General features: G+C 46.4%; 2 protein-coding genes across 6 annotated transcripts; one reads left to right on the top strand and one right to left on the bottom strand.

The window, feature by feature from the left end:
• The first annotated feature begins 75,986 nt into the window (after window positions 1-75,986).
• LOC134949898 (uncharacterized) lies at window positions 75,987-170,981 on the top strand. Its single transcript, XM_063938592.1, has 22 exons — window positions 75,987-76,179; window positions 77,000-77,088; window positions 78,268-78,460; window positions 78,673-78,792; window positions 81,589-81,624; window positions 81,746-81,781; window positions 82,449-82,475; window positions 82,656-82,744; window positions 87,067-87,229; window positions 89,354-89,493; window positions 148,387-148,457; window positions 148,966-149,021; window positions 152,293-152,381; window positions 155,024-155,234; window positions 155,421-155,540; window positions 159,431-159,466; window positions 162,653-162,688; window positions 162,807-162,845; window positions 163,379-163,405; window positions 163,591-163,679; window positions 168,494-168,656; window positions 170,723-170,981. The coding sequence occupies exons 1-22, from the start codon at window positions 76,147-76,149 to the stop codon at window positions 170,867-170,869; spliced, it is 2,010 nt and encodes a 669-aa protein (XP_063794662.1). The 5' UTR covers window positions 75,987-76,146; the 3' UTR covers window positions 170,870-170,981.
• Window positions 170,982-211,525: 40,544 nt separating this feature from the next.
• Window positions 211,526-287,971, bottom strand: LOC134949379 (uncharacterized). 5 transcript variants are annotated; one of them, XM_063937918.1, is made up of 13 exons: window positions 245,431-245,517; window positions 244,865-245,008; window positions 227,549-229,682; window positions 226,649-226,799; window positions 226,361-226,546; window positions 226,129-226,266; window positions 224,866-225,060; window positions 224,288-224,510; window positions 223,355-223,563; window positions 221,277-221,340; window positions 220,895-221,091; window positions 214,820-214,878; window positions 211,526-213,017 (listed from the first exon to the last, which is right to left on the bottom strand). In XM_063937918.1, exons 3-13 carry the CDS (start codon window positions 229,093-229,095, stop codon window positions 212,804-212,806), a joined length of 3,183 nt encoding a protein of 1,060 aa, XP_063793988.1. In that variant the 5' UTR covers window positions 229,096-229,682; window positions 244,865-245,008; window positions 245,431-245,517; the 3' UTR covers window positions 211,526-212,803. The 5 variants fall into 5 exon arrangements, with proteins under 5 accessions (XP_063793988.1, XP_063793989.1, XP_063793991.1 ...); XM_063937919.1 differs by having other exon boundaries at window positions 244,897-245,008; XM_063937921.1 differs by lacking the exons at window positions 244,865-245,008; window positions 245,431-245,517 and adding an exon at window positions 287,897-287,971.
• Window positions 287,972-288,358: the final 387 nt, after the last annotated feature.

Genomic DNA, 288,358 nt, shown 5'->3' with positions numbered 1-288,358 from the left:
GGATAAGCGTGTGAGCGCCTTGTCCACCTTAGGGGGTGTTTCCCAGCGCGCCCTAACCTCTGGCGGGAAAGGGTATAATGCCAATAACTTTTTTGAAATTATCAACTTTTTATCAGGAGCAACCCACGCTTCATCACACACGTCATTTAATTCTTCTGATTCAGGAAAAACTGTTTGTAGTTTTTTCACACCATACATAATACCCTGTTTTACGGTATCTGTAGTATCAGCTAAATGTAACGTCTCCTTCATTGCCAAAATCATATAACGTGTGGCCCTACTGGAAAATACGTTTGAATTTCTACCGTCGTCACTGGAATCAGTGCCCGTGTCTGGGTCTGTGTCGACCGACTGAGGCAAAGGGCGTTTTACAGCCCCTGACGGTGTTTGAGGCGCCTGGACAGGCATTAATTGATTGTCCGGCCGCCTCATGTCCTCAACTGACTGTTTAAGGGAAGATAAACCATCACGTAATTCCACAAATAAAGGCATCCATTCTGGTGTCGACCCCCTGGGGGGTGACATCTGCATATTTGGCAATTGCTCCGCCTCCACACCAATATCGTCCTCATACATGTCGACACCACGTACCGACACACACCGCAAACTCACAGGGAATGCTCTAATGAAGACAGGACCCACTAGCCCTTTTGGGGAGACAGAGGGAGAGTCTGCCAGCACACACCACAAAGCGCTATATATACAAGGGATATCCTTATATTAAGTGCTCCCTTATAGCTGCTTTAATATATATATATATATATAGCCATTAATGTGCCCCCCCTCTCTGTTTTACCCTGTTTCTGTAGTGCAGTGCAGGGGAGAGACCTGGGAGCCGTTCTGACCAGCGGAGCTGTGACAGAAAATGGCGCCGTGTGCTGAGGAGATAGGCCCCGCCCCTTTTTCGGCGGGTTCTTCTCCCGCTATTTTTCCAGTCAGGCAGGGGTTAAATATCTCCATATAGCCCCTATGGGCTATATGTGAGGTATTTTTAGCCTTGTATAAGGTTTATATTTGCCTCTCAGAGCGCCCCCCCCCAGCGCTCTGCACCCTCAGTGACTGCCCAGTGAAGTGTGCTGAGAGGAAAATGGCGCACAGCTGCAGTGCTGTGCGCTACCTTATGAAGACTGAGGAGTCTTCAGCCGCCGGTTTCCGGACCTCTTCACGCTTCAGCATCTGCAAGGGGGTCGGCGGCGCGGCTCCGGGACCGGACTCCACGGCTGGGCCTGTGTTCGATCCCTCTGGAGCTAATGGTGTCCAGTAGCCAAGCAGCAAATCCACTCTGCATGCAGGTGAGTTTACTACTTTCCCCCTAAGTCCCACGTTGCAGTGATCCTGTTGCCAGCAGGACTCACTGTAAAGAAAAAAACCTAAACTAAACTTTCTCTAAGCAGCTCTTTAGGAGAGCCACCTAGATTGCACCCTTCTCGTTCGGGCACAAAATCTAACTGGAGTCTGGAGGAGGGTCATAGGGGGAGGAGCCAGTGCACACCACCTGACCTAGTAAAGCTTTACTTTTTTGTGCCCTGTCTCCTGCGGAGCCGCTATTCCCCATGGTCCTTTCAGGAACCCCAGCATCCACTTAGGACGATAGAGAAATATTATTAATATTATATTATATTATATAATATTATATTTATTTTCCACAAGAATATACAAGTAAATTGTTTAAAAATCATACAATGTGATTTCCTAATTTTTTTTTCCAGATTCTGTCTCTCACAGTTGAAGTGTACCTATGATGGAAATTACAGACCTCTCTCATCTTTTTAAGTGGGTCAACTTGCACAATCGGTGGCTGTCCAAATACTTTTTTGCCCCACTGTATCTGAGCGTTGGACCTCAGTATACCATGTGTGCGACTACTTGCTTTCTCTTAAGGGACATAGGGGGTAATTCCAAGTTGATCGCAGCAGGAATTTTGTTAGCAGTTGGGCAAAACCATGTGCACTGCAGGGGAGGCAGATATAACATATGCAGAAAGAGTTAGATTTGGGTGGGTTATTTTGTTTCTGTGCAGGGTAAATACTGGCTGCTTTATTTTTACACTGCAAATTAGATTGCAGATTGAACACACCACACCCAAATCTAACTCTCTCTGCACATGTTAAATCTGCCTCCCCTGCAGTGCACATGGTTTTGCCCAACTGCTAACAAAATTCCTGCTGCGATCAACTTGGAATTACCTCCATAGTGCTGCGACGTTTAGTGCACTATTTTCGTATGTGGTAATAAGATGCACTTTGCGTCCGCAGAATATATAATACCGCCGGTATTTTAAATGTTTATTTAAAATAATGGACTTTCACAGTTCCAACTTAGCAAAGTGTCTTTGTAGTGTTTATTCAAAGTAACCAGTGTCTCTGTACTAACCACACTGTCTATGGACAGGGGTTAATCTGTGGCAAATATCTGTATTAGGCCTCCAGGCTGCCTGTGCATAGGCCTGGAAGCCCACGCCAACTCTCCGATAAGCACCCCACTGCCTAGCTCTGCAGCGTGTCTCACGACTGCCTTGTGTGACCACCCGACTGTCCAGTTCATTACTCCGCTCCACCAGTGGCGTCACGCGGGGGGTGCGGCCCGCACCCTGGTGTCACCTTTCAATGGGGTGACACCAAATAGAGCCGCTCTCACGTCCGCACCCCCTCCTCCTATAGCGGGCCGCAGTCACGCCCGTCGCCTGCTATGTTTAACTACTAAACAAACATACACCCCTGCGCCGCGGACAGCGTGCTTCGGGTGCGCTGCCACCGCCGCCGGGGTTGTTGTCACTGGGGTCCGTCCGGCACTGCATTGCGTCTCGGTCACACTGTCTTGTAGCCGCCGCTGCGGAGCTATGGACGGAGAGCAGACAAGCGAGATGATGACATCATCATCTCGCGAGTCTCTCCCTCTCTCTCTGCACTGCAGTGGCTGTGGCTTCAGGCTGGGAGGCTGGGAGGAGTGGGCGGGAACTCTGCGGGTCAAACTGAGACTCAAAAAGCAGCAGGGGAAGGAAGGCCTGTCTGTTCGTCTGGAGCTAAGTAAGTTGATGTAACTGTAAGCTCCTGAGTCCTGTGCAGTCTATGTGACTGCTGTACATTAATACTGATAATCTGATATACTAAATGCAGTTCAATAAATGTTTATTTGAATATTAAAAGGTAAATTAGATTAGATTTTATAAGTGTGTATTGCATGGCATGAAAAATTCTGGGGGCCAAGACGCCATGGCGACCAGGTATTGGTGCCTGGCGACCTGGGCCGGGAACACTATGAGGAGGTGGCTGGGAACATGGTGAGGAGGGGGCCGGGCATGCGGTCAGGCAGGGTAGTGTCTAGTTACCCTTCGTGGAGAGGACCTTTCCCATAACCCCCTGGGTCCATGTCACAATCTATTTGGAATAGTAACCTGCGGCGAGCGAGACACCGAGCCTGAAGCGTGGCGAGCAAAGCGGAGCGAGACACTGAGCCTGAAGCGTGGCGAGCGGAGCGAGACACTGAGCCTGAAGCGTGGCGAGCGGAGCAAGACACCGAGCCTGAAGCGTGGCGAGTGAAGCGAGGCCGTGAGGGTCCAATGCAGAACAGAGAAAACATTTAGGTGCTGTAAGGGCGGAAATTATCTCCTGCCCTCTCGTGCTGTCACTTCCTAGTCCTGATCACGAAGGGAACATAGACACAACCGGTCAGGCAGGGGCTGGGCAGCTATGGATAATAGCGCTGAGTGATAACCCTTCAAATGAGGCGCCGATCTCCAGCCATTCTAAGCTTGTGGACCGGCAGCTAATCAGGAGCGTTGCCGGACTGCGAGCTCCTATTGGTTCGCAAATAGGCACCACATTAAAAATGGCTCCTGGCCGCCCACCGCTCAGCCTGGTTATCCCCATCCCGATAGCCTAATGGATTGCAGCTTCGCGTTCCTGTTGCTTGGTCTCCCGCAGCTTGCCCGTCTGTGAGCTCCACGGTGAGGGACCCGCATAACAATAAGTCTTCAGCCAGTGGTGAGTACAGTACTGTAACTGTTCAATTTTTTAAGTGTATCTGGCTTTTACAAGTTTTTTTTGTTCATGTGGATCTGGCTTTTTAAGTATTTTTTTGTTAATGTGGATCTACCTTTTGCAATGTATTTTATGTGGATTTGGCTTTTTCAGTGTTTTTCATTTTTAATGTGGATCTGGCTTTTTACGTATTTGCAGTACTGCAGGCTTCGTTGCCCTCCTTGTAATATGGATACAAGATGCAGCACGGATGGTGTAATGGTTAGCATTACTGCCTAACAGCACAGAGGTCGTGTGTTCAATTCCCAACATGGCCCTAACTGTGTGGAGTTTGTATATTCTCCCTGTACTTGCATGGGTTATCATCAGGTTCTCCTGTTTCCTCCCACAATCCAAAAATATACTGGTAGGTTAATTGGCTTCCAACAAAAAATAAACCCTAGTGTGTGAATGTGTGTTCATGTATATGTGGTAGGGAATATAGGGGGTTATTCCGACCCGATCGCGCGCTGCACTTCCTCGCAGTGGTGCGATCTAGTCGGAGCTGCGCATGCGCGGTGTTGCCGGCGCCGGGCAATGACGCCGGGAACGAGGAAAGCGGTTGCAGTGGCGACCGCAAGAAGATTGACAGGAGGAAGGTGTGTCGGGGCATCAACTGACCGTTTTCTGGGAGTGGTCCAGCGAACGCAGGCGTGTCCAGGCGTTTTGAGGGCGGATGTCTGACGTCAAATCCAGGACCTGCATCGCTGGATCCGTCGCACAGGGTAAGTAGGTATAGGGCTACTCTTGTTTTGCTTGAAACTTTTAATGCATACCAGGGCTGTACAAGTGATCGCAGCCCTGCTATGCTAAAATACACTCCCCCATAGGTGGCGTCTAGTTGATCGCACGAGCAGCAAAAAGTTGCCCACGTGCTATCATCTCGGAATGACCACCATAGAGTGTAAGCTCCACTGGGGCAGGGACTGATGTGAATGGCCAAATATTCTCTGTACAGCGCTGTGGAACATGTGTATGTGTATTCGGCTAAATGGCGACATTTCAGGACCATGGCGGGGTGACACCATGAGTTACCATACCGGGTGACACCATCCCTAGTGACGCCTCTGCGCTCCACATACACTCCTGCTCGCAGAAATGGCTCCTGCTAAACAACCCACATGACCACTTCTTTTTTCCACAATGCTCTACTTGCTTCTCAGTCTCCATCCAATCAAATCTTGCCACCTCACTGCTAGAACATGTGACCGGACTCTGGTCCACTCTGTTAACTCTCTCTGTGCCAGTAAAATGTCTTTAAGGTTAGCAAACACTGTTTTTCACCATTAAAGGAGCAGACATATTTCTCTTACGTCCTAGAGGATGCTGGGGACTCCGTAAGGACCATGGGGTATAGACGGGCTCCGCAGGAGATATGGGCACCTAAAAGAACTTTCTAGTATGGTGTGCACTGGCTCCTCCCTCTATGCCCCTCCTCCAGACCTCAGTTAGATCTTGTGCCCAGAGGAGACTGGGTGCATTACAGGGAGCTCTCCTGAGTTTTCTGTAAAAAGAATTTTGTTAGGTTTTTTATTTTCAGGGAGCTCTGCTGGCAACAGACTCCCTGCATCGTGGGATTGAGGGGAGAGAAGCAGACCCACATTTCCAAAGAGTTAAGGGCTCTGCTTTTTAGGCTACTGGACACCATTAGCTCCGGAGGGAGTCGGAACACAGGTCTCACCCTGGGGTTCGTCCAGGAGCCGCGCCGCCATCCTCCTCACAGATGCCGGAAAAAAGAAGCCGGGTGAGTATGACAGATCATAAGAAGACGTCAGGCGGCAGAAGACTTCAGATCTTCATGAGGTAAGCGCGCAGCAGGTAGCTGCGCGCCATTGCTCCCACATTTACACACATGGCACTGATGGATGCAGGGCGTGGGGGGGGGGGGGGCGCCCTGGGCAGTAAAAAAACCTCGTTTTTTTGGCAAGAAGCATGTAGTTAGGCTGCGGGGCAGTAAACTACGAATCCCCGCCATTTTTTTCAAAATCTCAAGCGGGACCGAAGCCCGCCGCGCGAGGGGGCGGAGCTTGATCCCTCAGCACTAACCAGAGCCATTTTCTCCACAGAGGCTGCAGAGAACGCTGGCTCCCCGGACTCTCCCCTGCTGAGCATCAGAGGGCTGAAAATAAGAGAGGGGGGCACATATTTAAGTCGCAGTGAGTGGGGAAATCTGTATACATTTATATGTAAAAGCGCTATCTGGGTTTTTTTCCCTGGGTCAGTTGGCGCTGGTGTGTGCTGGCATACTCTCTCTCTGTCTCTCCAAAGGGCCTTCTTTAGGGAATTGTCCCCTTATAGTTATATCCCAGTGTGTGTGGGGTGTCGGTACGTGTGTCGGCATGTCTGAATCGGAAGGCTTATCCAAAGAGGAGGTGGAACAGATGAGTGGTGTGTCTCAGTCGGCGGTGCCGACTCAGGATTGGATGGATATGTGGCATATGTTAAATGCTAGTGTAGCTTCACTGCATAAAAGATTGGACAAAGCAGAGTCCAGAGCGTCGGCAGGTAATCAATCTACAGATTGTACCGACTCACAGGACCCGTTGGGGTCTCAGAAACGTCCCTTCTCACAAATAAGGGACACAGATACCGACACGGACTCTGATTCCAGTGTCGACTATGATGAAGCAAGGTTGCACCCCAGGGTGACAAAAAGTATTCAGTGCATGTTTATTGCAATTAAAGATGTGTTACATATCACTGATGAGCCCTCGATGCCCGACACGAGGATACACATGTTTAAGGGAAAGAAACAGGTTATAAACTTTCCTCCTTCCCATGAAATTAATGAGTTATGTGAAAAAGTTTGGGAAACTCCAGATAAGAAACTGCAGATTCCCAAAAGGGTTCTTATTAGAGATGAGCGGGTTCGGTTCCTCGGAATCCGAACCCCCCCCGAACTTCAGCCTTTTTACACGGGTCCGAGGCAGACTCGGATCTTCCCGCCTTGCTCGGTTAATCCGAGCGCGCCCGAACGTCATCATCCCGCTGTCGGATTCTCGCGAGGCTCGTATTCTATCGCGAGACTCGGATTCTATATAAGGAGCCGCGCGTCGCCGCCATTTTCACACGTGCATTGAGATTGATAGGGAGAGGACGTGGCTGGCGTCCTCTCCGTTAGAATAGATAGAGACACTTGAGTTGATTTACTACTAACTTAGTAATTTTGGGGAGCATTAGGAGTACTCAGAGTGCAGAGTTTTGCTGATAGTTACTAGTGACCACCACCAGTTTTATTTATTATTTAATATAATCCGTTCTCTGCCTGAAAAAAAACGATACACAGTCACATACCATATCTGTGCTCAGCCTCAGTGTGCTGCATGATAATATCATCTATGTATATCTGACTGTGCTGAGTGCTCACTGCTCACACAGCTGAATTGTGGGGGAGACTGGGGTGCAGTTATAGCAGGAGTACAGTGCACACTTTTGCTGCCAGTGTGACTGACCAGTGACCACCAGTATATTGTCTGCCTGAAAAAGTTAAACACTCCTGTGGTGTTTTTTTTTTTTTTATTCTATAAACACATTCTGCTGACAGTGTCCAGCCAGCAGGTCCGTCATTCATTATATTATATAAATATTTACCTGCAGTAGTGTTATATTTTTTTTGTTCATCTCTATCATCTTTATCATCTCTATATTAGCAGACGCAGTACGGTAGTCCACGGCTGTGGCTACCTCTGTGTCGTCAGTGCTCGTCCATAATTGTATACCTACCTGTGGTGGGGGTTTTTTTTCTATCTTCTTCATACTAGTAGTTTAGGAGTCTGCTGACAGTGTCCAGCAGGTCCGTCATTATATTATATATACCTGCAGTAGTGATATATATATATTTTTTATATCATTATCATCTCTATACTAGCAGACGCAGTACGGTAGTCCACGGCTGTAGCTACCTCTGTGTCGTCAGTGCTCGTCCATAATTGTATACCTACCTGTGGTGGGGTTTTTTTTCCTATCTTCTTCATACTAGTAGTTTAGGAGTCTACTGACAGTGTCCAGCAGGTCCGTCATTATATTATATATACCTGCAGTAGTGATATATATATTTTTTTTATATCATTATCATCTCTATACTAGCAGACGCAGTACGGTAGTCCACGGCTGTAGCTACCTCTGTGTCGTCAGTGCTCGTCCATAATTGTATACCTACCTGTGGTGGGGTTTTTTTTTCTATCTTCTTCATACTAGTAGTTTAGGAGTCTGCTGACAGTGTCCAGCAGGTCCGTCATTATATTATATATACCTGCAGTAGTGATATATATATATTTTTTATATCATTATCATCTCTATACTAGCAGACGCAGTACGGTAGTCCACGGCTGTAGCTACCTCTGTGTCGTCAGTGCTTGTCCATAATTGTATACCTACCTGTGGTGGGGTTTTTTTTTTCTATCTTCTTCATACTAGTAGTTTAGGAGTCTGCTGACAGTGTCCAGCAGGTCCGTCATTATATTATATATACCTGCAGTAGTGATATATATATATATATTTTTTATATCATTATCATCTCTATACTAGCAGATGCAGTACGGTAGTCCACGGCTGTAGCTACCTCTGTGTCGTCAGTCACTCGTCATCCATAAGTATACTAGTATCCATCCATCTCCATTGTTTACCTGAGGTGCCTTTTAGTTGTGCCTATTAAAATATGGAGAACAAAAATGTTGAGGTTCCAAAAATAGGGAAAGATCAAGATCCACTTCCACCTCGTGCTGAAGCTGCTGCCACTAGTCATGGCCGAGACAATGAAATTCCATCAACGTCGTCTGCCAAGGCCGATGCCCAATGTCATAGTACAGAGCATGTAAAATCCAAAACACAAAATATCAGTAAAAAAAGGACTCAAAAATCTAAAATAAAATCGTCGGAGGAGAAGCGTAAACTTGCCAATATGCCATTTACCACACGGAGTGGCAAGGAACGGCTGAGGCCCTGGCCTATGTTCATGGCTAGTGGTTCAGCTTTACATGAGGATGGAAGCACTCAGCCTCTCGCTAGAAAAATGAAAAGACTTAAGCTGGCAAAAGCACAGCAAAGAACTGTGCGTTCTTCGAAATCACAAATCCACAAGGAGAGTCCAATTGTGTCGGTTGCGATGCCTGACCTTCCCAACACTGGACGTGAAGAGCATGCGCCTTCCACCATTTGCACGCCCCCTGCAAGTGCTGGAAGGAGCACCCGCAGTCCAGTTCCTGATAGTCAGATTGAAGATGTCAGTGTTTAAGTACACCAGGATGAGGAGGATATGGGTGTTGCTGGCGCTGGGGAGGAAATTGACAAGGAGGATTCTGATGGTGAGGTGGTTTGTTTAAGTCAGGCACCCGAGGAGACACCTGTTGTCCGTGGGAGGAATATGGCCCTTGACATGCCTGGTGAAAATACCAAAAAAATCAGCTCTTCGGTGTGGAAGTATTTCAACAGAAATGCGGACAACAGGTGTCAAGCCGTGTGTTGCCTTTGTCAAGCTGTAATAAGTAGGGGTAAGGACGTTAACCACCTCGGAACATCCTCCCTTATACGTCACCTGCAGCGCATTCATCATAAGTCAGTGACAAGTTCAAAAACTTTGGGCGACAGCGGAAGCAGTCCACTGACCAGTAAATCCCTTCCTCTTGTAACCAAGCTCACGCAAACCACCCCACCAACTCCCTCAGTGTCAATTTCCTCCTTCCCCAGGAATGCCAATAGTCCTGCAGGCCATGTCACTGGCAATTCTGATGAGTCCTCTCCTGCCTGGGATTCCTCCGATGCATCCTTGAGTGTAACGCCTACTGCTGCTGGCGCTGCTGTTGTTGCTGCTGGGAGTCGATTGGTCATCCCAGAGGGGAAGTCGTAAGACCACTTTTACTACTTCCACCAAGCAATTGACTGTCCAACAGTCCTTTGCGAGGAAGATGAAATATCACAGCAGTCATCCTGCTGCAAAGCGGATAACTGAGGCCTTGGCATCCTGGGCGGTGAGAAACGTGGTTCCGGTATCCATCATTACTGCAGAGCCAACTATAGACTTGTTTGAGGTACTGTGTCCCCGGTACCAAATACCATCTAGGTTCCATTTCTCTAGGCAGGCGATCCCGAAAATGTACACAGACCTCCAGAGCCGGCCATAGGCATAGGCAAACTAGGCAATTGCCTAGGGCATTTGATATGCCTAGGGGCATCAGCAGCTTCTGCTGATTAAAATGATATGCGGCATGCCTATATTCTGTGTGTAGCATTTCATATGCAGATACAGCCAGTCTCACACAGTATATAGGCATGCTGCATATCATTTTAATTAGCAGAAGCTGCTTATGCATCCTAGCTACATAGCAATGCAAATAAGATGCATTTTCATTAAAAAAATGTGCCCGACGTTAGCATTGAGGCAAGATTTATGAGGACACATCTGTATCCAGGCAGAGGCAGAGGTCACAGTGTTAGTGACAGTGTGAGTGCTGTATGCATGTGAGTGGGTTGGTTGTGCAGTAGTGTTCGGAATATATGTAAGGAGCATTTTGTGTGTCATGTAAAAATGCATTAATAATGTGCAACATATGTGTAAGGGGCACTATGTGTGTCATTATGTGTATAAAGGCATTAATAATGTGCGGCATATGTGTAACAGGGTACTACTGTATGTTTGTCATTATGTGTATAGGGGCACTAATAATGTGCAGCAAATGTGTAGGGGGCAGTATGTGTGTCATGTTTATAAGGACATTAATAACGTGTCTCATATGTGTAAGGGGCATTACTGTATGGCATTATGTGTATAAGGTGCTCTACTACGTGGTATTGCGTATAGAAAGGGCACTACTGTGTCGTCTAATGTGAATAAAGAGCAATAGGTTGTGGTGTAATGTGAATAAGGAGCAATTCAGTGTGATGTAATGTGAATAAGGGGCTCTACTGTGAGGAGTAATGTTTATAAGGTAAAGTGATACTACTGTGGGATGTAATATGAATTATGGACACTATCGCATGATCAAATGTGAATAAAGTTGCAGCACTGTGTGGCGTAATTGGAATTGGGGTTACTATTGTGTGGTCATGCCCCTTGCCAGCAAAACCACACCCCTTTTTGGGCTGTGCGCCAAATGTGCGAACTGTTCCTATTTAAAGTATAGGGGGTACAAACACCAAAATAAGGACTGCTATGGATGAGGGGTGGTGGTGCTGGGAAAGAGGTGAAAGGTCAGAGGCGGAACCAGCGGTGGTGCTAGCGGTGGTGCTAGGGGGCACCAGCCAAAATCTTGCCTAGGGCATCATATTGGTTAGGGCCGGCTCTGCAGACCTCAGAAAAAGACTCACCAGTGTCCTAAAAAATGCAGTTGTACCCAATGTCCACTTAACCACGGACATGTGGACAAGTGGAGCAGGGCAGGGTCAGGACTATATGACTGTGACAGCCCACTGGGTAGATGTATGGACTCCCGCCGCAAGAACAGCAGCGGCGGCACCAGTAGCAGCATCTCGCAAACGCCAACTCTTTCCTAGGCAGGCTACGCTTTGTATCACCGGTTTCCAGAATACGCACACAGCTGAAAACCTCTTACGGCAACTGAGGAAGATCATCGCAGAATGGCTTACCCCAATTGGACTCTCCTGTGGATTTGTGGCATCGGACAACGCCAGCAATATTGTGTGTGCATTAAATCTGGGCAAATTCCAGCACGTCCCATGTTTTGCACATACCTTGAATTTGGTGGTGCAGAATTATTTAAAAAACGACAGGGGCGTGCAAGAGATGCTGTCGGTGGCCAGAAGAATTGCGGGACACTTTCGGCGTACAGGCACCACATACAGAAGACTGGAGCAACACCAAAAACGCCTGAACCTGCCCTGCCATCATCTGAAGCAAGAAGTGGTAACGAGGTGGAATTCAACCCTCTATATGCTTCAGAGGTTGGAGGAGCAGCAAAAGGCCATTCAAGCCTATACAACTGACCACGATATAGGAGGTGGAATGCACCTGTCTCCAGCGCAGTGGAGAATGATTTCAACGTTGTGCAAGGTTCTGCAACCTTTTGAACTTGCCACACGTGAAGTCAGTTCAGACACTGCCAGCCTGAGTCAGGTCATTCCCCTCATCAGGCTTTTGCAGAAGCTGGAGACATTGAAGGAGGAGCTAACACTGAGCGATTCCGCTAGGCATGTGGGACTTGTGGATGGAGCCCTTAATTCGCTTAACAAGGATTCACGGGTGGTCAATCTGTTGAAATCAGAGCACTACATTTTGGCCACCGTGCTTGATCCTAGATTTAAAACCTACGTTGTATCTCTCTTTCCGGCAGACACAAGTCTGCAGGGGTTCAAAGAACTGCTGGTGAGAAAATTGTCAAGTCAAGCGGAACGCGACCTGTCAACATCTCCTCCTTCACATTCTCCCGCAACTGGGGGTGCGAGGAAAAGGCTCAGAATTCCGAGCCCACCCGCTGGCGGTGATGCAGGGCAGTCTGGAGCGACTGCTGATGCTGACATCTGGTCCGGACTGAAGGACCTGCCAACGATTACGGACAGGTCGTCTACTGTCACTGCATATGATTCTCTCACCATTGAAAGAATGGTGGAGGATTATATGAGTGACCGCATCCAAGTAGGCACGTCAGACAGGACGTACGTATACTGGCAGGAAAAAGAGGCAATTTGGAGGCCCTTGCACAAACTGGCTTTATTCTACCTAAGTTGCCCTCCCACAAGTGTGTACTCCGAAAGAGTGTTTAGTGCCGCCGCTCACCTTGTCAGCAATCGTCGTACGAGGTTACTTCCAGAAAATGTGGAGAAGATGATGTTCATTAAAATGAATTATAATCAATTCCTCCATGGAGACATTCACCAGCAGCAATTGCCTCCACAAAGTACACAGAGAGCTGTGATGGTGGATTCCAGTGGGGACGAATTGATAATCTGTGAGGAGGGGGATGTACACGGTGATGAATCGGAGGATGATGATGAGGTGGACATCTTGCCTCTGTAGAGCCAGTTTGTGCAAGGAGAGATTAATTGCTTCTTTTTTGGTGGGGGTCCAAACCAACCCGTCATTTCAGTCACAGTCGTGTGGCAGACCCTGTCCTGTCACTGAAATGATGGGTTGGTTAAAGTGTGCATGTCCTGTTTATACAACATAAGGGTGGGTGGGAGGGCCCAAGAACAATTCCATCTTGCACCTCTTTTTTCTTTCATTTTTCTTTGCGTCATGTGCTGTTTGGGGAGTGTTTTTTGGAAGGGCCATCCTGCGTGACACTGCAGTGCCACTCCTAGATGGGCCAGGTGTTTGTGTCGGCCACTAGGGTCGCTTATCTTAGTCACACAGCTACCTCATTGCGCCTCTTTTTTTTCTTCTTTGCGTCATGTGCTGTTTGGGGAGTATTTTTTGGAAGGGCCATCCTGCGTGACACTGCAGTACCACTCCTAGATGGGCCAGGTGTTTGTGTCGGCCACTAGGGTCACTTATCTTAGTCACACAGCTACCTCATTGCGCCTCTTTTTTTTCTTCTTTGCGTCATGTGCTGTTTGGGGAGTATTTTTTGGAAGGGCCATCCGGCCTGACACTGCAGTGCCACTCCTAGATGGGCCAGGTGTTTGTGTCGGCCACTAGGGTCGCTTAGCTTACTCACACAGCTACCTCATTGCGCCTCTTTTTTTCTTTGCGTCATGTGCTGTTTGGGGAGTGTTTTTTGGAAGGGCCATCCTGCGTGACACTGCAGTGCCACTCCTAGATGGGCCAGGTGTTTGTGTCGGCCACTTGGGTCGCTGAGCTTAGTCACACAGCTACCTCATTGCGCCTCTTTTTTTCTTTGCGTCATGTGCTGTTTGGGGAGTGTTTTTTGGAAGGGCCATCCTGCGTGACACTGCAGTGCCACTCCTAGATGGGCCAGGTGTTTGTGTCGGCCACTTGGGTCGCTGAGCTTAGTCATCCAGCGACCTCGGTGCAAATTTTAGGACTAAAAATAATATTGTGAGGTGTGAGGTGTTCAGAATAGACTGAAAATGAGTGGAAATTATGGTTATTGAGGTTAATAATACTTTGGGATCAAAATGACCCCCAAATTCTATGATTTAAGCTGTTTTTAGGGTTTTTTGAAAAAAACACCCGAATCCAAAACACACCCGAATCCGACAAAAAAAATTCGGTGAGGTTTTGCCAAAACGCGTTCGAACCCAAAACACGGCTACGGAACCGAACACAAAACCAAAACACAAAACCCGAAAAATTTCCGGTGCACATCTCTAGTTCTTATGGCGTACCCTTTCCCTACACAGGACAGGGTACTTTGGGAATCCTCTCCCACAGTGGACAAAGCCTTAACACGCCTTTCCAAGAAGGTGGCGCTACCGTCCCCTGACACAGCGGCCCTCAAGGATCCTGCGGACCGCAGGCAAGAGACTACACTAAAGTCTATCTACACTCATACTGGTACTTTGCTTAGACCGGCAATTGCGTCGGCATGGGTATGTAGTGCAGTAGCAGCTTGGACAGATACCCTGTCAGCTGACCTTGATACCCTAGATAGGGATACCATTTTGTTAACATTAGCTCATATTAAGGACGCAGTCTTATATATGAGGGACGCTCAAAGAGACTTTGGTTTACTGGGTTTAAGAGCCAATGCTATGGCTATTTCGGCAAGAAGAGCCTTGTGGATCCGCCAATGGACGGGGGATGCAGACTCAAAAAGGCATATGGAGGTTTTACCTTACAAAGGTGATGTATTGTTTGGGGACGGCCTCACGGACCTGATCTCTACAGCTACCGCGGGTAAGTCGACCTTTTTACCTTTTGTTCCCCAACAGCAAAAGAAACCCCCACAATATCAGATGCAGTCCTTTCGGTCGCATAGATCCAGAAGAGGTCGGGGCTCCTCTTTCCTCGCCAGAGGTAAGGGTAGAGGCAAGAGGACACCTGCTGCGGCTGGTTCCCAAGAGCAGAAGTCCTCCCCGGCTTCCGCTAAGTCCACCGCATGACGCTGGGGCTCTCCTGCGGGAGTCCGCTCAGGTGGGGGCACGCCTGCGACTATTCAGCCAAGTCTGGGTTCAGTCAGACGTGGACCCTTGGGTAATAGAAATAGTCTCCCAGGGCTACAAGCTGGAATTCGAAGAGGTGCCCCCACGCCGATTTTTCAAGTCGGCCTTACCAGCTTCTACTCCAGAGCGGGGAGTAGTGCTAGCTGCAATTCAAACGCTGTGTCAACAGCGAGTGATTATCAAGGTTCCCCTGAGCCAACAGGGAAATGGGTATTATTCAACCCTATTTGTGGTCCCGAAGCCGGATGGTTCGGTCAGGCCCATTTTAAACCTAAAATCCCTAAACCTGTACCTGAAAAGATTCAAATTCAAGATGGAATCGCTCTGAGCGGTGATAGCCTGCCTGGAAGGGGGGGGATTTTATGGTGTCACTGGACATAAAGGATGCTTACCTTCATGTCCCCATATATCCCTCTCATCAGGAGTACCTGAGATTCGCCGTACAGGATTGTCATTACAATTTCAGACGTTGCCGTTTGGGCTGTCCACGGCCCCGAGGATTTTCACCAAGATAATGGTGGAAATGATGGTGATCCTGCGCAAGCGAGGAGTCACAATTATCCCATACTTGGACGATCTCCTGATAAAAGCGAGATCAAGAGAGCAATTACTGGAGAACGTGTCACTCTCTCAGAGAGTGCTTCAGCAACATGGGTGGATTCTCAATCTACCAAAGTCACAGTTGGTTCCGACAACTCGACTAGCCTTCCTTGGCATGATACTGGACACGGAACAAAAGAAAGTTTTCCTCCCGTTGAAAAAAGTCCAGGACCTCCAGAACATGGTCCGAGAACTACTGAAGCCGAAAAAAGTGTCAGCTCATCAATGCACTCGGGTTCTGGGGGAAATGGTGGCAACTTACGAGGCCATTCCCTGCGGCAGGTTCCATGCAAGGACGTTTCAATGGGATCTTCTGGACAAATGGTCCGGGGCCGATCTACAATTACATAAAAAAAATAACACTGTCCCCCAGGGCCAGGGTGTCTCCTTTATGGTGGCTGCAAAGTGCTCACCTTCTAGAGGGTCGCAGGTTCGGCATTCAGGACTGGATCCTGGTAACCACGGACGCGAGCCTCCGAGGTTGGGGAGCAGTCACCCAAGGAAGAGATTTTCAGGGACTATGGTCAGACCAGGAGTCCTGTCTACACATCAACGTGTTGGAGCTAAGGGCCATATACAACGGCCTTCGACAAGCGGAGATTCTTCTTCGCAACCTACCGGTTCTGATTCAATCAGACAATGTCACAGCAGTAGCTCATGTGAACCGCCAAGGCGGGACGAGAAGCAGAGTCGCGATGGCGGAAGCCACCAGGATTCTTCGCTGGGCGGAAAATCACGTAAGCGCTCTGTCAGCTGTCTTCATTCCGGGAGTAGACAACTGGGAAGCAGACTTCCTCAGAAGACACGATCTCCATCCAGGAGAGTGGGGACTTCATCAAGAAGTCTTTGCAGAGATAACGGATCTCTGAGGAGTTCCTCAAATAGACATCATGGCGTCACGCCTCAATAAGAAGCTTCTGAGGTATTGTGCCAGGTCCCGGGACCCTCAGGCAATAGCAGTAGACGCTCTGGTAACACCATGGGTATTCCAGTTGGTCTACGTGTTTCCTCCTCTTCCTCTCACCACAAAAGTGTTGAGGATCATAAATCGAAAAAGAGTACAAACAGTACTCATTGTTCCAGACTGGTCTCGAAGGGCCTGGTACTCAGATCTTCAGGAGATGCTCACGGAAGATCCCTGGCCTCTTCCTCTAAGGGAAGACCTGTTACAGCAGGGGCCCTGCATGTTTCAAGACTTACCGCGGTTACGTTTGACGGCATGGCGGTTGAACGCCGGATCCTGGCGGAGAAGGGTATTCCCGGAGGAGGTCATACCTACTCTAATAAAGGCTAGGAAGGAGGTGACGGCAAAACATTATCACCGTATCTGGCGGAAATATGTCTCTTGGTGTGAAACCAAGAATGCTCCTACGGAAGATTTCCATCTGGGTCGTTTTCTCCACTTCCTACAGACAGGAGTGGATATGGGCCTAAAGTTAGGCTCTGTTAAAGTACAGATTTCGGCCTTGTCAATATTCTTTCAGAAGAAATTGGCTTCTCTTCCAGAAGTCCAGACTTTGTAAAAGGAGTACTACACATCCAGCCTCCTTTTGTGCCCCCAGTGGCACCATGGGACCTGAACGTGGTGTTGCAGTTCCTTAAATCTCACTGGTTTGAACCCCTTAAAACGGTGGAGTTGAAATTTCTCACCTGGAAGGTGGTCATGTTGTTGGCCTTGGCATCTGCGAGGCGTGTGTCAGAATTGGCGGCCTTGTCTTACAAGAGCCCTTACTTGATTTTTCACGTAGATAGAGCGGAATTGAGGACTCGTCCTCAATTTTTACCTAAGGTGGTGTCTTCATTTCATATGAACCAACCTATTGTGGTGCCTGTGGCTACGAGTGACTTGGAGGATTCCATGTCCCTGGATGTAGTCAGGGCCTTAAAAATTTATGTAGCCAGGATGGCTAGAATTAGGAAAACAGATGCATTGTTTGTCCTGTATGCTGCCAACATGATTGGCGCGCCTGCTTCGAAGCAGACTATTGCTCGCTGGATCTGTAACACGATTCAGCAGGCTTATGTTACGGCTGGATTGCCGTTACCGCATTCAGTAAAGGCTCATTCCACTAGGAAGGTGGGCTCTTCTTGGGCAGCTGCCCGGGGCGTCTCGGCATTACAGCTTTGCCGAGCAGCAACTTGGTCGGGGTCAAACACTTTTGAAAAATTCTACAAGTTTGATACCCTGGCTGATGAGGACCTAGCATCTGCTCAGTCGGTGCTGCAGAGTCATCCACTGAAAGCTGACCACCGCAGACCACAACTGGCGGTGGTCAGAGGGACATCAAAACCGCAGCAACAAAGGACAGCTTAGTACCGCCGCATCCCCCGCAGACCATGGGCTCCGCCGCCGCCGACGGTCCCTTCCGCACCTCCGCTGCACATATCAGGTAATGTTCCTCTGCTTCCCTATGTCCCTGCTGTCACTCTCTCAGTCCCTGCTGTCACTCTCTCAGTCCCTGCTGTCACTCTCTCTCTCTGTCCCTGCTGTCACTCTCTGTCACTACTGTCACTCTCTCTCCCTGTCCCTGAAATGTGGATCATACCGTGTGCTATAATGTAAATTTTGTCTCATACCGTGTGCTATAATGTGAATTTCGTCTCATACCGTTTGCTGTAATGTGAATTTCGGCTCATACCATTTGCTATAATGTGAATTTGGGCTCATACCGTGTGCTGTAATGTGAATTTCGGCTCATACCGTGTGCTGTAATGTGAATTTCGGCTCATACCGTGTGCTGTAATGTGAATTTCGGCTCATACCATGTGCTGTAATGTGAATTTCGGCTCATACCGTGTGCTGTAATGTGAATTTCGGCTGATACCGTGTGCTGTAATGTGAATTTCGGCTCATACCGTATGCTGTAATGTGAATTTCGGCTGATACCGTGTGCTGTAATGTGAATTTCGGCTCATACCGTGTGCTGTAATGTGAATTTCGTCTCATACTGTGTGCTGTAATGTGAATTTCGTCTCATATCGTTTGCTGTAATGTGAATTTCATCTCATACTGTGTGCTGTAATGTGAATTTCGGCTCATACCGTGTGCTGTAATGTGAATTTCGGCTCATACTGTGTGGTATAAGGTGAAAGGGGCACCAGTATAGTTTAAGGGGTCCTACTACACTGAAGGACACGCCCCCATTTGAGTGCCCATGCCCCCTTTTCTGGAGGCGCGCGCATAACCAGTGCCTCACCAGCCAATGTCCTCACCGCACGTCACTGCCATATACACATTACCCCACAGTGCCAGATACAAATTGCCCCACAGCGCCCCCCCCCCCTGCTGCTCACAGCTGCCTCTGTTGCTACTATGTGAGGGGAGGAGAGCGCAGCACGTGCCTCTCCTACCTCTCAATGCTCAGTGAGTGAAGTGAGTCCAGTCTCGGGCGGCCGGTATCTCAAATGAGGCGCTGTTCATTAGGCAATCAGAACTCTCGGACCGGCAGCCAATCAGGAGCCGCGGCTGCCGGTCCACGAGCTCTGATTGGCTAACAAACCGGTGCCTCATTTGAGATTCACCCCGCCGCCGGAGACAGGACATCACTGAGCATTGAGGGGCCTGAGAGGCGCTGTGCTCTCCGCTGCAGGTATGGTGTATGGCCCGGCGGTACTGTGTACCAGCTGGCAATTTCTTACCGGTACGCAGTGCCGCCCCATACAGCCATATTTGCAGCACCAGTATTAAAGATATTTGCCCAGGTCACGAATATTCAGGGTTTTTTGTCCATGTGTAGTCTTTTATGTCCAGATCGTTAGTCAATACTGCCAGAGCATATTCACATACACTTCACTTTTAGCTGCATAGACAGAAACTTGCATTAGAACAAGCCTGCATTAGGTGAAACGGTCCGTCTGGTGTAGGTATTGGGCAGCGCGCAGCCCATACCTTACTTGTGGTATCCTGGTCACGTAAGCGGCCATTTGGGCAGAATAATTAATTATAAATATTTTTTTATTCAAAGCTTGCTTCACCATTCCTTATGTGCTGTTAAATAATTATTTTTCAATAACAGACTATGGGGTAAATTTACTAGAATGTGAGTTCTGTTTAAGATGGGATGTTGCCCATAGCAACCAATCAGACTCCACTTCTCATTTATCTAGCACCTTCTAGAAGATAATACCTGGAATCTGATTGGTTGTTATGCACTAGCGCACGCAGGGGGGAGGGGGGGGGGGGGTCCGAGTACCTAGAACCCCCCCCCCCCTGATGCTGATCCATCGCAGTATGTGACTGATTTTTTAAATATAGCTACCAGATGCTGTATATAGCGCTCCCAGACCAAGTCCCGCGGTTCTGCCTCCCAGCGTGTCCCACAGTGATCAGGCAGCCCGCTGCGTCTCCCACACACACAGCGACTAGACTGCAACAGCAGGCCAGTGTGGAGAGGCGCCGTCCTGGCTATGCTGCGCCGGCCAAGATCTGCACCACACACAGAGTCCGATTCTGCACTGCAGCTCCGGCCAGGGGGATGAGCTGCCCCTGTGGTGAGCAGCGCCTGGTCAGCTCACCAGTCTCCCGTTTACCTTTCCTCACCTCTCCCCATCCGCGGCACCCCGACCCCCCTTCCCCCGCACAGACTTCTCCCTCCTGTACTTGGTGCTCCCTCAACTGCTCCTACCGACCCCCCCCCCCCTCTGCGGCACCTCTGACCCCCCCCTTCCCCCGCACAGGCTTCTCTCTCTCCAATCCTTGGTGCTTCCTCCACTGCCCCTACCCACCCCCCCTCTGCGGCACCTCCCCGTCCCCCCACCCTTTCCCCGCACAGGCTTCCCTCTCCAGTCCTTTGTGCTCCCTCCACTGCTCCTAACCCCCCCCCCCCCCTCCTCCAGTCCTTTGTGCTTCCTCTACAGACATGGAGGAAGGGGAGGTGGTCTCAGAGGTGGGGGAGGGTACTCTGTCACAGGGAATAGAGGCTTTCATAGAGGCTGTCAGAGAAGTGCTGCATATCCCTGATAAAGTGATGGAGGAGAGTAAGGAATCTTATTTTAATATAAAAAAGAAATCCTCAACCACTTTTCCTGTGTCAAAGGAACTAAATACCCTGTTTGAAGAACCGTGGGTTAATCCTGATAGGAAATTTCAAATCCCTAAAAGGTTGCTATCATCTTTTCCTTCTGAGGATAGGAAAAAATGAGAAAATCCACCGATAGTGGATGCATCAGTATCCAGTCTGTCACGAAAAATTGTATTGCCTGTCCTGGGTGCAGCCTCCCTGAAAGACGCGGCTCATCATAAAATTGAGACCACACTCAAATCCTTATATACAGCTGCTGGGGTAGCCCAGAATCCTACTATAGCATGTGGGTGAATTACAAGAGCCATTGCCACATGGTCGGGTAACCTATTTGAGGGGTTAGATACCTTACCATAAAGGGGAGATTATTTTACTCCTGCAACATATACAGGACTCTGCAAACTTTATGGTGGAAGCCATAAAAGAAATAGGCTTGCTTAATGCACGCATCACTGCTATGGCAGTGTCAGCACGCAGGGGCTATGCCAGTGGACTGCTGACGCGGACTCCAGTAAAGGCATGGAAGGCCTACCCTTCACAGGAGAGGCCTTATTTGGAAATGAACTAGACAAATGGATCTCCAAAGCTACTGCGCGCAAGTCCACATATCTTCCTTCTGCAGCTCCCCCAGCAAGGAAGGCTTACTCAGGTTCCAATTTACAGTCCTTTTTGGATGGCCAAGTTTAGGGGCAAACCCAGAGGTTCTTCTACAGCCACCAAAGATGCTAGAGGTAGACCAAGCAAACCAGCAACTGCCGGTTCACATGAACAGAGCTCAAGCTTTGCTTCCTCAAAACCTTCAGCATGACGGTGGACCTTGATGCCTGGAAGACATGCAGGTGGGAGCCAGACTAAAATTCTTCAGTCACATCTGGACAAGTCTGTGCCAGGATCCCTGGGTCATAGATCTTATTTCCCAGGGCTACAGACTGGAGTTCCAGGAGCTCTCATCTCACAGATTCTTCAAATCAGGCTTACCAGTTTCACAAGAGGCAAGTATAACTTTACAGGACGCAATTAAAAAACTGGTACAGACTCAGGTCATTGTTCCAGTTCCACCTCATCTGCGAACAAGGGGTATTATTCCAACTTGTTTGTAGTACTGAAACCGGACAGTTCGGTAAGACCGTTTCTGAACCTCAAGTCGTTGAACACGTACTTACGAGTGTTCAAATTCAAGATGGAGTCTCTGAAAGCGGTGATCTCAGGTCTGGAGGAGGGGGAATTCTTAGTGTCTCTGGATATCAAGGATGCGTACCTTCACATTCCGATCTGGCCGCCTCATCAGGCTTATCTATGGTGTGCACTGCAGGACTGTCACTACCAGTTCCAAGCCCTACCATTTTGGTCTCTTCATGGCACCGAGGGTGTTCACCAAATTGATGGCAGAGATGATGTTTTTAATTCCGTACCTGGACGATCTTCTGATAAAGGCACCGTCCAGGGAGCGGTTGTTGGACAGCATTGGCCTCTCAACCAGACTACTCCTGGCTCACAGGTGGATTCTGAACCTACCAAAATCTCACCTAAATCCAACACAGAGGCTTCCTTTCCTGGGAATGATACTGGACACAGAGTCTCAGAAAGTGTTCCTTCCCTTGGAAAAGGCAATGGTAATCCAGTCGAGGGTTAGGGCTGTCCTGAAGCCGACCAGGATCTTGGTGCATCTCTGCATACACCTTCTGGGGAAAATGGTGGCTTCTTATGAAGCAATTCAGTATGGAAGGTTTCATGCGAGGCCTTTCCAGCTGGATCTGTTGGGCAAATGGTCCGGATCGCATCTTCACGTGCACCAGAAGATTTGTCTGTCACCAAAAGCCAGGGTCTCCCTTCTGTGGTGGCTGCAGACTTCTCACCTAGTCGAGGGTCGGAGGTTCGGGATTCAGAATTGGATTCTGCTAACCACGGATGCAAGCCTCAGAGGTTAGGGCGTAGTCACCCAGGGGGTACAGTTTTTAGGGAAGATGGTCAAGTCAGGAAATCATCCTTCCAATAAACATCCTGGAACTCAGGTCTATATACAACGCCCTTCTGCAGGCCTCATCTCTGCTTCAGAATCAGGCCATTCAAGTCCAGTCGGACAATGTGATGGCGGTAATGTACATAAACCGACAGGGCAGAACAAAAAGCAGAGCCGCGATGTCAGAGGTGTCAAAAATTCTCCTCTGAGAGGAAAAACAGTCGGCGGTCTTCATTCTGGGAGTAGACAAGTGGGATGCAGACTTCCTCAGCAGACACAACCTCCACCCGGGGGAGTGGGGCCTTCACCCGGAGGTATTCTGGTGGTTGACATGTCGGTGGGGATATCCACAGATCAACATGATGGCCTCTCGACTCAACAAGAAGCTCAAGCAGTATTGTTCCCGGTCGAGAGACCCACAAGCAGTGGCGGTAGACGCTCTGACAACTCCACTTCCTCTGATCCCAAGAATTCTAAAAATTATAAAAAGGAAACAGGTTCAAGCAATCCCCATTGCTCTAGAATGGCCATGAAGGGCCTGGTACGCGGATCTTCTCGAGATGTTGCTCGAAGGTCCATGGCCTCTGCCTCTTCGCGAGGATATTCTGCAACAGGGCCCACTCATCTAAGTCTTGATGACTTACCATGGCTATGTTTAACAGCAAGGAAGTTGAGCGGCTGATTCTAGCCAGAAGAGGGATTCCTGAAACGGTCATCCCGACTATGATCCAAGCCAGAAAGGGGGTAACGTCTAAACATTACCACAGTTTATGGAAGAAATATGTCTCTTGGTGTGAGAGCAGACAATATTCTGCGGCAGAATTTCACCTGGGACGTTTCCTGCTTTTTCTGCAGTCGGGAGTGGATGTGGGCCTACATCTAGGCTCCATTAAAGTTCAGATTTCGGCCTTGTCTATTTTCTTCCAGAAACAATTGGCTTCTCTCCCTGAGGTCCAGACGTTCTTGAAAGGTGTTCTGCACATCCAACCTCCTTTCGTGCCTCCCATGGCACCTTGGGATCTCAATTTGATGTTACAGTTCCTCCAATCGGACTGGTTTGAACCATTACAGGAAGTAGACATAAAGTACCTTACGTGGAAGACCGTCACACTGTTGGCCTTGGCTTTGTGTCGGAGCTGTCTTACAAGAGCCCTTACAGAGCTGAACTCAGAACTCGTCAGCAATTTCTTCCTAAGGTGGTGTCCGCGTTTCACATCAACCAACCTATTGTGGTTCCCGTTGTTACGGACACCTCTGCTACTTCAAAGACTTTAGATGTTGTGAGGGCTTTGTAGGTGTATGTAAGTGTAGCATAATATTAGGACGAACCTATAAATATGTAAATATAATATGGAGTTATAAATTAATAAATGGTACATGTATAAAAAGGTGTATCTAGTATCACTTTGCACTTATCACTGGTTTATCACTTCCTTATGCCTTCTCCAGGTTAATACATCTGCCCCCAAGAAACAGTGCAGGAAGAATGCAGCACCAGGTGGGCGCCCAGTATTCCCTACAGACTACGAGAAAAAGATTTACCGATAGGTAATTAAAATTCTAATTTCTCTTACGTCCTAGGGGATATTGGAAATCTAATTTAGTACGATGGGGAAGTACCAAAGCTCCCAAACCGGGTGGGAGAGTGCTGAGGTTCCTGCAGAACTGACTGACCAAACTGAAGGTCCTCAGAGGCCAAAGTATCGAATTTGTAAAACTTAGGAAACGTGTTCAAACCTGACCAAGTAGCTGCTCGGTGGAGCTGTAAAGCCGAGACACCCCGGGCAGCCGCCCATGAGGAACCTACAGCCCTAGTAGAGTGGGCCTGTACAGATTTTGGAACCGGCAAGCCTGCCGTGGAATAAGCATGCTGGATAGTGAGCCTAATCCAGCGTGCAATTGACTGCTTTGAAGCAGGATACCCAATCTAATTGGGATCATAGAGAATGAACGAGTCTGATTTCCTGTGACGAGCTGTTCTTATGTAACCCTCCCTACCTCCTGACCAGGTTACTAATTCTATTAATGTGCCTCCACCCAAGCTAATTTTCTATAACAGGCTGCCTGGGTAGCCTGAGTTCTATCTGTACTTAAGATGTGGGTTTGGCTATCTATGCAAATGTACAAATAAATATATATCTATCTAACAACAGTATATTACCAGTATATACCTGTTCTTCTTTCTTTCAGCCTCTCCAATCAATCTCCAATACATAAATCGGTAAGTATTATAGTTTTAATGTTAAATGTATTATACTAGTAACCAGGGTCGTTTCGTGGGGCAGGCGAGCAGTGCAACCGCACTGGGCGCCCGCCGCGGCACTAACTGTGGCTCCCTGCTTCCCCCTCCTATTTCTCCCCGAGTAACCCGCTCGGGGGGCGGAGTTTCACGGAATGACGCGGTTGCGTCGTTACATCACGACGCAACCCCGTCACTCCGCGAAAATCCCCCCCCACCCCACCCCGAGCGGAGTACAGAGGGGGATCCAAGTTAGGAAGAGGGAAAGGCCGGCGCGAGGAGCGACTGGTGAGGCGGGCCGAAGAGCGGTATTCACTTCTGTAAGTATTCTCTCTCTCTCTCAATGTGTAAAATGGGGACACCTGCCGTAATTTGTGAAATGGGGACTCTTGCCTGCCATAGTGTGGGAATTTAATGTATCAAGGGCATTGCGGTATGTGGCATAATATGGTGCAGGGGGCATTACTGTGTAGGGCTTAATATGGCAGAATTTTTTTTTCCTGTGGTGGTCGTGATCTGTTGGAGCAGGGTCAAAAACTGGATTGTGAGGTAGTCTTTTCAGACGAGGCCATGCCCATTTAAATGAGGCTACACCCATTTAGATGAGGCCACGCCCCCTTGCCAGGTGCACGTGCAAGTTTTTTTTTTCTTTCATCTAGGTGTGTGTGGGGGGGGGCACATTTTTTTTTTTTATGTCATGGGGGGCGCATTTTTAAGTCTCTTACTGGGAGCCAAATTGGCTAGAAACAGCCCTGCTAGTAACATATTAATAACTACGTCTGTGCATACCTCTTAAAGTTCATTTCCTAGCTACCCCACATTCCTATACAATAAAATTTGCATGCAATATATAAAAAAACATTTGGTGTAAACTTCACTTGTCTGAGTGACCCGGGTACTCTGGAATTAATAAAAATGAGTTGCGCAAGTTGGGGCCCATAAGATGATAAACCACAGTAGTCTTTTATATTCCAGATACATGAAGGTGTGAAGTGTCCTTTACTGAGTCTAATGCCACTTTAGAAAATCCTGCTTATATGTGTACCCTGTAATCCTGTATCCTGGTTACTTGTGTGGTCCAAAATAAATTACACTTCTCTGCTCTGAGAAAGATATTACTTCTACTTTGTATTCAGTAAGCTGCATGTAGCGAACTACAAAGACACAGTGTAACTTCTCTAGTGGCTTTACTCAAATAACTTCGGATCTCTTAACATCCAGATAGTTAACTTAACAATTTTCCCTTTAATATAGGTTAATTTCTTGCCTTGAATATTCTTCCCTCGATAACTTATTGTATCAGTGTCTCTTCCCTGAATAACTCTACATGCAGTCTCTGAGGGATTATAATAACTAGAAACTTTACACTATAATGTTCACAGTCTTATTCCACTGTATAGGCAATTTCATCTCCTTTGTGTATATATATATGTATATAATCAGAATCTCCATTTCCGTGATGAGCATCCACTAATATATATATATAGATAATGCAGACGGATCGGCACTCACCTAATTGTGTTAATATGCTCCGGTGCCCTCTGGAAATTCATTACAAGCAACAGTTCTATCCCATACAGCGGCACTCGGAGTCTGACTCAAAAGGTGCAATAAATAATCAATATTTATTGCACCTTTTGAATCAGACTCCGAGTGCCGCTGTATGGGATAGAACTGTTGCTTATTTATATATATATATATATATATATATATATTCCTTCTGTTTGTCTATTAGATGCTCATGTAATGTGGTCAATAAAGTACAGTATAATGTCACAGAATGCTAGATAAATAAGGTAGGTTCGCCCTTATTTACAAGTACGGTGTTGAACAGTTAATCCTTTCCCTCTTAGTGGATAGCGTCTCTCAAAAATGCCACAATACAGTACTTAATATACTTGCAGTATTATTGGCATATCTTATTCTGCCGGGCGGCTAACCCTTTCTGGACCCTATGGGGGTTTATGAATTAATCCAGTCTATCAATATAATAAATGTGAGGGTAACAGTAATCTTTCCTACTTTCACTGTCAGGTTAAATTTGTGGTGCTATTCCCTGGACTTTATATTCCTTTTTGGTGCAGTTCATTAAATGACACCAAGTTGTAATCTCTTGTCTCTGTCCCACTTGCTTATTAATGCTGTGTTTACATGGACAGCTAACGTATATGTTCTTATGCTGTGTAGTGGGTGGTGCCATTCACTTACACAACCATCGATCAACTCCCCCGACTCCTCCTTCAGCCTGTTCACTAGATGGCACTTGCCGCCACCTACGTCACTGATCAGCTTGACCTGTTGATTGGGCGATGTCTGAGCTGCCTGCCCTCTGCGTCGCTCACTGCTGCTCTATTCTGACAGCCGCCCGCTGACCTCAGAGCCTCCGCTCTCCCTAGGGGCCCCTCGCTCTGCCATTTCCACCCAGCGGCGGCTCCACTTCAGCCTTAAGGTACCGATCAATCCTGAGTAGCACTGCCGGGACCCAGGCGCCGCTGTATGTTTACAGCTCACAGCTCTTTAGCGGCGCTGGTGTGCCCTGCGGTTGCACTTCAGGTGATGCTCAGCCTGGGTAGCGCTATTTGGACCCTGCCGCCGCTGTATGTTTACAGCTTACAGCTCTTTAAGCGGTGCTGGGGTACCAAATGCGCACACTAGCTGAGGGAACTCCAGTCTGATCTCCGCCGGTGAGAGCGTCCTTTTATACTCTCCCACCAGCTCCCGGCGCGTGAACCCTCTCCTTTGCACGTGGCTCCCTGCTCTACCGGCACGGGGACACCACTCTGCGCACGGCCCTCTTATTACCGGCTCGCGGGTCCTCTCCTATGCACACGGCCCTCTTATTACCGGCTCGCGGGTCCCCTGTTACAGCAGCAGCAGCAGCACAGATAATACCTCTCCGTACTCCCCCTGCCCATTTCAGTGTCATAGGAAGTGCCTCAGGCAAACCACCATGCTCCTCCCCATCCCAGTTATGTTTAAAATCCACAACCATATTTCTCTCGCTATATTCATTTATAATTATACATATCACCTACACTACTATACATGCTATTTCATTATTATATATACATAAATAGATGTATTTCATTCTTATATACACAGTACTAGATACACCTTTTTATACATGTACCATTTATTAATTTATAACTCCATATTATATTTACATATTTATAGGTTCGTCCTAATATTATGCTACACTTACATACACCTACAAAGCCCTCACAACATCTAAAGTCTTTGAAGTAGCAGAGGTGTCCGTAACAACGGGAACCACAATAGGTTGGTTGATGTGAAACGCGGACACCACCTTAGGAAGAAATTGCTGACGAGTTCTGAGTTCAGCTCTGTAAGGGCTCTTGTAAGACAGCTCCGACACAAAGCCAAGGCCAACAGTGTGACGGTCTTCCACGTAAGGTACTTTATGTCTACTTCCTGTAATGGTTCAAACCAGTCCGATTGGAGGAACTGTGCAAAGTGTACTAGATACACCTTTTTATACATGTACCATTTATTAATTTATAACTCCATATTATATTTACATATTTCTTGGGGGCAGATGTATTAACCTGGAGAAGGCATAAGGAAGTGATAAACCAGTGATAAGTGCAAAGTGATAAACACACCAGCCAATCAGCTCCAATATGTAAATTAGCAGTTATGAGCTGATTGGCTGGTGCATTTATCACCTTGTACGTATCACTGCTTTATCACTTCCTTATGCCTTCTCCAGATTAATACAATGCCCCTTGGTTAAGTATGGTTGTTTGGTTCAGGTGTTGCTGCTACTATTTACAAGTTTGGTTAGCATGGCTTTCCTCTTGTTATGGTTGTGCTGGTTCAAAATCTCACCACTTTCCTTGTTTATATCCTTCTCTCAAAGTATGTCCGTCTCCTCGGGCACAGTTTCCTAGTCTGAGTCTGTTAGGAGTACCTATTTTACACGGGTCCGAGGCAGCCTCGGATCTTCCCGCCTTGCTCAGTTAACCTGAACGAGGCCGAACGTCATCATCCCGCTGTCGGAATCTCGCAAGATTCATATTCTATATAAAGAGCCGCGCGTCGCCGCCATTTTCACTCGTGCATTGGAGATTGAACGGAGAGGACGTGGCTGCGTTCTCTCCCTGAAAAGCTCCGTAATCTGTGCTCAGTGTGCTGCAAATATCTGTGCTCAGTGTGCTGCAAATATCTGTGCTCAGTGTGCTGCAAGTGCAAATATCTGTGCTCAGTGTGCTGAAAATATCTACGTTCTCTGCCTGAAAACGCTCCATATCTGTGCTCAGTGTGCTGCAAATATCTGTGCTCAGTGTGCTGCAAGTGCAAATATCTGTGCTCAGTGTGCTGAAAATATCTACGTTCTCTGCCTGAAAACGCTCCATATCTGTGCTCAGTGTGCATTTTGTGGGGACTGAGGACCACCAGTTTATAATTATAGTAGTACAGTACAGTAGGCCATTGCTGTATCTTGCAGCTCCGTGTCACTGCAAGTATCCATTCCATATCTGTGCAGCATTTTTGTGAGCAGTATATATAGTAGTACAGTGCAGCATTTTGGTGACCCAACAGTATATAGTTGTGTACAGTAGGCCATTGTTGTAACTTGCAGCTCTGTGTCACTGCAAGTATCCATTCCATATCTGTGCAGCATTTTTGTGAGCAGTATATATAGTAGTACAGTGCAGCATTTTGGTGACCCAACAGTATATAGTTGTGTACAGTAGGCCATTGTTGTAACTTGCAGCTCTGTGTCACTGCAAGTATCCATTCCATATCTGTGCTGCATTTTTGTGAGCAGTATATATAGTATTACAGTGCAGCATTTTGGTGACCTACAGTATATAGTTGTACCATACTTGGTTCCGGTATGAATGGTCGACCATGTTATGGTCGACAGTCATTAGGTCGACCACTATTGGTCGACATTGACATGGTTGACATGGACACATGAAAATGGTCGACACATGAAAGGTCGACATATGAAAAGGTCGACATGAGTTTTTTAACTTTTTTGGGTGTCGTTTTTTGCGTAAAGTGACTGGGAACCCCAATTAGTGCACCGCGTCCCCTCGCATGGCTTGCTTCGCTCGCCATGCTTCGGGCATGGTGCCTTCGCTTCGCTACCGCTTCGCTCGGCACACTTTACCGTTCCAATCGTAGTCCATGTGGATCGTAAAGTATGGAAAAGTTCCCCAAAAGAAAAAGTTAAAAAACTCATGTCGACCTTTTCATGTGTCGACCTTTCATGTGTCGACCATTTTCATGTGTCGACCATGTGTCCATGTCGACCATGTCAATGTCAACCAATAGTGGTCGACCTAATGACTGTCGACCATAACATGGTCGACCATGTGAACGGATACCACCATACTTACCTACATTATATTTCTCATCTCCGGGAGAAGCCCGGAGAGGAGACGCTGCAGGTGTCTTCGGGGGGCGGGGACGGACTGTGACATCACTAAGCTCCGCCCCCGCATCAGGAAATGCCGCGATTCGCGGGTCCGCGGGAAGGGGGCAGGGCTAAAATGATGCAATTTGCGTAATTTTAACCCCTTCTCCACCCGATGGACCCGCGAATGCGGGAGGTTATCTCTCCATCCTGCTGGCATCACTAAGATGCGAGCAGGATGCGGGAGACCTGCCCACTCTTCCGGGGGTGCAGGGGGCTACCCCAAAAAATGGGAGCCTCCCGCAGCTTCCGGGAGAGTAGGTAAGTATGAGTTGTACAGTAGGCCATTGCTGTATCTTGCAGCTCTGTGTCACTGCAAGTATCCATTCCATATCTGTGCTGCATTTTTGTGAGCAGTATATATAGTATTACAGTGCAGCATTTTGGTGACAACAGTATACATATATAGTACAGTACAGTAGGCCATTGCTATTGATATATAACTGGCATATAATTCCACACATTAAAAAATGGAGAACAAAAATGTGGAGGGTAAAATAGGGAAAGATCAAGATGCACTTCCACCTCGTGCTGAAGCTGCTGCCACTAGTCATGGCCGAGATGATGAAATGCCATCAACGTCGTCTGCCAAGGCCGATGCCCAATGTCATAGTAGAGAGCATGTAAGATCCAAAAAAACTTAAGTTCAGTAAAATGACCCAAAAATCTAAATTTCTCATACGTCCTAGAGGATGCTGGGAACTCCAAAAGGACCATGGGGTATAGACAGGATCCGCAGGAAACATGGGCACACTAGAAGACTTTGAATGGGTGTGAACTGGCTCCTCCCTCTATGCCCCTCCTCCAGACTCCAGTTAGACTTTGTGCCCAGGAGTGAATGGACACACACTAGGGGAGCTCTCCTGAGTTTCTCTGAAAAGACTTTGTTAGGTTTTTTATTTTCAGGCAGACCAGCTGGCTACAGGCTCCCTGCATCGTGGCAGTGAGGGGAGAGAAGCAGGACCTACTTCTTCTGAGTTCAAGGGCTCTGCTTCTTAGGCTACTGGACACCATTAGCTCCAGAGGGTCTGATCACTTGGTTCGCCTAGCTGCTTGTTCCCGGAACCGCGCTGTCACCCCCCTCACAGAGCCAGAAGAAAGAAGCCGGGTGAGTATAAGAAGAACAGAAGACTTCAGTGACGGCAGAAGACTTTAGAGTCTCTGAGGTACCGCGCTGCGCGCCATTGCTCCCGCACACAAGCGGCACTACACGGGTGCAGGGCGGGGGGGGGGCGCCCTGGGCAGCAATTATACCTCATATAATGTCCTGGCAAAGAATTATACAGTGCATAGGCACTGTATACAGACCCCCGCCAGTAAAAAACTGTGAAAAATTAGCGGGGCTGAAGCGCGCCGAGCAGGTTGGTTAATGAGTTGTAAAAAAGTTTCTGTGTTTTCTCTGTCAGGATTCTACCCATTATAGCAATGTAGTACACGTGTGTCGACATGTGTGTGGGCTCTGCCACAAACAGCTATGGGATCCCTCTGTCGGCATTGCCGACTCCTGCTGGTACTTGACTCAGTAGATGAAGTGTCAGCATGTCGGTGTTTGTAAGCTTTTCCAAAGTGAACACTGTATGGGACAACACAGTTGTATGTGGGTGACCCTGTCGGCACCAACTCTATTACTGGGTGTAAATTGACAAAAACCTATACCTGTAAATATATATATATATATATATATATATATATATATATATATATATATATATATATATATATATATATATATAAATAAAACAGAAAAATAAAAACCGCGCAATGGGAAATAGAGTCTTTTACTTTCAATATAAGTCCGAAATGTATGTTGCCGCAATCCTCCTCAGGAGCTACCGTACTCCTCAAATCATGTAAAAAAGAAAAATTTGATGCGGAATTGGGTGTTGGGATACATTGTAGTTGGGCCATTGGCTCCTTTGTGTCTTTTTACACCCACTCCAGCTCATGGTGACAAGATCTGTTTTCTTTTATTGTTTTGTTTTCTTTTATTTATTTATTTCTTCATCTATCCTCCTATATATAGAGCTCTCTACAGATTTAATATTTGTTTTTAAATATTTGCTATCTCATGTTCCTTATATATGTATTTGTTTGTTATGATATTGTTTAAAGATAGGTGTTGGTATAGGCTAATACCTAAAGGCGCTTTATGTGATTAAATATGCACTGATATAAAGCTATCGGGGTGATTTTTTAAAATTATATAAACGAAAATAGTAATAGATTTTTATGAAATTTTAGTACTTGATTATTTATTAACTATGGTAACTTTAAAATGTTTTTTATATACCATTGGGGTATTTAATTAGAGATCATAGAGGGGTTTATTAGGATTAATTGGCTATTTAAGATAATACTATGTATATGCTGCTCTCGATGTCGTTGTCTCAGTGCGTTTTTAAATTAATAAATCTTGTATGTATTTCATAGTATGTATTAATATTTGATGATGTGATATGTGTAATAACTTTATTAGAGCAATGTGGGTTTTAAATTGCTAGCGTTAAATTGAACATTGAGTCCTGTGTGGCTTTGGTATAAATAAGCTGAGATGGTAATGCCAACCACACCCCCTGACGAAGTCCCGTGACGAAACGCGTTGGGCGTGGCCAGCAGGACGTAGTACGTGATACCCATCAACCGGAGCACCGGAGTGTGAGGTCAGCGTTGTGGAGTCCGTGGAGCTGGATGTTACAGTGACTGTGGAACCAGAGGAGCGGCGACGTTTACCAGTGTCAGCAGTCCGGATGCTACACTGGTTTTCTTCATTGCACCGGTTACCCTATATTGAAATGTATGTGAGTTGAGAATTGTCAGTAAAGTACCTGTGAATAATTACTCACGACTGCGCCCTCCATTCTTTTTCTTTTTATATATATATATATATATATATATATATATGGTACGGATGCATTGAGCTGTAGTTTTAGCACAGACGTGGTAGTATTTGTGGGGGAGTGATATTAACATTATGTGTATATATATGTTACTACTCCCTGTTGTCGACGAATACTATGTTTTATGTCGACCATAATGTTTCCTGGTTAGACCAACAACAATGGCATTCAGTACATGTTCATACACATTCAGAACACATTAATGTAACTAGGGACCATGCTGTTCCTGACAAAATACATATACGTATGATGTATATATAGAATATGTGTGTATATGTGTATTTAAATTAGTGATGTGCACCGGACATTTTTTGGGTTTTGTGTTTTGGTTTTGGATTCAGTTCCGCGGCCGTGTTTTGGATTTGGACGCGTTTTGGCAAAACCTCCCTGAAAATTTTTTATCGGATTCGGGTGTGTTTTGGATGCAAAAACAGCTTAAATCATAGAATTTGGGGGTCATTTTGATCCCATGGTATTATTAACCTCAATAACCATAATTTCCACTCATTTTCAGTCTATTCTGAACACCTCACAATATTATTTTTAGTCCTAAAATTTGCACCGAGGTCGCTGGATGACTAAGCTAAGCGACCCAAGTGGCCGACACAAACACCTGGCCCATCTAGGAGTGGCACTGCAGTGTCAGACAGGATGGCACTTCAAAAAAATAGTCCCCAAACAGCACATGATGCAAAGAAAAAAAAGAGGCACAATGAGGTAGCTGTGTGACTAAGCTAAGCGACCCAAGTGGCCGACACAAACACCTGACCCATCTAGGAATGGCACTGCAGTGTCAGGCAGGATGGCACTTCAAAAAAAAATAGTCCCCAAACAGCACATGATGCAAAGAAAAATGAAAGAAAAAAGAGGTGCAAGATGGAATTGTCCTTGGGCCCTCCCACCCACCCTTTGTTGTATAAACAGGACATGCACACTTTAACAAACCCATCATTTCAGCGACAGGGTCTGCCACACGACTGTGAGTGAAATGACTGGGTGGTTTGGGCCCCCACCAAAAAAGAAGCAATCAATCTCTCCTTGCACAAACTGGCTCTACAGAGGCAAGATGTCCACCTCGTCCTCATCGTCCGATTCCTCGCCCCTTTCACTGTGTACATCTTCCTCCTCACAGATTATTAATTCGTCCCCACTGGAATCCACCATCTCTAAGGCCCTGTATACTTTTTCGAGGCAATTGCAGGTGAATGTCTCCACGGAGGAATTGATTATAATTCATTCTGATGAACATCATCTTCTCCACATTTTCTGGAAGTAACCTCGTACGCCGATTGCTGACAAGGTGAGCGGCTGCACTAAACACTCTTTCGGAGTACACACTGGAGGGTGGGCAACTTAGGTAAAATAAAGCCAGTTTCTGCAAGGGCCTCCAAATTGCCTCTTTTTCCTGCCAGTATACGTACGGACTGTCTGACGTGCCTACTTGGATGCGGTCACTCATATAATCCTGCACCATTCTTTCAATGGTGAGAGAATCATATGCAGTGACAGTAGACGACATGTCAGTAATCGTTGGCAGGTCCTTCAGTCCGGACCAGATGTCAGCACTCCCTCCAGACTGCCCTGCATCACCGCCAGCGGGTGGGCTCGGAATTCTTAGCCTTTTCCTCGCACCCCCAGTTGCGGGAGAATGTGAAGGAGGAGCTGTTGACGGGTCACGTTCCGCTTGACTTGACAATTTTCTCACCAGCAGGTCTTTGAACCTCTGCAGACTTGTGTCTGCCGGAAAGAGAGATGCAACGTAGGTTTTAAATCTAGGATCGAGCACGGTGGCCAAAATGTAGTGCTCTGATTTCAACAGATTCACTACCCGTGAATCCTGGTTAAGCGAATTAAGGGCTCCATCCCAAGTCCCACATGCCTAGCGGAATCGCTCTGTTTTAGCTCCTCCTTCAATGTCTCCAGCTTCTTCTGCAAAAGCCTGATGAGGGGAATGACCTGACTTAGGCTGGCAGTGTCTGAACTGACTTCACGTGTGGCAAGTTCAAAGGGTTGCAGAACCTTGCACAACGTTGAAATCATTCTCCACTGCGCTTGAGTCATGTGCTTTCCCCCTCCTTTGCCTATATCGTGGGCAGATGTATAGGCTTGAATGGCCTTTTGCTGCTCCTCCATCCTCTGAAGCATATAGAGAGTTGAATTCCACCTCGTTACCACCTCTTGCTTCAGATGATGGCAGGGCAGGTTCAGGACTGTTTGCTGGTGCTCCAGTCTTCGGCACGCGGTGGCTGAATGCCGAAAGTGGCCCGCAATTCTTCGGGCCACCGACAGCATCTCTTGCACGCCCCTGTCATTTTTTAAATAATTCTGCACCACCAAATTCAATGTATGTGCAAAACATGGGACGTGCTGGAATTTGCCCAGATGTAAAGCATGCACAATATTGCTGGCGTTGTCCGATGTCACAAATCCCCAGGAGAGTCCATTTGGGGTAAGCCATTCTGGGATGATGTTCCTCAGTTTCCGTAAGAGGTTGTCAGCTGTGTGCCTCTTCTGGAAAGCGGTGATACAAAGCGTAGCCTGCCTAGGAACGAGTTGGCGTTTGCGAGATGCTGCTACTGGTGCCGCCGCTGCTGTTCTTGCTGCGGGAGGCAATACATCTACCCAGTGGGCTGTCACAGTCCTATAGTCCTGAGTCTGCCCTGCTCCACTTGTCCACATGTCCGTGGTTAAGTGGACATTGGGTACAACTGCTTTTTTTAGGACACTGGTGACTCTTTTTCTGAGGTCTGTGTACATTTTCGGTATCGCCTGCCTAGAGAAATGGAACCTAGATGGTATTTGGTACCGGGGACACAGTACCTCAATCAAGTCTGTAGTTGCCTGTGAATTAATGGTGGATAACGGAAACACATTTCTCACCGCCCAGGCTGCCAAGGCCTGAGTTATACGCTTTGCAGCAGGATGACTGCTGTGATATTTCATATTCCTCGCAAAGGACTGTTAGACAGTCAATTGCTTACTGGAAGTAGTACAAGTGGTCTTCCGACTTCACCTCTGGGATGACAATCGACTCCCAGCAGCAACAACAGCAGCGCCAGCAGCAGTAGGCGTTACACTCAAGGATGCATCGGAGGAATCCCAGGCAGGAGAGGACTCGTCAGACTTGACAGTGACATGGCCTGCAGGACTATTGGCTTTCCTGTGTAAGGAGGAAATTGACACTGAGGGAGTTGGTGGTGTGGTTTGCAGGAGCTTGGTTACAAGAAGAAGGGATTTAGTGGTCAGTGGACTGCTTCCGCTGTCATCCAAAGTTTTTAAACTTGTCACTGACTTATGATGAATGCGCTGCAGGTGACGTATAAGGGAGGATGTTCCGAGGTGGTTAACGTCCTTACCCCTACTTATTACAGCTTGACAAAGGCAACACACGGCTTGACACCTGTTGTCCGCATTTGTGTTAAAATAATTCCACACCGAAGAGGTGATTTTTTTTTTGTAATTTGACCAGGCATGTCATTGGCCATATTCGTCCCACGGACAACAGGTGTCTCCCCGGGTGCCTGACTTAAACAAACCACCTCACCATCAGAATCCTCCTTTTCAATTTCCTCCTCAGCGCCAGCAACACCCATATCCTCATCCTGGTGTACTTCAACAGTGACATCTTCAATTTGACTATCAGGAACTGGACTGCGGGTGCTCCTTCCAGCACTTGCAGGGGGCGTGCAAATGGTGGAAGGCGCCACCTCTTCCCGTCCAGTGTTGGGAAGGTCAGGCATCGCAGCCGACACAATTGGACTCTCCTTGGGGATTTGTGATTTAGAAGAACGCACAGTTCTTTGCTGTGCTTTTGCCAGCTTAAGTCTTTTCATTTTTCTAGCGAGAGGATGAGTGCTTCCATCCTCATGCTTTTAATTTTGATTTTTGGGTCATTTTACTGAACTTTTGTGTTTTGGATTTTACATGCTCTCTACTATGACATTGGGCATCGGCCTTGGCAGACGACGTTGATGGCATTTCATCGTCTCGGCCATGACTAGTGGCAGCAGCTTCAGCACGAGGTGGAAGTGGATCTTGATCTTTCCCTATTTTACCTTCCACATTTTTGTTCTCCATTTTTTAATGTGTGGAATTATATGCCAGTATCAATAGCAATGGCCTACTACTATATATACTGCGCACAACTGAAATGCACCACAGGTATGGATGGATAGTATACTTGACGACACAGAGGTAGGTAGAGCAGTGGCCTACTGTACCGTACTGCTATATATTATATACTGGTGGTCAGCAAACTGTGCAAAACTGAAATGCGCCACAGGTATGGATGGATAGTATACTTGACGACACAGAGGTAGGTAGAGCAGTGGCCTACTGTACCGTACTGCTATATATTATATACTGGTGGTCAGCAAACTGTGCAAAACTGAAATGCACCACAGGTATGGATGGATAGTATACTTGACGACACAGAGGTAGGTAGAGCAGTGGCCTTCTGTACCGTATTCCTATATGTTATATACTGGTGGTCAGCAAAATTATGCACTGTACTCCTACTATATACTACAATGCAGCACAGATATGGAGCGTTTTTCAGGCAGAGAACGTATAATACTGGTGGTCACTGGTCAGCAAAACTCTGCACTGTACTCTTCCTATATAATACTGCTGGTCCCCAGTCCCCACAATAAAGCAGTGTGAGCACAGATATATGCAGCACACTGAGCACAGATATGGAGCGTTTTTCAGGCAGACAACGTATACTGGTGGTCACTGGTCAGTAAAACTCTGCACTGTACGCCTCCTATGTACTACTGCTGGTCCCCAGTCCCCACAATAAAGCAGTGTGAGCACAGATATACAGTATGCAGCACACTGAGCACAGATATGGAGCGTTTTTCAGGCAGACAACGTATACTGGTGGTCACTGGTCAGCAAAACTCTGCACTATACTCCTCCTACATAATACTGCTGGGTCCCCAGTCCCCACAATAAAGCAGTGTGAGCACAGATATATGCAGCACACTGAGCACAGATATGGAGCGTTTTTCAGGCAGACAACGTATAATACTGGTGGTCACTGGTCAGCAAAACTCTGCACTGTACTCCTCCTATAATACTGCTGGCCCCCAGAATAAAGATATTTGCACTGCAGCCCCCTGAAACAAAGTGAGAGGACGCCATCCACGTCCTCTCACTATCATTTCCAATGCACGAGTGAAAAATGGCGGCGACATGCGGCTCCTTATATAGAATCCGAATCTCGCGAGAATCAGACAGCGGGATGATGACGTTCGGGCGCGCTCGGGTTAACCGAGCCTTATGGGAGAATCCGAGTATGCCTCGGACCCGTGTAAAATGGGTGAAGTTCGGGGGGGTTCGGATTCCGAGGAACCGAACCCGCTCATCACTAATTTAAATATGTATATTCATATTACGATTTCTAATGAATGCTGAAGTAAAGTTATTCCTTCTCATGTGCTGGTCGCTCTGTTGATAAAGCTCTAGGTCAGCCGTGACGAGATGGTCTTAAATCTTCTCGAGGAGTACGAGTGTTTATTCTTTTCTCGCCGTGGATAGAATACAGTGAAAGTCAACCCCTGGTCTGCACGGGGCCCTGTCACAAAGGATCGTATACAGGAAGCTAAGTGATATTTTAATTATGTGTTTTGATGATAATTGCATTACATACGCATGGGAGAGTGCTTGTATTCACAAATGGTCGGTTACCTTTTTATCCGATATAATTACCCCGGGGAGAGATGGAATATTCCTTAAGTTGGGTCTTATCTAGAACATTGCAGCATGCTGCCGTGAGACTACAAGAGGTATGCACTGACTCCGAGAAATACTGGAGTGTCTTCCCTATGAAGGTGTAACCTGGTTTGGGAATGGCTTTGTTAAGTTGATCTCGGCAGATACCACTGGTAAGTCTACTGTCTTGAGCTATGTTCCCTCACAACGGTTGGTGACGTATTTTTTGTGGGATGCAGTCATTTTGACCGGTTGGATACCGTTTTGTTTTCCCCTTCTTTGCAAGTAGAGGAAGGTGAAAAGGTAAGAGGTCTGCAGCCTTTTCAAGTTCGCAAAAGCAGATATCGTCCTCTGTTTCTACCACATCCACCGCAGGTCGCTGGGTCTATCTTGCTGGAGCCCACACCGGTGGGAACTCGTCTAATATTCTACAGTCAGTCCTGGAATGGACTTGACACATTGACTTAAGAATAAAGTCAAAAGGGGGACATACTCGAGTTTTCCAGATGTTTCCTCTCACTGATTTTTAAAATAGATCTTACCGATTCTCCTCTGGACGGGGAAGTAGTATGCGACGCCATACAAGGGTTGGTTCAGGATCAGGACATTGTCCTGCTGTCCCTGTCACAAAAAAAAGGAAAAATCTGTTATTCAAGCTTTTTCGTGCTTCTGAGCCGGACAGCTCGGTCAGAACAATCCCAAAAAGATTTCTACTTAAGAAGTTGAACTACAAGATGGAATCTCTCAGGGCAGGGATCTCCAGCCTGTAAAAGAAGAAAGAGGTTTTAAATGCGGTTTCATACGCATTAAGCTTACCTGGGTTTGCTATTCAGGATTGTCATTGTCATTTCACCAGAGTGATGGCACTATGATGTTTTTTCTTCAATAGTAAGAGCCATTATTATTCTGTAATGGGACGCTCTCCTGACTACGGCGAGGTCAAGAAACAAGGGGTGCAAATCGTTGTTTCTCTCTGACAGTTCTTCAACACAGGAAATCACTGTTGATCCCAACGACGCAGATGTAGGAGTTGGGAATAAGATTAGATACTGACCTGTTGAGAATTTGTTTTTTTCCTGTGGAAAGAGATTTGAGGATCCCGAGTCGGATCAGATTTGCAACAGTGTAAACCCATCAATGCGTTCCGTTGATGAAGAAGATAGTTGTGGCCTACAAGGCCATTCGGTGAGCAGGTCAAAAACCAGAGTGGTTTGCGGGACCAGTTGGACATGTGGTCCGGGTCTCACCTGCACATGCACCGGAAAATAATCCTATTTTCCAGGACCAGGATATCTCTCCTGTGGTGGCTTCACAGTTCTCACCTCCTAGAGGGACGAAGGTTCGGAATCCAGGATGAGATCCTGGTGTCCATGGACAGAGGCGTAACTAGGGTAGGGCGAGTGGGGCACATGCCCTGGCTGCCTTGGCAGTCCCAGGAGAGGGGGGCACCGCCGGCGGCAAGGGCATCATGCCCCACTCGCCCCCATCACGCCGAAATGTGAGGGGAGGAGAGCGCAGCGCCTCTCCCTCCCCTCACCGCCGCTGCCAGCAGCGCTGCGTGTGTCCGGTCTCCGGCGTTAGCCAATCAGAGCTCGCGGACCGGCTCCTGATTGGCTGCCGGTCCGCGAGCTCTGATTGGCTGGCGAACCGGCGCCACACAGCCGCCGGAGACCTGGAGCGGTGAGGGGAAGGAGAGGCGCTGCGCTGTGCTCTCCTCCCCTCACATAGACACAACAGGTGGTGAGTGACCGGCGGGGGGGGGGGGGGGGACTCGGGGGAGCACAGTGGGGCATGTATCTGGCACAGTGGGGCATGTATCTGGCACAGTGGGGCATGTAACTGGCGGAAAGGCATGTAAATGCTCTATTAGCGGTCTTCGTTCCGGGTATAGTCAACGGAGAAATAGACTTCCTCAGCAGACATGATCTCCATCCAGGAGTGGGGGTCTTCATCAAGAAGTTTTCACAGAAGTGACAAGTCTTTGGGGAATTCCTCAATTAGACATGATGGCGTCTCGCCTCAGCAAGAAACTTCAAGGATATTGTTCCAGGTCAAGGGACACTCAAGCAATAGCAGGCGACGCCCTTGTGACACCGTGGGTGTTTCAGTTGGTCTATGTGTTCCCTCCACTTTCACTCTTTCCGAAGGTGATAAACATAAGAAGAACAAAGGTTCAGGCGATCCTCATTGTTCCGGTCTAGCCAAGGAGAGCTTGGTATCCAGATCTTCAAGACTTACTCTTGAAAGATTCCTGGCCTCTTCCTCTACGAGAGGTCTTGTTACAGCAAGGACCGGGCGTGTATCAAGACTTGCCACGGCTGCGTTTGACAGCATGGAGGTTGAACGCCATATCCTAGCCTGAAAGGGTATTTCCGGTGAAGTCATTCCCACATTGCTTCAGGCTAGAAAGGGAGTAATGGCAAAGCTTTACGGAAGTATGTGTCTTGGTGTGAATCCAAGTAGGCTCCTACGGAAGAATTTCAGCTGGGTCGTTTTCTCCATTTTTTGCAAGCAGGTGGGGATGCAGGCCTAAAGTTAGGCTCCATTAAAGTGCAGATTTCGGCCTTATCAATTTTCTTTCAAAAGGAATTGACCATCCTTCAAGAAGTTCGGACCTTCGTGAAGGGCGTGCTGCACATCCAACCTCCATTTGTGCTCCCAGTGGCACCATGGGTCCTTAACGTGGTGTTGCAGTTTCTTATATCGCACTAGTTGGAACCTTTACGAAAGGTTGAGTTAAAAATTCTCACTTGGAAAGTGGTCATGCTATTGGCCCTGGCGTCCGCAAGGCGGGGGTCAGAATTAGCGGCTTTGTCTCACAAGAGCCCCTATTTAATCTTCCAGGTGGATAGAGCGGAATTGAGAATTCGGCAACAATTTCTGCCAAAAGTGGTTTCTGCATTTCACAGGAACCAGCCTATTGTGGTACCTGTGCCTACTGAAGCCTTGGCTGATTCGAAGTCTCTCGATGTATTCAGAGTTTTGATTATTTATGTCGCCAGAACGGCTCAGATTGGGGAAACAGAGGCTCTGTTTGTCCTGTATGCTCCCAACTAAATTGGGGCCCCTGCTTCTAAGCAGATGGTTACACGCTGGTTCTGGGATACGATTCGGCATGCTCATTCTACGGCTGGATTGCCGTTGCCGAAGTCGGTGAAGGCCCATTCTACCAGGAAGGTGGGCTCTTCTTGGGCGGAGACCCGAGGAGTCTCGGCGGTTCAACTTTGCCGAGCTGCTACTTGGTCGGGGTTGAACACGTTTGCTAAGTTCTACATGTTTGATACCCTGGCTGATGAGGACCTCATTGTTTGCTCAATCGGTGCTGCAGAGTCGTCCGCACTCTCCCGCCCGGTCTGGAGCTTTGGTATAGACCTCATGGTCCTTTTGGAAATCCTAGCATCCTCTAGGACGTATGAGAAAATAGGATTTTAATACCTACCGGTAAAACCTTTTCTCTTAGTCCGTAGAGGATGCTGGGCGCCCGTCCCAGTGCGTACTGGATCTGCAGCTATTGGTTGTGGTTACACTCATGTGGTGTTTCTTTTCAGTCATGTCTGTTGCTGACGTTATTCATGCCATGGCATGCGGTATGTTATTATTGGCCGTGTTTACACACAGGTTGTGTTACATTTTTGGTCAGCATATTGCTGTATATTTTTCATGCCGTCAGCTGGTGTTCTATTGAATGCCACGTTCTGCGGCATGTTCAAGGTGTGAGCCGGTATGACACTCACCATGTTTAAACAATAAATTCTTTCCTCGAAATGTCCGTCTCCCTGGGCACAGTTCTCTAACTGGAGTCTGGAGGAGGGGCATAGAGGGAGGAGCCAGTTCACATCCATTCAAAGTCTTATAGTGTGCCCATGTCTCCTGCGGATCCCGTCTATACCCCATGGTCCTTTTGGAGTTCCCAGCATCCTGTACGGACTAAGAGAAAAGGATTTACCGGTAGGTATTAAAATCCTATTTAAAAGCGTCTGAGGAGAAGCGTAAACTTGCCAATATGCCATTTACGACACGGAGTGGCAAGGAACGGCTGAGGCCCTGGCCTATGTTCATGGCTAGTGGTGCAGCTTCACATGACGATGGAAGCACTCATCCTCCCGCTAGAAAACTGAAAAGAGTTAAGATGGCAAAAGCACAGCAAAGAACTATGCGTTCTTCTAAATCACAAATCCCCAAGGAGAGTCCAATTGTGTCGGTTGCGATGCCTGACCTTCCTAACACTGGACGGGAAGAGGTGGCGCCTTCCACCATTTGCACGCCCCCTGCAAGTGCTGGAAAGAGCACCCGCAGTCCAGTTCCTGATAGTCAAATTGAACATGTCACTGTTGAAGTACACCAGGGGGTAAATTTACTAAGGTGGGAGATTTTTAGAACTGGTGATGTTGCCCATAGCAACCAATCAGACTATATCTATTATCTGCTAGAAGCAGCTAGATAAATGGTAAGTAGAATCTGATTGGTTGCCATGGGCAATATCACCAGTTCTAAAAATCTCCCACTTTAGTAAATTTACCCCCAGGATGAGGATATGGGTGTTGCTGGCGCTGAGGAGGAAATTGACAAGGAGGATTCTGATGGTGAGGTGGTTTGTTTAAGTCAGGCAGCCAGGGAGACACCTGTCGTCCGTGGGATGAATATGGCCATTGACATAAACAAACCAAAGTAAGACAGCGCTAACTGAGATGGATTGTAAAAAATACAGTACTATTTATTAAAATAACATTGATTAACTAAACAATTTTATAAAAACTATTAAAATCTGATTTCACTGCACTCTTATGTTATAGTCACCATACATATGATTATTGATCATTTGTAGTTTTGTCCAATGTCCCCGTGAGGTCCGCACATTTATTGTCCCGTATCCTGGGGTTGTGGCACAATCCCTGGGCCGATAATTACGCTGGAGGAATGTCTTATCCCAATTTTTAGGCAAGAGAATGGGAAATGTCCTCACCAGTGTTGCGTGTTGATTTTTCTGTTCGGTCCTTATTAATGGATGGGGTGCAAAGTTGCGCTGTTCGGCGGAGTCCTCAGAGATCCGGGCAGTATTGGATGATCAAGTGTAGGTGACACAGGTCACCTACACTTGATCATCCAATACTGCAACACGCAACACTGGTGAGGACATTTCCCATTCTCTTGCCTAAAAATTGGGATAAGACATTCCTCCAGCGTAATTATCGGCCCAGGGATTGTGCCACAACCCCAGGATACGGGACAATAAATGTGCGGACCTCACGGGGACATTGGACAAAACTACAAATGATCAATAATCATATGTATGGTGACTATAACATAAGAGTGCAGTGAAATCAGATTTTAATAGTTTTTATAAAATTGTTTAGTTAATCAATGTTATTTTAATAAATAGTACTGTATTTTTTACAATCCATCTCAGTTAGCGCTGTCTTACTTTGGTTTGTTTCTGTTTTGTATGATATTGTGGGCGTGACTAGCCCACTCAGACAGCTGCTTATTATACATTGTTTGGAAACACAGCTTGAGCGCCCCTTCCAATTTGATTGGTTACATATTTCTTGCATGGCCATTGACATGCCTGGTCAAATTACAAAAAAAAATCACCTCTTCGGTGTGGAATTTTTTTAACACAAATGCGGACAACAGGTGTCAAGCCGTGTGTTGCCTTTGTCAAGCTGTAAAAAGTAGGGGTAAGGACGTTAACCACCTAGGAACATCCTCCCTTATACGTCACCTGGAGCGCATTCATCAGAAGTCATTGACAAGTTCAAAAACTTTGGGTGACAGCGGAAGCAGTCCACTGACAACTAAATCCCTTCCTCTTGTACCCAAGCTCCTGCAAACCACACCACCAACTCCCTCAGTGTCAGTTTCCGCCTTAGACAGGAACGCCAATAGTCCTGCAGGCCATGTCACTGGCAAGTCTGACGAATCCTCTCCTAACTGGGATTCCTCCAATGGATCCTTGAGTGTAACGCCTGCTGCTGCTGGCGCTGCTGTTGTTGCTGCTGGAAGTCGATCGTCATCCCAGAGGGGAAGTCGGAAGACCCCTTTACTACTTCCAGTAAGCAATTGCCTGTCCAACAGTCCTTTGCGAGGAAGATGAAATATCACAGCAGTCATCCTGTTGCAAAGCGGATAACTCAGGTCTTGGCAGCTGTGGTGGTGTTAAACGTGTGTCCGGTATCCACTGTTGATTCACAGGGAATTAGAGAATTGCTTGAGGTACTGTGTCCCCGGTACCAAATACCAACTAGGTTCCACTTCTCTAGGCAGGCGATACCGAGAATGTACACAGACGTCAAAAAAAGAGTCACCAGTGTCCTAAAAAATGCAGTTGTACCCAATGTCCACTTAACCATGGACATGTGGACAAGTGGAGCAGGGCAGACTGAGGACTATATGACTGTGACAGCTCACTGGGTAGATGGCAAGAACAGCAGCGGCTGCACCAGTAGCAGCATCTCGCAAACGCCAACTCGTTCCTAGGCAGGCTACGCTTTGTATCACCGCTTTCCATAAGAGGCACACAGCTGACAACCTCTTACGGAAACTGAGTAACATCATCGCAGAATGGCTTACCCCAATTGGACTCTCCTGGGAATTTGTGACATCGGACAATGCCACCAATATTGTGCGTGCATTACATGTGGGCAAATTCCAGCACGTCCCATGTTTTGCACATACATTGAATTTGGTGGTGCAGATTTTTTTTTTAAAACGACAGGGGCGTGCAAGAGATGCTGTCGGTGGCCCGAAGAATTGCGTGCCACTTTCGGCATTCAGCCACCGCGTGCCGAAGACTGGAGCACCAGCAAACACTCTTGAACCTGCCCTGCCATCATCTGAAGCAAGAGGTGGTAACGAGGTGGAATTCAACCCTCTATATGCTTCAGAGGATGGAGGAGCAGCAAAAGGCCATTCAAGCCTATACATCTGCCTACGATATAGGCAAAGGAGGGGGAATGCACCTGACTCAAGCGCAGTGGAGAATGATTTCAACGTTGTGCAAGGTTCTGAAACCCTTTGAACTTGCCACACGTGAAGTCAGTTCAGACACTGCCAGCCTGAGTCAGGTCATTCCCCTCATCAGGCTTTTGCAGAAGCAGCTTGAGAGATTGAAGGAGGAGCTAAAATGTAGCGATTCCGCTAGGAATGTGGGACTTGTGGATGGAGCCCTTAATTCGCTTAACCAGGATTCACTGGTGGTCAATCTGTTGAAATCAGAGCACTACATTTTGGCCACCGTGCTCGATCCTAGGTTTAAAGCTTACGTTGTATCTCTCTTTCCGGCAGACACAAGTCTGCAGGGGTTCAAAGACCTGCTGGTGAGACACTTGTCAAGTCAAGCGGAACGTGACCCATCAACAGCTCCTCCTTCACATTCTCCCGCAACTGGGGCTGCGAGGAAAAGGCTAAGAATTCCGAGCCCACCCGCTGGCGGTGATGCAGTGCAGTCTGGAGCGAGTGATGACATCATGTCCGGACTGAAGGACCTGCCAGCGATTACGGACATGCCGTCTACTGTCACTGCATATGATTCTGTCACCATTGAAAGAATGGTGGAGGATTATATGAGTGACCGCATCCAAGTAGGCACGTCAGACAGTCCGTACGTATACTGGCAGGAAAAAGAGGTGATAGTGTATGAGCTTCCTTTAAATGGCAAATATATATTGATTCAAGCTTTTTCACATTTAACAAAGATATTTACTGTTAATCACAAAATGAGTTGATATGTCCTTAAGAAAAATGTGCAGAGCTGGTCAGAATATTGTATTTGCTGAATAATCTTGTTTTAAGGCATGACTTGTACAAGACAAATGCAACATTAAATGTATTGGAAATGTATCCAAGACGGACAAAGCAACACCAGATATATCCAAGGCTAATTGAGAAGAATAAAGAAAGAAATCTTTTGAGTTTATGTCCGAAAGACTGATAAACGAAATAATAACCATTTTCAAGGCTGTCCTAGTTACCACTTCTAACATTGTATGACAATCGATGTATTCAAGACATACATGGTGTATTCTGATTGGCTAAAATGTATTGGCAAGCATAAACCCTTTGTGTTCAAGCTATAAATAATAAAGCCATGACGGCCCTCAAGCGGGTCACTTATGATTTGCTTCGATTACGCATAAATTTGTGTCATCTTATCATTCATTGACCTCCAACCGGTTGCTAAAGGAGAACAGCATTCTGACTGATGACTGAAGAGAGTTCATAATCCGACCTGAATAGATTTATTACCATATCATTTTGGGGATCTCGTCCGGGATATTCCAGCATCTCCTCCACTGGCAATAAATCCTCTGATCTTTCAGGAACCGCTGATAACAAAAAAAACCGGTAAGTGAGATTTATTGTGTAGATTTCTACCTGCTTACTTGAACTCAGCGCTTCCTGTGTAAATCAAGGGGAAGTCCAGTCGAGAAGGTCAGAGAATATCTTAAAGAGCCCAGCGTCAGTCAGAAGAAATTTTTTTTTAAGGTACCATACATGTATGTTATATTGTTGAATTATGTTATATAGTTGAATTATGTTATATTGTTGGATTGTGGGTAAATAATTTCAGATAATTTGTCACAAGTGCACAGGGGTAATTAATGAAGTATGCAGAAAACCTTAAATTGTGCAAATACTGATGTGTGTTTGTTGAGAAAATAGAGCCGTTTTATAAAAGTGGCGCATGGCCAAGATATGTTCTAATGCTGATAACCAGTTTGAATTGATAAATAACCAAAGAGGTATATGCAAATCTTGTACCTGTGTTGTTGTGTTAAGAAAATACGAAGGGTCTGTAGCACCAAGATTGCTGGCAATTACAAGCACTGAAGTCTCATTTGGTTATGTGGAAAATGATGATGAATTTTATTGTACAAAAGGGTGTCATTTTAAAAAGAGAATTGTTGGAACATTACATTAAGAATGATTGATTTAACATCATAACCTATTGGCCTAGGAACCACATAATTCCAGGTCTAAGACCCATGTGCCGTGCAGTCTCAAACAGCTGCCGTGCACGCAGATAACCGATATAGGATTTACTGTCATCTTTGTTTTTGTATCCTTGCACTGTTATATGTACTCTGTCAATATGCTTTTGAAAAGGTGGGGGGGAGTCGGGTTGTCTGCTGAATAATGAAACTAGATTCTCCTACACACACTGATAGGTATTTCTCACATCCAAGCATTCCCGGTGTTAGCTGTTACTTTCTGAAGAGAAACAAGCATTAAACTACAACAGGGATACTGATACAAGCAGGAGTCCATATAGGCAGGGGGATAGACCCTTGGAGTAACTTAACAATAATATTAGGGACGCATCTCAGTGATCCAGAAGAAATAATCTATTATGCAGGTCTCACTTGGGGAGCAGTCTCCACCAACACAGGCAACACTACAACCCCAGTCATTTGTCCACAGACGGATTGAAGAAGCTCTTTTAGAGATTCTTTAACAGGAGATTTTAATTGCCTCATAAGGAGTTATTAAAATACCACATCAGGATGGGTTCAAACCCGTGGATATTGTTAATAACAGGGAGGGTAATGAATCTCTGAAAGGAATTTCAAAGGAGCAGGCTTCCCGTCAGGGGGGGGACACTTGACCTAGATAGAGATTCTTTAAAAGGAGATTTTAAGTCCCTCAAAAGGAGTTATTAAAATACCACATCAGGAGGGGTTCCGCGCACGTTCACCCAGGCATGGGAGCGCGGTCTGTAAAGATGTCAGGGCCCGACAAACCCGTGGATATTGTTAATAACAGGGAGGGTAATAAATTTCTGAAAGGAATCATAATAGTAGAGATCAAGCATCCATCTGGATCACTGAAGCACAAGAAAGAGAAAAATGAAACAATAAGAAAAGCCAAAGAAAAGAATGCCATACCGAAGGTAACAGTTCACGTTGTCCAGGAACAAAGCAAGTGGAAAATCAGAAACCCAACGCAAGGGGCCACAGGAAGGAACTCAAAAGAAGGAACCAAGCAAGATGAAAGAAAGTGTTATTTCTGCAAGAAAAAAGGACATTTCAAGAAGAATTGCAGAAAATACAAGAAATGGTGTGAAAACCAGCAAGAAAAAACCTAAAGCATAACTGAGACCTAGTCCAGCAACAGCACCTCCACACTATACCCCACCCCTATACCCAGACATGCATGCACACCAAGGTACCCCTAGTATGAACAGAATGCAATTACCTACAAGCTCACTAAAAGTGAAATTAAAAAGATACGAGCAAGGAAAAGAGTGACGAATAATCAGCCCTATCTTAGAAGGATCTGTGGTTGAAAATCCGAATGATTTACCTGAGCTATGTGTACAGAGTATGCCCCAGTGTCCTGATACTTCATCACAAGAAACCCCAACAAGGTTAAAGCAAAGAAATTTTCTACCTAATGCTTCCCTCATGTTTAAACGAGTGGTAGACACCTGCAATCAAGCTGAGTCCAGTAAACAATTGTCCACAATCAGGGACTATAGGCAGCAGGGTACAATTCAGGCAGAGAGGAGAAACAAGGGATCAAGACACAGCCTCTACAGCTTTTAATGCCCAGGTGCATAATGTACAGAATAAACTGACATATTTTCCAGAAAGATTGTGTCCGGTATGTCAGTTTTGCGTTCCAGAAGGATATGAACATTGCCCAAATTGTGGAAACTGGATTTCACACCATGAAGCACCATGCCAAGATATCTATGCGACTAGAAATACTGAAAGACGGTCATCATTGCCTGTTTCTCTGTATCCAGCACAAGTACAGAAAATACGCAACCCAGATAATGCAGCCAGGACGAACGAACCATACATCGTACAGAGCCAACACCACAAACCATGGTATGGCAATGACCTCGCAAATATAGTTGCAGAGTCCCCAGATCCTAGATAAAACCCAATAGCAGTTTATGCCTATATGGAAAGAATTCAAACCATATGGACACTGGCATGGGTCGACTACCACCAGTTGTGTGAGGCTATACTAGGACCAGCAACTGCCCAAACAGTAAGCACCATGTTAAAAGCAGATGCAGTAGATGATTGCCCAGCCATAACGGACGTTCCGACAGAGAAAAATAGAACAACGTTTGAAAGTGGAAAGATGTACATGACAAGACTTAAGAGATGGTGTCATGCACAGACACTCAGGGCACCAGCAGCCCCAGACTTGAAACAGGAAAAGACTGAGTCCATCAGAACTTACTATGATAAAGTCACTATACGACACACAAGATGATAGAATATGAAGGTGTGCAACTCCTGTGTCGACAACAGTGTACTCAGTCACCACTGGCAGTTCAATAAAAGTGACTTTACCCACAGGAGACCCAAGGGTTTCAAGAGCTGTTTTTATGCACAACCAGATTCCTCTACGTTTACTTACAGATCAAGCCATTGCAACGACTGGATTGGGAGATTAAGCCCTACCCTTGCAAGAAAGCAAAGATGTAACCTGAAATACAAGCTGCTATACAAGACCAACTCTCACAGGAAAAGTAAGACAAAGAGGAACAACAACTCCCAGCATAAACATCATTATGTTAAACACCAGCCTGGGTGGACTTGGACTAAGAAAATGACATGCCAGCAGCAGTGAGAAAGAATATGCAAGTTAAGAAGGACAAAGAAAGACATCTGACAAGTGGTCAGTACTACCTGGCAAGATTACAGAGATAATGCCATGATTTAAAGCAACAGAAGCTCCGGGGTTTAAAGCAAATAATAAGGAACAAGACAGAAAAAAGTTCCAGAAAACAAATGAATGATGCTTCTTCTGCCAATATGAAGTACAAGCTTCTTCAGGTACTCCCCAGTGAACAGAATGTCTCCAGAAGAAACAGCAGAAGGTATGATTACAGTCACCTTGCCCACTGGAGAGGTGCGTTTGTGCCTGGTGAGTGCTGGAGCCGGCACACGCAGAGGACAGCAGAGGGAGATACCACAAGAACTGGTGATATCAGAAATTCTTAAAGGGACAGGAGATGAGAGAAATGCAGTCACCAATACCAGCCCAATTCTTGACCTTGGAGTACATGTCCAGTGACTTTGCTGAAGCACAATGTACTAAAGCTTATCTAAGGAGAATACAGTACACACCAGCAGAAGTTTAACTTTCCAGCAACTTATCAAAGGAAAGAACAAAAAAAAAAAAAAAAAAAAAAGCCATTTAGAAGCAAGTTAAAACAGAAGTTCAGTATTGGCTCATTCCCGCAGTACCAGTTGTAGAAGAAAGGAAGCAATACTACTGGACCAGAATAGCCCTGTGGAGGGGCTATATCACCAAGTGATATATCCACAAAACACACAGCTAAATACAGGATGTGAATGAACTGCTGATTGCCACCACTACTAAAAGAAGCACCAAGAAGGGGCAGTGTCCTTAGTGAAGTTTCTGGAAGAACAAGACTGCAGAGCCTCAGAAGGAGAAATTGCAGCTAGTCAAGCAAGAGTTAATCTTCCTAGGACACTCAAGGTACCAGACATCTAACAAAAGTGAAAAGGAAAAGATTCAGACTGCAAGCTAAGATGCCAACTAGTGTCAAGCAAGTCAGATGATCATTCCTGGGCCTAGTAGGACACTACAGAACACGGATACCTCTAGCACCAGTCTACATGCAAGCATTGTATGACAACACTGAAAGGGAGGAGGGTCCGCATCCTACATACAGCAACAGATGAATTAAGCTATTGAATAGTTGGAAACAGCAGTTGCCTCATCTCAAGCCCTAGAACTACCTGACTATTAAAGAAGGAGGCCATACATAGAAGTCCTTATGCAAAATCATGGACTGAGGTGAAGACCAGTGGCCTACAACTTAAGCAAACTTGACAGCGGTAATCAAAGAGCACCTACCGGCATCAGAGCAGTGATAGCAGCAACAGCCCTAGAAGTGTATAAGAGCACAGACACAGTGATGAATCAGAAGTCCTAGAAGAGGACAAGAGCACAGGCATAGTGCTGAATCATGAACTTATCATCCAGGGTCCACATGCAGGTACAGAGAAGCTTTAACAAGCAAGAACCAAACACCTGTCAGTGGCAAGGCTGACCATGTATGAAGTAGCACTGCCAAAATGCGACAAGTAACCATCAGAAGATGTATTATCCTCAACGCAGCAACCCTTTTCCAACATTAATCAATAAAGGTGTTGAATCTCAAGATTCAAAAGGAGGGACAATTACCCCAAGGCAGGAGCCACTAGTCTATCAGATTTCTCAGAGGCAATGGCATTAATCCTGCAGAAATGGAGACCACACTTTACAGACACCCAGTTAGTTCAATATGTCGATGATATGCTTATTGCTGCACAGACAGAAGAGAAGTGCAAAAAGGAAACAGTATCACTACTCATCTTTTTGGCAGAAGAAGATTGCAGAGTGTCAAAAGACAAGCTTCAGCTAGTACAGAAAAAAGTTGTCTTCTTAGGACACTGCATATCTCAAGGAACAAGGCATCTTACTGATGAAAGAACAAAGGCAATAACTCAAGCAAAAACCCCAAGAACATTAAATGAAATCAGAGCTTTTCTGGGCCTTATTGGTTATTGCAGAGAATGGATTCCCTCGGCCTCATTACTGATGCAGCCCCTATATGAATTAATAAAAAAGGAGGCGTCAGCAGAAAACAGGGACACCATTGAAGAAGCAGTAAGACAACTAAAGCAAGCCATAATCACAGCCCCAGCATTGGGATTGCCTGATTACAAAAAAGCCTTTTAACCTATTCTGCCATGAAAACAGAGGGCATTCTTTAGGGGTGCTCACCCAGAAATACGGACCAAAACAAAGACCAGTGGCATACTATTCAGCCCAGCTGGATCCGATTATCTGAGGAGCACCATCCTGTGTCCGAGCAGTGGCAGCAGCAGCAATAATGAAGGAAAAGGTGACAGACATCATTGTGTTTGATCATCCACTGTGTATACAAGTACCGCATGCTGTAACAGAAAAGCATCTTTCTGCAGCCAGACTTACCAAATATGAAGTGATTGCCTAGCCCTCATGGAATTAGAGACTTTACCTCTCCCTAATGTCCAAGATACACCATTGGACAATCCAGACATGAACCTGTTCGTCGATGGATCAAGATATTATGATAATGGATCCCCAAAGACAGGATATGCAGTAACAACTGAAACTGAAGTCATAGACTCTGGAGCATTGCTACCAAGCATGTCAGCACAAGAAGCAGAACTCATAGCAATGACCAAAGCCTGCATACATGCTGAAAACATGACAGCTAACATCTAGTCCCAGGATTACGCTGTTATATGGAAAAGTAGGGACTTCAAAAGTGCAAACGGAAAACCCATCAAACATGCCAGTTTGATTATGGAACTCTTTAGAGCATTGGAACTACCTAAAAGAATTGGAATAATCAAGGTACAAGCACATACTAAGAGCCAAACCATGGAAGCTAAAGGAAATGCATTTGCAGATGCAGAAGCCAAGAGAATTGCCTTACAATCAAAAGAACCTGAGCAAGTCTTTGTAGCTCAAGATGTGAAGCAAATGCCCAGTGAACAGGAGCTGATCAAAATTCAACAACAAGCATCACAAGGAGAAAAAAGAAAAATGGACACGACTGGGGGCAGAAGAAGATGAACATGGACTTTGGAAGTCAAGAGAATTGAAGTACTGTCTACCAGCAGCTCTATTTCCACCTATGTTACAAGTAGCTCATGGACAAGTACACCATTCAAAGGAAGCCATGGTGAATAGAGTACAAGAGCATTGGATAGCTCCAGGCTTCAATAAAGCGGCAACAAACTTTGTAGCAGGATGCTGGATCTGTGGAATCAGCAATCCAGGAAAAAGAACCCAGACACCTCTAGGAACTATACCCAAAGCCTCTTACCCATTTGAAAGACTACAAATTGACTATATACAGTGGCGACGAAGCAGTCCATATGAATATGTACTAGTAGCAACGGACATGTTTAGTCACTGGGCCGAAGCCTGGCCAGTAAGCAAAGCCACAGCAAAAACCACTGCAAAGAAACTGATAGCAGAAGTAGTATGTAGATTTGGGATACCTGAGGTTATAGAATCAGATAGAGGTACACATTTCACGGGAGAAGTCATGCAGCATATAATGAAAGATTTGGGGGTACAGCAGGCCTTCCATGTGCCTTACCAGCCCCAGGCGAGTGGGAGGGGGGACATCTGAACTTTGACCTTAAGCTAAAACTACAGAAAATGACAGAAACCAAAAGAACTTGTCCAGAATGCCTACCTATAGTCTTGTTTAATATTAGGACCACACCCATGAAACCTAGTAAACTGACTCCATATGAAATATTGTTTGGGTCAGCTCTAAGAACAGGTTGTTATTATCCACAACAATTACAACATAATCATGATGATTTTTACAGGTTATGTACAGGAGGTCTGTAAAACATTGACTAACCTCCATTGCCGAGTGTTTTCTTCCATTCCAGACCCAGAAGGATCAGCTACGCATAAGCTAAATCCAGGAGATTGGGTCTATTTAAAGAGACATGTGAGAAAGACCTTTAAACCAAGATATGATGGTCCATATCAAGTGCTGCTAACCATGTCTACCTTAAATTAAGGTGAAAGGTCGTGATATTTGATTACGTGCATCCCACTTGAAGAAGTTGACAGTGACTCTCCAGCCAGAAGAATGAAGTTGCTTATCCTTTGATTATTGTTAGGGGTAATCCCCAAGGTTTGGACTGTAAGTCCAGGGGACTGGTTTACTGAAAGAAAATAGTTCAGGCCTAGATAGTGTAGGTAGATATTAGGGAGAAAAAGTGGAATCAAAAAGAGGGGAAATGATAGTGTATGAGCTTCCTTTAAATGGCAAATATATATTGATTCAAGCTTTTTCACATTTAACAAAGATATTTACTGTTAATCACAAAATGAGTTGATATGTCCTTAAGAAAAATGTGCAGAGCTGGTCAGAATATTGTATTTGCTGAATAATCTTGTTTTAAGGCATGACTTGTACAAGACAAATGCAACATTAAATGTATTGGAAATGTATCCAAGACGGACAAAGCAACACCAGATATATCCAAGGCTAATTGAGAAGAATAAAGAAAGAAATCTTTTGAGTTTATGTCCGAAAGACTGATAAACGAAATAATAACCATTTTCAAGGCTGTCCTAGTTGCCACTTCTAACATTGTATGACAATCGATGTATTCAAGACATACATGGTGTATTCTGATTGGCTAAAATGTATTGGCAAGCATAAACCCTTTGTGTTCAAGCTATAAATAATAAAGCCATGACGGCCCTCAAGCGGGTCACTTATGATTTGCTTCGATTACGCATAAATTTGTGTCATCTTATCATTCATTGACCTCCAACCGGTTGCTAAAGGAGAACAGCATTCTGACTGATGACTGAAGAGAGTTCATAATCCGACCTGAATAGATTTATTACCATATCAGAGGCAATTTGGAGGCCCTTGCAGAAACTGGCTTTATTTTACCTAAGTTGCCCCCCCTCCAGTGTGTACTCCGAAAGAGTGTTTAGTGCAGCCGGTCACCTTGTCAGCAATCGGCGTACGAGGTTACTTCCAGAAAATGTGGAGAAGATGATGTTCATCAGAATGAATTATAATCAATTCCTCCGTGGAGACATTCACCAGCAATTGCCTCCAGAAAGTACACAGGGACCTGAGATGGTGGATTCCAGTGGGGACGAATTAATACCCTGTGAGGAGGGGGATGTACACAGTGAAAGGGGTGATGAATCGGACGATGAGGAGGAGGTGGACATCTTGCCTCTGTAGAGCCAGTTTGTGCAAGGAGAGATTGATTGCTTCTTTTTTGGTGGGGGCCCAAACCAACCAGTCATTTCAGCCACAGTCGTGTGGCCGACCCTGTGGCTGAAATGATGGGTTTGTTAAAGTGTGCATGTCCTGTTTATACAACATAAGGTTGGGTGGAAGGGCCCAAGGACAATTCCATCTTGCACCTCTTTTCTTTTTTTATCTCTGCATCATGTGATGTTTGGGGCTAATTTTTTTAAGTGCCATCCTGTCTGACACTGCAGTGCCACTCCTAGATGGGCCAGGTGTTTGTGCCGTCCACTTGGGTCGCTTAGCTTAGTCATCCAGCGACCTCGGTGCAAATTTTAGGTTAATAATACTATGGGATCAAAATTACCCTCAAATTCTATGATTTAAGCTGTTTTTGAGGGTTTTTAAAAAAAAAAAAACACCCGAATCCAAAACACAGCCGAATCCGACAAAAAATTTTCAGGGAGGTTTTGCAAAAAACGCGTCCGAATCCAAAACATGGGCGTGGAACCGAATCCAAAACACAAAACCCGAAAAATTTCCGGTGCACATCTCTAGTTAGGAGGGGCATAGAGGGAGGAGCCAGCACACCTAATCAAACTTCTATAGTGCAAATGGCTCCTAGTGGATCCATCCATACCTCATTGTACTAAATTAGATTCCCAGTATCACCTACGAACTACGAGAAAAGGATTTACTGGTAGGTAATTAAAATCCTATTATTTGTATAGCACCACAAGGGATCCGCAGCGCCCAGTTACAGAGTATATAAAGAAATAAGCAAAACAAGAAAACAGTGACATACAGTTCAATATAATATAAGACAAGTACAGGGTATATAAACATAGTTGCATCAGCAGACAACGCTGAAATAAGTATTAGGGTGGCAGAAAACCAAGGAATTTGGTGCCGTCGAAGGGAGTGGTATCCAGTAAAATGGTCGACAATGTTGAGGTCGACCACTATTGGTCGACATTGACATGGTCGACATGGACTAATGGTCGATGCATGAAAATGGTCAACACATGAAATGTCGACATGAAAAGGTCGACGTGGGTTTTTCACATTGTTTTTTTTGGGGGGAACTTTTTCATACTCTCCGATCCATGTTGACTACGATTGGGAACGGTAACCTTGCCCGAAGCATGGCGAGCAAACGCGGTACACTAATTGGGGTTCCTCGTCACTTTATGCAGAAAACGACACAAAAAAGTTTTTAAAAATTTTTTCGTCATTTTCGTGTGTTGACCTTTAACGTGTCGACCATTTTCATGTGTCGACCATTGTCAATGTCGACACGTGTTTTCACACTGTCGACCATGTCAATGTCGACCAATAGTGGTCCACCTAATGAGTGTCGACCTTAACATTGTCGACCATTCATACCGAAACCGAAGGGAGTATGGAGTAGAAGATGATTTAAGTAAGAGAAGGAAAGACACATGAGGGAAGAGGGCCTTGCTCGTGAGAGCTTACATTCTAAAGGGGAGGGTCAGACAGGGGTGACACAGATGGGGTAGACAGCGTGAATAGAGGTTTAGGATGAGATTAGGATGGGTTTGGTAAAGAAGTGCGTTTTTAGAGCCCGTTTGGAGTTTTGTAGAGAGGTTGAGAGTCTCTGAGGGGGAAAGGTAGAGAATTCCAGAGAAAGGGAGCAGCATGTGAAAAATCTTGGAGGTAGGAGTGGGAGGAAGTAATCAGTAGGCGGGAGAGTCGGCGTGCATTAGCAGAGCGAAGAGGGCAGGTGGGAGTGTAAAGGGCCCTACACACATGCCGATTTGTGTTAAAGATATGAACGATCTCGTTCATAAATGAACGAGAACTCGTTCATATCTTTCAGTGTGGAGGCTCCAGCGATGAACGATGCGCGGCCCCGCGCTCGTTCATCGCTGGTCCTCCGTCGGCTGTACATGCAGGCCAATATGGACGATCTCGTCCATATCTGCCTGCACTTCAATGCAGCCGGGTGACGGGGGGAGTGAAGAAACTTAACTCCCCCCGTCACTGCCCCCCTGCCGCCGGGTCGCCCGTCGGCCGTATCCGCCGTCGGCCAGCTCGGCGGCGGATCGGCCAATGTGTAGGGCCTATAAGGGGAGATAAGGTCAGAGATGTAACTGGGAGAGGAGTGAGTGAGGGCTTTGTAAGTGTGAGAAGGGAGGTGGATGTAGTATGTTTCGTGAGAAAGATGAGCCAGGCTGCAGCACTGAGGATAGATTGGGGTGGAGAGAGGCATTGTTCAGGGAGGCCAGTTAGGAGAAGATTACAGTAGTCCAGTCTGGAGATGACCAGTTAGTGGATGAAGGTCTTAGTAGCATCCTGGGTGAGAAAGGGTCTGATCCAGGAAATATTTTTGAGATAGAAATGGCAGGTTTGTGAGAGGTGCTGTAGAGGAGGGAATAGTCCAGGATTACTCTAAGACAGCGCACTTGGTGGCTGAGAAGATAGTAGTGTCATCAATAGATAATGGAATTGTGGGAGGTGAGGTTGTGCGGGAGGATAGGAAGATGATTGTTGCTGTTGCAGATAAAGCTGATCTATTGTTACCTGCCGGTGATAGTTCATGTAAGCAGTGTGGGGCTAATTCAGATCTGATCGCAGCTGTGCATGCACCGGCGCATGGCAGACAGCCGACGGCCCTGCAATCGCCTCTGCCTGATTGACAGGCAGAGGCGGTCGCTGAGTGGGATGGGACGGGCCGGCGGCATTTGGCCGCCGTTTAGGGGGCGCGGTCCGGGCAACGCAGGCATGCCCGGACCGTTGGGGGGGGGGGGGGGAGGCGCAGCCGCTGTGACCCGGGCAGCGACGAGTAACTCCCTGCCAGCGCGCAGGAGCTGCACTGGCTGGGAGCTGCACTGGCTGGGAGCTACTCCTACAGTACAAAAGCATTGCTGCTGTGCGATGCTTTTGTACTTGTATGACGGGGCAGGGACTGACATGCTGGGCGGACTAGCCCTGTGCTGGGCGTCCCCCCGCATGTCAGGGAAGCTGATCATAGATGTGCTAAATTTAGCACATCTACGTTCATATACCTCCCAACTGACCCGATTTTCGCGGGACAGTCCCGTTTTTTGGGGACTGTCCCGCTGTCCCACCCGCGGGCAGCAGTGTCCCGCGGTGGGGGGGGGGGGGGGGGCAGTTGGGAGTCTCTGTGTCTCGCTGCCCTGCTTTGCAGAGCAGCGGTGAATAGACGCTGTGCGCATGCGCACAGCATCTATTCACTGGATTCAGAGGGAGAGGGGGCATGCCAGAGGCTCACAGAGCGCTGGGCATGCCCCCTCAGTGATGAAAACGGGGGCGTGGCTCGCGAGCGTGGGTCCTCCCACGAAGCCACACCCCCTTTTCTTAGGCCACACCCTTTTTCGGGAGCGCACGCGGCTTCGCCGCGCGTGTGTCCCTCTTTAGGGAACTATAAAGTTGGGAGGTATGCGTTCAGGTCTGAATAAGCCCCTATGTCGGCAAGGATTGAGACCAATGCAGACTGGAGCTGACAGTTTGGAATTTGATATTGTCATAGAGGTGGAGATGGTACCTTATGGTACAGTGCTGTCATTCATCAGTCCTGCACAACACAGTCCTGGGCATGTATATTACAGGGGATTTTCCTGCCTCTCCCCGCTGATAAGCCTGGTTAATAGTAACTGACTTTACAACCCTGTCCCATACAACACACCTACCCAGCTATAATTACTTTGCGGTCAAAGGGAACAGGAGTGTATCACCCGCTCAATCTCTTCCAGCCATCAGGTCTGTTAGGAATTCACATTAGTAGTAACATGAGGATGACGTGGATCCTGCAAAGTTTCCCTACCAGAGGGTGGGGAATGGACCTTTCACATTGACATTCTTTGTATATTCTTGTTCTTTCAGCATTTGTGAGTGTCCTATTTACAGTGTTAGCTCCACTTAGGAACACGACTAATGGGACTATTTATCACCTGCGAAAATCATGCGGAAACGGCAGTCTCTGTATAAATTACCGACCTCTACTATTTACCAACAGCTCAACAAAACAGCTACTGTAGCAGTGTCTGGCTTTTAGCTAAGTAACGCAGGATACCGCAGTCCTTATTAATAGATGTTTTTTTTAAATGTGGGGGCTCCAGTCTTCTCCAGTGGCTGCAGCGCTGTCCAAAGACTCTGTCGCCTGTACATGCAGCTCAATTTCAACAATGTTGTTAAAACTAGAACTATGGCCCTCATTCCGAGTTATTCACTCGCTAGCTGCTTTTAGCAGCATTGCAAACGCTAGGCCGCCGCCCTCTGGGAGTGTATCTTAGCATAGCAGAATAGCGAACGAAAGATTAGCAGAATTGCTACTAAATAATTCCTTGCAGTTTCTGAGTAGCTCCAGACCTACTCCTAGATTGCGATCACCTCAGTCCGTTTAGTTCCTGGTTTGACGTCACAAACACGCCCTGCGTTCGGCCAGCCACTCCCCCGTTTCTCCAGACACTCCTGCATTTTTCCCTGACACGCCTGCATTTTTCCCTGACACGCCTGCATTTTTCCCTGACACACCTGCGTTTTTTAGCACACTCCCGGAAAACGCTCAGTTACCTCCCAGAAACGCCCCTTTCCTGTCAATCATTTACCGATCAGCAGTGCGACTGAAAAGCGCCGCAAAGACAACAGCAAAACTGCTAAGTTTTTAGTTAAATGACTAAGCGTACCATGCGCATGCGCATTTAGCAACAAATCACAGCATAGCGAAAATCGGCAACGAGCGATCAACTCGGAATGACCACCCATATCGTGCAGTGTGAACGCTACCAACGATGAACAACATGTTAAATTAGACTGAAACCCAACAATTTGGTAGTGTCAAACGATTCATGTATCGCATTTGGTCGTTTGTAAAATCGCTCAGTGTGTACGCACAATGGGCCTTATTAGGTAGCATACGCCACTTAGGCGTGATCGTATTCCACCTTTCTCCAGGGCAGTGCGAGCTCGCTCTGCGCGTGCGTGGCCTAGGAGATGCAATTGCATCTCAGTGATGTGAACACCTCTTCCTGATTGACAAGCAGAGGAGGTCGGGGTGGCGACGCAGCGTTACGGGGGTGGTGCAGTTAAGACTTGCCCTGTGCTCGCAGCTCATTAAATTGCTTGGGAAACGGACTTGGGGACTACCCTTCCTGATGAAGCATGGGACACTATTCGATTAAATATCTCAAAATGTTTGATTAGCGTCTCCATCAAGGAAACCTCCTACAAAATCTACACGCGCTGGTATGTAGTGCCGGACCGCCTAAATCAAATTTATCCAAACTCCTCAAATCTTTGTTGGCTCCAACGCAGCCAAATAGGCTTCTTTTTACATATATGGTGGAAATGTCCCAAAATCGCTCCCTTTTGGTCCTTGGTCCGAACTCTCATTGATTCCGTTATACCTGATTCCCCCCCCCCCCTCTCCCTTCACACCAGAGACGCTTCTCTTATGTGCCCCAGCCTGTCAGTTATCTAAGCCTGAAAATAAGCTGGCTATGCATATAGCCTGCGCAGCTAAACTCCAAATTGCCAAATCATGGAAACAAATCACCCCTCCCACCCGCTTTGAACTTTTGAACCGAATTTGGTTTGTGGCAAAGATGGAATTTCTGTTTTCTTTGATGAACAACACAGTGGACAAATTTCACAGTATTTGGACACCTTGGTATACTACTTATGATGTTGCTCTCCCAGGTCTACAATAAAACACCTCTCCCCCTAACCCCCCCCCCCCCCTTTTCCCTTTTTCTTCTTTTCTTTTTTTTTTCTTCTTTACTTCTCTCTTCCTCGACTCGCTCTAATACCCCTTTTCCACTAGCTCAAAAGACACGGGTAAATGCACGGGGGCGCGCATTTACCCGTGTTTTTTTGCTAGGGGAAACGGCTCCCTCTGCAAAAACACGGATCAAGTGATCCGGGAATCCTACCCGAGTAGCTTACCGGGTTGAACACGAGTTCAACCCGGTAAGCTGTGCAGTGTAAACGGAAGCCGTGTGCTCCCGTTCACAGTGTATGGAAGGGCGGCGCTGGGAGATCATGTGATCTCCCAGCGCCGCCCCTGCCGCATCACCAGCAGCGTCACCAACCCGACAGTAAGCCGGGTTGGTGAGTGCAGTGGGAAAGGGGGCTCTGATGCGGGTCGCAGCCGAGTAGCACCAGTGTCAGGCTCCCGACTGCGACACGCATCACTAGTGGATAAGGGATATTAGCTTGCTTCTGTTCCTTCCTCTTCCTCTCTGATCTTGTCTATTTTTCCCATATCTCGGTCACGCACCCTTTTTCTCTTTCGAATATATATAATTCAATATAACTTCTCCCGGATGTTCCGCTGGTTGGCCTTCTGGGATGAACTACATTCGTTGTTATTGTTTGTTTCTAAAAGATTAATCCATACACTTTCTTTTTTTTCTTCTGAATCTTAGTATAGAAAATGTTGTTGTTTTTCAGTATATTTAGACATTGTATATTCAGGGCATTCAGTCAAGTACATTCAGATGTTGTTGATTTATAACTGTTGTGCCTGCGTTCAGACTATACCAAATACTTACATGTATCTTTTATTATATTTTCAATAAAATTAGTAAATGGAAGACTTGCCCCGTGCTGGGCTAATTTAGCAAAACTGCAACTAAAGCGGAATAGGGTTCTATATCGTTTGTCCGGGAGTTCCAGGGAAATTGTGGGCGATAACGTATCGTTTGCATATTGTTTATTGTTTTCCCAGCTTAATTAAAATCCAGTTGATTCCTAATAGATTTTGACAATGGTTGCTGTGGGTTGATTGGCAATTTGCATGTAGCACAAAGCTGGAATTTGGCAATTTGCTGTTCTTGCCCTACATGCAGAGTTTATCCTCTAACCCAGTGCTTCCCAAACTTGCTCCTCACAGAATCACAAGTGAAATAATTAAAATGTGTCAGTAAGTAATGAATATACCTGCATACCTCCCAACATGACCCTCTCCAGGAGGAACAGAATGCTCTGCTCCTGGACTTCCCTCTTAATGTATGATTGCCATCACCTGTGCTGAACTAGTTGTTTGATAAGAAAGGTGTTTCATCACAGGTGATGGCAATTATACATTAAGAGGGAAGTCCAGGAGCAGAGCATTCTGTCCCTCCTGGAGAGGGTCATGTTGGGAGGTATGCACCTGTGCACCTGCTGGGTATCTTGGAAAACATGAACTGTTTAAAAAGTTTGATTTTCTGTACAAATGTTTTAAATCACACTTAGGAGGAACCAGACCTAGGGCACACCTCCCAACATGACCCAATCCAGGAGGGACAGAATGCTCTGCTCCTGGACTTCCCTCTTAATTTATGCTTGCCATCACCTGTGCTGAAACACCTTTCTTAGCCATTAACCTGCTGAACACAGGTGCCAGCAATCCTAAATTAAGAGAAAAGTCCAGAAGCAGAGCATTGTGTCCCTCCTGGAGAGGGACATGTTGGGAGGTATGCCTAGGGTAGGATAGGAGTTAGGAGTACGACTCACTATTATGTCTTGCTAGGAGTTCGTATCATGAAGGCTGACCATACTAGCCCTTTAAACTGGGACGCTCATGAATTACACAGGTTCTGTGGCTGGATGACTTCAAGCCTGCATGTCTCCTGGTTTTAATCAGCCACAGAACCTGTATAATTCATGAGTGTCCCAGTTTAAAGGGCTAGTATGGTCAGCCTATTTTATGGAAGTCTATGTATTAAGGACGGGCCGGCTCCAGGCCTACTAGCACCCTGAGCGAGAAGATTTAAGAGCCCCCCCCACCACCCCTATGCGCGCGCTCCTGGAAAAGTGGGTGTGGCCTCCTGGAAAAGTGGGCGTGGCCTCATAACTTCATATAATCAAACTATAAATATATTTTCACACCCCCTCTACGCACACAGTTAGCAGCCATACACATAACAGCCACAGTAGTGTTCCTTACACACAATGGGGTAAATTTACTAAGATTCGTATTTTCCCGTTTCAGGTCAAAGTTCAATCACGAATGACATCGACAGTGTAAAATTGCAACTTTTTGAATTGATTACGTCTAATTTACTAAGCTGCCGTATTTAGCCTTTTCGGGTTTTCCGATGTCGATGCCATTCGTTTTTTTTTTCTGTTTTTTACGGCAGTGATTAGCAAAACACTGCCGACTTTTTTACAATGAATCTCGGCCGGATCTGTGTGATCCGTGCTGGGGTTCATTTTTTTTTTTTTTTTTTAATTAAACACTGTAAAATCCAAAAAAAAAATTGCGTGGGGTCCCCTCTCCTAAGCATAACCAGCCTCGGGCTCTTTGAGCCGATCCTGGTTGCAAAAATATGGGTAAAAAATTGACAGGGGTTCCCCCATATTTAAGCAACCAGCATCGGGCTCTGCGCCTGGTCCTGGTTCCAAAAAAACGGGGGACAAAAAGAGTAGGGGTCCCCCGTATTTTTAAAACCAGCACCGGGCTCCACTAGCTGGACAGATAATGCCACAGCCGGGGGTCACTTTTATATAGTGCCCTGCGGCCGTGGCATCAAAAATCCAACTAGTCACCCCTGGCCGGGGTACCCTGGGGGAGTGGGGACCCCTTCAATCAAGGGGTCCCCCCCCCAGCCACCCAAGGGCCAGGGGTGAAGCCCGAGGCTGTCCCCCCCCATCCAATGGGCTGCGGATGGGGGGGCTGATAGCCTTTTGTGATAATGAAAAGATATTGTTTTTAGTAGCAGTACTACAAGGCCCAGCAAGCCTCCCCCGCATGCTGGTACTTGGAGAACCACAAGTACCAGCATGCGGCGGAAAAACTGGCCCGCTGGTACCTGTAGTACTACTACTAAAAAAATACCCAAAAAAAGACAAGACACACACACCGTGAAAGTAAAGATTTATTACATACATGCACACAAACATACATACATACTTACCTTATGTTCACACGAGGGTCTGTCCTCTTCTCCAGTAGAATCCAAGGGGTACCTGTTGAATAAATTCTACTCACCAGATCCCGGGTCCCAGGGTCCTCGGGGCAACCATTTGTAATCCAGGTACTTGAATAAAATAACAAAACGGAAAGCCGAGCCACGAACTGAAAGGGGCCCCATGTTTTCACATGGGACTCCTTTCCCCGAATGCCAGAAACCCACTCTGACTGATGTCTAAGTGGGTTTCTTCAGCCAATCAGGGAGCGCTACGTTGTAGCACCCTCCTGATCGGCTGTGTGCTCCTGTACTGTCTGACAGGCGGCACACGGCAGTGTTACAATGTAGCGCCTATGCGCTCCATTGTAACCAATGGTGGGAACTTTCTGCCCTGCGGTTGACCTAAAGTGACGTCACCGCTGAACAGAAAGTTCCCACCATTGGTTACAATGGAGCGCATAGGCGCTACATTGTAACACTGCCGTGTGACGCCTGTCAGACAGTACAGGAGCACACAGCCGATCAGGAGGGTGCTACAACGTAGCGCTCCCTGATTGGCTGAAGAAACCCACTTAGACAGAAGTCAGAGTGGGTTTCTGGCATTCGGGGAAAGGAGTCCCATGTGAAAACATGGGGCCCCTTTCAGTTCGTGGCTCGGCTTTCCGTTTTGTTATTTTATTCAAGTACCTGGATTACAAATGGTTGCCCCGAGGACCCTGGGACCCGGGATCTGGTGAGTAGAATTTATTCAACAGGTACCCCTTGGATTCTACTGGAGAAGAGGACAGACCCTCGTGTGAACATAAGGTAAGTATGTATGTATGTTTGTGTGCATGTATGTAATAAATCTTTACTTTCACGGTGTGTGTGTCTTGTCTTTTTTTGGGTATTTTTTTAGTAGTAGTACTACAGGTACCAGCGGGCCCGTTTTTCCGCCGCATGCTGGTACTTGTGGTTCTCCAAGTACCAGCATGCGGGGGAGGCTTGCTGGGCCTTGTAGTACTGCTACTAAAAACAATATCTTTTCATTATCACAAAAGGCTATCAGCCCCCCCATCCGCAGCCCATTGGATGGGGGGGGGACAGCCTCGGGCTTCACCCCTGGCCCTTGGGTGGCTGGGGGGGGGGACCCCTTGATTGAAGGGGTCCCCACTCCCCCAGGGTACCCCGGACAGGGGTGACTAGTTAGATATTTGATGCCACCGCCGCAGGGCACTATATAAAAGTGACCCTCGGCTGTGGCATTATCTGTCCAGCTAGTGGAGCCCGGTGCTGGTTTTAAAAATACGGGGGACCCCTACTCTTTTTGTCCCCCGTATTTTTGGAACCAGGACCAGGCGCAGAGCCCGATGCTGGTTGCTTAAATATGGGGGAACCCCTGTCAATTTTTCCCCCATATTTCTGCAACCAGGATCGGCTCAAAGAGCCCGAGGCTGGTTATGCTTAGGAGGGGGGACCCCACGCAATTTTTTTTAATAAAATAACCACTTTCCCACCCCTTCCCACTGATATACATGCACGGATCCCTGCATGCCTATACAATCACGGATTAAAAAAGCAGGTCTGGTTTTTTTTTAGCACTTTTTTACGAGTTGTAATTTTTCACGGCAGTGTTTGTTTGTTTTTTGCTTTGCACTTCTTAGTAAATTACCGAGATTCATACTTAAACAGCCGCGTTTTGACCGATGGTGTATTCATTTGTATTTTTTTTGTTGGACTTCCATAAAATTACGAATGCCCTCATCACTGCCGTGATTATTGCTTAGTAAATTACCGAGATGACACTTTGATGAAAAAACGGCATCTCTGTCAAAATCGGGACCTTAGTAAATTTACCCCAATGTCTCCAGTATAGTGCCAGCTACACATGACATGCCCTGCAGCAGTGCCAGCTACACATGACATGCCCCCCAGCAGTGCCAGCTACACATGACAGTGTTCACTTTTTAGGACAGGGTGCAGATCACAGGGGGGGCACATTTTTAAGTTAGGATGGCAAAATGATGTACATACTGTAATGCTTGGTGCTCCCCTACCTACATGCCAAAGCATGGACAGTGCGCGCCAAAGGCGCGCAGCAAAAATTTAGGGGCATTGCTTCGTGGAGAAGGGGCGTGGCCACATAATAGTGGCAATTCACATTACACCACACAGTAGTGCAGCTAATACACATTGCACCAGGTAGAACCTCCTATACACACTGCGACAGGCAGAGCACGTTAGACACTTTGCGCCAGGCAGAGCACTGAGACACATTGCCTAGCCACAGATGCCTAGCGGGAACACTACATGATATGCTCCCCAGCCATGCCAGCTACACGACATGCCCCCCAGCAGTGCCAGATGTGAGAGGTGCGGCTGCGTGTGGTGGTGCCTGCTGCCGTGCAGGTGTAAATTCGGTACTCACCAGGCGCCGCTCTCTCTCACCTTCAGGTACCGGAACCTTCAACGGACCTGGCAATCTTCAATCGGATCCGGACACGGCGATTCCCTCTCGGAGCTGACCGACGACCGAGCTGAGGAGAGAGTAGTTTACCTTAAAGGGGGTATCGACCCTTCTTCCACTGGAACAGGGGATACCCCAGGGGTGACCGCGACCTTCACCGGTTGGTCGCACGTAGTGTGATGAAAAGGATTCTCACGTCCGTGAGCAATCCCGACTCCGGCGCTCGGGGACAGACAAGGGACAAACGTACACGGATGCTACTCACCGTCACAAGTCTTGCACTCCGATCTTCTCCACTTACAGGTCCCTGTAAGGAGGCAAAGAGAAACAGCCGTGCAGGGCCAAGAACTACCCTAGTGTGCGTCCGCTACACTAGCTACATAAACAGAGCCCTCAAACTAGCTCGTGTGGGTGGTGCAACACAACTATGCACAACTTAAACAAACAGACACTTTGCCCTGCACGGTAACAACATACATCACAATATCGGAATACAAGATCACACGGTGCTGTCCCTTCAAATCCCTCCCGCTGGAAAGGGGGTGGGCGCCGCACGGCCTACCCACCTCCTGTACCTTCCCTTATGTGGGCCCCAGGCCTGCCTACCTAAATACCTCGGGGTGGCCTGGGCCTAGCGCCCAGTGCCACCTGTACTCACCTCAGGGGTCTTATTCACTGGGCCTAGCGCCCCTAGCTGCACACAGGCCGGAGGCCTGATTTCACCCACGGGCCTAGCGCCCGCCTAACCTGTCACACGCGGGGTGACCTGGGCCTAGTACCCAGCGTCACCTTTAGATATCCCTAGCTGGCCAAAATACCCTAGGGCCTAATGCCCCCTACTGTCCCCTCAGGCCTATTGCCTGTATTTGCCCTCGGGCCTAATGCCCGCCTAACTGGCGCTGGAGGGGTAGCTTGGGCCTAATACCCAAACTACCCAAATGATGGCCCCCAAATCTTAGCCGGGCCACGGGCCGGGGGAAACCCCGACTGCGCAGGGCCCGACTAAAGGTACCCACGGTCCGGGAGGGCCCGACTACTTGCCCACAGGCCGGGAGGGCCTGACTGTGCCCACGGGCCTAATGCCCGAACACCCGGTGGTCTAGGGAGGAGCGGGTACAGGGGCACCTGAAAAGGGCCTACCTGACCCGCTGGGAGAGGCACCAGGGGGGGCTTCGCCAGCCCTTTGCTTCCCACCCCTGGTGACCCCTCCGGCGTTCTTCTTTAATCTTCGGCCGCTGGCCCGTCCTGGCCAGCGGCGCCGCCGTCGCCTCGCCGCGTCCAGCCGCCGCTGGACATCTTCCTGCCGCCGGACGTCTTCAGGCCTCTTCCGCGGCCACCCGAGCTCCGACCGCGACGTCTTCTTCCTCGCGCCGCCGGGATCTTCTGCGCTCCGGCGCGCCGACGACCGTCTCCGCTGCTCCCGCCCGTCTTCTTCTCTCTTTGCGCTCTTCCGCGCGCGCGGTGTCTTCGGCTCCCGCCCGGCGTCTGACGTCAGACGCCGGGGGCGGGGCCTATGACGCGGCGAGCGCCGATTGGCTCGCCGCGTCCCTCTCTGATTGGCTGCCGCTCCGGGAGCCACGATTGGCTCCCGGAGGGCGCCAATGTTTAAATCTACCCGCAGCCTCCGGTCCGGTGCAGGGAAAAGGGTAATCCCTGCACCGGACACCCGCCGCCGCCACGCACTGACAGGCGCTGGGGGCAGACAAGCTGCCCCAGCGCTGTCCACAGTCAGCACCGCTGATGTGCCTACAGGGCACATCTCTACACCAGATACATAAATGGTCACAGTGCCAGATATGTCCCCATAGTGCCAGATACATAAACGCCCCCACAGTGCAGATATGCCCCCACAGTGCCATATACATAAATGCCCCCACAGTGCAGATATGCCCCCACAGTGCCAGATACAGTAATGCCCCCACAGTGCTAGATACATAAATGCCCCCACAGTGCAGATATGCCCCCACAGTGCCAGATACATTAATGCATCCACAGTGCAGATATGCCCCCACAGTGCCAGATACATAAACGCCCCCACAGTGCCAGATACATAAATGCCCCCACAGTTCCAGATACATAAATGCCCCCACAGTGCCAGATACATATATGCTCCCACAGTGCCAGATACATAAATGCCCCCACAGTGCCAGATACATAAATGCCCCCACAGTGCCAGATACAGTAATGCCCCCACAGTGCAGATATGCCCCCACAGTGCCAGATACATAAATGCCCCCACAGTGCAGATATGCCCCCACAGTGCCAGATACATAAACGCCCCCACAGTTCCAGATACATAAATGCCCCCACAGTGCCAATATGCCCCCACAGTGCCAGATACATAAAATGCCCCTACAGTGCAGATATGCCCCCCCAGTTCCAGATACATAAATGCCCCCACAGTTCCAGATATATAAATGCCCCCACAGTGCCAATATGCCCCCCACAGTGCCAGATACATAAAATGCCCCCACAGTACAGATATGCCCCCACAGTGCCAGATACATAAATGCCCCCACAGTGCAGATATGCCCCCACAGTGCCAGATACATAAACGCCCCCACAGTGCAGATATGCCCCACAGTGCCAGATACATAAATGCCCCCACAGTGCCAGATATGCCCCACAGTGCCAGATACATAAATGCCCCCACAGTGCCAGATACATAAATGCCCCCACAGTGCCAGATACATAAATGCCCCCACAGTGCAGATATGCCCCCACAGTGCCAGATACATTAATGCCCCCACAGTGCAGATATGCCCCCACAGTGCCAGACACATAAACACCCCCACAGTTCCAGATACATAAATGCCCCCAAAGTGCCAGATACATTAATGCCCCCACAGTGCAGATATGCCCCCACAGTGCCAGATACATAAAATGCCCCCACAGTGCAGATATGCCCCCACAGTTCCAGATACATAAATGCCCCCACAGTTCCAGATACATAAATTCCCCCACAGTGCCAGATACATAAAATGCCCCCACAGTGCAGATATGCCCCCACAGTGCAGATATGCCTCCCCAGTGCCAGATACATTAATGCCCCCACAGTGCAGATATGCCCCCACAGTGCCAGATACATTAATGCCCTCACAGTGCAGATATACCCCCACAGTGCCAGATACATAAATGCCCCCACAATGCCAGATACATAAATGCCCCCACAGTGCCTGATACATAAATGCCCCCACAGTGCCAGATATATAAATGCCCCCACAGTGCCAGATATGCCCCCACAGTGCCAGATACATAAACGCCCCCACAGTGAAAGCTATACCCCCACAGTGCAGACATGCCCCCACATTTCCAGATACATAATTGCCCCCACAGTGCCCCCACACAGAGCCCGATCCATATACTGCTTCACGATACCTGCAGTGATGGCGGGAGGGGGAGTGCCGCTGAGGACGCGGGCGGCTCTTCTAAAACTCTTGTGTGCGCGGCTGCCCGGTGCCGGCGTCTAACGTCAGACGTCGGCGCCGCACAGCCGCATACACAACAGTTTAAGTTTAGGCCAAGGAGCACTGCAGGCTGGCTCCAGGCACAAAGCTGGCGGCGCCCATTAAGGGTGGCGCCCTGCGCGGCCGCTCTAGTCGAACGTGCCTGGAGCCGGCTCTGTATTAAGGCATAGGTCTGCAAACTCGGTCCTCATTACCCCACACAGTGCATGTTTTGCAGGTAACCCAGCAGGTGCACAGGTGTATTAATTACTCACAGACACGTTTTAAAAGGTCCACAGGTGGAGTTAATTATTTCACTTGTGATTCTGTGAGGAGACCTGCAAAACATGCACTGTGTGGGGTAATGAGGACTGAGTTTGCAGACCTATGTATTAAGGCAAGTATAGAGGAAAAAGGGCATCTCACACCTTGGGTGGAAGGTGCACACCCATGGTAATAAGATGAATCCGTATCACTGTCATAAGCACTACCCCTCCCATCTTCTCTGCTCTTAGAGATCTGCCACCTGTTGGATGCCAAAGTTCAGCTCTGCCTCTGTTTTATGACATGGTTGTGTTGTTTGCAGCAATAATACATGGCACCTCTCTGCTCCAGAATTAGATCATGGGTCAGATGTACTAAGCTTTGGAGAAAGATAAAGTATCAACCAACCAGCTCCTAAGTCATTTTTTTCAAACACATCATGCAACACGGCAGTTAGGAGCTGATTGGCTGGTACTTTATCTCTCTCCACTTTATCACTCTCCAAGGCATAGTACATCTGCCCTATATCATACTTACCTACTCTCCCGGAAGCTGCGGGAGGCTCCTGTTTTTTTGGGTAGCCCCCCCGCACCCCCGGAAGAGTGGGCAGGTCTCCCGCATCCTGCTCGCACCTTAGTGATGCGAGCAGGATGGAGAGATAATCTCCCGTTTTCGCGGGTCCGTCGGGTGGGGAAGGGGTTAAAATGACGCAAATTGCGTCATTTGAGCCCCGCCCCCTTCCCGCAGACCCTCAAATCGCTGCATTTGCCGATGTGGGGGCGGGGCTTGGTGATGTCACCATCCGCCCCCCGCCCCCCGAAGACTACTGCAGCGTCTCCTCTCCGGGCTTCTCCCGGAGAGGAAAAACACATTGTAGGCAAGTATGCCCTATATCTTGCTTTCATTTTGAAGCAGAGTTGGACAGAAATCATCTGCATTTCCTACCACACTGCATGCACTTGCAGGATAATAAATATGTATATTTGCCCGTTTGCAGGGTTGTACGCATATTGCAATGCGTCCTGCCCCTAACATCCGTATACTTGGCTGGCTGCTCATCAGATAATCAGTTCAGAGGTTAAAAGGATGATGCCAAGAAAAAAACAAAAAAAATATGTTTTGGGTGAATTATAGGTCTGATTCAGAGATGTACACTAATGTGCGAGAATATGCTAATGCTGCCGTCTGTTGTCAAAGTCGAAAAATATTGCAGTACACACATCACGTACAAACAACACACAGATGGCCTCCGCGCGTGTACTTGTTCTGCTGTGCGTGCACATATTCGCAATTTGCGTATGGTCGCTCCCGCGGTTGTGCGCATCAGTGCGTGGTATGGGTATTTACAGTAGTGTTTGTGAACGCATGGAGAACTATCAAAACACATTACATATTTTATCCAAATAGTGCACAATGTACACATAGTCCCCCTGCACCACACCAGAAATTAACATCAGTTTAAATGGTAACAGAACAAAGGGATTCACCTTTACAGGATAGGAGGGGACAGAACAAGGTTACAAGGTGGTGTTTGGTATCCAGCTGTAGGGTATTTTAAGGAAAACATTCCGGTGTTGGTTTGAGGAAGATTGCATGTTCCTGCGGATAGTAAGGTGCAGGAGCAGAATATAGATATAAACTGTATTTACTGTACATTATGTATGCGGCGGGAATACAGAGGAGACCACCCACAAGAGCAGTGAAAATAGACATCGCCCACCTATTCAAACAGATCTATGACCTCTCCTGTACTGTAAATGACCATCCCTGTGTCCAATGGACAAAGAGATTACAGTATCCATTGTGTTATGTTTTGGATGAAGTGAATAAAGAGAGCCTGCAGCAGGCTTGGTCAGACAGAAGGCTCACAACGTTATCTATCAGATGGCGGAGGACTGGACCGGGTAGCGCAAGCGAATCCACTCACGTATGTAACATTGACTGTAGCCATTTACTCTGTTATATTGTAGTTTATTATTTGTATTGTAAACCCCCTTTCAGCAATAATCCACTGTGGTGTCGGAACCCAGCGGTAAAAATCACAATTGGTGTTGTGTCCTCATTGCCCTGCTAAGGTTTAAAGTGTAATATCATTGCATTGCATTACTGCTAAGGTTTAAAGTGTAATAGCATCACACTGCATTGCTGCATAAGGTTTAAAGTGTAATAGCATCACACTGCATTGCTGCATAAGGTTTAAAGTGTAATATCATTGCATTGCATTACTGTGAAGGTTTAAAGTGTATTTAAGGTGTGTTTAAGGTATAGCTTTCATTCCTCTAAGATAATCAACATTATCACTGTAAATGTACTGAGACGCCTGCAGGTCTGAGCAAATGTGTACAGTCATATGCGCAGTGGCGGTTGTAGATCCTTTATAATTCTATGGTCGCTCAGAGTTGAATTGAGACGCTGACACCATGTTTTGTGCATACTGGATCGCAAGTGCAGACTGAGACACACCTCGGAAACGGCTGTGACATGCCTACATCATTGCCTCCACCTAACTGTCCCTTACTGTCAATCACTTTGCACATAAATCCTCACTGCAAGCGACATAGCTGATGTACCATATCGTGTACACAGTGTGACTTAGACGCACACGGAATTTGCCAATAACTGACCAAGGACCTCATTCAGCTTGGGTCGCTATTGAGACAGAAAGGACAGTATTCAAATGAAATATCCCGCCCAATCTCTTTTCTAACGTGATCCCCGTTATCGTGCATATTGCGCCTATAGTAATCCGTTTTAGCTGAGTAAAGGGTTGGGCACCTCGCTACCCGTGGGTAGCAAGCTGAAATGATGATACCACGCCCCTTCTGCAGAAACAGAACGGGTGTGGAAGGGGGCGGAAAGAATTAAATACCACCCAAAGTGCGATTTTCTCAGTCCTGCTACTGCTAAAAATCGCATGTGAAGAGCCGCCCAGAAAGGAAAAAGACGCCCACCGATGCAATCGAAAATGTGCATATGCATCAACACAATTGCGATCCAGTTGCAGAAATCGAGTACCATCGACGGTTGCGGTGGAGCCAGGGCTACTCATCATAATAAGAATGCTGTCCCGCCGGCACCATGTTTTTAATGTTTTTAGTCACTATCCATTGCACCTGATGTCAGATACATGCCTCGAAAACGGCCATGACACGACTGCGTTTTCCCAACCACTCCCCACAAACGCCATGTAACCTGCTACAGATGGACTCTTTTTGGCAATCGCTATGCGATTGCACCTTGCTGTACCTGCGATTGCATTGTGGCTCTGACGCATGTGGAATGCGTACACAGCACATGCGTCTGAAAATCGCCTGATTTGCAGTTTTGCAAAATTGCAACTGAAGCTGAATAAGGCACCAACTACGTAAATATCTGCACTGCATTCACCTCCGAAACAGCCCCAATGCCAGAAAAGGAAGAAAATCTCACAAACCTGCGCTTCTCTGATCCCCTCGACACAGCAGACTCCTTGCCTGTGGCGTTGTCAGAGCTTCTCAGTCATCTGAATGGGACATTAAAAGGGGAGGAGCATTGACAACAGCACTAAGTCTGGCTCAAGCAGGAGAGGGTATCTCTCATTTATTCTATCACTACATTTCCTACTAGAGTCCGCAGTCTGTATTTCCGCTAGTTTGTGACAAAAACTGCGTGCTGTACCTGCTCTATATATATTCTGACTTTCATGTATGCCTGGCCTATAATATATACTATATATGTCCTGTGGACAAAGGTTCTGCACATTAATGACTACATCCTTGTGTAAAGGACAAAGGTTGCCATACCCATATTACAGATGTGTATAAAAGGAAATTGCTGTGTGTACAGAGCACTTCTACCAGTGGACCTGACCAGAGACAGCAGACATGGCATTCGTTCCAGCTGTGGGCTATCAGCCAATTTACAACCCGGTAAGTGCACGCTTCCCCTTTCTGTCCATGAGACGTGCACTCCACCATGCTACCCTGCTTTCCTCTTACCCACTTATCATAGGTAAACCATATTTATCAGCGGAGATATCTCAGTTCCTACTGAGACTACTATTTATAATCTAAGTTTGAGCGTGTGACAGTTTAGACAGTCCCCATACTTCTAATCTCAGTAACTGATATCCCCTGGTAATATCTGGAAAATTCAGGAATGTTCATATTGACATTTCTGCAAACTAAAATAATTTTTCTGAGGAAATTTTTATGGAATATATTAAACCGGACTTTGCCGTTAAGCTGGGTGCAAACCATTTGACCCAGCGATGCGATTAAATAATACATGACATCCGCTGTTCACACTAAACTATCTGTTGTACGAAGTTCGCAATGTATCATTTATACTGCATGTAACAACACTGCGTCGACCGTGGAATCATCCCATTAGACGTACAGTAGATCCGATGGTTCAATTTAATGAACAACAGACGGGAATGACGGATCGGTGGTCCACCGTATATGATGTGTAAGATACATTGTCTCGATCCACATCAGAACGATATATCCTACGATATATCTTATAGTGTGTAGCCTCAGTGTTCTGTTACCAATCATGAAATGTGGTCTGTAGTATTTTATCCATTATATACTTGTGTGTTTTTGTTTGTATGTGTATATATATATATATATATATATATATATATATATACACACATACTGTGTGTGTGCGCGTGTGTGTATATATATATATATATATATATATATATATATATATACAGATTTTGTTTATTGTGCACAACGAAAAGAGTAGTAAATATACAGTATATGATCTTATAGGGAAATGTCTCTCACAGCTACAGAAGACTTCACTGATTTACCTCACCTCACTATGGGGGAGATGTTCTAAGCTTTGGAGAGGGATAAAGTACCAGCCAATTAGCTCCTGTCATGACAGGCATGGATTGGTTGGCAGTTTATCTCTCTCTACTTTATCACTCTCCATGGCTTAGTACATCTGCCCCTACGAGAGTAACCCTCACCGGCCACCCTGCCCTTCAGTGTACTCAGCACTTACGTTTAGCCATTACCTGCTTAGCTTTCTCCATAGCAGGGACTATGGCAATCAGTGTCTTATAGGCCCTACACACTTGGCGATATTCTGAAAGATATGAACGATCTCGTTCATAAATGAACGAGAACTCGTTCATATCTTTCAGTGTGGAGACTTAAGCGATGAACGATGCGCGTCCCCGCGCTCGTTCATCGCTGGTCTCCCGTCGGCTGTGCATGCAGGCCAATATGGACGATCTCATCCATATTTGCCTGCACTTCAATGCAGCCGGGTGACGGGGGGAGTGAAGAAACTTCACTCCCCCCGTCACTGCCCCCCCGCCGCCGGGTTGCTCGTCGGCCGTATCGGCCGTCGGGCACCTCGGCGGCGCATCGCCGAGTGTGTAGGGCGTCAGATATTACCTGCTTCAGAGGTAGCCAATCAGCACTGACGATGATGGGCACAGGTCCTGTGTCCTATATGCAGGTGCCAGGGTTCTGAAATGTATAGTGATTGGTGAGGTGAAAAGAGAAGTGATTCCACTGAAGGACGGTTCTTGAAGGGAAGGTAGTTGGTAAAATTGACTAATATTGCTGGCTATGCAGAGATCCGTTTCCACTTGTACACACTGGGCTGATGCACAGTTACACCCAAGATGGCTGCAATTGCAATCCAACTGCATGGCAGTAAAGGTGACCCCACTGACCCTGTTTATTAGTCTAAGGAAGAAAGCTATCGTCATTATGAGCATGCATTTCCACCTGCACCATACATACCTGGTGATGGGAGGCAGATGGATCTCTCTGCATAGCCTGCAATTTCACCTACGCGCCCACATTCAACTGAACCTATGCGGTAGCGCCACATTACCACTTAGTTATGCCCTGTCAGCTGCAAGTGGAGGTGCCACTGAGATGTGTACGACACTGGATCACCCGTAGTTGGATGCACTCGATCAGCGAGAATTGGACTTGCGCACGATTCTGCATCAGCGCCATAATCTTTGCATGATTATTAGTGGTTGTTGATCTTGCACTTACTATATAATTTCAAACTCGGTTCCAACTTTTCCAAAAGACACGTTTACCACTGTTGTTACTGATAAAGTTTTTTGTTTTTTTTATTATTGTTGTTGGTTTTTTTTTGGTGGGTGGGGAGTCTTGTGACCAAGATACGCCCCCTGCTTTTTTATACATTGACCCTTTACTTGGCACATTTGCCATCTGTGTGACTCTCTAGTCATTTTGCTTGATGTTCTTCTGTGCCCCCTTTATTAACCCTTTCTTGCCCATCCATCTCCCTGCAGTCTATCCCTCACAGAAGCCCCATCCATGGAGGCCTACGCCCCGGTATGTCAATTTACATCCAGGGCTCAATCCCGAAAAACGTTAACAGGTAACCAGGATCCAGGTTAAAAAAGTGCTGAAAATTACTGAAAGTGCTGCGAACACCAGTGATATATCTGATAACACTTTGATGCTTTCATTGTGTTCAATCTGTTTATTCAAAAACTGTTCTCTTCAAGGAATCTATATATTTGCTGTGTTTACTGTGAGAGAGGTGAGATCAGTCACCTGCGACTGGGAAATGCAGGCATCTGCGAGTTCCCAGCGAGTCTGTCCAATGTTTTAAAGGGGCAATCATTTAAAAGGCCAGGTTAGTTTTGCATCTCAAATGATTGCCCCTTTAAAACATCGGACAGATTCACCAGGAACTCACCGATGCTTCCAAGCCGCGGGCTATGGCATTTACCCCACAGACTTTAATCATTTCTTCTGATTATTATTATTATTATTAAATAATATCTAGTCTGTGTACATTATACTGCAAATACAATCAATTTGTATTGTAACATTAGTTTAAAAGGAGTAAGGGTTTGACACTGTAAACACTTATGAAATGCACTTCATAGATGTTGGTTTAAAGATACATCCCACAAGTGGATAGGTTAGAAACAATTTTAATATATGTATAGAAGGTAGCAGATACTTGGATTATTTGCAAATCATTATTGTCAACTGGGAGCTGTGAGTTTAAAAAAAATAATTCAAAATTATCTTTGGAAAGGTTTCCTTGTACCTACAAATGGACAGGAATTAAGGGGAAGGAATTTCAGCAGAAAGGGATGTAAATGGGAACACATTTCAGGGTAAGGGAAAAGGCAGTAGAGCATAGGTGTTTCTATAATGAGTGCAGTGTGTGCCATGCAAACAGGCCCCTGGGTCCGGGGGGCCCACACTGCACCCATAGAGAATACTTACCTCCTCCGGTGTCCCGCGGCAACAGTGCAGGCACAAATCACTTGGAAATTGGCTGCCGTGGTAATTTCCGAGTGATTTGCACATGCGTACTGCTGGAGATGACACGGGCGCCATGTTTCCGGAGACCTGCACATGCGCAGTAGCATCTACTAGCTGCCAGAGAGGAGAGGGCCCGCAACGGAAGCTGCACGCTTGTCCCCTTCTCTCTGAAAACGCCCCTGCGCTACAGTTTAGCAGTAGTAAGGAGACAGACCTAAAATTATCATTATTGTGTTGCTTCCCTTATTATTTATTGCTTTTATCTATCTGATAGATTCCATGTAAACTTTTCCTGTGGAGCAGACACTGCCTTCCACTTTAATCCCCGGTTTGGTGAAAAGGCGGTCGTGTTTAATACTTCACAGTCGGGGTCTTGGGGAAGTGAGGAGAGAAAGAAAGACGGGTTCCCCTTTCATAAAGGAAATCACTTTGAGTTGGTCTTCCTGGTCAATCTTTCAGGTTTCCAGGTAAGCAAACGAATATTACCCACCACCATCACCACCACCACCACCACCACCACCGTCAAACATACACACTGAACAGAGATATATGCCCTAACCATCCCCTTTTTTTCTTACATTCCCTGACCTCAAGTATGAAAGATTCCAGAGTTGGTCACTAAACTCCCTGGATAGACTCCTCTGCTTGGTAACAATGACTGCCCTTTCTCTCCATCCAGGTAAGCGTGAATGGCTCTGCATTCTATGAGTATCGCCATAGGATTCCTGTACAACGGGTGGATTCTCTGCTTGTGGATGGAGACGTGTCCCTCCACTCCGTGACCATTGTTGGAGGAGGGGTGAGTGAAGTGCTGCTATATAGGTTTAAAATGAAAGAACATTTTAATGTCCGTGGTGAGGAGCACTTCGAATTAGAAGGAAATAGCTGCTAAATAATGAAAGCAAAGTGAGCAAAAGAGAAACATGCTCAGTGGATATATGAAAAAGGATTGTCTCATGCCTGAGTTACATATACAGGGGGGAGAGAAATATACTAGTGTCTGAGAGTGTGAACTGGAAGGAGCATGCTGGCTAGTGTGGTAGGAGATTACATGAATGACTGAATGAATGAATGAATGAATGAATGAAGATAGAAAGAAGGGAATTATGCTGCTGCCTGAGGGAGGAGATGGAAGTATGGAGAACATGTTGGTGACTGTGGGAGAAAATAGACAGAAGAGGAGCATGCTAGTGACTGTGGGAGGAGAAAGATGGAAGGAGAACATGATGATGACTGTGGGAGGAAATAGATGTAGGAGGAAAATGGTGGTGACTGGAAGGAGATAGGTGGAAGGGGAACATGCTGGTGACTGTGGGAGGAGATAGATGGAAGGGGACCATGATGGTGACTGTGGGAGGAGAGAGATGGAAGGGGAACACATGCTGGTGAATGGGAGGAGACAACTGGAAGGGGAACATGCTGGTGACTGTGGAAGCAGATAGATGGAAAGGGAACTTGCTGGTGACTGTGGGAAGAGATAGATGGAAGGGGAACATGCTGGTGACTGTGGGAGGAGATAGATGGAAGGGGAACATGCTGGTGACTGTGGAGGAGATAGATGGAAGGGGAACATGCTTGTGACTGTGGGAGAAGATAGATGGAAGGGGAACATGCTGGTGACTGTGGGATGAGACAGATGGAAGGGGAACATGCTGGTGACGGTGGGAGGAGACAGATGGAAGGGGAACATGCTGGTGGTTGTGGGAGGAGATAGATGGAAGGGAACACATGCTGGTGACTGGGAGGAGACAACTGGAATGGGAACATGCTGGTGACTGTGGGAACAGATAGATGGAAAGGGAACTTGCAGGTGACTGCATGTGGAGATAGATGGAAGGAGAACACGATTATGACTGGGAGGAAATAAATGGAGGAGGTAAATGATGGTGACTGGAAGGAGATAGGTGGAAGTGGAACATGCTGGTGACTTTGGGAGGAGATAGATGGAAGGGGAACATGCTGGTGACTGTGGGAGGAGATAGATGGAAGGGGAATATGCTGGTTACTGTGGGAGGAGATAGATGGAAGGGGAACACATGCTGGTGACTGGGAGGAGACAACTGGAAGGGGAACATGCTGGTGACTGTGGGAGCAGATAGATGGAAGGAGAACACGATTATGACTGTGGGAGGAAATAGATGGAGGAGGTAAATGATGGTGACTGGAAGGAGATAGGTGGCAGCAGAATATGCTAGTGACTGTGGGAGGAGATAGATGGAAGGGGAACATGCTGGTGACTGTGGGAAGAGACAGATGGAAGAGGAACATGCTGGTGACTGTGGAGGAGATAGATGGGAGGGGAACATGCTGGTGACTGAGGGAGGAGATAGATGGAAAGGGAACATGCTGATGACTGTGGGAAGAGATAGATGGAAGGGGAACATGCTGGTGCCTGTGGGAAGAGATAGATGGAAGGGAAACATGCTGGTGACTGTGGGATGAGACAGATGGAAGGGGAACATGCTGGTGACTGTGGGAGGAGACAGATGGAAGGGGAACATGCTGGTGGTTGTGGGAGGAGATAGATGGAAGGGAACACATGCTGGTGACTGGGGGGAGACAACTGGAATGGGAACATGCTGGTGACTGTGGGAGCAGATAGATGGAAAGGGAACTTGCAGGTGACTGTGGGTGGAGATAGATGGAAGAGGAACATGCTGGTGACTGCATGTGGAGATAGATGGAAGGAGAACACGATTATGACTGGGAGGAAATAAATGGAGGAGGTAAATGATGGTGACTGGAAGGAGATAGCTGGAAGTGGAACATGCTGGTGACTTTGGGAGGAGATAGATGGAAGGGGGACATGCTGGTGACTGTGGGAGGAGATAGATGGAAGGGGAATATGCTGTTTACTGTGGGAGGAGATAGATGGAAGGGGAACACATGCTGGTGACTGGGAGGAGACAACTGGAAGGGGAACATGCTGGTGACTATGGGAGCAGATAGATGGAAGGAGAACACGATTATGACTGTGGGAGGAAATAGATGGAGGAGGTAAATTATGGTGACTGGAAGGAGATAGGTGGCAGCGGAATATGCTAGTGACTGTGGGAGGAGATAGATGGAAGGGGAACATGCTGGTGACTGTGGGAAGAGACAGATGGAAGAGGCACATGCTGGTGACTGTGGGAGGAGACAGATGGAAGGGGAACATGCTGGTGGTTGTGGGAGGAGATAGATGGAAGGGGAACACGCTGGTGACTGTGGGAGGAGATATACAGAAGAGGAATATGATGTTGACTGAAGGAGGAGATAGAAGAGAAATGTGATGGTGACTGAGGAAAGAGAGACTAGAAAAAGAAACATGCTAATGAATGGGTATGAAGATAAGTGGGGGATGTACATGCAGTTGATTGAAGAAATATATAGATTGCCTGTGATGGAGGATGGAAAAGGATTATGCGTGGAGAAGGATTATGTTGAGCAATGAGCGGAGATAGGTAGGAAGAATTAGTAACTTGCCTCTGAATGCAGATAGTGATAAGTGGGAGAAAACAGGAAAGTACTGGTGCAAAATAAAATGTACAGAATGTCATGAGTTTGAAGTACAACAAGCCGAACTTCTGTCTGACCATGCTAATTTTAATTGCAGGCCCCGATGACCGCCCCTTCCTTCCCTTCTGGAGGGGTAAGTGACATATGAGAGGGATACTAGGGGAGACAGACAGACCTCATATTGGGATATCATTGCTGTGTATTTGGTGTCACTGAACCCAGTGAAATTGTGATTCATCTCTCTTTCTTTCTAGGCACCAATGCCAGGCTACCCATCCATGAACCTACCGGTGAGTACACTTACCCTGTTCTTATATGCATGTAATAAATATGGTCCCTTGGCTCATTTTACAGTTAGTAGGAAAACTCTGTCTTTGGTGTCTGATCTGTTGTAGGACAAATGCACTATTCTCCCATCAGGATACAGACACGTATAAAATGCAGATCACGGCTTTACTAAGCAGTGGCCATGTGGGGGAGAAAGCCCCTCTGTGGCATATCTGCCAGGGCTGATAACATTCTATGGGCCGGATTCAATTCATATTACACCCGCTATCTTCCATCTAAAGTGACAGGAAATACAGGGGCGATATTCAAATGTGCCACGCTCATCGCGCTCATTCCAGTCTGGTTTAGGCGCGTCAAGTAATGTGCGCGATCATGAAGAGACCTGTTTGGGCGCCCAAACAGGTCTCTTTACACGCATTTTAGCTTGCTACCTCCGGGGATAGCTATCTGAAATTAAGTTGTCGCGCCCGTCGTCAGTAACATTAGAATACTGCCAGCAGGCACGATAGGGGGTGGGAGGGAGGAACATTTGAATCCTGCCCTATGTTACACCTACATGTGTGGACGAAACAGGAGTCCGAGGTCCGCATTATGCACATATGAAAGTTATTAGTGTATGTTTGGGTGTGTATGCTGCATTTAGTAATATATTTTTCCCTATACTGACAGGTAATGGGAGGACCCGTCTATAACCCGGTCAGTAGACAAAGGTCATGTGACTGTCTCACACTGTCCTGTTTCTGTGTGTCTCTGTCCTGTGTCTCTGTGTACATGTGCAGCACCATGACTGTCTCTCAGTGCATGTGTATCTGTGTCTCTGTACAAGTTTGTGTCTCGGCCTCCTGACACTCTACCTTCCCACATTGCCTCCCACAGCCAGTTCCTTACTTTGGAAACATACCTGGTGGGGTGTCACCTAAGAGAACATTTGTGGTGAGAGGGTTTATACCACAGGGGGGAAAGAGGTAAGTGAGCCTCCAGATGTTTTATGTAACCTCTTACGGGTCTTACAGAACCCTATTATCTCTGATATATTCAATACAACCCTCCAGTACTCCTTAATAATAACTAGTTTTTCATCTCCTACGCATTATGAACTAACTATTTCACATGACAGCACAAAATTATCCAGCTCTATCATCTCACGCACCGTGACAGATTAATACCCAGCTCTATCATCCCCTGCACAAAGGCAGATTATTACCCAGATCTATCATCCCCTGCACAATGGCAGATTATTACCCAGCTCTATCATCTCACGCACCGTGACAGATTATTACCCATATCTATCATCCCCTGCACAAAGGCAGATTATTACCCAGCTCTATCATCCCCTGCACAATGGCAGATTATTACCCAGATCTATCATCCCCTGCACAAAGGCAGATTATTACCCAGCTCTATCATCCCCTGCACAATGGCAGATTATTACCCAGCTCTATCATCCCCTGCACAATGGCAGATTATTACCCAGCTCTATCACCCCCTGCACAATGGCAGATTATTTCCCAGCTCTATCACCCCCTGCACAATGGCAGATTATTACCCAGCTCTATCATCTCACGCACCGTGACAGATTATTACCCATATCTATCATCCCCTGCACAAAGGCAGATTATTACCCAGCTCTATCATCCCCATGCACAATGGCAGATTATTACGGATCTATCATCCCCTGCACAAAGGCAGATTATTACCCAGCTCTATCATCCCCTGCACAATGGCAGATTATTACCCAGCTCTATCACCCCCTGCACAATGGCAGATTATTACCCAGATCTATCACCCCCTGCACAATGGCAGATTATTACCCAGATCTATCATCGCCTGCACAATTGCAGATTATTACCCAGCTCTATCATCCCCTGCACAATGGCAGATTATTACCCAGTTCTATCATCTCACGCACCGTGACAGATTATTACCCAGCTCTATCACCCCCTGCACAATGGCAGATTATTACCCAGCTCTATCATCCCCTGCACAATGGCAGATTATTACCCAGCTCTATCATCTCACGCACTGTGACAGATTATTACCCATATCTATCATCCCCTGCACAAAGGCAGATTATTACCCAGCTCTATCATCCCCTGCACAATGGCAGATTATTACAGATCTATCACCCCCTGCACAATGGCAGATTATTACCCAGCTCTATCATCCCCTGCACAATGGCAGATTATTACCCAGCTCTATCATCCCCTGCACAAAGGCAGATTATTACCCAGATCTATCATCCCCTGCACAATGGCAGATTATTACCCAGCTCTATCATCTCACGCACCGTGACAGATTATTACCCATATCTATCATCCCCTGCACAAAGGCAGATTATTACCCAGCTCTATCATCCCCTGCACAATGGCAGATTATTACCCAGATCTATCATCCCCTGCACAAAGGCAGATTATTACCCAGCTCTATCATCCCCTGCACAATGGCAGATTATTACCCAGCTCTATCATCCCCTGCACAATGGCAGATTATTACCCAGCTCTATCACCCCCTGCACAATGGCAGATTATTTCCCAGCTCTATCACCCCCTGCACAATGGCAGATTATTACCCAGCTCTATCATCTCACGCACCGTGACAGATTATTACCCATATCTATCATCCCCTGCACAAAGGCAGATTATTACCCAGCTCTATCATCCCCATGCACAATGGCAGATTATTACGGATCTATCATCCCCTGCACAAAGGCAGATTATTACCCAGCTCTATCATCCCCTGCACAATGGCAGATTATTACCCAGCTCTATCACCCCCTGCACAATGGCAGATTATTACCCAGATCTATCACCCCCTGCACAATGGCAGATTATTACCCAGATCTATCATCGCCTGCACAATTGCAGATTATTACCCAGCTCTATCATCCCCTGCACAATGGCAGATTATTACCCAGCTCTATCATCTCACGCACCGTGACAGATTATTACCCAGCTCTATCACCCCCTGCACAATGGCAGATTATTACCCAGCTCTATCATCCCCTGCACAATGGCAGATTATTACCCAGCTCTATCATCTCACGCACTGTGACAGATTATTACCCATATCTATCATCCCCTGCACAAAGGCAGATTATTACCCAGCTCTATCATCCCCTGCACAATGGCAGATTATTACGGATCTATCACCCCCTGCACAATGGCAGATTATTACCCAGCTCTATCCCCTGCACAATGGCAGATTATTACCCAGCTCTATCATCCCCTGCACAAAGGCAGATTATTACCCAGCTCTATCACCCCCTGCACAATGGCAGATTATTACGGATCTATCATCCCCTGCACAAAGGCAGATTATTACCCATATCTATCATCCCCTGCACAAAGGCAGATTATTACCCAGCTCTATCATCCCCTGCACAATGGCAGATTATTACGGATCTATCACCCCCTGCACAATGGCAGATTATTACCCAGCTCTATCATCCTCTGCACAATGGCAGATTATTACCTAGCTCTATCATCTCACGCACAGTGACAGATTATTACCCATATCTATCATCCCCTGCACAAAGGCAGATTATTACCCAGCTCTATCACCCCCTGCACAATGGCAGATTATTACGGATCTATCATCCCCTGCACAAAGGCAGATTATTACCCAGCTCTATCATCCCCTGCACAATGGCAGATTATTACCCAGCTCTATCATCCCCTGCACAATGGCAGATTATTACCCAGCTCTATCACCCCCTGCACAATGGCAGATTATTACCCGGCTCTATCATCCCCTGCACAATGACAGATTATTACCCAGCTCTATCATCCCCTGCACAATGGCAGATTATTACCCAGCTCTATCATCCCCATGCACAAAGGCAGATTATTACCCAGCTCTATCATCCCCATGCACAAAGGCAGATTATTACCCAGATCTATCATCCCCTGCACAATGGCAGATTATTACCCAGCTCTATCACCCCCTGCACAATGGCAGATTATTACCCAGCTCTATCACCCCCTGCACAATGGCAGATTATTACCCAGCTCTATCATCCCCTGCACAATGGCAGATTATTATCCAGCTCTATCATCCCCCATACATTGCACATTATATAGTCGCTTCTATAATCCCCTGGACAATGGTACATTACCAGTCGCCTCTATAATCCCCTGGATAATGGCATCTCTCATGCACAGTGATATATTTTTTAAGTAACTGCACCATCTCCTGCACAATGGCTTGTTATTAACATGCTCTATTGTCTTCTTCACACTTGTACACTATTAACCACTCCACCATTCAAGCACATTGCTGACTAGCTCTATCGTCCACATTACTGACCGGCTCTATCGTCATCTGCATAACAGCGCATTTTAATTATGAGAATTTAAATACTAGGATTCAAGGCTTTTTATGCACTATGGCACCTCATTGTAACCAGCTCTATCATTTCATACACAGTGGCATGTTATGAATATACGTGACACTAGCATCCCCCGTACAATGGCACATTACTAACCGGCTCTATCATCTCCTGCGCAATCATCCACTATCTTCTGAAATGTAGCACATTACTAACCAGCTCTATCCTCTCCTGCACAATCATCCTTTATTTTCCACAGTATGGCCCATTTATTAACCAGCTTTATCGTCTCCTGCACAATCATCCTTTATTTTCCACAGTATGGCCCATTTATTAACCAGCTCTATCATCTCTTAGATGATCATATATTATTGTGAGCACTGTGGCTAGGGAGGCCAATCCCCAGCCATTTTTTCAATCCTGGGTATCGGGATTGAAAAATGATCAATCCCGGGATTGGGTTGAAGATTTTAAAATAAAAATCTTCAGTCCCCACCCCCTTTCTGGACCCGCCCAGCCCACAGAACTACTCTCCATCCTCTGGGGGTGCGGGCAGGTTCACTTGCTGCAGGCGGTGGACGGCGAGATGCGATCCTGGCAGTGCGGGCGGCTGGCATCAGACTGCGCAGTGTGACCTCTGACTTCACGGCATGCTGCACAGTGCGCACAGCTGGGGGCAGAGGGAGCCGGCAGGAGGGAGCTGGGCAGTGTCTGAGCCTCCTGAGGATGCTCAACGCTGCCTGGCATTGAAAAAATGAGGGGGCTTCCTAATCCCGAAATCCCCGGGATTGAATCCTGGACAATTTTAGGCCTAAATCCCGGGATCCCGACGATCCCGATCCAGGGATTGGCCACCCTAACTGTGGCACATTATTAGCTACTTCTGTCCTTTCCTACATTAAATCCCACCATTAAGTGACAATTATTGCTATGCAGTAATAATCTGCTATCACTTTCCAGGTTCCACATTAATTTTAACACCTCATCGGGTGACACAGCTCTACATTTCAATGTCCGTATAAATGAGAACGTGGTGGTGAGGAACAGCAAGCTCGGGGGTGCCTGGGGTTCTGAGGAGAGACAAACATCATTCAACCCGTTCGTGCAAGGGCAGTACTTCGATGTAAGTTTAAGTGTAACGTGATTTCAAAGACATTGACCAAGTTCAGACATTATGGGTGGAATTCAAATGTTTGGAAAGTCAGTTGGGTGTCTGTTTTTTCCTGTCTATTAGATAGGAAAAAACAGACACCCAACTGACTTTTCAAACATTTGAATCTCCCACTATGATTGGGGCTGCATACAATAGTGGTCCATGCAGTATGCCACAAGGTATTCAAATATGGGTGCGGTTTATTTAGTTGTGGATGTGGTTTTAACGAAATATATATACCAGTCCCGCATCTCTTCTCCCTAGAGCCGGCCCTAGGCATAGGCAAACTAGGCAATTGCCTAGGGCATCTGGTATGCCTAGGGGCACAAGCAGCTTCTGCTGATTAAAATGATATGCGGCATGCCTATATTATGTGTGTAGCATTTCGTATGCAGATACAGTCACAGTAACACACCGTATATAGGCATGCAGCATATCATTTTGATCAGCAGAAGCTGCTTGTGCATCCTAGCCACATAGCAATACAAATAAGATGCATTTTCATAAAAAATAGGCACCCAACGTTAGCAGAGCTGCCAGTTGACTCACGCCAGGAACTACATTTGTCATTATGTGTATAAGGGCATTAATAATGTGCGGCATATGTGTAAGGGAAATTATGTGTATAAGGGCATTAATAAGGGTTGGCATAATGTGTAAGGCGCATTATGTTTATAAGAACATTAATAATGTGTGTCATATGTGTAAGGGGCATTACTGTGTGGTCTCATGTGTATAAATGCATTACCAATGTGTGGCATTATGTGTATAAGATGTAAGGTGCTCTACTGTCTGGTGTAACGTATAGAAAGGGCACTACTGTGTGGTCTAATGTGAATAAAGAGCAATATGGTGTGGTGTAATGTGAATAAGGAGCAATATGGTGTGGTGTAATGTGAATAAGGAGCAATTCAGTATGATGTTATGTGAATGAGGGGCACTACTGGGAGGAGTAACGTATATAAGGTAAAGTGGTACTACTGTGTGATGTAGTATGAATAAGGAACACTATCGTATGATAAATTGTGAATAAAGTTGCACTACTGTGAAGCATAAGTTGAATTGGGGCTACTATTGTGTGGCCATGCCCCTTGCCAGCAAAAACACATACCTTTTTGGGCTGTACACCGAATGTGCACACTGTTCTTATTTAAATTACAGGGGGTAGGAAAAAAATAAAAGGACTGCTATGGGTGGGGGGTGATGGTGCTGGGAAAGGGGTGCAGGGTCAGAGGCGGGAACTAGCGGTGGTGCTAGGGGGCACCAGCCAAAATGTTGCCTAGGGCATCATATTGGTTAGGACCGGCTCTGCTTCTCCCCTCATTATACCAGCTTTCTATCATTTTTTTTAAATACTTTGGCACAATGGAAGGCTGGTGTAAGGGGAGCAGAAAGTTTGCATACGTTTTTTCCCCCAGAGTAATTTCTCTTGTTACATTGGTTCAGTTTCTATTTCAGAATCCACAACCACTTTTAAGTTAACTCCATCCCGTATAGAGCCCAGGAGTTGGGATAGTACCTACAATACTAGGACTAGCTCCTGTGTGCTCTTTGCTCCTGGCTATGTAGTGTCTAACTTAGTTCTGCATCTTCTATAAGTGGTGGATTTCCCACTAGGCACATGAGGCACATGCCTAGGGGTGCAACTTGCTCGGGGGTAGGAGGCAGGGGGAGGCACAGCAGACCTGAGAGTCCTACTAGGCTGATAAGGCCAGGTGATTTATTTTGTCATTGTGGGACAATAAGCAGCAAATTGTGGTGCAGGAGATGGTGGAGGGCGGATAGGGGTTCTTTGGCTGTCTGGGGGCATCGACACCAGCCTGGACATGAAGGGGGCAGTCACGGTATGCCCCTCTCTTCTACACGACTTGGAGAGAAGTCCTAGGCATGTACAGTACAAAGGTCATGGCCAACTGATTGTAGCGGAGACTGAACCTTGCTGATTAGCTAGACACATAGAAGTACTGAGGTCTCCAGCCTCTTAATGAGAGGCAGCAGTAATATTAATTTGCTTTGTAATGTCCATGAGCAGCTGCTCATTACACATGTACTTGCAGCAACTCTCTAGGTGATTTTGATTTTCTCTCCTTCCAGGTCTCCGTCCGCAGCGGCAATGGCCGTTTCAAGATCTTTGTGAATGGACAACCGTTTTGTGAATATGTTCATCGGTTCCAGAATTTGCCGTTTATTAATACCCTGGAGGTTGCAGGAGATGTGGTGCTGTCACTGGTACAGTTCTAAGCAACCTCCAATACACTCCTACATGAAGAGTAAGGCCAAGGGAAGTCTGGCTGGTGATCTAGCCTAGGATACTCTGAACGGGCAGACTCACAGGCCTCGGAGTCTGGAGCTCTGCTCTTGTGTTAATCACCAATAAAATCTTTTTGTTTTACAAATGAGGATATTGTTCTTTATGTATATGAAACTTTGGACCACAAAACATCTACCCCCATCTCCGGTCTGACTGTTATAGCAATATTATATTCTACAAGATAAAAATGGTCAAGGTTTCTGGAAACATATCACATCATAGAGGAAATTGTCCCACGTGATGATGATTGATTATTATTATTATTATTATTATTATTATTAATAAACAAAAAATGTATAGTATTCTATAGAAGTGTGCACAATACGTTGGTGGGTATAACAGTAAAAAAAATCTTCTGTTGGAGCTAAACATAAAAATCCGGACAAATTGGCAAACAAAAACAAAAAAATGATAATAGACAATGCTACAGTACTAAGGTCCTTAATCATTTTGTAACAATAGAATTTCACACAAACACCAGACACCTTTCTTCATGTACTAAGCAGTGAAAAAAGTGGAGAAGTGAGCCAGTGGAGAAGTTGCCCAAGGCAACCAATCAGCATTGATGTAACATTTCTAATTTGCCTACTTTAAAGTATGCAGAGCGGCTGATTGGTTGCCATGGGCAACTTCTCCATTGGTTCTCTTCTCCACTTTTATCACTGCTTAGTACATGTCCCCCATAAAGTAGAGCATTGTAACAGTACATGGGTATATTTTTCTCAATTGAAAAAACACTTACAACTTAACTATACAGTAGTCATTTTGTGTAGTCAGACAATCATTGTGGCCTTATTAGCTCCCAGACTAACACAATTTTATTAACTCCACTTTGGTGACTTGCTTACTGCACTTTGGCCCTCATTCCGAGTTGTTCGCTCGCAAGCGGATTTTAGCAGATTTGCTCATGCTAAGCCGCCGCCTACTGGGAGTGAATCTTAGCATCTTAAAATTGCGAACGATGTATTCGCAATATTGCGATTACACACCTCGTAGCAGTTTCTGAGTAGCTTCAGACTTACTCGGCATCTGCGATCAGTTCAGTGCTTGTCGTTCCTGGTTTGACGTCACAAACACACCCAGCGTTCGCCCAGACACTCCTCCGTTTCTCCGGCCACTCCTGCGTTTTTTCCGGAAACGGTAGCGTTTTTTCCCACACGCCCATAAAACGGCCTGTTTCCGCCCAGTAACACCCATTTCCTGCCAATCACATTACGATCGCCAGAACGATGAAAATGCCGTGAGTAAAATTCCTAACTGCATAGCAAATTTACTTGGCGCAGTCGCAGTGCGGACATTGCGCATGCGCATTAAGCGGAAAATCGCTGCGATGCGAAGATTTTTACCGAGCGAACAACTCGGAATGAGGGCCTTTCTCCATCTCATCCAGTTCTTTCTGTCCCTTTAGTTAAATTTTCAGCCCCCAGATCTCTTTTCTTGACGATCTTTATATTCACCCCCCAGATTTCTTATCTTCCCAATCGTCATACTCACCCCCCATATCTCTTATTTTGCCGATCTTTATATTCACTCCCAGATCTCTTTTCTTCCCAATCTATATAGTCATCCCCAACTCTATTTTCTTCCCGATCTCTATATTCACCCCCCAGATCTCTTTTCTTTCCAATCTCTATATTCACCCCCCAGATCTCTTTTCTTTCCAATCTCTATATTCACCCCCCATATCTCTTATCTTGCCGATCTCTATATTCACCCCAGATCTCTTTTCTTCCCAACCTATATATTCACCCCCCAGGTCTATTTTCTTCCCAATCTCTATATTCACCCCCCATATCTCTTATCTTGCCGATCTCTATATTCACCCCCCCAGATCTCTTTTCTTCCCAATCTCTATATTCACCCCCCAGGTCTATTTTCTTCCCAATCTCTATATTCACCCCTCCATATCTCTTATCTTGCCGATCTCTATATTCACCCCAGATCTCTTTTCTTCCCAACCTATATATTCACCCTCAGATCTATTTTCTTCCCGATCTCTATATTCAATCCCCAGATCTCTTTTCTTCCTGATCTCTATTTTCACCCTAGATCTCTTTTCTTCCCTATCTCTTTATTCTCCCCCAGATCTCTGCCTGATCTGAATATTCACCACAGATCTCTTTTCGTCCCTATCTCTATATTCACCCCCAAAAAACTTTTATCTTCCAGATCTCTATATTCACCCATGGCTCTCGTTTAATCCTGATCACTATATTTAACCCCCAGATCTCTTTTCCTTCTGAGCCCTATATTCATCTTTTCTTCCAGCTCTCTATTTTAACCCCCTGGCTCTCTTTCTTCCCAATCTCTAAATTCACCCCAGATTTCTTTCTTTACGATCTCTATACTCACCCCCAGATCTCTTTTCGTCCCGATCTCTGTATTCACACCCAGATCTCTTATCTTCCCAATCTCTATATTCATCTCCAGAACTCTTATCTTCCCGATCTTTATATTCACCCGCAGATCTCATCTTCCTAATCTCTATATTCATGCCAATGATCTCTTTTCTTCCCAATCTCTATATTCACCCCAGATCTTTTTTCTTCCCAATCTCTATATTCATCTCCAGAACTCTTATCTTCCCGATCTTTATATTCACCCCAGATCTCTTTTCTTCCCAGTCTGTATATTCACCCCCAGATCTCTTTTCGTCCCGTTCTGTATATTCACCCGCAGATCTCATCTTCCTAATCTCTATATTCACGCCAATGATCTCTTTTCTTCCCAATCTCTATATTCACCCCAGATCTCTTTTCATCCCGTTCTGTATATTCACCCCAGATATCTTTTCTTCCCAGTCTGTATATTCACCCCCAGATCTCTTTTCGTCCGGTTCTGTATATTCACCCCAGATCTCTTATCTTCCCGATCTCTATATTCATCCCTAGATCTCTTCTGTTCCCGATCTCTATATTCGCCCCCAGATCTCTTCTTGATCTGAATATTCACCCCAGATCTCTTTTCATCCCTGCTTTTTTTTTTTTCTGCTCTGGATCTCTATTTTCTCCCCCCATTCTTCTTTTCGCCCTATAATTTCTTTCAGTACTTTGCTGTTAAAGGGACTACCTTTTATGGCTATTTTTCCCGTATCATTTTTATTTTTCATCACTCTAATAACTATGTTTTAATAACATAATCTTACCAAATCTGTAACATTTTTCTTTATTGCATTTAAATTGGCATTTAACCAGATAAAAAGTAGAGCTCAGTAATGTAAATCGAGAGCACTGAATTGATGGATTGCACCAACGATGGCTTTGAAAGGATCTTTTTCACCAATGCAAACCCCAAAGTTTGATAATTTTTTCCTTCTAACAAACAACCACAGTGCAGAAAAATAACTATAGGAGAGCAATCATTAACAGCAAAGTACCGCAATCATTAACCGCAAAGTATTGATTTACAGTTAAACAGCTCAGGATGGGTGTAGCAGGGTAACACAATGGATTAACTGTCTAAAGCAACAGAGATCATTATCTGCGTTAAAAACTAAGACCAATAACATGTTGTCCCTTTAACAGCAAAGTGCCTTTTTTTTCTGTCCAGCTCTCTTTTCTCTTTCCGTTCACTTTTTGCCTCCATCTCTCTCTTCTTCTCAGGGTCTCTCATTTCAACCCCAGATTTCATTTTTATCCCCCCCCGATTGCAACTTTGTTGCCCCAACTCTCTTTCCTCGTCCAGGGTGGGATATATCAAGCATCGCATTTTTAATGGCAGTACATCCCGCCACTCACTGCAAGCATAGCAGCGCTTATTAATGCATGAGGATTTGCAATTATTTGTGAAAAGGATGTCTCTCCTGATAACAGCTGTTCTTTGTGATGTGAGGACTTCCAGGTTTTTGACCCGGGAGTCCTACTGCGCATGCGCAGCTGCCGGCCATTGCACGCACAAGCCGTGTGGGATACTGGGAGGAAGCCCATAGTCTTTTGTAAGGCAACACTATCTATAGATGGTGTTGCCTATCTGGCACAAGCTCTGAAAGTTTTGCTTTCTGGAGTTATGTATATATGGGAAATGCGGGCAAACCTCCGAAATCGTAGCATTGTCTGCATTTTGCCATTAGTACATCCTGCCTCTAGTTTTTTTTTTCTCCCAGATCTCTTGTGTCATCCTCTACTTTTTTTTTTATTTTATTGATACAGCCCTCTCTCTATTCCCATCTGTAAGGAATGGGGATTGAGATTACTCGCTGGAGATTCAATACAAATACTGTATATATTTTAAAAAATCCGTTGAGTAACAGCTCTGGCATATACAGTATATCTCTGTAAACCATACATTGCCTGATGAACACACTCACCTCTCTAGCTCCCCACTCTCCTCTCCCCCCCCTCCCCATTGTCAAAGTCGAAAAATATTGCAGTCTACACATCACGTACAAACTACACACAGATGGCCTCCGTGCGTGTACTTGTTCTGTGCGTGCGCATATTTGCAATTTGCGTATGGTCGCTCCCGCGGTCCTGCGCATTAGCGCGTGGTATGAGTATTTAGGGTAGAGTTTGTGAACGCATGGAAAAGCCATCAAAACACATTACATATTTAATCCAAATAGTGCACAATGTACACAGTCTCCCTGCACCACATCAGCAAGTTACAACAGTTTAAATGGTATCAGAACAAAGGGATTCACCTTTACAGGATAGGAGGGGACAGAACAAGGTTATAAGGTGGTGTTTGGTATCCAGCTGTAGGGTATTTTAAGGGTAATATTCCAGTGTTGGTTTGCTGAAGATCGCACGTTCCTGCGAATAGTTATGTGCAGGAACAGAATATAGATATAAACTGTATTTACTGTACATTAGGTATGCGGCGGGAACCCAGAGGAGACCACCCACAAGTGCATCTTGAACAGACATCGCCCGCCTATTCAAACCAACCTATGACCTCTCCTGTACTGTAAATGACAATCCCTGTGTCCAATGGACAAAGAGATTACAGTATCCACTGTGTTAAGTTTTGGAAGATTGTATAAAAAGAGCCAGCTGCAGGCCTGGTCACACAAGACTCTCAAAGTTATCTATCTAGATGACCGAGGACCAGACTGGGTAGCGCGGCGAAATCCAAACAAGTATGTGCCATTTACTGTAGCCATTATTCTTTTGTATTGTATTGCTTTGTTATTGTAAACCCCCTTTCAGTAATAATATGTTGTGGTGTCGGAACCCGGCAGTTTAATTACAATCTGGTGTCGTGTCTTCCTTTCCCTGCTAAGGTTTAAAGTGTATTACTATCGCATGCATAGCTGTTAAGGGTTCACGGTGTATCTTTGGGTGTGTACACGCTGCGTGTACTTTGTACAGCCAGCGCAGCGTTTATACGCAAAGTCCGTACACGGTACGGGACTCTGTACGCTAATGGTGTAATAAGTACGTAGGTTGTGGAGTAAGTATAGCGGCCGCAGCGGCTTCATTTAAAGTGTATGAAATGTCTTTTTAAAGTGTTGTGTCAAAGTCGAAAAATATCCTGATGCATATGCCTTGTACTAACCCCTCATGCACATGTCCGCTGCGCGTGCACACGCTCTGCCGTGCGTGCACATATCCGCAATTTGCGTAAGATCGCTCCGGAGATCACGCGCGTGGTATGCGCATTTACGGTAGAGTTTGTGAGCGTCTAGCGTGTGACTCGATCGTAGCATATTTAACCCATATAGTGTGTTTTATAGCTAATATTCCCCTAGACAATGTCAGCAAGTATGTTTAGTTTAAACGGTTCCTGGACAGAGATATTCCTCTTTGCATGATAGGAAGGGTCAGACAAAGGTTGAAAGGTGGTGTCTAGTATCCAGCTGTAGGATATTTTAAGGGTAACATTTCGGTGTTGGTTAGGAAAGGATCGCTCGCTCCTGCGTATAGTTTTGTGCAAAAGTAGTTTATGAACATATATTGTATTTGCTGTAAATTACACATGCGGCGGGAATCCTGAGGATACCTCCCACCAGAGCAGTTGGAGAAAGACACAGCCCACCTGTTCAAATCCACCTATGACCTTTGCTATAATGTGGAGACACATTTCTGTGTCCAATGAACAATGAGATTATAGGGACCATTGTATCGTGAATGTATGTTGTGTATATAAAGACCACCATTGCCTGGCCAGACACTCACTCTCTCTGAAGGCTTTCTCTCTGAATGCTGAGGGCTGGATCCAGGACGCGCTTGCGAATCATCCCCACGTATGTATATTTCTCTGTAGCCATTTTGTTATCCATTTTGTTTGCCATTTGTTCTCATTGTGTTCTCATTCTGTTCGCTCTTGTTTGCGATTGTTCGCTTTTGTTCATGTATATTCTGTTATTCTGTTTAGATTTCCCTGTTAGTTTGTAGTGTATAACTTGTATTGTGTTTTCCTTTTTCTCTAAACCATCAACGGCGGTGTTAGAGCTGCTGTGGTTTTTAAATCCAAACCAGGTCTTGTGTTTTCACTGTTTATTGCTAAGGGCTTTTCTTAGCGACTCAATTGCTCAAACACCATACACATTGTTTAAAAGGTTCTAATAGTGACAACATTACAGTACTTGGTTATTAAGGTTTAGAGTATAAGTATATTCTCACTGTGTTTTATTAGCAAGGTTTAAAGGTTGTCCACTGTGTGTGCGCCCGCTGTGTGTAATCCGTACACTCAGCGCAGCGTGTGTACGCCAAGTGCGTACCACGTGCAGGACTCTGTACGCAAATAGCGTACAAAGTGCGTAGCACGTGCACGTGGTCTAGCGGCCATAACGGCTCCACGGTATTAGTATATAGCTTCATGTTTAAAGGTAATATTTGACATTATCAGTTGCTTTTAGTCCTGTATGTAAATCAGCGTTTACACCATAAAATACACTTTACACTCAAATATCAACAGGCCCCAGGTACAGCTCCTGGTCAGCTGACTCCCCTCTCCTGAACACTCCTGGCTACCTTGAAGTCAGCTGCACAGCACGCACAATAGCTGTCACACTGTATATATTACCTGGCTGACATTCATAGGCGTTTCTATAATGGGTGTGGTGCACATGGACCCCTGGGTTCAGGGGAGACCACACTGCACACCCTGCACCCTCACTTAGCTACTTACCTCTCTGGAGTCCCATGTCACTGCTGCTGATGCTGGAGAAATCACTGGCGTGGTGGCCATTTTCCTGGTGATTCACCCATGCGCAGTGAAGATTTGTCTAAGGGAAAATGAGGGCACCATTTTTCCAGAGACCTGCACAAGCTCAGAGGCTATGGTGCCGCAGACAGGAGGGGGCCCACTGAGAGTAGTCTCCACATGGGTCCCCTCCTCTCTTAAGCTGCCCCTGCTTACATTGGAACAGCACAGCCAGGCAGGAGTACACTTCGTAAACATTACATAACATTACTGTATATACAGCGTAGCCATAATTAAACTTCCCCTATTCATAACCGTCTGTAGCTTGATCTAACACCCAGAATGTTCCCAAGTTTGGTAGGAGACTAATTAGGACATGGGAAGCAGGAATCTGTGCAAAAAGTTACCAATACGGCGCAGTACAATGTGATAACAATGAGAAAATGGATAGACAAATGAAGAAGACTAACCTGTAATCATAGGCATGCGCACAGGCACCCCCTAATGTCCGGCACCCTACTCACCAGTAACAGATTTACCCCGCTATACAGGTCCAAGGGGGCACCGCGACATGCCCGAATCTAAGGAGCTGGCACTACAGTGCTCAAACTGAAAATAAACTACAGCTCCCAGCAACCCTTGCTTCCGGAAGCTGTAATTTATTTTCAGTTTGACACCCTACTGCGGTGCGCAGGGGCAGATTGGGCCTCTCCAAATGTCCCCGACCCTCAGTGGCCTTCCGGCCAGGGAATCCTGCCCGCCCCGCCACACCTGCACCGCATAGCCAACATTGCGCCGCCGGGCAAAGGTTCGTGGTGCTCGGTGGCATAACTTTACTGCAGCAGGGAAGCTCCCACTTTGTTAGGGCTGCTACTAGCAGTGCGACCGCTTCCTGATTCTCAGCCTGCTGCCTGGCCTCACCGTCCACCAGATCCTGGCTCCCAGAAGGTGAGGGCAGCTGGCAGGACACAGATATATAGAAGGGGGAGGCGGGGACAACACACATAGATACATAGAGGGGAGGGGGGGGGGGCACAGAGAGACATAGAAAGAAGGGGGGGGGGTTTGACACAGAATGAGTAGAGGGGGATGATGAAAGGCGCAGGCGGAACATGATGGTTTGGCAGAGAGACACAGTCGTGAGATGATTATATGGCTGAGAGCTGACACGGTGGGGGAGATGATGATGTAGCTAAGAGATGACACAGGGAGATGGCATGGCTGAGAGGCAACGCAGGGAAGAGATGGTGGTGTGGCTGAGAGGCAACGCAGGGAAGAGATGGTGGTGTGGCTGAGAGGCAATGCAGGAAAGAGATGGTGGTGTGGCTGAGAGGCAACGCAAGGAAGAGATGGTGGTGTGGCTGAGAGGCAACGCAGGGAAGAGATGGTGGTGTGGCTGAGAGGCAACGCAGGGAAGAGATGGTGGTGTGGCTGAGAGGCAACGCAGGGAAGAGATGCTGGTGTGGCTGAGAGGCAACGCAGGGAAGAGATGGTGGTGTGGCTGAGAGGCAACGCAGGGAAGAGATGGTGGTGTGGCTGAGAGACGCAAGAGGGAGGCTCATACTATGTGGCGTAATGTGAATTTCGTCTCATACTGTGTGGCATAATGTGAGTAAGGCGCACTACTGTCAGTAGCTGGTGAGCATGGGGACATGTATGACAAATGCTGGTGTCCTGCAGAGGAGGGTCTGATGGCATGGAAGGAATCCAATGTAGCTCTGATGGCACATGTGTACATTTTTAATTTTACTTCTGTTATATTAAAACTCAAATGTTCGGCCCCCTAAATCTCCCGTATTTTCAGAGTGGCCCACTCAAAATCAGGGTGTAGGTGCTGGGGGTGCAAGTGGTGTGTGTGTGTGTGTGTGTGTGTGTGTGTGTGTGTGTGTGTGTGTGTGTGTGTGTGTGTGTGTGTGTGTGTGTGTGTGTGTGGAGGGTGGGGGGGGAATGCATATGCACCTAGGCCCACTTGGGTCAGGGATAGGTTGGGGAAGTGTAAGCAGTGGTAGGGTGCTGCGGTTATGGTTATGCCGTAGCGGACAGTCAGTACTGGCTGGTGGTTGCATTACTATTTTCATTTTATTTCTCTGGGGTGTATTATATCTACTTTATCATTAGGAACTAAGGAGAAACTAGATTAAGCCATGTGATTTTACTGAGAGAATGTAAAATAGTGCTAGACACGCCTAAAAGGTGGTGCTAGACATGCCCCCTCTGTCGGTGCACCCCTAATAAAAGTAGCTGCGCACGCCTATGCCTGTAATGAACAATTTACCTTTATTGTGTTACACTATTGTAAAGCAGCAATAAAACATCTGTCCGTCCATTTTCATGCTGTCTTATACATACGTACGTACGTACGTACATAGGGGGTCATTCCGAGTTGTTCGCTCGCTAGCAGATTTTAGCAGCATTGCACACGCTAGGCCTCCGCCCTCTGGGAGTGTATCTTAGCTTAGCAGAATTGCGAACGAAAGAGTAGCAGAATTTGCGAATAGAAAATTCTTAGCAGTTTCTGAGTAGCTTGAGACTTACTCCTACACTGCGATCAGCTCAGCCCGTTTCGTTCCTGGTTTGACGTCACAAACACACCCTGCGTTCGGCCAGCCACTCCCCCGTTTCTCCAGACACTCCCGCGTTTTATCCTGGCACGCCTGCGTTTTTCCGCACACTCCCTGAAAACGGTCAGTTTCCGCCCAGAAACACCCACTTCCTGTCAATCACACTCCGATCACTTCAATGATGAAAATTCTTCGTTCGGACGTGAGTAAATCTACTACATTTTGTGCTAAAATACTTAGCGCATGCGCACTGCGTACCATGCGCATGCACATTTTTGCCTTAATCGCTCCGTTGCGAAAATCGGCAACGAGCGAACAACTCGGAATGACCCCCATAACTACATACATACATCATTAAAATTAATCTTTTGGTGAGGAAAACGTATGTTTTCACTTTGCCTTATACTGTATACTAATGTAGTTACCTCTGACAATCATAACACAATCCCATTGGTAGAGCCTATTTAACAAGGATCGAGGCAGTACCCCCTGTTATGGTAATGATTATGTTGCCAGAACCGAAGCATTACAAAAATGCATAATTTTTGGACTAAGCATTATTTTTAAATGGGGGGCGGCGGCCTTGACCATTTTACAAAATGGAGGCATCACCCCCATTTTGTATGTGGGCCGAGCCCAGGATTTGCTTTGTCAGAGACTTCCAGGACCCAGCTTACCAGTTCTGATGGCCAGTCTGAGTAAGCTTCAGTTTACGCAGGCTCACCAAGGACTGCTACTATTGCAACCGATGGTTGCGATAGTGATCCGAAGCTGCATCTTCAGACATGGCACTTGGATTGTAGGTGCATGCAGATCATACTTACCTACCTTCTGGCAGCTCTCTCCGGGAGAGAGCTGCCAGGACGGCTCAGTGGAGGGGCTGGGCAATGTCGAGAGGAGGGGGCGGGGAGGAGGTGGAACGGGGCGGGGACGAGGAGGGGAGGAGGTGGAACGAGGGCGGGGTTATAGATTTACACATTTAAACCACGCCCCCCAATCTGTAATGCCGCGATAACCGGCATTTTACAGCAGGGGGCGTGACTATGATGACGCGATTCAACAAGAATCGCGTCATCTACTGTCCGGACCGCCCACTTTACTCTCAAAGTGGGTGGCCGGGCAGGGGGAACTTGAAAAACTGGGAGACTTGCCTGCTCTTCCGTGGGGCCGGGAGGGTCACCCGATTTTCGGGAGCCTCCCGGCCATTCCGGGAGAGTAGGCAAGTATGATGCAGATGGCGTCTATTTCCTATAGACACCTGCTGCTGCATTTCTATTATAGTTGTACTGTATTCCACAGCACTTCCCTGCGGATGTGCAATGCCATATAAATTGGAATCAGGCCCTTTTTCTTTTTCTTTTTTTTTTAAAGAAGTGATACACAGTTCTACTGTAGCCCCTATGCAATGTGTCGCTTCCTCAGCGTGCTCCACTGTATTCATATCGCCCACTGTTGTTCTCGAGACAGCGAATAAGCCGCAGCATCTGTCAGGCAGCAGAATATCTGAAAATAAACATCCAAGCATAAAACATTTTTCTCTTTTAATGCTTTAGTTCTGGCAATGCCATCTGAGGAAAGTGTTAGCAGAATGAGGGTGCCGACTCACTGCTTGATAAATATTCTAGACCAGTGTTGTTGAACTACGCATCCCAGCATGCCCTGCATCAGTTTTAGCAAGGCCAAATAGCAAAACTGTAGCAGGGCATGCTGGGATGTGTAGTTCAACAACAGCTGGCGTGTCAAGGTTAACCATCACTGTTCTAGACCAATTGGTTTATCACCAGCAGTAACCTCATTAGTACCTAGGGCCTGATTCATGTTTGTAAGTAAAGCAAAAAAGCAAACAGCTGGGCAAAACCATGTTGCACTTCAGGTGGAGCTGATGTAACATGTGCAGAGAGATTTACATTTGGGTGGGTTATATTTTTTCTGTGCTGGATGAATACTGGCTGCTTTTGCATGTAGCCCTCAAATGTTAGACAGCTTATTTTTACATTCAATTTAGATTTCAGTTTGAACACATCCCACCGAAATCTAATCTCTCTGCACATATTACATCTGCCCCACCTGCAATGCGACATGGGGGTATATCCAATTAGCCGCAATTACGCAATACGCAATTGCCTGTAAAGTTATCACACCTATCACCTGAAAAAACTGCTTATTGCAGGTACGCACGCTCCCGGTTTTTGACCTATCCTATTTGAAAACCGGGTGACCTGCGATGTGTTGACCAGCAAAAATTGCAGGTAAAAATGGGGAAATCAGCCTGTACCCCAAAAAATGGCAAAGTGACATAGGATAACAATATAGAAGTATATTAGAGGTCACAATAAAAATATTTTGCGGACTTAAAGGGTGGGAAACTGCTTGGAAAGAATGACATCGCCGGGAGGCTGAGGAGGATTCTAACATGCTTCAGAGCGGTAAGAGGGCTATTAGCGCAGCGCAATGCCGATCAGTGCAGCGTAACATCTTAGTACATCCCACCCAAAATGTGTTAAATGTCTGCAATATGTATTTTTTTTAAACACTTAGAAATGATAAAAAGCAAGCTTTTTGTGTAAAATAAATGCTCTCATTAAATTTGGGGTACATGAAAATGTGTTTAAGTATATATTTGGGTCAGATAAAGCAGGGATGCAGAACCTTTGGCCCTCCAGCTGTTATTGAACTACACATACCAGCATGCCCTGCTACAGTTTTGCTATTTGGCCATGCTAAAACTGTTGCAGGGCATGGTGGGATGTGTAGTTCAACAGCAGCTGGAGGGCAGCGGGTTCCCTTCCCCTGAGTTAGAGGCACGTTTAAAAAAACCTTGAATAAACGACCAAATTACTCCCACCTGCAAACCTAAAAACATTTGTCCCACTCATAAAGCACCCCATATACCCATACCTCCCAACTTTTTGTCATAGTTAGCTTCGCGTGACCCGAGAAAGGGGCATGACCTCATGTCGAGTGGGTGTGGCCTCCCCTGGATGGGCGTGGCCTCGCAACACTGACCTATGGTGCTCCCCTCCCAGCAGTGAATACATGCCATGCGCGTGTGCACAGCAGTGGGTGATGAAAGCCTCCCCAATTGCCCCACCCCCCACCTGCAGAACACTGCTGCCTGCGGGAGGGATAGCGGGACAGTGTCTAAATAGCGGGACTGTCCCGCTGGATTCGGGACAGTTGGGAGATATGTATACCTGTCCCATACCTTGTACCCCAATTTCCATCACTGCACTTTTTCACCCTAAAAGTGACATAGAAACATAGAATGTGACGGCAGATAAGAACCACTTGGCCCATCTAGTCTGCCCCTTTTTTTTTTTTTTTTTTTACATTATTCTTTTCTCTAACCTTGTTTGATCCTTATTTCTTTGTAAGGATATCCTTATGTCTATCCCATGCATGTTTATATTGCTCCACTGTCTTAGGCTCTACCACCTCTGATGGGAGGCTATTCCACTTGTCCACTACCCTTTCTGTGAAGTAATTTTTCCTCAAATCCCCCCCAGTCTCAGTGCATGTCCTCGTGTTCTATTGCTTCTCTTCATTTGGAGAATGTTTCCCTCCTGGACTTTGTTAAAACTAGAGATGAGCGCCTGAAATTTTTCGGGTTTTGTGTTTTGGTTTTGGGTTCGGTTCCGCGGCCGTGTTTTGGGTTCGACCGCGTTTTGGCAAAACCTCACCGAATTTTTTTTGTCGGATTCTGGTGTGTTTTGGATTCGGGTGTTTTTTTAAAAAAACACTAAAAAACAGCTTAAATCATAGAATTTGGGGGTCATTTTGATCCCATATTATTATTAACCTCAAATACCATAATTTACACTCATTTTCAGTCTATTCTGAATACCTCACACCTCACAATATTATTTTTAGTCCTAAAATTTGCACCAAGGTCGCTGGATGACTAAGCTAAGCGACACTAGTGGCCGACACAAACACCTGGCCCATCTAGGAGTGGCACTGCAGTGTCACGCAGGATGTCCCTTCCAAAAAACCCTCCCCAATCAGCACATGACGCAAAGAAAAAAAGAGGCGCAATGAGGTAGCTGACTGTGTGAGTAAGATTAGCGACCCTAGTGGCCGACACAAACACCGGGCCCATTTAGGAGTGGCACTGCAGTGTCACGCAGGATGTCCCTTCCAAAAAACCCTCCCCAATCAGCACATGACGCAAAGAAAAAAAGAGGCGCAATGTGGTAGCTGACTGTGTGAGTAAGATTAGCGACCCTAGTGGCCGACACAAACACCGGGCCCATTTAGGAGTGGCACTGCAGTGTCACGCAGGATGTCCCTTCCAAAAAACCCTCCCCAATCAGCACATGACGCAAAGAAAAAAAGAGGCGCAATGAGGTAGCTGACTGTGTGAGTAAGATTAGCGACCCTAGTGGCCGACACAAACACCGGGCCCATTTAGGAGTGGCACTGCAGTGTCACGCAGGATGTCCCTTCCAAAAAACCCTCCCCAATCAGCACATGACGCAAAGAAAAAAAGAGGCGCAATGAGGTAGCTGACTGTGTGAGTAAGATTAGCGACCCTAGTGGCCGACACAAACACCGGGCCCATTTAGGAGTGGCACTGCAGTGTCACGCAGGATGTCCCTTCCAAAAAACCCTCCCCAATCAGCACATGACGCAAAGAAAAAAAGAGGCGCAATGAGGTAGCTGACTGTGTGAGTAAGATTAGCGACCCTAGTGGCCGACACAAACACCGGGCCCATTTAGGAGTGGCACTGCAGTGTCACGCAGGATGTCCCTTCCAAAAAACCCTCCCCAAACAGCACATGACGCAAAGAAAAAGAAAAGAAAAAAGAGGTGCAAGATGGAAATCCCACCCACCCTTATGTTGTATAAACAAAACAGGACATGCACACTTTAACCAACCCATCATTTCAGTGACAGGGTCTGCCACACGACTGTGACTGATATGACGGGTTGGTTTGGACCCCCCCCAAAAAAGAAGCAATTAATCTCTCCTTGCACAAACTGGCTCTACAGAGGCAAGATGTCCACCTCATCATCACCCTCCGATATATCACCGTGTACATCCCCCTCCTCACAGATTATCAATTCGTCCCCACTGGAATCCACCATCTCAGCTCCCTGTGTACTTTGTGGAGGCAATTGCTGCTGGTCAATGTCTCCGCGGAGGAATTGATTATAATTCATTTTAATGAACATCATCTTCTCCACATTTTCTGGATGTAACCTCGTACGCCGATTGCTGACAAGGTGAGCGGCGGCACTAAACACTCTTTCGGAGTACACACTTGTGGGAGGGCAACTTAGGTAGAATAAAGCCAGTTTGTGCAATGGCCTCCAAATTGCCTCTTTTTCCTGCCAGTATAAGTATGGACTGTGTGACGTGCCTACTTGGATGCGGTCACTCATATAATCCTCCACCATTCTTTCAATGGTGAGAGAACCATATGCAGTGACAGTAGACGACATGTCCGTAATCGTTGTCAGGTCCTTCAGTCCGGACCAGATGTCAGCATCAGCAGTCGCTCCAGACTGCCCTGCATCACCGCCAGCGGGTGGGCTCGGAATTCTGAGCCTTTTCCTCGCACCCCCAGTTGCGGGAGAATGTGAAGGAGGAGATGTTGACAGGTCGCGTTCCGCTTGACTTGACAATTTTCTCACCAGCAGGTCTTTCAACCCCAGCAGACTTGTGTCTGCCGGAAAGAGAGATCCAAGGTAGGCTTTAAATCTAGGATCGAGCACGGTGGCCAAAATGTAGTGCTCTGATTTCAACAGATTGACCACCCGTGAATCCTTGTTAAGCGAATTAAGGGCTCCATCCACAAGTCCCACATGCCTAGCGGAATCGCTCCGTGTTAGCTCCTCCTTCAATGTCTCCAGCTTCTTCTGCAAAAGCCTGATGAGGGGAATGACCTGACTCAGGCTGGCAGTGTCTGAACTGACTTCACGTGTGGCAAGTTCAAAGGGCATCAGAACCTTGCACAACGTTGAAATCATTCTCCACTGCGCTTGAGACAGGTGCATTCCACCTCCTATATCGTGCTCAATTGTATAGGCTTGAATGGCCTTTTGCTGCTCCTCCAACCTCTGAAGCATATAGAGGGTTGAATTCCACCTCGTTACCACTTCTTGCTTCAGATGATGGCAGGGCAGGTTCAGTAGTTTTTGGTGGTGCTCCAGTCTTCTGTACGTGGTGCCTGTACGCCGAAAGTGTCCCGCAATTTTTCTGGCCACCGACAGCATCTCTTGCACGCCCCTGTCGTTTTTTAAATAATTCTGCACCACCAAATTCAAGGTATGTGCAAAACATGGGACGTGCTGGAATTTGCCCATATTTAATGCACACACAATATTGCTGGCGTTGTCCGATGCCACAAATCCACAGGAGAGTCCAATTGGGGTAAGTCATTCCGCGATGATCTTCCTCAGTTGCCGTAAGAGGTTTTCAGCTGTGTGCGTATTCTGGAAACCGGTGATACAAAGCGTAGCCTGCCTAGGAAAGAGTTGGCGTTTGCGAGATGCTGCTACTGGTGCCGCCGCTGCTGTTCTTGCGGCGGGAGTCCATACATCTACCCAGTGGGCTGTCACAGTCATATAGTCCTGACCCTGCCCTGCTCCACTTGTCCACATGTCCGTGGTTAAGTGGACATTGGGTACAACTGCATTTTTTAGGACACTGGTGAGTCTTTTTCTGACGTCCGTGTACATTCTCGGTATCGCCTGCCTAGAGAAGTGGAACCTAGATGGTATTTGGTAACGGGGGCACACTGCCTCAATAAATTGTCTAGTTCCCTGTGAACTAACGGCGGATACCGGACGCACGTCTAACACCAACATAGTTGTCAAGGCCTCAGTTATCCGCTTTGCAGCAGGATGACTGCTGTGATATTTCATCTTCCTCACAAAGGACTGTTGAACAGTCAATTGCTTACTGGAAGTAGTACAAGTGGGCTTACGACTTCCCCTCTGGGATGACCATCGACTCCCAGCAGCAACAACAGCAGCGCCAGCAGCAGTAGGCGTTACACGCAAGGATGCATCGGAGGAATCCCAGGCAGGAGAGGACTCGTCAGAATTGCCAGTGACATTGCCTGCAGGACTATTGGCATTCCTGGGGAAGGAGGAAATTGACACTGAGGGAGTTGGTGGGGTGGTTTGCGTGAGCTTGGTTACAAGAGGAAGGGATTTACTGGTCAGTGGACTGCTTCCGCTGTCACCCAAAGTTTTTGAACTTGTCACTGACTTATTATGAATGCGCTGCAGGTGACGTATAAGGGAGGATGTTCCGAGGTGGTTAACGTCCTTACCCCTACTTATTACAGCTTGACAAAGGGAACACACGGCTTGACACCTGTTGTCCGCATTTCTGTTGAAATAGTTCCACACCGAAGAGCTGATTTTTTTGGTATTTTCACCAGGCATGTCAACGGCCATATTCCTCCCACGGACAACAGGTGTCTCCCCGGGTGCCTGACTTAAGCAAACCACCTCACCATCAGAATCCTCCTGGTCAATTTCCTCCCCAGTGCCAGCAACACCCATATCCTCCTCATCCTGGTGTACTTCAACACTGACATCTTCAATCTGACTATCAGGAACTGGACTGCGGGTGCTCCTTCCAGCACTTGCAGGGGGCGTGCAAATGGTGGAAGGCGCATGCTCTTCACGTCCAGTGTTGGGAAGGTCAGGCATCGCAACCGACACAATTGGACTCTCCTTGTGGATTTGGGATTTCGAAGAACACACAGTTCTTTGCGGTGCTACTGCTTTTGCCAGCTTGAGTCTTTTCATTTTTCTAGCGAGAGGCTGAGTGCCTCCATCCTCATGTGAAGCTGAACCACTAGCCATGAACATAGGCCAGGGCCTCAGCCGTTCCTTGCCACTCCGTGTGGTAAATGGCATATTGGCAAGTTTACGCTTCTCCTCCGACAATTTTATTTTAGGTTTTGGAGTCCTTTTTTTACTGATATTTGGTGTTTTGGATTTGACATGCTCTGTACTATGACATTGGGCATCGGCCTTGGCAGACGACGTTGCTGGCATTTCATCGTCTCGGCCATGACTAGTGGCAGCAGCTTCAGCACGAGGTAGAAGTGGATCTTGATCTTTCCCTAATTTTGGAACCTCAACATTTTTGTTCTCCATATTTTAATAGGCACAACTAAAAGGCACCTCAGGTAAACAATGGAGATGGATGGATACTAGTATACAATTATGGACGGACTGCCGAGTGCAGACACAGAGGTAGCTACAGCCGTGAACTACCGTACTGTGTCTGCTGCTAATATAGACTGGTTGATAAAGAGATGTCGTAGTATGTATGTATGAAGAAGAAAGAAAAAAAAACCACGGTTAGGTGGTATACAATTATGGACGGACTGCCGAGTGCCGACACAGAGGTAGCCACAGCCATGAACTACCGTACTGTACTGTGTCTGCTGCTAATATAGACTGGTTGATAAAGAGATGTCGTAGTATGTATGTATGAAGAAGAAAGAAAAAAAAACCACGGGTAGGTGGTATACAATTATGGACGGACTGCCGAGTGCCAACACAGAGGTAGCCACAGCCGTGAACTACCGTACTGTACTGTGTCTGCTGCTAATATAGACTGGTTGATAAAGAGATGTAGTAGTATGTATGTATAAAGAAGAAAGAAAAAAAAACCATGGGTAGGTGGTATACAATTATGGACGGACTGCCGAGTGCCGACACAGAGGTAGCCACAGCCGTGAACTACCGTACTGTACTGTGTCTGCTGCTAATATAGACTGGTTGATAAAGAGATGTCGTAGTATGTATGTATGAAGAAGAAAGAAAAAAAAACAACGGTTAGGTGGTATACAATTATGGACGGACTGCCGAGTGCCGACACAGAGGTAGCCACAGCCGTGAACTACCGTACTGTACTGTGTCTGCTGCTAATATAGACTGGTTGATAAAGAGATGTCGTAGTATGTATGTATGAAGAAGAAAGAAAAAAAAACCACGGTTAGGTGGTATACAATTATGGACGGACTGCCGAGTGCCGACACAGAGGTAGCCACAGCCGTGAACTACCGTACTGTACTGTGTCTGCTGCTAATATAGACTGGTTGATAAAGAGATGTCGTAGTATGTATGTATAAAGAAGAAAGAAAAAAAAACCACGGTTAGGTGGTATACAATTATGGACGGACTGCCGAGTGCCGACACAGAGGTAGCCACAGCCGTGAACTACCGTACTGTACTGTGTCTGCTGCTAATATAGACTGGTTGATAAAGAGATGTCGTAGTATGTATGTATGAAGAAGAAAGAAAAAAAAACCACGGTTAGGTGGTATACAATTATGGACGGACTGCCGAGTGCCGACACAGAGGTAGCCACAGCCGTGAACTACCGTACTGTACTGTGTCTGCTGCTAATATAGACTGGTTGATAAAGAGATGTCGTAGTATGTATGTATAAAGAAGAAAGAAAAAAAACCACGGTTAGGTGGTATACAATTATGGACGGACTGCCGAGTGCCGACACAGAGGTAGCCACAGCCGTGAACTACCGTACTGTACTGTGTCTGCTGCTAATATAGACTGGTTGATAAAGAGATGTAGTAGTATGTATGTATAAAGAAGAAAGAAAAAAAAACCACGGGTAGGTGGTATACAATTATGGATGGACTGCCGAGTGCCGACACAGAGGTAGCTACAGCCGTGAACTACCGTACTGTGTCTGCTGCGACTGGATGATAAATAATGATATAAAAAATATATATATATCACTACTGCAGCCGGACAGGTATATATATTATATAATGACGGACCTGCTGGACACTGTCTGTCAGCAGAATGAGTTTTTTATAGAATAAAAAAAAAAACACCACACAAGTGAAGTCACACGACGAGTGTTTAACTTTTTCAGGCAATCACAATATAGTATACTACTAACTATACTGGTGGTCAGTGTGGTCAGGTCACTGGTCAGTCACACTGGCAGTGGCACTCCTGCAGCAAAAGTGTGCACTGTTTAATTTTAATATAATATGTACTCCTGGCTCCTGCTATAACCTATAACTGGCACTGCAGTGCTCCCCAGTCTCCCCCACAATTATAAGCTGTGTGAGCTGAGCACAGTCAGATATATAATATATACATAGATGATGCAGCACACTGGGCTGAGCAGTGCACACAGATATGGTATGTGACTGTCTTGTACTCCTGGCTCCTGCTATAACCTATAACTGGCACTGCAGTGCTCCCCAGTCTCCCCCACAATTATAAGCTGTGTGAGCTGAGCACAGTCAGATATATAATATATACATAGATGATGCAGGCATGCAGCACACTGGGCTGAGCAGTGCACACAGATATGGTATGTGACTGAGTCACTGTGTGTACCGTTTTTTTCAGGCAGAGAACGGATATATTAAATAAAACAACTGCACTGCTGGTGGTCACTGTGGTCAGTCACTAAACTCTGCACTCTCTTCTACAGTATCAGCCTCAGGTCAATCTCTCTCTCTCTCTCCTAATCTAAATGGAGAGGACGCCAGCCACGTCCTCTCCCTATCAATCTCAATGCACGTGTGAAAATGGCGGCGACGCGCGGCTCCTTATATAGAATCCGAGTCTCGCGAGAATCCGACAGCGTCATGATGACGTTCGGGCGCGCTCGGGTTAACCGAGCAAGGCGGGAAGATCCGAGTCGCTCGGACCCGTGAAGAAAAACATGAAGTTCGTGCGGGTTCGGATTCAGAGAAACCGAACCCGCTCATCTCTAGTTAAAACCCTTGATATATTTGAAAGTTTCTATTATGTCTCTCCTTTCCCTTCTCTGCTCCAAACTATACATATTGAGATTTCTTAGTCTTTCTGGGTATGTTTTGTGATGTAGGCCATGCACCATTTTAGTTGCCCTTCTTTGTACAATCTCTAATGTATTAATATCCTTTTGAAGATATGGCCTCCAGAATTGAGCACAGTATTCTAGATGAGGCCGTACCAATGACTTATACAGTGGCATTATTACTTCTTTCTGTCTGCTCAGTGGCGTAACTAGAAATTTTTCTCCCCCAAGCCAAAAAATCCTTCGGCGCCCCCCCCCCCCATACACCCCGTAATTGGCACTAGCAAAGGTAGAAAAATGCGCGCGCCTGCGGCGCGCGCTGGCAAAAAGGGGTGTGGCTTTGTCTAAATGGGCGTGGCTTTGCGTGGAGGGCGTGGCATTGCAGGAAAAGACTACCTTATACCCCAGTTTTGCAACCTGCACGCCCAGACGTTGGCCACCACAGGAAAGAAAAATAATCCTGATTCATGCCCCTTACATTATTTGTCATTTTTCCTCCTTATAGTAATGCCCAGTATACATTATTCCACATACTGCAATGGCCCTTAGACATTATTCCACACACAATCAGTGATCGCGCTGAGCCCAAAAAAAAGTGAGTCCCAGGGACCCTTCACTTTTAAAAATTGGGGTCCTACCGGTCTTTTTCTGGGTCCCATCGGAATGAAGGTTCTTATTAATTTTAATCTTGTTTGGACACTACAAAAGTGTTGCAACATGGGGGGGATGGGGTGACAATGCTGCTGGGCTGTGTAGCATGCAGGACACCCTGTACCAGAGCTGTAACTAGACATTTTGGTGCCCTTAGGCAGAAAGTGAATTGGTGTTAGACCACGTAGACCATAAAGAACAGGTAGTGCGCGCCGTAGGCGCGCCGCAAAATTTTAGGGGCGTGGCTTCATAGGGAAGGGGCGTGACCACATAATAGTGTCAATTCACATTACACCACACAGTAGTGGCGCTTATACACAATGCACCAGGTAGAACCTCCTATGCACACTGATCCAGGTAGATCACGTCATACACTTTGCTCCAGGTACAGCACGTCATACACTTTGCACCAGGTACAGCACGTCATACACTTTGCACCAGGTACAGCACGTCATACACTTTGCACCAGGTACAGCACGTCATACACTTTGCACCAGGTACAGCACGTCATACACTTTGCACCAGGTACAGCACGTCATACACTTTGCACCAGGTAGAGCACGTTATCATACACATTGCATCAGGTAGAGCATGTTATCATACACATTGCCGCTAGGTAGAGCAAGTTATCATACACATTGCGTCAGGTAGAACACGTTATTATACACAATGTGCCTGGTAGAGCACGTTATTATACACAATGCGCCTGGTAGAACACGTTATTATACACAATGCGCCTGGTAGAGCACGTTATAATACACATTGCACTAGGTAGAACACGTTATTATACACAATGCGCCTGGTAGAGCACGTTATTATACACATTGCACTAGGTAGAGCACGTTATCATACACATTGCGCCTGGTAGAGCACGTTATTATACACATTGCACTAGGTAGAACACGTTATTATACACAATGCGCCTGGTAGAGCACGTTATTATACACATTGCACTAGGTAGAGCACGTTATCATACACATTGCGCCTGGTAGAGCACGTTATCATACACATTGCCGCTAGGTAGAGCAAGTTATCATACACATTGCGTCAGGTAGAACACGTTATTATACACAATGCGCCTGGTAGAGCACGTTATTATACACAATGCGCCTGGTTGAACACGTTATTATACACAATGCGCCTGGTAGAGCACGTTATAATACACATTGCACTAGGTAGAACACGTTATTATACACAATGCGCCTGGTAGAGCACGTTATTATACACATTGCACCAGGTAGAGCACGTTATCATACACATTGCGCCAGGTAGAACACGTTATTATACACAATGCGCCTGGTAGAGCACGTTATTATACACATTGCACTAGGTAGAACACGTTATTATACACAATGCGCCTGGTAGAGCACGTTATTATACACATTGCACCAGGTAGAGCACGTTATCATACACATTGCGCCAGGTAGAACACGTTATTATACACAATGCGCCTGGTAGAGCACGTTATTATACACATTGCACCAGGTAGAGCACGTTATTATACACAATGCGCCTGGTAGAGCAAGTTATCATACACATTGCCGCTAGGTAGAGCAAGTTATCATACACATTGCGTCAGGTAGAACACGTTATTATACAAAATGCGCCTGGTAGAGCACGTTATTATACACAATGCGCCTGGTTGAACACGTTATTATACACAATGCGCCTGGTAGAGCACGTTATAATACACATTGCACTAGGTAGAACACGTTATTATACACAATGCGCCTGGTAGAGCACGTTATTATACACATTGCACCAGGTAGAGCACGTTATCATACACATTGCGCCAGGTAGAACACGTTATCATACACATTGCGCCAGGTAGAACACGTTATCATACACATTGCGCCAGGTAGAACACGTTATCATACACATTGCGCCAGGTAGAGCACGTTATCATACACATTGCGCCAGGTAGAACACGTTATTATACACATTGCGCCAGGTAGAACACGTTATTATACACAATGCGCCTGGTAGAGCACGTTATTATACACAATGCGCCTGGTAGAGCACTGAGGCACATTGCAGTAACCACTCACTTATCACTTCCAGTTGCACGAAGGGGCCGTTTGACACAAGTGGCTCCGCCCCCAGCAGCAACTCACTGACACTCACCATTTTTTCTGACAGCACAGTGCAGTGAGTGCACTGGCACAAGTAGCCAGCCTGCGCCTGTAGTAGCCGCAGCCTGGAGGAGCTCTATGTGAAATCGCAAGCAGAGGCTGTTCTCTGGCAAGAAGGAGCTCGTCCAATCGCTTCCCCTGACGGGCTGGCCACTGCTAAATATACCGATAATCAGTTCCAACTGTGTCAAAGTAGTGGAGCCCCAGGTGCAATGGGAAAGTCAGTGTCACTGCACAGTTGTACTGATTACTGGTATATTTAGCAGTGGCCAGCCCGTCAGGGGAAGCGATCGGAGGAGCTCCTTCTTGCCAGCCTCTACTTGCGATTTCACAGATAGCTCCTTCATGCTGCGGCGCCGGCTGGCTACTTGTGCCAGTGCACTCACTGCACTGTGCTGTCAGAAAAATGGTGTCAGTGAGGCCCTGACACTCTGAGCGGCCTCACATTGCACACACGGAGCTTGCAGCCCCCGGACATCCCGCATCTGCACCAGCTACTCCAGGTGAAGCGGGGCGATGCAGCACTGTCTACTGCTTACCTACAGCGGGAGCTGTGCAGCCCGGCCGGCTCCTGCTGGAAGGTAGTTGTCGGGTCTCGGTGGGGCGTTGAGCGGGTCCCGGGTAGGGGGGTGGCGGCGGGCAGATCCGGAGCTGTACTCCCAGTCGCAGAGGAGGGTGCTGGCGGCAGAGCGGCAGTGGAGCCGGATGAGCGGGGCCAGTCTGTCAGCCCTGCAGCACAGATTCATGTGCTGGCGGGGAGCAGGATTCAAAGCGGAAGATGCTGCAGGCTGTGATTGGATGGAGACTACAGGAGGTGATTGGCCGAGGAAACAGCCAGTCACCTCCTGCATTCCGCTGACAGGCTTAACACATGCAAACACATATTCAGATGAGCGCGTCCTGTGGGACCCGCTCATCTTCTAAATGTGAGTCCCGGGCGGCTGTTTCTGGGTAAAATACGCGCCATAGCGCGTTTTTGCGATCACTGACAATAATGCACATGACACAATATGCACACACCGTAATGCCCCCTACACATTATGCCACACACCGTAATGCCCCCGACACATTATGCCACACACCGTAATGCCTGTGACACATTATGACAGGAATCGCAATGCCCGTTATACATTATGCTACACACTGCAATGCCCCTGATACATTATAGCACATACAATGTCTGTGACACATTATGACACACACCACAATGATCCTGAGACATTATACCACATACCACAATGCCCGTGACATAGTATACAACACACCGTAATGCCAGATACATTATGACACACACTGCAATGTCCGTGATACATTATGCCACACACCGTAATGCCCATTACACATTAAGTTCTACAGTAAGGCTTCCAATTACTTTTAAATTACCTGCTCGTTGCCAGGGGTTTCATGCTCTTGGTTCCATGCACGGTGCCAGGATGTCATGCTCGTTGCCAGGGGTTTCATGCACTGGGTGTCATGCTCGTTGCTAGGGGGTAGTGCTTGTTGCTAGGGCCGTGCTCCCAGTGCCACATATGCTCCCAGTGCCAGATATTCCCCCACAGTGCCAGGTATATGCACCCAGTGCCAGATATTCCCCCACAGTGCCAGGTATATGCACCCAGTGCCAGATATTCCCCCACAGTGCCTGCTTCCCCCCCAGTGCCAGGTATATGCCCCCAGTGCCGGGTATATGCCCCCCCCAGTGCCAGGTATATGCCCCCAGTGCCGGGTATATGCCCCCCCAGTGCCGGGTATATGCCCCCAGTGCCAGGTACATGCCCCCAGTGCCAGATATTTCCCCCCCAGTGCCTGCTTCCCCCCCAGTGCCAGGTATATGCCTCCAGTGCCGGGTATATGCCCCCCCAGTGCCAGGTATATGCGCCCCCAGTGCCGGGTATATGCCCCCAGTGCCAGGTACATGCCCCCAGTGCCGGGTATATGCCCCCCCAGTGCCAGGTATATGCCCCCAGTGCCAGATACATGCCCTCAGTGCCGGGTATATACCCCCCCAGTGCCAGGTATATGTCCCCAGTGCCATATCTGCCCCCCCAGTGCCAGGTATATGTCCCCAGTGCCGGGTAAATGCCCCAGTGCCTGCTCCCCCGGCCCCCCCCTATGTGTTGGAGGGACACGAGCGCATCGCGCGTCTCTCCTGTGTCCCTCCTGGCTCTCCCCCGGCTGGTCTAATAAAGGAAGTGCCGTTCGTGAGCCAATCAGAGCTCACGAACGGCACTTGCTTCCTTAGACCGGCCGGGGGAGAGCCAGGAGGGACACAGGAGAGACGCGCGATGCGCTCGTGTCCCTCCAACACATAGGGGGGGGGGTGGCGGGTGGGCCGGGGGAGCAGGCACCGCAGGGAGGGAGAGGAGATCGCAGATTGACATGCGGACGCTCGTCAGCATGTCAATCTGTTCTAAATCAGTGGCGCCCCCGCAGCCCCTCGCCCCCAAGCCACCGCGAGGACTGCGGGGGCAGTAGTTACGCCACTGTGTCTGCTGCTGATTACTCTCCAAATGCAGCCAAGTATCTGACTAGCCTTCCTCATTGCTTTGTTACATTGCTTACCTGCCTTTAAGTCACCTGAAATAGTGACTCCTAGATCCCTTTCCTCCTCAGTAGTTTCCAGTATAGTGCCATTAATACTATATTTAGCCTTTGGATTTTTGAGACCCAAGTGCATGATTTTGAATTTTTTTGGCATTAAACTGTAATTGCCACACTCTTGACCATTCCTCTAGTCTACCTAGATCCTCAATCATTTGTTTTACCGCATCTGGTGTGTCTACCCTGTTGCATACCTTTGTGTCATCTGCAAAAAGGCATACTTTCCCTTTAATGTCAGTTGCAATGTCACCAATGAAGATATTAAAAAGCACTGGTCCAAGTACAGATCCCTGGGGTACTCCACTGGTAACATATCCCTCCTGTGAATACACTTAATTTACCACAACTCTCTGTTTTCTATCCTTCAACCAAGATCTTATCCATTCAATAATCCTAATATCCAATCCCAAACTTTCAAGTTTATTTAGTAGTCTGCGATGTGGAACAATGTCAAAAGCCTTACTAAAGTCTAGATAAGTTATATCCATGGCTCCACCTTTATCCATCACTTTAGTCACACAGTCAAAAAAGTCAATAAGATTTGTTTGACATGATCTCCCCCCAGTGAATCCATGCTGTTTGGGAATCTACAACTCTTTCTTTTAAGAGTGTTTCCATCAATTTCCCTACTACTGATGTAAGACTCACTGTTCTGTAGTTGTTTGCCTCTTCCTTGCTTCCACTTTTGTGCAGTGGGACTACGTTTGCTCTTTTCCAGTCCTCTGGAATTACTCCTGTAGCTAATGACTGGTTGAATAATTCTGTCAATGGTGCTACCAGCACCTCTTTAAGTTCTTTTAGTATCCTTGGATGTATCCCATCTGGCCCCATAGATTTGTCCACTTTCAGCTTTGAGAGTTCTGTTAGGACCTTCTCCTCTGTAAATGTACTTGTTCCATTTTCCTGTATATCCTTGCAACTTAACTGTGGCCCCTTCCCCTCTCTTTCAGTAGTAAATACTGAGCAAAAATAATTATTAAGATGATCTGCTATTACATTGTCATCTTTATTATTGGTTAATTAAAAATAATGAAAAACTTCAAAGTGCCTAATTAGTCATTAAAGGTAGTGTCCAAGGGGTTCTGAGCCAAGTCCCAGCATTTGTACCCAATAATAGGGATTTTCACCTGCTCAGAGTAGATTAAGAGAAATTTGCGATAAACCCTATGGAGAATTATTGCATGCAAGTAATTGGATAGCTGCGATATTGCGGGCTGTGAAAAAAAACAGCGGTTTAAACATTTTTTTCTGCAAAAATTGGTTATCGTGACTAATTGGATACCCCCCATGGTGTTTCCCAGCTGCTTAATAATTTGCTTTAACCACTTGCCTGGCATGGTCGCATCAGACGCGACCATGCCTGCAAGTGCTCTATCTGACCTGGTCGCACAGCCTCTTCAAAATGAAAGCCGCGATAGTCGCAATGTTCCCGATGTTCCGATGGTCGTGATGTTCCCGAATGATGTTTCGATAAAAAAATAATACAAAAGAAAATATTTATTTCCTTTTTTTTTTTTTTTTTTTACTAAAATCATTTGGGATAGGGTTAAAGTCATGTTCTTCACTTAATAAACTCATTAAAAAAACGACAATCTGTGTCCATACATTACAGATATTTTCAGTGATTTGCAGATCATTTTCAGCAAATACAGATCTGCAAATCCTGAAAGGCTCATCCGTTTAGTAGAAACGGTCTGCAAATCTACCGGCATTTACCGTACACTAGCAATCTACAGCCCCAATTGAGCTGTAAAATCCAAGATGTTGGACAACCTGATTTAACAAACCCAATTAATTTTTGGTCTGAATCCGCGATCTTTGAACCCCATACTTTGCAGATTTATTTATACAATCGTCTGCAAATTGTCACATTGCCCTAATCTATTGCTGATGTATGGGGGTCCTTACTTACAGATATGATTCAGGCCCATAGTGCAAAATTAAAACTGACCCCTTTTCTCCTTGATAAAACCAGTAAGACAAAAAAGATGTTATCTATTTATGGCTGTATTACATCAGGGTAATAAATCACAGTGATCAGTTGTCACGTGACAGCGCAGTGAACACCTGTTTCATGGGTTGATTAGCAAAAAAAAAAAGGTGGGGCAGGCAATGAGGCAGACTTATAGTAAGTAGTAGTATGCCTGCTAACCAGGGCAAGGTCTGTGCTCAGCCGTATGTGGTGCCAAGTGTAATATTCAGAGCCGTATATGTTTCCCAAGTACATCTGAAAGGGGTGCTCTCTCTGCTGTATCTGAAAAAGGGGTGCTCTCTCTGCTGTATCTGAAAGGTGTACTCTCTCTGTCTGCTGTATCTGAAAGGGGTGCTCTCTCTGTCTGCTGTATCTGAAAGGTGTACTCTCTCTGTCTGCTGTATCTGAAAGGTGTACTCTCTCTGTCTGCTGTATCTGAAAGGTGTACTCTCTCTGTCTGCTGTATCTGAAAGGGGTGCTCTGTCTGTCTGCTGTATCTGAAAGGGGTGCTCTGTCTGTCTGCTGTATCTGAAAGGGGTGCTCTCTCTGTCTGCTGTATCTGAAAGGTGTACTCTCTCTGTCTGCTGTATCTGAAAGGTGTACTCTCTCTGTCTGCTATATCTGAAAGGTGTATTCTCTCTGTCTGCTGTATCTGAAAGGGGTGCTCTCTCTGTCTGCTGTATCTGAAAGGGGTGCTCTCTCTGTCTGCTGTATCTGAAAGGTGTACTCTCTCTGTCTGCTGTATCTGAAAGGGGTGCTCTCTCTATCTGCTGTATCTGAAAGGGGTGCTCTCTCTGTCTGCTGTATCTGAAAGGGGTGCTCTGTCTGTCTGCTGTATCTGAAAGGTGTACTCTCTCTGTCTGCAGTATCTGAAAGGTGTACTCTCTCTGTCTGCTGTATCTGAAAGGTGTACTCTCTCTGTCTGCTGTATCTGAAAGGGGTGCTCTGTCTGTCTGCTGTATCTGAAAGGGGTGCTCTGTCTGTCTGCTGTATCTGAAAGGGGTGCTCTGTCTGTCTGCTGTATCTGAAAGGGGTGCTCTGTCTGTCTGCTGTATCTGAAAAAAGGGGTGCTCTCTCTGTCTAAAGTATCTAAAAAAAGGGGTGCTCTCTCTGTCTGCTGTATCTGAAAGAAGTGCTCTCTCTGTCTGCTGTATCTAAAAAAAGGGGTGCTCTCTCTGTCTGCTGTATCTAAAAAAGGGGGTGCTCTCTCTGTCTACTGTATCTGAAAGGGGTGCTCTGTCTGTCTGCTGTATCTGAAAAGGGTGCCCTCTCTGTCTGCTGTATCTAAAAAAAGGGGTGCTCTCTCTGTCTGCTGTATCTAAAAAAAGGGGTGCTCTCTCTGTCTAAAGTATCTAAAAAAAGGGGTGCTCTCTCTGTCTGCTGTATCTGAAAGGGGTGCTCTGTCTGTCTAAAGTATCTGAAAGGGATGCTCTGTCTGTCTGCTGTATCTGAAAGGGGTGCCCTCTCTGTCTGCTGTATCTAAAAAAAAGGGGTGCTCTCTCTGTCTGCTGTATCTAAAAAAAAGGGGTGCTCTCTCTGTCTAAAGTATCTAAAAAAAAAGGGTGCTCTCTCTGTCTGCTGTATCTGAAAGAAGTGCTCTCTATGTCTGCTGTATCTAAAAAAAGGGGTGCTCTCTCTGTCTGCTGTATCTAAAAAAGGGGGTGCTCTCTCTGTCTGCTGTATCTGAAAGGGGTGCTCTGTCTGTCTGCTGTATCTGAAAGGGGTGCCCTCTCTGTCTGCTGTATCTAAAAAAAGGGGTGCTCTCTCTGTCTGCTGTATCTAAAAAAAAGGGGTGCTCTCTCTGTCTAAAGTATCTAAAAAAAGGGGTGCTCTCTCTGTCTGCTGTATCTGAAAGGGGTGCTCTGTCTGTCTAAAGTATCTGAAAGGGATGCTCTGTCTGTCTGCTGTATCTGAAAGGGGTGCCCTCTCTGTCTGCTGTATCTAAAAAAAGGGGTGCTCTCTCTGTCTGCTGTATCTAAAAAAAGGGGTGCTCTCTCTGTCTAAAGTATCTAAAAAAAAAAGGGTGCTCTCTCTGTCTGCTGTATCTGAAAGAAGTGCTCTCTATGTCTGCTGTATCTAAAAAAAGGGGTGCTCTCTCTGTCTGCTGTATCTAAAAAAGGGGGTGCTCTCTCTGTCTGCTGTATCTGAAAGGGGTGCTCTGTCTGTCTGCTGTATCTGAAAGGGGTGCCCTCTCTGTCTGCTGTATCTAAAAAAAGGGGTGCTCTCTCTGTTTGCTGTATCTAAAAAAAGGGGTGCTCTCTCTGTCTAAAGTATCTAAAAAAAGGGGTGCTCTCTCTGTCTAAAGTATCTGAAAGGGGTGCTCTCTCTGTCTGCTGTATCTAAAAAAAGGGGTGCTCTCTCTGTCTAAAGTATCTAAAAAGGGGGGTGCTCTCTCTGTCTGCTGTATCTGAAAGGGGTGCTCTCTCTGCTGTATCTAAAAAAAGGGGTGCTCTCTCTGTCTGCTGTATCTGTAAGGGGTGCTCTGTCTGCTGTATCTGAAAGGAGTGCGCTCTTTTCTGTATCTGAAAATAGGATTTTGATACCTACCGGTAAATCCTTTTCTCCTAGTCCGTAGAGGATGCTGGGGACGACATCAAGACCATGGAGTATAGACGGGATCCGCAGGAGACATGGGCACTCTAAAGACTTTTTATTGGGTGTGAACTGGATCCTCCCTCTATGCCCCTCCTCCGGACCTCAGTTGTAAGAACTGTGCCCAGGGAGACTGACATTTCGAGGAAAAGAATTACTTAACTAGTGGTGAGATATCTACCAACTCACACCCTCAACCATGCCGCACACATGGCATTCAACATAACACACGCCAACAGGCATGAACCAATTGCAGCAACATGCTGAACTAAAATAACACAACTTGTGTAACTGTAATAACTAAACTGCAGGTAAAATACGCACTGGGACGGGCGCCCAGCATCCTCTACAGACTAGGAGAAAAGGATTTACCGGTAGGTATCAAAATCCTATTTTCTCATACGTCCTAGAGGATGCTGGGGACGACATCAAGACCATGGGGTTTATACCAAAGCTCCAGTACGGGCGGGAGAGTGCGGATGACCCTGCAGCACCGATTGACCAAACTTGAGGTCCTCATCAGCCAAGGTGTCAAACTTGTAGAACTTAGCAAATGTGTTTGACCCTGACCAAGTAGCTGCTCGGCAAAGTTGTAATGCCGAGACCCCTCGGGCAGCCGCCCAGGATGATCCCACCTTCCTAGTGGAGTGGGCCTTTACCGACGTCGGTAACGGCAATCCAGCCGTAATATGAGCTTGCTGAATCGTATTTCTAATCCAACGTGCAATAGTCTGCTTAGAAGCAGGACAGCCAATCTTGTTGTGAGCATACAGGACAAACAGAGCCTCTGTTTTCCGTATACGAGCCGTTCTAGCAACATAGATTTTCAAAGCTCTAACCACATCTAGAGATTTTGAATCAGTGAATGTGTCAGTAACTACTGGCACTACAATAGGTTGGTTTATGTGGAAAGATGAAACCACCTTCGGAAGAAATGTTGACGAGTCCTCAACTCTGCCCTATCTTCATGGAAGATCAGATAAGGGCTCTTGTGAGACAAGGCCCCCCAATTCAGACACCCGCCTTGCGGATGCCAAAGCCAAAAGCAAACCAATCCGATTGAAGGAACTGCAATACCACGTTAAGGTCCCATGGTGCCACTGGAAGCACGAATGGAGGCTGGATGTGCAGAACCCCTTTCACAAAGGTCTGAACCTCTGGAAGAGAGGCCAATTGTTTCTGGAAGAACACTGACAAGGCCGAAATCTGGACCTTGATTGATGCCAATCGGAGGCCCGCCTCCACACCATCCTGCCAAAAATTTAGAAAACGTCAAAATGAAACTCTTCCGTAGGAGCTTTCTTGGATTCACACCAAGATACATATTTTCTCCAAATACGGTGGTAATGTTTCTGGCCTGAATAAGGGTGGGGATGACCTCCTCTGGAATACCCTTCCTGGCTAGGATACGGCGCTCAACAGCCATGCCGTCAAACGTAGCCGAGGTAATTCTTGGTACACACACGGCCCCTGCTGCAGCAGGTCCTCTCGAGGAGGAAGAGGCCGAGGATCTCCTATGAGTAACTGCTGAAGATCTGGGTACCAAGCCCTCGTTGTCCAGTCTGGGGCAATGAAGATTACTCGAACCCTTGTTTTTCTTATGATCCTGAGTACTTTTGGAATCAGCGGAAGTGGAGGGAAGACATACACTGACGGAAACACCCACTGGGTCAGCAGTGCATCCACTGCTACTGCTTGAGGGTCTCTCGACCTGGAACAGTATCTCTGAAGCTTCTTGTTGAGACAAGACACCATCATGTCTATTTGAGGAACTCCCCAAAGACTTGTCACCTCTGCGAAGACTTCTTGGTGGAGGCCCCACTCTCCTGGATGGAGATCATGTCTGCTGAGGAAGTCTGCTCCCGGAATAAATATTGCCGACAGAGCTTGTAGATGTTTTTCTGCCCAGCGGAGGATTTTTGTCTCCTCTGCCATTGCCGCTCTGCTTCCGTTCTGCCCTGCCTCTTTATGTATGCGACTGCTGTTGCATTTTCCGCTTGGATCTGCACAGGACGGTCTTGAAGAAGATGTACAGCTTGTTGAAGGCCGTTGTAAATGGCCTTCAACAACCACCACAGGAGCGAAATCCTGTTTTTTGACGACAGGATTATCTTTCTGTGCATGTGTAGGTGTGACCCCAACCACTTGTCCAACAGGTCCCACTGGAATACTCTGGCATGGAACCTGCCAAACTGTATGGCCTCGTAGGCCGCCACCATCTTCCCCAACAACCGAATGCACTGATGGATCGACACACTTGATGGTTTCAATATCTGTTTTACCATTTTCTGGATTTCCAGAGCCTTTTCCAGCGGAAGAAATACTCTCTGAACTTCTGTGTCCAGAATCATCCCGAGGAAAGACAACCTTGTCATCGGTTCCAACTGTGACTTTGGGTAATTTATGATCCACCCGTGTTGTTGGAGTATTGACAGAGAGAGTAATATGTTTTGTAACAACTGCTCCCTGGATCTCGCCTTTATCAGGAGGTCGTCCAGATAAGGAATTATATTGACTCCTTTCTGACGAAGGAGAACCATCATCTCAGCCATCACCTTGGTGAATACCCTCGCCGCCGTGGGGATTGACCGAAAGGTAACGTCTGGAATTGGTAATGGCAATCCTGAACCGCAAATCTCAGATAATCCTTTATGTCCACCGACACCAAGTAGTCCCCCTCCTCCAGACTGGCAATCACTGCCCGAAGTGATTCCATCTTGAACTTGAACCTTTTTAGGTAACCATTCAGATCCTTTAGATTTAGGATCGGTCTGACCGAGCCGTCCGGCTTCGGAACCACAAAGAGGCTTGAATAAAAAAAACCCTCCCTTGTTGTGACAACGGTACCAGGACTATGACCTGGTCTTGACATAATTTTTGGATTGCCGCTGTTACTGCTTCTCTTTCTGACGGAGAAACTGGCAAGGTCGATTTGAAAAATCAGCATGTGGGAACGTCTTGAAACTCCAGCTTGTACCCCTGGGATACTATTTGCAACACCCAGGGATCCAGGCCAGACAGAATCCAATCCTGGCTGAAGAGTCTGAGACGTACCCCCACCCGAGCGGCCTCCCGCAAGGGAGCTCCAGCGTCATGCTGGGCATGCTGTGGGCTTCTTTCCCCTTCCCCTTCCCCTACCTGCAAAGAAGGAGGAACCTCTTGTCTTTTTGTATTTATTGCGCCGAAAGGACTGCATTTGCGGGTGATAGGTCTTTTTTGCCGGTGCAGGCGCAGAGGACAAAAATGTCGACTTACCTGCGGTAGCCGCCGAGACTAACGCATCCAGGCCATCGCCAAATAAGGCCTCACCTTTATATGGGAGAGCCTCATTGTTTCTTTTGGAATCTGCATCTGCGTTCCACTGGCGAATCCACAACGCCCGCCTAGCCAATACAGCTATGGTAGCGGCCTGTGAACTCAAGAGTCCAATATCCTTCAATGCTTCCAGCATGTAGGCGGCAGCGTCCTTGATATTCCATAACTTAAGGAGTATCTCATCTTTATCAATCGTTTCAATTTCTGATGACACGCTTTCTGACCATTTTTCAATAGCGCGACTCACCCATGCGCAGGCAATAGTGGGCCTGAGGAGTGTACCATTGGTAACATAAATGGATTTCAATGTCGTTTCAATTTTGCGGTCTGCTGGCTCTTTAAGAGAAGCCGTGCCAGGAGCAGGGAGAATTACCTTCTTTGTCAACCTGGAAAGTGCACTGTCTAACACAGGGGGTGACTCCCACTTTTTCCTGTCCTCAGCCGGGAAAAGGTAAGCTATGTGAATCCTTTTGGGAATACAAAATCTTTTATCAGGATTCACCCACATCCCTTCAAACAGAGCATTTAGTTCGTGTGAAGGGGGGAACGTGACTTTGGACTTCTTTTCCTTACATAAATATGCCTTTTCCTGGGGTACAGGAGTGGTTTCTGTAACCTCCAACACGTCCCTTAAAGCCACAATCATATATTGTATATTTTTTTTCCAATTTATGATCTATCTCTCTGGATTCACTATCGTCTACACAAGAGTCAGAATCCGTGTCGGTATCAGTGTTTACAACATTTGCAAATGGTCTCTTATGTGACCCAGAGGGGCCGCCCGCATAAGGAATAACAGCATCCTGAAAAATCACATCTTCCACAGATTTTCTCCAGCATGCAGCCTTAAACTCAGACTTATCTAATCTACGGTTAATCAGATGCATACTGTCACGTATCTCTTTCACCCATGCAGGTTCTTGGTGTGCCGGTAGCGCCATCACATTACAACTCTGTGTCCCTAAAATGGCTTCCTCCGGGGAGGAACTCCCTGCCTCAGACATGCCTCACACGTGTACAGCACACTCACAGACACACTGGGATTTATTTTGGGGAGAGACCCACAGTAAAATCTGTCAGAGGGACACAGGATAGGAGCAGCCAGTTCACAATCCCAGCACCAGTATTTCCACTATCAAATGCACCACAATCGCTTTGTGCCCCCCCTTAATAGCACCCTGTACTTGTCATAAGTGGAGGAGAGGACCAGCGTGTTCTCTGCAGCCTGAGGAGAGAGAGAAAATGGCGCTGAGTAGTGTGCTGGCTGCCTGAGGAAGAAGCTCCGCCCCCGCAATGGCGCGTCCTTACACTCATACAAACACTGTAATATTTATACTGGCGGGGGTAGGGCTGTACCAGCGGCAACTTATGCCCCCTTTTAGCCAGTTTGAGGTATTTTTTTTGCTGCCCAGGGCGCCCCCCCCCCCCGTGCCCTGTAGTGCCTGTGTGTGTGGGCAGCAATGGCGCGCTGAGCTCCCACCAGCCGCGCCGCACCTGATCATTCTTCTTATACTCACCTGTCTTCTGACTTCTGGCTCTGTGAGGGTGGGTGACGGCGTGCTGTGGGAGTGAGCATCTAGACACGGCTAGCGTTCAGTTCCCTTCAGGAGCTAATGGTGTCCTGTTAGCCAGAAGCAGAGCCATGAAACTCTGAGGAAGTTGGTTCTGCTTCTGCCCCCTCAGTCCCACGAAGCAGGGAGTCTGATGCCAGCAGATCTCCCTGAAAATAAAAAACCTAACATAAGTCTTTTCAGAGAAACTCAGTAGAGCTCCTCAGAGTGCATCCAGTCGACCTGGGTACATTTCTAAAACTGATGTCTGGAGGAGGAGCATAGAGGGAGGAGCCAGTTCACACCCAATGAAAAGTCTTTAGAGTGCCCATGTCTCCTGCGGATCCCGTCTATACTAGTGATGAGCGGGTTCGGTTCCTCGGAATCCGAACCCCCCCCGAACTTCAGCCTTTTTACACGGGTCCGAGGCAGGTTCGAACCTTCCCGCCTTGCTCGGATAACCCGAGCGCGCCCGAACGTCATCATCCCGCTGTCGGATTCTCGCGAGGCTCGGATTCTATCGCGAGACTCGGATTCTATATAAGGAGCCGCGCGTCGCCGCCATTTTCACACGTGCATTGAGATTGATAGGGAGAGGACGTGGCTGGCGTCCTCTCCGTTTATAGAGAAGAGAGTAGAGAGTTAGAGACACTATTTAGTATTTACTAATTTTGGGGAGCATATTAGGACTGGAGTACTACTACTTGCTGATAGTGTGACCATTGACCACCAGTTTAATTAATCCGTTCTCTGCCTGAAAAAAAACGATACACAGTGTGACACAGTCACATACCATATCTGTGCTCAGCCTCAGTGTGCTGCATCATCATATGTAATACTGTATATCTGACTGTGCTGAGTGCTCACTGCTCACACAGCTTAATTGTGGGGGAGACTGGGGAGCAGTTAGAGCAGGAGTACATAAATAATATATTTTAAGTACAGTGCACACTTTTGCTGCCAGAGTGCCACACTGCCAGTGTGACTGACCAGTGACCACACTGACCACCAGTATATTGTGATTGTCTGCTTAGGACGGAGTACTACTTGCTGATAGTGTGACCAGTGACCAGTGACCACCACCAGTTTAATTAATCCGTTCTCTGCCTGAAAAAAAAACGATACACAGTGTGACACAGTCACATACCATATCTGTGCTCATATGTGTGCTGCATCATATGTAATACTGTATATCATTATCTGACTGTGCTGAGTGCTCACTGCTCACACAGCTTAATTGTGGGGGAGACTGGGGAGCAGTTATAGCAGGAGTACATATTTTAAGTACAGTGCACACTTTTGCTGCCAGAGTGCCACTGCCAGTGTGACTGACCAGTGACCACTGACCACCAGTATATTGTGATTGTCTGCTGACCACCAGTATATTGTGATTGTCTGCCTGAAAAAGTTAAACACTCGTCGTGTGGTGTTTTTATAAACGCATTCTGCAGACAGTGTCCACTGTCCAGCAGGTCCGTCATTACATAATATATACCTGTCCGGCTGCAGTACTAGTGTGATATATATATATATATTCATTTTATCTCATTATCATCCAGTCTATATTAGCAGCAGACACAGTACGGTAGTCCACGGCTGTAGCTACCTCTGTGTCGGCAGTCGCTCGTCCATCCATAATTGTATACCACCTACCCGTGGTTTTTTTTTCTATCTTCTTGATACTAGTAGCTTACTTTAGGAGTCTGCAGTGCTGACAGACAGTGTCCAGCAGGTCCGTCATTACATAATATATATACCTGTCCGGCTGCAGTACTAGTGTGATATATATATATATTTTAATTTTATCTCATTATCATCCAGTCTATATTAGCAGCAGACACAGTACGGTAGTCCACGGCTGTAGCTACCTCTGTGTCGGCAGTCGCTCGTCCATCCATAATTGTATACCACCTACCCGTGGTTTTTTTTTCTATCTTCTTGATATTAGTAGCTTACTTTATGAGTCTGCAGTGCTGACAGACAGTGTCCAGCAGGTCCGTCATTACATAATATATATACCTGTCCGGCTGCAGTACTAGTGTGATATATATATATATTTTATTTTTATCTCATTATCATCCAGTCTATATTAGCAGCAGACACAGTACGGTAGTCCACGGCTGTAGCTACCTCTGTGTCGGCAGTCGCTCGTCCATCCATAAGTATACTAGTATCCATCCATCTCCATTGTTTACCTGAGGTGCCTTTTAGTTGTGCCTATTAAAATATGGAGAACAAAAATGTTGAGGTTCCAAAAATAGGGAAAGATCAAGATCGACTTCCACCTCGTGCTGAAGCTGCTGCCACTGGTCATGGCCGAGACGATGAAATTCCATCAACGTCGTCTGCCAAGGCCGATGCCCAATGTCATAGTACAGAGCATGTAAAATCCAAAACACAAAAGATCAGTAAAAAAAGGATTCAAAAATGTAAAATAAAATTGTCGGAGGAGAAGCGTAAACTTTCCAATATGCCATTTACCACACGGAGTGGCAAGGAACGGCTGAGGCCCTGGCCTATGTTCATGGCTAGTGGTTCAGCTTCACATGAGGATGGAAGCACTCAGCCTCTCGCTAGAAAAATGAAAAGACTCAAGCTGGCAAAAGCACAGCAAAGAACTGTGCGTTCTTCGAAATCCCAAATCCACAAGGAGAGTCCAATTGTGTCGGTTGCGATGCCTGACCTTCCCAACACTGGACTTGAAGAGCATGCGCCTTCCACCATTTGCACGCCCCCTGCAAGTGCTGGAAGGAGCACCCGCAGTCCAGTTCCTGATAGTCAGATTGAAGATGTCAGTGTTGAAGTACACCAGGATGAGGAGGATATGGGTGTTGCTGGCGCTGGGGAGGAAATTGACAAGGAGGATTCTGATGGTGAGGTGGTTTGTTTAAGTCAGGCACCCGGGGAGACACCTGTTGTCCGTGGGAGGAATATGGCCATTGACATGCCTGGTGAAAATACCAAAAAAAACAGCTCATCGGTGTGGAAGTATTTCAACAGAAATGCGGACAACATTTGTCAAGCCGTGTGTTGCCTTTGTCAAGCTGTAATAAGTAGGGGTAAGGACTTTAACCACCTCGGAACATCCTCCCTTATACGTCACCTGCAGCGCATTCATAATAAGTCAGTGACAAGTTCAAAAACTTTGGGCGACAGCGGAAGCAGTCCACTGACCAGTAAATCCCTTCCTCTTGTAACCAAGCTCACGCAAACCACCCCACCAACTCCCTCAGTGTCAATTTCCTCCTTCCCCAGGAATGCCAATAGTCCTGCAGGCCATGTCACTGGCAATTCTGACGAGTCCTCTCCTGCCTGGGATTCCTCCGATGCATCCTTGCGTGTAACGCCTACTGCTGCTGGCGCTGCTGTTGTTGCTGCTGGGAGTCGATGGTCATCCCAGAGGGGAAGTCGTAAGACCACTTTTACTACTTCCACCAAGCAATTGACTGTCCAACAGTCCTTTGCGAGGAAGATGAAATATCACAGCAGTCATCCTGCTGCAAAGCGGATAACTGAGGCCTTGGTATCCTGGGTGGTGATAAACGTGGTTCCGGTATCCATCATTACTGCAGAGCCAACTAGAGACTTGTTGGAGGTACTGTGTCCCCGGTACCAAATACCATCTAGGTTCCATTTCTCTAGGCAGGCGATACCGAAAATGTACACAGACCTCAGAAAAAGACTCACCGGTTTCCAGAATACGCACACAGCTGAAAACCTCTTACGGCAACTGAGGAAGATCATCGCGGAATGGCTTACCCCAATTGGACTCTCCTGTGGATTTGTGGCATCGGACAATGCCAGCAATATTGTGTGTGCATTAAATATGGGCAAATTCCAGCACGTCCCATGTTTTGCACATACCTTGAATTTGGTGGTGCAGAATTATTTAAAAAACGAGAGGGGCGTGCAAGAGATGCTGTCGGTGGCCAGAAGAATTGCGGGACACTTTGGGCGTACAGGCACCACGTACAGAAGACTGGAGCACCACCAAAAACGCCTGAACCTGCCCTGCCATCATCTGAAGCAAGAAGTGGTAACGAGGTGGAATTCAACCCTATATATGCTTCAGAGGTTGGAGGAGCAGCAAAAGGCCATTCAAGCCTATACAATTGAGCACAATATAGGAGGTGGAATGCACCTGTCTCAAGCGCAGTGGAGAATGATTTCAACGTTGTGCAAGGTTCTGCTGCCCTTTGAACTTGCCACACGTGAAGTCAGTTCAGACACTGCCAGCCTGAGTCAGGTCATTCCCCTCATCAGGCTTTTGCAGAAGAAGCTGGAGACATTGAAGGAGGAGCTAACACAGAGCGATTCCGCTAGGCATGTGGGACTTGTGGATGGAGCCCTTAATTCGCTTAACAAGGATTCACGGGTGGTCAATCTGTTGAAATCAGAGCACTACATTTTGGCCACCGTGCTCGATCCTAGATTTAAAACCTACCTTGGATCTCTCTTTCCGGCAGACACAAGTCTGCTGGGGTTCAAAGACCTGCTGGTGAGAAAATTGTCAAGTCAAGCGGAACGCGACCTGTCAACATCTCCTCCTTCACATTCTCCCGCAACTGGGGGTGCGAGGAAAAGGCTCAGAATTCCGAACCCACCCGCTGGCGGTGATGCAGGGCAGTCTGGAGCGACTGCTGATGCTGACATCTGGTCCGGACTGAAGGACCTGCCAACGATTACGGACATGTCGTCTACTGGCACTGCATATGATTCTCTCCCCATTGAAAGAATGGTGGAGGATTATATGAGTGACCGCATCCAAGTAGGCACGTCAGACAGTCCGTACTTATACTGGCAGGAAAAGAGGCAATTTGGAGGCCCTTGCACAAACTGGCTTTATTCTACCTAAGTTGCCCTCCCACAAGTGTGTACTCCGAAAGAGTGTTTAGTGCCGCCGCTCACCTTGTCAGCAATCGGCGTACGAGGTTACTTCCAGAAAATGTGGAGAAGATGATGTTCATTAAAATGAATTATAATCAATTCCTCCGTGGAGACATTGACCAGCAGCAATTGCCTCCACAAAGTACACAGGGAGCTGAGATGGTGGATTCCAGTGGGGACGAATTGATAATCTGTGAGGAGGGGGATGTACACGGTGATATATCGGAGGATGATGATGAGGTGGACATCTTGCCTCTGTAGAGCCAGTTTGTGCAAAGAGAGATTAATTGCTTCTTTTTTGGTGGGGGTCCAAACCACCCCGTCATTTCAGTCACAGTCGTGTGGCAGACCCTGTCACTGAAATGATGGGTTGGTTAAAGTGTGCATGTCCTGTTTATACAACATAAGGGTGGGTGGGAGGGCCCAAGGACAATTCCATCTTGCACCTCTTTTTTCTTTCATTTTTCTTTGCGTCATGTGCTGTTTGGGGAGTGTTTTTTGGAAGGGCCATCCTGCGTGACACTGCAGTGACACTCCTAGATGGGCCAGGTGTTTGTGTCGGCCACTAGGGTCGCTTAGCTTACTCACACAGCTACCTCATTGCGCCTCTTTTTTTCTTTGCGTCATGTGCTGTTTGGGGAGTGTTTTTTGGAAGGGCCATCCTGCGTGACACTGCAGTGCCACTCCTAGATGGGCCAGGTGTTTGTGTCGGCCACTAGGGTCGCTTATCTTACTCACACAGCTACCTCATTGCGCCTCTTTTTTTTCTTTGCGTCATGTGCTGTTTGGGGAGTGTTTTTTGGAAGGGCCATCCTGCGTGACACTGCAGTGCCACTCCTAGATGGGCCAGGTGTTTGTGTCGGCCACTAGGGTCGCTTAGCTTACTCACACAGCTACCTCATTGCGCCTCTTTTTTTCTTCTTTGCGTCATGTGCTGTTTGGGGAGTGTTTTTTGGAAGGGCCATCCTGCGTGACACTGCAGTGCCACTCCTAGATGGGCCAGGTGTTTGTGTCGGCCACTAGGGTCGCTTAGCTTACTCACACAGCTACCTCATTGCGCCTCTTTATTTCTTTGCGTCATGTGCTGTTTGGGGAGTGTTTTTTGGAAGGGCCATCCTGCGTGACACTGCAGTGCCACTCCTAGATGGGCCAGGTGTTTGTGTCGGCCACTAGGGTCGCTTATCTTACTCACACAGCTACCTCATTGCGCCTCTTTTTTTCTTTGCGTCATGTGCTGTTTGGGGAGTGTTTTTTGGAAGGGCCATCCTGCGTGACACTGCAGTGCCACTCCTAGATGGGCCAGGTGTTTGTGTCGGCCACTAGGGTCGCTTAGCTTACTCACACAGCTACCTCATTGCGCCTCTTTTTTTCTTTGCGTCATGTGCTGTTTGGGGAGTGTTTTTTGGAAGGGCCATCCTGCGTGACACTGCAGTGCCACTCCTAGATGGGCCAGGTGTTTGTGTCGGCCACTAGGGTCGCTTAGCTTACTCACACAGCTACCTCATTGCGCCTCTTTTTTTCTTTGCGTCATGTGCTGTTTGGGGAGTGTTTTTTGGAAGGGCCATCCTGCGTGACACTGCAGTGCCACTCCTAGATGGGCCAGGTGTTTGTGTCGGCCACTAGGGTCGCTTAGCTTACTCACACAGCTACCTCATTGCGCCTCTTTTTTTCTTTGCGTCATGTGCTGTTTGGGGAGTGTTTTTTGGAAGGGCCATCCTGCGTGACACTGCAGTGCCACTCCTAGATGGGCCAGGTGTTTGTGTCGGCCACTTGGGTCGCTTAGCTTAGTCATCCAGCGACCTCGGTGCAAATTTTAGGACTAAAAATAATATTGTGAGGTGTGAGGTGTTCAGAATAGACTGAAAATGAGTGGAAATTATGGTTTTTAAGGTTAATAATACTTTGGGATCAAAATGACCCCCAAATTCTATGATTTAAGCTGTTTTTTAGGGTTTTTTGAAAAAAACACCCGAATCCAAAACACACCCGAATCCGACAAAAAAAATTCGGTGAGGTTTTGCCAAAACGCGGTCGAACCCAAAACACGGCCGCGGAACCGAACCCAAAACCAAAACACAAAACCCGAAAAATTTCAAGTGCACATCCCTAGTCTATACTGCACTGCATACTCGACACTGCACTCACTGCACTGCACAGCACTGTCACCTTTTACATTGATTCAGCGTCCAGACATCACCCACTCTATCTGTTACATTAGCCATCTCTGGGCTTCCAGGCCAGCAGGCCAGGTGCTGTGTTGCAGAGTCAGGGCCTCTGGGGACCTGGGCGCGGCTGTGGCGGGGAGGCACTTCTGTGACATCATGCGCAGTGGAGGCTCCGGGGCTCAGAGAATATGCGGCGCAGGGAGGGCTATGAAAGCCTTCCACTCCGCTGCTTTCATATACATCTATGCTGGTGGTCGCAGCAGCTTTTGTTGCCCCTGTGCCGTGGCTAGGGAGTGGGGATTGTTGATGCTGGAGGATGCAGGCGGACAGGCAGCAGGACATAGGACACTGCAGTGAAAGGATTTGTTTTCCCTATCTACAGCGCAGAGACTTGCAGCAGTTGCAGTGGCATACCCTCCAACTGTACCTTTTTGGCAGGTACAGTACCTTTTTTGTATGGTCTGTAACGATTTTTGGCTCTTCAAACTTCCATTGAAAGTATAGGAAAAGGGGCGTGGCCATGCCACCTTACCTGTGGTTACGCCCCCTTTTTGAATTTGTACCGATTTTTATGTGTAAGTTGTTGGAGGGTATGTTGCTGCAGATGCAGTGGGCCTATTTTGGTGTGTAGGCCAGGAGCTGCAGAACACACAGCAGCCAAAGGGCAGAGCCTCCCATTGGATGTAACCTGTGTTGGAGGACGTTTCTCGCCCAATCAGCTGTGGACTGGGTGTGATAGACCTGCTGCTAACCCACTGAGAGCTCCTAGCCACGCCCAGCGTTATACACACAGGCACAGAGTCACAGATCTGGGCTATTATATAGGAGATATTTCTGACTCATTTGTGTGACACTGTAACCGCCGGTGTGTGATATAAAAAATACTTCTACATATTTCTGACTCTTTTGTGCAATGCTGTCGGTGCAGTCAACTGCAGTGTGTAATTATCATATATATTTCTGACTCATTTGTGCGACACTGTTACCGCCGGTGTGTGATATTAAAAATAATAATACATATTTCTGACTAATTTGTGCGACGCTGTTGGTGCAGTAAACCACAGTGTGTCATTATTATATATATATTTCTGACTCATTTGTGCGACACTGTAACCGCCGGTGTGTGATATTAAATATAATAATACATATGTTTGACTTATTTGTGCAACACTGTAACTGTATTAAAAAATAATATATATATTTTGATTTAAATTAATATTTTGTGCTGTATCCTCCCAGTATACATCCAGGTGTGCTCCATTCATTTCATGGTGTTGTGTCCATAGCACATATTCTTATGTTATAACTTATTGTACTATTTTAATCATTCTTCTTATCACCACATTGTGATTCATTCAAATTAATATTATTAATAATAATTATAAATTAACTAAGTTTAAATTAAATTAATATAAATAGACTATCCGCACTTGTATAGCGAACCTTCTGTATATCAAATATATCTTTTAGGAAAAGAAGAATTTGATCCAAAATAATAAATTAAAATCATGGTTACAGCATCTAAAATATTGTCTTTTTTTTTATTCTTCTTTGCATTACTCATCTTTTTACTCCACACTTGTATAGCGAACCTTCTGCATATCAAATATATCTTTGAGGAAAAGAAGAATTTGATCCAAATAATAAATTAAAATCATGGGGAATAGACGGGCTCCGCAGGAGACTGGGCACTCTAAAGAAAAGATTAGGTACTATCTGGTGTGCACTGGCTCCTCCCTCTATGCCCCTCCTCCAGACCTCAGTTAGGGAAACTGTGCCCGGAAGAGCTGACATTACAAGGAAAGGATTTTTGGAATCCAGGGTAAGACTCATACCAGCCACACCAATCACACCGTACAACTTGTGATAACCTTACCCAGTTAACAGTATGAACAACAACTGAGCCTCACTCAACGGATGGCTCATAACAATAACCCTTATTTAAGCAATAACTATATACACGTATTGCAGAAAGTCCGCACTTGGGACGGGCGCCCAGCATCCACTACGGACTACGAGAAATAGAATTACCGGTGAGTAAATTCTTATTTTCTCTGACGTCCTAGTGGATGCTGGGAACTCTGTAAGGACCATGGGGATTATACCAAAGCTCCCAAACGGGCGGGAGAGTGCGGATGACTCTGCAGCACCGAATGAGCAAACACAAGGTCCTCCTCAGCCAGGGTATCAAACTTGTAGAACTTTGCAAAGGTGTTTGAACCCGACCAAGTAGCCGCTCGGCAAAGCTGTAAAGCCGAGACCCCTCGGGCAGCCGCCCAAGAAGAGCCCACCTTCCTTGTGGAATGGGCTTTTACTGAATTTGGATGCGGCAATCCAGCCGCAGAATGAGCCAGCTGAATCGTGCTACAGATCCAGCGAGCAATAGTTTGCTTTGAAGCAGGAGCACCCAGCTTGTTGGGTGCATGCAGGATAAACAGCGAGTCAGTCTTCCTGACTCCAGCCGTTCTGGAAACATATATTTTCAAAGCCCTGACTACGTCCAGCAACTTGGAGTCCTCCAAGTCCCGAGTAGCCGCAGGCACCACAATAGGTTGGTTCAAATGAAACGATGATACCACCTTTGGGAGAAATTGGGGACGAGTCCTCAATTCTGCCCTGTCCATATGGAAGATCAGATATGGGCTTTTACATGACAAAGCCGCCAATTCCGACACACGCCTAGCCGATGCTAAGGCCAACAGCATGACCACTTTCCACGTGAGATACTTTAGTTCCACGGTCTTAAGTGGCTCAAACCAGTGGGATTTCAGGAAATCCAACACAACGTTAAGATCCCAGGGTGCCACTGGTGGCACAAAAGGGGGCTGAATATGCAGCACTCCCTTAACAAACGTCTGAACCTCAGGCAGTGAAGCCAGTTCTTTTTGAAAGAAAATGGATAGGGCCGAAATCTGGACCTTTATGGACCCCAATTTTAGGCCCATAGTCACCCCTGACTGTAGGAAGTGCAGGAATCGACCCAGCTGGAATTCCTCTGTAGGGGCCGTCCTGGCCTCACACCAAGCAACATATTTTCGCCATATACGGTGATAATGCTTTGCTGTCACGTCCTTCCTAGCCTTTATCAGCGTAGGAATAACTTCATCCGGAATGCCTTTTTCCGCTAGGATCCGGCGTTCAACCGCCATGCCGTCAAACGCAGCCGCGGTAAGTCTTGGAACAGACAGGGCCATTGTTGCAGCAGGTCCTGTCTGAGAGGCAGAGGCCATGGGTCCTCTGTGCGCATTTCTTGCAGTCCCGGGTACCAAGTCCTTCTTGGCCAATCCGGAACAATGAGTATTGTTCTTATTCCTCTCTTTCTTACTATTCTCAGTACCTTGGGTATGAGAGGAAGAGGAGGAAACACATATACCGACTGGTACACCCACGGTGTCACTAGGGCGTCCACAGCTATCGCCTGAGGGTCCCTTGACCTGGCGCAATATCTTTTTAGCTTTTTGTTGAGGCGGGACGCCATCATGTCCACCTGTGGCAGTTCCCATCGCTTTGCAATCTGTGTGAAGACTTCTTGATGAAGTCCCCACTCTCCCGGGTGGAGGTCGTGTCTGCTGAGGAAGTCTGCTTCCCAGTTGTCCACTCCCGGAATGAACACTGCTGACAGTGCTTGCACGTGATTCTCCGCCCACCGAAGAATCTTTGTGGCTTCCGCCATTGCCATCCTGCTTCTTGTGCCGCCCTGGCGGTTTACATGGGCGACCGCCGTGATGTTGTCTGACTGAATCAACACTGGCCGGTTTCGAAGCAGGGGCTCTGCTTGACTTAGGGCGTTGTAAATGGCCCTTAGTTCCAGTATATTTATGTGTAGAGAAGTCTCCAGACTTGACCACAGCCCTTGGAAGTTTCTTCCCTGAGTGACTGCCCCCCATCCTCGGAGGCTTGCATCCGTGGTCACCAGGACCCAGTCCTGTATGCCGAACCTGCGGCCCTCGAGAAGGTGAGCACTCTGCAGCCACCACAGAAGAGACACCCTGGCCCTTGGGGATCAGCCGATGCATCTGAAGATGCGATCCGGACCACTTGTCCAACAGATCCCACTGAAAGATCCTTGCATGGAACCTGCCGAAGGGAATTGCTTCGTATGAAGCCACCATCTTTCCCAGGACTCGCGTGCAGTGATGCACCGATACCTGTTTTGGTTTCAGGAGGTCCCTGACCAGAGATGCTGATTCCTGGGCCTTCTCCACCGGGAGAAACACCTTCTTCTGTTCTGTGTCCAGAATCATGCCCAGGAAAAGCAGACGCGTCGTAGGAATCAGCTGCGACTTTGGAACATTCAGAATCCAGCCGTGCTGTTGCAACACTTCCTGAGAGAGTGCTACACTGATCAACAACTGCTCTCTGGACCTCGACTTTATGAGGAGATCGTCCAAGTACGGGATAACTATAACTCCCTTCTTCCGAAGGAGTATCATCATTTCGGCCATTACCTTGGTAAATATCCTCGGTGCCGTGGACAGGCCAAACGGCAACGTCTGGAACTGGTAATGACAGTCCTGTACCACAAACCTGAGGTACTCCTGGTGAAGTGGGTAAATGGGGACATGCAAGTAAGCATCCTTGATGTCCAGCGACACCATAAAATCCCCCTCTTCCAGGCTTGCAATAACCGCTCTGAGCGATTCCATTTTGAACTTGAATTTCTTTATATAAGTGTTCAAGGATTTTAAATTCAGAATGGGTCTCACCGAACCGTCCGGTTTCGGTACCACAAACATTGTGGAATAGTAACCCCTTCCCTGTTGAAGGAGGGGGACCCTGATAATCACTTGCTGGAGGTACAGCTTGTGAATTGCCGCCAGTACTACCTCCCTTAGAGATGAGCGCCGGAAATTTTTCGGGTTTTGTGTTTTGGTTTTGGGTTCGGTTCCGCGGCCGTGTTTTGGGTTCGACCGCGTTTTGGCAAAACCTCACCGAATTTTTTTTGTCGGATTCGGGTGTGTTTTGGATTCGGGTGTTTTTTTCAAAAAACCCTAAAAAACAGCTTAAATCATAGAATTTGGGGGTCATTTTGATCCCAAAGTATTATTAACCTCAAAAACCATAATTTCCACTCATTTTCAGTCTATTCTGAATACCTCACACCTCACAATATTATTTTTAGTCCTAAAATTTGCACCGAGGTCGCTGTGTGAGTAAGATAAGCGACCCTAGTGGCCGACACAAACACCGGGCCCATCTAGGAGTGGCACTGCAGTGTCACGCAGGATGTCCCTTCCAAAAAACCCTCCCCAAACAGCACATGACGCAAAGAAAAAAAGAGGCGCAATGAGGTAGCTGTGTGAGTAAGATAAGCGACCCTAGTGGCCGACACAAACACCGGGCCCATCTAGGAGTGGCACTGCAGTGTCACGCAGGATGTCCCTTCCAAAAAACCCTCCCCAAACAGCACATGACGCAAAGAAAAAAAGAGGCGCAATGAGGTAGCTGACTGTGTGAGTAAGATAAGCGACCCTAGTGGCCGACACAAACACCGGGCCCATCTAGGAGTGGCACTGCAGTGTCACGCAGGATGTCCCTTCCAAAAAACCCTCCCCAAACAGCACATGACGCAAAGAAAAAAAGAGGCGCAATGAGGTAGCTGACTGTGTGAGTAAGATAAGCGACCCTAGTGGCCGACACAAACACCGGGCCCATCTAGGAGTGGCACTGCAGTGTCACGCAGGATGGCCCTTCCAAAAAACCCTCCCCAAACAGCACATGACGCAAAGAAAAAGAAAAGAAAAAAGAGGTGCAAGATGGAATTGTCCTTGGGCCCTCCCACCCACCCTTATGTTGTATAAACAAAACAGGACATGCACACTTTAACCAACCCATCATTTCAGTGACAGGGTCTGCCACACGACTGTGACTGATATGACGGGTTGGTTTGGACCCCCCCCAAAAAAGAAGCAATTAATCTCTCCTTGCACAAACTGGCTCTACAGAGGCAAGATGTCCACCTCATCATCAGCCTCCGATATATCACCGTGTACATCCCCCTCCTCACAGATTATCGATTCGTCCCCACTGGAATCCACCATCTCAGCTCCCTGTGTACTTTGTGGAGGCAATTGCTGCTGGTCAATGTCTCCGCGGAGGAATTGATTATAATTCATTTTAATGAACATCATCTTCTCCACATTTTCTGGATGTAACCTCGTACGCCGATTGCTGACAAGGTGAGCGGCGGCACTAAACACTCTTTCGGAGTACACACTTGTGGGAGGGCAACTTAGGTAGAATAAAGCCAGTTTGTGCAAGGGCCTCCAAATTGCCTCTTTTTCCTGCCAGTATAAGTACGGACTGTGTGACGTGCCTACTTGGATGCGGTCACTCATATAATCCTCCACCATTCTTTCAATGTTGAGAGAATCATATGCAGTGACAGTAGACGACATGTCCGTAATCGTTGTCAGGTCCTTCAGTCCGGACCAGATGTCAGCATCAGCAGTCGCTCCAGACTGCCCTGCATCACCGCCAGCGGGTGGGCTCGGAATTCTGAGCCTTTTCCTCGCACCCCCAGTTGCGGGAGAATGTGAAGGAGGAGATGTTGACAGGTCGCGTTCCGCTTGACTTGACAATTTTCTCACCAGCAAGTCTTTCAACCCCAGCAGACTTGTGTCTGCCGGAAAGAGAGATCCAAGGTAGGCTTTAAATCTAGGATCGAGCATGGTGGCCAAAATGTAGTGCTCTGATTTCAACAGATTGACCACCCGTGAATCCTTGTTAAGCGAATTAAGGGCTCCATCCACAAGTCCCACATGCCTAGCGGAATCGCTCCGTGTTAGCTCCTCCTTCAATGTCTCCAGCTTCTTCTGCAAAAGCCTGATGAGGGGAATGACCTGACTCAGGCTGGCAGTGTCTGAACTGACTTCACGTGTGGCAAGTTCAAAGGGCATCAGAACCTTGCACAACGTTGAAATCATTCTCCACTGCGCTTGAGACAGGTGCATTCCACCTCCTATATCGTGCTCAATTGTATAGGCTTGAATGGCCTTTTGCTGCTCCTCCAACCTCTGAAGCATATAGAGGGTTGAATTCCACCTCGTTACCACTTCTTGCTTCAGATGATGGCAGGGCAGGTTCAGTAGTTTTTGGTGGTGCTCCAGTCTTCTGTACGTGGTGCCTGTACGCCGAAAGTGTCCCGCAATTCTTCTGGCCACCGACAGCATCTCTTGCACGCCCCTGTCGTTTTTTAAATAATTCTGCACCACCAAATTCAAGGTATGTGCAAAACATGGGACGTGCTGGAATTTGCCCATATTTAATGCACACACAATATTGCTGGCGTTGTCCGATGCCACAAATCCACAGGAGAGTCCAATTGGGGTAAGCCATTCCGCGATGATCTTCCTCAGTTGCCGTAAGAGGTTTTCAGCTGTGTGCGTATTCTGGAAACCGGTGATACAAAGCGTAGCCTGCCTAGGAAAGAGTTGGCGTTTGCGAGATGCTGCTACTGGTGCCGCCGCTGCTGTTCTTGCGGCGGGAGTCCATACATCTACCCAGTGGGCTGTCACAGTCATATAGTCCTGACCCTGCCCTGCTCCACTTGTCCACATGTCCGTGGTTAAGTGGACATTGGGTACAGCTGCATTTTTTAGGACACTGGTGACTCTTTTCTGAGGTCTGTGTACATTTTCGGTATCGCCTGCCTAGAGAAATGGAACCTAGATGGTATTTGGTACCGGGGACACAGTACCTCCAACAAGTCTCTAGTTGGCTCTGCAGTAATGATGGATACCGGAACCACGTTTATCACCACCCAGGATGCCAAGGCCTCAGTTATCCGCTTTGCAGCAGGATGACTGCTGTGATATTTCATCTTCCTCGCAAAGGACTGTTGGACAGTCAATTGCTTGGTGGAAGTAGTAAAAGTGGTCTTACGACTTCCCCTCTGGGATGACCATCGACTCCCAGCAGCAACAACAGCAGCGCCAGCAGCAGTAGGCGTTACACGCAAGGATGCATCGGAGGAATCCCAGGCAGGAGAGGAATCGTCAGAATTGCCAGTGACATGGCCTGCAGGACTATTGGCATTCCTGGGGAAGGAGGAAATTGACACTGAGGGAGTTGGTGGGGTGGTTTGCGTGAGCTTGGTTACAAGAGGAAGGTATTTACTGGTCAGTGGACTGCTTCCGCTGTCACCCAAAGTTTTTGAACTTGTCACTGACTTATTATGAATGCGCTGCAGGTGACGTATAAGGGAGGATGTTCCGAGGTGGTTAACGTCCTTACCCCTACTTATTACAGCTTGACAAAGGCAACACACGGCTTGACACCTGTTGTCCGCATTTCTGGTGAAATACTTCCACACCGAAGAGCTGATTTTTTTGGTATTTTCACCAGGCATGTCAGTGGCCATATTCCTCCCACGGACAACAGGTGTCTCCCCGGGTGCCTGACTTAAACAAACCACCTCACCATCAGAATCCTCCTGGTCAATTTTCTCCCCAGCGCCAGCAACACCCATATCCTCCTCATCCTGGTGTACTTCAACACTGACATCTTCAATCTGACTATCAGGAACTGGACTGCGGGTGCTCCTTCCAGCACTTGCAGGGGGCGTGCAAATGGTGGAAGGCGCATGCTCTTCACGTCCAGTGTTGGGAAGGTCAGGCATCGCAACCGACACAATTGGAGTCGGACTCTCCTTGTGGATTTGGGATTTCGAAGAACGCACAGTTCTTTGCGGTGCTACTGCTTTTGCCAGCTTGAGTCTTTTCATTTTTCTAGCGAGAGGCTGAGTGCTTCCATCCTCATGTGAAGCTGAACCACTAGCCATGAACATAGGCCAGGGCCTCAGCCGTTCCTTGCCACTCCGTGTGGTAAATGGCATATTGGCAAGTTTACGCTTCTCCTCCGACAATTTTATTTTAGGTTTTGGAGTCCTTTTTTTACTGATATTTGGTGTTTTGGATTTGACATGCTCTGTACTATGACATTGGGCATCGGCCTTGGCAGACGACGTTGCTGGCATTTCATCGTCTCGGCCATGACTAGTGGCAGCAGCTTCAGCACGAGGTGGAAGTGGATCTTGATCTTTCCCTAATTTTGGAACCTCAACATTTTTGTTCTCCATATTTTAATAGGCACAACTAAAAGGCACCTCAGGTAAACAATGAAGATGGATGGATACTAGTATACAATTATGGATGGACTGCCGAGTGCCGACACAGAGGTAGCTACAGCCGTGGACTACCGTACTGTACTGTGTCTGCTGCTAATATAGACTGGTTGATAAAGAGATGTAGTATGTATGTATAAAGAAGAAAGAAAAAAAAACCACGTGTAGGTGGTATACAATTATGGACGGACTGCCGAGTGCCGACACAGAGGTAGCTACTGCCGTGGACTACCGTACTGTGTCTGCTGCTAATATAGACTGGTTGATAAAGAGATGTAGTATGTATGTATAAAGAAGAAAGAAAAAAAAACCACGGGTAGGTGGTATACAATTATGGACGGACTGCGGAGTGCCGACACAGAGGTAGCTACAGCCGTGGACTACCGTACTGTACTGTGTCTGCTGCTAATATAGACTGGATGATAATGAGATGTAGTATGTATAAAGAAGAAAAAAAAACCACGGGTAGGTGGTATACAATTATGGATGGACTGCCGAGTGCCGACACAGAGGTAGCTACAGCCGTGGACTACCGTACTGTACTGTGTCTGCTGCTAATATAGACTGGTTGATAATGAGATGTAGTATGTATGTATAAAGAAGAAAGAAAAAAAAACCACGGGTAGGTGGTATACAATTATGGACGGACTGCCGAGTGCCGACACAGAGGTAGCTACAGCCGTGGACTACCGTAATGTACTGTGTCTGTTGCTAATATAGACTGGATGATAATGAGATGTAGTATGTATAAAGAAGAAAGAAAAAAAAACCACGGGTAGGTGGTATACAATTATGGATGGACTGCCGAGTGCCGACACAGAGGTAGCTACAGCCGTGGACTACCGTACTGTACTGTGTCTGCTGCTAATATAGACTGGATGATAATGAGAAGTAGTATGTATAAAGAAGAAAAAAAAAACCACGGGTAGGTGGTATACAATTATGGATGGACTGCCGAGTGCCGACACAGAGGTAGCTACAGCCGTGGACTACCGTACTGTACTGTGTCTGCTGCTAATATAGACTGGTTGATAATGAGAAGTAGTATGTATAAAGAAGAAAAAAAAAACCACGGGTAGGTGGTATACAATTATGGATGGACTGCTGAGTGCCGACACAGAGGTAGCTACAGCCGTGGACTACCGTACTGTACTGTGTCTGCTGCTAATATAGACTGGATGATAATGAGATGTAGTATGTATAAAGAAGAAAGAAAAAAAAACACGGGTAGGTGGTATACAATTATGGACGGACTGCCGAGTGCCGACACAGAGGTAGCTACAGCCGTGGACTACCGTACTGTATTGTGTCTGCTGCTAATATAGACTGGATGATAATGAGATGTAGTATATATAAAGAAGAAATAAATAAAAAAACACGGGTAGGTGGTATACAATTATGGATGGACTGCCGAGTGCCAACACAGAGGTAGCTACAGCCGTGGACTACCGTACTGTACTGTGTCTGCTGCTAATATAGACTGGATGATAATGAGATGTAGTATGTATAAAGAAGAAGAAAAAAAACACGGGTAGGTGGTATACAATTATGGATGGACTGCCGAGTGCCGACACAGAGGTAGCTACAGCCGTGGACTACCGTACTGTACTGTGTCTGCTGCTAATATAGACTGGATGATAATGAGATGTAGTATGCATAAAGAAGAAAGAAAAAAAAACCACGGGTAGGTGGTATACAATTATGGACGGACTGCCGAGTGCCGACACAGAGGTAGCTACAGCCGTGGACTACCATACTGTACTGTGTCTGCTGCTAATATAGACTGGTTGATAATGAGATGTAGTATGTATAAAGAAGAAAGAAAAAAAAACCACGGGTAGGTGGTATACAATTATGGATGGACTGCCGAGTGCCGACACAGAGGTAGCTACAGCCGTGGACTACCGTACTGTACTGTGTCTGCTGCTAATATAGACTGGATGATAATGAGATGTAGTATGTATAAAGAAGAAAAAAAAACCACGGGTAGGTGGTATACAATTATGGATGGACTGCCGAGTGCCGACACAGAGGTAGCTACAGCCGTGGACTACCGTACTGTACTGTGTCTGCTGCTAATATAGACTGGATGATAATGAGATGTAGTATGTATAAAGAAGAAAGAAAAAAAAAACCACGGGTAGGTGGTATACAATTATGGATGGACTGCCGAGTGCCGACACAGAGGTAGCTACAGCCGTGAACTACCGTACTGTGTCTGCTGCGACTGGATGATAAATAATGATATAAAAAATATATATATATCACTACTGCAGCCGGACAGGTATATATTATATAATGACGGAGCTGCTGGACACTGTCTGTCAGCAGAATTAGTTTTTTATAGAATAAAAAAACACCACACAAGTCACACGACGAGTGTTTAACTTTTTCAGGCAATCACAATATAGTATACTATACTGGTGGTCAGTGTGGTCAGGTCACTGGTCAGTCACACTGGCAGTGGCACTCCTGCAGCAAAAGTGTGCACTGTTTAATTTTAATAATATGTACTCCTGGCTCCTGCTATAACCTATAACTGCTCCCCAGTCTCCCCCACAATTAAGCTGTGTGAGCACAGTCAGATATTATACATAGATGATGCAGCACACTGGGCTGAGCACAGATATGGTATGTGACTGAGTCACTGTGTATCGTTTTTTTCAGGCAGAGAACGGATTATATTAAATAAAACTGCACTGGTGGTCACTGGTCAGTGGTCAGTCACTAGTAAACTCTGCACTCTCTAGTACTCCTAAGCTCCAGTAAATCAAGTGTCTCTGTCTCAATCTCACTCTCTCTCTTCTAATCTAAATGGAGAGGACGCCAGCCACGTCCTCTCCCTATCAATCTCAATGCACGTGTGAAAATGGCGGCGACACGCGGCTCCTTATATAGAATCCGAGTCTCGCGATAGAATCCGAGCCTCGCGAGAATCCGACAGCGTCATGATGACGTTCGGGCGCGCTCGGGTTAACCGAGCAAGGCGGGAAGATCCGAGTCGCTCGGATCCGTGTAAAAAAAGCTGAAGTTCGGGCGGGTTCGGATTCCGAGGAACCGAACCCGCTCATCTCTACTTTCCATGGGGGAAGCTGGCAAGGCTGATTTGAGGTAACGGCGGGGGGGAGTCGCTTCGAATTCCAGCTTGTATCCCTGAGATACAATTTGTTCAGCCCAGAGATCCACCTGTGAGCGAACCCACTGGTTGCTGAAGTTTCGGAGACGCGCCACCACCGCACCTGGCTCCACCTGTGGAGCCCCAACGTCATGCGGTGGACTTAGTGGAAGCAGGGGAGGACTTTTGTTCCTGGGAACTGGCTGCATGGTGCAGCTTCTTACCTCTACCCCTGCCTCTGGCAAGAAAGGATGCGCCCCTGACCCTCTTGCCTTTCTGAAAACGAAAGGACTGCATTTGATAATACGGTGCTTTCTTAGGCTGTGAGGAAACCTGAGGCAAGAAAGTCGACTTTCCAGCTGTTGCTGTGGAAACGAGGTCCGATAGACCGTCCCCAAACAATTCCTCACCCTTGTAAGGCAAAACCTCCATGTGTTTTTTAGAATCAGCATCTCCTGTCCATTGCAGAGTCCATAAGACCCTCCTGGCAGAAATGGACATAGCATTAATTCTAGAGCCCAGCAGGCAAATGTCCCTCTGAGCATCCCGCATATATAAGACGACGTCTTTTATATGGCCCAGGGTTAGCAAAACAGTATCCCTGTCGAGGGAATCTATGTCGTCTGACAGAGTATCTGTCCATGCTGCTACAGCACTACACATCCAGGCTGAAGCAATAGCAGGTCTCAGTAGAGTACCAGAGTTTGTATACACTGACTTCAGGATAGCTTCCTGCTTTCTATCCGCAGGCTCCTTTAGGGCGGCCGTATCCTGAGACGGCAGGGCCACCTTTTTAGATAAGCGTGTCAGCGCCTTGTCCACCCTAGGGGATGTTTCCCAACGTAACCTGTCCGTTGGCGGGAAAGGGTACGCCATCAGTAACCTCTTAGAAATCAATATTTTCTTATCAAGGGAACTCCACGCTTCTTCACATAATTCATTTAATTCATCAGATGGGGGAAAAGTCACTGGCTGCTTTTTCTCCCCAAACATATAAACCCTCTTGGTATTAACAGGGTTAATCTCAGAAATGTGTAATACATCTTTCATTGCAATAATCATGTATCGGATGGCCTTGGTCATTTTAGACTGTAAATGTGCCTCATCATCGTCGACACTTGAGTCGGACTCCGTGTCGACATCTGTGTCAACCATCTGAGATAGAGGGCGTTTATCCCTGACGGTTTCTGAATCGCCTGGGCAGGCGCGGGCTGAGACCCCGGCTGTCCCAAGGCTGCAGCGTCATCAAACCTTTTATGTAAGGAGCTTACATTGTCGTTTAAGACCTTCCACATATCCATCCAATCAGGTGTCGGCCCCGACGGGGGCGACACCACACTTATCTGCCCTTGCTCCGCCTCCACGTAACCCTCCTCATCAAACATGTCGACACAGCCGTACCGACACACCGCACACACACAGGGAATACTCAGACTGAGGACAGGACCCCACAAAGTCCTTTGGGGAGACAGAGAGAGAGTATGCCAGCACACACCACAGCGCTATATAACACAGGGATTTGTACTTATAATAAGTGATTACCCAATAGCTGCCTTATATGTTTTATTTGCGCCTAAATTTATGTGCCCCCCCTCTCTTTTTTACCCTTCTTGTACCTGGATACTGTAGGGGAGAGCCTGGGGAGCTGCTTCCAGCAGAGCTGTGAAGAGAAAATGGCGCTGGTGTGCTGAGGAAGAAGACCCCGCCCCCTCAGTGGCGGGCTTCTGTCCCGCTTTCTGTGTAAAAAAATGGCGGGGTTTTTTACATATATACAGTTCCAGACTGTATATATATGTATTTTTATTGCCAAAAGGTACTTCAATTGCTGCCCAGGGCGCCCCCCCCTCCCCCCCCAGCGCCCTGCACCCTACAGTGACCGGAGTGTGTAAGTGTGCTGGGAGCAATGGCGCACAGCTGCGGTGCTGTGCGCTACCTTAAATAAAGACAGGAGTCTTCTGCCGCCGATTTCGTCGTCTTCAAGCCTCTGTTCTTCTGGCTCTGCGAGGGGGACGGCGGCGCGCTCCGGGAACGGACGATCGAGGACAGGTGCCTGTGTTCGAACCCTCTGGAGCTAATGGTGTCCAGTAGCCTAAGAAGCACAAGCTAGCTGCAAGCAGGTAGGTTTGCTTCTCTCCCCTTAGTCCCACGTAGCAGTGAGTCTGTTGCCAGCAGATCTCACTGAAAATAAAAAACCTAATAAATACTTTCTTTACTAGTAAGCTCAGGAGAGCCCACTAGGAGCACCCAGCTCTGGCCGGGCACAGATTCTAACTGAGGTCTGGAGGAGGGGCATAGAGGGAGGAGCCAGTGCACACCAAATAGTACCTAATCTTTTCTTTAGAGTGCCCAGTCTCCTGCGGAGCCCGTCTATTCCCCATGGTCCTTACGGAGTTCCCAGCATCCACTAGGACGTCAGAGAAATCATGATTACAGCATCTAAAATATTGTCTTTTTTTTATTCTTCTTTGCTTTAATCATCTTTTTGTGAACTGAAATCTTGAGCCTTGCCTAATGCGTCGTTTTTTAAAATACATTCTTTTTTTTATATTTTGTGCTGTGTCCGTCCACCCAGTATATACATCCAAAGCCTGCTGCTGCTCTGTCCAGCTACATCGGTGCAACCTTTTGGCCTAAACTGGATAAAAACAATATTGTGAGCTGTGAGGTGTTCAGAGTAGACTGAAAATGAATGTTATTGAGTTTAATAATACTGTAGGAACAAAAACACCACCAAATTCTGTTATTTTAGGTGTTTTTATGATTTAAAAATAAATAAAATACAGATCCAAAACCAAAACCCACGAGGGCGGGGATTTGGCAAAACCAACACAGATCCAAAACACGAAGGAGAATCAGCTCCAAAACCAAAACACAAAAAATGGCCGGCGCACACCCCTACTTTTGCACTGAGAAAGTCAGCTCAAGGTTAACGCGTCCTCTCTGCTGTATAAAGTGATCACTATTGGGCTTTTGAGTTTTTCATTTAATATGCAGTACAATCCATTTTTATGCCACATCAGTAGTATTTATATACATTGTATTTTTACATATAGAGTGGGTGGGTACACATTAAATGATGTGTATACAGTGCGCTGCCGGCAGCAACAGTGGTGGTGGTGGTGGGGGAGCGGGGGCCATGCTGCATTCGGCTGCGTGGCCCTCACTGGTGATATTGCCTGTCGGACCTACGAGAGCGCACAACATCAGCAACAAAGTGCATACACACACTAGATGATTCCATGAATGATGTGTCGGAATTGGGGGAACATCGTCCATGATATCATCTAGTGTGTGTGTACCCAGCTTAACACATTGTAGGGAAAGGTTCCTTTCAGAGCCCCTATCCCTGCATGTTTTTAATGCAGAGCTGCCGACACTCTGGCTGCCGCCTCTGAGAGAGGGCAGCCAGTTTGGGGCAGCAGGAGGGGTGGCGCGGGCAGGTGAGACGCGGCATAGTGGACAGGAAGGGGGCGTGGCTGAACATATGAGGCAGCACACTGTGTATAATGCCTACATGTATATATTGCTGCACCTGTGTATAATGCCCACATGTATTTACTGCTGCACCTGTGTATAATGCCTACCTGTATATCCTGCTGCACCTGTGTATAATGCCCACATGTATATACTGCTGCAACTCTGTATAATGCCTACATATATATACTGCTGCACCTGTGCCCACATGTATATCCTGCTGCACCTGTGTATAATGCCCACATGTATATCCTGCTGCACCTGTGTATAATGCCCACATGTATATACTGCTGCACCTGTGTATAATGTCCACATGTATATACTGCTGCACCTGTGTATAATGCCCACATGTATACACTGCTGCACCTGTGTATAATGCCTACATGTATATACTGCTGCACCTGTGTATAATGCCCACATGTATATACTGCTGCACCTGTGTATAATGCCCACATGTATATCCTGCTGCAACTGTGTATAATGCCCACATGTATATACTGCTGCAACTGTGTATAATGCCCACATGTATATACTGCTGCACCTGTGTATAATGCCCACATGTATATCCTGCTGCAACTGTGTATAATGCCCACATGTATATACTGCTGCACCTGTGTATAATGCCCACATGTATATACTGCTGCACCTGTGTATAATGCCCACATGTATATACTGCTGCAACTGTGTATAATGCCCACATGAATCCTTTGGCTCATATATTGTGTGTAAATCTGGCAGAGGTACTAGCCAGTGCCTCCTGAGCCATTTACCTCACCGTATGTTCCTGCCGCAGGGGGCGTGGCAAAGATGACGCGATTCAGTGTGAATTGCGTCATCAGCTGCATGGACTGCCCACTTCACTCGGTAAGTGAGGGGCTGGGTGGTATGCTGGCCAAGAGTGCCAGCAGATTTTCTGGAGCTTCCCGGATGGTCCAGGAGAGTAGGTAAGTATGGTTTAATGGTATATCCGGGTGATCTATCACTTCTTATTGCCTTGATAAGCAGCATAAATAAATGATGTAATTATTAATGTCTAGAACCCAATACAGATATGCCTATTATTGTTTACTTATAATTCCTTCAAGAGCTCCCAGCCTGTATATCCGTCCTGCCAGCTTGTGATTCTACCTGCGAGGTACTCGTCCTGCCAGGCTGTGTGTTCTACCTACTCTAGGCTTTCTTAGATTTTTCTTTAAGGCTTGCCGGGGCCCTATACTATACTATATATGCCCTATTAGTCATGGACAAAGGTTCTACACATTAATGACTGTATCCTTGTGTAAAGGACAAAGGTTGTCATACCTATGTTACGGATGTGTATAAAAGGAAATTGCTGTGTATACAGAGCTCTTCTACCAGTGGACCTGACCAGAGACAGCAGACATGGCATTCGTTCCAGCTATGGGCTACCAGCCAGTTTACAACCCGGTAAGGGCCCACTTCTCCTTTCTGTCCATGAGACGTGCACTCCACCACGCTACCCTGCTTTCCTCTTATTCATTTATCATAGGTAAACCATATTTATCAGCGGAAATTTCAAGGTTCCTGGGACAATAAGCAGCCCACCAGATGCTGTTGAATTTCACATCCCAGCATGCCCTGGCACAGTTTTAGCATGTCCTAATAGCAAAACTATGGCAGGGCATGCTGGGATGTGCAGTCCCACAGCAGCAGGAGGGATGCTTATAGACCACCACTGCGAGACAACTATATAACAAGACAGTCTTTTATAGGAAATATTACAGTCAATAGACAGTCACCATACATATGAAGGCTATCCCCTGGTAATGTCCGTTGGAATGTTCATAATCATATTTCTGCATACTAGAATTTTTCTGAGTATGAATTTATGAAATATATGACACTGTACTTTGCAGTTAGGACAAGATGCAGTGTTCTGTTACCGACCATGAAATGTGGTCACTTGTATTTTCTTCAAAGAAAGAAAAGTGTAATAAATGTATATGACCCCATAGGGAAATGTCACACACAGCTGCAGCGGACTGCACGGATTTACCTGAGTGTTTTTAAAGAGTTTTCCAGGCAGGGGAAAAAAAAAATCACTAAATTCCTTCCCTTCCTGATATAAGTGACCCTCACCAGTGACCCTGCCCTTCCGTGTACTCAGCACTCACATTCAGTTATTCCCTGCTCGGCTATCCCATAGCAAGGGGTATACAGCTGGCAATCAGTTTCTCTGTGTTGGATACACCCTGCTTCAGAGGTATCTGAGCAGCACTGACAACAATAGGCTGGCTGAGGTCCTGGCTATATGCAAGTGCCAGGGTCCTGCTCCGTGTAGTGAAAGGTGAGATTCCTGGGGAAGTGATCCCACTGATGGACAGTTATTGGGAAGGGACGGCAGTTAGTAAAAGTGATTTGTAAAATTGCTGGCTATACAGAGATCCGTTTCCACTTGCACACAGAGCTGATGCACCGTTACACCCAAATCGGTCGCAATTGAACTAAATACAACAGCACTGTCCCTGTCCATCGGCCATGTTAAAATACTCATCATCACTATCAGTGTGCATTTCCACCAACTCTATACCTGGTGCAAAAGATCCGTCTGAAATCAGATACATTTCTGCCAGAAGCCTCACAAGGGAGGTGTGGAGGACTGCACCCAAGTGTCACCCTTCCAGGGGGTGACACCAAAATGGCAGCATTATCCTCAGAGCCGGCCATAGGCATATGCAAACTAGGCAATTGCCTAGGGCATTTGATATGTCTAGGGGCATCAGCAACTTCTGCTGATTAAAATGATATGCGGCATGCCTATATTCTGTGTGTAGCATTTCATATGCAGATACAGCCACAGTCTCACACAGTATATAGGCATGCTGCATATCAGTTTAATCAGCAGAAGCTGCTTGTGCATCCTAGCCACATAGCAATGCAAATAAGATGCATTTTCATTAAAAAAAAGGTGCCTGACATTAGCATTGAGGCAAGATTTATGAGGACACATCTGTATCCAAGCAGAGGCAGAGGTCACAGTGTTAGTGGAAGTGTGAGTGCTGTGTGCATGTGAGTGGGTTGGTTGTGCAGTAGTGTTCGGAATATGTGTAAGGGGCATTATGTGTTTCATGTAAAAATGCATTAATAATGTGCAACATATGTGTAAGGGGCACTCTGTCATTATGTGTATAAGGGCATTAATAATGTGTGGCATATGTGTAACAGGGTACTACTGTATGTGTGTCATTATGTGTATAAGGGCACTAATAATGTGTGGCATATGTGTAACAGGGTACTACTGTATGTGTGTCATTATGTGTATAGGGGCACTAATAATGTTCAGCAAATGTGTAGGGGGCACTATGTGTCATTATGTGTAAAAGGGCATTAATAAAGGTTGTCATAATGTGTAAAGCACATTATGTTTATAAGGACATTAATAATGTGTAAAAGGGCATTAATAAAGGTTGTCATAATGTGTAAGGCACATTATGTTTATAAGGACATTAATAAGGTGTCTCATATGTGTAAGGGGCATTACTGTGTGGAATTACGTGTATAAATGCATTACTAATGTGTGGCATTATGTGTATAAGGTGCTCTACTGTGTGGTGTAACGTACAGAAAGGGCAATACTGTGTGGTCTAATGTGAATTAACAGCAATATTGTGTGGTGTAATGTGAATAAAGAGCAATAGGGTGTGGTGTAATGTGAATAAGGAGCAATTCAGTGTGATGTAATGTGAATAAGAGGCTCTACTGTGAGGAGTAACGTTTATAAGGTAAAGTGATACTACTGTGGGATGTAATGTGAATTATGGACACTATCGCATGATAAAATGTGAATAAAGTTGCAGTACTGTGTGGCGTAATTGGAATTGGGGTTACTATTATGTGGCCATGCCCCTTGCCAGCAAAAACACACCCCTTTATGGGCTGTGCGCCAAATGTGCGAGCTGTTCCTATTTAAAATATAGGGGGTACAAACACTAAGGACTGCTATAGGTGAGGGGTGATGGTGCTGGGAAAGAGGTGCAATGTCAGAGGCAGAACCAGCGGTGGTGCTAGGGGGCACCAGCCAAAATCTTGCCTAGGGCATCATATTGGTTAGGGCCGGCTCTGATTATCCTGCAGCACCCTGCTCCTGTCACTGAGGAGGAGCTGGCAGTGCAGCTAGACGTCTCCGGCGGCAGCCCAACATCTCCGCGGATGTTGGGCACGCCCCCACAGTGATGTAACTGGGGAGGATTTCCCTCTGAGGCCTCACCCCCATAGTGACATAAATGGATGTTTTTCCCTAGGCCACACCTCTGCCCACAAAGCCACACCCCTTTTCAGATGCAGGGGCTGTTGGCTGCACCAGGTGTCACCAACCCCGTTGCCGCCACTGATTTCTACATAGCCAGCAATTCCGCTTACACACCCATCACCTGCAGTCACTCAGCCCCAGTACCACCCTCACAGCCATGGGTAAAGATATGACTGAGATGTGACAAGACTGGATCACACGTCGTTGGGTGCACTCGGTCAGGGAGCATGTGCAGGGCTAAAAAAATCAAAGTGGATTTACGCAAATTCTGCATGATTATTAGCGGATGATTTTATTGCATTTATTGAGAATGTCCCCCTCATTTGTCACATTTGCCACGTGTCTGACCCTTTACTCATTTTGCTTGCTGTTCATTTTATTCTGTGACTCTTTTTATTAAATAACTCTCGCTCATCAATCTCCCTGCAGTCTATCCCTCACAGAAGCCCCATCCATGGAGGTCTACAGCTCGGTATGTCAGTCTACATCCAGGGCTCAATCCCGCATCACATTAACAGGTAACCAGGATTCTATCAAAATCTAATGACCTCATAAAGTCATATGATCCAGGTCTGAAAGTGCTGCTTGAACACAGGTGAAACATTTGTAATAGCCCTTTGTTGCTTTAACTATGTTCAATCTGTCTATACAGAAATTGACTGATCTCTCCGAGAAAGCTATATATTTGCTATACTTACCTTATTAGGGCAGGGCCGGCTGTCTGGGCTGCAGTTAGGGCGGCATTGGTCTGAATTCCATTGCGCATGTGTGATAAATATAACCGATAAAATTCACATGCATGCAAACACTGTCTTATAGGGACAACATTGGCTGCAGCCACTAGAAGCCAGGTAACACAGGTACAACAGAATTCAGGGGTCTATTCATGAAGCAATGAGAAGACTGGAGAAGTGAGCCTGTGGAGAAGTTGCCCATGGCAACAAATGTTACTTCAATGCTGATGGGTTGCCATAGGCAACTACTCCACTGGCTCACTTCTCCCCACTTTTCACTGCTTCATGAATAGACCCCAAAAAGTGGTATCTTATTACAGTCCAGGTTTTAAGGATATCCATACTTGAGCACAGATGACTTAATTAGTTCCTCAGCCAGTCTGATTTAACCATCTGGACTCAAGAATGGATATCCTTAAAACCTGGACTGTAACAGCGGCGTTTGGGAACCTCTGCCCTAGCGCCTAGGTAAAATCTGGCACTGATTGTAAATCATTTTATACACTTTTTATGAGTTTGTGTTGGGGTTAGTGCTCTCTCAATGACGCCAATTTGAGATTACAGAGGACTTTTTATTACATTTATTATCACAATGGAAACATCCAGTCATTTTTTGTTATATCACACAACAGATAATACGATGTGCAAATAGTGTTGTTCTTGACTCATGGTTGAGAAATAACATCTAAACTCGCTGGCTCCTAGTAGCTTGAGGTGAAGGACTCCTTTGTTCTATTGTAGGGAAGAGCCCAGAATGCTAACACGTTTGAAATTCACTTGATAGAGGTTGGCTTAAATATCCAACCCAAAAGTAGATAGGTTAGAAAAAACTGTAATATAGGTATATTTTTTTTGCCAGAAAGCAGCATAAATGTTGATCATTTGCAAATCATTGCTGCCAACTAGGAGACGTGAGTTTAAAAATGATCTATCTATCTATCTATCTATCTATCTATCTATCTATCTATCTATCTATCTATCTATCTATCTATCTATCTATCTTTACTCTATTAAACAGTTACCATGCGCTTATATGTAGATGGGGAGATGAGAAAGTAATGGGAATACATTTCAGCAGTTGCAGCCCTGATGTCGGCATTCAGCATGTCGAAAAACACCATGTCAACAGCAAAAGGTCAATGCTGATGATGGTTAAGATGTCAACATCATTAATGTCAATGACTCCATGCTGTAATGTGGACATTGTGACCATAAAACATAAATACCAAACCTATTTCATTTTCAGCAGGAAAGTGAATGAATGAGGAAGGAGTTTTAGAATGAATGTAAATAATGGGACTATGGAGGGGATGGGCAGGTGATTCAGAGGTGGATTCAAATAGAGCGTCAGGCGCAAACGCTCAAAGGTTTTCTTCTGCGTATGCGCCAGAAACACTATGCGTATGTGTCACAATAGTCACCACCAGAGGACGGTATCCGGTCTATAGATCTATACTACAGAGGTCTACAGAAAAGAGGTTGACAGGGTCAATAGGTCGACATTAAAAAGGTCAACAAGGTTAAAAGGTCGACAGTCAAACGGTCGACAAGCTTGAAAGGCCGACACGTGTTTGTTTTGTTAGGGCTTTTTAAATTTTTACAACTTTTGCTGCATTTACTATCCATGTCACAAACTGTTACCTTTAGTAACCTTGTGGCGAGCGAAGCAGAGCGGAGCGAGCCACCGAGGCCCCCGAAGTGTGGTGAGCTAAGCGTAGCGAGCAAAACGAACTCGCAAGGGTTTACATTTCATAAAATTGACTATCCATGGCACAAACTATCACCATTAGTAACCTGGTGACGAGCGAAGCGGAGCGAGCCACCGCGAGCCGAGGGGACGCATTTCAAAAAAATTGGGGTAAAAAAATTATTAAAAACACAATACAACACCCAATAATTTTTTTTTTTTTTGGGGGGGGGGTGCCAGCCTGTCTATCTTTTTAATGTCTATTTTCTGTATCAGAACCCCAGGGGACACAGAACACAATTGCATAGAGATCCATGCAACTTCCATGGTAGTTGCTGGGCACTGACTTGGGGGGCCTAATGGTAGACGTGTCAGTGTCAGGAACCGACACGCACCGGCGACCATGTACTATGGGACATTCTGAGCAACTCAAGGGTTGTTATAAAGTCTGATGGTGCACAGTTGTCCAATTGATGGTGCGCCTTTGTACATACACATTGGTGGATTCGCACAACGGTCGTTGGGCATCTCAATAGGCTGAACCCTCTACTGCTACTGCATCTACCTCTGCGTCGGGCCCTATGTATCAGCTGGAGATGGAGAGAAAACGGTAAGGAATTTCAGCTGAAGGGGATGTAAATGGGAACAGATTTCAAGGTGAGGGAAGGGTGATAGAGCTTAGCAGAAATGAGGAGATGATCATCATTTTATTGTCTCCCTTATTATCTTTTACTTTTAGATTCCATGTAAACTTTTGCTGTGGTCAGCAGTATAATGGAACAGACATTGCCTTCCACTTTAATCCCCGATTTGATGGAAAGAACAAGGTCGTGTTTAATACTTTCCAGTCGGGGTCTTGGGGAAGTGAGGAGAAAAAGAAAGATGGGTTTCCCTTTCATAAAGGAGGTCACTTTGAGTTGGTTTTTCTGGTCAATCTTTCAGGTTTCCAGGTGAGCAAACAAAGATAAACCCCCGCCCCCATGCTGAACAAAGATGTTCACCCTAACAGTACCCTCTAAATATTGCACGTTTTACTTCCATTTCCTGACCACAAGTATAAAAGTTTCCAGCGTTGGTCACTGAACTCCCTGGATAGACTCCTCTACTTTGGTAATAATGACTCTCTCTCCATCCAGGTAAATGTGAATGGCTCTCCATTCTATGAGTATCGCCATAGGATTCCTATACAACGGGTGGATTCTCTGATTGTGGATGGAGACGTGTCCCTACGTTCCGTAACCATAGTTGGAGGAGGGGTAAGTGAACCTGCTATAAGGGTGGAAAATTGATAGATGGAATTGAAAAGATAGATGGAAAGGGAACATGCTGATGACTGCGGGAGGAGATAGATGGAGGGGAAACATGCTGGTGACTGTGGGAAAAGATAGGTGGAATAAGAACATGCTGGTGACTGTGGGCAGAGATAAGTGGAAGAGGTGCATGCTGGTCACTGTAGAGGGAGATTAAAGGAAAGGGAACATGCTAGTGAATGTAGGAGGAGGTAGATGGAAGAGGAACATGCTGGTGACTGTGGGAGGAGATGGATTAAAGGGAACATTCTAGGGACTATGGGAGGAAATAGATGGTAGGGGAATATGATGGTGACTGTGGGGGGAGATAGAAGGAAAGGAACATGCTGGTGACTGCGGAATGAGATAGATGGAAGAGGAATGTGCTGGTGAATGTGGGAGGAGACAGATGGAAGTGGAACATGCTGGTGACTGTTTTAGGAGATAGATGAAAGGGGAACATGCTGGTGACTGTGGGAGGAGATAGTTGGAAGAGTAATGTGTTGGTAACTGTATTAGGAGATAGATGGAAAAGGAATGATCTGCTGAATGTGGGAGGAGATAAATTGAAAGAGAACATGCTGGTGACTATGGGAAGAGGTAAATGGAAGGGGAACATGCTGGTTACTGTGGGAGGAGATAGAAAGACGCAATATTAGACTTAATACTTACAAATGGAGACAGATTATCGGACGTAAAAGTGGGTGAAAACCTAGGATCCAGTGATCATCAAGCAGTATGGTTCAGCATTAAGACAGAGACTGACTCGTCCCATACAAAAACAAAGGTGTTGGATTTTAGGAAGGCAGATTTTGTAGGGATGGGAAAATGTGTAAGCGATTCTTTGGCAGAGTGGAGGAACTTGGAAACAGTGCAGGAGAGGTGGGAAACATTAAAATGTGCAATATTGAAGGCAACAGACCTTTGTATCAAAACTGTTAGGAAAAACACAAGGAAAAGGAAGCCAGTGTGGTTTGCAAAAGAAGTAGCAAATATTGTGAGAGCAAAAAAGATGGCTTTTAGGAAATATAAGCAGACACAAAATAATGAAGACAAAAAGATATATCTTGTTAGACAGAAGGAGACAAAGAAGGTAATCAGATGTGCAAAGGCACAAGCTGAGGAGAAAATGGCCCAGTCAGTGGGTAAAGGAGGCAAAACTTTTTTTAGGTATATAAGCGAAAGGAGAAAAACAAAAGGCGGAATTATAAAACTAAAGACGGACACTGGGAGTCTTGTTGATGGAGACAATTTAATAGCAGATCATCTTAATGATTATTTTTGCTCAGTATTTACTACTGAAAGAGAGGGGAAGGGGCCACAGTTAAGTTGCAGGGGTATTCAGGAAAATGAAACAAGTACATTTACAGAGGAGAAGGTCCTAACAGAACTCTCAAAGCTGAAAGTGGACAAATCTATGGGGCCAGATGGGATACATCCAAGGATACTAAAAGAACTTAAAGAGGTGCTGGTAGCACCATTGACAGAATTATTCAACCAGTCATTAGCTACAGGAGTAATTCCAGGGGACTGGAAAAGAGCAAACGTAGTCCTACTGCACAAAAGTGGAAGCAAGGAAGAGGCAAACAACTACAGACCAGTGAGTCTTACATCAGTAGTAGGGAAATTGATGGAAACACTCTTAAAAGAAAGAGTTGTAGATTATCTCAAATCCGGCAATTTACTGGATCCCAAACAGCATGGATTCACTGGGGGGAGATCATGTCAAACAAATCTTATTGACTTTTTTGATTGTGTGACTAAAGTGATGGATAAAGGTGGAGCCATGGATATAGCTTATCTAGACTTTAGTAAGGCTTTTGACACAGTTCCACATCGCAGACTGCTAAATAAACTTGAAAGTTTGGGATTGGATATTAGGATTATTGAATGGATAAGATCTTGGTTGAAGGATAGAAAACAGAGAGTTGTGGTAAATGGAGTGCATTCACAGGAGGGAAATGTTACCAGTGGAGTACCCCAGGGATCTGTACTTGGACCAGTGCTTTTTAATATCTTTATTGGTGACATTGCAAATGGCATTAAAGGGAAAGTATGCCTTTTTGCAGATGACACAAAGGTATGCAACAGGGTAGACACACCAGGTGGGGTAAAACAAATGATTGAGGATCTAGGTAGACTAGAGGAATGGTCAAGAGTCTGGCAATTACAGTTTAATGCCAAAAAATGCAAAATCATGCACTTGGGTCTCAAAAATCCTAAAGCTAAATACAGTATTAATGGCACTATACTGGAAACTACTGAGGAGGAAAGGGATCTAGGAGTCACTATTTCAGATGACTTAAAGGCAGGTAAGCAATGTAACAAGGCAATGAGGAAGGCTAGTCAGATGCTTGGCTGCATTGGGAGAGGAATCAGCAGCAGAAAGAAAGAAGTAATAATGCCACTGTATAGGTCATTGGTACGGCCTCATCTAGAATACTGTATTCAGTTCTGGAGGCCATATCTTCAAAAGGATATTAATACATTAGAAACTGTACAAAGGAGGGCAACTAAAATGGTGCATGGCCTACATCACAAAACATACCCAGAAAGACTAAGAAATCTCAATATGTATAGTTTGGAGCAGAGAAGGGAAAGGGGGGACATGATAGAAACTTTCAAATATATCAAGGGTTTTAACAAAGTCCAGGAGGGAAACATTCTCCAAATGAAGAGAAGCAATAGGACACGAGGACATGCACTGAGACTGGAGGGGGGGAGGTTCAGGGGAAATTTGCGGAAAAATTATTTCACAGAAAGGGTAGTGGACAAGTGGAATAGCCTCCCTTCAGAGGTGGTAGAGGCTAAGACAGTAGAGCAATTTAAACATGCATGGGATAGATATAAGGATATCCTTACAAAGAAATAAGGATCAAATAAGGTTAGAGATAAAAATAATAGAAAAAAAAAAAGGGGCAGACTAGATGGGCCAAGTGGTTCTTATCTGCCGACAAATTCTATGTTTCTATGTTTCTATGTTAGGAGAGTAATGTGTTGGTGACTGTATTAGGAGATAGATGGAAGAGGAATGATTTGGTGAATGTGGGAGGAGATAAATGGAAGGGGAACATGCTGGTGACTGTGGGAAGAGGTAGATGGAATGGGAACATGCTGTGGACTTTGGGAGGAGATAGATGGAAGGGGAACATTCTGGTGACTGTGGGAGGAGATAGATGGAAGAGGAACACGCTGTTGACTGTGGGAGGAGATAGACGGAAGGGGAACATGCTGGTGACTGCGGGAGGAGATAAATGGAAGGGAACATGCTGGTGAATGTGGGAGGAGATAGATGGTAGGGAACATGCTGGTAACTGTGGGAGGACATAGATGGAAGGGGAACATGCAGGTGACTGCGGTAGGAGATAGATAGAAGGGAACATGCAGGTGACTGTATTAGGAGATAGATGGAATGGGAACATGCTGGTGAATGTGGGGAGAGGTAAATGGAAGGGGAACATGCTGGTGACTGTGGGAGGAGATAGATGGAATGGGAACATGCTGATGACTTCGGGAAGAGATAGATGGAGGGGGAACATGCTGGTGACTGTGGGAGCAGATAGGTTGACTAAGAACATGCTGGTGACTGTGGGCGGAGATAAATGGAAGAGGTACATGCTGGTGACTGACTGTATAGGGAGATAACAGAAAGGGAACATCCTGGTGAATGTGGGAGGGGGTAGATGGAAAAGGAACATGCTGGTGACTGTGGGAGGCAGTAGATAGGTAAGTGGAAAAGAACATGAAAGTACTGGTGCAAATTAAAATTTAGAGAATGTCATGAGTATGAAGTACAATCAATAATAGTGAACACTGTAAAAGTGCTGAAATTCTGTCTATTCATTATTTTATTGCAGGGTCCAGTAACCGCCCCTTCATTCCCTCCTGGAGGGGTAAGTGACATATAAGCGAGATACCAGGAGAGAGAGAGAGAGAGACCTTATATTGGGATCATTGCTGTGTCTTGTCAGATTACTGTGTGAGTAGATAGATGGAAGGGAACATGCTGGTGGCTGTAGGAGGAGATAGATGAAAGGGGAACATGCTGGCGACCGTGGGAGGAGTAAGGTGAAACGAGAACATGCTGGTGACTGTGGGAGGAGATGGATTAAAGGGAACATTCTAGTGACTATGGGAGGAAATAGATGGTAGGGGAATATGCTGGTGACTGTGGGGGGAGATAGATGGAAAGGAACATGCTGGTGACTGCGGAATGAGATAGATGGAAGAGGAATGTGCTGGTGAATGTGGGAGGAGATAGATGGAAGGGGAATGTGCTGGTGACTGTATTAGGAGATAGATGAAAGGGGAGCATGCTGGTGAGTGTGGGAGGAGATAGGGGGTCATTCCGAGTTGATCGCTCACTGCCGATTTTCGCAGCACAGCGAGAGGTTAAAAAACTGCACATGCGTATGCACCGCAATGCGCAGGCGCATCGTACGGGTACAAAGAGGATCGGTGCTGGGCGATGGATTTAGCGAAGATTCCATTGTCACAGGCGAATGCAAGGTGATTGACAGAAAGAGGGCGTTTATGGGTGCCAGCTGACCGTTTTCTGGGAGTGTTTGGGAAAACGCAGGCATGTCCAGGCATTTGCAGTGCGGGTGTCTGACGTTAATTCTGGCACCAAAAAGACTGAAGTGATCGCAAGGGCTGAGTAAGTCCAGAGCTACTCAGAAACTACACAAATGTTTTTGCTGCGCTCGGCTGCAAAGGCGTTCACACAAAGCGAAAATATACTCCCCCGTAGGCGGCGACTATGCGTTTGCATGGCTGCTAAAAGTAGCTAGTGAGCGATCAACTCGGAATGACCCCCAGTTGGAAGAGTAATGTGTTGGTGACTGTATAAGGAGATAGATGGAAGAGGAATAATCTGGTGAATGTGGGAAGAGGTAAATGGAAGGGGAACATGCTGGTGACTGTGGGAAGAGGTAGATGGAATGGGAACATGCTGTGGACTTTGGGAGGAGATAGATGGAAGGGGAACATTCTGGTGACTGTGGGAGGAGATAGAGGGAAGAGGAACACGCTGTTGACTGTGGGAGGAGATAGACGGAAGGGGAACATGCTGGTGACTGCGGGAGGAGATAAATGGAAGGGAACATGCTGGTGAATGTGGGAGGAGATAGATGGTAGGGAACATGCTGGTAACTGTGGGAGGACATAGATGGAAGGGGAACATGCAGGTGACTGCGGTAGGAGATAGATAGAAGGGGAACATGCTGGTGACTGTGGAAAGAGGTAAATGGAAGGGGAACATGCTGGTGACTGTGAGAAGAGGTAAATGGAAGGGGAGCATGCTGGTGACTGTGGGAGGAGATAGATGGAAGGGGAACATGCTGTGGACTTTGGGAGGAGATAGATGGAAGGGGAACATTCTGGTGACTGTGGGAGGAGATAGATGGAAGAGGAACACGCTGTTGACTGTGGGAGGAGATAGACGGAATGGGAACATGCTGGTGACTGTGGGAGGAGATAGCTGGAAGGGTAACATGCTGGTGACTGTGGGAGGAGATAGATGGAAGGGGAACATGCTGGTGACTGTGGGAAGAGGTAAATGGAAGGGGAACATGCTGGTGACTGTGAGAAGAGGTCAATGGAAGGGGAGCATGCTGGTGACTGTGAGAAGAGGTAAATGGAAGGGGAACATGCTGGTGACTGTGGGAAGAGGCAAATGGAAGGGGAGCATGCTGTTGACTGTGGGAGGAGATAGATGGAAGGGGAGCATCCGTTGGATTACCCTTCCACTATTGGTCGACTTTGACATGGTCGACATGGACACATGGTCAACACATGAAGATGTTCGACACGTGAAATGTTGACGCATGAAAAGGTCGACATGGGTTTTTCAAAAATTGTTCCTTTTGTGGAACTTTTCCATACTTTACGATCCACGTGGACTACGATTGGGAACGGTAAGGGGAAGGGGAACATGCTGGTGACTGTGGGAAGAGGTAAATGGAAGGAGAACATGCTGGTGACTCTGGGAGAAGATAGATGGAAGGGGAACATGCTGGTGACTGTAGGAGGAGATAGATGGAAGGGGAACATGCTGGTGACTGTGGGAAGAGGTAAATGGAAGGGGAACATGCTGGTGACTGTGGGAAGAGCTAGATGGAAGGGGAACATGCTGGTGACTGCGGGAGGAGATAGATGGAAGGGTATCCGCTTGGATCAACATTGATATGGTCGACATGGAAACATGGTTGATACATGCATATGGTCAACACATGAAAAGGTCGACATGAGTTTTTTCCTTTTGTGAAACTTTTCCATACTTTACGATCCACGTGGACTACGATTGGGAACCGTAACCTGTGCCGAGCGCAGTGGTAGTGGAGCGAGGCACCTTGCTCAACGCATGGCGATCAAAGCGAGCCATGCACTAATTGGGGTTCCCCATCACTTTACGCAGAAAATGACACCAAAAAAAAGTAAAAAAACTCATGTCGACCTTTTCATGTGTCGACCATTTGTCCATGTCGACCATTTGTCCATGTCGACCATGCTAATGTTGACCAATAGTGGTCGACGTAATGACTGTCGACCATAACATGGTCAACCATTCATACCGGAGCCAGATGGAAGGGGACATGCTGGTGACTGTGGGAGGAGATAGATGGAAGAGGAACAAGCTGTTGCCTGTGGGAGGATATAGATGGAAGGGGAACATGCTGGGGACTGTGGGAGGAGATAGATGGAAGGGGAACATGCTGGTGACTGTGGGAGGAGATAGATGGAATGGGAGCATGCTGGTGACTGCGGAAGGAGATAGATGGAACATGCCAGTGACTGTATTAGGAGATGGATGGAATGGGAACATGCTGGTGAATGTGGGAGGAGGTAGATGGAAGAGAAATATGATGTTGAATGTGGAAGGGGATAGATAGATAGATAGATAGATAGATAGATAGATAGATAGATAGATAGATAGATAGATAGATAGATAGAAGTGGAAGAGAACATGAAAATACTCGTGCAAATTAAAATGTAGCGAATGTCATGAGTTTGAAGTATAGTCAATAATAGTGAATCTTGAAAAAGTGCTGAAATTCTGTCTGTCCATATTTTTATTGCAGGGTTCAATAATCGCACCTGCCTATCCTCCTGGAGGGGTAAGTGACATATGAGAGGGATATTAGGGGAGACAGACAGACCTCATATTGTGATCATTGCTGTGACTTGTTGTCTCTGAATACAGTGACATAATGATACATCTCTCTTTCTTTCTAGGCAGTACCACTGCCAGGCTACCCACCCATGAACCTACCTGTGAGTACGCTTTAACCAGCCTGTTTTTATTTGTATGTAAATATGTTCCCTTGGCTCATTTTATAGGTAGTAGGAGAACCCGGTATTTGGCGTCTGGTCTGTTGTAGGCTGATGCCTAGTGTACAAATGCACTATTTTCCCATCAGGTCTCACACATGATTGAATTGCGGATCACAGCTTTTTGTTTTTTTAAATCGAATACTTTTTGCTGATTTTCACAAAAAAAGTACAACAAACAAACACAACAAGTAGTACAGAAGTCTAGCCCTGAAAGAACATAATACCAGACTTATACAATGAAAAGCCATACAGTATATATTGTGTAGGCCAGGTCTCGCCTGGAGAACAGTAGTCATAAAACAAATACAGTATCAATTATATATAATATAGTATAACACAATATACAAGAGGATTGCCACGCAGCTAGACGAAAACTGAGAAAAGAAATAGCGGATCACAGCTTTACTAAATACTGGCCTTGCATTTTATTAGTGTATGCTACATTTAGTAATACATTTTTCCAATCCTGACAGGTAATGGGAGGACCTGTCTATAACCCGGTCAGTAGACAAAGGTCATGTGACTGTCTCACACTGTCCTGTTTCTGTGTGTCTCTGTGCGTCTCTGTGCTGTGTCTCTGTGTACATGTGCTATGTGTCTCCCAGTGCATGTGCCTCTGTGTCACTGCCTGTCTCTCTGTACAAGTCTCTGTCTCCTGACGCTTGCTGTATATTGCCTCTCACAGCCAGTTCCTTACTTTGGAAACATACCTGGTGGGGTGTCACCTAAGAGAACATTTGTGGTGAGAGGGTTTATACCACAGGGGGGAAGCAGGTAAGTGAGCTTCCAAATATTTTACATAACCTCTCAGCTGGTACTGTAGAACCCTACTAACCACTTGGCCACAGTGAAGGGTGATTCTAACCAGGGCTGCCATTAGAAATTGCAGGGCCTAGTACAAATGAAACAGACAGGGCCCCCTCCAACATGGTGGACACACAGGCTATGACCCCCTCAACAGTGTGAACATTGCCTCATGCCCCACAGACCTCTTCACTGTCCATCATTCCTACTAACTTGACAAAAATTGTACCATCTGTAGGTTCAGTTATGTGGCATTGAAGAGAGGCAAACATGGGGTCAGGTACACTTGGAGAGGGATGTTGACAGAAACACACTTGGGGAGGGGGGGTCAAAGCACACTTGGGGAGAGATTGGGAAAAGGCATACTTGAGGGGGGTAGAGGCGCTATTGGGCAGGGATAAGCGTGAGTGGCACACTTGAAGTGTGGGGGGGGGGGGATCAGAGGCAAACTTGGGATGTAATGGGAGCAGAGGCACTCTAACAGGTTTCGTCCAATTTTATTGGCCGCTTTTGACATTTGTATTCCCGTGAATGGGTGTGTAGGGACCCCAGTGCATTGCTTTGCCTAGGGCCTACAATGCTGTTAAGAAGGCCCTGTACAGCCCTCCACTATTCTTTAGTAATAATTAGCACATTATTAATCACCTTTATCATCTCCTGCATACTGGCACATTATTAATAAACTCTATCATCTATTGCATAGTGACACATTATTACCCAGCTCTATCACCCCCTGCATTATGACATATTATTACCCAGCTCTATCACCCCCTGCACTATGACATATTATTACCCAGCTCTATCATCCCCTGCACTATAGCGCATTATTTATTACCCAGCTCTATCACACCCTGCACGATGTCACATTATTACCCAGCTCTATCATCCCCTGCACTATGTCACATTATTACCCAGCTCTATCATCCCCTGCACTATGTCACATTATTACCCAGCTCTATCATCCCCTGCACTATGTCACATTATTACCCAGCTCTATCATCCCCTGCACTATGTCACATTATTACCCAGCTATATCATCCCCTGCACTATGTCACATTATTACCCAGCTCTATCATCCCCTGCACTATGTCACATTATTACCCAGCTCTATCATCCCCATGCATGATGACACATTATTACCCAGCTCTATCACCCCCTGCACTATGACATATTATTACCCAGCTCTATCACCCCCTGCACTATGACATATTATTACCCAGCTATATCATCCCCTGCACTATCACATATTATTACCCAGCTCTATCATCCCCTGCACTATGACATATTATTACCCAGCTCTATCATCCCCTGCACTATGGCACATTATTATTACCCAGCTCTATCATCCCCTGCACTATGACATATTATTACCCAGCTCTATCATCCCCTGCACTATGACATATTATTACCCAGCTCTATCATCCCCTGCACTATGTCACATTATTATTACCCAGCTCTATCATCCCCTGCACTATGACATATTATTACCCAGCTCTATCATCCCCTGCACTATGACATATTATTACCCAGCTCTATCATCCCCTGCACTATGTCACATTATTTATTACCCAGCTCTATCATCCCCTGCACTATGACATATTATTACCCAGCTCTATCACCCCCTGCACTATGACATATTATTACCCAGCTCTATCATCCCCTGCACTATGACATATTATTACCCAGCTCTATCACCCCCTGCACTATGACATATTATTACCCAGCTCTATCATACCCTGCACTATGACATATTATTACCCAGCTCTATCACCCCCTGCATGATATCACATTATTACCCAGCTCTATCATCCCCTGCACTATGTCACATCATTACCCAGCTCTATCATCCCCTGCACTATGTCACATTATTACCCAGCTCTATCATCCCCTGCACTATGTCACATTATTACCCAGCTCTATCATCCCCATGCACGATGACACATTATTACCCAGCTCTATCACCCCCTGCACTATGACATATTATTACCCAGCTCTATCACCCCCTGCACTATGACATATTATTACCCAGCTATATCATCCCCTGCACTATGTCACATTATTATTACCCAGCTCTATCATCCCCTGCACCATGACATATTATTACCCAGCTCTATCATCCCCTGCACTATGACATATTATTACCCAGCTCTATCACCCCCTGCACAATGACATATTATTACCCAGCTCTATCATCCCCTGCACTATGACATATTATTACCCAGCTCTATCATCCCCATGCACTATGACATATTATTACCCAGCTCTATCACCCCCTGCACTATGACATATTATTACCCAGCTCTATCATCCCCTGCACTATGACATATTATTACCCAGCTCTATCATCCCCTGCACGATGACATATTATTACCCAGCTCTATCATCCCCATGCACAATGACATATTATTACCCAGCTCTATCATCCCCTGCACTATGACATATTATTACCCAGCTCTATCACCCCCTGCATGATGTCACATTATTACCCAGCTCTATCATCCCCTGCACTATGTCACATTATTACCCAGCTCTATCATCCCCTGCACTATCACACATTATTACCCAGCTCTATCACCCCCTGCACTATGACATATTATTACCCAGCTCTATCACCCCCTGCACTATGACATATTATTACCCAGCTATATCATCCCCTGCACTATCACATATTATTACCCAGCTCTATCATCCCCTGCACTATGACATATTATTACCCAGCTCTATCATCCCCTGCACTATGTCACATTATTATTACCCAGCTCTATCATCCCCTGCACTATGACATATTATTACCCAGCTCTATCATCCCCTGCACTATGTCACATTATTTATTACCCAGCTCTATCATCCCCTGCACTATGACATATTATTACCCAGCTCTATCACCCCCTGCACTATGACATATTATTACCCAGCTCTATCATCCCCTGCACTATGACATATTATTACCCAGCTCTATCACCCCCTGCACTATGACATATTATTACCCAGCTCTATCATACCCTGCACTATGACATATTATTACCCAGCTCTATCACCCCCTGCATGATATCACATTATTACCCAGCTCTGTCATCCCCTGCACTATGTCACATCATTACCCAGCTCTATCATCCCCTGCACTATGTCACATTATTACCCAGCTCTATCATCCCCTGCACTATGTCACATTATTACCCAGCTCTATCATCCCCATGCACGATGACACATTATTACCCAGCTCTATCACCCCCTGCACTATGACATATTATTACCCAGCTCTATCACCCCCTGCACTATGACATATTATTACCCAGCTATATCATCCCCTGCACTATGTCACATTATTATTACCCAGCTCTATCATCCCCTGCACTATGACATATTATTACCCAGCTCTATCATCCCCTGCACTATGGCATATTATTACCCAGCTCTATCACCCCCTGCACGATGACATATTATTACCCAGCTCTATCATCCCCTGCACTATGACATATTATTACCCAGCTCTATCATCCCCATGCACTATGACATATTATTACCCAGCTCTATCACCCCCTGCACTATGACATATTATTACCCAGCTCTATCATCCCCTGCACTATGACATATTATTACCCAGCTCTATCATCCCCTGCACGATGACATATTATTACCCAGCTCTATCATCCCCATGCACGATGACATATTATTACCCAGCTCTATCATCCCCTGCACTATGACATATTATTACCCAGCTCTATCATACCCTGCACTATGACATATTATTACCCAGCTCTATCACCCCCTGCATGATGTCACATTATTACCCAGCTCTATCATCCCCTGCACTATGTCACATTATTACCCAGCTCTATCATCCCCTGCACTATCACATATTATTACCCAGCTCTATCATCCCCTGCACTATGACATATTATTACCCAGCTCTATCATCCCCATGCACGATGACATATTATTACCCAGCTCTATCATCCCCTGCACTATGACATATTATTACCCAGCTCTATCACCCCCTGCACTATGACATATTATTACCCAGCTCTATCATCCCCTGCACTATGACATATTATTACCCAGCTCTATTACCCCCTGCACTATGACATATTATTACCCAGCTCTATCACCCCCTGCACTTTGACATATTATTACCCAGCTCTATCATACCCTGCACTATGACATATTATTACCCAGCTCTATCACCCCCTGCATGATGTCACATTATTACCCAGCTCTATCATCCCCTGCACTATGTCACATTATTATTACCAAGCTCTATTGTCCCCTCACAATGAAATATTATTAACCAGCTCTATCATCCCCATGCACAATGACATATTATTACCCAGCTCTATCACCCCCTGCACGGTGTCACATTATTACCCAGCTCTATCATCCCCTGCACTATCACATATTATTACCCAGCTCTATCATCCCCATGCACAATGGCACATTATAACCCAGCTCTATCATCCCCTGCACTATGTCACATTATTATTACCAAGCTCTATTGTCCCCTCACAATGAAATATTATTAACCAGCTCTATCATCCCCATGCACAATGACATATTATTACCCAGCTCTATCACCCCCTGCACGGTGTCACATTATTACCCAGCTCTATCATCCCCATCACTATGGCACATTACTACTCAGCTCTATCATCTGCTACACAATCATCTACAATCGTCTGAATTATAGCATATTATTAACAAGCTTGATTATCATCAGCACTATGACACATTCCCATCATTAAGTGACAATTATTGCTATGCGGTAACAATCTGCTCTCACTTTCCAGGTTCCATGTTAATTTTAACACCTCATCAGGTGAAACAGCTCTACATTTAGGTGTCCGTATACATGAGAACGCAGTGGTGAGGAACAGCAAGCTCGGGGGAGCCTGGGGCCCTGAGGAGAGACACATGTCATTTAACCCCTTCATCCAAGGGCAGTACTTCGATGTAAGTATATGTGTAACATGTATCCACAGACATAGACCAAGGACAGACTTTGTGATCGGGTGGGACTGCATACAATAGAGGCTCATGCAATATGCTACAAGTTATTCAAATATGGGTGTGGTTTATTTAGTTGTGGGTGTGGCCTTCATTAAATAAAGACAATTTATACTAGACCAACTCAGTAACAAACACATGACTTCTAGAGGGGGGTTTCCAAATGCTGTCCACAATCTCCCACTCTGTGGAACATTGGAACAAGTGCGGGAGTCCAGGGGAGCGGTAGAAGAACCTGGAAACGACCCTGGACATTAATGTAAACATTGGTCTTTTTATGCACTGGATGCTGTATGGAATACAGTATTAATATTTAACACTATAGATGGTCTATAGTATCGGCGGTATCAAACACTTAAATAATATATATAAGTGGTCAGGAAAAGGTAAAACATACCATAATAAATAAATACACAAACATTCTAAGCACACATTCTCCCACCGCATTGTAAGGCTCCTGTCTCTTCTTGCTGGTAGCTACTCTCTGGTCCAGTGCACTGACTGAGGACACATATCGACATACACACACAGCAAACTTGGTAGGAGAAACTGCTTCCAGTGGGCACGTGCAGCAGCTCTGCTTTGTCCCTTAAACTGCATGATGTGGCTGCAGCTGTAATAATCATATACCATTGCTACTGTTGTCATAATTTGAGTCACATGCCAAGAGGAGGGGGGTTTCTGGACAACCAACCCGCCCCCCCCCCCCACGGGGTTTGCTTAAGAAACTCCCCTAACTATACCAACCAACAATCCAAGTCAAGTCTTGAAGAATTCCCCAGCCAATGGGACCGATTTATCACCATCCGCAACTCTCAATGCGATTATTGATTATATCGCATGAAGCAGGGAGCAAGCTCTGTCCCCATGGTGCTTCTGCGTAGCATTATCGGGGTATTTTTTGTGAAAGATACCCGAAGTGTGTGCTGTGCATGCTACTGCCGTTACCTCCGACACCGGGTCAACCCCAAAGTCGCTACTACCACCCCGCGCACCGCTACCCCCGTCCCCCACATACGTAGCCGATGATCGGTGCTCCGGTGTGCTCCTCCAGCCCCGGTCATGTGAGCTCCAGCTCCTGCACTGTATCTCGGTCACCTGATGCTGCAAACTGCTATAAATGCTTGTTTACAGTGTCAGATGACCGGGGTCAGAGTGCAGAAGCCGGAGATCAGCTGACCGGAGCCGGAGGAGGGCACTGAAGCCGAATGTAAGTATATTTTTAAAAATAATATAGATTTTTTAAACTGTAATAAAATGAGTAAATATTGTAAATAATACGTGTGCATGCATGATAAGGTAGCAGATTAATAACAGCAATGCACTGTAGTGAATACACCATAGTCCTATACAGTATAATGTGACTTATGTGTAATGTATAATTCAAGTGCACAGACTAAAAACCTGATCCCTAGAGGAGACGGTGGGCCATTAGGCAGTGGGGCCTACTGGGGGTTTCCTCTGCAACCCTATGGGCCAGTCCAATGCTGAGTACCTGGCTGCTGGAACAGACATAACCCCAAGTATCCGGCCCTGCGCCGCCTGTAGTATGTACGGCACTCAGCTACTGAGGGTAAATAATGTCCCCCTTTGTAACGTACGGCGACGCTTCACGGCAGCAAAGTGAGTACCATACTTGCCTACCCCTCCGAATCGGCCAGGAGGCTCCCAACAAATTGGGTGGTGCTCCTGGCCCCATGGAAAGGTAGCCAAGTCTCCCGGATCCAATGACGCTGATTTGCATCATATTATCGCCCGCGCAGTTCAATGGCGGTAATCAGGGCATTGAAGAGCGGGTGCGGAGCCATAATGATGCGTTTGCATGTCCATACCCCCGAACCGCCCACCCGTGATGAGGCCATGCCCCCTGTAATGCCGACCCGGCTGCCCCTTCCCGCATGGGGCAGCCGGAAAGTTGGCAAGCCGGGTGAGAACTATTATCTTTACTGACTACTAGCCCCCGTTCATAACACATGTACTTGCACCTCTCTCTATATTTTCTCTCCTTCCAGATCTCCATCCGCTGTGGCAATGGCCGTTACAAGATATTTGTGAATGGACAACAGTTCTGTGACTATGTTCATCGGTTCCAGCATCTGCAGATTATTAATACCCTGGAGATTGCGGGAGATGTGGTGCTGTCGCTGGTACAGTTCTAAGCAACCTCCAATACACTCCGAGACGATGAGTAAGGCCAAGGGAATCTGTTAAAACTAGAGATGTTTGTCGACCGCCGTGTTTTTGGTTTTGGTCCTGTATTCATTTCGTGTTTTGGTTCCAATTTTGCAAGACCTCCCTCATGTGTTTTGGTTTTGGATCTGTATTTTAAAAAAATGCTAAGAACAGCTAAAATCATGTCATTTGGGCCTGTTTTTGTTCCTACGGTATTATTATTAACCTCAATAACATTAATTTCCAGTCATTTCTGACCACCAATATTGGCCAAAGGCTGCTTGGCTAAATGAAGAGACACAAACACACAACTAATGGTTCAACAGTACAATTTAGTTGTCGTTGGGGCAGATGTATTAACCTGGAGAAGGCATAAGGAAATGATAAACCAGTGATAAGTGCAAGGTGATAAATGGCTGCACCAGCCAATCAGCTCCAACATGCAAATTGACAGTTAGGAGCTGACTGGCAGGGGCGGTTATCACTTTGCACTTATCTTTGGCTTGTCACTTCCTTATGCTGTCTTCAGGCTTAATACATCGGCCCATTGTACCTGGTATTACTGTACAATCCACATTTTGAGCAGTATGATGTAGCATCTAGCACTGTTACAGGGGTATATAGTTATGTGACCTACGGTCAGGAGACTGACAGTCACATAACCTCCCCCTGCATCCCGCCCACTCAAAATAGAGACAGTCTGATGTCGACTAGAAGGGACTATTCCCACTTGTGGGTGTCCACGACGCCCATAGAGTGGGAATAGAACCTGTGGCGAGCCCGCAAGGGGCTTCGTTCCGCTCGCCCCACCCCACCCGGCATTCTGCGTCCGGGATCCCGGCGTCGGGATGATGACCGCCAGGATCCCGGTCGCCGGTAAAGCGGCCCCAACCTGTTACAGGCTATTGGGGGTCATTCCGAGTTGATCGCTCGCTAGCTAGTTTTTAGCATCCGTGCAAACGCTATGCCGCCGCCCACAGGGGAGTGTATTTTAGCTTAGCAAAAGTGCGAACGCATGTGCAGCCGAGCTCTGCAAAAACAGTTTGTGCAGTTTCAGAGTAGCCCTGAACCTACTCTGCGCTCGCGATCACTTCAGCCTATTCGTGTCCAGATTTGACGTCATACACCTGCCCAGCGAACGCCCACCCACGCCTGCGTTTTTTCAGACACGCCTGCGTTTATGCAAACACTCCCTGAAAACGGTCAGTTAACACCTAGTAACGCCCCCTTCCTGTCAATCTTCTAGCGGCCGCCAGTGCGAAGAAAAACTTTGCTAGAACCTGAGCATAACCACAAAGGGCTTTGTACCTGTACGTCGCGCGTGCACAATGCGGGGCATACGCATGCGCAGAAATACAGTTTTTTCCCCTGATCGCTATGCTGCGAAAATCGGCAGCGAGCGATCAACTCGGAATGACCCCCCCCCCCCCCCCATTGTCTCTACGGCCACTGGAATTTAGCCTCAAACTAAAATTTCTAACTAGAGGAAAGGCAAATCTTAATAATTGTTGTGCTTACTATGCATGGCATGGCGTCTATACAACCGCTCATAGCTCCATCACCATAGTCATGACATATTATTGTCTTAATTCACATGTATAGGGATGTGTCCAATCTCCAGAGGGGGTGTGGCCAGCTGCCACAGAGGCTTGGCTAACAATCAGAGGGTGCATGGGCTGGGACCCTTGATAAATATATATAGTAAATACTGCTAGTGCATGCATGATAATGTGCCATATTAATAGCAGCAATGCAGAGAATGGCCCTCATTCCGAGTTGTTCGCTCGTTTTGTTTTTTTTTCGCAACGGAGCGATTAGTCGCTAATGCGCATGCGCAATGTTCGCAGTGCATCTGCGCCAAGTATATTTGCTAATCAGTTTGGTATTTTACTCATGGCTTAACGAAGAAATTTCTTCGTTCTGGTGATCGGAGTGAGATTGACAGGAAGTGGGTGTTTCTGGGCGGAAACTGGCCGTTTTATGGGTGTGTGCGGAAAAAACGCTTGCCGTTTCTGAGAAAAACGCGGGAGTGTCTGGGCGAACGCTGGGTGTGTTTGTGACGTCAAACCAGGAACGAAACTGACTGAACTGATCGCAGTGGCAGAGCAAGTCTCGAGCTACTCAGAAACTGCTAAGAATTTTCTATTCGCAATTCTGCTAATCTTTCGTTCGCAATTCTGCTAAGCTAAGATACACTCCTAGAGGGCGGCGGCTTAGCGTGTGCAATGCTGCTAAAAGCAGCTAGCGAGCGAACAACTCGGAATGAGGGCCAATAAACCAGAGTCCTGTGCAGTATGAGGGTGACATATGTATAATGTATAATTCAAGTGCACAGTCTGGAACATGATCCTAGAGTAGGAGGCGGGGACCACTGCGCGGGGGGTGGGGGTGGGGGGGATTTCCCCTGTAGACCAGACCAACCCTGCCAACTATTGTAAAGGAACTTTTAATTTGCTCACTTGTAATCTTCCAAAAACACCTAAAGTACTTCATGCAAAGCTGTCACTATTGGAAAACGGGTCATCATAATTATATTGGTGTGTAAAGAGAGCATATTGTATATATAGCACAGTATACCTCCCAACTGTCTTGATTTTCATGGGACAGACCCGTTTTTTGGGGACTGTCCCATTGTCCCAAAAGCGTGGGGAAGGGGGGGCAGTTGGAAGGCTCCTGTCACTCGCTGCTCTGCAGATGGACTGGGGCCATGTCATTACTGTGACTAAAATGGGAGGCGTGGCCTGCGATCATGGCATCACCGCGAACCCATGCCAACTTTCCCACGGGTCACGCCCCTTTTCGGTGGTGAGTGGCGGCTCCGCCGCGCAGGGGGGCCCGATTTCCGTTCCATGGATGTTGGGAGATATGGCAAGGGAACATGGCAGAAATAAATAAAGCAGCACATTTTCCTGCTTTGATGATCAGTCTGAGGAGCTGTCACATGTGGGTACAAAGGACGTATAAGTGAGGTGCCCGTGGCAAGCAGTCACCTTCTGTTCTATAGGGATATGATTTTCATACATTGTGTCACAGTGGCATCTTAGTTATTGCACGGTAGAGCAACAGCAGAGTGAATGCCTTGGTGGCATGATACTCATCCTCTTCCACGAAAGCATTATGCTGTTAGGAGTCATCACTGGGAGTAACCCGCCTATTGAAGTCTATGGGAGTGAGCTTATTGGCTGAGTGCCATGAGAACAGCTCTCTCAGACAATCAGCGACCAGCACATAGATTTCAATGGGAATTTGAAATGGCGTTTAAATGCAAAACACACGATATCTGATGACGGGAAGATGACATTTTACCTCGTTTCCGGATCTGAACATATCGGAGAGATCCAAGGCTGGACTCGGATCCACTGGTAATCGGTAAGTTCGGGTGAGTAAGCCGAACCCGCTCATCTCTAATTAAAACATTGATGGTGCTTCCATTTTATATTGTATTCCAAAGTCTACATTCCTGGCGAGGATTGGTGGTTTGGGCTTTAGTAAAACAGTGTGTTAAGTTCGATTAACTTACAGGAAAAGAGCAATACCTTTAATACACAAATGTTCAGGCTGCTGCGACCATTAAGCATGTGTGTGTGAAACCCCTATCAAATGCGTACACGTTGCGTAAGCACGCCGTCACGCTGTAAGCACAAAGTAGCTACACGTGTGGCGTAATACACTTTATAACCCCTAACAGGAAAGGAAATGCGACACCAATTGTATATGTAATGTTGAGGTCCAACCCGGCAACAAATATTTACTCAAAAGGGGGTACAACAGAAATACAATAACATAAGAGAAGAAGCTACAACCAATGATACATACGTTTGTTCGCCTGCACCACCCGGTTCCAGTCCTCAGTCAATCTGGATAGATGACCTTCAGAGAATGTGTTTGACCGGCCAGGAGGCTTGGCATTTATACAATAGTCCAAAGTGTGAAACAAAGGAAACTGTAATCTCTTCATCCATGGGTCAAAGGACTGGTCATTTACAGTACATGAGGGGTCATAGGTGGGTTTGAATAGGTGGGCGATGCCTGGTCAAGGTGCACTTGCAGATATCCTCCACTGGGTTCCCGCCGAATATCAAGAGTACAGTAAATAGAGTGTGATATTAATATTGTACTCCTGTGCATATCTATGCGCAGGAGCGTGCTACTTTCTGCAAACTGCCATCGGAATATTGCCCTTGAAATACTGTACAGCTGGATACCAAACACCACCTCCTAACCTAATTCTGTCCTCTCATATCCTGTAAAGTTGAATCCCTCTGTTGCTATACCTCCAAAGTTAATGTAACCTGCTGGTGTGGTGCGTGTAGGCTATGTGTAAATTATGCACTATGTGGATTAAATATCAGATATGTCTTTGTGGCTTTTCCATGCGAATGCGTATGCTACCGTATTTACTCATACCACGTGCTAATATGCAGGAGCCAATATACGTAACGTGCGAGTATGCGCATGCACGGCAGAACAAGCACACACATGGAGGCCACTCTGTGTGGTGTTTGCACGTGATGCGTGTGGGTCTAATATTTTCGACTTCGACAGTCCACCCTTTGGCAGTCAACAAATATCTGTCACACATAACTAATAAAACTGAAAATATTACATATACATTATATACAATGTTCGGGTGACTGGGGGAAAGTTGTAGGTGGGAAATGTATAGTCTAGTGGGATAGGACAAAGCATGTATGTATGAATTAATGTCTGAGGGGCATGTATCATCGTGCCGTATATGTTCTAAGTAAGCTTCGAGGTATTGCAAAGTATACATTAAATCCTTCTTATCCCGTATTAAGGGTCTGTACATGGGCAAACAAACACTACCAAGCTCTTTTCGGGCAAGGGCCATTAGCCCTCACCTTTCTGGCTTCTTATACCAACAAATGGGGAGCACATTTATCTGATGATACATGGAGGGGAAATGTATGTGTGTGCTTCTATATGTAGATAACTTGGGTATTGTTGAAGTCTTTTCCGGTTGGATGTTTCTGGGTAGAGGGGAAAACAGAAAAAAAATGGTGAAAGAAACAGGCCATGAAATTCATTTGCAATCCTTATCATAACACTGTTTCTACGGATGGGTCATAAATCAAATCTGCCGCTGTTACAACGCCCTCGCTCCTTAGACTCATCAAATTTGTCCTGTGTTTGCGCCGCATCAAAATTCGAACACATCTGAATATCAGACCAATAATTATGACGACACCCAGGATACAAAGAAGAAACTTTCCCACACTCGCAATTACATTTTGCGCCCACTCTCCTAACCCATAGAACCATTTGAGTGGGTTCAACCATGAGGCCCAGCCGGTCAATTCATTACCCACAGCCGTCAAGGTAAGGTTGTGCTTTCTTCTGAACTCCCACTTTAACTGCAAGATATCGCCCATCTTTTGATCGATGATCTCCGTTGGGTCTTCAGTGCTATTCGTAATATACGTACAGCACTTCAGACCATATTGAGTTGCCAGAGTAACACAGTACCCACCTGTCACAGCCGTGACATAATTCAGGACCATCCTGTGCTGGACCAGCTCCTTCTTGTAGGCTTGTAGCTCCCTACCCGTATACCTGAAGGTGTCATCATACATCTCAGTGATATTATCTATCAAGTTCGCCAGCACATGGATGTACTTATAATTTATAGTTCCTCTGGCAGTACGGGTGATATCTAATGCGAGAAGGAACTGAATCCCGGTGGATTCATGGATCAAATCAGAGGCTGCGTGCTCTGCCCTATCTATGAGGTGTCTCTTGATGATGTGTTCATAATGGGTATGAGTATAAGGAGTCTGAGCGTTGCGGTGAATGTCTTTCATTTTGTCGTGTGCTATGGTCATAACCTCTGGTAGTACTCTGCCAATATAACACAACCCTTCAGAGCTCGGAGTAAGCCACTTGTACGCTTTCCTTCCACATATGAAGTAGGCATCGTCTGGAAGAACATAAGGGACAAAATGCAGCAGAACCATATCACATATTTTCCTTATAAAGAAACCGGTCCCCAGTTCTCTCATTTGCTCAGTACAAGTATCGGGCTGAATGATGTGGACACAATACCCCTGCGACACTTTTCCAGCCCACATGGTTTTGATCCCACGTGTATACATAGGCGTGCGCAGCTAATTTTATTAGGGGGTGCACCCCCAGAGGGGCATGTCTAGCACCGCCTTTTTGGTGTATCTACTGTCTAGCATCACCCAGGGACATGTCTAACACTATTTTACATTCTCTCAGTAAAATCACATGGTTTAATCTAATTTCTCCCTAATAATAAAGTGGATATAATACACCCCAGAGAAAAAAAATGAAACATAATGGTGCGACCACCAGGCAGTACTGACGGTCCACTACGACATAACCCTGAGTGCTAGCTGCCGCTGTACCCTATCACTGCTTACACTTCCCCAATCTATCCCTGACCCAGTGCCGGAACTAGAGAGTGATGGGCCTAGGTGCATATGCAATCCCCTCCCCACCCCACACCCCACACACACCCCTTGCACCCCCCAGCACTACACCCTAATTTTGAGTGGGTCACTCTGAAAAGTACAGGAGATTTATTGAGCCCAATGGGAGGCGACCACGAGACCGCCTGTCAGAATACCGGCGCCACAGGCTTTTCTCCCTCTGTGGGTAACCACGACACTCACAGAGGGAGAATAGATCCTGCGGTGAGCGCAGCAAGCCAGCGTGCCCACAGCGTGGCCAGTGCAGTGAGCCCGCAAGGGGCCTTCTTGCGTGGCGATCCCGGGGAGCCCGCAAGGGGCTTTCTAGCGCTCGCTCCGCTGCCAGCATACTGGTGGCCGGAATCCCGCTATCGGGATCATGACAGCCGGGATCCCAGCCTCCTGTAAGAGGTATGTATTCCAGGATGAACATTTCCATTTTAATATAAAACAAGAAAGTTTATAATTTACACTTGTGCCATCAGAGCCACATTTGCCTCTTTCTATGCCATCAGACCCCACCTCTGCAGGACAGCAGCATTTATCACAAATGTCCCCAATTGTTCACCAGCTACCGACAGTAGTGCCCCTTATTTACATTACGCCACACAGCATGAGTAAAAATTCACATTATGCCACACGGTATGAGCCGAAATTCACATTACGTCACACAGTAGGGTAAATTTACTAAGATGGGAGTTCTATTTAAGATGTGATGTTGCCCATAGCAACCAATCAGATTCCAGGTATTATGTTCTAGAAGGTGCTAGATAAATGAGAAGTAGCATCTGATCGGTTGCTATGGGCAACATCCCATCTTAAATAGAACTCTCATCTTAGTAAATTTACCCCAGTATGAGCTAAAATTCATATTACGCCACACAGTGTGAGACAAAATTCATATTACGCCACACAGTATGAGCCGAAATCCACATTATGCCACACGGTATGAGATGAAACTCACATTACGCCACACGGTATGAGACAAAATTCACATTACACCACAAAGTATGAGCCAAAATTCACATTACGCCACACAGTATGAGTCAAAATTCATATTACGCCACACCGTATGAGCCAAAATTCATATTACGCCACACCGTATGAGACAGAATTCACATTATGCAACATGGTATGAGCCGAAATTCACATTACGCCACACAGTATGAGATGATATTCACATTACACCACACAGTATGAGACAAAATTCACATTTTGCCACGCGGTATGAGCCGAAATTCATATTACGCCACACAATATTAGACAAAATTCACATAACGCCACACAGTATGAGTCGAAATTCACATAAAGCCACACAGTATGAGATGAAACTCACATTATGAGACAAAATTCACATTATGCCACACGGTATGAGCCAAAATGAACTTTATGACATACAGTATGAGCTGAAATTAACGTTACACCACACAGTATGATCCAAAACTCACGTTATGTCACACAGTTTGACCCGGAATTCACATTATGGCACACAGTATGTCCCCAGCAGTGCCAGATACACGTAATACCCCCGCATTGCTCACCGTTATTATAAAAGTATAATACATTATTAATAATAAATATTTTGAGGGATATAAATAATCTATAGTAATAAAAAATCAAAATTTAACATATATTAAATAGAGATGTCTCAGTGACACAGACAGCGTGTCTTACCCTCTCTGCTGAGTGCTGAACTGTCTCAGGGTCGCTCAGCTGTGTCCTCCGCTCCGGCGGCGGCTCCGATTCCTCCTGAGTGGAACGCTGCCTGGGCTGGGCCTGTAATGTTGGCGTGTCTGGTGGCGGCAGTTGCAGGACAGTGAGGACACGGCACAGGGGCAGTTGCAGGATTTTTATGGGGAGGGGGGTCCGTACACACACACACACACACACACACACACATATATATATATATATATATACTGTATATATATATATATATATATATATACATACACACACACATAGTATAAATATATATACAAACACACACACACACACACACACACACACACACACACACACACACACACACACAGCATACATACACATAGGAGACTCATTATAGTATACATACACATACATGATATACTAACATACACAGTACACAACATGCATACACAGCAGATACTATACATACTGTACACACACAGATATCTTTCACAAAAAAATAAAACAGCCACCATAATTGCTGCCAGCCCCTGCCGGGTCAGCGAGAATCCGTCTGGCCAGCATCTTTAATTAAAGCCGCCCGCGTACGGATCCCCCCCACCGGACCCGCCACTACCGCCGGCACCCCTAACATGCGTCTCATACTTGCAGACAGGAGAGGAGACGCTGCATCCGTCCAGCCCCATGAGAAGGGAAATACCTGAGGACCGTCCCCCTAGGGTTCGCGTTGCCGCGGGAGGAGACTGGTGAGTGCGGGCGGAAGGTGGAACTTGACCTCAATCACTCCCTCTGCGTCCGCTGGCAGCCGGTGGCGGCCTGCAGGCGCAGCAGCACAGTTGCTCAGTGCGGCAGGCTGAGTTTGGCGGCTTATCGCAGGCGTGGAGTGCGGGGGGTGCCGGACATTAGGGGGTGCCTGTGCGCACCAGGCACCCCCGTGCGCACGCCTATGCGTGTATACCTATACCGAAAATACTTCCCACTTGTGGCTATCATACGTACAAGTTCAGAGTTTACAGGTATTTTATCAGCTCTGTGTGAAAAGGTCATTGTCTGGTTATTCCATGTCACTTCCCAATTTCCTGGTTTCCGGAAATTGGACACATTAAAGCACAACAGTGACCTATCTACGTGGTACTGGTGGAGCTTCAAGCTAGGGTGCCTAGATATATTGAATTTCTTGTCCACCGGTCTCCCTCCCCCGTAATTCGAGTACCTCATCTATTGTTAAAGGGTATGGCACTAATCCCAGCTTACTGTGTCCTTGAGGTACTTGTGAGCACACCCAGCATTCTGTTTGGTTTAAGACCATACCCACTAATGAGTGGTAATCACTCAAGGGATGTCCGCCAATGTCTATATTACTGTTTGACTGACATCTCTGGATGCACCCATCTTCGACTATGTTTTCGCAATGCTTACATATGCAGTATTCATCAGACAATAACCTTTCACATTGCCTCCGAGCCCCGTAACTACCAGATCTCCTTACTGATACCAGCCTTGACCAAAGTGATACGCTGATCCTGGGGTCCTACGAATCCGTACTCTCCATCAGAACCCATTCCAGATCCTTGCTCGACGTCTCGGGGGCCCTCACAAAAACAGATTGTCCTGATCAAAAACACAAGAAAAAGCCGGAACACAGTCTCTTGGTGTAGATCCATTTAGTTAAGGAGAAAAAATTAGGAAGAGAAAAAAAAGAAAAATGCAGCGGGGGGTGGGGGGGTGGGGGTGAAAAAAGAGAAAAAATGGTACAACAACCGTCCTTGATTTTGCAGCTCTCCACGCTCAGGTGCCGTCCAACAGTCCTGCCTCTTAGCTTTCCCAGAACAGATTCTCTAGTGACACAAGGTTCTCTTCACCTATCTCTTTGTCACAAGCTTTCTCTGGGTCAGCAACCTTCTTGCAGTGGGACGAGTGGACCCAAGTCTCTCTCTCTGCGACCTTTAGTGCTGTCGTGCTGGTCAACAAAACTTGATATAGTCATTCCCACCTGTCAATGAGGCAACCTGAGTGTAGAAAATTTCGAATCATCACATAATCCCCAGGTTCAATGTCATGACAATTACTGTTTGGCAGGTCAGGAATCACCAATTTTAGATTCCTTTGCTGATTTCTCAGTTGCTGGCTCATCCTAACCAAATATTGCACAGTTATTTCATTATTGCACTTCAAATCATCCTGGGGGTCTATCATTACATGGGGTTGTCGTCCAAAAAGAACTTTGAAGGGTGATAAGTTAAGCGGTGACCCGGGAGTGGTTCTGATGCTGTACAATACTAGTTGCAGTGCTTCTGGCCACAACAATCCAGTTTCAGCCATCACTTTGCTCAGCTTGTTCTTAATAGTGCTGTTCATTCTCTCCACCTTCGCACTTGCCTGTGGCCGGTATGGAGTATGCAGCTTACTATTAATACCCATCAGTTTGCACATGACCTGAAAGACTTAACCTGTAAAATGGGTACCCCTATCACTTTCAATCATTCTAGGGATACCATATCTACACACAAATTCCTGCAGAATTTTCTTTGCAGTGAACACGGCAGTATTTGTGGCAGCGGGGAATGCTTCTACCCAATTTGAAAAGATATCGGTACATACTAGCACATACTTTAAATTCCTACAGGGTGGTAACTGTATGAAGTCGATTTGTATTACCTGGAAAGGTCCGTCTGTAGGAGGGATATAGGATGGCTCCATTTGTATTGTCTTACCAATATTCTTCCTCAAGCAAGTAAGACATGTCATTGCTTTCTTACCTGCATGAGAAGAGAACCCTGGTGCACTCCAGTAGGCTCTTACCAATGTGCACATACCTTCCTTGCCCAGATGTGCCAGACCATGTGCCACCTCAGCTAGGCTCGGAAGATATGCCCTGGGTGCCACTGGCTTACCGTGTCCATCTGTCCCAAAGTCCTGAGGACTCCTGACCATATCCCTTTGCCTTCCAGACTGCCTTCTCCTGTAGGGAACACAAATTTTGCATTTCGATTAATTGTTGCATGTTTACCGTGTTAAATGTCATCAGTTGTGTGATGTTAGTTTGTATGATGGTGCTTGCTGCTGATTTTCAGCTTCGTCTGCCCGGCTGTTACCAAGTGAAACTGTGTCTTGGTTGTAAGTGTGTGCTTTACACTTGATAACAGCCACTCTGTCTGGTTCCTGTATGGCTGTCAGAAGCCTCTTGATGTATGACGCATGCGCTACAGGTGTGCCAGCTGCCGTCATGAAATTTCTGAGGCGCCACAGGGCCCCAAAATCATGCACCACTCCAAAGGCGTACCTAGAGTCCATGTATATATTAGCTGACTTATCCTTTGCCAACTCACATGCTCTGGTCAGTGCTACCAGCTCAGCGACTTGTGCTGAGTGAGGTGGGCCAAGGGGTTCAGCTTCTATGATACCTTCGTCATCTACAACTGCGTATCCGGTGCACAGGTCTCCCGATTCCATCTGTCTTTGGCAACTACCGTCAGTGTAGAAGGTAAAGTCTACTCCTTCCAGTGGGTTGTCACTGATGTCAGGTCTCGCAGTGAATGTCTGGTTCAGGTATTCCATACAATCATGCGTATCCGTGTCTGTACTAAATCCTCCTTCACCATCATTCTCATCCTCCACCCTTTGTGCATGACCAGTCACACTTGGCAAGTAAGTTGCAGGATTTAGTGTGCTGCACCTCTTTATGGTGATGTTTACAGGGGCCATCAGTGACAGTTCCCACTTTGTAAACCGAGCGGATGAGACATGTCTGGTTTGGGCGGAGTTTAGCAAGGCTGATACTGCATGCGGTGTATGAATGGTCAAGTCGTGTCCTAACACTACGTCCTCGCTTTTACTTACTAACAATGCTATGGCTGCAACACTTCGTAGGCAAGTGGGGAGAGACCATGCTACAGTGTCCAACTGTGCACTGTAGTAGGCTACCGGTCTGCTGGCATCACCATGTTTCTGTGTTAAGACTCCTGCCGCGCACCCAGCGCTTTCAGTACCGTACAATTCAAAGGGCTTCTCGGAATCTGGCATTCCCAATGCTGGTGCTTGTGACAAGCACTGTTTTAGTCTCTCAAACGCCAGTTCGTACTCTTCTGTGTGAGAGACCCGTTATGGTTTGTTCGAGGAGAACATTTCTTGCAAAGGTAGTGCCAGAATAGAGAACCCCGGAATCCAATTCCGACAGGACCCACATATTCAGAGGAAAGTCCGGATCTGTTGCTGAGTTTGCGGCAGAGTCATGTCGCAGATGGCCTGTATTCTGTCAGTGGTCAGGTGCCTAAGTCCTTGCGTCAAGCAGTGTCCCAAGTATTTAACCCTACTCCAGCACAACTGCAACTTATCCTTTGAAACCTTGTGTCCTGTCTGGGAGAGATGAAACAGAAGCTGTTTAGTGTCTGCCAGGGACGACTCGAATGAGTCAGAGCACAACAACAAGTCATCAACATATTGTATTAGCACCGACCCACTCTCAGGTTGAAAAGATTGCAGTCATGTAAGGCCTGGGAGAAAATACTTGGGCTGTCAATGAAACCTTGGGGGAGACGGGTCCAGGTGTACTGTACTCCCCTGTAGGTGAAAGCAAAGAGGTATTGGCTGTCAGGGTGGAGAGGGACAGAAAAGAATGCAGAACAGAGGTCAATGACAGTGAAGAACTTAGAGGTTCTGTCAGGCTAATTAACTCCCTTTAAAAGAACGGACCCAGTGACTCATACCACGCTACGGAAGAAGGACGCTTAGTCTGAAACGCGTTTAGCGATGGTATATTTGATTCTATCCGCTCATGCTGAACTTTGGTGCTCAAACTGATGAACTGAGCTCACTATCCGGAAGTGAGCTACAGTGTACCCATGGACATCTTTTTAGGGATTATCAGGAGTTGGGACCAGCTGTTCTGCCTTGTGGATCTTGTTAATGCGATACATTAACAAATGTTTTGTAAGTGCATTATTGTATTAAAACTGCTATTGTTTTTATTCTTCTGCACTATTTGCACTTTCTTGTCTTTTATGGTATTCTACACGACGCCTTGGATATCCTGAAAAGGTCCTTTGCTGCATTGTCTGTGTGGATGATTTAATACGCTATAAAAGGCACTTGTTTGTAAGTGTACATCATGCAATAAAACAAATTATTCAATTTTAAATCAATCTGCACTATTATTGTATGTTTCTTGTCCTTTAGATGAATTATGGTATCCTAAGGACGAACAGGACTGTATTATCAAACTTTAAATAAGTATAACAAGTGTTAATACACTCATAGGAGCTTGTGAAGTGGTGGTGTAATTTACGACACTTGGTGAATTTGGTTTTCCCTCTAGCGCTGGTTAGTTTTTGTGTACTTTATTTTTCACTCTGGTCCTCAATGCCTCCTTCAGTCCATCCATTAGCACAGAGACAGCTACCTCCCTGTGGTTGGCATTTTACTTTATATCCTCTATCCCTGTATATCTAGCCATTTCCTGCAGTGCTCTATGGAAATACTCGGATGTCAATTCACTGTCCTTCTGTCTTATGGAGAAAATTTTGTTCCACTTAACAACAGTAGGGAAATACAACCCTAATTGTATGTTAATTTGCCTTACATTCTCCTGGCTATACTCATCAGTGAGAGGCACTTCTACATCTAGTTTACAATCAGTTATGAATTTTGGGATGTCAATATTTGAGGGTAGACTCGCTCTTAGCACTGTCTGTCAATCTTTGTTTGTGGGCTCATGGGCATTGCCCAATTCCTTAATAAATTTCTGGCATCCGACTAGATCTTTTCTGGGATCTGGGAATTCTGACATAATTGACCTCAGTTCTGATCGGGACCAAGGACAATGCATTGCAATGTTCCTGATGGGGGTTACTCCTTGATTATCAGTTCTCCCACTGGGGACTGCAATCACCCTGACTGGATTTAACTCAACCACATCCTTTCTATTTGTCTCTATAATATGGGGAGCTATTGTCTCTGAAAAACAGATGAGAGGATAGATCAAAGGCGATAACAAATAAATACTTTTGATATACGTCACATAATATGGTGTCCTTTTGGATATTCAATCTCTCAATTTTCCCATGATATCCAGATGTCAAACATGCAAAAAAGAGAGATAATACACATGCATGGGTGGTATTGCTTTCAACAATTAATATAAACAACCAATGAGTGTCCAGAAAATGAAGCCTGAAGTGCTGGACCCAACTTGATAGTAGATGAGAATAGTATCTCGCCACCAATTTATCAATATTTTGTGGACGTACCGAAACTCACATTAAAATGTGTAGGAACAGGTGTATAAAGGTATCTTTAAACTGCTATTTACCACGTGATGTAACACAGAAAAACATGCAGGTCAGATGTAGATGTTTTGTACCAGAGAGTGGAAACTACTTAGAAAAACATCAGATTGCTGTTTTATGAACTTTTAATAAAAACCCTTTGATTAATTTTTTGATGTCATTCCTGATCCTGGCTTGAAAGATACCTTTATATGTGGAATTAATCCCCCTCCAAAGTGAGTGGGGTACGCCCTCTTAAAATAGCTCTTTTTCTGTGTTACATCACGTGGTAAATAGCAGTTTAAAGATACCTTTATACACCTGTTCCTACACATTTTAATGTGAGTTTCGGTACGTCCACAAAATATTGATAAATTGGTGGCGAGATACTATTCTCATCTACTATCAAGTTGGGTCCAGCACTTCAGGCTTCATTTTCTGGACACTCATTGGTTGCTTATATTAATTGTTGAAAGCAATACCACCCATGCATGTGTATTATCTCTCTTTTTTGCATGTTTGACATCTGGATATCACAGACCCTCCAACATGACCCGCCCCACTAGGTACAAAATGCTCTGTTCCTGGACTTCCCTCTTAATTTATGATTTCCATCACCTGTGTTGAACTAGTTAAATGATAAGAAAGCTGTTTCTTCACAGGTGATAGCAATAATAAATTAAGAGGGAAGTCCAGAAACAGAGCATGTTGTACCTAGTGGGGCGGGTCATGTTGGAGGGTATGATATCATGGGAAAATTGAGAGATTGAATATCCAAAAGGACACCATATTATGTGACGTATATCAAAAGTATTTATTTGTTATCGCCTTTGATCCATCCTCTCATCTGTTTTTCATTGAATATTGTTTTGATCTGTTATTTGGACTGATCTGCAGAGGATTTAGATTGGGCTGACAACTTTTTGCGCCAGGAATTTACACTACTGTGTTTTAATATGAGCTATTGTCTCTGCATAATGGACGGTTCCGTACGTATCGGTGGACACAACCTTACTCGCCCCTCCACTGGGGGGCATCGCCATTGCTCTCACCGGTTGGGCCGTGCCCACCTGAGTGTCCTGTATGGTAGCTGCTAGAGAGAGTGCCGATATCGTGCTAGGCTCGTCATCTTCCTCACAACCTTGGGGAGAATTCAAAACGGGATACAACTTGCAAGGGTTAGGGTTAACACATTAATTATGACTTTTGCTATCATTTACCGAAGTACCATTGGTTGTAGCCGGTTTCTCTCCATCGACATATGGTGGTGGTGGTGCACTCGCAATCACTTTCCTGTCAGGTTTGGAACCTGCTGTGCGAGCCAGTTCCCTTTGCACATCTCCCTCTTGTTGCCACAGATTTAAACAGTTGGTATGTCTGATCCTCTGTGTCCTAGATTTGATCAGACATATCCTAATCCTTATGCTCTGTAGTGCCTCTGGTTCAAAACTACCCATCCTAGGAAATGATGCCCTATCATCAGCAGTCATACGTACCCATTCGTCGCAAAGAGCCTCCGCGTGTGGATCATACTTCCCACACATTATCAACCGAGCTGACCCCCTGGGCCGCAGCTCTCCAGCCTGAACCCTGGCTGCCGAACGCCTTCCGCTTGTGCAATTGGATCCCATTGTAGACTTTTTCAACACAATACCCAAGTGCACAACGAAAAACGGTGAAAGTCAACCTAGCGCTTTTACTCGCTCCTTCTCCGCTGGCCGTACCACGATTCACTCCAATAATGAACACCGCGTACCCAGTGAGGACCCTATCAGCAACTGGTTTCTATTCACTGGAACTTGTGTAGGGTGAGAAACAGACTATTGATCACCCTTTCCAGTGAGTGTCTTACCTTAGGAAGATTTTCCTGAGAGAGAAACAGCAAAAAACTTCCTTCTACTATACACAAATCACGTTTGCGTATGCTTTACACGACGTGTATGATGACGTAATTTACGCAAAAGCACGCAAACTTGTATCACGTTGCGCAACGTATCACACACACAAACGTGCGGTCCAATCGCACAGCGTATAGATACTTGTTATCTATCCGCCCTACGATCACTGGAGTCGAATTCACAAGCTGCGCTCCACAGCCGGAGCGTAACACAAAAACCTTAAACTTCAATTCACAATCTATACTCTATCACGCTCCTTTGCAAGTTTCCTCCCTACTTGCGTATTTTCTCTACTATTAACATAAGGTAGCTGACCTTACGCCACTGAGCCTCTGCTAACTCAGTGTCTCCACGGGATCCCAATTTCCGGGGTTCAATCCGTTCACTCTTACTTTCAGCTCACACAAATACACAGTGTTTTTCTGTACAGAAAAATATCACTCCCTTTGACTGATAGTCTACCCCAGAGGTAGTACAGTTTAAACAAAGTTTTACAATAATCTGCTTTTAAAATCGGATAGTTATGTGCTATAGCAGTAGTTCACAAACTTGTTAGAATTATGGCACTCTAGAGTATCAGAATTTTAATCACGGCACCCCTAGGCCAAAAATTACTTAGCAAGAAATTTTGAAATAAATATTAAATCAAAAATTGTGTTTATGTCACCTTTAGGTTCCGTTATGTGGTGAGGAACAAGATTTGCTTCTGTTTGTCCACATATTTTATGATTGCCAGTTACCAGCACTGGTTTTGCCTATTACATTGACCAGAAATAATTTTGATTTGTCCTGGACCACCAACCCTAAGGCACCCCTGCAAGTGTTTTGAGGCACCCCAGGGTGCCTAGGCACACAGTTTGGGAACCACTGTGCTATAGTATTAAATGTATTCTATCCCGCCTTAAATTGAACTGCTATCGTGTGGTTATACCTTGCGCTCACAACTCTACGCAACCTTGCGTAAACACGCGACCGTGCGTCTCTACGCCACGTGCGCGCTACTGTACGCTGTCCTCACGTACCGTACCACATGTACAAATGTGCGTTCGCAACTCAATAAACCACACTATCTCGATAAATGTGAGCAATAAAACTACTATTGCTCACTAACACAACACACAATTGTTCCGTATGCTCGTCGGAAGTCACCGACATGGGCAATCCTCTTTTGAGTGTGAACCTAAACGCTTAGGCCGGAACTGCGTTTCGTGTTTTACAATTACTCCCTTAACACACTATTTCAAATATATATATATATATATATATATAGAGAGAGAGAGAGAGAGAGAGAGAGAGAAAAATGTATCCGATTTCACACAGATCTATAATAACTGTAATAACCTATGGCAACAATATGTGAGAATGCATGCAAAGTATCGGTACACTTTGTGTACGCTTTCGCGTCAAAATTACACACAAATAATAAACTGCTTTTTCCCTGTTTGTCCCTCGGGTTACACCAGCACCTCTAAGACTATACAGAACAGACGTGGCCTAACAACACAAAAGAGAGTTTCAAACACAAAGTAAGGATTCTTAAGATGCGTTTCCACCCTTTGTTGGTAGACCAAAGTCTGTTATGGCCTGTAAGTTTATAAGTAAGTGGCGAACCAGACAGAGCCCCCAAAAGTTAAGTTCGATTAACTTACAGGAAAAGAGCAATACCTTTAATACACAAATGTTCAGCCCGCTGCGACCGTTAAGCGTGTGTGTGTGAAACCCCTATCAAATGCGTACACGTTGCGTAAGCACGCCGTCACGCTGTAAACACAAAGTAGCCACACGTGGGCCGTAATACTCTTTATAACCCCTAACCAATTGTATATGTAATGTTGAGGTCCAACCCAGCAACAAATATTTACTCAAAAGGGGGTACAACAGAAATACAATAACATAAGAGAAGAAGCTACAACCAATGATACATACATTTGTACGCCTGCGCCACCCGGTTCCGGTCCTCAGTCAATATGGATAGATGACCTTCAGAGAATGTGTTTGACCGGCCAGGAGGCTTGGCTTTTATACAATAGTCCAGGTGCACTTGCAGATGTCCTCCACTGGGTTCCCGCAGAATATCAAAAAGTACAGTAAATACAGTGTGATATTAATATTGTACTCCTGTGCATATCTATGTGCAGGAGCGTGTTACTTTCTGCTAACTGCCATCGGAATATTGCCCTTGAAATACTGTACAGCTGGATTCCAAACACCACCTCCTAACCTAATTCTGTCCCCTCATATCCTGTAAAGTTGAATCCCTCTGTTGCTATACCTCCAAAGTAAATGTAACTTGCTGGTGTGGTGCGTGTAGGCTATGTGTAAATTATGCACTATGTGGATTAAATATCAGATATGTCTTTGTGGCTTTTCCATGCAAATGCGTATGCTACCGTATTTACTCATACCACGCGCTAATACGCACGACTTCGTGAGTCAATATACGTAACATGCCAGTATGCGCACGCACGGCAGAACAAGCAAATGCACAGAGGCCACTCTGTGTGGTGTTTGCACGTGATGCATGTGGGTCTAATATTTTAGACTTCGATAAGCGGGATGCTGAAAATGCAAAATGGCTGCTTAATAAATATACCCCTTTGTCTCTGCATCCACACTGATCTCTAACATATCCTAAAATCTACACACTCCCTCTCTCTCTCTCTCTCTCTCTCCCTCTCCCTCCCTCACTATCTCTCTCTCTCCTTTGCTCTCTCCTTCCCTCTCTCTCTCTTTCTCCCTCCCTGCCTCTCTCCCCCCCTCTCTCTCTCTATATATATAAATAAAAGTTAAGCTGTAGTGCTCAGTTGTAAATGTTACACCGCACACAGGACCTGATCCAGATGTGGTTGGAGGGGCCATCACTGCTGTTTACTTGGACATAGCATCAGATCACCTGCGATACTATTGGCCGGCTTTGTGACCCGTTGGGATCACACAAGTCTACCGCCGCTGAGCCAACAAAAAAGCCAGTAAATCTCCACCTTCCAATGGAGAGCCTGGCCTCGTCACTCCCCCACAACAGCGTCAACAATTACCATTTTGGTAACAGAGGCCATCCCCGCCCGCTCCCAAGCGGCAGCAGAGTGTCAGTCAGTGACAGTCTGCTGCTGATATGTATCCAACGTCACAGACCCTCACTGCACATGTCCGGTCCAGCGCATGCACAAAGTACCAAACATCAGTACACTGCGGCATGCACCGCTCGTCCAACCACATCAGAATTAGGCCCACTGTGCCAGCCAATAGTGCAAATTCAGTTACTGCCTTCAAGACTCTGCTGTATTTCCCCCTTGATTGCCTCGATAACTCCCATCACATGGAGTGACAGCAACTCATCAACCACTACACCAGGGATAGGCAATCTGTGGCACTCCAGCTGCTGTGGAACTACACATCCCAGCATGCCCTGCCACAGTTTAAGCATACGCCTAAATGAAAACCTGGCAGATTATGCTGGGATGTGTAGTTCCACTGCATCGGGAATGCCACATGTTGCCCACCCGTGCACTACACCATGGGTGACGGAAGAATTTGCAGAAAACAGAACAAGAGCGCCTCCTAGTGCACTCACTTCCATACAGTGATATATTTGCGTGATTATTTGGGAATACAAAGTGCTTGGCCCTGTACCATTTACAAATAAATATGCCTTTATCTGAATCAGTAGGAAATAGTAGATTAGAAAATTGTATATCCTTCGTCCCCTGGGGAACTTCTCAGTTCTCAGGGGAGACAATCAATTTGCCGGCTGTCAGGATTCCGGCGGCCAGGATACCAATCCCCGGAATCCTGACAGCAACAATGACGACAGACGGAATAGCGGCTCACAGGGGTTATTCACACTCGAGGGATGTCCACAACACCTATAGAGTGGGAATAGATCATGTGGCGAGCGCAGAGAGCCACCGAGCTCGCAGCGTGGCGAGCGCAGCTGCCGGCATTCTGGCGGGTGGGTGATACTAACAGCTGGCATCCCGCCCGCCAGGATTACATATGTGTTCCCTTCTCAGGGTATCCAGCTCAATAAAATGCCAGAGTGCACAGTAGATTTCACACCTAATTTTTCACACAAAAAACACAGAGACAAACTGTCCTGTAACATAATAAATACACTATGGGCCTGATTCAGACATGTGCGGTAATGTAGTCACAGATCCAAGCAACTGCATACAAATACCCAGTGGTGGTAACAGATCCTTCGATAACTGACTCCTTGAGGAACCTTAGGGTCACACAGAATGGCCGCTGGAATTGAGATGCAGGAACCATGTTTTCTCGATGTGGGGTCGCAGTTGTAGGCTGAGACATAGCCCGAAAAATGGTCACGACACGCCTGTGTATTTGTCCCCACTTCCCGTAACTGCCCCCCCAACCGATCCCTGTCTGTCACACTATGACTAAATCCTCACTGTGAGCGACATCGCTAAGGTACCGTCAAGCATGCGCTCTCCCATTCCACTGTTGTCCACGGTGCTCTAGAACTTCTGCAACAGACACTCCACTTGTCCAAGCTGTGATCCGTGATCGGCACATGCACAGTGACAGTGGACCCCTTGTATGACTTCTGTGATCCAACACCCACAAATCTTTTTGGTTCACATTAAAAAAGATTGTAAGGTTAAGTTGTTTTTCTTAAATTCCAGTGATCATTTTTCAAGTGAATCTATATTAACTGCAGGAGGGGGGCACCAAGCTGAGTTTCCTCTTACCCCTGGACATAAGACATGCTTTTTGCAAGTTTGCAAGACGACAGATAAGGAGGTATTGATCATATATCATATAATGCCCCTCCACCTGCAGACAGAAGGGAGGTATAAGATCATAGCGTGCCCCTCCACCTGCAGACAGAAGGGAGGTATAAGATCACAGAGTGCCCCTCCGCCTGCAGACAGAAGGGAGGTATAAGATCATAGAGTGCCCCCTCCACCTGCAGACAAAAGGGAGGTATACACTAGATCACAGAGTTCCATTCTACCTGCAGACAGAAGGGAGGTATAAGATCATAGCGTGCCCCTCCACCTGCAGACAGAAGGGAGGTATAAGATCATAGAGTGCCCCCTCTACCTGCAGACAGGAGGGAGGTATAAGATCATAGAGTGCCCCCTCTACCTGCAGACAGAAGGGAGGTATAAGATCATAGAGTGCCCCCTCTACCTGCAGACAGGAGGGAGGTATAAGATCATAGAGTGCACCCTCTACCTGCAGACAGAAGATAGGTATAGATCACAGGGTACCCCTCCACCTACAGACAGAAGGGAGGTATAGATCACAGAGTGCCTCTCCACCTGCAGACAGATGGGAGGTATAAGATCATAGAGTGCTCCTCCACCTGCAGACAGAAGGGAGGTATAAGATCATAGAGTGCCCCTCCACCTGCAGACAAAAAGGAGATATACAGTAGATCACAGAGTGCCACTCTACCTGCAGGCAGAAGGGAAGTATAAGATCATAGAGTGCCTCTCTACCTGCAGACAGTAGGGAAGTATAAGATCATAGAGTGCTCCTCAATCTGCAGACAGAAGGGAGGTATCAGATCATAGAGTGCCCCTCCACCTGCAGACAGAAGGGAGGTATAAGATCATAGAGTGCCCCCTCCACCTGCAGACAGAAGGTAGGTATAGATCACAGAGTGGCCCTCCACCTGCAAACAGAAGGGAGGTATAGATCACAGAGTGCCCCTACACCTGCAGACAGAAGGGAGATATAGATCACGGAGTGCCTCTCCACCTGCAGATAGACGGGAGATATAAGATCATAGAGTGCCCATCCACCTGCAGACAGACGGGAGGCATAAGATCATAGAGTGTTCCTGCAGACAGAAGGGAGGTATAGATCACAGAGTGCCCATCCACCTGCAGACAGAAGGGAGGTATAGATCACGGAGTGCCTCTCCACCTGCAGATAGACAGGAGATATAAGATCATAGAGTGCCCATCCACCTGCAGACAGACGGGAGGCATAAGATCATAGAGTGTTCCTGCAGACAGAAGGGAGGTATAGATCACAGAGTGCCCCCTCCACCTGCAGACAAAAGGGAGGTATAGATCACAGAGTGCCTCTCCACCTGCAGACAGAAGGGAAGTATAAGATCATAAAGTGCCCCTCCGCCTGCAGACAGAAGGGAGATATAAGATCATAGAGTGCCCATCCACCTGCAGACAGAAGGGAGGTATAAGATCATAAAGTGCCCCTCCACCTGCATACAAAAGGGAGGCATAAGATCATAGCGTGCCCCTCCACCTGCATACAACAGGGAGGCATAAGATCATAGTGCCCCTCCACCTGCAGACAAAAGGGAGGTATAAGATCATATAGTGCCCCTCCACCTGCAGACAGAAGGGTGGCATAAGATCATAGAGTGCCCCTCCACCTGCAGACAGAAGGGAGGCATAAGATCACAGAGTGCCCCTCCACCTGCAGACAGAAGGGAGGCATAAGATCATAGAGTGCCTCTCCACCTGCAGTCAGGGACTATAAGACGGTAAAGTGTACATTGCAGTGCAGACACAAGCACACTGTGAGACATGGGGCCTGTTGGCAATGACTTTTACCTCAGACTTAGGATGTAAAAATGTATTACACTTCCCTGACAGAAATTATTATTTTTGTCTGCTAACCTAAACTGATAAGGATAAGGAATGACTGCCAGCAATGCTAGTGACTCTCCTGTCACATTGTGTGATGCAGCTGTAAGGAGTCTGTCAGAGAAACAGACACAGCTTCTTCCCATGACTATGCTGTAGAGAAATCAGCCGGTATGCCGTCATGTAACATCATCTCAGTGAGCAGATGTCCGGCCCCATTCACCAGGGCCATCTTAACAGTGAGAGTAGGCCCCTGGGCAAAGCAATGCACTGGGGCCCCTACCCACGCTGCAGCTGTAGGGGTGGGGGGTGCTATCAGCGGCAGCTTTGATGTGCCGCGGATGGTAGGGTGTGTTCTATCTTCCGCTCAGCATGAAGGACCAGGAGCAGTCATTTCTGAATAAAGTCAAGAATCCAAAATACACAGAGGTGTGTGTGCACTTGGATTACCCACACACCACTGTAGGTGGATCAGCACTTTATATAATATAACGGGGGGCGTGGCCTGGCAGGATTCGGGAGCAGCCGTGTGACGGATCAGCTCCTGCTAAAACAGGCTTTAATACCCCTAATACACATCCCTACCAATACTTTTTATTTATCCGCTGCCCCTCTGAGCCGTTGGGCTTACCCCTTCCCCCGTGTTGCTGCGGATTTGTGAGACCTCTCGTGGGCCTCTACGGGTTGCGGCCTTTTTGGGACGGGGAAGCCACGGCCTAAAGTGCCTACATCTGACCGCTAGAGAGGCGCCGCTGGTACGGGGGACGGGATACAACTACCCAGCAGCAGTGTCCACAACATCGCACGGCAAACCAGGAGACCGGACTGTCATCAGCGTGCCCTATCACTCTGTGCAACGGCTTCTTTGACCTCCGGGAGCCGCGGCCTTCTTGGGATCCGGATGCCGGGGACTGGAGCCTCTTTGCTGCCTGGAGGAGCATCACGTGACTGGACCGAGAACCCCGGCTGAGTGTGGCAAGTATGCAGGGTGGGGGGCGTTCTCCCAGAGGCCGCTTGCCGTCCACCGGCCGCCGGCTCTCCCCCCTAACGCTGCCTTGCGCCCGCTACCTCCCCCGGTTGGAGGGGAGACAAACCCCGGATATGTGCTGGCGCCATCCGCTGCACGGACAGAACACACAGTGGCTGCTCTCACCGAGGATTTCTTGGACTCCCCTGCCATGGCCAGCACACTGCTGAGCCTTACACCCGGTTATATTTAATATAAATCATAAGCTTACTTGCTCTTATAAACCATCCCATTGTGCTCTTGTTATGGCATACGCTCTCAGTGGTGGCTGTTGCTAATGGAGCCTAGAGCCTGCTAGTTGCTGCCCTACCCTTGCTCCTTATACCCCTGTTTGTACCCCGCACCCAAGGTGTCACTGCGGTTACAGGGCTCCGGTCTGACTGGTGTACCAATAAGCCGCTCCACTTTAATTGCTTCCCTTTGAGTGTTAGCCCGCGGTCCTTCTGCATGCTACCAGCGGTGCCTATGTCCACAATAATGTACCTCCCAAGCCATGTGTTCTTTAATATTCTAATCAAGGCCACCTGATGACCACTTAAGACCAGGCCATGAGGGAGTGACCGCTACCCGGGAACCATGCTATCTTAAATTTTTGCTTACACCGGACACATACTGAGCTTATTGCAAACATCCACTTCGTTGATCTTGCCGGATTATGGGGAGAACCACGAAATCTTCTAGAAGGAGCAATAACCAACCTCAAAAAGCTACGCGACCTCAGACAGACCTGAGACCTTTTTTGCACCCAACTAACTCTCCGCAGATGGAGAACCGCTCCTCCCCCCGTCCCCCCGCTTCTCCATCCGCTTCTTCTATCTCAAACCCAGCGGACGATATGACTGACTCTGCAGCGGCAGGCGGACGTGATCTGCAGGAGATTCTGACCTTTATGAGGTCTCTCCCCACTAAACAAGATCTTCAAGACACTATTAGGAATGAACTGGCCTCCATCAAAGGCGATATCTCACACATATCGAACCACTTAGTGAACTTAGAAGAAGACCAGGAGTCAACTGTCTCTTTTATGACTACTTTGAGAGACTCCATCCTTGCGCAACCTAAAGAAATCCGTACCTTGCAGATGAGAATGTCTGATATCGACAACAGAGGCAGGCGGAACAATATCCGAGTCCGTGGACTCCCGGAAGATGTCCCCCAATCTGAGCTTGTGGATGCTCTAACCAAACTATTCAACGAAATCTTGAATAAGGACTCAGATAACGTCATCACTTTTGATAGAGCCCATAGGACCTTCAAGTCAAGGGGGCTCCCCTCTGATCGACCCCGTGACGTCATTTGCCGGCTCCACTATTTTTCACAAAAAGAAGAAATTATGTTCAAAGCCCGTCAACTGACCGAAATTGACTTCAACAGCTCTGAAATAAAGTATTTATCAAGACCTTTCATGGCACACACTCCAGCAACGGAAATTCTTAAAACCCCTTTCGAACGAATTGCGGAAACATCAATTACGTTATCTTATCGCTGGGGCTTCCCCTTCAATCTACAAGCTTGCTCTTCAGGAAAGTGGTTCACCCTATCCTCACACGCAGACCTCTCAGTGTTCTGCTCGTCATTAGGCCTGCCTCCTCTGGACATTCCAGACTGGGAGTTCTATCTCTCTGACCTTTCTCTTCCGAAGCGGGACCCCGGCTCACAACCATGGCATGAGGTCCGAAGTGCCAAGAAAAAAGCCCAATCCACCACCTCCCCTTCTAAGAATGGACTGTTATAAAGGACCTTCTTGCTCTGCATTGTATGCCCCCTTTTTCTTCTTTTTAGGTGTTTGCATTACTGTTATAATGTTGGAAGCGGAATTCCTCTGTGGCGAGAACTCTCTCGTATATCCTCGTTATATTGTTACTTTACCAATGGATGTTTTGGCTAACTAACTAATCCATAACTTTCTGGTAGTTTTGATGGTGTCGGGGGTAGTGGCTTTTCCTACTGCCCTTGACACCCATCCACTGTTAATCTTTATGCAGGTTTTATGTGTCGGTTTCTATTATGTTTCCTCAACAGGTCTCCTGTTGCGGTCACTCCCTTTACCCCCTCCTTCCCGCCTTTGGCTGAATGCCGGTAGGGAGACTGGGAATTGTCCATTTCAGTCTCTCTCCTGCGGGATTGTTACTGATGTTGTTACACTGTTTTTGTAATTTTCTTTGTTATGTTTTTTCTTCCGCTCCTTCTCTTTTTTCCTCTCTTTCTCTTTCACACCACTTTCGGATTTATGGAAGATCTCTTTACTATACCCCGCCATGACTACTCCGGGGAAAATTAAGATACTGTCCCTCAATGCGCGTGGTCTCAACACACCGGAGAAAAGATCTAGTCTTCTACGCCTACTGAGGTTTGAGAGGGTGGATGTAGCTTTGGTCCAGGAGACCCACTTTAAGGTTGGCATACGGAATCCTTCTCTTACCAATCGCTGTTTTCCTACAGCATACTATAGCAACACCCCGGGTAGCAAATCCAAGGGAGTAGCGATTATGTTTTCCAGAGAATTACGTGTCACTGACGTTTCCACACACAGGGTGGTACCGGGACGACTTCCCCTCTTGAATTGTAACATTTTTTAACAACTATACACTTTTGTAATGATCTACGCCCCTAACTAGCGGACTCCTGGAGGATTCTCAATCCCACAGAACGTGATTACTCCTTTTACTCACACCCCCATCGTGTTTATTCCCGTATCTACTATTTGTTCCTAAGCCACAGACTCCTTCCACTACTTGTGGATGCTAAAATCGGCTCTATAACCTGGTCTGACCACGCCCCTGTGACTGTGGTCTTAGACTTCCCGCATAATTCGCATAAACAATGGACTTGGAGACTTAACGAATCTCTACTTTACAACACGTTCTGTAAAGATGCCTTAGATAAGGCTCTAAATGATTATATTGCAACCAATGTTACAGAGGATGTCTCTCATCTCACCATACGGGAGGCTCATAAGTGTGTTCTCCAAGGTAAACTAATACAACTAGGCACATATAAGAAAAAGCAAAAACAATCACTGATCTCAGACTTGCTACTCAAGAGTCATTCCCTGGAGACATCTCAAACTATTATTGTCAGATGAGACTCTTGTGGAGCTGTCTGAGGCTCGCTCGCAGCTGAACAAACTCTTATCTGATAATATAATATTTTCCATTCGTAAATGTAAGCGGAAGTATTATCAATGGGGCAACAAACCAGGTCGCCTTTTGGCGCAAGCTATACGAGCTCAGCACTCAGCTTCTTTCATCAACTCTATGAAAGATTCTAAGGGTGTTTTAAAATTCAAATTGCCTGAAATAGGATCATGCTTTGCCCAATTCTACACCTCGCTATATAATTTAGAGAGTGGCGTGCTGGGTAGCTCCAAAAAACTAGAGACTACTTGAAATCCGTTGCAGAATAATAGATTGGACAAGAAACCGCGAAACTAAACAATGGGTGGAACTGGAGGGCCTGTATGTACAGCAATTCCCGGAGATCTTTCCGTGGCTTCCCACCCTGCCTAGATTATCTCCCCCTTACCCCACAATAACTCCCACACCCACTGTTTGGAAGACATTAAGGAGAACTTTCTACATTTCTTCTAATTTTAGTCCTTTGACATCTTTTCTGGCTAACCTGGATTTTATACCAGGTGTGAATCTCACCCATTTCGCTCACTGAGCGGTAATGGGACTGTTCAGGGTTAGTCAATTAGTCACATCCACTGGAGTTAGACAGTTCTCGGACTTACATACAAAATGGAACATTCCTCAAAAAGATTTTTGGAAGTTCCTACAAATTAGACACTTCTTGATGACAGGCTCTAGAATCCATAATGCAGACAAGGAAATGACCGTTTGAGAAGCTTTGTGTCGGCGCTCGTGACCCAACTCATACCATTTCCACTCTATACAAGATTGTGCATCACTCCCAACCTCTTTTGCTTCCGCGTGGGAGAGGGACTTGGGTATCTCCTTATCATCAAGTGACTGGATTTTTTTTTCTTCTAAAAACACATTCTAGCTCTGTCTGTGTACAGTTCTGAGAAACTCAATACAAAATTGTCACCAGATGGTACAGACATCCCTCTCTCCTCCATGCTATGTACCCTTCTATATCAGCTAAATGTTGGCGATGCTCCTCGTCGACTGGTACACTTATGCACATTTGGTGGACATGCCCCCTCCTTCAACTTTTTTGGCAAGAAGTAATACACATCTCCCAAGTCATCCTCAAGACATCAGTCCCTCCTGACCCTGCCTTCTGGCTTTTAAACCACTCCGATATCCCAACACAAAAAATCCCTACTACGACAATTCAGTAATGCGGCCCGAGCTGTAATCCCGGCTCTGTGGAGATCCCAACGCCCACCTACCCGTTGCTCCTGGTTCACAAAACTAGATTACTTTATGCAAATGGAGGACTTATTTCTCTCAACAATAGGAAAGTCTCGTGAATTTGAATCTACCTGGTCCCCATGGTTAGAATATAAATCCTCTCAAGCATAGTTAGCTACTCTCTTGGATAGTAGTTAATATCCTCCCCTCTCTCTGTTATGAGTCCATATTGAGTGGTTTTACATCCCTCTCTTCTTTCCCTTCTTTCTTTCTTCTTTCCCACTTGTCTTACTACATTTCGGTTTTCTGTCCTATTTTCTTTTTATTTTAGGATTTTGTGGATACCGTGCACTATTGTTAAATAGCGTGGCTTTTTTACAGCCCTGAGATGGATCTGCTGCAATATCTACTATATCTGTGCCATCACTTGACTTGCTGGTGGCACGATCTACTCACTTACACCGTTTAACTTGAACTCCAGTATTCCATCCTGAAATTTTGAATTTATACGATTAATTCAATATTCGTTTGTATTATGTGGTTTGTAGTCACATGTTGCCCTTCTTTATCTACTTGATTATGCCGGTATCTTTTGTACCTTTTATTGTTTTTTGTTTTAGTTTTGTGAAAACCTTTAATAAAATCTGATTATTCAAAAAATATATAATAATACACCCTTTGTGACTGAATTAAAACTCATCAAGCGAGAATATCCATAAAAGTTTTTTTTTTTAATATAAAAAAATATTTTTAAACATACATATAAAACTTATAGCATTTGCAATTCAAAATACATAGATATAAACCTCTTTTTGGAATAAAATACTCAGCACTCAAATTTCTTATATGGCTCCTAAACAGAGCTTAATTCTGTGGAAGTCCCATATTAGAAAGCACCACACTTTGAGACAGTCACATAGCAATTCATTGCATAAAAAATGTGTAGTAAAAAATGTAGCTGATATACTGTACTACCTGCCGCTGCTCGCGGCTGGATCCTTGGTGATGCTTCCTATATAAGAAGCCGCTGTTATAGATGATGTCGCCGGCAATAATAATTCATCAATCTTATGGCACTGCGGCCACTCCGTGGTATGAGCCTTGATAATAGATGTTTTGAGTCCGCAATGAATGGATGACGTGACTGGGATCATCTGTTTTTTTCACATCTCCTTATACCGGCTCCTACCTCTCCTCAGCGAGAGTGCAGTGGACCTGGGCCCTCATTCCGAGTTGATCACTCGCTAGCTACTTTTAGCAGCCGAGCAAACGCATAGTCACCACCCACAGGGGAGTGTATTTTTGCTTTGCAAGTGTGCGAACGGGCGTACAGCCGAGCGGGACGCAAAAGTTTTTTGCAGTTTCTGAGTAGCGCTGGACTTACTAAGCCCTTGTTATCATTTCAGTCTTTTTGGTCCCGGAATTGACGTCAGACCCCCGCTCTGCAAACGCGTGGACACGCCTGCATTTTTCCAAACACTCCCTGAAAACGGTCAGTTGCCACCCACAAACGCCCTCTTCCTGTCAATCTCCTTGCAATCAGTTGTGCGAATGGATTCTTCATTAAATCCATCGCCCAGCAACGATCCGCTTTGTACCTGTATAACGCGCCTGCGCATTGCGGTGCATAAGCATGTGCAGTTGTAACCTGTTCGCTGCACTGCGAAAAATGTCAGCGAGCGATCAACTCGGACTGACCCCCCCTGGCTGTCCCGTCACGGCAAAGAGCTGGAATATGGAGGTTTTCTCCTTTATGTCCGGTTTAGCAGTTCCGCCTCTGTGCGTTGGGAGCGGTCCCTCTATACGAGTGTGTTTGCATACACAAGTCCTTACAGGCTGTACAGGGAGAAGTCCGATCACCACAATCGTATAGTGTATATACCTTTGAAGCGTTTCGCCTACCTACCCTAAGGCTTTATAACATCTTTATCAAATCTAATTTCTGAATAAAGGGTACATGACTTCCAGGGTGGTAGGGGGTGTTTAATACGCAGGGGAGGGGTGAATATTGGAGGGGGCTTAATATTCATAATTTCTTGGTGGGAGGGCAGCTTGCTTGACTGTAGATATCGCCAGTTGCTGGAAAAAGATTTCTTATCTTTCAGTGGACAAAAAACTAGAGAGTCTCAGCTTTCAGGAGATACTGGGGACTTGGGGATCAGAGGTCAGGAGCCAGAGCAATAAAACTATAATATGAAACTATAAAACTGCATACCTGGTGTGTGGAGCTGGAGCAGGGACCCGATGCTTGAAGGCTGATATCTCTGGTTCTGGGTATAGTAGAGACAAGCTGCCAGTGTGTGCCGAAAGCGGAGAGTCCCAGCTTTTGGAGTATACAGTCAGAAAAACTCTATGTCAGAGAGGGTTGTGGTATGTTAGGTAGACTAGACTTAGGTCGACAGTGTCTAGGATGACCACTATTGGTCGACAGTAAGTCAGGGTTGCCTACTTTCAAAAGCTCCTCTCCGGGAGAGGAGACGCAGCAGGAGACTTCAGGGGGCGGGGGCGGGGCTGTGACAGCATTAATCCCCACCCCCTCATCGTGAAACGCAGCGATTCATGGGTCCGCGGGAAGGGGGCTTGCTAAAATGATGCGATTTGCGTCATTTTAACCCCTTCCCCACCGCACGGACTCGCGAATGCGGCAGTGTAGCTCTTCATCCTGCCCGCATCACTAGGGTGCGAGCAGGATGCGGGAGACCTGCCTACACTTTCGGGAGTGCGGGGGGCTACCTCAAGAAACTGGAGCCTCCCGCAGCTTCCAGGAGAGTAGGCAAGTATGCAGTAAGTGGGTCGACTTGGTTTCTAGGTCGACAGGGACTTTAGGTCGACATGTACTAGGTCGACATGAGAAAAGGTCGACATGGATTTTTTTGTTTTTTGTTGTTGTTGTCGTTTTCTGCATACAGTGACCGGGAGCCCCAATTAGTGCACCGTGTCCCCTCGCAGAAGGTGCCTTGCTCCGCTACCGCTGCGCTCGGCACAGGTTACTGTTCCCAGTTGTAGTCCACGTGGATCGTAAAGTATTAAAAAGTTTAAAAAAAATTGGGGGGAAAAGAATTTAGAAAAACTCATGTCGACCTTTTGTCATGTCGACCTAGAGTCCCTGTCGACCTAGAAACCATGTCGACCTACTTACTGTCGACCAATAGTGGTCGACCTAGACACTGTCAACCTACTTACTGTCGGCCTAAAGACCGGATCCCGTCAGAGAGAACCCAAGATATCTGGCTGGGAAGAGCAATTAACAAGCATGTTGGGGACCACTGCTTTGAAGTCGCATATCTGCGGTTCCCCAGGGCTGATTTTCTAAAATGTGGTACCCCTGAAAAAGGGGACACTCAGCTATCATTCAAGGGCCCTTATACTACTGGAGCCCTTGGGCAAGTGCCCATTGAGCCCATATGAAAAGACGGCCCTGCTGTTCACTTCACTGTAGGAACAAGTTAGGTGAATCTGTTCACTTTGCCTTGTTCCAGCAGTATCCGGGAGCAGAGGCGTCACTCACCTCTGTGACACCCGGTGCGGCAGCGAGGGTAAAAGGGGTGGGGCTTCACGAGAGTGGGTGGGGCTTAAATAGAGGGCGGGGCTTCACGGGCGGAACCCGTTTTTAAACAGTTGCAGGTACGCAAAGGGGGCGGGGCTTTGCGGAGGGGAGGGGCTTCACGACCCGACACCCGTTTTTTTTTTCACTGGGGGGTGTGGGAGGTGAGGGCTGACTCTCGGGAGGTGCTGTCCCTGCAGTGCTGGCTCCTACAAAGTGACAGGAGCCGAGTGCTGCACATAATATAACAGTGCAGCACTCGGCTTCTGTCACTCTGCAGGAGCCGGCATTTTGGTGTCAACCCTCGGCGGGTGACACCCGGGAGCGGGCCGCACCCCCCGCACCCCCCTTGTGACGCCACTGTCCGGGAGGCTGTTGATAGCTAGCAAGCCTCCTGACTAACACATTCCTATTTTTTAGGTGTAATACATACAGTTGTCCTGTAGATGGTGCTGCCTGACCTACTATATAACTCAGTGTTGATATTATTTTCCTACACGCGCAGATGGGGAGTAAAAAGAATAAGGGGCCCATTTATCATGGATTACATGGGATCACATGGAATCTTAATGGCCAGGATCGCATTGCAATAAGCTTCGCGTGAGTGCTGGAATCGCGAGCCATGCCCCCATATTCCATCACTATGGGGGCATGGCTAGCACTCTGTGAGCTGCTGGCATGACCCCAGACCCTCTGTCTCCCGTGAATAGTCGCTGTGCATAAAGATCGATCTGTCCAAAATATTTGCCCTAAGTCAGTGCTGTATAAGGTTTTCATATATCTGATAGAGATGAGCGGGTTCGGTTTCTCTGAATCCGAACCCGCCAGAACTTCATGTTTTTTTTCACGGGTCCGAGCGACTCGGATCTTCCCGCCTTGCTCGGTTAACCCGAGCGCGTCCGAACGTCATCATGACGCTGTCGGATTCTCGCGAGGCTCGGATTCTATCGCGAGACTCGGATTCTATATAAGGAGCCGCGCGTCGCCGCCATTTTCACACGTGCATTGAGATTGATAGGGAGAGGACGTGGCTGGCGTCCTCTCCATTTAGATTATAAGAGACTGAGAGAGATTTACTGGAGCTGACTAGGAGGAGTACTGTTACTGTAGAAGTGTAGAGACTGAGTGGAGAGAGTTTACTAGTGAGGACAGTGCAGTTTACTTTATAATCCGTTCTCTGCCTGAAAAAAGCGATACACAGCACACAGTGACTCAGTCACATACCATATCTGTGTGCACTGCTCAGGCCAGTGTGCTGCATCATCTATTATCTATATATAATATTATATATATCTGTCTGACTGCTCAGCTCACACAGCTTATAATTGTGGGGGAGACTGGGGAGCACTACTGCAGTGCCAGTTATAGGTTATAGCAGGAGCCAGGAGTACATAATATATTATATAGTGAGTGACCACCAGACACACAGTGCAGTTTATTTAATATATCCGTTCTCTGCCTGAAAAAAGCGATACACACAGTGACTCAGTCAGTCACATACCATATCTGTGTGCACTGCTCAGGCTCAGGCCAGTGTGCTGCATCATCTATTATCTATATATAATATTATATATATCTGTCTGACTGCTCAGCTCACACAGCTTATAATTGTGGGGGAGACTGGGGAGCACTACTGCAGTGCCAGTTATAGGTTATAGCAGGAGCCAGGAGTACATAATATATTATATAGTGAGTGACCACCAGACACACAGTGCAGTTTATTTAATATATCCGTTCTCTGCCTGAAAAAAGCGATACACACAGTGACTCAGTCAGTCACATACCATATCTGTGTGCACTGCTCAGGCTCAGGCCAGTGTGCTGCATCATCTATTATCTATATATAATATTATATATATCTGTCTGACTGCTCAGCTCACACAGCTTATAATTGTGGGGGAGACTGGGGAGCACTACTGCAGTGCCAGTTATAGGTTATAGCAGGAGCCAGGAGTACATAATATATTATATAGTGAGTGACCACCAGACACACAGTGCAGTTTATTTAATATATCCGTTCTCTGCCTGAAAAAAGCGATACACACAGTGACTCAGTCAGTCACATACCATATCTGTGTGCACTGCTCAGGCTCAGGCCAGTGTGCTGCATCATCTATATATATTATATATCTGTCTGACTGCTCAGCTCACACAGCTTATAATTGTGGGGGAGACTGGGGAGCACTACTGCAGTGCCAGTTATAGGTTATAGCAGGAGCCAGGAGTACATATTATATTAAAATTAAACAGTGCACACTTTTGCTGCAGGAGTGCCACTGCCAGTGTGACTGACCAGTGACCTGACCACACTGACCACCAGTATAGTTAGTAGTATACTTATATTGTGATTGCCTGAAAAAGTTAAACACTCGTCGTGTGACTTCACTTGTGTGTTTTTTTTTTTTTTATTCTATAAAAATAAAACTCATTCTGCTGACAGACAGTGTCCAGCAGGTCCGTCATTATATAATATATAATATATACCTGTCCGGCTGCAGTAGTGATATATATATATTTTTTATATCATTTATCATCCAGTCGCAGCAGACACAGTACGGTAGTTCACGGCTGTGGCTACCTCTGTGTCTCTGCACTCGGCAGGCAGTCCGTCCATAATTGTAATACCACCTAACCGTGGATTTTTTTCATTCTTCTTTATACATACATAGTTACATAGACATCTTCTCTTTATCAACCAGTCTATATTAGCTGCAGACACAGTACAGTACGGTAGTTCACGGCTGTGGCTACCTCTGTGTCTGCACTCGGCAGGCAGTCCGTCCATAATTGTATACCACCTAACCGTGGTTTTTTTTCATTCTTCTTTATACATACATAGTTACATAGACATCTTCTCTTTATCAACCAGTCTATATTAGCTGCAGACACAGTACAGTACGGTAGTTCACGGCTGTGGCTACCTCTGTGTCTGCACTCGGCAGGCAGTCCGTCCATAATTGTATACCACCTAACCGTGGATTTTTTTCAGTCTTCTTTATACATACATAGTTACATAGACATCTTCTCTTTATCAACCAGTCTATATTAGCTGCAGACACAGTACAGTACGGTAGTTCACGGCTGTGGCTACCTCTGTGTCTGCAGTCGGCAGGCAGTCCATAATTGTATACTAGTATCCATCTCCATTGTTTACCTGAGGTGCCTTTTAGTTGTGCCTATTAAAATATGGAGAACAAAAATGTTGAGGTTCCAAAATTAGGGAAAGATCAAGATCCACTTCCACCTCGTGCTGAAGCTGCTGCCACTAGTCATGGCCGAGACGATGAAATGCCAGCAACGTCGTCTGCCAAGGCCGATGCCCAATGTCATAGTACAGAGCATGTCAAATCCAAAACACCAAATATCAGAAAAAAAAGGACTCCAAAACCTAAAATAAAATTGTCGGAGGAGAAGCGTAAACTTGCCAATATGCCATTTACCACACGGAGTGGCAAGGAACGGCTGAGGCCCTGGCCTATGTTCATGGCTAGTGGTTCAGCTTCACATGAGGATGGAAGCACTCAGCCTCTCGCTAGAAAAATGAAAAGACTCAAGCTGGCAAAAGCAGCACAGCAAAGAACTGTGCATTCTTCGAAATCCCAAATCCACAAGGAGAGTCCAATTGTGTCGGTTGCGATGCCTGACCTTCCCAACACTGGACGTGAAGAGCATGCGCCTTCCACCATTTGCACGCCCCCTGCAAGTGCTGGAAGGAGCACCCGCAGTCCAGTTCCTGATAGTCAGATTGAAGATGTCAGTGTTGAAGTACACCAGGATGAGGAGGATATGGGTGTTGCTGGCGCTGGGGAGGAAATTGACCAGGAGGATTCTGATGGTGCGGTGGTTTATTTAAGTCAGGCACCCGGGGAGACACCTGTTGTCCGTGGGAGGAATATGGCCGTTGACATGCCAGGTGAAAATACCAAAAAAATCAGCTCTTCGGTGTGGAGGTATTTCACCAGAAATGCGGACAACAGGTGTCAAGCCGTGTGTTCCCTTTGTCAAGCTGTAATAAGTAGGGGTAAGGACGTTAACCACCTCGGAACATCCTCCCTTATACGTCACCTGCAGCGCATTCATAATAAGTCAGTGACAAGTTCAAAAACTTTGGGTGACAGCGGAAGCAGTCCACTGACCAGTAAATCCCTTCCTCTTGTAACCAAGCTCACGCAAACCACCCCACCAACTCCCTCAGTGTCAATTTCCTCCTTCCCCAGGAATGCCAATAGTCCTGCAGGCCATGTCACTGGCAATTCTGACGAGTCCTCTCCTGCCTGGGATTCCTCCGATGCATCCTTGCGTGTAACGCCTACTGCTGCTGGCGCTGCTGTTGTTGCCGCTGGGAGTCGATGGTCATCCCAGAGGGGAAGTCGTAAGCCCACTTGTACTACTTCCAGTAAGCAATTGACTGTTCAACAGTCCTTTGCGAGGAAGATGAAATATCACAGCAGTCATCCTACTGCAAAGCGGATAACTGAGGCCTTGGCATCCTGGGTGGTGAGAAACGTGGTTCCGGTATCCATCATTACTGCAGAGCCAACTAGAGACTTGTTGGAGGTACTGTGTCCCCGGTACCAAATACCATCTAGGTTCCATTTCTCTAGGCAGGCGATACCGAAAATGTACACAGACCTCAGAAAAAGAGTCACCAGTGTCCTAAAAAATGCAGCTGTACCCAATGTCCACTTAACCACGGACATGTGGACAAGTGGAGCAGGGCAGGGTCAGGACTATATGACTGTGACAGCCCACTGGGTAGATGTATGGACTCCCGCCGCAAGAACAGCAGCGGCGGCACCAGTAGCAGCATCTCGCAAACGCCAACTCTTTCCTAGGCAGGCTACGCTTTGTATCACCGCTTTCCAGAATACGCACACAGCTGAAAACCTCTTACGGCAACTGAGGAAGATCATCGCGGAATGGCTTACCCCAATTGGACTCTCCTGTGGATTTGTGGCATCGGACAACGCCAGCAATATTGTGTGTGCATTAAATATGGGCAAATTCCAGCACGTCCCATGTTTTGCACATACCTTGAATTTGGTGGTGCAGAATTTTTAAAAAAACGACAGGGGCGTGCAAGAGATGCTGTCGGTGGCCAGAAAAATTGCGGGACACTTTCGGCGTACAGGCACCACGTACAGAAGACTGGAGCACCACCAAAAACTACTGAACCTGCCCTGCCATCATCTGAAGCAAGAAGTGGTAACGAGGTGGAATTCAACCCTCTATATGCTTCAGAGGTTGGAGGAGCAGCAAAAGGCCATTCAAGCCTATACAATTGAGCACGATATAGGAGGTGGAATGCACCTGTCTCAAGTGCAGTGGAGAATGATTTCAACGTTGTGCAAGGTTCTGATGCCCTTTGAACTTGCCACACGTGAAGTCAGTTCAGACACTGCCAGCCTGAGTCAGGTCATTCCCCTCATCAGGCTTTTGCAGAAGAAGCTGGAGGCATTGAAGAAGGAGCTAAAAGGGAGCGATTCCGCTAGGCATGTGGGACTTGTGGATGCAGCCCTTAATTCGCTTAACAAGGATTCACGGGTGGTCAATCTGTTGAAATCAGAGCACTACATTTTGGCCACCGTGCTCGATCCTAGATTTAAAGCCTACCTTGGATCTCTCTTTCCGGCAGACACAAGTCTGCTGGGGTTGAAAGACCTGCTGGTGACAAAATTGTCAAGTCAAGCGGAACGCGACCTGTCAACATCTCCTCCTTCACATTCTCCCGCAACTGGGGGTGCGAGGAAAAGGCTCAGAATTCCGAGCCCACCCGCTGGCGGTGATGCAGGGCAGTCTGGAGCGACTGCTGATGCTGACATCTGGTCCGGACTGAAGGACCTGACAACGATTACGGACATGTCGTCTACTGTCACTGCATATGATTCTCTCAACATTGATAGAATGGTGGAGGATTATATGAGTGACCGCATCCAAGTAGGCACGTCACACAGTCCGTACTTATACTGGCAGGAAAAAGAGGCAATTTGGAGGCCCTTGCACAAACTGGCTTTATTCTACCTAAGTTGCCCTCCCACAAGTGTGTACTCCGAAAGAGTGTTTAGTGCCGCCGCTCACCTTGTCAGCAATCGGCGTACGAGGTTACATCCAGAAAATGTGGAGAAGATGATGTTCATTAAAATGAATTATAATCAATTCCTCCGCAGGGACATTGACCAGCAGCAATTGCCTCCACAAAGTACACAGGGAGCTGAGATGGTGGATTCCAGTGGGGACGAATTGATAATCTGTGAGGAGGGGGATGTACACGGTGATATATCGGAGGGTGAAGATGAGGTGGACATCTTGCCTCTGTAGAGCCAGTTTGTGCAAGGAGAGATTAATTGCTTCTTTTTTGGGGGGGGTCCAAACCAACCCGTCATATCAGTCACAGTCGTGTGGCAGACCCTGTCACTGAAATGATGGGTTGGTTAAAGTGTGCATGTCCTGTTTTGTTTATACAACATAAGGGTGGGTGGGAGGGCCCAAGGACAATTCCATCTTGCACCTCTTTTTTCTTTTCTTTTTCTTTGCATCATGTGCTGATTGGGGAGGGTTTTTTGGAAGGGACATCCTGCGTGACACTGCAGTGCCACTCCTAGATGGGCCCGGTGTTTGTGTCGGCCACTAGGGTCGCTAATCTTACTCACACAGCTACCTCATTGCGCCTCTTTTTTTCTTTGCGTCATGTGCTGTTTGGGGAGGGTTTTTTGGAAGGGCCATCCTGCGTGACACTGCAGTGCCACTCCTAGATGGGCCCGGTGTTTGTGTCGGCCACTAGGGTCGCTAATCTTACTCACACAGCTACCTCATTGCGCCTCTTTTTTTCTTTGCGTCATGTGCTGTTTGGGGAGGGTTTTTTGGAAGGGACATCCTGCGTGACACTGCAGTGCCACTCCTAGATGGGCCCGGTGTTTGTGTCGGCCACTAGGGTCGCTTATCTTACTCACACAGCGACCTCGGTGCAAATTTTAGGACTAAAAATAATATTGTGAGGTGTGAGGTATTCAGAATAGACTGAAAATGAGTGTAAATTATGGTTTTTGAGGTTAATAATACTTTGGGATCAAAATGACCCCCAAATTCTATGATTTAAGCTGTTTTTTAGTGTTTTTTGAAAAAAACACCCGAATCCAAAACACACCCGAATCCGACAAAAAAAATTCGGTGAGGTTTTGCCAAAACGCGTTCGAACCCAAAACACGGCCGCGGAACCGAACCCAAAACCAAAACACAAAACCCGAAAAATTTCAGGCGCTCATCTCTAATATCTGAGTCCTAAATACAAGAAAAATTAGACAAACTCTGTCACACCCATTCACATTATTTTAGTATCACCTGAATGTATTAAAGGGCTTTTGGAGCCGTTTTTGTGAAAAACTGCTCCAAACCCTTTAATTGTAATTTTTTTAGTAACCCACAAGGCATTCCCCATACTTACAATGGGAAATGCGATGTGGACGAATTTACTAAAAAAAAATTTCAACAAACACAGCAGTGTGCCCTTTGATAAATACACCAGCTCAGGCTGGCAAAATCACAGGGCAGTACTGCGACAAGCAGCTCTTCTGCCCAGCTCTCTCTGTGTCCTGGACACACAATCTGATCACTGGTTAATAGAAAAAAAAAAGTAAAAAAAACAAAAACATACTTACCAGTCCAGGGAGCCAATGATCGGTGCTCCAGTGCGGGTTGCCGGCCGCCGGGTCCTCCATGTGCTGCACTGTGACCCCGGTGCAGTAAAGTGACACTGAAAAATGGCATCTCACTTTACAGTACCGGGTGGGGGCGGGGGTCACAGCAGCGCACAGGATCCAGTGCCTGGCAGCCGTGCAGGAGCAGCGATCACCGGCTCCCTGGACTGGTAAGTATATTTACCGTGAAGGGGAGGTGCGGCGGGGGGAAATAGTCGCAACGTAGGGGTCAACCAGGCGGCGCATGCGCAGCAGGACATCAGGGTATATTTCCCCAAAAATACCCCGATACTGTTGCAGATTGTCTTCGCAGGGACAGAGCTTGCGAGCTAACTGCGGACCTTCTATTTACAGCATCTTCCCTAAAGGAAACTGTGGATAGGAAGCTTGAAGCGTGTCTCAAATCTGTCTATTCTCTTACAGGAGCTATAACTAGACCAGCAATGACCGCTGCCTGGGTGACTAAGGGCCGTTGAGATCTGGGCAGGGGCTCTGAAGGAAAGCCTTCCCTCTGATGTCCAGCATCACGCATATTAGGGATGCAGCCTCCTAAGGTGAAGCGGCTTTGGATACAACTTTCAGTTGTTTTTCTTTATATATAAGTCGCACGTTTTGAGCAGAAAAAGGCGACTGGCAGGACCGAGCCACATGGCACCTTGCGCACAGGGCAGGACTGTTTGGTACGACTGAAGCCACAATTCATAAGGACTCATCTGTATATGGTGCTATTTTAAATTGCAAATCTATATCTGTGCCTGGGCAGACCTGATGCCATCACCATCTGCCACTGTGGAGTCCACTGGCAGCAGCTATCAGTATTGGCTGCTCCCACCTGATGGGCAGAGTTGGGTATTTGGCATTTTGTTGTCTGGTATCATTTTCAGAATGTTCGGATCAATGAGCAACAATGACACGTGTATTCAGACTGTACACAGGATGCAGCAATGGGTTCCTACACTATTAGGTGGGCTTATAATCAGACGTACGCAGATAGCAACCATTATTCAGTGCGTACTTTCCCACTATTCAGTATTATATCCAAATGAGTTGGATCATATTTGAGTTACGTGGAACCCATGCCAAGAACGTATTTTTGGGGGATGTGACCCAACCAATCAACCAAGGATGCACTATGTATAAACGGTATTAGATTTGCCGGTCAAATATGCATAATATACCCAACTAAGTAACTCCAGTAATTAGACTCATATATTTGCAATTAAACTCTATTCATTTAGCCAGTAAATGTCTCACACAACCCACACATTGTCAGAGACTATAATGTTACTGAACAGTTTCTCTCCAATCAGAGCATTTATACAAGAGGTTCCTACTTATTACATAATTAAATAATTCATCTTCATAAGGATTTAGTTTACACATGGAAACAAAATGGCTGGCAATATTTTCACAGAAAGCAGGTGGTGGGCTATACATAACTGCACATGATAATAATAGATCCTCAATATTATATCAACTGTCAGTTTAATATATATACTTTATACAACACATGTGCTAATTTGTACAGCTATAGATAATGGACAGAAAATGGTATGGTCACCTAATAGGGTATTACGTCGCCACTTTTGGTTAGTACCATGTATTTACACACTGTCAGAATAGGTTTACCAATATCGGTAGTTATGGGAGACAACACCACTATCCACAGGAAGCTCACTCTACTGAAGCCTGGTGGATGGATAGTGGATCATATGCGGTGACTAAGAAGACCATGAACTACAGATAACAGTGTCTAGATCATGAAATCATTGGGCGACCATCCAGGATGGGTGCATTGTTATCCTGGAAGATGCAAGTTGATGTTGCAGTAAGTTGACCTGTAGTTGCTCACCTGTTTTATACATATATAAAGCCTCACTCCCACCCCCACCACTATTGTCCTTTGTTGAGGATATTTTTTCTTCGACGTTCCATGCTGACATCACTGCAGATACAACTGGTCAGTCTTTACCATGTTTATCTGTCTTGGTCACTGAAGCTCCTACCAAACATGGCCCAACAATCACCCCACTTGTAAAGTCACTGAGACCTACTCTGCAGCTATCACTATATAATCACCTGGGACAGTCGAGCGTTTTTATACATGATCCTGACCATGAAAGGGTGTTATTTTATTAATTAACTCATAAGCCACACCTGTGTGGAAGCCATAGCTTTCAGTATGCTTGATGTCTCTGTTACGCAAATGGTTCCATGGGTGTTCATTGCTTGTATTGACTCACTGGTCCACTCTACTAATCACGCACTTCGTATTTCATTCAGTCTTCACTCGGTCATTCACCTGTGGGGAACAACTACCAGTATTGTCACTTCTAGTCCACTATCCAGGTATTCACATCCTCTGCGGTGCCAGAAGCTGCTGGGTTGTGAGCATGAGACATGTCTCCTCAATAACTCGCCTCAATGTATCAGTCCTAGTAGTCTTTGTTTCTTCACCACATGAGTGTTTTACGTTGGTGGAGGCCCATTGACATAGGTGAGCATCAGAGACCAGGCAAACCGTTGGGAAGAGCAGCTGGATCGACCTACTGGAAAGATGAGGAGTGAGCCACCAAGAAGCAGAAACAGGACTAAGAAGGAGGCCAAACGCTTGATCCAGAGCCACAGGCAGGTTGGAGAACTGTGGGAAGCTTTGTGAGGCCTCAGGTGTGACATGATATCCCTGCCAAGAGAAGAGACCTGGTGATTACTGACTGAATACACCAATGTCACCAGCCTATTATCCATGTGACTTACTGAGGGATCCCATTGGTAACTGGTTACTTAGGACAGTCCCCTTTATTTAACCAAAGTCTAATACTCCTATAATTATCAAACCTTCTAAAAAGAACAAGAGAAGGTGTTTCTAATAGCAACTAAATCAGATTCGAGTGTTCATTTATCTAGTACATTCTATAAAATTGAAGCTAAAATCTGATTGTCTGATATGGGCAACACACCCACTTGTCCTCTTTAGAATGTTTGATTAATCTCCCCTGACATCACTTTATCTGTTATGTACATAAAAGCATTGGGTCACAAGCGACTGTTTTTTTTTTCTTGATAGGAAGGAGCCCTGGGCGGACATAGGGCCTGATTAATGTTTGTAAGTAAAGCAAAAAAGCAAGCAACTGGGCAAAACCATGTTGCACTACAGGTGGGGCTGATGTAACATGTGCAGAGAGATATAGGTGTGGGTGGGTTATATTTTTTCTACATGCTTTTGCGTGTAGCCCACAAATGTTAGCTTTATTTTTACACTGCAATTTAGATTTCAGTTTGAACATACCCCACCCAAATCTAAATCGCTCTGCACGTTACATCTGCCCCACCTGCAGTGCAACATGGTTTTGCCCAGTTGCTTGCTTTTTTGTTTTACTTACAAACATGAATCGGGCCCACATACCAACGACTTTCCTCGCCGGCTGTGTTTCATGGTAAACAATGCAGTGTTGTTCTGTATGTCTTTTCCATATTTTGTCTCAGGTGTGACTTTGTGAGGGAACCTGGAGTCTGGATGGTTTCCTTGGCTGTCTGTAAACTGGGCAATACCACAGAGGGTGCAACCCCAGGTAATACTTTAGTGGAAATTGTTTTCTTTACATTTCCCCTGAGTCACAGCCACATGGTCAAGCAGCTTTAGAGCCATAAAAGAGAAGGACAAGGAAAGTTCTGGGGTGTGGTTGTCGGGTGTGGTATGATTTGTCAACAGTCATTAAGGTCGACATGGCCGAACTGTCTACATGCAGGGTGTCAACATTTATCTTGTCTACACGGATGACGTGTCGACAATGATGAATTGTCAACAAGCTGTTTCTAGTGGTCTTGAGGTCTCTTACCTTCTCCCAGCGGTTCCAGTGTTGCTTCCAGGTTAGACATCTGAGGGACTGCCGGGCTTTTGTAAGTAATTCCCTCCTAACCCAAATCCCTAACCATCACCCTGGTGCCTTATCCTATAACCCCCACACCCCCACCACACACACACACACACACACACACACACACACACACACACACACACACACACACACACACACACACACACACACACATGGTCAAGCAGCTTTAGAGCCATAAAAGAGAAGGACAAGGAAAGTTCTGGGGTGTAGTTGTCGGGTGTGGTATGATTTGTCAACAGTCATTAAGGTCGACATGGCCGAACTGTCTACATGCAGGGTGTCAACATTTATCTTGTCTACACGGATGACGTGTCGACAATGATGAATTGTCAACAAGCTGTTTCTAGTGGTCTTGAGGTCTCTTACCTTCTCCCAGCGGTTCCAGTGTTGCTTCCAGGTTAGACATCTGAGGGACTGCCGGGCTTTTGTAAGTAATTCCCTCCTAACCCAAATCCCTAACCATCACCCTGGTGCCTTATCCTATAACCCCCCCCACACACACACACGTCTTAATTTATGTTGATCTAATGAAACATCCGGCAACTCGTTTTCATTACTGTAGATAACAGTAAAGGGAGATCTTTACCCGTTCTCCATGAGAATTGAGACTTCTTGCTTTGCAGGCTGGAGCTTTCTTTTCACACTCTGCAACAAAAGAACAGGCATACTGTAAGTAGAGATGTGTTTTGGTTTTGGATCTGGATCCCCGCTTGTGTTTTGGATCTGGATTGGTTTTGCCAATACCACCCTTTCAGGTTTTGGTTTTGGATCTGGGTGATTTAAAAAACCCCATAAAAACAGCTAAAATCACAGAATTTGGGGGTAATTTTGATCCTACTGCATTATTAACCTCAATAACATTCATTTCCAGTCTATTCTGAACACCTCACACCTCACAATATTGTTTTTAGGCCAAAAGGTTGCACCAAGGTGGCTGGATGACTAAGCTAAGCGACACAAGTGTGCGGCACAAACACCTGGCCCATCTAGGAGTGGCACTGCAGTGTCAGACAGGATGGCACTTTTAAAAACTAGGCCCCAAAGAGCACATAATGCAAAGATGGAATTGTCCTTGGGCCCTCCCATCTACCCTTATGTTGTATAAACAGGACATGCACACTTTAACAAACCAATCATATCAGTGACACAACTATGGCTGAAATGACTGGCTTGTTTGGGCGCCCACCAAAAAAAAGCAATTAATCTCTCCTTGCACAAACTGGCTCTACAGTTGCAGGATTTCGTCCTCATCCTCATATAACCCCCCCCCCCTTCACTGTTTACATCCTCATCCTCACAGAGAAATAATATTCAAACAAACAAAACCACATCATTTAGGTGTCAGTGGACTGCTTACGCTATTACCCAAAGTTTCTGAACTTGACAATGACTTATGATGAATGCGCTGCAGGTGACATATAAGGGAGGATGTTCCAAGGTGGTTAACGTCCTTACCCCTACTTGTTATGGATTGACAAAGGCAACAGATGGCTTGACACCTGTTGTCCGGATTTGTGGAGAAATAATTCCACACCGAAGAGGTGTTTTTTTTTGGTATTTTGCCCAGGCATGACAATGTGCTTATTCATCCCACGGACAACAACTGTCTCCCCCGGTGCCTGATTTAAACAAACCACATCACCATCAGAATCCTCCTCGTCAACTTCCTCCTCAGCGCTAGCAACACCCATATCCTCATCCTGGTATACTTCAACAGTGACATCTTCAATATGAATATCAGGAACTGGACTGTGGGTGCTCCTTCCAGCACTTGCAGAGGGTATGCAAATGGTGGAAGAAGCCAACTCTTCCTGTCCAGTGTTGGGAAGGTCAGGAATCGCAACCACCGACACCCTTGGACTCTCCTTGGGGATTTGTGATACCATCTTAGAACGCACAGTTCTTTGCTGTGCTTTTGCCAGCTTAACTATTTTCATTTTTCTAGCGGGAGGATGAGGGCTTCCATCCTCATGTGTTGCTGAAACTCTAGTCATGAACATAGGCCTGGGCCTTAGCCGTTCCTTGCCACTCCGTGTCCTAAAGGGCATATTGGCAAGTTTACGTTTCTCCTCAGACTATTTAAATTTCTTTTTTTGGGTCATTTTACTGAACTTTGGCTTTTTGGATTTTACATACCTCTGCTATGACATTGGGCATCGGCCTTGGCAGACGATGTTGATGGCATTTCATGGTCTATGTCATAACTAGTGGCAGCAGCTTCAGCACTAGGAGGAAGTGGTTCTTGATCTTTCCCTATGTTATCCTCCAAATTTTTGTCCTCCATTATTGTTCTGGAGTTATATAACAATATGCGGCACAGGAGAGCGTACCCCTACACCACACAGGGCAAACCCTGTAAAAATTATTTGGATAATAACCCTTTTATGTGGAGTTATTATAATAATATGCAGCACAGGAGAGCGTACCCCTAAACCACACACACACGACAAAGCCTGTAAAAATGATTTGGATAACAATAACCCTTTTATTTGTAGTTATTATAATAATATGTAGCACAGGAGAGCGTACCCCTAAACCACACACACACGACAAAGCCTGTAAAAATGATTTGGATGATAACCCTTTTATTTGTAGTTATTATAATAATATGTAGCACAGGAGAGCGTACCCCTACACCACACAGGGCAAACCCTGTTAAAATTATTTGGATTAAATATTAATAACCCCTTTATTTGGAGTAAATAATATACAGCACAGGACAGCACCAATGGTCTTATACGGCAGACCCGCTGAAGTTATATGGCAGTACCCCTGGACTTATATGGCAGTACCCCTGGACTTATATGGCAGTACCCCTGGACTTATACGGCAGTACTGCTGGACTTATACGGAAGCACCGCTGGACTGGACATATACGGCAGCACCACTGGACTGGACTTATATGGCAGCACCACTGGACTGGACTTATACAGCAGCACCACTGGACTTATGGCAGCACAGGATACCACCACTGGACTTATGGCAGCACAGGACACCACCACTGGACTGATGCAGCACAAGACAGCACCACTAGACTGGACTTATACAGCAGCACCACTGGACTTATGGCAGCACAGGACACCACCACTGGAGTGACTGGACTGATGCAGCACAAGTCATTTACATAGGAAAAACAGTCAATGCACTGCACCAAATCCATGTTGGTGATGTCACATGCATTAAAATATGCTGACACTGCTAGATTACCGCAAAAGCGAGCAGGATAATGGCATTTGTAGAGAAGCAGTAGTTTGCACCAGAGTGGGAGGAGTTAGTGGAATATAGAGAAGTTTGCACTGGGGTGGGAGAAGTTAGTGGAATATAGAGCAGTTTGCTCAGGAGTGGGAGGAGTTAGTGGACTATAGAGCAGTTTGCATTCGAGTGGGAGGAGTTACTGGAATAAACAGCTGTTTGCTCTGGAGTGGAAGGAGTTAGTGAAATAAACAGCAGTTTGCTCTGGAATGGGAGGAGTTAGTGAAATATAGAGCAGTTTGCACCAGAGTGGGAGGAGTTAGTGAAATAAACAGCAGTTTGCTCTGGAATGGGAGGAGTTAGGCAATATGAGGATCCTCGTTGGGTGCAGGGTAGGGGCAGGTGTGCATCTAGTTTTGTAGGGCAGTGCAAGTTTCATCTTGCAGAGATAAAAGGGGGAGAAGGTGCATTTTTTGGCATATTTTATACTAGCTGTGAGCTGGTGGAAATTGGGGCTCAACCTATATTCTTAATGTGATGCATCTTACATGTTCCTTGTGCATTTCTAGGTTTATTTTACCAATGTTAATAAGATAAGTTTTAAAACACAGAACAATGCACATGTAACAGAGGCAGCCCTGAGGTCCCCACACTCTCACATGTAGCTTTCCGGGTTCCTCTCCATCAGCCCACACTGACGGTTGCCCAGGCCGAAGGCAGCACATTTGCAGCATGCTTGCCAAGTCCGATCCTGGATGCAAAATGATAATGGTAGCTATCACTTTCCTTCTAGGTATTCGCCGTTACAGGACTTTTTGGGAAGCTCTGTCCTGATGCCCCCATGTTAGTAAATGCATGCTGTAATTTTCATTACTGCATTGCGAATTTGGATGTACTTTTCATTTCACAACTGCAGCAAAATGTGTTTGTGATAAATACGCACCTAAAAGGAGGCCAGACTGTGCAGTATGTTTGCAGAAAGCAATACGCATGGTGTAATGGTTAGCATTACTGCCTCTCAGCACTCAGGTCATGGGTTTCATTCCTATCATGACCATTACTGTGTGGAGTTTGTATATGCTCCCCGTGCTTGTGTGGGTTTCCTCCGAGTGCTCCGGTTTCCTCCCACAATCCAAAAATATACTGGTAGGTTAATTAGCTCCCAACAAAATTAACCCTAGCGTGAATGCGTGTGCATGTACATGTGGTTGGGAATATAGATTGTGAGCTCAACTGGGGCAGGGACTGATATGAATGGCTATACATGCTCTCTGTAAAGCACTGCAGAATGTTTGTGCGCTATATAAATAACTGGTAATAAAAGCTAAATGTAATGATAGGGGTGGCCTTGTAGTGGGAAGGTGGACTCTCATATGACGTTTGCACTTCTAGTTGGAGGTGGCGTATGCTGAGAGCGGTGAGAAGGTCCTAACCTTGATGTGCGCTGAGCAGACTATGCGGTGCAATAGGAAAGCAGTTTGCATTACGCATCCCGTGCCCTTCATAAATGATTTCAATGGGAGACAGCTATCCTGTGGAAGCAGCGTAGTAATTCACTGAGAGCACAAATATGCTTTTCCAAGCCATGTTAATGGATAGTGGGCCTAATTCACTATCATTAGCAAATGTGAGAACGCACACACTGAACAATTATCAGCAGGCTGCACATGCACTGCGAATGCATTGTGCGAAGACCAAAGTGTGAACGCTCTGCAATCCTAGGCGCAAGTGAATGCGACGGCGAAGTGATTGACAGGAAGTGACCGTTTGTGGGAGGTAACATTGCGTTTGTACGATGTGGATGGAAAAACGCAGGCATGCCATGACCGTTTTGGGGGCGTGCACCTGCAATCGCTGCAATGAAAAACATGGCACCTGCAATTGCATGGGTCAACCGCAACTGTCGATGGTGTTCAATTTCTGAGTATGCATCACAGTTATGCGACTGCATACGCAAATTTGTGAATGCATCGGTGGGTGTCTTTTCCCTTTCTAGGCGGCTCTTTACATGCGATTTTTAGCATTAGAGCAGTTTTTGAGACCACCACTATTTCACCCTCAATAGCCATCCTTACTGAATTAGGCCCTGTGTTTCCTTCTTTAAAAATACGTTTAGAATACAATTTCTAAACATCATATCTATCTAGATCAGCTATATAACCAGGTGGCCATTTGTCTCTATATAATGATAATAATGGACCAGCTTATAAATCAAGACACATATACTAACCTTATATTAGAGCAACTATTTATGCCTAAAATAAGTCTAACCCATCTTTGCTACGTATTAGTTGCATAAAGGAGAAATACTGGGGGTCATTCCGAGTTGATCGCTAGCTGCATTTGTTTGCAGCGCAGCGATCAGGCTAAAAAATGGCAGTTCCGCACATCCGTATGCGGCGCAATGTGCACGCGCTACGTACGGGCACAAAGAACGATGCAGTTTTGCACAGGGTCTAGCAAAGCATTTCAGTCGCACTGGTTGACGCAGAGTGATTGACATGAAGTGGGCGTTTCTGGGTGGCAACTGACCGTTTTCAAGGAGTGTTCAAAAAAACGCAGGCGTGCCTGGAAAAACGCAGTCGTGGCTGGGCGAACACTGGGCGGGTGTGTGACGTCAAATCCGGAACTGAATAGTCTGAAGAAGTGATCGCAAGCGCTGAGTAGATTTTGAGCTACTCTGAAACTACACAAAAAAAAATTTGCAGGCGCTCTGCGATACAACCGTTCGCACTTCTGCTAAGCTAACATACACTCCCAGTGGGCTGCGGCGGCGGCATAGCGTTTGCACGGCTGCCAAAAACTGCTAGCGAGCGATCAACTCGGAATGACCCCCACTATCCCTTGTAGATGTCTTCATGGCCAGTCTGGCAGAAGGTTGGAGATAGGTGAACATTGTGAGTGTCAGTAAGGTCTAGCCTCCTCATACCCTTTCTCACACTGGGCATGGTGAAGTTTAGTCAACATTAGAACCTTGACTTATGCTAGTGCTAGAAAACCAATGACATTTGCTAAAGCTAGCTCTATAACACAGGATCGTGTATCTTCTCTGCCCTTACCGACTTCACAACAGGCTGGCTGGAAGCCTACATGCATTAGGAACAAAATGTCCCAAACTTCTCTTTAGTTCGGGAGAGCATCATTGATACCCTTCCTAATATTACAAAATTATACACCAAAACATGTTTCCAATCAACAAACTAGTGTGAAACCAGATTACGCCGTGATGACTTGCTGGTTTAACTTTAGAGGTGCCTAGAAGTATGGGTATTTTCTTCATGAGAGTCTAGAAGACATGAACTCCTCCCTCACCTGAATGACCAAGGAGTTGCCTATATTCCACTCACCCTCTTTTTTTCCCATCATTATGACTTAAACACTGTTAGCTGCTCAAATTTGAAGGTAATATTTGTCACGTATGTTATGTAGGGGGCACTGTCTCAGTTACTTCTGTGAACGTGTAATTTACCTGTGTCAGAGCCAGCCGCTTCTTCTTACCCTGCCGTCTCCTATGCCCAGGGCTGGTATGGTGTGACTGGCTACCAATCACCTGTGCATCAGAAGCCACTGGTGCCACCACATCAGGGTTATGCCAGCAATGCCCGGGTGTAGAGAGGGGATCATCCATCCTGAATCCCGAATCTGGCTCTTCTATAGGGACGGTAACTAAAACAAAACATAACAGTGTATCAAGGCATCAACTGAACACTTCAAATGAAACAGAAGCGATACCAGTCTATGGTTCTACACGGTCTGTAGCACCAACCTGATCTATCATTGCTCAACAACATACTGTAGGATATATACATTCTGTGTATTTTATGCTTGTTGTGAAAGTGCAGGACACTCACCAGGACAACAGATGGCGTCTTCTCCTTGTCCTGACTTCATTCCAGCCAAGGGGTTGTACAGAGCCTACAAGGGGATGAGATCCCTCATTATACAGCTAGCAGGCAGGAACACAGAGTGACAACACAAAGCCTCCAGGAGAAAACTCTAGGCTGAGACCCAAACACAGGCACACACATATTGACAGAATGGGGAAATAAAGGAGATAGGAGAGAGCTAGGCAGTGATAGACAGAGAGAGACACACAATGTTATAAACACATGTACAGACACGGTAACTGGCATGCACCATAGAGAGACATATGGAACCCTCTGGCACATCGGGCATGGAACCCTCTGGCACACTGGGCATGGAACCCTATGGCACACTGGGCATGGAACACTCTGGTACACTGGGCATGGAACCCTCTGGCACACTGGGCATGGAACCCTCTGGCACACTGGGCATGGAACCCTCTGGCACACTGAGCATGGAACCCTATGGCACACTGGACTTGGAACACTCTGGCACACTGGGCATGGAACCCTCTGGCACACTGAGCATGGAACCCTATAGCACACTGGACTTGGAACACTCTGGCACACTGGGCATGGAACCCTCTGGCACACTGAGCATGGAACCCTATAGCACACTGGACTTGGAACACTCTGGCACACTGGGCATGGAACCTTTTTGGAACTCTAGGTTCCAGAGTAAATTGCGGCCAGTACTTTGCTACTTTTCTGATTTTGTGAGCATTATACAAAGAGTAAAACTTAGGTCCAGATTTATCAAGCCTTGGGGAGTGATTATGTTTACAGCGATAAAGTACCAGCCAGCTCCTAACTGCCATGTTACAGGCTGTGTTTGAAAAATGACAGTTAGGAGCTGATTGGTTGGTAACCTACCACTGTGCCATTTATCACTCTCCAAGGCTTGAATAATGTGTTTTATTTTTATTTTTTCCATGTACAGTAAATACGCTAGTTAAAACAGATATCACATGCGTCTGATATGCATTTTGACTAGTAATTACTGTGGCCATGCCAATGCATCAAAAACAAAAAAAGCGAAGTAGCACTAAGGTTATGAGCAACACAACAACAATACGACGTAAGGCAGGTAAAGACACAATGTGCACGGTAACACTGACCCCGTGGCTTTCATCTGAATCCATGTACAAATGCATTTAAAAAACAACAGTATCTATGTTGCCCATTAAGGGGGTTACACACGGGAGAATTTCTCCCGGAGAAATGCGCATCGCTGTCGCCGGCACCCATACACACGGAGTGATGTGTTCTTAATTTCTAAGCAATCTAGTCAGATTGCTTAGAAATTAAGTGATCATCGCTCCGTGTGTACCCCCCTTTAGTTTGGAAAACAGCTGATCTACATCTCTTGTGGAACTGGCACGTGATAATTTGCACGGTGATAATGTACCAGTCAGCCAGCTCCTAACTGCCATGTTACAGGCTGTGGGGCATATTTATTAAGCCTGGAGAAGTGATAAAGTGGGAGGTGATAAAGCACCAGCCAATCAGCTCCTAAATGTCATGTTACAGGCTGGGTTTGAAAAATGACAGTTAGGAGCTGACTGGCTGGTGCTTTATCACCTCCCACTTTATCACTTCTCCAGGCTTAATAAATCTGCCCCTGTGTTTGAAAAATGACAGTTAACATCTGATTGGTTTGTACTTTATCACCGTGCAACTTATCACTCTTCAAGGCTTGATAAATCTGGTCCTATGGAACCGAGATGCATATGAGCCGTAGATGTGTAGGCAATGTTACAGACCATGCGTTGTGTGAAAGTACGTAAGCTCCATCTCCGAACAGACACTCAACTCTGCATCAAACACCTTTATCTTTCATGTCCACCATTCACAATTATATTCTGTTAGATGGAACAACATGGCTACTGGAATGACTCTACCCATGACAATGCAGAAATGTCCCAGTTTGACTTGGAAGGCAACTGGCTACAGCAGAATTATAATGGATGACAGACAAATAGTGCCACAAAGACACAGTCACTGATAAGCAATGACTGGCACTCCAAGGCACACAGACAGTAAGACATGAGAAGAAACCAATGTACATTTACTGATGTATCACTCTGCCTGTGAGTGAGCGTCTGTTTTTGGGTCGCCATTAAGTTGCAAGTGTCCCAAGGCGCAGTGCGACTGGTTAGGACATCTGTTGGGGGTTCTTGGACCTCTTGGCTTCTGAGTTTTGAAGAAGTGACCCCAAAATCGGAGCTAAAACTGCTCTGGGATCCATCACTCCTCTGTAAAACATTCCAGGGGGCTGTTGGGGGAAAAGTGGATAAAGGATAGATATGACTGTGAGGAAATGAGAGATCTGTGACAATTAATATAGCTATGCCTCATTTCCCATGTCAAATATGTTCTTTTTATACACATATCCGTATACATTCAATTGGTCTGTTTGTTCATTCTCCATAACATGTCCATTGCTGTTCACCCAATATTGTGTTTAAATCAATCTTATTATTGTTAATATATGCAGTTGTGTTATGTTAGCTGTTACCCTTTACACCACAGTGGACACTCAGAGGGAGAGTCATATAAGGTACCATTGTCCATTTTTGTTTACTCCCTATTGTCCAACTGTGACCAGACATGGTGGCTCTCTGGCTGATGTAATCACCTTGATAAGAATATGTATTGTATTCCAATGCTGTAAAATCCTAAGACAAAGAAGTCACACACACCCCTGCAATATGAAGCTTCTGGGGGTATAAGTAGAGCTAACCAGAGAGCTGGAGGAGAGATTCTCTGCTCCAAGACTAAGAAGTAATGTTCTGTCAGGAGTTTGTGGTGGGAGTTGCCGTGTGGAATTGGGTTACAGAGGTGTGCTGAGCTGTTTATAGCCCATTTTGTTCAATAAACTACTCTTGGTTTTTCATCTACCACCATGCCTGAGTGATTTGGAACCAGGTATCTTCACAATGACCAGGTGTGGAAGATGGAAGATGATAGGAACATGAGACAGACAAACCCTCACGCACCTGAAGTGGCTGTGTAGAAGGACTCTTGTCCGTCGTGAGAACTAGATCTTCCAACATCACCTAATGGGTCCCATTCCAGGTCAGCAGCCAATGCTACATTGGCAGCAGGAACACCAATTGCACTTGCAGCTTGTCCCTGGTCATTGTCCAGGTCTAGGAAGACATCTGAAGATCCAGAGGACGCATGTTCAAAGCTACTATTGAGAAAGTCATCCTCGAAGACCTTCAAGGAAAATATAACGATTGAGGTCATTCATATGGCCATTAACAAAAATATAGCCTACTACAATTGCTTAAAGAACGTACAGTAAAGACAGTTGGAGAGAACAGACTATATGGCGGCAGAATAATGAAAAACCCTAAATCCAAAATAATAAAATTATGTAATTTAACTGAATATATTTTAAATGGTCAATGTGTGAGCACTTTAATTACATGACCTGTTCTATTGTGGTTTCCTCAGCAGTAATTACAGTTTATGGTGTCCTGAGCAGTGTGGCCTGCATCACTCACGCCACGTGTCCCAAACTCCATATCCCATTACTGTACCTAAGGAGAACTACAGGATGCATACATACCAGTCTGGTGCTCACAAGGCGTTTCTGTAAGCGGGAGAGACGAATGAATATCTCCTGGCAGTATGAGCCCAGCTCCGTCATCTCCTCCTCCAGGGTCTCAGCATCTCGGGGGTCACTGTTGTCTATCAGCAGGTCTCCTCGTTCTAGGAGACACTCCACTCGCTTCATGTTGCTCCACACATCCTCCTGGAAGGCCTATCAATGAACCGTCAACAGTATTAGAATGGTAGTATTAATCCTGGCAAATGCTAGGTGTTATTACTAGTACATTATGATGAGGTTATTATGATTAAAATATATAGTGAATACAGATGTGTCCTCATACACTGTGTCTTCAGTATCAAATACTCCCTCTGGGTGCGGTATGTCCGGGGCAAATCGGCTGCTCCAAGCGTCTTTCTTGCTCAAAATGTGCGTCTTGTTTGCATAAATAATACAACTGGTAGCGAGAAAACTACATTGCTAGCGGACACTGATCAATCTGATGTGCGACACTAATACATCTGTGCTCGGCCGACACTGAATCTGTGTAAGATGGGCTCTGATGCAGCAGTCGCTGCTTTTTCTCACACCAAGGTACCCAGTACCTTATCTACAACTTTGTACGTGTATAAAACCAATTCCTGTGCGGTTAATGTTGCAGCCCAGTGTCTCTAGTAAGCGGCTTTTTGCTGATTCTGCCATGCGTATAAGATGCAACCTCTAAAGAAAAGAATGGTACGCTACTTGTCTCAGAGCGTCTCTTCACGCCTGGCGTCTTGATCGTAAAGGTTATTGATGCATAGTACATGAGGACACAGTGCTATATAGGGATATGGTAATATTGTAGTGCTAATACCTAGGCCCAGATGTATCAAGCCTTGGAGAGTGAAAAATTGCACGTTGATAAAGTACCAACCAACCAGCTCCCAACTGCCATGTTACAGGCTGGGTTTGAATAATGACAGGAGCTGATTGGTTGGTATTTTGTCACCGTGCAATTTATCACTCTCCAAGACTTGATAAATTTGGGCCTTAAGTAGCTGTCTACAATAATTAGTGCATACTCCAAATTTGTTTTTACCCTTGGCTTAAAGGAAATTCTATGAGATTAACTCTGGAACCATTATATGAGGAGTGATGAATAACTGCATCATACAGGGAATGAATGAATGAATGAATGAATGAACAGGAATGACTTAATTAGCCATATTATTAAACAAACATCATTAATTAACTAAACAAGGTAACTAAATAATTAGAGCCTTATTTAAACCTTTGCACCTTTAGTTGTTGTATTTTCTCAGTTGAGTTGCCTCCATAGATGTACTCTACACTGGATAGTTCTAGGTCCATCTCAGTCAGGCAGAGCTTCATATCCTCCTGGTCAGTATCAAACTTTTCTCTCTGCTGGACCCTAGACTATAAGTAGACGAGTAAGTCTCATTACATTTTCTCCACATATGTATATCATTTTTTGTTTCTTCCTTAATCCTAAATGGAACTGGTGAGCTACCTTCAAAGTCTTGTGAACAGCCTCTGTCTCCCTTTGCAGATGGTACCAGAACATGTTCACCTCCTGCATCCTACTCCGGAGGACACTGGGAAGCAAGGTCTGGTGACGAGTCTGTGTAAGTCGCCAGTACTGTGTATTCAGAGACTCCAGGTCCAACAGCTTCTCCTGCATCTCCCCCAGGAGAACCTATATTTCACCAGCAGGATGGGAAAAGATGGAGGGAAGAATGGTTAGAAAAGGGTTATAATGTAGATCTAATGACGGAAGGCTAAAATGTTGTCTTATTACCTCATATTTTCTCAGGGCCAGCTTAGATTCTTTATGAAGGGTCTGGAATGGGTTACGGAGAGACGCGGTTATTTGGGCAGCCTGTAGCCAGTCCTCAAACCGTGAAAGGGAATTGAGGAACAGTTCACACAGTTGTCTGTCCTGTTCCAAACTATGTGGAAAAATAGAGAAAGTGTAACAATTAAAAGAAAAAAATCTAGTGAGACGTAAAATGAGAGGTAGGTAGATGTTGGATGTACAAAGCTATTGTGAAGGGATGAGAAGTAATTGGAAGGCATCTACAAGGCATAAGAAGAGGGTGGTTAAGGATGGAAAACAATCCTATATAAACTTATAAAGAGATAATGCAAGAGAATTAAAAACTTCTGTTGGGTCCTTTCAGAGAAAAAAACAACACTGTATATAACAGCATGTATATGGTGAGCACTGTGGGTGCAAAGGTGATGCTTTTGTCCTGACCAGCAGCCCACCCCCCACCCCCCCATGTCAGCATACTCCCAGCCCTGTCAGCATATTCCTAGCCCTCAACAGCATACTCCCAGCCCCCATCAGCATACCCACAGCCCCCATCAGCATACCCCCAGCCTGCGTCAGCATACCCCCAGCCCTCGTCACGTCAGCATACTTCTAAAAAAGAACCTAATTAGGATATATGAATAGCTAACGTTCTTGGACTAATTCTAGTATCTAATTGTAATTTATAGTTGACTGTAAAGGTTAACTGAAGTATGTATTTTTATTTCATTCTTTTGGTTAATGTTAATGCTAGCTAAAAAACAGGGATTCTGTAGCCATTAATAATGTTTTGATGGACTTTTATTTGATAGATTATTATACCCGTGCATAGTTTTTCTCAACAAAGTTCCACCAGACAGATAATAAAACTGATGTGATACTCACCGGACTTTATTCTCCACTGAAGCTTTGCAGATTTCACATTTCTTCGCCTCATTCTGTTCTTCAGGAGGTGAAACACACTCTGAGGATGCTCCAGAAATGAAGGCATAGTGGCAGCAAGAGCTGGTTTCAGGGGCATTTACAAGTGAGTGAGCGGACACAGTATGGTCTGGAGAAGTAAGACAGGCAGACAGTGGGAAAGCAGAACATGTGGTAGGACCTAGAACTGTGCTAGTTGGTGAGGGGTGAATGGACTCAGCAAGGGGGCAGTTGCAGACAGACGGACAGGTGCAGAGTTTGGTAGACAGCGGAGAGGAATGATGTTCGCTGAGATATGAGTGGAAAGTGGCAAGAGATGGATCAGCACAGTAGGAGACACCATTAACCTCAATAGAGCCTTGAGACTGAAGGCCTTTAGTGGAATCTAGAGTGACAGTGTTAGAATGCATGTTATTGGAAGAAGAGAAGTTACTACAAATGTGTGTTATGTCGCAGGAATAGGCAGTGGCAATGATTTGTGAGGGATTGTCACTGTTAGTGGGAGTAAAGTTGATTGGTGGATCAAGGGAAGCCGTATGAGGAGGTTTAGTAGATGCAAAATGAGGGGAGCATGGTGGGGATATTCCTGAAGGAGTAAAATGTGACTTGTCCTGAGCTTGGGAAGTGTATGAGCTCTCAGCGTGGCAGGGTTGGGGTGCACAGTAGAGGTCACCAGGTGGGACACTGTTCAATTCAGAAGGGAGGAGAGATGAATATTCAGTGGAAGAATAATTTTTATTATTTTGGCCCATAGAGGAACACTGGAAATGAGAATCAATGTGTGGTATGGATATGTCTGGTGAGCAGCCAGCCTGCAGGTCACATGCTTGGAAATAGGAACTGTTAGGAAGGGAAAAGGGGGAATGTTCAAATTGGCATGTAGTGGGGCATTTTGGAGCAGGTGTAACGTGCTGGTTCAGATGACTAGTTGAGTAGTTGGGTGGTGATATAGGGGAACAGCCATGCAGAGATAGCATGGACTTGTTAGATGGGGATGTAGATGAGCAATCAATTGAGAATGTAGTGGTTGGTGCAGAGTGGTAGTTAGACTGACCTACAGAGGAAGAGCAAAGAGCAGATGTAGAGCACTGAAGCTGAAGAATGGAGGGGCCATTCTGAGGGGATAAAGAGAAATTGTGGTGGGTACAGTCCTGAGTTGGTAACGCAAAGCAGTTAGTTTGGGATTTGGTGGAGTGTTTCTGATATGAAGTAAAGGACTGATTAGCTTGGGGTATGGAGGAACAGTTCTGAGGTGATGTAAAAGAGTGATTAGTTTGAGATTTGGACGAGCAGTTTACAAGTGATATCAAGGAGTAGTCTGATTGTGATATGGAGGAACAATCTAAAGGTGATACAGAGGAGCAAGGAGACCGAAATGAGGAGCAGTTCAGAGATGATATAGAGGAATGCTCAATTTGGGATATATAGGAACAGTCTACAGGTGATAAATCCGTTTGGGATATGGAAGAGCAGTTAAGTGGTGATCTAGAGCTGCAGCTACTTTGGGACATGGAGGATAAGTTCCGAGGCAATGTAGAGAAATCATCAGTTTGGGATATAGAAAAGTAGTTCTGAGATGATATATAGAAATTATGAATTTGGGATAATGGAGGAGCAGTTCAGAGGTTATGTGGAGTAATGGCCAGTTTGGGATAATGGAGGAGCAGTTCTGAGGTGATACAGAGCAAAGATCAGTTTGGATAAGTGGAGCAGCTCTGAGGTGATATAGAGAAATGATCAGTTTGGGATATGGAGAAGCAGCTCTGAGGTGATGTAGAGGAATGATCTGTTTGGGATATGGAGGAGCAGTTCTGAGGTGATGTAGAGGAATGATCAGTTTTGGATATGGAGGAGCAGTATGGAGGAGCAGCTCTAAGGTGATCAGTAGAGGACTGATCAGAAGAGGAACAGACAGGCTGAGCTGTGGAGGTGAGATGCATTAAGGTTGGGATGTAGTGGAGCACTCATGTGAAGAAACAGGTGCTGTGTGTTACATGGAAGAGAAGAAGGCAGTAGAGGAATCTGAGTGGCAATTAGCTCAGGGGAAAGTGGAGCAAGTCATAAAGGTATCCTCCTTTCTCCATGACATATGATCTTCCTGTGTAGTGAAAAGTGAGATGATTAGAATAAGCCTCCATTTAGACATCATACAGTATGTAGTATGCATATAAAGAAAAGAGAACTAGATGCACTATGGGGGTAATTCCAAGTTGATCGCAGCAGGAATTTAGTTAGCAATTGGGCAAAACCATGGCCCTCATTCCGAGTTGTTCGCTCGCAAGGCGATTATAGCAGAGTTACACACGCTAAGCCGCCGCCTACTGGGAGTGAATCTAAACATCTTAAATGTGCGACCGATGTATTCGCAATATTGCGATCAAAACCGAGTTAGCAGTTTCTGAGTAACTCCAGACTTACTCTGCCTGTGCGATCAATTCAGTGCTTTTCGGTCCCGGCTGACGTCATAAACACACCCAGCGTTCGCCCAAGCACTCCCACCGTTTCTCCAGACACGCCTGCGTTTTTTCCGGAAACGGTAGCGTTTCCTGCCACACGCCCCTAAAACGCCGTACATCCGCCCAGTAACACCCATTTCCTGTCAATCACAATGCGTTCTCCGGAGCGACGAAAAAGCCGTGAGTAAAATTACTTTCTTCTTAGTAAAGTTACTTGACGCATGCGCAGTGCGAACATTACGCATGCGCACTAAGAGAATTCTCACTGCGATGCGATGAAAAATACCGAGCGAACAACTCGGAATGAGGGCCCATGTGCACTACAGGGGAGGCAGATTTAACATGTGCAGAGAGAGTTAGGTTTGGGTGGGTTATTTTATTTCTGTGCAGGGTAAATACTGGCTGCTTTATTTTTACACTGCAAATTAGATTGCAGATTGAACACACCCCACCCAAATCTAACTCTCTCTGCACATGTTAAATCTGCCTCCCCTGCAGTGCACATGGGGGGTCATTCCGAGTTGTTCGCTCGTTATTTTTTTCTCGCAACGGAGCGATTAGTCGCTAATGCGCATGCGCAATGTCCGCAGTGCGACTGCGCCAAGTAAATTTGCTATGCAGTTAGGTATTTTACTCACGGCATTACAAGGTTTTTTCTTCGTTCTGGTGATCGTAATGTGATTGACAGGAAGTGGGTGTTTCTGGGCGGGAACTGGCCGTTTTATGGGTGTGTGCGAAAAAACGCTACCGTTTCTGGGAAAAACGCGGGAGTGGCTGGAGAAACGGAGGAGTGTCTGGGCGAACGCTGGGCGTGTTTGTGACGTCTAACCAGGAACGAAATTGACTGAACTGATCGCAGATGCCGAGTAAGTCTGGAGCTACTCAGAAACTGCTAAGAAGTGTCTATTCGCAATTCTGCTAATCTTTCGTTCGCAATTTTGATAAGCTAAGATTCACTCCCAGTAGGCGGCGGCTTAGCGTGTGCAAAGCTGCTAAAAGCAGCTTGCGAGCTAACAACTCGGAATGACCCCCCATGGTTTTGCCCAATTGCTAACTAAATTCCTGCTGCGATCAACTTGGAATTACCCCCTATATACTGTAGGTGTCAGTTGTGGAACTACGGCCCCATGCAGGATAACAACTAATCCTGGGCTGAATGAGTTCAATCATCTCAAACAACGAATGAGAGAAAAGCTCAGAGCCGTGAGCTTGCATTGTGCTATTATACATTGCAGGAGAGGATTACCTGCACAGCCTTCTCAGATCCATTGTATGCTCTAGTACACATCAAGGGAGAGGGAGTAGGAGAAACAACATACATGTCAGTGCAGATAACTAAGTCACTTTTGTCCAACTAATACATAATAATGTCATTATGGGGAAGAAAATCCAGTCCTGGGAACTTTCTACATAATTCAAACACTGTGGGGAAGATTTATAAAAGCTTGGAGAGAGATAAAGTAGCAACCAATCAGCTCCTACCTGTCATTTTTTGAACACAGTACAATGGCAGTTAGGGGCTGATTGGTTAGGACTTTATTTATCTCCACTCTATCTCTCTCCAAGCATGGAAGCATTGATACATGTAAATCTCACCCCCGTCTTCACACACGGGCTCTCTGGAAGGTGTGTGATGAGAGGTGACGCCACAAGGTTCAGTCCAGAGATGAGACAAAGTTCAGGAGAGTTTAGTGAGAACCACACAGACAACTGTCCTCATTCTGCGCCGTACACAGACGCGGCTGCTTCTTTTGCTACAGTCACATCTGCATCTTTATACCCTTCCCTGGTGTACATCCATTGGTCCGAGCGTGCAAAGAATGAGATACCCACTCGCAGCTTATATAGACACTGCAGTACCGTCTGCCAACCCAGTTACCTCCCAGTCACCGTAAAGGAATGCCATACCACGCGTCCAAATCTGTACTGAGACTCTGAGCAAAATCGGGAGGCATGCATAGATGAACAAACATTGGCTGTCTGTGTGAATACTGGAATAGTGTCCGACTCAGAATCAGAACTGAAGCTGCTTAATCATGAGTAGAGTAGAGTTGTGTGACAATAGATACCCCCCCAGTGGCGCTTGTAACTGTCGGGCTGCTGCGCAGTCCAAAACTAGCAATGGGGAGCAGGATAACTGAAGCCTCTAACTGTACCTGTAAATTCTTCTTCATATTCCCAGGAGTTTGCAGGAACAGTAACATCACCGGCGGGGATCAGCGCTGTGCATCAAAGCCACGGGCAGCGCAATCAGTGACCCCCAGACCCCTGTGTCAACTAGCAGATACGCCAGGGAGGTCGCTGATTGCGCTGCACATGGCTGTGATACACGGCGCTGATAGCTGACCATACAGCGAATACGCGATAATCAACAAATATTGAAAACATTATTTTTGGGTTGTATATCTATACATATAATAAAACTGAAAGGGTTGTGTCTGTACATAGCTTTTTTTTTTTTTTTTTTTAGAAATATACCTCTAGGGACTGTTTATGAACTAAAAAAATGAGGTATGTATGATCTCTATGTGACATCAGGAAGAGGAGTAATAAAGGAAAAACAGACACTTGACACTCAGCGCACTGAAAGTTGGTGTTCCGATCATGCTGCAACGGTAACGGACTTAGGGCTCATTCCGAGTTGATCGCTCGCGGACGATTTTCGCAGCACAGCGATCAGGTGAAAAAACTGCATTTCTGCGCATGCGTATGCCCCGCAATGCGCACGCGCAACGTACGGGTACAAAGCCCTTTGTGGTAGTGCTCAGGTTCTAGCGAAGTTTTTCTTCGCACTGGTGGCCGCTAGAAGATTGACAGGAAGGGGGCGTTTCTGGGTGTTTTCAGGGAGTGCTTGCAATAATGCAGGCGTGTCTGAAAAAACGCAGGCGTGGCTGGGCGGGTGTATGACGTCAAATCCGGACATGAATAGGCTGAAGTGATCGCAAGCGCTGAGTAGGTTCAGAGCTACTCAGAAACTGCACAAACTGTTTTTGCAGAGCTCGGCTGCACATGCGTTCGCACTTCCGCTAAGCTAAAATATACTCCCATGTGGGCGGCGGCATAGCGTTTGCACGGCTGCTAAAACTAGCTAGCGAGCGATCAACTCGGAATGACCCCCTTAAAGTGACGGCTCTGCAGAGGAACCTAATTGAGGCACAGATTTTAACTGAGGGGGTAATTCAGACCTGATCGTAGCAGCAAATTTGTTAGCAGCTGGGCAAAACCATGTGCACTGCAGGTGGGGCAGATATAACATGTGCAGAGAGAGTTAGATTTGGGTGGGTTATATTGTTCCCGTGCAGGGTAAATACAGGCTGCTTTATTTTTACACTGCAATTTAGATATTTAGATTTCAGTTTGAACACACCCCACCCAAATCTAACTCTCTCTGCACGTTACATCTGACCCCCTGCAGTGCAGCAGCCACCGCGGTCCTCCCCTCCCCCCATCCCCCGCATGGTCCGGGCACGCCTGCGATGCCCGGACCGCGCCCCCAAAACGGCGGCCCGCCCCCTCCAGCCCAGTGAACGCCTCTGCCTGTCATTCAGACAGAGGCGATCGCTGGCCTGAGATGCCGATAGCATCTCTGGCATGCACATGCGCACTGTGGCGATCCGGTCTGAATTAGCCCCATGGTTTTGCCCGACAGCTAACAAATTCGTTGCTACGATCAGGTCTGAATTGCCCCCTGAATTTGGTGTAGGTGAGACTGTGTTTATGCCACACATACCTCTTATCCCCAACAATTTTCCTTTTCAATTCAAACGCCTGCAGTTTCCTGTAAGTATTTCCCTCGCTATGACAATCAGCAAGTCACAGGGCTGCAGGCAGAGATCTCAGGACCAGCTGCTTCTCCCATGGGCAGCTTTACATGGCTTGCTCATGAGTTAATAGCCCAAGCATCATTTTGTGTTACTCCCTAAAGGAAAAACTGCAAATATTTTTTACAAAGAGATTTTGAGGCATATTTATTAACATTATTTTTACTAAAATAGTGTGGAAAAAGGGTGTTTTGTTTTCACATTATTTTAGTATCACTTCAATGTATTAAAGGTCATTTGGAGCAGTTTTCATGAAAAACTGCTCCAAACCCTTTAATTGTAATTTTTTAAATAACCCACATCGCATTTCCCATACTTATAATGGGTAATGCGATGTAGCCAAATTTACTAAAAAAATAAAAATAAAACTAAAAGAACACTGCAGTGTGCCCAGTGATAATAACACCAGCTCAGGCTGGTGAAATCACAGGGCAGCACTGCGATCTGCAGCCTTTGCCCAGCTTACTCTGCTCCCTGGCAGAGAAAGCTGTGCAGGGACCGGGCTCCGGTGATCAGCTCTGTGTGTCCGATGGTTCCTGTACAGTATGTCTGTAGACTGCAGGGCTGCAGCTTGGGGTTACAGCTCTAGACTCCTTCTTCATAGTAATTTCTCTCTAATATCAGAATTTTATATTGTTACCTTCTCAACTTCGCTGGCTATGACCAGGGCCGCCATCAAGGGGGTGCCCTGTGCACAGACAGCCGTGGCTATTCCCGAGGGTGACACTGACCGCGGCGCGGCTGCTTCCCCTTCATATCCCGCCGCCCGCCGCCGATCACAGCTGCTGCTTGCTGTTCGGCTTAATAAAGTTTCTTTTATTCTGATGCGACGCAGCGTGATGTCATGACGTCACGCCGCGTCAGGTGAAGAGGAGCCGCGGAGCTAGGGACAGGAGGAGGCCGGCAGCAGCAGACAGTGTGGGAGAGACTGAGAGAGAGCAGAGAGGACGGATTTGTAGGTAAGTATGTATGTCTCTGTCTGTGACTGTGTGTTTTGTGAGACGGGGGCCCGGGGCTGTGAGGACATGTGTACCTGGTACTGGGATCTGGGGGCATATCTGGCACTGGGGAGTGGGATATATCTGTCACTGGGGTCATATCTGGCACTAGGGGCATATCTGGCACTGGGGGCATATCTGGCACTGGGGGCATATCTGGCAGGCACAGTGGGGGCATTTCTGTATCTGGCACTGGGGGCATATCTGGCTGGCACAGTGGGGGCATTTCTGTATCTGGCACTGGGGGCATATCTGGCAGGCACAGTGGGGGCATATCTGGCACTGGGGGCATATCTGGCACTGGGGGCATATCTGTCTGGCACAGTGGGGGCATTTCTGTATCTGGCACTGGGGGCATATCTGGCAGGCACAGTGGGGGCATTTCTGTATCTGGCACTGGGGGCATATCTGGCACTGGGGGCATATATGTATCTGGCACTGGGGGCATATCTGGCAGGCACTGTGGGGGCATTTCTGTATCGCACTGGGGGCATATCTGGCACTGGGGGCATATCTGGCACTGGGGGCATATCTGGCACGCACAGTGGGGGCATTTCTGTATCTGGCACTGAGGGCATATCTGGCAGGCACTGTGGGGCATTTCTGTATCTAGCACTGGGGACATATCTGGCACTGGGGGCATACATGTATCTGGCACTGGGGGCATATCTGGCATGCACTGTGGGGGCATTTCTGTATCTGGCACTGGGGGCATATATATATATATATATATATATAAAGAAAAATGAGGTGAGCTCTTAAGGTCTCCACCTCTCTACAAAACTTCAAACGGGGTCTTATGACCCACTTCTTTACCAAACCCAGCCAAATCTCATCCTAACCCTCTGTTCCACGCTCTGTATGTACCCCATCTGTGTCACCCATGTCTGTCCAATCCTCCCCTTAGAATGTAAGCTCTCACGAGTAGCGCCCTCTTCCCTCATGTGCTTATCCTTTTCTTACTTTAATAATCCTCAACTGCCCAGATCCCACAGTTTTGGCCACCTTGATACTTATCTCTATGTCGTTTACTGGTGTAGTTTTGCTTAGTTACCCTGTACTTGTCCTATATTGTCTTCAACTGTAAGTCACTGTTTTCCTGTTTTGATTATGTGCATATGTACTCTGTAACTGGGCGCTGCGGAACCCTTGTGGCGCCATATAAATAAAGGATAATAATAATAATAATAATAATAATGAGGTGTCTGATGGCGAATTTAAAAATCTCAACTAAAATAAATGAATATTCCTACCTTGAATACACAGACTTGAGTGGATGGCTTTGTGTCTGCATAGAAATTACATTTTTTAATTTTTTGGAATATATACTTATTTTTATTTAACTTTTTTTTTTTTTGGGGGGGGGGGGGGGGGCTTCCTATTTTGTCAGTCCCGGGCCCCACAATTTGTGATGGCAGCCCTGGCTATAACAACCTTTATTTGCCTACAGAAAATATATCTCATTGGCGTTCAGGTGATTGCTCTCTGTACTGTTGTGCAGGCACAGGGATGCTCTCTATACTGTTTGGCAGTCACGTGGCACACAACTGTGTGACATATCATAAACTCCGGTTGGAGCACAGTAGGGGGCCCAAAGCATATATTTGCACCCGGGCTCACCACTCACAAACCAGTCATAAGGTCCGCTGATGCAGGCAATGGCTAATAACAGGTGAGCTCTGGAGGTGTAGGTGTTTGCCGCCAGGAGCTGTGTATCCAATCGAAGTGGAGGTGCAGGGCCTGCAGATGTGCTTTGTGCTTGTAAGGTGAGAGTCATGGAAGCCGGGCAATAGCACATGTAACTGTGACAACAAGGAAGGTAGACCCTCTCAGCTGCATAGCAGCTGCACTCCCTGCACTTATGGTAGCTACACCCTTATATATAACACATGTAACTGTGGCAGGGAAGGTGGCCCCTCTCAGCTCCAGGCCCATTAGCAGCTGCACTCCCTGCACTTTTTGTAGCTACTGTATGCCCTTATATGTAACACATGTACAGATGGAGCCCTTCTCATCTTTGCCTTTAAAGCTGTAATGATACCCTGCTGTATTGTTCTCTCTGCATTGTACTGTGACAGGGAAGGTGGCCCCTCTTAGCTCTGAGACCCATAACAGCTGCACTCCCTGCACTTATGGTAGCTACACCCTCATACCTCCCAACATTTAAGAAACGGTGGTCGGGACAATTGTTCGGAGAAGTCGCGCCCGCGCTCAGAAAAGGGGGGTGGTATATGTGAAAGTGTATGTGGCTTCATGGGAGTGTCGCGATTGCGAGCCACGCCCCCAGTTTTAGTCACTGAGGGGGCATGCCCAGCGCTCTGTGAGCTGCTGGTATGTCCTCTCTCCCTCTGTCACCTGTGAATAGACGCTGTGCGTGACAGGAGCCTCCCAACTGCCCCCCTCCCCCACTGTGGGACACTCTGACCCGCGGGTGGGACAGTCCCAAAAAAAGGGACTGTCACGCAAAAATCGGGACAGTTGGGAGGAATGCACCCTTGTATATAACACATGTAACTGTGACAGGGAAGGTGGCCCCTCTCATCTCACCTCTGGGCCACATTACAGCTGCATTCCCTGCACTTATGGTAGCTACACCCTTGGGGATGACTATTTCCAGAGAGAGTGAGGACTAGTGGGAATTCAGGAGAGACGTCTGACACAGTGGAGGAGGGTTGGGTTCACCATATCGACGCCGGGATCCAGATGTTTAGATTGTCGACGCAGAGGACTCAGTGGCTCGCTGCTCTCACCACAGGCTCTATTCCCACTCTATGGGTGTCTTGGACACCCACGAGTGGGAATAGTCCCTGTTGGTCGGCATACCGACCGGCGTGCTATTAAGCGTTTGGGAACCCGGCATCGGTAATGTAACCACATAACCGCATCCCGTGGAGGATACACAGGAGTATAAGGAATGTGATTGTTCATAAACAGTAACGGGTCAGTGTTTAGGCAACAGCATTGATGTACTGTTGGAATTTACTGAAAATTACAAGTTCTAGTAAAGAGATGGACTATAACCTAGGATACCATTGAATTGTCTTTACTTACTGTGAGCTGTAATCCGTGGTTAATTCACACCTGAAACTAAAAGTGGAAATCAGAAATGTATATACTAGGACATTAAAACCAATCTAAAGAAATGTTGGAACTGTGTATCTTGAGCCTCACTGGATTGATGTGTCCTAATTTATGTGTCTCCCAACCAGTGGTGCAAGTAGAAACCATTTCTTAGTGGTACTGTGCGCACGCACCAAAGGCGCGCACAAAAAATGGGTGTGTCCACATGCCACGTGGGGCGTGTCCAACGAAAATGGAGGCGTGATACACATATGACCCTAATAGTGCCAGATACACATATGCCCCCAATAGAGCAGTGCCAGATACACATATGCCTCCAATAGTGCCAGATACACATATGCCCCCAATAGTGCCAGATTAACATATACCCTCAATAGTGCCAGATACACATATGACCTCAATAGTCCAGTGCCAGATACACATATGCCCCCAATAGTGCTAGATACACATATGCCTCCAGTAGTGCAGTGCCAGATATACATATGTCCCTACAGTGCCAGATACAAATATGCCCCCACAGTGCCAGATACAAATATGCCCCCACAGTGCCAGATACAACTATGCCCCCACAGTGCCAGATACACATATGCCACCACGGTGCCAGATATGCACCCACAGTGCCAGATAAAAATATGCCCCCATAGTGCCAGATACACATATGACTCCACAGTGCAAGATATGCATCCACAGTGCCAGATAAAAATATGCTCCCACAGTGCAGATACACATATACCCCCCCCACAGTGCCAGATACACATATGCCCACACAGTGCCAGATACACATATGCTCCCAGCAGTGCAACTCACCGCTGCTGCCTTAGTGCCAGCTCTGTTGTTACTGTGTCCGAAGAGAGGAGAGCGCAGTGCACGCCTCTCCTGCCCTCATTCCGGTCTCCGGAGGTGGCATGTATCTCAAATCAGGCTCCGGTTCGTGAGCCAATCAGAGCTTGTGGTCCAACAGCGGCAGCTCCTGATTGGCTGCCGATCCACGAGCTCTGATTGCATCACAAACCGGTGCCTGATTGTGATACACGCATGCCAGAGGGAGACTGGAATGATGGGAGGAGAGGTACATGCTGCATTCTACTCCCCTTAGACACAGCGGTTGCAAGGTGGTAAGCCCTGCGGTACTGAGTACCGGCTGCCAATTTCTTACCGATACGCAGTACTGACCCGTACCACCATACTTGCAGCACTGCTCCCAACTAGATTGTAAGCTCTCATGAGCAGGGCCATCTTTCCTCCTGTCTGCGCCCTTCTTATTCACCTGTGTGTCCTTGCCTACTGCACGTTATAACACTTGTTATATACAGTACCTCTGAAATTCTCTACCTCTCCATATCAGACTCTCCACCTCTCTATAAAACTTCAAACCCACTTCTTCACCAAACCCAGCCATCTCTTATCCTAACCCTCTGCTCCACACTCAGGGGTAAATTTGCTAAGGTGGGTTTTTGTTTTTTTTAGAACTGACGATGTTGCTCATAGCAACCAATCAATCAGAGTCTACTTAACATTTATGTAGCTACTTCTAGAAGATAATAAATAGAATCTGATTGGTTGCTATAGGCAACTAAGGATGAGCTGAAAAACCTGGGGTAATATATACACTGCTCAAAAAAATAAAGGGAACACTAAAATAACACATCCTAGATCTGAATGAATGAAATATTCTTATTAAATACTTTGTTCTTTACATAGTTGAATGGGCTGACAACAAAATCACACAAAAATTATCAATGGAAATCAAATTTATTAACCCATGGAGGTCTGGATTTGGAGTCACACTCAAAATTAAAGTGGAAAAACACACTACAGGCTGATCCAACTTTGATGTAATGTCCTTAAAACAAGTCAAAATGAGGCTCAGTTGTGTGTGTGGCCTCCACGTGCCTGTATGACCTCCCTACAACCCACACAAGTGGCTCAGGTAGTGCAGATCATCCAGGATGGCACATCAATGTGAGCTGTGGCAAGAAGGTTTGCTGTGTCTGTCAGCGTAGTGTCCAGAGCATGGAGGCGCTACCAGGAGACAGGCCAGTACATCAGGAGACGTGGAGGAGTCTGTAGGAGGGCAACAACCCAGCAGCAGGACCGCTACCTCCGCCTTTGTGCAAGGAGAAACAGGAGGAGCACTGCCAGAGCCCTGCAAAATGACCTTCAGCAAGCCACAAATGTGCATGTGTCTACTCAAACGATCAGAAACAGACTCCATGAGGGTGGTATGAGGGCCCGACGTCCACAGGTGGGGGTTGTGCTTACAGCCCAACACCGTGCAGGACGTTTGGCATTTGCCAGAGAACACCAAGATTGGCAAATTCGCCACTGGCGCCCTGTGCTCTTCACAGATGAAAGCAGGTTCTCACTGAGCACATGATAGACGTGACAGAATCTGGAGACGCCAAGGAGAACGTTCTGCTGCCTGCAACATCCTCCAGCATGACCGGTTTGGCAGTGGGTCAGTAATGGTGTGGGGTGGCATTTCTTTGGGGGGGCCGCACAGCCCTCCATGTGCTCGCCAGAGGTAGCCTGACTGCCATTAGGTACCGAGATGAGATCCTCAGACCCCTTGTGAGACCATATGCTGGTGCGGTTGGCCCTGGGTTCCTCCTAATGCAAGACAATACTAGACCTCATGTGGCTGGAGTGTGTCAGCAGTTCCTGCAAGATGAAGGCATTGATGCTATGGCATGGCCCTCCCGTTCCCCAGACCTGAATCCAATTGAGCACATCTGGGACATCATGTCTCGCTCCATCCACCAATGCCACGTTGCACCAGACTGTCCAGGAGTTGGCGGATGCTTTAGTCCATGTCTGGAAGAAGATCCCTCAGGAGACCATCCGCCACCTCAGGAGCATGCCCAGGAGTTGTACGGAGGTCATACAGGCATGTGGAGGCCACAGACACTACTGAGCCTCATTTTGACTTGTTTTAAGGACATTACATCAAAGTTGGATCAGCCTGTAGTGTGTTTTTCCACTTTAATTTTGAGGGTGACTCCAAATCCAGACCTCCATGGGTTAATAAATTTGATTTCCATTGATAATTTTTGTGTGATTTTGTTGTCAGAACATTCAACTATGTAAAGAACAAAGTATTTAATAAGAATATTTCATTCATTCAGATCTAGGATGTGTTATTTTAGTGTTCCCTTTATTTTTTTGAGCAGTGTATATACACACACACACACATATATATATATATGACCTGCTGGAATAGTGCACTTGAAAAGGATCCGACCCAGCGCAGAGAAAACTGTGCTACTATTAGCCAATGAGAAAGAGGAAGCCCAATTAGCATGCACCTACCCACACATGTGCAGAACGGGTCAGAGGGACCCAAGAAAGTGCAGCAGTCAGGGAGAGAGCTTGAAAAGAACCACCAGCTATATCAATATAGATTTTGCAGTATCTATGGGGGCTGCGGGACTATGCATACACAAAAGGGAGAGAACCAGTGAAATATAGAGACAATATATTAGGAGTTTTTCCAGCTAAAAAGGAGCAGAAATGTTTGTTTTTTTAGTATACTAAATAGACCACTGGGGCATATGTACTAAAATGCAGGTTTATAAAAGTGGAGATGTTGCCCATAGCAACCAATCAGATTCTGCTTATCATTTATCCAGCATCTTCTAGAAGATAATAGCTAGAATCTGACTAGTTGCTATAGGCAACAACTCCTCTTCTAGAAACCCGCTTTGACCCTAGTCAAATGTTTGGAGTACATTACTAGATTTAGTAAATTAGGAGTGGGCTGGTATTGTAGTGCAAGTTTGACACACAAGTAATGATCATACAGTGGTAATTATCCCTGGGCTATCTTACACAGAGTAATACATTACCTTTATTATATGCTACAGAGGGTGTGCTATTTTATGTCATATGCCATAATTGTTTTCTATCATGAATTACAGTGTTATAATTGCTGAGTATTCACATCATCTAACTCAGAGGTTCTCAAACTCGGTCCTCGGGGGCCCACACAGTGCATGTTTTGCAGGTCTCCTCACAGAATCGCAAGTGAAATAATTAGCTCCACCTGTGGACCTTTTAAAATGTGTCAGTGAGTAATTAATACACCTGTGCACCTGCTGGGTTACCTGCAAAACATGCACTGTGTGGGCTCCCGAAGACCGAGTTTGAGAACCTCTGATCTAACTAGTGACGTAACTGAGGTTCACCATTGGCTAATTGCTAAACAGCCCGGTCTGTTAGTCACTTGGAAGACCTCAATGCAGGTCAGTAACCAGGCTGAGGTATAAGGTACTTTGGGCGCTGACTGAGGCCAAGGCCCACCAGGTGAGATCAGGCTGTAGAGCATCTTGATCCTTCAAGATGGAGCCACACAGCAGTTGCACCAAATGTACCAAGGTGGCTGGCCCAGTGTTATGTCAGACCCTCCAACATGACCCGCCCCACTAGGTACAAAATGCTCTGTTTATGGACTTCCCTCTTAATTTATGATTTCCATCACCTGTGTTGAATTAGTTAAATGACAAGAACGCTGTTTCTTCACAGGTGATGGCAATAATAAATTAAGAGGGAAGTCCAGAAACAGAGCATTTTGTATCTAGTGGGGCGGGTCATGTTGGAGGGTATGTTATGTGGCTGATGCACTAACAGACAGCAATGTATGCCCTATAGAATATCTACTCCCAGGGCTGCCATCAGAAATTATGGAGCCCGGGACTGTCAAAATAGACAGGGACCCTCCCAAAAAAAAAAAATTATGCCGCACTGCTCCATCCCTATGTGATATCATACATTGTGACGTTACATATAGGTGGAGTGTTGCGGACCAACAGGAATGGTTTACAGAGAGCTGATGTGCAGATAAGGCTTGTTTTAAGAAGTCCTCCTTGCCAAGGCCGGATTAAGGTCTGTGGGGGCCCCTGGATAACAAATTTGTGGGTCCCCCACACACTGTGAACTGCAAAAAAAACATCAGAGTAGGAGTACAGCATTAACCTGTCTCCTCTCCGTCCTTCTCGGCAGCTGCATACCTCCCAACATGACCCTCTCCAGGAGGGGCAGAATGCTCTGCACTTGGACTTCCCTTATAATTTATGATTGCCATCACCTGTGGTGAAACGCCTTTCTTATCCATTAACCTGTTCAACACAGGTGATGGCAATCATACATTAAGAGAAAAGTCCAGGAGCGGAGCATTCTGTCCCTTCCGGAGAGGGTCATGTTGGGAGGTATGCAGCTGAGCTGTTCCTTTACTGCTGCGGCCGCCGAGGAGCTTCACTCAGAGCAGTGTGAAGTCTCGCGAGATAATGTCAAATCTCGCGAGACTTCACACTGCAGTGAGTGAAGCTCCTCGGCGGCCGCAGCTGTAATGGAAAGTCTCAGCTGCCAAGGAGGACGGAGAGGAGACAAGTAAATGCTGTACTCCTACTCCAATCTTTTTTTGCAGTTGTGAGGACAGTGTGTGGGGGCCCCACTTGTATGGGGGCCCCGGGACGACCGCCCCTTCCACCCCGCCGTTAATCCAGCTCTGCTCCTTGCACATCAGACTGCTGTTGATTCATAGACTGGTGAAGCTCTACAGGTATTGGCGGTAGGAGCCAGGGGTAGGCCCCCCTCTCTGTAAGGGCCTGTGACACCAGTCCCCACAGTCCCGCCCTGATGGCTGCCCTGTCTACTCCAACATGACAATCTAGGACCCCCCCACTAAATCTGCCACTGACGTGGAATATATAGTATAAATGGATAATCAATTAATTTATTCAGCCTAGGGTACTGCAATAGGAATATGTGTGAAGTTTGAGAATAGAGTATTGTGGAACTGGCAGAAATAGGCAGTGAGTCTGAAATACTATCAATGGAATAGTTTCATAGACGTCGGATTATTGAGAACTATAGTAGAAAGATGGCGTTTACAAAGCATCTATCATATACTGTATTTACGACCTTATAGTAACAGCAACCCTTGAAAATGTAGACTGCATTTGTCTGGCCATTTAGAATTTTAAAAGAAAACGTTCACATCTTTTTCTCACTAGATGGCGCTGTTACATATATGCTTACATAAACTGCTGTCTTCTCTGCCTTGGGCATACACCTGTGTGTTAATAAACAGTTTCTGCATTTGGGGGGTCATTCCGAGTTGATCGATCGCTGCCGATTTTCGCAGCGCAGCGATCAGGTGAAAAAACTGCATTTCTGTGCATACGTATGCCCCGCAATGCGCACGCGCAACCTACAGGTACAAAGCCCTTTGTGGTTGTGCTCAGGTTCTAGCAAAGTTTTTCTTCGCACTGGTGACCGCTAGAAGATTGATAGGAAGGGGGCGTTACTGGGTGTCAACTGACCGTTTTCAGGGAGTGTTTGCAAAAACACAGGCGTGCCCGAAAAAAACCAAGGCGTGGCTGGGCGTTCGCTGGGCGGGTGTATGACGTCAAATCCGGACACGAATAGGCTGAAGTGATCGCAAGCGCTGAGTAGGTTCAGAGCTACTCTGAAACTGCACAAACTGTTTTTGCAGAGCTCGGCTGCACATGCGTTCGAACTTCTGCTAAGCTAAAATACACTCCCCAGTGGGCGGCGGCATAGCGTTTGCACGGCTACTAAAAACTGCTAGCGAGCGATCAACTCGGAATGACCCCCTTGGTACCAGACTGAATACATCACAAAAGTCCTCACTCTTACCACTTTGGTTCACACTTGTACACACCCGCACAGCAATTCCAATAAATGCATTTACCTTACTGCAGACCGGTAACAGCCAGGGGCCCCTCGTCAGTCTGCACGTTGCATTATACTGTGTGTGAAGCTTATTATTACATTGCACTGAGTACGTGTACAAATGTGCTTCCCTGCTATAGTGTAACATGATGACAGCATAATCCTGCTGCAGTAGCAGCGTGCTCCACAGGTAGGTGACTATTCTGCTGCTACAGCCCCCCTAACACATACCTGCATTGCTTCATGGGGTAAGTATAACCTACCCAGAGTGGTGTCTGTCGCCCATGCAGCATCTCAGGAAACTCCACATGGACACAGTGTGATGTGTTGTTAGGTTTCGGTTAGAAAATGTCCAAAGTCCAAAGTAACGTCTCCCTGACACCGCGCCAAAACAAACAACATTAAACCATAGCCGCAATACGAGCGATCACATACACTGACTTCTGTTTATTTATTATCTTTACTTTTTATTTCAAAATGACATCAAACAAGAACATGAGAAATGCAGACAGGTGATCAATATACAGAAAGAGTGATTCAAACAAAAGCCAACATTATCTAACACATATGAAGGGGGCACCCACAGCTCTGCACAGAGTCTGCAGCCTGGCCAGGCCACATCAGTCCGACCTTCGTGGCCTGGCAATGCAAAGACTCAACCGCTGCAGAGGCGTGGCAGAGCCATATTGCCCCCACTATTGAGAATTAGCATGCCACGTCACCCTCGCATTCAAGACTTGGCAATGGCAATTCATCATAACCTCTGAAGCCTGGCAATCCCACCGCTAACAGCTTACTTTATTGCTGGCCCCACTGCTGCATCTAATGGTTTACTGCGGTCAATGGCCCTACTGGCGCGTCTAACGGCTCAGTGTGATCGCTGGTCCAACTGCCGCATCTAACGGCTCAGTGTGATCGCTGGTCCTACTGCCGCATCTAACGGCTCAGTGTGATCGCTGGTCCTACTGCCGCATCTAACGGCTCAGTGTGATCGCTGTCCCTACTGCCACATCTAACAGTTTAGTGTGACTGCTGGCCCTACTGCCGCATCTAACGGCTTACTGTAACCGCTGGCCCTATTTCTGCATCTAACGTCTTACTGTGATCGCTGGCCCTACTGCAGCATCAAACGGCTTACTGTGATCGCTGGCCCTACCGCAGCATCTAACGGCTTACTGTGGAAGGTGGCCCTATTTCTGCATCTAACGGCTTACTGTGATTGCTGGCCCTACTGCTGCATCTAACGGCTTACTGTGGAAGGTGGCCCTATTTCTGCATCTAACGGCTTACTGTGACCGCTGGCCCTACTGTTGCATCTAACGGCTTACTGTGATCGCTGGCCCTACTGCTGCATCTAACGGCTTACTGTGATCGCTAGCCCCACTGCAGCATCTAACGGCTTACTGTGATCGGTGGCCTTATTTCTGCATCTAACGGCTTACTGTGGTCGGTGGCCCTACTGCTGCATCTAACGGCTTACTGTGATCGCTGGCCCTACCGCAGCATCTAACGGCTTACTGTGATCGCTGGCCCTACTGCTGCATCTAACGGCTTACTGTGGAAGGTGGCCCTATTTCTGCATCTAACGGCTTACTGTGGCCGCTGGCCCTACTGTTGCATCTAACGGCTTACTGTGATCGCTGGCCCTACTGCTGCATCTAACGGCTTACTGTGATCGCTAGCCCCACTGCAGCATCTAACGGCTTACTGTGATCGCTGGCCCTACTGCTGCATCTAACGTCTTACTGTGGTCGGTGGCCTTATTTCTGCATCTAACGGCTTACTGTGGTCGGTGGCCTTATTTCTGCATCTAACGGCTTACTGTGGTCGGTGGCCCTACTGCTGCTTGTAACGGCTTACTGTGATCGCTGGCCCTACCGCAGCATCTAACGGCTTACTGTGGAAGGTGGCCCTATTTCTGCATCTAACGGCTTACTGTGACCGCTGGCCCTACTGTTGCATCTAACAGCTTACTGTGATCGCTGGCCCTACTGCTGCATCTAACGGCTTACTGTGATCGCTAGCCCTACTGCTGCATCTAACGTCTTACTGTGGTCGGTGGCCTTATTTCTGCATCTAACGGCTTACTGTGACCGCTGGCCCTACTGTTGCATCTAACGGCTTACTGTGATCGCTGGCCCTACTGCTGCATCTAACGGCTTACTGTGATCGCTAGCCCCACTGCAGCATCTAACGGCTTACTGTGATCGCTGGCCCTACTGCTGCATCTAACGTCTTACTGTGGTCGGTGGCCTTATTTCTGCATCTAACGGCTTACTGTGGTCGGTGGCCCTACTGCTGCATCTAACGGCTTACTGTGATCGCTGGCCCTACCGCAGCATCTAACGGCTTACTGTGGAAGGTGGTCCTATTTCTGCATCTAACGGCTTACTGTGACCGCTGGCCCTACTGTTGCATCTAACGGCTTACTGTGATCGCTGGCCCTACTGCTGCATCTAACGGCTTACTGTGATCGCTGGCCCCACTGCAGCATCTAACGGCTTACTGTGATCGCTGGCCCTACTGCTGCATCTAACGGCTTACTGTGATCGCTGGCCCCACTGCAGCATCTAACGGCTTACTGTGATCGCTGGCCCTACTGCTGCATCTAACGTCTTACTGTGGTCGGTGACCTTATTTCTGCATCTAACGGCTTACTGTGGTCGGTGGCCCTACTGCAGCATCTAACGGCTTACTGTGACCGCTGGCCCTACTGCTGCATCTAACGGCTTACTGTGACCGCTGGCCCTACTGCTGCATCTAACGGATTACTGTGATCGCTGGCCCTACTGCTGCATCTAACGGCTTACTGTGATCGCTGGCCCCACTGCTGCATCTAACGGCTTACTGTGATCGCTGGCCCCACTGCTGCATCAAATGGCTTAGTATAATTGTTGACCCTGTATATGCTGACACTGCACTTTGGATGGGGCAGACTATAGCTTGTTACGTGATAATTATCTCTCCTTCAAGGGTTCGTTCCACTCATACTAAATTCAAGTATTTGGAAGCCTCCACTACAAGCCTGCATTTCCCTCTGCCCCGGTATCCTAGCTGCCCCAATCACACATGGTCTGCTCAGAACATGCCCATTTCACGTGAGGAAACGCACACATACTGTTATTACCACCTTCTTCAGCAGTACAGATAATGCTGTATAGTGTGCTATATATTGGGCCTATCACCTGCCTCTCATCACACTAGAATAAAAACAGTTACACATAACCTGCCATGGTGATGACGTTCTAAAGCAACAAACGTTACCCATTTCTCTGCCACCATTGTCATGCAGCACTGAGAATGAGCCGGGGCCCCGGCGTATGTGGGGACATTGAAGCTTGGTTTGCACTTCCAGATCCACTATTTCAGTAATAGATGATACTTTCAGTCCTCTACAATCTATTACATAACTACATCCCCAATAATAAATTTACAATATAATTTCCTTTCAGTTACACCTATGTTTATATAAAAGCCTTCTTAATGTCACCACCATGTATTGTTATTAGGCCTGATTCAAAGTCATACGCAAACCCGGTAGCATACCTCCCAACTTCCCTATTTCCCTGAAAATGGGTGTGGCCTATTAAAAGGGGTGTGTCTTAGTGGAGGACCCGCGATCGCGAGCCACGCCCCGTTTTCGTCACTGAGGGGGCATGCCCAGTGCTCTGTAAGCTGCTGGCATGCCCCCTCTCCTCCTGTTATCAGTGAATAGACGCTGTGCGCATGCGTACAGCATCTATTCACCGCTGCTCTGCTAAGCAGGGCAACGATGACAGTGGTGGGACAGCGGGACAGTCCCAAAAGTACGGGACTGTCCCTCGAAAATCGGGACAGTTGGGAGGTATGCGGTGGTTTACGCACAACTTCACTTTTTACTGACTTGCACATGCGCAGGATCTGTACCGTGGGGGTAGCGTCTAGTTTACCTTCGTGGAGAGGACCTTTCCCATAACCCCCTGGGTCCATGTCACAATCTATTTTGAATAGTAAAGTGTGGAGAGCGGAGCGGAGCGGAGTGAGACACCGAGCCCAAAGCGTGGTGAGCGAAGCGAGCCCGCGAGGGCCCAATGCTGCATAGAACACAAAAATTACCCCAAACGAACAGAGAACGAAGAAAACATTTAGGAGCTGTAAGGGCGGAAGTTCTCTCCTGCCCTCTCGTTTTGTCACTTCCAGGTCCTGAGCACGAAGGTAACATAAACACAACCGTACCGTGGGTGGTGGAGCAGGAGCAGCAACGGGGACTGGTTTACAAATAGGGGCATGTTACACTTTTCAGTGAAACCCCCCCCCATTTTCGGTCACGCATCCCAAATCCACCGTCACCAATTTTGGGAGGTACAGTATGTAGGGGGTCATTCCGAGTTGTTCGCTCGTTATTTTTTTCTCGCAACGGAGCGATTAGTCGCTAATGCGCATGCGCAATGTCCGCAGTGCGACTGCGCCAAGTAAATTTGCTATGCAGTTTGGTATTTTACTCACGGCATTACGAGGTTTTTCTTCGTTCTGGTGTTCGTAATGTGATTGACAGGAAGTGGGTGTTTCTGGGCGGAAACAGGCCGTTTTATGGGAGTGTGTGAAAAAACGCTACCGTTTCTGGGAAAAACGCGGGAGTGGCTGGAGAAACGGAGGAGTGTCTGGGCGAACGCTGGGTGTGTTTGTGACGTCAAACCAGGAACGACAAGCACTGAACTGATCGCAGATGTCGAGTAAGTGTGGAGCTACTCAGAAACTGCTAAGAAGTGTCTATTCGCAATTTTGCTAATCTTTCGTTCGCAATTTTGATAAGCTAAGATTCACTCTCAGTAGGCGGCGGCTTAGCGTGTGCAAAGCTGCTAAAAGCAGCTTGCGAGCGAACAACTCGGAATGAGGGCCGTAATACGCAAATAAGCAGCTGTGTGGAAGAACTGTAAGCAGTGGGGAGGAGATGATGGTTTAAGTGAGAGATGTAAAAAAACCTCATGAGGGAAGAGGGTCCTGCTCATGAGAGCTTACAGTCTAAAGTGGAGTGGGAGGCAGACAGGGGTGACACAGATGGGGAAGATAGCCAGCAAGGAGCAGTGGGCTAGGATGAGAGCTGGAAGGCCTTGATAGAGAAGAGGGTCTTGAGAGCCCATTTACTATTATATCGTATAAGTCATGACTCTCTGATAGACTTTTGTTTACTTTCCATTTCATTTCTCTACAGTTCTTCCCTACTGAGGTCTCTAACATGCTCCAGGGAATCCTCTGCTAGTCTGACATCAGAATGTTGCTGAAGAAACCATTCTCTAGTGACCAAAGCCTGTTATTCCCAATATTCTGCCACCTGACCATATGATCCCTGTGTACAGTAGTACATACTGGATACTCTCTTATCAGGGTGATCCCTACAATTGTCTACGTAAACATTTCAGTCAACATTCTGACAATAATTTTTATTGTCTGGGCTTCATGAGTTAATATTAAAGACAAGTAATAGAACTGCAAAAAAAACCCACAAACATAAAAAACATGTTAGGATGGTCAGTGTCGGACTGGGACATGAAGGGCCCAGCAGGGGAATACAGTGATATGTGCCCATACTCAAGGGTGAGGCCAGACCACACTTGCATTCTCTCCCGCAAGTTGTGGGAGACTCCCAATTTTTCAGGCAGACCCACGCAAGAGTGGTCAGTTCTCCGGCAGCCCACCTGCTTCCTAGTGAAGCGGGTATGATGAGAAGATTGCGGCTCCGTATGGAGGGAGCAGGGCTAAATGATGCAAAATTGCATCATTTAGCCCCACCTCATGTCAATGAACCCACAAATCGCTGTATTTTGCCGCAACGGTTGCAGGGCCTAGTGATATGGCAGCCTGGCCTCTCTGATGTGGCCAGCAGAATCTCCCCTCCGTGCTTCTCCGGGGCATACCAGGGGTTTGTCCTGTACCCGTGTGGGCCAGTCCAAACATGATGATGGTGCTTTCCCTGCTATATAGCCCATCTAGACTACAGGTGCCCGTATACGGGTGTAGTATGAGTGGCCGGATCCCGACCACCGGCATGCCGGCAGCGGGGCAAGCTCAAATGAGCCCCTTACAAGCTCGCTATGCTCGCCACGCTGCGGGCACTGTGGCGCGCGTTCTCCCTCCAGGGGGGGCGTGGACCCCCAAGAGAGAGAATAGTTGTCGGTATGCCAAGTGCCGGGATTCCGGCGCTGGTATACTGAATACCACCCCCGTATATAGGTGAGACTATGCCCACGATATCTAGACCATGGTACAATCAATACCACTGACAACTATTTAACCTGAGTGGCATACCTATTGTTCATTGGTTACTTGGTCAGCACATGGGCAGAGCATACTATATATGTGTGTGCGTGTGACACACACACACACATTCAGAATTTCAGACAAGGAATGGAGCCTCTGGGCTGCCAGTACAACACTACACATTGTTATATAAGAGAAGGCGCTACGTGCTCAGTGAGTCAGACCCTGCTCTAAACCACAAGTAATAATTACCTGTCATTCTCATTACTAATAATAGCTAGTCTAATCATATGGACAAAAGAGGTAGGAGGAACCCACACTTGAAATCACACCACCTCTCCCTGATAGATCTGGGCAGTGCAGCACAACGTAAAAGATATTTTTAATGTCAGAGCCCGTTATTTTACTTTCACATTAATCTGTTCAGAAAAAGATAAGATATCCTGCATAATTTCTGCTTACGTGCATTACATGGGTGGGAGCAGCAGAAGTCTAGTGCTCCAATGACACAGCGCCCCCAGTGGCAAAAGTTGTAAAATCACAGCAACTACATTTAATAACACTGCAGTTCTACTCAACAGATCCCTAAAGTGCTGGCCGTCACCCTGGCATTAAACATTGGATTTCTAAGAAGCTATTTGTCTTTTGTTCCTTGCCTCGGCTACCAAAGTCCCACTTGCAGTTCTCCATGCATACAGAATCAAGAGACAGCTACTAAAAATGACATCCTGCATAATAGAATTGGCATTTGCACCTAGCCAGCAATAAAAACGAGCAAAGCCAGGTTCTACAGGTACAGTCCCTTTTAATCAGCTGCAACTAATAGTAATACAACTACATCAATACTCCAAAGGTAAATACAGATATACGAACATGACTTTGTACACATTGAGATCATAGGCGGTTTGTCTTTCTGAGGCAATTCTGTAATAATTATATAAGAAATCAGTGGAACATAAATCATTGTGGCAGGCTATAAAAGAGAATCTTGGTATTAACCATTTTCCTTGGTTAGTTAATTCCAGTGCTTTTCTAATTCTGCACCATGTCATGGGACTACCATGGCAACCACAGTCAGATGATGTAGTAAGCAGAGAGGCTTTGGAATGCCCATATGAGCTCTAACTTCTCTGTATCCTGTAAAGTTCTTCCCCTCCTTCTTTCCTCTCCTCAATGCTGAGAGCTGTTACAGGTAGCCATACTTTGCATCATGCTCGCTGACTACATCTGCACACGGGTGTAGTATGAGTGGCCGGCGGCCGGGATCCCGGGGGCCAGCATACCGGCGCTGGGATCCCGACCGCGGGCATACCGACAGCTGGGTGAGCGCTAATGAGCCCCTTGCATGCTCGCTGCAGGCAGCATGGCGCGCTACGCACGCTATGCTATTTATTCTCCTTCCAGGGGGGTCATGGACCCCCAAAGGGAAGAATATGTGTCAGCATGCCGGCGGTCGGGATCCCAGCGCCGGTATGCTGGTTGCCGGGATCCCAGCCGGCGGCATACTGAAGACCACCCCTGCACACCTCGCGTCATCAAGCCACCTGGACCACCCACTTCCCTGGTGTAGCTTCTGGGAGACTCGACTGGTCTTTTGGTGAGACACCTGAAATTCAGGAGATTCCAGGTGAATAGGCAAGTATACTTTGCGCCTTCCAGAGAGATTTTGAAAAGGAGATTATTTGAAGGAGGTCAGCTAAGAAGAGTGATTCACCTGCATTTTTTGAATCACTTGAAGTGCACGGGGGCATGGCCGACAGGGAAAGTGAGCTGTCCGTGACGTGGTACCATAGTCGCGACATCGTAGCCCTGCCCCCGCTAGCCAGTGCTGAGAAAGATTGTGCCATGTAATTCTGCAGCAGCAGCGGGTACCCAGCACAGCTCCTTTAGAAGAGCAGCTGTCACACTTGGAACCTGCTGTGAACCACACAGGTGCTGCTGTACATGCAGGTGCCCCTTTAGGGCTTGGAGCCCGGAGGCAGGTGTCTCCATTGCCTCTGGGAGTTACACCCCTGCGTACATCTCCGATGGTAAGGCACCTGCACATGCACAGGACTCGTTCTATGTATGTGCAGAACAGGTTCTGGATTGTTGCACACAGTGCCTCATAAGCCGCAGCCTGTCAATGTTTGGGGGCAGGGAATCCAAGGACGCAGGAGCTGCACTGCGTCTATCTCTGAAAGGGGCCCGTAATTCCTCCAGGCACTGTGCCTTATTGAGACCTGATCACTGGGCTGCGTTATTTGCTGTCCTGCGATCAGATAGTCGCCGCCTACAGGGGGAGTGTAGTTTCGCTGTGCAAGTGTACGATCCTATGTGTAGCAGAGCTGCTCAGAATCAGTATGTGCAGTCTCTGCTCAGCCCAGGACTTACTCTTCCTGTGTGATTGAATCTTGCTGACCGGGGCCGGAGCTGACGTCAGACACCCTCCCTCAAAATGCTTGGGCATGCCTGCGTTTTTCCGGACACTCCCTGTAAACGGTCAGTTGCCACCCACAAACGGCCTCTTCCTGTCAATAATGTGCGTACATCCGTGCGAATGGATCCTTTGCACCATCCCTTCGCTGACCGCCGATGCCCATTGTAGCCATCCGATGCGCGTGCGCATTGCGGCTCAGACGCATGCGCAGTTAGGATCTGATCACCCGCTGTGTGAAAACGCACAGCAGCGATCAGATCTAAATTAGGCCCACAGTGAAAATGACAGAACCACATAACAGTAATAATAAATAATAGTTTTAGCACACGCCAGATACTGCGTACATAGGCAACAAAAGAGATGGATATCCCAAAGGGTGTTACCCTCACCCAATACCAATTTAAAGGTTCTAAACATAACTAATATCAGTGGCGGCGGTTGTACACGCCCAGACAGAGCAACAACTGAATTGCTCCGTCAAGCGCCATCTAATGCCTGCCGGTGCCTAAAACACTTAAATTCCCCCCATAAAGGTGAGGAGCAGCGTTAACCTTTTATTATATAGGATATGCACTAATCCTCAAATGATTATTTCTTTCAAATTGATAAAAACATCTAAAATCATGCAATTTGGACCTGTCACATACTGTAGGTCCTATGCAGTATTATTACTATCTGGCCTGATTCAGTGACAGACGCTATGGTGATTGCAGCTGCGGCTGAGAATGTGCGGAATTATTTAAAAAAAAATCAGCAGCCCTAAAAAGTACAGAGATGCCCAGCGGAGCCATCGCAAAGGCACAGCAACTGCGTAGACATTCCCAGCGCACACGCAGATCCTTCTATAATCACAAGCTCTATTAAATCACCGGCCAAACAGAGGTGCCAGAGGCACACTGCTTGAGTAGGATTTGCAGCTTCACCCAACGACATGCCCCCAAAAATTACCACAACACTTCTGCATTTTTGCCACCACACCCCATCAACGCACACACGCAGTGCCTGACTGTCAATCACTCTGCGTAAATGTAAACACTGCGAGAGGCATTGCTATTACACTTTGGGGCATGCGCTTAATTGCAAAAACATAGGGGGTCATTCCGAGTTGTTCGCTCGCAAGTGAATTTTAGCAGATTTGCTCATGCTAAGCCGCCGCCTACTGGGAGTGAATCTTAGCATCTTAAAATTGCGAACGATGTATTCGCAATATTGCGATTACACACCTCGTAGCAGTTTCTGAGTTGCTTCAGACTTACTCGGCATCTGCGATCATTTCACTGCTTGTCGTTCCTGGTTTGACGTCACAAACACACCCAGCGTTCGCCCAGACACTCCCCCGTTTCTCCAGCCACTCCTGCGTTTTTTCCGGAAATGGTAGCGTTTTTTCCCACACGCCCATAAAACGGCCTGTTTCCGCCCAGTAACACCCATTTCCTGTCAATCACATTACGATCGCCAGAACGATGAAAATGCCGTGAGTAAAATTCCTAAGTGCATAGCAAATTTACTTGGCGCAGTCGCAGTGCGGACATTGCGCATGCGCATTAAGCGGAAAATCGCTGCGATGCGAAGATTTTTACCGAGCGAACAACTCGGAATGACCCCCCATAGCGTCCGCCCATTGTACTGATGCACCCAATAGCTTGCATCAATCTGCCTATTATACCATGGTCATATTGACAATGCCGTAAGTTCCCCGGCTCTGATGCATATGTTACCTTATAGTGCACAGGATTATGATGTATTCTATACAGTACATTGCTGTCATTAATCTGGCACATTATCATGCATGCACTAGCATTAATTACTATATACATTATCAAGGAGTCCAGACCATGTACTCTATAATGGTAAGCCAAACCTCTGTGGTGGCTGGCCACACCCCCTTTGGAGGCTGGACACACCTCTAATCATGGGCCCCTACCACTGCATACCCCCGGTGGGCCCTTCATACTCCAGTCCGACACTGCTCCTAGCAACTCCTTCCCCAGTGAGAAGATGGAGGGAAGACCACCTGGAGCTGCGGAGACCACCGGAGACACCCGGAGAGGTGAGTATCTTTATTTTATTTTTTTTATGTGCAGCAGGGTTTTCAGCTCTAAAAATCCTGCAACCACTTTTTTTTTAAAATTGGATACTGTGGGTATCGGGAGTGCGCATACCGCGGTAATCCAACATTGGGCATGAGACAAGCGAAGTTTTTCACCTCGCTGCACCTCACTCTAATTTGAATTCCCCTCTATGTGGACTTCATTCATACAGCATAATACAGTGAGTACAATTTCCTCACGTTTTTATCAAGAAACCAGTAATTGATACATTTACAGAGGAATTGGCCTGTGTAATTAATATTAACTTTTACTCTATTTGTCCCTATCTATTGGGTCACTATTATTTATTGCAGATTTATAATGGGCATTGACTGGTATTTGTCTGTTACAGCTGTTGTTGTTGTTGTTGTTGTTGTTTTTATAATGAATACTATATTTGATTAAATTGTCCAATATAAGAGATTTGTTAGCATTACGAAAAGCTGAGTGTGCAGTCATAACATCATGTGCTTGATCCCAATAAAAGCTGCTATCTGTGTAGGGTTTGTATGTTCCCCCAGTGTTTGTGTGGGTTTCTTCCAGGGAGCATCTCTCAAGCAATTGGTGAGGGAGCCCACTCGCAAAGACTCAATATTAGATTTCATTCTCACAAATGGTGACAGGATATCAGACATATATATATGTAGGTGAGCACCTGGGATCCAGTGATCATCAAGCAGTATGGTCTAGTATAAAGAAAGACAGGATCATAGTTGCCTACCTTGCTGCACCATCCTCCGGGAGGCTGCAGCGTGGTAGGCTAATTGGGGCGTGTTCGGCGGCAATGTGGGCGGTCCGGGGGCATGGCCGACAGGGAAAGTGAGCTGTCCGGAGGCATGGCACCATAGTCGCGACATCGTAGCCCCACCCCCGCTAGCCAGTGCTGAGAACACAGGCACTGTACAGCGGGGGGCAGAGCTACAATGACCCAAATCACGTCATCGTATCCTCCTCGGACCGCCCACTTGTTCCCTGCTGTGGGCGGCTGAGGGGGAGTGCGGGGGGCTGACATCAAAAGCGGGACACTAGCCCACCTTTCCGGGGGGGCGGGGGGGAGGGCCACCCAATTTTCGGGAGCCTCCCGGCCTTTCCGGGAGGGTAGGCAAGTATGGACAGGATCCAACTCCTGTCACACAAAAACAAAGGTGTTGGATTTTAGAAATGCTGTCTTTGCAAAGATGGGGAGATGTTTAAGTGATTCATTGGCGGACTGGAGGGACTTGGAAGGAGTGCAGTAGAGGTGGGAACAACTGAAAAGTGTAATACTAAAGGCAACAGCCCTTTGTATCAAAAGTGTTAGGAAAAGCACCAGGAAAAGGAAGCCAGTGTGGTTCACAAAAGTAGTATCAACTAGTGTGAAGGCAAAAAAATATGGCTTTTAGGAAATACAAACAGACGGATAACGACAAAGAGGTGTATCTTGACAGACGGAAGGATGCTAAGAAAGTGATCAGACGTGCAAAGGCAGAAGCTGAGGAGAAAATTGCCCAGTCAGTAGATAAAGGGGCAAAACTTTTTTTTAAGTATACAAATGAAAGGAGAAAATCAAATGGAGGAATAATAAGACTTAAGACAGAGAGTGAGACTTTGGTGGAGGGAGACAAGGCAATAGCAGATCACCTAAATAATTATTTTTGCTCAGTATTTACTACAGAAGGAGAAAGGAAGGGGCCACAGTTAAGTTGCAAGGACATTCATAAAAATAAGACAGATGAAAGTACATTTACAGAGGAAAAGGTCCTAACAGAACTTTCAAAACTAAAAATGGATAAATCAATGGGGCAGATGGGATACACCCAAGGCTACTAAAAGAGCTAAAAGATGTGCTGGTTACACCTTTAACAGAATTATTTAACCAGTCACTAAATACAGGTGCCATTCCAGAGAACTGGAAAAGACCGAATGTTGTTCCACTGTACAAAAGTGGAAGCAAGGAAGAAGCAAGTAACTACAGACCAGTAAGCCTTACATCAGTAGTAGGGGGGTGTAGTATGGTATGCCGGCGGCCGGGCTCCCGGCGACCAGCATACCGGCGCTGGAATCCCAACCGTCGGCATACCGACAGCTGGGCGAGCGCAACTGAGCCCCTAGCGGGCTCGCTGCGCTCGCCACGCTGCGCTCGCCACGCTGCGGGCACGGTGGCGCGCTATACGCGCCACACTATATATTCTCCCTCCAGGGGGGTCGTGGACCCCCAAGAGGGAGGAAAATTGTCGGTATGCCGGGTGTCGGGATTCCGGCGCCGGTATGCTGGTCGCCGGGATCCTGACATACCGGCAAACTGAAGACCACCCGTAGTAGGGAAAGTAATGGAAAAACTATTAAAAGAAAGAGTTGTGGAATATCTTAAATCAAACAATTTACAGGATCCAAAACAGCATGGATTTACTGGTATGAGATCATGCCAAACAAATCTTAATGATTTTTTTTTACTCTGTGATGAAAATAATAGATCAAGGGGGAACTGTAGATGTAGCATATCTAGACTTTAGTAAGGCATTCGACACTGTCCCACATCGCAGACTGCTAAATAAACTTGAAAGCATGGGGGTGGATTATAAAACAGTTAAATGGATAAGAATCTGGTTGCAGGATAGGAAACAGACAGTTGTAGTAAATGGAGTGCAATCTATGGAGGGAAATGTTACCAGTGGAGTATCCCAGGGATCTGTACTTGGTCCAGTTCTCTTTCATATCTTTGTTGGTGACATTGCTAATGGTATTTAAGGGAAAGTATGCTTTTTGCAGATGATACAAAGATTTGCAACAGGGTTGACACAAAAAATGTACCCGGAAAGGCTAAAAGATCTTAACATGTATAGTTTGGAGGAGAGAAGGGAAAGGGGGGACATGATAGAAACTTTAAAATATACCAAGGGTTTTAACAAAGTTCAGAAGGGAAACATTCTTCAAAGGAAGAGGAGTATTAGAACGCAAGGACCAGGGACGTGCAGTCAGGGGAGGCAGGGGAGGCAGTGCCTCCCCTGTCATTAATGATTAAGTTAATACAAAGAAGATGCATATGACACATATTCTGTGTCATATGTATCTTCTTAATATTATTCTTTACATTGCTCCCCTCTGTATGTGTTTGGGAGGCACCGATCGTGGTGCCTCCCGTTGTCACTGGGGAAAGTATGGGGAGCGGGGGGCGGGCACGGGCGGGGACTAGCCATGGGCTGTAAAAGCCCATTGAAAATATATGGGAAAGCGGCACCATTAGAGGTGCCGCTTTCCTACAGGGAGTGCTTTCAACCTATGAAAGCACGTCCCTGTCAGTGAGGCCACAGTGATTGGCCAGCGGATCCGTCACTGGATCCGCTGTCAATCACTGTGTTGGCGACGCTGGCGGAGGAGGTGCGGGCGGCTGGATGCGGCGATGGTGCGGGCGGCGGGATGCGGCGGTGGTGCGGGCGGCGGCAGTGCGGGTGGCGGGTTGCGGCGGCGGAAATGTACCTTTATCTGCAGAGTTTGGCAGCGGAGCGGTTCCAGTTTCAAAAATGGCGCCTCAGCGTCATTTTTGAAATTCAAGATGGCCGCCGCGAGCCAATCACAGCTCGCCGCGTCATCGCCCCGCCCCCTCCGGCTGACTTATATAAGTCAGCGCGAGGCGGAGGAGTGTCAGTCCGACGGCGGAGGAGGAGCAGTGAAGAGCTCCTGAAGAAAGAAGACGCCGGAAGTCCTGGCTGGGCGGCGGCTATGCAAAAGAGCTTAGCAGCCGCCGCCCACCAGGTGAAGACGCTGGAAGCCTGGGGGGGGGGTGGCGCCCCCCAGGTGAAGACGCCGGAAGCCCTGGGAAGGCGGCGGCCACGCAGAAGAGCTTAAAGGCCGCCGCCCCCAGGTGAAGACCCAGTTTAATAAAGCTTATTTTTGTGTGGTGTTTAATTTTAATATTTTCTTTACAGGTGGACTACAGGTGCCAGCGGGCCCTTTATGTCCGGGCATGCTGGCACTTGTGGTTCTCCAAGTGCCAGCATGCTGGGGCAGGCTTGCTGGGACCTGTAGGCTACCTGTAAAGAACAATATTACTGTTCTTTGCAGGTGGACTACAGGTGCCAGCAGGCCCTTTATGTCCGGGCATGCTGGCACTTGTGGTTCTCCAAGTGCCAGCATGCTGGGGCAGGCTTGCTGGGACCTGTAGGCCACCTGTAAAGAACAATATTAACACACAATGAACCCCGCACCCACCGCCACCAGGGGTGCGGGGCATAGCACTGGGCTATCAGCCCAGTGCTGGTTATTGCTCGGGAGGGGGGACCCCATTTTTATTTTTTGGGGTTCCCACTTTCCGAGGAATTCCAACCCTGGGCTGACTGGCTGGGGGGGCAGATTAATGTTATGGCAGGGGGACCCCACACTGAGTGTCTCCCCTGCTATGGCATTACTCCCCCTGGCTGGTTCTGCCTAGTGCTGGTTTTACTGATGTGTTGGGGGACCACACTTTTTTTTTTTTCGGGGGGGGGGGGGAGGGCTTGTTAGCTGCCAGTGCCTCCCCAACCAGTGACCTCACCGCACGTCACTGGCAAGGACATACACTTAAACTGGAGGGAGGCAGGTTCAGGGGAAATTTAAGGAAAAATTACTTCACAGTAAGGGTAGTGGACAAGTGGAATAGCCTCCCATCAGAGGTGGTAGAGGCTAAGATTGAAGAGCAATTTAAACATGCTTGGGATAGCATATGAATATCCTTACAAAGAATTAAGGTTTAAAAAGGGTTGAGATTACCTAAAGGATAAAAAAAAGGGGCAGACTAGATGGGCCAAGTGATTCTTATCTGCCGTCAATTCTATGTTTCTATGTTACTCTCGTTTTCTCCCACATTGTAAATAGATACAGGCTATTGTTTTATGACAAAAATTAACTCTAGTACTGTATACAGTATGTGTATATATGTGGTAGGGAATACTGTAATAACCACTGAGTCAGGGGCTGATGTGAATGACTAAACATTTTCTGCAGAGTGTGTAATATGTGTGTGCTATATAAATAAAAACCACAAAGGAACAGGTGAGACTAAAGAAACACAGACACAATAATTGCATTCATACTGTATGTGGAATGGACACCTGGAAAATGCATAGAAACTGCAACAGCGGCACCTGAGTTATACCCCTTTTCCAATGATACCCCTCTCAGACATGTGACCCGGGATTTTGCCGGGTGTAGCAGCCGGCAAATACCAGGGACTCAGCTCCATGACCCTAGTCAGGAGCAGGGTTGGGGACCCCGGGACGTACGCTCAGATTGTGTCCTTCACACATGCATAAACCCAGAGCCAGCCCTAATCAATAAGATGGCCTAGGCAGGATTTTGTCTGGTGCCCCCTAGCACCGCTGCTAGTTCTGCCTCTGACCCTGCACCCCTTTCCCATCACCATCACCCCTTAGTCATAGCAGTCCTCATTTTGGTGCTCCTACCCCCTATATTTTAAAATAGGAACAGTGCGCACATTTGGCTTGCAGCCCAAAATGGGGCATGTTCTTTTGGGAAGGGGCATGGCCAAACAATAGTACCTCCAATTAAATTAAGGCCACACAGTAGTGCAACTTTATTCACATTATATCATGCAATAGTGTCCCTAATTCATGTTACATCACACAGTAGTACCACTTTAACTTACATACGTTACTAATCACAGTAGTGCCCCTTATTCACATTACACCACACTGAAATGCTCCTTATTCACATTACACCACACCATATTGCTCTTTATTCACATTACACCACACACTAGTGCCTTTTCTATACATTATGTCACACAGTAGAGCACCATATACACAATGCCACACATTAATGATGCATTTTTACACATAATACCACACAGTAATGCTCCTTACACATATGACACACATTAGTAATGCATTTATACGCATAATACCACACAGTAATGCCCCTTACACATATGACACACATTATTAATGTCTCAGACATGCAGGGGACGCCCAACACAAGGCTAGCCCGCCCCACATGTCTGGCTCTGCCCCCCCCCCCCCCCCTTCACGGGTGCAAAAGCATCACACGGCGGCAATGCTTTTGCACCCACCGAGTAGCTCCCTGCCTGCGCAGCTCCTGCGTGCTGACAGGGGGCTACCTGCTGCGTCCCGGGTCTGCAATGAACCGGACACGCCTGCGTTGTCCGGACTGCGCCCAGCCAATGGCATTCTAACACCATTGGCACGCCCCCTCCCCCCGCAACCGCCTCTGCCTGTCATTCAGGCAGAGGCGATCGCAGTCCTGAGATGCACTCCGCATAGGATTACAGACAGCGATCGATGCCGCTGCAGTGATCTAGTCTGAATTAGGCCCAGTGACCGTTCCAAATGATGCAGATACCTAGGGCCTAATTCAGGCCTGATTGCAGCAGCAAATTTGTTATCTAATGGGCAATCCATGTGCATTGTGGGGGGGGGGGCAGATATAACATGTGCAGAGAGAGTTAGATTTGGGTGGGGTCAGTCCAAACTGAAATCTAAATTCCAGTGCAAAAATAAATCAGCCAGTATTTACCCTGCACAGAAACAAAATAACCCACCCAAATCTAACTCTCTCTGCAAATGTTGTATCTGAACCCCCCCGCAGTGCACATGATTTTGCCCATTAGAGAACAAATTTGCTGCTGCAATTAGGTCTAAAATAGGCCCCTATACCCAATAGTGCAGGCATTCCCAACCACGGTCCTCAAGGCACACTAACAGTGCAGGTTTTAGTGCTATCCAAGCTTGAGCACAGGTGACTTAATTAGCACCTCAGTTATTTTGATTTAACCATCTGTGCTGCAGCCTGGATATCACTAAAACCTGCACTGTTAGTGCTGAAACACACTACCCGGCTTTTGCCGGCCGGGAAAAAGCCGGACGGCTTTTTCCCGTGCCGGCATTGTAGTTAACAGTGTGAGGGCTAGGGTCCCTTCACACTGCACGGCCCCGGCCCGGCTGCCGGGTTGCAGCCGGGTCTCACCACTGGAAGGTCCGGCGGCCGGGCGGCCGCCGGGCCGTCTTTGGAGCCAGTGAACCGTGTGTGTGAAGGGGAGCTTTCACACACAACGGTTTTTTCTGAAGCCGTGTCTGATGCTGCGCATGCGCACAGCATCACACACGGCTCAAAGCCGTCCTGTGTGACAGACACTGCCGGTTTCTCCCGGATGGCAAAAAGCCGGACAAACTTTGTCCGGATTTTTGCCATCCGGGAAAAACTGGAGTGTGTGTTACAGCCCTTAGTGTGCCTTGAGGACTGTGGTTGGGAATGCCTGCAATAGTGTGACCTTTGTTGTACACCTAAGTGGTCATACAAAAAGTGATGATCTTAGGTACGTTTGACAAATGTAACACTAAACAGACAACTAATATAACTATAGAACAATTGAGTTCAGTGTAGTGTCAGCTAAAATGGATGAGAGCACCAAAGAGGACAAGTACAAGTACAACAAGGGAACACCTCCAGTACAGCACGTCTCCAATACAAAACAGGTGCAATTAGTTTATATGAGCCTACATCCTGGGAAGACGTCTTATCTTTCAGAAGGGGAAGTCAGCAGATGAACAAAAGCAGCCGAAGAGTTAAAGTCCATGCATAATAACCACATCTAGATATTCTCCCAAAGCAAGGAGAAAGGTCATAGACTGCAAATAGGTGCATGCCTCCCAACATGACCCTCTCCAGGAGGGACAAAATGCTCTGTTTCTGGACTTTTCTCTTAATGTATGATTGCTGGCACCTGTTTTGAACAGGTTAATGGATAAGAAAGGTGTTTCACCACAGGTGATGGCAATCATAAATTGAGAGAGAAGTCCAGGAGCAGAGCATTCTGTCCCTCCTGGAGAGGGTCATGTTGGGAGGTATGTAGGTGTGCAAGGCCAAGTGTAAAGGGCCCTACACACTGGCCGACATGACTGCACGATATGAACGATCTCGTTCATTAATGAATGAGATAACGTTCATATTGTGCAGTGTGGAGGCTCCAGCGATCAACGATGCGCGGCCCCGCGCTCGTTCATCGCTGGTCCCCCGTCGGCTGTACATGCAGGCCAATATGGACGATATCATCCAAATTTGCCTGCACTTCAATGCAGCCGGGTGTCGGGGGGAGTGAAGAAACTTCACTTCCCCCGTCACTGCCCCCCCGCCGCCGGGTCGCTTGTCGGCCATATCCGCCGTCGGGCAGCTCGGCGGCGGATCGCTCAGTGTGTAGGGCCTATAACACAGAGGGCATAACGCATCTAACTGAGAAAAGACAGCATAGACACATATGACAAATGGGTCTACGCCAGTGGTTCTCACCTCCAGTCCTCACGTGCCACAAACAGGACATGTTTTCTGGGTTTCCTTAATCATGCATAGGTGAGTTAATCTGTTTTGCTGGATCAGTAATTATCCCAGCTGCTTCCCTAGATGGAAATCCTGAAAACATGACCTGGTGGGAAAACTTGCGCGTAGCAGTTAAGACCCACTGGAAAGACCCTCTGCTATTGATAGGGCTGTTGATAGGGCTGTTGGTAGTGAAGACTGAATAAAGTAGTATATTTTGCAACAATTACAATAAAAAGTAGAAAAAAGTACTGTATGAATACTATAAATTGTCATTTGATAAACCTTGCATATGGCAGCACAGCTGTATCAATGCAACTGTCGGCAAATGTTATATTTTGTGCTCATGGGGCCCCAGACATGCCATTTCACACAAGAGTACAGCAGTTGCGGGCAGCACACAGAAAGCAGCACAGTAGCCGCCTTAGGGTGATCACTGCTCATGACATGAAGTCTTGCATAACTTGTTTCATGTGACTTACCCCCAGGACACCCTACTCCCTGCGACTTACCCCCAAGACACCCCACTCTCTGCAGTCAGAATGACCGTCTATCCCCAGCAGTTAGAGTGAAAGGAGAAGTAAAGGTGGCATGAGGGCGTAACATTAGGCACTCCTCTGTTGCGCACAGAGCCAGCATAAAGTGCAAATGTGGATTTTTGTTTTTATTAAAGAAACTAGTGCAGAGGTGACAGGTTGCTGCTTTTCCTATGAGAAAGCACGGTGCTGGTTACACATGGCCGTGCACAAGGATAAACAATGAAGTGGTAGACAGATAATGCCCTTGTCGGACATGAGTCATTTAATAAGCAGATTTTTTGATGAAACAAGTGACCTGATTCCTTATATATACTAGTAACCAGCATCATTTAATAATCAGATTCTTAGCAATACAAAAAAAAACATTATTCCATGTATGCAGGCACACAGCATTATTTACTAAAGAGATTATTTGTGAAATAAGCAACGTGACTCCATGTATACCTTCACACTGCATCATAAACACAAGACAGAACCAGGAACAGAAGCAATGTATGCCATTGGACCAGGCAGCACAGTGTAATGCTGTCACATACACTTAGGTTTTAGGTCTGAGAGATTATACGGGTGGTATTCAGTATGCCGGCTGTTGGGATCCTGGCCAGTGCTGGAACTACCAGCAGTGCAAGCAGTGCTTGGCACTGGGGCCCGCCGCTGTGAAGGGGCCCAAAGCCAGCGGCATGTAATGAGTCAAACTGACTCATTACATGCCGCCTGCAACTGTGTGCTGGGGGCCGCCGAAGAGGAGAGGAGGAGAGCAGAGTGACGCAGCTATGGGGGGAAGAAGGAGGAGGGAGAGGGACTCGGGAGCCGCAGCAGCACAATGTAATTGGTGAAGGCGCCGCTGCAGCTGTCCCTCTCCTTCCACATAGGCTGGCCACCGCCGCTGTGAATGCTGGGATACGCTTCCCTCATCACAGCGGCGGCAGCCAGCCTATGTGGAAGGAGAGGAACAGCTGCAGCTGCGCCTCCACCAATTATATTGCGCTGCTGCGGCTCCCTCCTCCCCCACCCTCCTCCTCCTTTTTCCCTGCCCGGGATCTGCCAGAAGCTGCACCGAGGAGCCTGACTGCCTGAGCCAGTGAAGACAGTAAGTATCATCTGTTCTTTCTGTCTGTCTGTCTGTCTATCTATCTATCTATCCTGTCAGCCGTAATGTGTAAAAAGGGGACGCTGTCTGCCGTAATGTGTAAAAAGGGGACGCTGTCTGCCGTAATGTGTAAATAGGGGACGCTGTCTGCCGTAATGTGTAAATAGGGGACGCTGTCTGCCATAATGTGTAAAAGGTGGACTCTGTCTGCCGTAATGTGTAAAAAGGGGATGCTGTCTGCTGTCATGTGTAAAAAGGGGACGCTGTCTGCCGTAATGTGTAAAAAGGGGACGCTGTCTGCCGTAATGTGTAAAAGGTGGACTCTGTCTGCCGTAATGTGTAAAAAGGGGACGCTGTCTGCCGTAATGTGTAAAAAGGGGACGCTGTCTGCCGTAATGTGTAAAAGGTGGACTCTGTCTGCCGTAATGTGTAAAAAGGGGATGTTGTCTGCCGTCATGTGTAAAAAGGGGACACTGTCTGCCGTAATGTGTAAAATGGGGATGCTGTCTGCCGTAATGTGTAAAAAGGAGATGTTGTCTGCCGTCATGTGTAAAAAGGGGACGCTGTCTGCCGTAATGTGTAAAAGGTGGACTCTGTCTGCCGTAATGTGTAAAAAGGGGATGTTGTCTGCCGTCATGTGTAAAATGGGGACGCTGTCTGCCGTAATGTGTAAAAAAGGGGACTCTGCCGTAATGTGTAAAAAGGGGACTCTGCCGTAATGTGTAAAAAGGGGACGCTGTCTGCCGCAATGTGTGAAAGGTGGACTCTGTCTGCCGTAATGTGTAAAAAGGGGACGCTGTCTGCCGTAATGTGTAAAAGGTGGACTCTGTCTGCCGTAATGTGTAAAAAGCGGATGCTGTCTGCTGTAATGTGTAAAAAGGGTGACTGTCTGCCGTAATGTGTAAAAAAGGGGACTCTGCCGTAATGTGTAAAAAGGGGATGCTGTCTGCCGCAATGTGTGAAAGGTGGACTCTGTCTGCCGTAATGTGTAAAAAGGGGACGCTGTCTGCCGTAATGTTTAAAATGGGCTCTAGCTGGTGTAGTGGCGCTACTGTGCGGCATAATTTTAAAAATGGAGACTACTGTGCACCTGTAATATGAATTGGTATTATTTTGTGGCCACACCCATTCCCATGAAGCCACGCCCCTATATTTTTGGCACGCACCTATGGCGTGCATTGCCCGTATTTTACAAAAAGGGGGGGGGGGCGCTGATGCCGTTTCTTGCACAAAGCGCTAAAATGTCTAGTTACGGCACTGTTGCTAGGTATCCATCTCCCTGCCCCTGAGCAGGTCCCCCTCACCAGATTCTCTCCAGCACAGTGCCCCCATTGCATCCAAATAATTACCCCCCTCTCCACATCCTAAATCTAGGACACATCCACATCCTGAACCTGAACGGATCCTATCTGTATGTGTATCTCTACCCTGTTATGTCATACTGTACTTGGCATCCCTGAGTGCCGCTGAATATTGTATATATATATATATATATACACTGCTCAAAAAAATAAAGGGAACACTAAAATAACACATCCTAGATCTGAAGGAATGAAATATTCTTATTAAATACTTTGTTCTTTACATAGTTGAATGTGCTGACAACAAAATCACACAAAAATTATCAATGGATATCAAGTTTATTAACCCATGGAGGTCTGGATTTGGAGTCACCCTCAAAATTAAAGTGGAAAAACACACTACAGGCTGATCCAACTTTGATGTAATGTCCTTAAAACAAGTCAAAATGAGGCACTGTAGTGTGTGTGGCCTCCACGTGCCTGTATGACCTCCCTACAACGCCTGGGCATGCTCCTGATGAGGTGGCGGATGGTCTCCTGAGGGATCTCCTCCCAGACCTGGACTAAAGCATCCGCCAACTCCTGGACAGTCTGTGGTGCAATGTGGCGTTGGTGGATGGAGCGAGACATGATGTCCCAGATGTGCTCAATTGGATTCAGGTCTGGGGAACGGACGGGCCAGTCCATAGCATCGATGCCTTCGTCTTGCAGGAACTGCTGACACACTCCAGCCACATGAGGTCTAGCATTGTCTTGCATTAGGAGGAACCCAGGGCCAACCGCACCAGCATATGGTCTCACAAGGGGTCTGAGGATCTCATCTCGGTACCTAATGGCAGTCAGGCTACCTCTGGCGAGCACATGGAGGGCTGTGCGGCCCCCCAAAGAAATGCCACCCCACACCATTACTGACCCACTGCAAAACCGGTCATGCTGGAGGATGTTGCAGGCAGCAGAATGTTCTCCTTGGCGTCTCCAGACTCTGTCACGTCTGTCACATGTGCTCAGTGAGAACCTGCTTTCATCTGGGAAGAGCACAGGGCGCCAGTGGCGAATTTGCCAATCTTGGTGTTCTCTGGCAAATGCCAAACGTCCTGCACGGTGTTGGGCTGTAAGCACAACCCCCACCTGTGGACGTCGGGCCCTCATACCACCCTCATGGAGTCTGTTTCTGATCGTTTGAGTAGACACATGCACATTTGTGGCTTGCTTGAGGTAATTTTGCAGGGCTCTGGCAGCGCTCTTCCTGTTCCTCCTTGCACAAAGGCGGTGGTAGCGGTCCTGTTGCTGGGTTGTTGCCCTCCTACGGCCTCCTCCACGTCTCCTGATGTACTGGCCTGTCTCCTGGTAGCACCTCCATGCTCTGGGCACTACGCTGACAGACACAGCAAACCTTCTTGCCACAGCTCGCATTGATGTGCCATCCTGGATGAGCTGCACTACCTGAGCCACTTGTGGGTTGTAGACTCCGTCTCATGCTACCACTAGAGTGAAAGCACCGCCAGCTTTCAAAAGTGACCAAAACATCAGCCAGAAAGCATAGGAGCTGAGAAGTGGTCTGTGGTCACCACCTGCAGAACAACTCCTTTATTGGGGGTGTCTTGCTAATTGCCTATAATTTCCACCTGTTGTCTATTCCATTTGCACAACAGCATGTGAAATTGGTTGTCAATCAGTGTTGTGGACAGTTTGATTTCACAGAAGTGTGATTGACTTGGAGTTACATTGTGTTGTTTAAGTGTTCCCTTTATTTTTTTGAGCAGTGTATATATATATATATATATATATTTATTTTATCCTTTGAACAGAAACGAGCCTTGACAGTAGACCGCCCTAAGATTCCGTTGTTTTATACTGTACCTAAAGTACATAAATCATTGGTAAATCCGCCCGGCCGACCTATAGTGTCGGCCAGGAATTCTTTGTATCATCCAGTAGCCATTTTTTTAGATGCATTTCTAAATCCATGCATTCAGGCGATTCCATCATATCTGAAAGACACAACATCTTTGTTGGTATGTTTACAGTCATTGGGTACGCTACCAGAAGGTTTAACCTTGTGTAGCGCAGACGTGGAGGCTGATGCAGGTGTGGAGGCTGTTCGTCATTTAATCACTGATAACCCCACTTATCATGGTCCAGCGGTAGATTTCTTTCTAAAACTGCTTACACTTGTCTTGACACGCAATTATTTTACTTTTGATGGTCGCATCTATGTACAGGCTCTTGGGTGTGCAATGGGGTCCCCAGTAGCCCCATCATACGCCAATGCCTTTATGTATTCGATTGAGAACACACTTTTTGGCTCCCCACAGATTTCGCCTATGTACTTCTATAAGAGGTACATAGACGATCTCCTTATTCTATGGCAGGGACCGCAGGAACAGCTAGTGAGCTTGTTAAGTGATCACAATGGCACTGGGAGTCCAGTGAAATTAACTTACCAGATGTAACATCTAGAAATACATTTTCTGGATGTTGTCATATCTGTACAGGATGGCCGATTACAAACAGCTTTATATATCAAACCCACTGATCGTAATTCAATTTTACATCATGCGAGTTCACATCCTTTACCTTTACGTAAAGGTTTTCCTCAATCACAATTTTTGAGAGCGAGAAGGATCATATCAGATCCACAACAGGTAGAATCCTCTATAGACCAGATGGTGAACAAGTTTGAACAACGAGGATATCCACGTCAAGATTTATTGATCAGTAAGAACAAAGTGATGAGTCTTTCTAGAGACTCATAGTTGAATTCCTCCAGAGTGGCTAATAAAAAACAACAGGCCCACAGAATTCCGTGGGTAAATAAGTTTACAGCAGCTACTACAGCCATTGCACAACAGGTTAAAAAGCTTTGGCCAATAGTTAATACAAACAAAGCGCTACCAGCCTTGTTGGACTCCAGGTTATTACCTAGTTATACCAGGGGTTCCAACATAGGTGACAGAGTAGTGAAATTAGATGTATTTCCGCTTACAAAACAGCAGCAAACTCACTTTTTACGCCCCAAAGTGGGATGTTTTCGCTGCTTAGGCTGTTCCACCTGTAATACAGTTTTAGCAAGGCCAAATAGCAAAACTGTAGCAGGGCATGCTGGGATGTGTAGTTCAACAACAGCTGGAGTGTCAAAGTTAGCCATCACTGCCCTACGCAGTAATAAATTGTCCCTATCACCACCTCTACGAAGAGGTGGGATGTGGTCAATCATCCTATAGCGAAGGCAAGACAAATTGTGTCCGGCATTTAGCACCCTCCAGAGCTAATATAATGGAGGAATGATGTGCAGACATTCTCTCCTTAAACGTTCTCTTAGTTTTACCAATATAACTATAGCCACAGGGGCAGATTATTTGGTAAACTACAAACGAGCTTTCACATGTAAGATGGTGTTTAATCTTGAAAACTTCACCGGTATGCGGATGATTAAATTTATCTCCAGTAAGTAAAAAGCCGCAGGTCGTACAGGAGCATTTAAAGCAACCGGGCTTTTTCGGAGGAAAAAATGTTTTTAAAGGATCATGGTCCCTGATATCGGAGATATCAGTTCTTACCAGATGATCCCTTAAATTGCGTGACCGAGAATAGCAAGCCATAAGATCGGTGTTTTGTAGGCCTAAATCTATTGCAGTCTTCACAATGGGCCAATAGGTTTTAGAAACACGATTGATCATTGGAGACATGTCACTATATTCAGCAACCCATGTCAATTTAGGATTACTTCAAACTCTTATTTAGCAAGGATTTACGATCCATTGACATAACTTTGTTTTTTGATATCTGTAACTCACTAAGGGGATATCCTCTGTGCACAAACTTGGAGATCAAGAGATCTAATTGTTGTTCTGCTAATGCATTATTGCTATTGATCCTCCTGATGCGGGTCATTTCAGAAAAGGGGTAAGCCACGTTTTAAACTTGAGGGATGAAAACTCTTATTATGCAGAATGGTATTGCGATTCGTTTTTTTAGTGTACACAATAGTGCAGAGATCACCCTCAAATAAATTAATGGTTACATCAAGGAAATTGATAGAGTTTTTGTCAATAACAAAAGAGAATTTCACCGGTGAGGGTGATGCATTATGTGTCTCAAAAAGTTCAATGAGTTCTGTCCGTGTGCCCGACCAAATCAACATCAAATCATCGATGTAACGTGTGTAGAAAATAATTTTAGATGCTGTATCTACATTTTCAAAGAACAAATTTTGCTCCACCAGAAACATGTAAGCATTAGCATACGTCGGGGCCACGGCAGAACCCACTGCACACCCTCTAATCTGTAGATAATAATTATTATCAAACATAAAGAAGTTTTTTTTCAGAATCATCTCTAACATAAGTAAAACAATCTCAATATGTGCTCCTTCCAAACCACTCTTGCTGACCAGTAAATTTTCAATAGCTCTGAGACCATCACAATGAGGAATAACCGTGTACAGGCTTGTGACATCAGCCGTCACAAGCCAAACTTCAGAGTCAAGTTTCCCTAAACCCTCAAGTTTATTAAGCAATGCTGTAGTGTCCAAGAGATGATTGGGATGGACTTGAATCAGTGGTTGAAGAATAGAGTCCAATAATATTGCCATGGGTTGAAACAAACCACCATGGGCTGAGATTATCGGACGCCCCGGTGGTGGGTTTAAGCCTTTGTGAATCTTGGGAAGGGTGTACAAAATTGGCATAATTGGAAATTCAGGAAGCAGAATGTCAAAAATCCTCACATTAATAATATGTGCAACTAATGCCAACTGTAGTAGTTCCTTTAATTCTTTAGAAAAAGCCAAAGTAGGATCCTTCCGTAGCTTTAAATATACCCCGCATCACTCAATTGGTGCTCTATCTCATCCTTGTAGTTTCGAAGATCCTGAAGCACCACACCTCCACCCTCATCTGCGGCACGAATGATAAGCTGTTCATTATTCTTAAGGTTCTTAAGAGCTTGATGCTCAAGTTTACTCAAATTACCATGATGTTTAGGCATCTCACTCCTGGAATTTAACGTATCTTGTACCAGCAGCCGCATGAATGTTCTAATAGAAGGGTTTACAGAGATGGGGTCAAATGTGGATTTCTTGGCTAATGGTACCAGTTTAGCCGGAATAGGTTCAGAACTACTCTTCTCAGGTGTGTTATTTTTATGAAAAAATTCTTTAAGTTTGAGCTGACATTGTATACGGTATTTTTCCACTTGCCAGTGTAACTCATTGAATGATGAATTAGGAACGAAAGATAGTCCTTTATTAAGCAAGCTAGTCTCACTCACACTTAAAGTATGGGAGGATACATTAAAAATCACTCTTTTTGAGACAGATAATGCATCACCCTCACCGGTGAAATTCTCTTTTGTTATCGACAAAAACTCTATCAATTTCCTTGATGTAACCATTAATTTATTTGAGGGTGATCTCTGCACTACTGTGTACACTAAAAAAATGGATCGCAATACCATTCTGCATAATAAGAGTTTTCATCCCTCAAGTTTAAAACGTGGCTTACCCCTTTCTCAAATGACCCGTATCAGGAGGATCAATAGCAAAAATGCATTAGCAGAACAACAATTAGATCTCTTGATCTCCAAGTTTGTGCACAGAGGATATCCCCTTAGTGAGTTACAGATATCAAAAAACAAAGTTATGTCAATGGATCGTAAATCCTTGCTAAATAAGAGTAACAATAGTAAGTAATAACTAGTACTAATCCTAAATTGACATGGGTTACTGAATATAATGAAATGTCTCCAATGATCAATCGTATTTCTAAAACCTATTGGTCCATTGTGAAGACTGACAGATTTAGGCCTACAAAACACCGATCTTATGGCTTGTTATTCTCGGTCACGCAATTTAAGGGATCATCTGGTAAGAACTGATATCTCCGATATCAGGGACCATGATCCTTTAAAAACATTTTTTCCTCCCAAAAAGCCCGGTTGCTTTAAATGCTCCTGTACGACCTGCGGCTTTTTACTTACTGGAGATAAATTGAATCATCCGCATACCGGTGGAGTTTTCAAGATTAAACACCATCTTACATGTGAAAGCTCGTTTGTAGTTTACCAAATAATCTGCCCCTGCGGCTATAGTTATATTGGTAAAACTAAGAGAACGTTTAAGGAGAGAATGTCTGCACATCGTTCCTCCATTAGATTAGCTCTGGAGGGTGCTAAATGCCGGACACAATTTGTCTTGCCTTCGCTATAGGATGATTGACCACATCCCACCTCTTCGTAGAGGTGGTGATAGGGACAATTTATTACTGCGTAGGGCAGTGATGGCTAACTTTGACACTCCAGCTGTTGTTGAACTACACATCCCAGCATGCCCTGCTACAGTTTTGCTATTTGGCCTTGCTAAAACTGATGCAGGGCATGCCGGGATGTGTAGTTCAACAACAGCTGGAGTGTCAAGGTTAGCCATCACTGGCGTATGGAATCCTTTTGGATCCATAAATTGGATGTAATTCAACCTAAGGGGCTTAACGAGATGTTGTCTCTGACTTGTTTCTTATAAACATTCTGAACAAAATAGTCTTTTATGTATTGAATAATAAATAGGCTATTCTTAGTCTTTTTATACTCAGGTTCTATGTCATAGTGTCAATTTGCTACTCTTTACAGTACTATACAGCAGTTGTGCATTATATTTGTTACACTATCTGACGGGTCCACTGCATAACAAACTAAATCCAGTAGTAGGATTGTCCAGTGTTTATATAATAACACTTTTTGATAGGTGGATCACAATTATAGATTATGTGTAATAATGACCATCAGTTTTATGCTTCACATTCTGCACTCTTATGCAATGTGATGCCGTTAATTTCTGTTAACATCTGATGAACTTATAAGTGTATATAGTGCCTTTATTATGCCCGTTTGTTTTCTGCTGTAGTCATGGTAATCGAGGTCACGTGGTGTGGCACACATCGCGTCCAGTCGCGATGACATCATTGTGGGTGAGACGCAGCCGGCGGAGTTCCGGAATCAGCGTCTTCACGTGTGTTTGGTGAAGGGTACAAGTAGCAGTAAGTTGTATTTTACATTTTTGTATCCTGACGAAAATCATTATGTGATTGAAACGCTGATTTATACAGTGCTTGTGTCTGTCTTCATTGCTGGATTCCATGAGTGCCGCACTTACCTGCTCTTCTATGTCATACATCGTGGGGGCACCTGGACAAGCTACTTCACTTTAACTTGGAGTGCCGGGACTTTGCTATTATATATATATATATATATATATATATATATATACATATACACACACACACACACACACACACACCTGTGTGGCCAGCAATCCCTTTTTTTTAAATAATATATCAATATCTATACATAATACGGGAGCATGCAAATAATCCCTAATTTGGAGTTGGGGGTGAGGGGGTGGACTCGAACGGGATGAGAGGGGGTCCAAAGCATTTTGTTGCACCTGAGCCCACCGCTCGCTAGTTCTGCCACTGATCCCGGCGCTCAGAATACTATTCTCCCTCTTGGGGGTTCACAACCCCTCTGGAGGGAGAATAAATAGCGTGGCGCATGTAGCGAGCCCGCAAGGGGCTCATTTGCACTCCCCCAGCTGCCGGCATGCCCGCGGTCGGAATCCCTGTGCCGGTATGCTGGCCGCCGGGATCCCGGCCGCCGGCATAACATACTACACCCGTTCATACAATGACACCTGGATAACTAGATACTAAACACTGATTATTAAATATATACAAAACAATTGGAGCTGTGAATAAAAAATGTTAGGTGTCCCCTCCTGTTGGTACTACATGAAGACCATCAGCAGGGAACATGGTAGTAAGTGGGACATACATCCATGAACAGGGGAGGATTGGGAACTGAAAGTGGCCCTGGACAAATTTGTAGAAGCAGCCTCACATGGGGGCTAATTCAGACCTGATCGCGCCGGCGCATGCCAGACAGCCGACGGATGTTTTAGCCCTGCGATCGCCTCTGCCTGATTGACAGGCAGAAGCGGTCGCTAGGCGGGAGGCGTTTGGGGGGGGGGGCAGGCCGCGGCGGCTGCGTGACTTCACACGCAGCCGCTGTGACCCGAGCAGCGACGAGTAGCTCCCTGCCAGCGCGCAGAAGCTGCACTGGTGGGGAGCTACTCTACCAGTACAAAAGCATAACCGCCGTGCGATGCTTTTGTACTTGTGCAACGGGGCAGGGCCTGACATGCGGAGCGGACTAGCTCTGTGCTGGGCGTCCCCCCGCATGTCAGGGAAGGTGATCGTAGATGTGCTAAAGTTTGCACATCTACGATCAGGTCTGAATCACCCCCATGGTCAGCACCAAAGGTACACCTTGTAACCATGACGACAGCGCCACCGCTCACATGTCAGCAAACAAAACAGGCCCCACGTACACATCAGCCCACTAGGAAATTTCCCTGTGAGCCCTATAGCCAATCTGCCCAGGCCCATAGGGTCTTAACACTTACCTCATAGTGTAAAGATTTGTTTTTGTGGCCGCACTTCCTGTTAGTAATCTCAATAACAAACACAGCAGTCAGGAACCTTCTACCAAAAATTTACTGATGAGGCAAATAATTTGTACTCTCATGCACAGCAAACAATGTCAAACATCTTGAATTCTGTCGAAGTATGGAAACTTTCACATTCATGTTTGTGGAGGTGACTAGTGCTTTTCTAAACGGAATGTATTTATTAGGCTGACATTTACAATGGTGACATAATGTTGACAGTTGATGTTGACATTGTTACGTCAACAGGCAATATGTCGACATTCTCAAAACGCCAACATGAAATGCTGACATTATCAGAATGTTGACATTAGGATGGGAGGGTTAGGCATTAGTTGGTGTTAGGCTGCAGGGGCGAAAGGTCAAAGGAGGTTATTCAGAGTTGTAAGCAAACAAAAAAGTTAGCAACTGGGCAAAACCATGGCCCTCATTCCGAGTTGTTCGATCGCTAGCAGATTTTAGCAGCATTGCACACGCTAGGCCGCCGCCCTCTGGGAGTGTGTCTTAGCTTAGAAGAATTGCAAATGAAAGATTAGCAGAATTGCGAATAGAAAATTCTTAGCAGTTTCTGAGTAGCTCGAGACTTACTCCTACACTGCGATCAGCTCAGCCCGTTTCCTTCCTGGTTTGACGTCACAAACACACCCAGCGTTCGGCCAGCCACTCCCCCGTTTCTCCAGACATTCCCGCGTTTTATCCTGGCACGCCTGCGTTTTTCCGCACACTCCCAGAAAATGGTCAGTTTCCGCCCAGAAACACCCACTTCCTGTCAATCACACTCCGAACACTTCAACGATGAAAGTTTTGAGCTAAAATACTTAGCACATGCGCCCTGCGTACCATGCGCATCAGCATATTCGCCTTAATCGCTCCGTTGCGAAAATCGGCAACGAGCGAACAACTCGGAATGACCCCCCATGTGCACTGCAGGTGGGGCAGATGTATCGTGCAGAGAGAGTTAGATTTGGGTGGGGTGTGTTCAAACTGAAATCTAAATTGCAGTGTAAAAATAAAGCAGCCAGTATTTACCCTGCACAGAAACAATATACATATGCCCCGCCTGCAGTGCAACACGGTTTTGCCCAATTGCTAACAACTCTGAATAACCATCAAAGTGAGGCACTAGAGGTATCAGAGGTCTACCCCGAAATTAGAGGTCAGAGGTCTGCACCAGAAGTGATTGTCAATTTGTCACATGACCATCGGGACCTGCAAGACGTCGTTGGACCCACTGCAGCCGTCAGGACCAGTTAAGTGACCGCAGCGCCACCAGGAACAATATTTCGACATTTCATTACAGTCTACATGAAGAATGCCGACATGGTCAATCTCTAGCTTATGAACAGGTGAACAATCTCGTGTCAACTTGATCAGTGATGACATTATGAAAAAACCCAATTGTATTTTAGGCTCAGTGCTCTATTAAACTAGGGAAAAAAAAACATTTACCACTTAACAGATGGCTTTACCCTAAGGTGCGGTTCTAGGGCCTAATTCAAAGTTGATCGCAGCAGCAAATTTGTTAGCAGTTGGCCAAAACCATGTGCACTACAGGAGGGGGGGGGGGGGGGCAGTTCTGCATCTTGCTGCTCAGTATCAGTTCTAGTATCCTCATCAGTGCTCAGTATCACTGCTCATTGTCTTGGGCAGCATTGTGGTGACCAGTATGCTACAGTACAATAGTGTAGTTCTGCATCTTGCTGCTCAGTGTCAGTTCTAGTATCCTCATCAGTGCTCAGAATCACTGCTCATTGTCTTGGGCTGCATTGTGGTGACCAGTATACTACAGTACATTACTAATAGTCCAGTGCTGCATCTTGCTGCTCAGTGTCAGTTCTAGTATCCTCATCAGTGCTCAGAATCACTGCTCATTGTCTTGTGCTGCATTGTGGTGACCAGTATACTACAGTACAATAGTCCAGTGCTGCATCTTGCTGCTCAGTGTCAGTTCTAGTATCCCCATCAGTGCTCAGTATCACTGCTCATTGTCTTGTGCAGCATTGTGGTAACCAGTATACTACAGTACAATAGTCCAGTGCTGCATCTTGCTGCTCAGTGTCAGTTCTAGTATCCTCATCAGTGCTCAGTATCACTGCTCATTGTCTTGTGCAGCATTGTGGTGACCAGTATACTACAGTACAATAGTGCAGTGCTGCATCTTGCTGCTCAGTGTCAGTTCTAGTATCCTCATCAGTGCTCAGTATCACTGCTCATTGTCTTGTGCTGCATTGTGGTGACCAGTAAACTACAGTACAATAGTCCAGTGCTGCATCTTGCTGCTCAGTGTCAGTTCTAGTATCCTCATCAGTGCTCAGTATCACTGCTCATTGTCTTGTGCTGCATTGTGGTGACCAGTATACTACAGTACAATAGTCCAGTGCTGCATCTTGCTGCTCAGTGTCAGTTCTAGTATCCTCATCAGTGCTCAGTATCACTGCTCATTGTCTTGGGCAGCATTGTGGTGACCAGTATACTACAGTACAATAGTGCAGTTCTGCATCTTGCTGCTCAGTGTCAGTTCTAGTATCCTCATCAGTGCTCAGAATCACTGCTCATTGTCTTGGGCTGCATTGTGGTGACCAGTATACTACAGTACATTACTAATAGTCCAGTGCTGCATCTTGCTGCTCAGTGTCAGTTCTAGTATCCTCATCAGTGCTCAGAATCACTGCTCATTGTCTTGTGCTGCATTGTGGTGACCAGTATACTACAGTACAATAGTCCAGTGCTGCATCTTGCTGCTCAGTGTCAGTTCTAGTATCCCCATCAGTGCTCAGTATCACTGCTCATTGTCTTGTGCAGCATTGTGGTAACCAGTATACTACAGTACAATAGTCCAGTGCTGCATCTTGCTGCTCAGTGTCAGTTCTAGTATCCTCATCAGTGCTCAGTATCACTGCTCATTGTCTTGTGCAGCATTGTGGTGACCAGTATACTACAGTACAATAGTGCAGTGCTGCATCTTGCTGCTCAGTGTCAGTTCTAGTATCCTCATCAGTGCTCAGTATCACTGCTCATTGTCTTGTGCTGCATTGTGGTGACCAGTAAACTACAGTACAATAGTCCAGTGCTGCATCTTGCTGCTCAGTGTCAGTTCTAGTATCCTCATCAGTGCTCAGTATCACTGCTCATTGTCTTGTGCTGCATTGTGGTGACCAGTATACTACAGTACAATAGTCCAGTGCTGCATCTTGCTGCTCAGTGTCAGTTCTAGTATCCTCATCAGTGCTCAGAATCACTGCTCATTGTCTTGTGCTGCATTGTGGTGACCAGTATACTACAGTACAATAGTCCAGTGCTGCATCTTGCTGCTCAGTGTCAGTTCTAGTATCCTCATCAGTGCTCAGTATCACTGCTCATGGGCCCTCATTCCGAGTTGTTCGCTCGGTATTTTTCATCGCATCGCAGAGAAAATCCGCTTAGTGCGCATGCGCAATGTTCGCACTGCGACTGCGCCAAGTAACTTTACTATGAAGAAAGTATTTTTACTCACGGCTTTTTCTTCGCTCCGGCGATCGTAATGTGATTGACAGGAAATGGGTGTTACTGGGCGGAAACACGGCGTTTCAGGGGCGTGTGGATGAAAACGCTACCGTTTCCGGAAAAAACGCAGGAGTGGCCGGAGAAACGGTGGGAGTGCCTGGGCGAACGCTGGGTGTGTTTGTGACGTCAACCAGGAACGACAAGCACTGAAATGATCGCACAGGCAGAGTAAGTCTGGAGCTACTCTGAAACTGCTAAGTAGTTAGTAATCGCAATATTGCGAATACATCGGTCGCAATTTTAAGAAGCTAAGATTCACTCCCAGTAGGCGGCGGCTTAGCGTGTGTAACTCTGCTAAATTCGCCTTGCGACCGATCAACTCGGAATGAGGGCCATTGTCTTGTGCTGCATTGTGGTGACCAGTATACTACAGTACAATAGTCCAGTGCTGCATCTTGCTGCTCAGTGTCAGTTCTAGTTTCCTCATCAGTGCTCAGTATCACTGCTCATTGGGGGTAATTCTGAGTTGATCGCAGCAGCAAGTTTGTTAGCAATTGGGCAAAACCATGTGCACTGCAGGGGGACAGATATAACATGTGCAGAGATAGTTAGATTTGGTTGGGGTGTGTTCAAACTGAAATCTAAATTGCAGTGTAAAAATAAAGCAGCCAGTATTTACCCTGCACAGACACAAAATCACCCACCCAAATCTAACTCTCTCTGCACATGTTACATCTGCCCCACCTGCAGTGCACATGGTTTTGCCCCACTGCTAACAAATTTGTTGCTGCGATCAGGTCTGAATTACCCCCCTAAGCCGTTACTACAATCCACTAATGTTTTATATTCTTCTGGCTACAGGGCTCACAAAGCTTTTCTCAGAATATTAATCCATAACAACAAACGTCCGCCAAATAATGCTTACCGTTTATGTACTGCGGGAACTAAACTAAAATAATCTGCTTTTATGTGTATATAATACCGACACACCCATGTCATGGTTATGTACTACTCACATCACTGAAGATCCAATGTTATAACCATAGTTCCTGTGTAGATTTCAGAAAGATCTGTTGATTTCATAGACAATGTATCTGGGCCTCAGACTCCCTGAGTGTCAGAGCACGATGTACCTCTGTGCAGAGCTTAATCCTGAATAAACAGACTGCATGGGGCTTCTATCACTGGTTGATATCAGAGCTGCAGGTAAATATTTGCATTACGCGTCAGCTGCTCCAGACGGGGGAAGTGATAGCGGCAGGATGTACACACTGAGCCTCATTATGTAGCCATACATCACAGCTACTGTCAGCTCTATCAGTCAGATCTTTAAATGCAGATAAAGGGACAGTAATGACAGGTATCACTCACATATAAACAATTAGTGCGACAATCTGTCATCGGACAAACCAGCACCTGTTTACAAATCATTATACAAGTCACTGCAGACCATTACCTTGCCAGATAAACCACTATGTGCTAACATCCGTAGGAAATGGGAATGAGCATTGTAACCACGCATCAAAGCCCGGCTTGTTGGCACTTTAGGACCCCTATTTGTTCACCGAAACTCTTTTTTTTCTTTTCTTCTAAAATAGGAAATCTGCGTCAGGAGATGCAGGCCCTGGCCAAGGGACGCCCACAAAAAGGGGGTGACACATCACCATCCTGTCCCCAAACGGCCATCACTGGGCAGATTGCAACAAGTTGTAAAATGCAGCCAAACCTCCGTGAATGCCTTTTTTGGAGGATCAACGCATTTTACAGATTGATGCATCCCGCCCATAATCTTTGTTGTGTACTGTATGCAAACCATTAGGTTTACGTACAACACTGAATCAGGACCTATATCCATAACCTCCAAGAACATTAAAAATGTAAAAATAATGAGTTAAATGCAATAGCTGGTGAATTGCAATTCAGCAGCTACATTTAAAGCGGTAATAATATACAATATACTTGCCAACTTTAGTATTCTCCTCCCAGAGGCACACAGCCAATACATGCCGGTCTATGGAGAGGGGGCGGGGCCAAAATGCAGTGCTCATCATAGAATGACATCATATTGCTCACACCTCCTCACCATGGACATGCACTACGCAGACTTATTCTCCCCATCCTGCCCACTTCACTAGGTAGGACCATATGAGGTTGCACATATAAGGAGGACTAGTGGTGTATAGGACTGATCACTATACTCTAGGTGACATGTTACCAGTGATGTATACAGTGATATCACTACCTCTCTGTGTCCTGGTGATCTGGTGTATAGGACTGATCACTATACTCTAGGTGACATGTTACCAGTGATGTATACAGTGATATCACTAACTCTCTGTGTCCTGGTGATCTGGTGTATAGGACTGATCACTGTACTCTAGGTGACATGTTACCAGTGATGTATACAGTGATATCACTACCTCTCTGTGTCCTGGTGTATAGGACAGATCACTATACTCTAGGTGACATGTTACCAGTGATGTATGCAGTGATATCACTACCTCTCTGTGATCTGGTGTATAGGACAGATCACTATACTGTAGGTGACATGTTACCAGGGGTTCACTACGATATGCCGGCGGTCGGGCACCCGGCGACCAGCATACCTGCGCCGGGAGCCCGACCGCCGGCTTACCGACAGTGTGGCGAGCGCAAATGAGCCCCTTGCGGGCTCGCTGCGCTCGCCACCCGTTACCAGTGATGTATGCAGTGATATCACTACCTCTCTGTGATCTGGTGTATAGGACTGATCACTATAATGTAGGTGACATGTTACTAGTGATGTATACAGTGATATCACTACCTCTCTGTGTCCTGGTGATCTGGTGTATAGATCTGATCACTATACTCTAGGTGACATGTTACCAGTGATGTATACAGTGATATCACTACCTCTCTGTGTCCTGGTGATCTGGTGTATAGATCTGATCACTATACTCTAGGTGACATGTTACTAGTGATGTATACAGTGATATCACTACCTCTCTGTGTCCTGGTGATCTGGCGTATAGGACTGATCACTATATACTGCAGGTGAGATGTTACCAGTGATGTATACAGTGATATCACTACCTCTCTGTGATCTGGTGTATAGGACTGATCACTATAATGTAGGTGACATGTTACTAGTGATGTATACAGTGATATCACTACCTCTCTGTGTCCTGGTGATCTGGTGTATAGATCTGATCACTATACTCTAGGTGACATGTTACCAGTGATGTATACAGTGATATCACTACCTCTCTGTGTCCTGGTGATCTGGTGTATAGATCTGATCACTATACTCTAGGTGACATGTTACTAGTGATGTATACAGTGATATCACTACCTCTCTGTGTCCTGGTGATCTGGCGTATAGGACTGATCACTATATACTGCAGGTGAGATGTTACCAGTGATGTATACAGTGATATCACTACCTCTCTGTGATCTGGTGTATAGGACTGATCACTATAATGTAGGTGACATGTTACTAGTGATGTATACAGTGATATCACTACCTCTCTGTGTCCTGGTGATCTGGTGTATAGATCTGATCACTATACTCTAGGTGACATGTTACCAGTGATGTATACAGTGATATCACTACCTCTCTGTGTCCTGGTGATCTGGTGTATAGATCTGATCACTATACTCTAGGTGACATGTTACCAGTGATGTATACAGTGATATCACTACCTCTCTGTGATCTGGTGTATAGGACTGATCACTATACTCTAGGTGACATGTTACCAGTGATGTATACAGTGATATCACTACCTCTCTGTGATCTGGTGTATAGGACTGATCACTATACTCTAGGTGAGATGTTACCAGTGATGTATACAGTGATATCACTACCTCGCTGCATCCTGGTGATCTGGTGTATAGGACTGATCACTATACTGTAGGTGACATGTTACCAGTGATGTATACAGTGATATCACTACCTCTCTGTGTCCTGGTGATCTGGTGTATAGGACTGATCACTATACTGTAGGTGACATGTTACCAGTGATGTATACAGTGATATCACTACCTCTCTGTGTCCTGGTGATCTGGTGTATAGATCTGATCACTATACTCTAGGTGATCTGTTACCAGTGATGTATACAGTGATATCACTACCTCTCTGTGTCCTGGTGATCTGGTGTATAGGACTGATCACTATACTGTAGGTGACATGTTACCAGTGATGTATACAATGATATCACTACCTCTCTGTGTCCTGGTGATCTGGTGTATAGATCTGATCACTATACTCTAGGTGACATGTTACCAGTGATGTATACAGTGATATCACTACCTCTCTGTGATCTGGTGTATAGGACTGATCACTATACTCTAGGTGACATGTTACCAGTGATGTATACAGTGATATCACTACCTCTCTGTGTCCTGGTGATCTGGTGTATAGATCTGATCACTATACTCTAGGTGACATGTTACCAGTGATGTATACAGTGATATCACTACCTCTCTGTGTCCTGGTGATCTGGTGTATAGATCTGATCACTATACTCTAGGTGACATGTTACCAGTGATGTATACAGTGATATCACTACCTCTCTGTGTTCTGGTGTATAGGACTGATCACTATACTGTAGGTGACATGTTACTAGTGATGTATACAGTGATATCACTACCTCTCTGTGTCCTGGTGATCTGGTGTATAGGACTGATCACTATACTCTAGGTGACATGTTACCAGTGATGTATATACAGTGATATCACTACCTCTGTGTCCTGGTGATCTGGTGTATAGATCTGATCACTATACTCTAGGTGACATGTTACCAGTGATGTATACAGTGATATCACTACCTCTCTGTGTCCTGGTGATCTGGTGTATAGGACTGATCACTATACTCTAGGTGACATGTTACCAGTGATGTATATACAGTGATATCACTACCTCTGTGTCCTGGTGATCTGGTGTATAGATCTGATCACTATACTCTAGGTGACATGTTACCAGTGATGTATACAGTGATATCACTACCTCTCTGTGTCCTGGTGATCTGGTGTATAGGACTGATCACTATACTCTAGGTGACATGTTACCAGTGATGTATACAGTGATATCACTACCTCTCTGCGTCCTGGTGATCTGGTGTATAGGACTGATCACTATACTGTAGGTGACATGTTACCAGTGATGTATACAGTGATATCACTACCTCTCTGTGTCCTTGTGATGTGGTGTATAGGACTGATCACTATACTCTAGGTGACCTGTTACCAGTGATGTATACAGTGATATCACTACCTCTCTGTGTCCTGGTGATGTGGTGTATAGGACTGATCACTATACTCTAGGTGACCTGTTACCAGTGATGTATACAGTGATATCACTAACTCTCTGTGTCCTGGTGATGTGGTGTATAGGACTGATCACTATACTCTAGGTGACCTGTTACCAGTGATGTATACAGTGATATCACTACCTCTCTGTGTCCTGGTGATCTGGTGTATAGATCTGATCACTATACTCTAGGTGACATGTTACCAGTGATGTATACAGTGATATCACTACCTCTGTGTCCTGGTGATCTGGTGTATAGGACTGATCACTATACTGTAGGTGACATGTTACCAGTGATGTATACAGTGATATCACTACCTCTCTGCGTCCTGGTGATCTGGTGTATAGGACTGATCACTGTACTCTAGGTGACCTGTTACTAGTGATGTATACAGTGATATCACTACCTCTGTGTCCTGGTGATCTGGTGTATAGATCTGATCACTATACTCTAGGTGACCTGTTACCAGTGATATCACTACCTCTCTGTGATCTTGTGTATAGGACTGATCACTACACTCTAGGTGACGTTACCAGTGATGTATACAGTGATATCACTACCTCTCTGCGTCCTGGTGATCTGGTGTATAGGACTGATCACTATACTCTAGGTGACATGTTACCAGTGATGTATACAGTGATATCACTACCTCTCTGTGTCCTGGTGATCTGGTGTATAGGACTGATCACTATACTCTAGGTGACATGTTACCAGTGATGTATACAGTGATATCACTACCTCTCTGTGTCCTGGTGATCTGGTGTATAGGACTGATCACTATACTGTAGGTGACATGTTACTAGTGATGTATACAGTGATATCACTACCTCTCTGCGTCCTGGTGATCTGGTGTATAGGACTGATCACTATACTCAGTGACATGTTACCAGTGATGTATGCAGTGATATCACCACCTCTCTTTCTGTGTCCTGGTGATCTGGTATATACTGTATATCTCATACCCTCCAGCATTTTTCACACGAAAACCAGTACAAATTAGGAAAGGGTGTGTGACCACGGATAAAGGGGGCGTGGCCACGCCCCCTTTCCTATACTTTCAATGTTAATTTGGAGTGTCAAAAATCGGTAAAAAAACCTTTTTGGCAGGTACAGACCATAAAAAAAAGGTACTGTACCTGCCATAAAGGTACAGTTGGAGGGTATGTGTATCGGTTAATTATACTGTAGGTGACATGTTACCAGTGATGTATACAGTGATATCACTACCTCTCTGTGATCTGGTGTATAGGACTGATCACTATACTCTAGGTGACCTGTTACCAGTGATGTATACAGTGATATCACTACCTCTCTGTGTCCTGGTGATCTGGTGTATAGGACTGATCACTATACTCTAGGTGACCTGTTACTAGTGATGTATACAGTGATATCACTACCTCTCTGTGATCTAGTGTATAGGACTGATCACTGTACTCTAGGTGACATGTTACCAGTGATGTATACAGTGATATCACAGTACCTCTCTGTGTCCTGGTGATGTGGTGTATAGGACTGATCACTATACTCTAGGTGACCTGTTACCAGTGATGTATACAGTGATATCACTACCTCTCTGCGTCCTTGTGATATGGTGTATAGGACTGATCACTATACTCTAGGTGACATGTTACCAGTGATGTATACAGTGATATCACTACCTCTCTGCGTCCTGGTGATCTGGTGTATAGGACTGATCACTGTACTCTAGGTGACATGTTACCAGTGATGTATACAGTGATATCACTACCTCTCTGTGATCTGGTGTATAGGACTGATCACTATACTCTAGGTGACATGTTACCAGTGATGTATACAGTGATATCACTACCTCTCTGTGATCTGGTGTATAGGACTGATCACTGTACTCTAGGTGACCTGTTACCAGTGATGTATACAGTGATATCACTACCTCTCTGCGTCCTGGTGATCTGGTGTATAGGACTGATCACTGTACTCTAGGTGACATGTTACCAGTGATGTATACAGTGATATCACTACCTCTCTGCGTCCTGGTGATCTGGTGTATAGGACTGATCACTGTACTCTAGGTGACATGTTACCAGTGATGTATACAGTGATATCACTACCTCTCTGTGTCCTGGTGATCTGGTGTATAGGACTGATCACTATACTCTAGGTGACCTGTTACCAGTGATATCACTACCTCTCTGTGTCCTGGTGATCTGGTGTATAGGACTGATCACTATACTGTAGGTGACATGTTACCAGTGATGTATACAGTGATATCACTACCTCTCTGTGTCCTGGTGATCTGGTGTATAGGACTGATCACTGTACTCTAGGTGACATGTTACCAGTGATGTATACAGTGATATCACTACCTCTCTGTGTCCTGGTGATCTGGTGTATAGGACTGATCACTGTACTCTAAGTGACATGTTGCCAGTGATGTATACAGTGATATCACTACCTCTCTGTGTCCTGGTGATCTGGTGTATAGGACTGATCACTATACTCTAGGTGACATGTTACCAGTGATGTATACAGTGATATCACTAACTCTCTGTGTCCTGGTGATCTGGTGTATAGGACTGATCACTGTACTCTAGGTGACATGTTACCAGTGATGTATACAGTGATATCACTACCTCTCTGTGATCTGGTGTATAGGACTGATCACTATACTGTAGGTGACATGTTACCAGTGATGTATACAGTGATAGTATTACATCTCTGTGTCCTGGTGATCTGGTGTATAGATCTGATCACTATACTGCAGGTGACATGTTACCAGTGATGTATACAGTGATATCACTACCTCTCTGCGTCCTGGTGATCTGGTGTATAGGACTGATCACTATACTCTAGGTGACCTGTTACTAGTGATGTATACAGTGATATCACTACCTCTCTGTGTCCTGGTGATCTGGTGTATAGGACTGATCACTATACTCTAGGTGACATGTTACCAGGGATGTATACAGTGATATCACTACCTCTGTGTCCTGGTGATCTGGTGTATAGGACTGATCACTGTACTCTAGGTGACATGTTACCAGTGATGTATACAGTGATATCACTACCTCTCTGTCCTGGTGATCTGGTGTATAGGACTGATCACTATACTCTAGGTGACATGTTACCAGTGATGTATACAGTGATATCACTACCTCTCTGCGTCCTGGTGATCTGGTGTATAGGACTGATCACTATACTCTAGGTGACCTGTTACTAGTGATGTATACAGTGATATCACTACCTCTCTGCGTCCTGGTGATCTGGTGTATAGGACTGATCACTATACTCTAGGTGATCTGTTACTAGTGATGTATACAGTGATATCACTACCTCTCTGTGATCTGGTGTATAGGACTGATCACTATACTCTAGGTGACCTGTTACTAGTGATGTATACAGTGATATCACTACCTCTCTGCGTCCTGGTGATCTGGTGTATAGGACTGATCACTATACTCTAGGTGATCTGTTACTAGTGATGTATACAGTGATATCACTACCTCTCTGTGTCCTGGTGTATAGGACTGATCACTATACTGCAGGTGACATGTTACCAGTGATGTATACAGTGATATCACTACCTCTCTGTGTCCTGGTGATGTGGTGTATAGGACTGATCACTATACTCTAGGTGACATGTTACCAGTGATGTATACAGTGATATCACTACCTCTGTGTCCTGGTGATCTGGTGTATAGGACTGATCACTGTACTCTAGGTGACGTTACCAGTGATGTATACAGTGATATCACTACCTCACTGCGTCCTGGTGATCTGGTGTATAGATCTGATCACTATGGTGTAAAGATCTGATCACTATGGTGTAAAGATCTGATCACTATGGTGTATAGCACTGAATGCTGTAGTCTATTCGAGATCTTACCACTTATGTATAATGAGACATCATTTCACTAAATCTGGCTACATTAATCACGCTGCACCCAGGTCCCTTTTCTCTATGACAGGCATTATAGCAGATTTACAGTTCTCTATTACAGGCATTATAGCAGATTGACAGTGCAACAGATAACCGTACCTTAAAAGCAGTGTCCTGTGGGGATCCTCAACATGAGATGCTTCTAGGGGATGGCCCTGTTGACATTACAAATGCCGTCTCACCCACAGGGAGGAACAGAGACAGATACGCCCATAGGTACAGAATCAGGTTACCTGACCCCAGGTAAAAGGAAGCCTCAGTCTCTCGCACACTGCTCTGCTGCTCTCAGACCGCAGCTCGTACAAACACACAACTTAACCCCTTGGGTACAGGAAACATTGCCCAATGTTATCAGGAGTCACATGCAAGCTTATACTTGTACCATCACTCAGGGTACAGCACAGACCGTGGGTGCTGTAACAGAATACACAACTTGTTACAGAGCCAAGGATCCAGCACATGTCTATGCCCTACACCGAGCACCAAGTATTTCCCTAGAGGTCGGCGCTAGAGACAGTGAGCGCCGTACAGAGCAATGAGTCACACACAATAAGGTTTCAG

The sequence above is a fragment of the Pseudophryne corroboree genome, chromosome 8, assembly GCF_028390025.1.
Source record: "Pseudophryne corroboree isolate aPseCor3 chromosome 8, aPseCor3.hap2, whole genome shotgun sequence".
Classification (NCBI taxonomy): Eukaryota; Metazoa; Chordata; class Amphibia; order Anura; family Myobatrachidae; genus Pseudophryne; species Pseudophryne corroboree.
Note: the sequence above shows the minus strand (reverse complement) of the source record. Positions and strands in the feature narration are given on the sequence as shown.

Excerpts from the sequence above, each read along its gene's own strand:
- LOC134949898 (XM_063938592.1), top strand. The coding sequence starts at position 76,147 with ATGATGGGCACAGGTCCTGTGTCCTATATGCAG. Across the intron at positions 77,089-78,267 it reads ATCCCGAAAAACGTTAACAG|ATTCCATGTAAACTTTTCCT; the intron begins GTAACCAGGATC and ends TCTATCTGATAG. Across the intron at positions 78,793-81,588 it reads TGACCATTGTTGGAGGAGGG|GCCCCGATGACCGCCCCTTC; the intron begins GTGAGTGAAGTG and ends TTTTAATTGCAG.
- LOC134949379 (XM_063937921.1), bottom strand. The coding sequence starts at position 229,095 with ATGTCCCAAAGTAGCTGCAGCTCTAGATCACCACTTAACTGCTCTTCC. Across the intron at positions 221,341-223,354 it reads AGAGTGATACATCAGTAAAT|GCTCTGTACAACCCCTTGGC; the intron begins GTACATTGGTTT and ends ATCCCCTTGTAG. Across the intron at positions 221,092-221,276 it reads AGACGCCATCTGTTGTCCTG|TTACCGTCCCTATAGAAGAG; the intron begins GTGAGTGTCCTG and ends GTTTTGTTTTAG.